Genomic DNA, 288,358 nt, shown 5'->3' on the forward strand with positions numbered 1-288,358 from the left:
TCACCCTGGTTTTGTTTTCCTAATACAGACATGTCAGCTCACTGGCGTTTGCTGGCTTTTGCTTCAGCTGACGTCCTGCTGCACCAAGCCTGGTTTTGTTTTCTTTCATGCTTTCCCAGCTTTAACTTTCTCCTGTCTCTGCCACCGCCCTAACCCCGCGTGTTCTTTACAGCCTTCCTGCTCAGCATTCCCAAACAGAAACGAGAGAGAGGAGGCCAGTACTGCTGTGGAAAATGTAAACTAGTCTGGAAATTATGAAGAAAACAACACTCTACTGCTTTTATAAGTAATTAGAAATAACTACGAGGTGAGCATCTCTCATCCAAAAGGCTCGTAGTCAGAAGCCTTCCAGGATTCTGGTATTTTCATTTTGGGGTAGTTGCACACCCATGCTTCTGAGTCTACAGATAGAATACACTTCTCTCCTTTACATACCTTCTACACATAGCCAGAAGTTAATTTCGTAAAATGGTTTCATGGGCTTACTTATGACAGCGATCCATCACATGAGGACAGGTGAACATTTTTCCACTTGGAACTTCAAAACGACACTTTAAAAAAGTTTCAGATTTTGGAGGGTTTAGAATAATGGATGTGTCATGAGAGTAACAAGAAATTCTGAAATTTCATATTGTTTGAAATTAAAAGGAGAATTAAACATTCCAAATTTAGAAAAAAAAATATTCAAAAATACTGAAACTGGATGCTGACCTGCTGACTGCAAGGGATGAGCACCCCTCCCTTTTTGCAGCCCCTTTTGTTCTTCTTGTGAAAAAGGCCACAGGATGGGTAACATTAAAACTAGAGAAGGAAAGAAAGGAGTTGTAAGTGCCTCTCTATATAACTGTGTCTCCCTGATTTCAGCACTAATGTAACTCAGGTGTGGTTGTCTTTTTTTTTTTTTTTTTTTTTTTTTTATCAGCCTTCATGTATCCGGCCTTGGGACTTGAATAGGACATGCAACGTTCTGACCTTAGTCTCATGATACGTTGTTCCCAATCTGGAGCTAGTACTTCCTACCACTGTGATGATTGAGCTAAGTTGCTATTCATTGGTTTATTTAGCTGTGGAATTATGATGATAATGTTATCTACTTCATAAACTACTGTGCTATTTTAATAGCAACATAAACAAAAAGAAGATGTTTTCTACACTGTGGTGGTTTGAATGTAATTGCCCGATATGCTCATAAGGAGTAGCACTATTAAGAGGCGACACTTTGTTGGAGTAGGTATGGCCTTGTTGGAGGAAGCGTGTCACTGCAGAGGTGGGCTTTCAGGTCTTATATATACTCCAGCCATGTCCAGTGTTTAGATTACTTCCTAGTGCCTATGGATTAAGATGGTGTCTCTTCACAGCAATGGAAACCCTAAGTAAGAAAAACACCCTGAGTACATTACAAATGTCCAATTATCACTATATTATTGCTAAATGTACTATTGAATACAAAGAAATCACAACATTCCCCTTAAATTTTTCTTTTTTTTTCTTTCCTCTTTCTTTTGTTTGTTTTACTTTTGTTTTGAAGACAGTGTTTCTCTGTGTAGCCATTCTCTTGGAAGGGACACCTTGCTCAGGCTAAATATAGTGCAGAGGGCCTTGGTCCTGCCTCATAGTCATGTGCTAGACTTTGTTGACTCCTCATGGGAAGCCTTACCCTCTCTGAGGATTGGATGGGGTTGGGTAGTGGAGAGAGTAGGATAAAGGGAGGGAGTGGGAAATGAAGTTGGTATGTAATATGAGAAAAAAATATTTTTTAAATAGGAAAAGCCTGAGGTGAGTTTTTCTAAGATTTATTTATTTATTATATAGACAGAATTCCTTCCATATATGCCCACACACCAGAAGAGGGCACCAGATCTCATTATAGATGGCTGTGATCCACCATGTGGTTGCTGGGAATTGAACTCAAGACCTCTGGAAGAGCAGTCAGTGCTCTTAACTGTTGTTTAAAAAACGAATAAATAATTTCTTTTACAAAAGCTAGCTCATGCACCAGGGATAGATCCTGGTCCCACTACAAGGGGCCCCTCAGATAGACCAATTTATACAACTGTTTCTCATATGCAGAAGGGCAAGTTTGGTCCCATGCAGGCTCCACAACTGTCGGTCTGAAGTTCATGAGTTCCCACGAGCTTTATTAGAAAAGAAAATGGAGACATAACAACAGACACTGAGGGAATCCAGAGAATCATCAGATCATACTTTAAAAAAAAAAATCTATACTCAACAAAATTGGAAACTTTAAAAGAAATGGACCATTTTCTGGATAGGTACCATATACCAAAATTAAATCGAGACCAGATTTAATAGACATATAAATTTAAATAGACATATAACCCATAAGGAAATAGAAACAGTCATTAAAAGTCTCTGAACCAAAAGAAGCCTACGACAAGATGGTTTTAGCCTAGAATTCTACCATAATTTCATGGAAGAGCTAACACTAATACTTCTCTGTTGACAGAGGTTTCTGTCCCACTAGATCCTGCAGCAGTTCAGTCCCAGGGAAACACACAAAGGCCTACATTAATCATAAACTGGTTGGCCTATTAACTCAGGTTTTTGTTAACTAGCTCTTCCATCTTAAACTAACCCAGAATTTTTATCTGTGTTAGCCACGGGGCTTGGTACCTTTTGTCAGTAAGTCATTCTCATCTTGCTTCATCTGTGTCTCAGTGACGACTGCAAACTGAGGCTTTCCTTTTCCCAGAATTCTTCTATTCTGGCCAAACTGCCTATTCATCCTGTCTGGTTGCTGGCCAATCAACATTTTATTAAACAAATACAAGTGATAAATCTTTACAGGGTGAAAGACCATTGTCCCACAGTACTCCTTAGATTGTTCCACACAACAGAAACAGAAGGAAACTGCCAAACTCCTTTTATGAGGTTATAGTTACCCTGATACCTAAACCACACAAAGAGACAACAAAGAAAAAGACCTTTATGAACATTGATTTGCTATTATAATGTAATTGGTTAACTTTTTTCCTTTATTTTTCTTTTCTTTTTTTTTATTGGAAAAAATTTCCGCCTCCTCCCAGCCTCCCATTTCCCTCCCCCTCCTCCTGCCCTTCTCCCCGTCCTCCTACTCCTCTCTCCCTCCCTCTCCAGTCTGAAGACCAGTCAGGGTTCCCTGCCCTGTGGGAAGTCCAAGGTCCTCCCCCCTCCATCCAGGTCTAGGAAGGTGAGCATCCAAACAGACTAGGCTCTCACAAAGCCAGTACATGCAGTAGGATCAAAACCCAGCGCCATTGTCCTTGCCTTCTCATCAGCCCTCATTGTCCGCCATGTTCAGAGAGTCCGGTTTTATCTCATGCTTTTTCAGTCCCAGTCCAGCTGGTCTTGGTGAGTTCCCAATAGATCAGCCCCACTGTCTCAGTGGGTGGGTGCACCCCTGGTGGTCCTGACTTCCTTGCTCATGTTTTCCCTCCTTCTGCTCCTCATTTGGACCTTGGGAGCTCAGTCCGGTGCTCTAATGTGGGTCTCTGTCTCTATCTCCATCCATCGCCAGATGAAAGTTCTATGGTAATATGCAAGATATTCATCAGTATGGCTATAGGATAGGGCCATTTCAGGTTCCCTCTCCTCAGCTGCCCAAGGATATTGATGCACTCCTTTTTTTTCTGGAAAATGTATGGTCATATTACTTTGGTGACCTCAATTTTTTGCACTGGTTTGTAGTAGCCTTGTGATTTGGCAAAGTCACACCAACCTGAGTATTTGATTTTTTTATACTGTAGCCATTGGTTTAAAAAGGAGTACTTGACCATATTTATTGAAATGTAAATGGGGCTATTGCTGGAGATTTATAAAAATAGTGTTTACTTCTTTTTGGATAATTTAGGGCAAAACCCTTTCTCTTGCTCTGGACTGTATAATCAAGGGGTATTGCTACAGTCATTGATGTCATGATGAAAAATTGGTATTCCTTATATTTTTTGACATCTTTACCTTCTTCAGTGTGAAGTTTTCCTTCTAGAACCTTCTATAAGGATAGGGTTGTAGACATATGTTGCTTAAATTTGTTTTTATCATAAAATGTCTTTTTTTCTCTCTCCAAGTATTGTGATTGACAGTTTCTCTGGGTATAGTAGGCTGGCATCTAATAGTCTCTTAGAGTTTGTAGAATATCTGTCCAACCCCTTCTGACTTTTAGTCTCCATTGAGAAGATAGATATTATTTAATAAGTCTGTCTTTTTATGTTACTTGGTGTTTTCCATTTTTGGTTGTGCATATTCAGTGTTAGGATTATGATGTGCTGAGTGTAATTTCTTTTCTGCTCTAGTCTATTTGGTGTTTTGTAAGTTTCTTGTACCTTTATAGGCATCTGCTTCTTTAGGTTAGGGAAATCTCCTTCTATGACTTTGTTGAAAATATTTTCTGGTCCTTTGAGCTGGGTTTCTTCCTGTTTTTCTATTCCTGTTAGTCTTAGGTTTGACCTTTTCACAGTGTTCAAGATTTACTGGATGTATTGTGCCTAGATTTTTTCTTTTAGATTTAACATTTTTTTTGATTAAGGTATCCATTTCTTCTATCATGTCTTTAATGCTTAGGCTTTTTTCTTTCATCTCTTGTGTTCTATTGGTGAGGCTTGCTTCTGAGTTCCTGAATTTTTCATTTCCAGATTTCCCTCAGTTTGGTTTTTTTTAATTGATTCTATTTCAACTTTCAGGTCTTGAACTGTTTTAGTCATTTCCTTCCATTGTTTGTATTTTCATAGTTTTTCTTAAGGGATTTATTTCTTTCCTTTTTAAGGACCTCTATCATAGTCATGAAGGCCATTTTAAGATCCTTGCCTTGTGCTGTATATATGTTGCATTTCTTAGGACCTACTGTAGTAGGGTTGCTAGGTAATAATGGAGACATATTATCCTGGCCACAATTGATTGTGTTTTTAACTCTGATATCTAGGAATCTGGGTTTGGGATGATTGCTATTCTAAATATAGATATCTAGTCTTGGCTTTCTTGGGTGGGTGTCTTGTTTCTTGGTTTCGTTTGACCTCTTTGGTTCTTGGGAGTTTGTGGTAACTTTGTGTTGCCTGGTAGGAAATTCTTCTGGGATCTTCCTAGGTGTGGCCAAGAGGGTTCTGGTTAGAATGTGTTTCTAGGTGTTGGGAGCTGACACAAATGGGGATGGGTTGCGGAAATTGCTGGGGCATCCACAAAAAGGAGCAAATTGGGGTTTTCTATTAGGACCTGCTTATTCCCCTGCGAATGGAGTTAGTTAGGAGATCACCACAGGCAGTCAACTACAGAACTTGGGATGATAATAGGGCATTGGATTTGAAAGAGAGGAAGAAGTGTGAATATCCAAAGCTGACCTACCTGCTTAGCTGGCTTACTTGCTTCTATGGTAGGTTTCGCTGGTAGATTCCCAGGGAATGCTTGCTGGAATTGGGCACTGGGACAATGGGATAAGTAAGCAAAAAGTGTATCGCCACATGGCAGGGAACAGTGCCAGGGAATGCGGCAATGGGGGTGGGGTGTGTGCATGCTCTTGGGAAATTTCCAAGTCAATGCATTAAGCCCTGCTGTAGTAAGGGTTCTACAGAAAATTGCTTAGGTAAAAGCAAGCCAAGTGGGTAGGGTTGGGAGTCTTTCTGGGCCATGGATTGGTTATGACTTTAGGCCATCCACCGGTAGGTATGGAGTCTGAATCCACGTGGGGCACCAATGAGACACATCTGCTCCTAGAAGCACCAGCTACTTCAAGAGAAAGATGAGCATTGAAGAGGCTTCTTATGGAGTTTGCTAGCCATTTGGGCAAGAAACTGTTCCTGCCTGGACTGCTAAACTCAAGATGCAGGACACACAGAGAAATGACTGCTGAACTTGCCTAAAGGTGAGATGATCCTTTGGGGTTCCTGCTTCATGAAAGTGTCTGCTAGACATTCTGCAGGACACAGAAATATTTGATAGACAAAATGCCAGTATAAGTGGAACCGTCTTTGAAATTTCCTGCTTTGTGGAAAAGTCTGCTGGATACTATGGGCCTGTGGGTTGAAGATGGATGCCCCAACAGTACAGAAGAACTGTAGGTGACTATTTAGGCAGCGAGATGTCTCTGTCAATTCTAAAATTTTGGAAGTTGCTTACAATGCACTTACTGTCTACTTAAGTAATATTATATCCTTCTGGAGTCTTTGATGGAGTTGAAGAATAGATATAGTTTTCCTTAGTAATGATAAAAGATAAAATTGATATAAATATTGTAACTATAATTCTTGCTTGATAACTGTTTTGTTATATGCAATTTTACTATGTTAGAGTTAAAGACTTTCTTTTTATTTAAACAGAAAAGGGGAGGTGATATGGGAGTCCTCTCTGTGTGCTGTAATTACCATTAATGAATAAAGAAACTGCTTTGGACCTATAGCAAGGCAGAACTTAGGTGGGAAGGGAAAGCTAGGCTGAATGCTGGGAAGAAGACAGGTAGAGTCAGAAGATGCCATGAAGCAGCTGCCAGAGATAGACGTGCTGAAACTTTGCTGGTAGGTCACGACCTCGTGGTGATACACAGATTAATATAAATGGATTAAATTAATATAAGAGTTAGTCAATAAGAAGCTAGAGATAATGGGCCAAACAGTGATTTAATTAATGTAGTTTTTGTGTGATTATTTCAGCCCTTATCTAGCTGGGCAGCCAGGAACCAACAGGCAACTACCTCCCCCAACAATTTGGTGGTTTCTCTGAATATTGGGAATCAAAACCCAGCAATACCATTCCTGGGAATATACCCGAAAGACAGTCCATGCTACCACAACAATACTTGTGCAAATATGTTCATGCCAGCTTTATTTGTAATCACCAGAAACTGGAAACAACCTAGATAATGCTCAACTGAAGAATGGATAAGAAAATGTGGTACATTTACAGAATGGAGTATTACTCAATTGTTAAAAAAAATCATGAAATTTGAGGCAAATGGATCAAACTAGAAAAAAAAATCCTCTTGAGTTAGGTAACCCAGACCTAAAGAAAAACGTGATGTGTACTCACCTATAGGTGCTATTAGTTGTAAAGGATAACCATGTACTTTTTTCTCTAGTGAGAAGAGAAAGGAGTTGGATTTGCATAGGAGGTAGTGAAGAACTGAGAGGAGTAGAATGAGGGCAAACCATAATCATATATGAAAAAAAATCTGTTTTCAATAAAATAAAAGCAAAATCAAACAAATAAAAACATTCAAATGTAGTGGCATTTCAAATTTATTTTAATAAACAAAGACTGCCTGAAGATCTGAGAGTAAAACAGTCCCACTGGTCAGCCTTACAGACCAGGCTATGGGAGCACACACATTTAATCCCAGTAGCCACAATAACATGCACCTTTAATCCCAATAGTGCACGCCTTCAATTCCAGCCCTAGAGAGGAATATAAAATGGGGGGGAGGGAGATAGCTCTCAGACACACATAGTCTCATTTGGAGGTTCCTGGAGGAAGGATAGTCATTTCAGACTGAAGTCATAGTAAGAGCCAGTGGCTGGCTGTTTTGCTTTTCAGATCTTCAGGTTGAACCCCAATTTCTGACCCTGAGTTTGTATTAATCATGCTTCATTTAGTGCCCATTGTTAATTGTGCTTCAGTCAATCTCTGTTATTCTGAATTCAGGTATTCTGTTACAGCAACACAAAATAGAATAAGACTGGAGTACTATATAGAATTCAAAGTTTTCTACTCAATGCAAAGTCCAGTACTTTGTAATCTTCTCTCTTCTGTGACCTGAAGGTACATTTTTAGCTTTGAAGATGATTATTTGAAAAATAACCAAACATGGATAGCTGGAGACTGGAACTAGAGTCAAGAACACAGTTTAAAGCTGAACACACGTGGTTTCAGCCTTACCTCTGCTGAACTCAGTTTCTGGTGATGGGCAAGTCTTGCAGCTTCCTAAGCTTATTTAGTATCACTTTACTCTCCTGTAAACAGAAGAATAATGGCAACAATCTGATTTGCTGAGTTCTAGGACCATGAGCACTCAAATGTTAGCTACAATTATATTTCTTTCTAAAATACTTTGAGTTAAGCAACCAACAAAACATGTCTTTTCCCATCTCATCTTTTCTTTTATGAGATACACTAATTAGGTTTTACACTGAGGAATCATGGATAAAAGGAAAGTACTTCAACCATTTTTGTGATCTTAATTAACACTAATTTAATGAAACTCTTGTTGTGGCAGAATAAAATGGTTTTTGCCAGTTTTTTTTTTTTTATCATCACAAGACTATTTGGGAAGGAGAGGGATTCTTAGGGCAAGCTGGCAGGAATTATAAGCATCTTTTAATTTTTTTCTTCACATGTTGTTTCTCATTATAGGAAGATGACCTCTGACTTACCTAAAAATATCTGGATACATTGAGGGATCTTCTACTAACTGTCTTCTTAAAAACTTGTATACCAAAGTGTCTGACAAATAAAAAATATTATAACTCGTTAACTAAAGTTAGATATAACTATAGACATATATTGAGAAGTTTTCTAGTATTTAAAAGCTTTATTAAGCTTGACTTGAGCTAATGTTCATATTCTAGTAAGAAAACAGGAAACGCAGCATAGGCTCTTGCTTAGGAGGGTGTTAGTGGAGGATGGGTAAGCCCTTTCTTTGATTCCCTGGTTAATATAAAAGAATTCTGCACAATGTAAATATTCCTACAGAGGTTCCACATCTTCAATCCATGTTCTCCCAAAGGAAGCATATCTGACATTTACAATTTCAGACAACAAGAATAGATTTCAATTAATTCAAAAAAATCAAAGAGAATTAAAGGAAAGAAATGAGTTAGAAATATGTAGAAAATGTTTTTGAGGATTTTCATGATTCTCTTACTAGAATTCTTCATGGATACATCTTAATTCGATTTATCCTAACCCTCATTGTATCTCCATATATGATTTTAAATGCTTGAATAGGACAATCTTATTACTTTTGTTGTTCAACAGTCATCTATTCTTTACAGTCAGACCCATGTGAGGTTTTTCCTAGAGAAACAAGAATGCTAGCATGGGTCAGTACTCTAAGAGTCTAAGAGAGAAAATGTATGTCACTCAAACTGAAGTCCCTCCAACACACAAGATGTCCACGAAAGTGCCAGATATGAGCACTTTTGGAGAAGTAGACTTCTATTTCTTTTATTGTTGAATTTAATTAAACCAAAATGTTCTTATTTGCCAAAGCAGAGTTCATTTGCCAAAATGCAGACTTGCATCTGCATTTTGATGGGCAGTTCAAACCAGATGTTTCCTTGCCTCTAAGATGGGTTCTTCATGCTTGGACTTGACAGCAAGGTAGAAGCTGTTTAAGACGCTCCTTAGGGACTGCATAAAATTAATAATAAAAGCTTTGTATCTTTCAACAGTCATTTTGGAGACTATTATCTGGAGAAATCAGCAGAACATATGGTCACCAATAGCAAGAACAACTGCAACTCATTTATGAAGTTGAGATCTCTGATGAGTCTCCTTTATAGACTGGTAGTATAGAAAATGGTCCATCTTTAAGCCTAGTAAGCATTTTTTAAAGAATAATATAGAATTTCACTCCTGCAACAATGTAAGTGGGTCTTGCCGAGTGGTGTAGTGTATCCGAACTTGTTTCCCATAGGAACGTCAATCCCTCATCTCCCAGTGCAGAAAAGTTAGTATCTTTTCAGACTGCTATAAACTCATTTATTTTTGCATCTGAATTTAAAGTATCTACTGCCATTTAGTAAGTAGCTCTCATACTTACCTATACGAAGAAAAAGCAACAGGGCAATGTTCTTGAAAGGACTAAGTATTGGCTTCGGACCCCTAAGACCAAGTTCTCAGACCAAGTTATCAGTACAAAGGATATTCATTTGCCTCAGAGGAACAGAGGGTAGGGATAAGGGACAGAGATAGAAGATAGAGGAGAGGGGGAAGGGTACCAGAGAAAGGGGATGGGGGCATTTTTAATGGAGGGACAAAGGACTGTCTCTGGATAGATGGGAGACAGACTGGGCACATAGAAACACCCCCATTAGGATTAGGTATTTTTTTTAAATTTATTTATTTATTAAGGATTTCTGCCTCGTCCCCGCAAATGCTTCCCATTTCCCTCCCCCTCCCCCGATCAAGTCCCCCTCCCTCATCGGCTCGAAGAGCAATCAGGGTTCCCTGACCTGTGGGAAGCCCAAGGACTGCCCACCTCTATCCAGGTCTCATAAGGTGAGCATCCAAACTTCCTAGGCTCCCACAAAGCCAGTACGTGCAGTAGGATCAAACACCCACTGCGATTGTTCTTGAATTCTCAGTATTCCTCATTGTCGGCTATGTTCAGCTAGTCCGGATTTATCCCATGCTTTTTCAGACCTAGGCCAGCTGGCCTTGGTGAGTTCCCAATAGAACATCCCCATTGTCTTAGTGTGTGGGTGCACCCCTCGTGGTCCTGAGTTCCTTGCTCGTGCTCTGTCTCCTTCTGCTCCTGATTTGGACCTTGAGATTTCTGTCCGGTGCTCCCATGTGGGTCTCTGTCTCTGTCTCTGTCTCCTTTCATCGCCTGATGAAGGTTAATATTCATGAGGATGCCTGTGTGTTTGTCTTTGGATTCACCTTCTTATTTAGCTTCTCTAGGAAGATGAATTATAAGCTCAATGTCCTTTATTTATGGCTAGAAACCAAATATGAGTGAGTACATCCCATGTTCCTCTTTTTGTGTCTGGCTTACCTCACTCAGGATAGTGTTTTCTATTTCCATCCATTTGTATGCAAAATTCAAGAAGTCCTTGTTTTTTACTGCTGAGTAATACTCTAATATGTATATATTCCATACTTTCTTCATCCATTCTTCCGTTGAAGGGCATCTAGGTTGTTTCCAGGTTCTGGCTATTACAAACAATGCTGCCATGAACATAGTTGAGCATATACTTTTGTTGTATGATAGGGCCTCTCTTGGGTATATTCCCAAGAGTGGTATTGCTGGGTCCAGGGGTAGGTTGATCCCGAATTTCCTGAGAAACCGAAACACTGCTTTCCAGAGTGGTTGCACAAGTTTACATTCCCACCAGCAATGGGTGAGTGTACCCCTTTCTCCACAACCTCTCCAGCAAAGGCTATCATTGGTGTTTTTTATTTTAGCCATTCTGACAGGTGTAAGGTGGTATCTTAAAGTTGTCTTGATTTGCATTTCTCTGATCGCTAAGGAAGTTGAGCATGACCTTAAGTGTCTTTTGGCCATTTGAAGTTCTTCTGTTGAGAATTCTCTGTTCAGCTCAGTGCCCCATTTTATAATTGGGTTGATTAGCCTTTTGCGGTCTAGTTTCTTGAGTTCTTTATGTATTTTGGAGATCAGACCTTTGTCAGTTGCGGGGTTGGTGAAGATCTTCTCCCAGTCAGTAGGTTACCTTTCACGATAGCCACAAATAGCATAAAATATCTTGGGGTAACTCTGACCAAGGAAGTGAAAGATCTATTTGACAAGAACTATAAGTCTTTGAAGAAAGAAATTGAAGAAGACACCAGAAAATGGAAAGACCTCCCTTGCTCTTGGATTGGGAGGATCAACATAGTAAAAATGGCAATTCTACCAAAAGCAATCTATAGATTCAATGCAATCCCCATCAAAATCCCATCAAAATTCTTCACAGATCTGGAGAAGACAATAATCAACTTTATATGGAAAAACAAAAAACCCAGGATAGCCAAAACAATCTTATACAATAAAGGATTGTCTGGAGGCATTACCATCCCTGACTTCAAACTCTATTACAGAGCTACAGTATTGAAAACAGCTTGGTATTGGCATAAAAACAGAGAAGTCGACCAATGGAATCGAATAGAAGACCCTGACTTTAACCCACAAACCTATGAACACCTGATTTTCGATAAAGGAGCTAAAAGTATACAATGGAAAAAAGAGAGCATCTTCAACAAATTGTGTTGGCAAAACTGGATGTCAATCTGTAGAAGAATGAAAATAGATCCATATCTATCACCATGCACAAAACTCAAGTCCAAATGGATTAAAGACCTCAATATCAGTCAGAACACACTGAACCTGATAGAAGAGAAAGTGGGAAGTACTCTACAGCACATGGGCACAGGAGACCACTTCCTTTGTATAACCCCAGCAGCACAGACACTAAGGGCATCATTGAATAAATGGGACCTCCTGAGGCTGAGAAGCTTCTGTAAAGCAAAGGACACTGTCACTAAGACTAAAAGGCAACCCACTGACTAGGATTAGGTATTTAATTTTAATTGGGTATGTTAATTAGGTGAGCTAAAGTTGGCTTCAATAGCTGGGTCTTGGTAATCAGCTTCACACTGAGGCAGTGCCCAAATAAGGGACTAGACCTCAGGGGCTAACTTCAGGAGTGTGATCTGTTTTTAGCAAGGTAGAGGAAATTAGGAAGAAGGGCAAGGCCTGCCAGAGGCACATTCCTGAGTGTGCTAATGCCCCTCTAGTTCTTTTGGACCATAGCTGTGACCTCACTAGTCCAATCATGCTCTTATTAAGGAGGTATAGTAGCTGATTACTTAGTAACAAGGCTACATTTCTTGCCTCTCTATCTCCTTCTTCACTGATTTATACCATTCATGTTAACTCTGGACATGGAAGTATCTGAAGTCCCATTAGAAAGGTTGTAGAAGTCAAAAGATTAGAGGTAGAATCAAGCAACATTTGATGGACACTTCAATGTTATTAGCATTTTCTTTGGGCTGCCAACCAGAGCTCAAATAAAGATGCAGAGATATTATTAATTATGAACGCTTGGTCTCAATTTAGGCATGTCCCACTAGCTCTTTTAACATATTTTAACCTGTTTCTATTCATCTAAGTTTTGGCTCAGGGCTTTCTATTTTTCTTTCATTCTGCATGTCCCATTTTAATGCTTCCTCCATGTCTGGCTGATTGACCCCTGGTGTCTCCTTGATTTTTTTTTTTTTTTATTCTTTCCCTAAGACTAAATTTCTCCTCCTCCTTATTCTCCCTATCCTGAGGTCCCACCTATACCTCCTTCATTGCTATTGACTGTTTAGTTTTTATTAGACCAATCAAGTGCCTTAGACAGACAAGGTGAAATAGCAACATGTCTTTACATAATTAAACAAATGCAAAACATCTTTACATAGATAAATATTCCACAACACTTCAGTATTTGTTCTTACAGAGGAGGAAGCAATATGGTTGTCAAAATTCTTTCAAGAACAAAATAGTTACTTGGCATGATATTTTCATGTGTTTTGAGAGGTTTATTTTTCTGTTGCTTCCTGTAAATATGCAAGGAACTGTATAGCTTCATAATAAGAATAATCCTTTTTATTCAGTTCATATACATTTGTTTTAGTAAATCTGGGATAGCAGAACATGACAATAACATATTGATGCAAACTCCCTAATAGAGCTAGGGAAAGGGTCTTACAAGTAGGAACATCTCATAGTTTCTTCTAGAAAAAATGGTATCTTATACCTCTTTTTCAACTCTGTAGCCCACGTTTCTAAATATCTTCTTAAATTTAATTTACATTTTAAAATATGTAACCTATTTACTTTCCACCCAAACTCTTTAAAGGGAATTAGATGCATCATGACTAAGCACCTTTGATACAAACTTGGGGATTGCTGTGCAGTATTTGGCTCCTTTCTGTGGTAGAAGACAGGGTTATTTATGGCTTTCTTCTGTAGGAAATAGAAAGTGAACCACTCCTTTCTCCTCACTGGTAGGCATGCAGGGCACTATCATAAGAACTGAACTTCACTATTGCCATTGGAATAAATTAAAACAATAATCCTAAATTTTTACCCCATCCTGTGTCTAGGACTTTAGCTATGTGTCTTTCCAGCTCCATTAATCAGGAATGTCATCTTTTATGTACTATTCCGTGTTGTCCTATGACCTTTTTTGGCAAAAGCATGTTAAAAGATATGATGCAGAGGTTGGAAATACATTCAACACAGGTTGACTTATCATCTTGAACTATAGTCATTATAAGGAAAAATGGTAGGTAATGCATTGATTCAATAAAATGAGACAGAGTTAGACTGAACCCACCCTGAGTTTGGAAGTAAGCACAAGCATGAGCAGATCAGAATAACTAGTCCCCAGTTAGTAAAACACAGAGATGAGTAAGTTATTCTAATTTGCCAGCTTTGGAGTTATGGTGGCATGTATCATGATTATGGTCACAGCTTTCAGACAGTCTTGATTCTGGGACTTTTATTCTGCAGTGCTTGCTGCAGAAGGACAGAGATGGAGTAGAATTATTCCATCCATAGAGATCTCATCTTTAGGGACACGTGATAGAGTGCTGGTGACAGAGTTTAGAGTCAGTCCAGTGTATCAGTATAATCACCTGGATGAGATTCCTACTATTCAGTTTTTATAGGATTTTACAACTAACATTGTCACAAATGAACTGATTTTCTGCTTAATTGGCCTGAAGTCAGTGTATGTTATTTTCAAATCAGAGTCATCCCAACCAGCTTTTGTGCTTCGTTGGAATTACTAAACTGAGAAAAGCTAAGGATGAAACTGGGTGAAAGTAGAGAAAGCAGGGACGTTATTCCGTGGGTCCACAGTTCCATGGCAAGGTGTCTAGGGCAATTTCTCTATGCTGCAGGCAGGATTTTCATTTTATGTCTTTGAGAAATGTCAGTTCTTCATAGTATTACATAGAACATCTGAGCAACAAAGTAGTTGAAATGAATGTGATTTAAGAGGAACAAATATAAAAAACATTTTAAGTTAGAAATTGTGTTTATCAATCTGGGGATGAATGAATTATGCCAAATTTATATTTGTTTGTTTTCTAACCATGGACACTTAAACATTCTTTTGAAGTGCTAAGAACTCCCAATTAAGAAAAGCTGAAGAAATCATTAGCACAGATTCTATATAACACGATTTTTCAACATGAACCCTAGTAATAGTTTAAGTAACTAATATGATTATACAAAGAAATGCTGCTCGAAAGCAAATTTAATTATTAAGAAATCATCCATGCAGACCTTTTTATACTTTCCCTTCCTTTTTCTTTCTTTCTTCTTTCTCTCTCTTTCTCCCATCCTCCCCGACCTTTTCCTTCCTTTTTGTACTAGTTCATCTTTTTATTTGGTTCTTGGAAATGTTCCAGTTTTCAAAAGTCTCAGAGTGTATATAATTGAATGGCATAATAAATACCAGATTTGTTCGTATTTTATAAGGTATGTAAAAAGCATGGAGACATGTTTGCCATTATTGCCATAATTCAGAAAAATTTATAAAGTTGCAAGGTTTGTGCCATGTAATCCCAGTTAGATGACTTTCATTTCATTCAAGAGAGATAGAATTGAGCTTCATCATTCAAAAGTTAGTATTACTTATTTGGCATTAATTTTCTATTTAGTACAAAGCATTTAGTTCTAGAAACTGGATCATACTCTGTTAATGTATAAAAACTTCCTTGACTAGTATATACATTTTAAGTTTATTATCTTTTGCCTTTATACAAAGTCCTTGGCAGACTATTCTTACACATATATTTTAGAGACAACTGAGTCTGTTTCTTGTCAGTGCTAAATGTAAATGGTTTTCATTTCACGATGGTTGAAAGTGCTTGAAGTTAAGGCATTAAAGGGTAAATTCAGCCCATTTGTGTTACTCCAAAGAATTAAGAATTTACGACAGATAGAAGTTTACTAGTGTTCATTCTGTATTTCCAAAAGCAAATGAGTTGGCCACCCTAAAAAGACTTTCAATTCAGATGAAACATTGAGTTGTCGAAGTGTGGGAGAATGGAAGCCAAAAAAACGGGAGACAGGGCAAAGATTTAGAGAGACGATAACAAGACCTTTCACAACTTCCTGAGAATAAAGCAAAGGAAAGCAGTGCGGGAGAGATTCTCAGTGGTTAAGAGAGCTTGCTGTGGGTTAATAGTGCCATCTGTTCTTTCAAGGATATGAATTCAGTTCCCAGCACCCATGTCTTCAGGCATCTCACAACTGCTTGTTACTCTAGCTCCAGGGGATCCAATGCCCTATTCTGTCTTCTGTGGACATCCACACACGACATTCACTCACACTGACACAGAATCACACAAATAAAAAACAAATAGTAATAATAAAAAGAACAAAAACCATGAGAAAAGTAAGAATCTGATGGTCAGAAAGTAGCAAGCACATAAAAATTAGAACATGACATTTAAATGTACGTATTTGCCATTCATCTTACCATGTTTTTCCTGCAAAAGCATGTTTCACAAAAGTTAAACAAATAAAGTCACTGATATTTTCCCCCTCTTGGGTAAAATCATGGACATGCTGGCATATGTTTTTGCAGTTATTGTGACTATGTGTGACAGGCTACATATTGTCATCACATGAAGTTTTAGTCTGAGGATCATATTTCATAACCAATCAGTCAAGATTATGAATCAATATTCTTTTACGTCAAAACTTTAATCCATTTTAATAGCCATATCAGTACCGCACCCTATAGATTAAAAAAGTGACTTCAATCAAAATTTTCAGGAACTAGTTCCCCCCACTATTATTTAAATGGAGATTCAGCACCACTGCACCTTAAATGTGTTAAGGCTGTTAAGACATGAGCATCAACTGGGATTGAGGCTGTTGCTCAGACTGAATATTCCATCACAATCAACCTCTGCTTACTGGTGAAGCTCTGATGTTTGCTAGTCCATCTCCATCTGCCTCTAAATTTCTAGTATCTTTTCCTCAGCCTGGGACTCAGCCATTTACTACTAAAAGCTTCATAAGTTGAGAAAGCTTTTAGTCCAGTGTCCTGCAATGTTGGGAAGTGGTTTAAATATGATACGGTAGCTGTTGAGTCTCTTTCCTAACAATGTAGCACATCGCACAGAGATTCACGAGGAGGCGAGGACATTATTTAAAACAAACTGTTCCTTGTTCTATTAAAAGTTTATGAAATATAAATGTTAAGCATGTTCTTAAAATATGTGGTTACAAGTTATAGTTAGGGTGAAGTGTAGTTTTCCAACTAACCCTGAGCCATGGGAGGCAATCGGCTCACATTCTTGCTGACATATGAGGCTCATCTTGGACTGTACCCAGACAGATCGAAGTGGAAATGAGGTACTATTTTTATTATTAAACTTAAGGGCATATATGAAATAAATTGACCCTGAAAACACTGGTGTGATTTGAATCATGCTATCTTTTAAGTATGTCATTCTCAAAGTGGAAACAATTTGTGCTTAATAACAAACTGTTGCTTAAATAAATTGTGACCTACAGTGGAGTACTGTCATTATTTTTATATGGTATTTTACTTAAATAGCAAATTTCTTTAAGTGTGTATAAATGTTTATGTTATTGCTAAATTGAAGGAGGCTAAAGTTAAAGGCAGTATGCACCATTTATTTCATTTAGTAAAAATAAAATTTAAAAAATCTTTACAGATGTCTTTGCCTAGCAGTACATTATACTGTTACTAGAAATCCCTTTCTCATGTCATATATATTTTGTGTATTTTCTGTAATTCATAGACTTTAATTTTTTAATGAGAAAAAAATCACGTTACAAAAGTTTTGGCATGTGATTCGAAATGGGGCCTTTTGAGCCATTTCTGAGTAGACGGTTGAGATTCTGAGGAAAGCAGGAGCCATCTTTTACTCAGTGATTCTTCATGTTATTCCTGGGTGATCATAGAGGCACAATGTGACTGTGTATGTAGCCTTGGATTACAGCAAATAAAAATACACAGAAGGCAGAGAAAATCATAAATATGGAAAACATTAGCCACTAAAGACCTAACAGTACTTTTCTGTTGTCCCTACTTTGCTTCTAGTTGCTGTGGATATCCATGCATGGTGGAGCAAACAGATGAGTTCACTCTTACTGATACTCCTAAATAAGAAGCCTATGCCTGTCCATGCTCCCTACTGAAGTAACTACTGCTGTAATCATGTGACTCCCAGGACTTCTAAAAGACCAAAGTGAGGACTCACGCAAGGTTGGGAAGATGAGCTACTGGGTGGGTACATTTAACAAAAACAGAAATTCCAGGTACAATGGGATTTCCAAGAATTATCTTTGAGAAACAAACAGAAACTGTTCTTTCTCCAAGAGCTCTTTGCCCGTAATTAAGAGACTGCTAGGAAATAAAAGTGGAGACGGGTGAAGACAACACAAACTCCAGGGCTCTGAGTTCAAGGCAGGGAAGGCTTTTGGGACCTTCTTACCCAAATCTGTGATGAGACTTCTTCCAAATTCTTCCTCCCACATGAATTGTGGTTCCCTGGTGCCCCTTGGCCTGCATGTGCATGGAAAACAGTTGCATTTACTTTTAGGCCAAACAACCATTCCTCACTCTCATGGCACCTTTCGCAATTGTTTTTAACTGTGATGCATGTGCTTTCATTGAAAGGAGAATGTAGGAGCAGGACATGGGCCATCAGCTTTGGCTGGGTTATGTGGCTAAGAATATGAAAGAGAATGTACACAGGATATTTACTCTTTTTAAATTATACAAGATTAAACTTCATTTTAAAGGTTAAAAGTTATTTTTGGAGAGCCACCTTTTTCTAGATTTCTGTGACTAAAAGATGACAAATCTGGATGGAACAGAAAAGGCCCCCATGGGATAGATTAAGGAGTGTTAGTACACTTAGACAGAAAATTACTGTAGAACGGGTGACACAGGACCCAGGTGACTGAAAATCTGCAGCTGCTGATGGCACATACTCACACCAGCTCACCAGTATCTTCCAGTGACCACTTGCTTCCTCGTAACTCCACTGGGTGTGATGAGCAGCAGGACTAAGACCATCCATCATCCCGCAGATTTTTTCATAACCCCCGTTTCCTGGCTGGATTATTTATGTAACATTATTCAGCATGGGAAAAGCCAGCTGTTAAAGTTTTAGAATCAGGAACAAGTACACATTTTTATTAGCCCTTTCATCTTGTCTGCAGTGTTTTTCTTGGTTTAAATAATGACAGCAGCATGCTAGCCCCTCCACTGTAACTCTGTGTGCCTTTGGAGGCCAGGATGTTCTTTCTCTCTTTCTCTTTCTTTCTTTCTTTCTTTCTTTCTTTTTCTTCCTTCCTTCCTTCCTTTCTTTCTTTTCTTTAAGTTCTGGGGTTCCAGGAGAAGACTTATATCACAATAGATATGAATTCAGCATGTCGGATTGCCTAATCACTAGGAGGCTGAATTCACACACCTGTGTGGGGAGGTAGTGCCAAAAGAGATCTAGTTTCGGACTGGTGATAGCACAAGGGAGACAAGAGTTTAATATTAGAAGATGTGAGAATCTTGTCAGGCTAGCGGGGAGCACAGCAGTGTGACGTACTCAGCATAATAAAGCAGCACATACATACTATCAGAGATCTGCCAACTAACCCAATCTGCTGAGGAAACACATCAGCCTGCAATGATTCGACCTGCCCTTTGATCTTTTTTTAGCCAATTCATGGGACAGAGGGGATCAGCTCTAAGAATAAGGGTGCTGGCCTCTTTCCCAAGAACGTCCATGGTAATGAGGCCAGAACAAGAAAGGAAACAGGTTCAGTTCATCCTTAAAATACTTATTGCTCCAATATTAGACAGAGGCCGTAAAGCTCCTATAATTATTAAAGGCAAACTCTTTTGTATGAGCAAGTCGGCCTTTTCTATGGCTTGAAGTTCTTGATTCAGTCTTTTTTTTTTTTTTGAATCTCTGACACACCATTGTTTGCATCTCTACATTGAATTCTTTTACTAGTTTTCCATTTCTCCATTACTTCAGTTCTTAAGGTCTTTCCTTTGAATACACTGTTCCTTAGACCACGATCTTTAACTGCTGGAGGTCTTTGGCCTACTATCAAATTCTTGGACTGAATTTCTGTGAACACCCCACACAAATTCTTTCAGGTCTCTCTGGCCTTTATTAGAGGTTGTGTATGCTTTCTGCCCCCACACCCCAATGCCTTTTTGGTCTCAACTAAAACCTAAGTTCCTAGAGCAGTATTTTTTTTCTACACCGACTATTTTGACTTTAGTAGTACCTGGCATATTCAAGTTAGCAAGCACAAGAGTTTACCTGTGAATGGAAAATAGGGGATTCTAGCTTGTAGGTTGGTAATAAGGCCTCAATTTTCACTCCCTGGAGCTGCTGAAGATTATCCTGAACCCTGTTATTCCTGTCCTCCATGACAGGTCCCCAGAACTTAGGGATCGAGGGATCATGTCAGGAGTATTCGATCACTCTTGTTACCTGCTGACATTAAATTGGACTACTCAGAAGATACCCAATTGAAATACGGAGAAGAAAAACCCTTAGACAACATTTGTTTAGAATATCACACTTCAGGTGTTGATTTATGTAGAGGCAAGAAAAATGACCCTTTAAAAGACCTGAATGCTTCCATAAAACCACGTTTTCAGAAAATTCACCGAGTTTTATTATTCTGTGTATACAACTTTAATTTCACATTATGTTTTATAAGTTTTTTCTTAGTAAGACATCATTATTTTATCTTCCAAGGCCTAACTTGCAACATTTAGTTAAAAGTAGACAAATGATTTCTGCCAAGTAATTAAAAGGAGAAAAATATTTTTGACTATCCCTTAAGAGTGCTGATATATGCTCAGAATTTTCCTAACTTTCTAATTTCCAAGGTCCAATCTTTCCATGTCATTGCAGGTCTGCAGATCAGTTTTAGTATTTGGATACTACACAGAGATCTTTTTATAGTGCTGGCCTTGTTGAAATCCTTTATGCCTTAAGCATGTATTTCTTTTAAGCAGTTTAATCTTTGCACACTACTTTCCCAGTATTTAGCCTAGGATGAGTAGTTTATCAAGTATTTTGGAAGAGGCTGACAAAGTCCAGGTTTGAGCACTTAACAACCTCCGCACATCTGTTTTAGGCCACTTCCCTTGTCAAATAAAACAGTAACAGTAGTATCTGGCTCTCACACAGCCCCCATGTGTTCTTAAGAACGGCAGAAAGTATAGTATGTGTAAATAACTCACCCTAACTTCCAATACTTACGTCTTTACTTAATATCTCTACCTCTAATTTTGTTTTGGTGAAGGACATCCATGTAAATCCTCTGAATTGTTCTTTCCCATATATGTTAAGTTTAATAGTCTATTACAATGGCATTTTGAGTTCTATGAGAGAAAAGTGAAATTTAGTAACTGTTTTTAGATCAACTGGAAGTCACAATGGCACACAGGAAGGCAGGTAAACAACATCCCAAGAAACTACAATACCGCTGTCATACTCACTGTATAGTTTGAATTTAAAGCCTAATTAAAGCCAAAATTGCTAATCCCTGGTTAGGGAGAACATCTTTCCAAAAATCAGTGTACAAAGGTTTGCAAACATTGTTTTCCATATTTAGAAAGACCATGCTTTCTAAAGCAAAGAACAAACTTTATTTTTCAATAAAGTGCTGATTAGAAGAGTTGGGTTTCTAGGCTTTGGACTCTCAAACTGATAGCTACTTGTGCCACAATGTGTTATCTGTAGGCCCTCAGTTGAGAATATATTTGAAATTGTTAGTATTTGACAACTGCTATTCATTACCTCTGTGGCAATTCAAGACCAGATTGAAAACAAGCCAATCAGTTTTGGCTTTTGGGGATGTCTATTTTCCCACTGATGATAAAAAAGAAACTTCTGGAATTAGGACCTGCTTAAATGAGATGTAGGCCTCTAAAGGGACATTAGAAGGTTAGAGCTTGGGCTAGTCTGTAGCTCCTGGACTCACTCTGGCTTACTGATCCACTGAGTTTTTGAGCCTCTGCCACACATTCTTAAAAAAAAAAAAAACTCCAGAGGATGCCTATGTGTTTGTCTTTGGATTTAGCTTCTCTAGGAACATGAATTATAGGCTCAATGTCCTCAGGAATATTAACCTTCATCAGGCGATGAAAGGAGACAGAGACAGAGACCCACACGGGAGCACCGGACAGAAATCTCAAGGTCCAAATCAGGAGCAGAAGGAGACAGAGCACGAGCAAGGAACTCAGGACCACGAGGGGTGCACCCACACACTAAGACAATGGGGATGTTCTATTGGGATCTCACCAAGGCCAGCTGGCCTAGGTCTGAAAAAGCATGGGATAAATCCGGACTAGCTGAACATAGCCGACAATGAGGAATACTGAGAATTCAGGAACAATTGCAGTGGGTTTTTGATCCTACTGCACGTACTGGCTTTGTGGGAGCCTAGGCAGTTTGAATGCTCACCTTATGAGACCTGGATAGAGGTGGGCAGTCCTTAGGCTTCCCACAGGTCAGGGAACCCTGATTGCTCTTCGAGCAGATGAGGGGGGGGGGACTTGATCGGGGGAGGGGGAGGGAAATGGGAAGCGGTTGTGGGGACGAGGCAGAAATCCTTAATAAATAAATAAATTTAAAAAATAAAAAAATAAAATAAAAGGCATTGGTGGTGAAAAAAACAAACAAACAAACAAACAAAAACTCCACTAAGACTAGAAGGGAAACAAATACCCCACAAACTTCCCTGTTGTTCCTGTCTGGTATCATGGTCACAGTGACAGAGAAGTCACTTATTCAGATACTTACGGTTTGCAGAGCTCCAGTGGAGGTCATGTGGGTAGTCTTAAGAAACAAACCAGTAAAATATTACCTCCAAACCTATCTTGGCAAGTCCCCACATTAAAGTAGATAAGCTACTCTGGTCATAATGGCCACCCTACATTGCTTTTTTTCTTAATGTGATAAGACAAAACTAGAGGCTTTTGACAATTCATTTTTTTATTACATAGCAGACATATGAACTAATCAGAGTAGGATGATCACCTCCACTTTTAAACACGAATTATTTTTCTCTTTATTCAAAAGGTACTGGAATGGCATTTTGGACTATTTCGGAATTAGTTTAGGGCAAAGGAGAAACAATATGAAGTTATTTCTCAGAAACTAGTCATGATTTCCTGAAGGTCACAAGGGTGATTGCCAGCACCACTTTGAGAACATTTGTTACTAGATTACAGAAAAGTAAAAAGTGGCCCCTAAAAATTTTCAGATTGCAAGGATGGAGTAACTTCCCAAAGGCTTCTGTGCAGCTTAAGTTCTTGATAACTGGAAATATTTTCTGTGCATCCAGGAAATGTAAACAGTGCACTTTTGGTGTCGATGTTTGCTTTAACAGCGGGGACTGCTTTTAGCAGATGGAATATGAGATTTTACAGGTTTCTGAAAACAACTGGCTAGTTGCTTCCACAACGTTTAGAGAAATCTCCGGAGAATCTACTATTGTATTCCACTGTCAACCTTTTTGTTCATAAACTGAGGGAGATTTTATTATCCTCCTGAAGGATTTGTGAGGCAGGAGGGAAAACACTCATCTGTTGTTTTGAGGTAGGTAAAATACATGACTCTCCAGAATATAACACCTGTCCACCTTCATGGTTTACACCACACTCCGTTAGTGCCACGACAAACTAAGGGACATATACCTAACACACAATTGTGCTTTTGCAAAACACTGCCAAGCTCAGCTTATTCCATGCTCTTCTACAAGTTCTACCCTCAATGAATCATGGTTCTGCATTTGCTCCTAGAATCTTGGGATTATCTCAATGACAAGTGCTAGCACATTGTACTTCATATACATTAACCTTTCATTTATATGACGAATACAGGGAAACTATTCATTTCTATTTTCAATGGTTATACACCATAAGAACTGTGCAATGTTTCCTGAAATATAAATTATTTACAAGTGCTAAATATTTTTTCACAAATAGTGGTAAAGATCTGCTGGACTTTGTAAACTTGGAAAACTTAATTCATAAAAATGTGTTATCCGATGATGAGAATAATTTTATTATGAAGATGAAGGAATTTATTATAAATTACATATTCTTACTAACCCCAGTAGGAAATATCTTGAATGGAAACATATAAGGTAGTTTATGGCATAGGTAGACACTGAACTGAGTTTAAACTCTTTTCAAAAATATATGACAAATTTGACAAATAAGTGGCTTCTGACCATCTTGAAGGACTACCTGGAAATAAGACATGTCCCTACTCTGTCAATGGCACAGATGACACTCATCAGGAACCAAACACCAATACAAAACAAATGTTGAGACATGGATTAAAGACTCTAGAGCCAATCTGGAGCTTGCTAGCCCCTGGGTCTGTGTCCCTCCTTAAGCTGTGTATTACAGCCACTGTGTAGAGGCCAGATGCCAGCAATGCTTACTGCTCCTCCACATTCCACCTGAACACAGCTGAGTATCCTGTGGGCTTCACACCCCTACACCACCATGTGGCTCGGAAAATACGAGTCAGGGTTTACACATCAAAAACGGCAATCTCTCTCTTTTTTTTAAAATCAAATCCCATACCTTTGCATCAATCCTACACTCCAGAGAGCCCTACTTAAAAAGAGAAGAATGGCAGGGATAGAGATAAGCTGCTACACACAGTTAACCGTTTTATGTTACCACACATAGTCCAAATTAATTATGTTCCTCTCATTTCCACCTACACTGTCTGAAATGTTAAATTAAACAAACAGTTTAGGCCTGATCCTTTATTCTCTCCTTTTTATGAGATGTGTGCTAACTTAGGAAAAAATGTTGACAACACTTCCGGAAAATTCAGTTGGTAGCAGAGATGGACAACAGATGGCCGCCCAGAAATCAGACCTTGAAAGATGACTTACTGTTCACAAAGATGCCAATGAGGGAGTCCTATTTTTGGAACGTCCTAGAAATCTCTGACCTAATATAAAGCCCAAGATGCAGTTCAGAGCTAAGTAATTACCATAATCTGATTTCCTGTCCAAAGTAAAACAGACAGGTCTTAACTAGCTATAGACATTCCAAAGATCCTTTTGAAAAAAATGATCCCAAGAAAACACAAAGTAAGCTTCTTTGATGCTACCCTAAAGTGCAATCCATGCAGCATCAGGCAGTCTGGAAAACCTGGTGGTCTAGCAAGCTTTGTGCCTGTCTGGGCTAGGGTGATATGCTACTTAAAAAGGCTTCAAGTTCAGTACTCTGTTTCTATAGAATTTCATTTCTGAGAAAAAGTTTCTTTTATACTTAAACCAGTACTTAAATAATAAATGTTATGTGTAGTATGTGTTTTCAGGTAGATTAAATTCCTCTTAGCTTTACAATAGCAATGGATTCCCACTTCCAACTGCCTTTTTATACTAAGGCTTCATTCCCAATCTTTGCATATATCTACATTACAAACTGCTCAAATTCTTGCTTCAGTGTCAAAGCTGAGAGATACTTAGACTGTAGTATCCAGACTAAGCAGGTATGAGATGTGTTTATCACCTACAAAGTTAGAAAACAGATTCCAGTTTAAGCTGACAGAAAAGAAACTGTATTTAGAGTGATGCATAAAAAAACACAACAAAAACCACATTTGGGATAACTACAACCAGTGCTCTATTTGGAAGAGCTGACACGAATGAGAACGAAAGCATGTGATACTATTAGTCTACTCTGTTCTACTTGCTGGTTTCCATTCGAAGAATGCTCTTTTTCAGAGAACGGCAGCTGTATCTTTGACCACACTTGACCATATTATATTAAAGAAATGCAAGGTTTTGTTTAAAATATTTTACACCTGTAATAATTTGCCAAGAATAGAGGTATTCTGGTTAGCAATCAAAATGGTTTAAATATGAATGCAATCCATAAGAATAGCAACAACAACAAAAATAGAACAATTTTTTCCAATAAAAATAGGCCAGTCACTAGAAGGTCTCATTCAATGAGGACAACATTTTTAAGCCCTAGTGAAAGGAGCCTGTGGAATCCACCAACTGTTTGTTCTACTTCATGGCCTCAAGAACCTTATGAAAAGCAGTTCCGAGACAACAGAATGACATTTGCTGAGAGTTAATACTGGAGCAACAGACTGAGGTTGATTGCTATAATCACATCCTGTGTATTAAACTGTTACATCTTAATTATTTATATAGCTCATTGGTCCATTAGCATAAAAATAGAGAACAGCATCTTGAAATTTATCTCATTTCTTGTTCAGAGATAAAAGGGTTAACTACTCTTCCCATTATTTTCTGGAGGCAAGTCTTTGTTTAGAGTCTGATGGCAATCACACGCTGGTAGTTTTTGAAGCTATTGTATGAAGAGGATGCTGAAGGCCATCACTATACAGCATACAGCAACGTAAGGACTCTTGCGTTCACCTGTTGAAAAAAGGAAGACATTCATCTTGGTTGAGTGAATGACTAATAAAGATATGATAAGGTTACTACTGAGAGATGGGAAAACAAGGAGCTGGAGGCAAAATAAAACAAGCTCAATACAAACTGATTAACAAGGTGTGCTAAAATTGCAGCCCAACGCAAGGCAAAGAACTTAAAGACTCCAAAACAAAACCATTCTTATCATGTGCTGTTCATGTAAGTTTTCAAGCAACAGGGTACATGTGGAGGTTAGAGGACAAACAGGACCACTTTGGAGCGGGCTTTCTTTCCAACTGTCTATAAATTCTGACGTTTGAACTTAGATCATCAGGCAAGTGCAGAATACTGGCCCATCACCACATTTTATTATTATTATTATTATTATTATTATTATTATTATTCGTAACTCTGTGTAGTTGCAAGAGTGACCTATGTAGACGACAATGTCACATCTCAATATAAAAAGGCTGGACATGGTTAGCAGCTAAACCCAAGTTATTTCTGAGACCTGTACCCGAAAGTACCCATGCCGTGCCCTGCAGAATTTAGTACAGAGCCAAAGAAATGCTCTCCAGCAACTCAGAGCAAAAGGATAGTCAGGTCTCTTCCTAAAAAATAAGACAAGGAATTTCTCCTTAGGGATTCTAATGCAGAGCACTCAGCAATATATCTTCTTTGTATTATGGTACCAGTTCATGACCCTCATAGTATTTAGAAGACCAGCAAGATAGCCAATATTATCCCATTAAAAAAATAGGCACAAGCTCCTCCATAGCTAATGACTACTTCTGATACACATGGTACTAAGTCTTTTACAGTCAAACATTCTTTATCTAATCTTTGGGATGAGAAGTATTTCCATTTGGGAGATTTTGGAATACTTGACTAGATCATCCCTAAAATTTGGAAATTCTCTGAAGTCTAAAACATTTTGGGCATCATTTTCACTCACAACATTTCTGAAATCTCAGTATTTCAATAATTTGTTAAGTTAAAAGTAGGTATTAAACACAATAACTTCTTTAATGAGTCAATTCCACATTCATTTAAGAGTGTCCATATTTAGACACTTTCTTTTGCCTGATTTAAGATCTGATGTCGGCTTGTGAAAAGTGTATTGCTAGCATACAGACCATGCAAGGGAATTCAATTTATTTTCATTGTTGCTGTGATTTTAGTAGCTGTAAACTGTACTAATTCAGAGGGTAGCAGGCATAAGAAGTAAAGCAGCAGTCACATGGAAACAGCTGAGGTATGTCTGAGTTCTTTGCGAGCCTAAGAGATGACTTTGACTAGCCTTACTTAGGTTCTTCCACAACGTGGAAATTCCACTTCCCTATATTAAGCTCCTTAGTTCACCTTAGATACTCTTTACCTGGCTCTCATGTCAACCTTGACATCCCCATTAAGTAAAATTCTCAAGGTCACTGTCAATGTTCAGAGCTTCTTCACTGTGTCAACACTAATATATTAAAATATTACATCTATTAAAACAGTATACATTTATTCAGGGTTTTGCCTATAATTCCATCCTCCAGGAAGATCATCAATCAATATAGTCCACAAATATTGAGGCCATATTCTCAAATCTAAACTGAACCAAATTAAACTGAACTGAACAGAACTAAACCAACAAAATTCTCAAATTAAACCACAGTAAAATAAAATAACAAGCACAGATTTGGTGTTCTCAAAGTTTTTGTTTGTTTAAATTGCCTTTGCCCCCGCCCCCAAACAGACATTTAATAGACTGCCTTCTATTAAAGGAGAATCTATAATGAAAAGGTGGTTTTAGAGTAACATTGATTTAACTAAAAAAAAAAAAATTAAAAACATAACACTGGTTTACAATGTTAATTCATTAGGGCTAAATAAAGCCCCCCAAAACACCTCACTGATCCATAAACTTTAGGTAGATGTTATAAAGTCTGTTATTCTTTTCAGGGCTGGTATGTCCACTGCTTAGCACAGTCGCAGTAAACACCCAAAGGGAGCAATTACCCCTGAACTGAGTTTTCCATCTGCTCGGTATTAATTCTTGAGGAAGTTCTTTTCTTTCTCATCTCATGACTTAGAATGCTATAATTTACAGATGGTTTTCATTTTTATGTTTTTCATTTTCTTAAAAGAGACTGCCATGTGGTAGAGCTGGGCATCTTTAGTTGAACTCGAGAAGGTTGCTTCTTGTCAGGCCGTAGCTCTGTGTAAGTGAGTGGGAACGGTTGCTGTCATATGATGTGTATCAGGATAAGATGACCTGTCTTCTGCCTCAGTCCCATTACAATTGCATCCTCTCTTTGTGGATATACTGTGTGTCAGGAATAGAGAGCAGCAGGCTCTTGAAAAAATGTATGTCAGCACCAGAATTTTCATAGCTAGTTTGCTAAAAGAAAGCAAATGCTTTCAGATTTTCATAACACTTTTAAGTGACCCATTCAAGATTGGGGGGAGGGGGGGTCATATAAATAACTGTGCATGCACAAAGGAAAGGCAGTTATAACTAGACAGAAAAAACAGACCATAATTGAGGGACTCATCAGGACAGGCACATACTATATGTCTGATGCTTTAAGTTCTAGTCATAATTATGCACACAAAGGCTACTAAATAGAATTGTCTACAGGTCTAACTCCTATTTAAAACAATGCCGGGCGGTGGTGGCGCACGCCTTTAATTCCAGCACTTGGGAGTCAGAGGCAGGCGGATCTCTGTGAGTTCGAGACCAGCCTGGTCTACAAGAGCTAGTTCCAGGACAGGCTCCAAAACCACAGAGACACCCTGTCTCGAAAAACCAAGAAAAAAAAAAAAAACCAAAAAAATAAAGCTAAAAGCCTTTATCTTTTCTTTGGAAGTTAGCAACTTTATATAACAGAAAAGGAAAGTTAGCTCTTTAGTGTCAGATCTCTGCTGTCTCTCCCTGCAGAATACTACTCAGGTTTTTAACTACCTTGTTCTTGGCGATACTTTGGTCTATAATATATTTTCTTTTTCAGGTGACTGGACTCCTAGGCAGTTTGGTTTACACTTACACTTAGCGATGAGGGTGACGGTCTGTTTCTCTTCTTGGTTCTTTTGCAGTGTTCAAGATTTCTTCTTCTATTTTAGGGTTTGTACCCATTATTCATGACTGAGTGGCAGATAAGCCTCTATACAAATCTATAAATCTAAGCCAGGCCTTTTTAATGTTAGCATCACTGACATCTTGAACTGGAAAATTTTATTGTGATTGGCCATCTATGCATTGTATATTTAGGGAGATCAAAAACCTGTACTCACTATATGTCTCAGATTCTATAGTTTTGATAATAAAAAAATTGTTCAAGGCATGTTTAATTTTATGAGATACAACAATGTTATCTATAAAATTCATGTCTAAAGAGTACAATAAAAAAACAAAACTCTCAAAAAGTTTTAAGTGATGGGGTTGAGCTATAAGTTGAACACATATGCAAGAGAATCCAAAATATTCCCTGAATAATAGAACACTGATCTAGGCTGTACATATTCTTTTGCTAATTTAAAGCGAGCCATATTTCCTATGAATTCTCATGCTTATTTCTATAGGAGAGAATAAGGCATCATGAAGAACACAGAGGAAGGAAAATTTCACATAAAAGCACACTTAATAGTTAGGGGGATAATGCTTCTCTTCTATCACTCCATCAGAATGATGGCTTTCAATAAGGTATTCTGAGAAATCCTTTGTACTTATCAACTATCCAGAAGGCTTAGAAACATGGATAATTTAGCATTAGACTGCTAATTTCTATTAGGAATTTGCCTATCATCTAAAAGTTCAATGGAAGGAAAAACTTTCTCCTGAAAGTTAGTGAAATGATTAACAAATGATGCCTTAACATTCTGAAGTCCAATTTACACCTCAACTGTGCTTAGTTATGTTACACTGGCTCCCAGGACTTTAGAAAAATGTCTAAGTATTCTTTTTTTTTTTTTTTTGAGACAGGGTTTCTCTGTAGCTTTGGAGTCTGCCCCAGAACTAGCTCTTGTATCCCAGGCTGGCCTTGAACTCACAGATTAAATCCTAACTCAAGGGTTAAGTGTGGACCATGTGGGCTGTTGATAAAAATAAAAGGCATACTCTTTAAATTATGAAGTTAACTGTGCTTTAACAGAAGAAGGTAGTTACAAGGAAATTCAAGGATAATAAAATATTGAAATATGACATTAATGTGTATATACATATATGTTTAATTACAAATATTTCCAAAGACAACAAACTTTACTTCCAGTCTAAGTAGTCTAAGCACAAACACCACAAAGTATTTTTTAATTAGATATGTTAAAGATGCTATAGCTGATTATTAAAAATTATTACTTTTGCACTACATTTCGTTTACTTTCTGACCACTCTGAATTTACGTGAACAGTATCACATGAGGATAAAATAAGAAGTCAACCTGATGTGTATTTAAAATGCAAGTAACCTTACTATTGTTATTACACGTGAATGAAGCTCATCCTTAGTTATCAAAACAGTATCCATGAGGGCTGGTGAGAGGACTCAGTGGGAAAAAGTGCCTGCCCTCAGGCTTGCCTCTACAGGAATCATGTGTGTGGAGGAGCAAAGTAACCACTACAAGCTGTGCTCTTCACACGTACATTGTAGCGTGTGTACCCTCACCCTTACACAAAACAAATATTTAAAAAGTGTAGCAAAAGTCTTAAAAATTATGTTAAAAGCAGTAATTTTGAGAAAATGATACATGAAGATAGTTTTTACATGAGTCTTTGTAATATTCTAGACTTATTTCTTACAGAACATAGCTCTGTGTTTTATTATTTTTCCATATCCCTGTTAATAAAATATTACAAAGTTCCCCATTACATCTAGTTTTAAATAGCAGAAAATGAAAACTGGAAGAATTCTGTAAGTTCTTACAAAATTACAGAGGATTGAGAAGCCTATATTTGGAAAACTGACAATTGATTGCCAAGCGTATAACATAAATAAAGTGTCCAATAATTTATAGTTGAAGAAATGAATGCAGATTAGACACTTACCAATTCGGGCACACTTCCAAAATATTCCCAATAGTCTACACAGGATAAAACAGAACAAAAACAATTCCTGATTACTGCAAAAGCCAGTTCATTTCTGTCAATATCACAGAACACTTATTCTACATACTGGACTTTAAGATGTGCTCACTGGTCAGGAGCCACCAGTTATATATGAAAACTGGGCTGGAAATACCATGAACCAGCACTGGAGAGAAGCTACTATTAACTGGACTATATGTGTGTCAGAGGTCAAAATTAGGGCACGTTAATGTGAGAGTGGCTAAAATTTATACAAGGACTCAATGAATTAATTCATTCAACTTCAAGCTCATTGTCACTATCAAAAGCAAAAAAATTACATGTTAATTTAAGTAGTAATTTTGAGATAATTACACATGAAGATAGCTTTTAGATGTGCTTTTGTAATATACTACAAGATTTATTTCTTACAAATTATAGCTTTGTGTTTCATTGATCCATAACTCTAGGAGTAGTCCTTACATGTGCTAGTTAACAAGGAAATATACATAAATGTAAGACTACATTTTTAATATAATGAAAATTATTAGTTTAGGTGGAAATAAGCATGAGTGTATTAAGTGTGACATTTAAGACATATATTCTAGGAATAACATTTAAGATGAAGATGTTCTTTTAAATTCCATGAATAAGGAAATTATGAGTTAAATATACACACATAAATAGACATATCACTTATTTGGAATACATAAAAAGCAATAGCTTTGGCAAAAGCAAATTTGAAAAAAATTTGAAAAAAAAAACAAAATAAATCAAAAACAGTACAGCTGTTTTGAGGTATATACATACCTGTAACTATGTTTATCTAAGCTTACAATTATGTTCATAAACAGAGTACTAATTAAGACAAATCAACCTTATTTATTTCTAATATGAAGACTATCTTCCTTATCTGAAGAGCTTAAATATCAAGGATATTTATATACTTTTTTTCAAGGAAAGATGGTTAATGAATCCTCACATTTAAACAGCAAGCTCACAGGCAAATACAATTCCGAAAATAACCTAAGCTACCGACAATGCCAGACTGTGCTTTAACTCAGCCATACTTCATGGCTTTCAGAGCAGCATCCACGCTCAGAGGACTTTATGAGGAGTCTGCAGAACAGTAACAGGGCTGTGCACAGTGATGTGCACTGAAGGAACACGGGGCAGGAAATCTAAGCATTACTCAGAATTGGCTTTTTTACCCAAATAGAAAACTGAGGTCACCCTTACAAAACCATGTGTGTTTGATTCTCAGCACCTATGGGTCAGAGTAAGATATCTCAAGTCCCTTCATGGGAAACTCAGGACCCTGAACAGTTTGAAATCACCAGGCCACAAAAGGCAGGTCTCCCAAGTCTAGTCTAGGAATAAGGAGCTATTACTCTGGACTTAGTTCAGACCTATCCAGCAGTGAGCTGTTTCAGAGAATTTCTTAAGGCACGCCTCTGAACATCCAGATTGCTGTTTATTTTTATTTTTTTAAAGGAACTTTGTTAGTTGCTAAAAACCACTACAATCTGTTGCTTAATTTCTATGGCTTGAATGTGTATGCCTCTGCTGACAGAGCTGTAAGCTTAGGGAACTAGGAAGATGCTGTCTAAGGAGCAGTCCTTCAGTGCAGCCCTGGTCCAGACCATCTGGATCAGTTTGTAGAAAATGGAGTTAAATGTAAATAAATAGTCAAGACATCAAAAATGCATTGCACCTGACAGTGAGGTAACTCCACCCAAGCACGGTAAACACAATGACAAATCTCTTGTGAGAAAAGAGAATCAAATAATCACTTCTACAGAAAAGAAGTTTTTATTTATAATCAAGTAAAATTGTTTCTAATTGTACACACAACTGACACTATTAGCTTTTATTTTGAAATGTAAAAACAAGAAAGCCTTTTGGGGACCTTTAATGTAGGAGAAATATACTACTACTCAACCTCTACTGTAAGGTTGGTAGCCCTGAGAACTCCTTGATCAATGTAGCATGTAATGGATACATTCCTACTCCCAAAGAGAAGAGGGGCAGACATGTCCACATGCAACTTCCCTTTGAAGAGAAATTTCCTGACAGCGCTAGAATAGTAAACATGCTCAATTCTAACTTCAGTAGTGACTACTTTGTAAGATCAAACTCCTATTTTATTGGGTCTTACTCATTATATTACAATTCTAAATAACTGATTAGAATAAAAAGCTATAAAATATGTACAATAGGAGTTCAGAGAAGGGGGTGGAAAGGGGAAAACCATGTCTACAAAGTTACCAGGGCACTGTCATAACAATTGATGGATATATAACATGTCTCACCTTCAGTCAGAAGAATCTTGAGTCCACTTTTATTCAGTATGTGAAATTTCAAGCCACACTAGATCACTTTTCAAGTTTACTCATTAATTTAGTAAGGTACTACAAATATTTTAGAGCTTTAAAGCATGAAGAAAATGCAAAAACTTACTCAAAACTAAGTTATAAATAGAATTAAACTGTCTAATGACGCTCATGGTAATTTATATTCGATGCTGGTGAGAACTGACTTGACCAATATCATTAGGAACATACCCAGTTTTATTTCTGTCCAGGAGGCTGGGTGCCAAGGATCGGATATAAGCACACGTACATATAAGCAGCAAGATTACAGTCAACAGACTCTGAAAATTGAAAATGGCAGACTATAAAGAGAAAGAGAGAAAACAAAACAAAAACAAATTAATATCACAAGAGAAATTTCCTATCCAAAAAATGCCACACAATTCCACATTACAGGCAACACGATGTCGCACAACATGCAAACAGCATCATGAAGTCTTTAAAGGTGAACTTTCCTTCCATTCTTTAAAGTAAAGAATGCAGGAGATGCACCAGAAATGTAAATCCATGAACCTGAATGTCATGGATTCAAATCACCGGAGCCAAGTGGACTCTGTATAGTGAATGCAGATGGTCAAGGCGTGCAGAGTACTAGACAGAGGACAGGTGGTCTCCACACTGCCAGGGGCTGGCTGTGTGAGCCCGGGGACCATTAAGTCTTAGCCTTCATTTGGCATTTACAAATCTGAGCAAAGCCAGGGAGAAAGATTAAATATTGACTAAAGTTTCTTTCAACTGAGCTTTTTACCTGGGATAAGCATATTTTAAAAATATGAAATTATGTTTCAAGCCCTGATAAATATTAAGATTATTAGACATTGGTGAAAGAAAAGCACCTGCCCTTCCTTTTCAGTCACTTGTTATGTAACAGTGCCTTCTCCTATTGTAAAGTTTTACTAGGAATCCTAAGAGTTATATATTTAAAGAGGCAAACAGGTAATCATGGGTTTCAAGTCTAAACCTAGAGTTTGGCTCATTCCATTCAATATTCAGGTCCTCTACAAGAGCAACAAGTACCCTTAGCTGCTGAATCCTCTCTTTAGATTATCAGCCCAGCTCTGTCAGGAAGGCTCCCATAGCCCAGAAGTTCACCCTCTGTATTGCTGCGGTTCTTGTAATGCCTAGGCTCTTCTGGAACTAGAGATCCCTCGGCCTTTGCCTCTCAAGTGCTGGGATTCCAGGGGCATTTTCCCTTAGGAACCTTTTCTACACCTCACATAGTAACTGACACTTCCGCTATACAAGCCACTCCAGAAGTGTGAGCACTACACAGTCAATCTCTAACACCTGGCAATGTGTCTAAAGCACAGTGCAAACAAAAAGAGAAGCTTTTAAGAAGCTGCAAGAAAATCATATAATATGATAACTCTTCCGTTATTAGACGCTTCCATTAGGAGGCACATAAAATACATCAATCCCAGTCAACAGTCAACAGTATGCCTATTTAGTAAATTTAGAAGCAAAATTAGACGATTTTCTTTCTTTCTTTCTTTCTTTCTTTTTTTTGGTTACTCAAGACAGGGTTTCTCTGTGTAACAGCTCTGGCTATCTTGGAACTCGCTTTGTAGACCAAGATGGTCTCAAACCCATATCCTCCTGCCTCTGCCTCCCAAGTGCTGGGATTAAAGGTGCCTACCACAATAGTGCGACTAGATTTCTGAAAAAAACAGGAGGAATACATCATAATTATTTTTCAAAGGTAAAACTGCTACTTGTAAGTGAGGTTCACTTGAAAATCTCAGAAGCTAGTGAAAATGCTATGAACTTCAAGAGATACGTCAGGTAAGAGAAACACATGGTCAAAATGCACACATAAATAACCTTCAGAATTATATTATTAACCAAATGAAAAATGAAACAAAAATAAAGAGTAACTAGAGCAAAACCTTCAGATTTCGAAGCTTAAAAAGAATTACATTACATTAGTAACAAAGGCAAACCCCCAAACCCAAACAACTACCTTAACACACATATAAGGTCTTTGTATAATTAGTATAAACTGATAAAGTTCTCAGTTCTGAAGCTAAGGCTGTGAAGCTAACCCAAAAAAATGAACTTAATACCAACACATGACTTCTGAAACAGACAGTTGACTCTCAAGCTTATATATGAAAAAAAAAATGAACAGGATAATTTTAAGAAAATTATTTTTCTTAAATTGCCAGGCATTACTAAAATTAATTTTACATATTTCAATAAATAAGACATTACTGAAAAATCCAAGAATTGCACATTATTAACCAATAGTGCTTAGTGTGTGCAAGCTTATGGATTTGTAGTTTTGCATGCATGTATGATGGTGAGAGGCTTGGTCCTTCCACTCTCCATCTTCATTTTTAAGGCAGGATTGTTCATACAACTTGGACTTTGCGACATCAGCTAAACCAGCTCAACAGGGAGTTTCTGCGACTCTTCTATCTCTCTGCCTTTCCATCCATGGGATTATAGGACCACTTTAAAAAATATTGACACAGGGGGTTGAATTCAGGTTCTCATGCTTGCCTGTTAAGCAATCTACCAACCCAATCCCCACTTACTAATATAACTAGTGACAAAAATGATTATATACAAATTATATTAAGAACTGGGCAGACAGAATGCAAGATCTCAATGCTAGGATAGTCTTAGATCTATAAGCACTGATTCAAAGTGGGAAAATAAGGATGACTGTGGGTGGACTTTATTAGTGAGTGTAAGTTTTATGTCTGCAAAGGATGAACAAAAACACTTGTAATAGCCATTTTAATACTTGTTTTCCTGTGTAAAGATTTTGCTTACTTACAAAGCAAAGGTGGTATTTAATATGTATTGACTTTTAATTAAATTTGGTTTTAAGTTGATGCCTGTGAAGCCAAATGGTTAAAACACTGCCACAGTGGTTGTCTTTCAAAGATCATTTGACATGCACATGAATATACTGATAGTATTTCTCTCTAGGCAAACAACAATATGCATATTTAGGGTCCACCCTGGGAAATAAAGTTGACACTAAGGATATAAAGTTAAATTGCACAAATCTTCCCTTATTTGGAGCTCATAACTAACAACAACTACTGACATTCACCTGATATTATTATTTTTAAGAATTTATTTTATTTGCATTGGTGTTGAGGTGTCAGATGCCCCGAAATGAAGTTACAGACAGTTGTGACCTGCCATGTGGGTGCTGGAAATTGAACCTGGGTCCTCTGGTAGAGCAGTGATCTTAACTGCTGAGCCATCTCTCCAGTCCTCACCTGGTATTCTTTTACATCTTCATACCCATCATAGTTAGTATATCTTTATGTTATAGGTGACAAACACACACCCCAATTATCTGACTAGAAAAAGATGGATATTTTCAAAACTAAACAGTATTATATTGTAGCACCAGCAAGAGATGGTTTGGAACCCTGGGGATCGACAGAAGTTTTCAAAAGAAAAGCTTTAATAAGAAAGCAAATACATGTTAATCCACAAAAGACTTCATTTAGAAGGAACAATATGGTAGGTTCTAGAAAAGACAACACAGCAGTGTGTCTATGTATGTGTGCTTGTGTGTGTGTGTGGGGGAAGGGAAGGGACTGGCTAAGGAATTTTAGAATTAACACTTATAATCCTTAGAAACCAAGGATTCTAGTGGTAAAATGGCTAGTTTTACAAAGTAGGTTTACTATCTTCTTAATAGGGTATCTAAATCAAGGATTTCACCATGTATTCCACTTTTTCCCCCTGAAAGCCTTGAAAAATAATCTTAATGGTAAGGCACCGAAGCTGGTCTCTGTGTGTTTGAGTCCACGCGTGCACATGTGCATGCAGGGAGCAGAGTTGCCCATGAAATGCTGAGTATACAAAAAGCTCATCTTAGCCTTCTTTTTCTTTTCCTGTGTTTGAAGGTTTTCATAATAAAAGATAAAACAACACTCACCATCATGCCTATTATTAAGTGGAATGTGTATATATAATTTGTGTGTGTACAATCATTTACAAATGAAAGCTATTTACATGTACAAAACATATGATATACGCAACTTTGTTCAGGGATTTAAGAAGATTATATTTTAAACAGATAATATTAGACGGTAATGTCTTTCAGATGTATTTAGACTCTGGTCAAGATTGTTTTCTAAGTTATGGACATTGGCCTGTTACCTGTAACATTTCTCGCAATGCTCAGCATCTGCTGTCTACTGATCCAAACTTACTCTCTGGGTTAAAGGAAACAGATGCCCTTATTTAGTAGAAATACCAATGAGACTTTCCACATAAAGATCTAAATAAGAGAAGAATGGGAGCTAAACAAAGATAGCACATGATAACAAAATAAAAAGATGTAAATTTCATTAATAACAGGCATTACTGAGAAAAATCAATTTAGATTAAAACACTAAGTACATAATTTTGCTAATTATCCAAGAGAAGTCTACAAACTGCTGTGAATTTATATTTGTCAAAGGCATTTCAGATAAATGAGCAAAGACAAAAATACTCTTCCGATTATGCAAAAGGCCTAGGCTGTGAAGGCCTGAGGTAATTTCTACCTAGATTCACATTTATCACTTTGTGCAACTCCAATGTTCTATCAAAACCCAACTCTGAAGGTGCTCACACCTTGAAAAGGGTGTATTGTTCTCATTCTAATACACACACTAAATTCACTTTCAAGAGGTATGTATAGCTGAGTAGGCAAACTTGCTAACTGAAAACACTAGATACTCAACGACTCCACAATTTAAAACAGTAATTATGAAACATGCTAATTATCAAGGGGTCACAAATACATATGCTCTTGTGTGCTGATTTGCTAATTACTAACTACTTTGGTCTTTTTACTTTTTAAAGTCCATGGGTAATATAAGTAAACTTAGAGAGTTACACGTATCAAAGTAAAATACAAAACCTTCACTGGGTTCTGAACTCTTTTCATCCCTACAGCAATGGTTCTCAACCTTCCGCACGCTGCAACCCTTTAATATTTAATACTCATGTTGTGGTGACCTCCTAACCATAAAGTTATTTTCATTGCTATGTCATAACTGTATAATTTTGCTACTGTTATGAATCATAATGCAAATATCTGATATGTATCTGATACCTGATGTGATCCCCAAAGGGGAACCACTGCCCTAGAGTAACTAGAAGATTATTATTGTTATATCTTAATACATAAAGAGACTCTGGCTGTCTTTCCACACATCAACATGCATTTATGCAGATTTTGTTTTTAATGGGATGCTGCCACAAAGAAAACTTAGAAACAACATTTTCCATTTAAGTTCTTCATTCTTTTAGCGGTTTAGCGAGTTGCCACACTTCCTGATCTATACTTCGCTACTTGTAAAAAGGAATATTTTGTTAACCCTGATGGGCACACTGTCTCCAAACCTCACTCTTAAAAGTGATATGCAAAGACTGTAATAAACTATGCTTGCACAGGTGGAGGTATTCTTTAATGGGCTGGAGGTGAGAGAAGGGGAGTATCGGAAATGCTGGGTCAAAAGCAACTTATTGATCTTTCTCCCCCCAAGATAATGAAAACTTGGATGCAAAGTCTGTTGCCACGTGTGATTAGAAACATATTCGTATGTATGTGCAGGTAATGTTTTTGCATGGGGTCCATTCTGCCTACCACATATATAAATGTTTCCTTTTCATAAAGAAGCATCAAATGACATTCCCTTGAAACAGGGCTGCCTGTGGCATTTACTGAAACATAGTATCAAACACAACAGTAACCCTTAGGCTGTGGGACACAGAAACCCTTCTTTGACCTTAGATCACTTACAATTGTGCACTTCACTTTAAAACACAGTATTAGAGACTACCAAATTATTCTCTTCTTACACTCTTCAATTGTAACTCTCCATTGCAGACTAATCACCAACCATAACTAACCAGAGCTTCCAATAGTTTGGAACAACTATGTTGGTTCCTTGAGTTAAAGCAGCCAGATGAGAAGCTACTCGATAATCTTTCTGAAGTAAAATTAAGTACTTAAGTAGTGAAATAATGAAAGGGTCCACAGGCATTCTTATTTCGAGTCATTCCTGAATGCTAAAGCTATATCCACCAAGTTTGGAAGTGGGAGCTTGCTCTAGAATTGTAAATGAAAGCAGCATGGACAGATGTTAATAGAACTTTTAAATCAGAAATCTTAAGAAACCACCTCCAAACATTAGAAATATAGAGTTGGAAATAGTTGTATCAAACATATCACAAAAATCTTAAAAAAAAAAACACGGGGAAATAAATTAGTAGAGTAGGCACTCTACCTCTAATGATTGGTTACTAACAAGATTTAATCAACAGAAAGGATGTTTAACTTACCGGATTTTCCTAAGTATTGGATCACTGTGCTCCTTGCAGATTTATTTTTAGCATCAGCAAAACAAAATGTTCAGCGTATTAGCTGAGTAAGAGGCTTCTTTTTGTGTAACACTGTCTTAGAGTTTCAAACTTTTATTGCTCACATTTAAACTAAATTTTTATTGACATTAATTCCTCTAGCTTAACTCCAAGAACACGTTAAAATTAAGAGTTAATCTATAAGGATGACCGCAGCCAAGACTCCAGGAAACAGAGATACACAGCCTGAACTGGTAATTTCCTGTGACCTGGGCAAGACTTCCAATAGAGGGACTGGACACCAACCCAGCCACATAACCTTCGACCTACAAGCTATCCTACCTATGAGATGTGCTGGGGTTAAGAGTGGAATAGAGATTGTGGGTGGCCAACCAATGACTGTACCATCCTCAGACCCATGCCATGAGAGTGAGCCCACCACTGACACTGTCTGGAATACCAGGACCCAGAGCTGGATGGTCCAGAGACCTAGGACAGAACCAAACACACTGGAGAAAAAAAAAAAGTCAATGTAACGATGCCTAACGATATTCTGCTATACTCGGAGATTGGTGCCCAACTGTCATCAGAGTTTCCATCAATCAAGGATGGAAACAGACGCAGAGACCCAGTCACACATTAGGCTGAGCTCAGGGAATCTTGCTTGAGAGAGGCAGAAAGGATTGTAGGAGCCAGAGGGGTGAAGGACACCACAAGAAAACCCACAGAATCAACTAAGCTGGGCTCATAGGAGTTTAGAGTCTGAACCAATAACCAGGGACCTCATACAGGACTGAACCAGGCATTCTGTATATATGTGACAATTGTAGTTCGATCTTCTTGTGGCACTCCTAGCAGTGGGAGCAGGAGCTGTCTTTTACGCATTTCCTGGCTTTTGGAACCCCATTCCTTATATTGGGTCACCTTGCCCAGCCTTAATACAAGGGAGGTGCTTAGTCTTACTGTAGCTTGATATGCCACGTTTTGGTAATATGGGAGTCCTGCCCTTTTCTGAAGAGAAATGAAGGAGGAAAGGATATAATGAAAACTTCGGTCAGGATAAATAAATAAATAAACAAACTAAAAAAAAATTAAGAGTTAAACACCAAAGACAAAAATTTAAAACACTAGCTAGACTTTTTTGTTTGACACAAAACTAGTTTCTTTTTTCCTTAGGGTAGAGAAAACCACAGAAATCAACACCCCTAACCTAATTATGATAAAATATATACCATACTGGGAAAATAGGTCAGCATTTTATCATTTGCAAACCTTGGTCAGGTCAGCATTTTCCAACTAGATTTTACTTAGCAATTAATATGTACTATTGTCCTTTAAAAATGGGAACCACAAAATGGAGATAAATATTAGCTCCAAATACAAAAACACCCAATCTACACAAGTGACCCAAACTGACTGAATACATGCATGCTCTTCAGGACCAGAGGCTATTACACATATGACTATTTAGCACATACATTTATCACCGAATAAATCAACATTTCTCCTCAGTTGCCTTTGCTCTAACTAGCCCTGTTTCAGAAGTGCATAAAGACTTTATTTACTCATTTTCCACTACAGAACTTTGATTATGAGTCAAGCCACAGTTCAGAGTTCATACACCCCAGGCAGTGTTAGTAGCTATCTAGTCCAAAGGTGGAACTAATACTTGATAGCTTTAAAAAATGAAATCTTCATAGGACACCTCGATAAAATGATTGAAAAGATATTCTGAAGGGTAAAAAGCAAATACTACTATGAAAAAAATGTATTTTGCAATCAAGAAAAGACAATCAAATACAGGCTGTTTGGTAAAGGAGAAAAGCTGAACGCTGGCCATGTGTCACTGGCCCCTCTCTAGAACTGCTCAAAGCATTAAATACAGCAACTCCCCAAATTTAGACTTAAAGAAGCTACAATCTCTGGGAACTCAAAAGTATTTATTAGCAGTTAAGTACTCTGAGAGAAGATCACTGCACCTCCATTACACTTTATACACCGTGTGCAATGGCTTTCAGAGTTAAATTAATGGAACATTTTCATAAGATCGAATTTATTTTTGTAACACTAAAGATACATGTTTTTCTCCTGTCCTTTTTATTGTCAATACAACAAGAATTATCACCTAAATGTTTGTCACAAACCTGCCTTTACCTCTTGGATTTCCTGTGCGATTAATGACATCTTTGACCAGTGGAAAGGACCAGAAAGGACCAGATATACGGTGATTAAAGGAGCTACAATGTTTAAGCCTTACCTTCAATGTCATATATATGACATTGATATATAGTATATAATATTATATAATAATAATATTATATAATATATTAAATCAAGATGATCTTGGGTGGGCAATATACTTAATCCTTTTTGTGTGTTAAAATATTTATGTCCAGTAATATCTCTAATAAAACATTGCATACAATTATATTTTCTTATAACACTTAAAAAAGTAAAACTTGTAGATTAAAAAAAAAGGTCCCATAGCTCAATAATGTTATCACGTATCCTTCCATAGCCATTGTACACATATAAGAACATGTACCATTCACCCTTCAATGTGGGTTATGCCTCCATGGAGTCAACAAATCATGGATTGAAAAAAGAAAACTGGACAAGAAACTTGCTCATCTACACTAAACACAGGTGACATTTTTCTTGTTACCATTCTGTAGGGAGACATTAAGATAAACCCAAGGCCTGGCTTTACTTACTAGGTTTGAGAGCCGAGGCAACTCGGTCACCCTACTTTTCAGCTCCTTTACCTCTAAATATCTCAGAAGTGGGAGTTTACAGCAAGACAAGGCTTAGGAACTCTTTAAAACAAAACCTGATACACAAAGAGCACTAATAAACAAAAGCTTTTTTTTGTTTTTTGAAAAAGTTAAAACACTATCAGTCTTAAACGATCTTTGTGTGTTCTATGAGCAAAGTTACTCTACTTCAGTTTCTTGGTAGAGAGGAAGAGAGCATTCTTCTAAGTTTAGTACCACCGTATTAACAACATCCTTCTGGCTAAGTGTATGTTACTGTGTGGTAGGCAGCAAAACAGGCTGCGATGGACACTAAAACATTAACCCGGATAACAAAAATGTGCTAGTCAATGCTCCCTCCTTTCCCAGGTGCTAATCTTGCTTAGGAAAGAAACTCCAATTTATGCCCAAACCTTGACAAACTGTCACGAGGGCAGGAAAGACCAACCGAGCTTTTGCCCACTGTTCTAAAGGCAGTGTACTGTAGATGATGTCGGAGTAACTCCTGGGAACTCAAACTCAGCTTCTCTTCACCATGGAATCCCGGTGGGGGGTGGGCTCATGGCTGCTTTTCAGATGATAAAAAATACATTCTTTCACTAGGAATATGCTTACAAATGGTTTCTAAATTCACCTAAGTGGTGGTGCAGGGTTCCTTGCCTTGAATTTTGTTGTGGTTGCTATTTTCTGATTTGCACTGAAAGCTTCCCTGAGGTCTAAGCTATTCAACAATCATTAACACTAACATGAAATTTCAGGGAGGGCGGAGGTTTGCGAGGAAGACCCCGGCCAGACATTACTACGAGGAAGCACACTAAGCTCCTACAAGACAGATCCAACTTTGCAGGGAACTTGAATCCTTAAAACATCCGTTTGCAAAGAAGCACCATTACAATGGAAAGAATGCTGTGGAAGAGGCCTTATCTCAGAGCTTTGGATTCAACAGGTAGAACAGAAGGTGTAGGACCTAGAGTTAAGGAAAAGCAGCAATCTTTTAATTATCACTGTAAGATGCGGGCTGGGTGATACACGGAGCACATAAAAGGAAGGGGAAAAGGAAACTGAAACTAGCGTTTGAGAGTGGATGTCCACAGATATATGTAACCGACCGGCCGAACATGCCACCAAAACTGTACTAAACAGCTCAGCAAGGCGGCCTCTTCGCGAGGGGCCGAGCCCACCACCACCCGCGCTCTCCCTAAGGCTCTCGGCCTGATGCTCCGGGACGAGCCTCCGAGCCGCTTGACTACTCGGCCTGTGCACCGCAGGGTCCCGGAGAACCTGGCTCCCGCCCGGGCTCCCGCGCTCCACAGCACCCGCACCATCCCCGGAGGCCCTCCATGAAGCCCAACCGCGACCCTGCAGCCCAGGTTCTTACCATAGTGAGGCCGGTGCTGGTCCAGCCACATCACCCTTCCGGGCCGGGGCGGAAGAGGACACCCGCCCGCTGCGCTTCCCGCTCTCTCCGGCCGCCCGGTTGGGCCTATCGCGGGGCCTCCGCCCAGCCTGCGCCATCCCGACTCTGTGATAGGCTTCGGTTACCGGAAAAGGCGGGGCTTGGGCGACGCCTCGCACACCGCGGAATTAGCGGACTCTCTCATTGGCCGCCCCGTGTTATCCTGAGTGTCCACATTTTCTTCGGAGGAGACCGGAAGTGGAGTCACTGAGAGGTAGGGCCCGGAAGTGTCTGCGGTCTTTCTACATAAGGAATAGTTGCGCTCTCCTTCTGTTTCTTCCCATTTCAGCCTCCTGTAGTTTTCTGACATTTGCCTCCAAAGCTGCTCAGTGTGCGGCTTTTGACCCTGTTTGTGACCCTGTGTTTGTTGATCTTAGGGGATGTCAGGCTTTCCTAAGGTGTCACCTTTTGAGGTCCCCCTTAAGTTTCTCTTTTTATGCCTTTTGATTTGCAAGAGTGAGAGGCTCGTTGGAATATGCTGTGTTACTGCTTGACATATACTTGTATTCCGAGGACTGTGTTTAGCTTGTGGATTCACTGCCCCCTCCCTTTTTCCAGGTCTACATCCGGGGACTCAGACTTTGTAGGCCCTGAAGGGAGGGCAAGAGCTGTGGTCGCTACTGGAAAGGAACCGCCCATTTCTTAGGTGGAGTAATTGGCTAGTTTAGTACCACTAGGTGAGGCACTACTTTACCTCTAGTTTTTCTTACGAATTTTATAAATATAGGCAAGGTGTAACTTGATGTGTTCAATTATATATATATATATATATATATATATATATATATCGTTCTTCGAATGATTCAATGATTCTGAAGTCGGGAATTTTTTTTTTTTTCACGCTTCCAAGTGTATCAAAATTAGGGAAACCTTGTGTATCCAAATACTTTTTTCTTAGGCAGTATGTTTTTCCTTTTTATTCAAAATGTTGCTATTCTTTAATTTATTGGCCTAGAAGATATGTAGAGAGCATGAATGAAAGGAAACTGATTTGATATATTGATATGAGCTCTATTCAGCTGAATCATGAGAATCCAATACTTAGGGCAACACAGTATTTTTACTTAGTGCTCTATGTGATTGTGTATGATACTGTATGGCACCTAAGATTTTACTTGAAATTATAATTAGATTTTAAAAATCAACTCTATTCAGTTGCTAAAAGTTCATCAAATATTCAAATTAAGGCTCTTCATTATTAGTGTCGAGACTGCAGCAGAGGAAGTTAATGGGGAATAGAGAAGAGGACAATAAGAATGATACAGTGTACAGTACCTTCCACATGGTATTTAATCATTTCAAAATTCCTGTGTGTTATACCTTACTACTCAAGTTGAATAAATATGAACGTTCCAAATGTAGTTGTAGAAAATATGTTCTGAGCTCGCTACGTTTAGCTTCTGTAGCAGTGAAAAGCGTTGGTAGATGTTATAAATGACTTATTCATGTAAAAACTGCTGAGTGCTACCTTTTGACACCTGAGATTGCTATTTCTGTAGGAGGCTATGCTTCAGGCTCTAGTAAGGAGCACAGTAAGCTAAAGTTCAAGATAGTAACGGGTTTGTTGTATTTATGAAAAATTTAGGCCATAGGTTTTTTTTTTTTTTTTTTTACTTTAGGCCATCTCTTAACTTCAAAGTAGTAACAAATAGATTTGTCAATTTTAAGTTATTCATAGAAGCACATACTATGGGGAGATAAAGCTGAACATGTATGTATGGTATTTATTGTATTCATGTAAAATAGCAAAATGAATCTTACATACTTAGATCTGTGGGGAACCTGTAAGGTGATCAGGCACACAGAGACCCTGATTTTGATTTTGATTGTAAGTGAACAATTCCTTTCTTCCTTCTGTAATCGTTATTTTGCTTTTTTTTTTTTAATTCCTGCTGGTATCTCTACTGTGAATTTCTCATTTAAGAATCATTTGGGTCATTTTCCTCCTAACACTGAAACTTGACTGTGCCATTCGTTATACAGACATTATTGTCTTCTCTGCATCTGGAGGAGGATTTTCAGCTTTCATGTCATCCATAGGGTTGTATATGAAATGATGTATTTATAGTTTTCTGCAGGAGTGTGTTTAGCTTTCTTCACTGTTGTGAGGATTAAATGAGTAAGTACGAGTAAGTAATTTACCCAAGTCTTTGGTGCACAGTAACAGTAAGTGTTATGGTGTACATTACATTCTCCTTCTCTGGTGGAGGGTAATGATGAAAAAATGATTCAGTTTTATATTCACCCAATAAAAGGTTTAAAATTAATTAATTTTATTTCAGTACTCCCAGACCACTGCATTTCTCTTTTTTCTTGATTTCTGTTATTGATAGTATTTGTGGTTTCTTTTTACTTTAATTACTTATTTATTGCTACTCAAATATATTACTGGGTTTTATTTTTATCTATAATTCAATCCATCTATTCCTTCATTTATTTTTGTGCTTGCTTTTTCTGATTCTTAACCAAATACATAAACTGAAGTTAAGTTCCTTTGACTTTGATTGCTGCCTTCCTGGTCTCTATGTGTTTCATTCTCTTCCCCCATGACTTCTAGATTATGGGAGGCTAATTTTGTTTGACATGTTTTTTTTCTTTCATCTTAAGAAATGATTCTAGGTGTCTTCTCTACCCTGGGAGCCGCTTGCCTGCCTTAGCCCCTTACCTCTAAAGCTGTATGCCTCCTTCAAGTCCTTCTCTACCTGCTTCTGGGAGCACCGCACAGCTGCTGAATAGTCAGATGTGTGCAGTGGAATTGAACTGACAACAGACATTGACAGATGGGGCCTCAGCAGCTTGGCAGTCCCAGTCCCCTGACCCTATTTATTCATCCCTAGCTGCAGCTTCCACACCAGCATCATTTCAAGGGATATTGACACAGCTGCCAAGTTCATTGGGGCTGGAGCTATTCCTTGGGGTGGCTGGCTCTGGGGCTGGGATTGGGACTGTTTTTGGAATCCTCATCACTGGTTATGCCAGGAACCCTTCTCTCAAGCAACAGATTTTCTGTGTAGTTCTGAGCTTTGCCCTCTGAGAGGCCATGGGGCTCTTTTGCCTAATGGACATCTTTCTCATTTCCTTTGCCATGTGAAGTAGCTGTCTCCACTTCCACCTCCCATAGTTCTTTCATGGCCATTCTGCTGTGTATATTCCTTTTCCTGTACCTCCTCAGGAAGTCTGGACAATGTGCTTGGCTAAGGGTTTGACAGACAAAAAAATATCTAAATATTGTATTAATAAAAAAAGATATTATTAATCTTTTTACATTTTAACCTCATTTATTTACTTTCCCCAGCAATAACATTTCTGTGTAGTTCTCTCTTTTATCCCAGTTTCTAGTGTTTGATGTTTTTATGAGTTTTCTCCAAAACAACTCCTGCTCCCATACCGCACCAAGATTCTCTTCTTAATGTTACCAGTGATCTCCAGATGTTGATGATCCTCAGGCATGGTCATATTTGGTTTATCCTTTGATCACTTCCTCACCCATGAAGGTTTTTTCCTTTACTTATTAGGTTTGTTTCTGGACCATTGTCACATGCTTCTCTTTGCACGCTTTAATTCACATTCAAGTCACATGCCTTTCTTCCTGCTTCCTTGGTTTCTCCTAGGCTTGCACTGCTAGATCCTTTTGTTCTTCCTAAACATTCATTGTTAAAGTGCTCTATTGATCATTATTTTATGCTCCTTTCCTTTCTTTATCTCCTTTTGATGATACCAAGACTTTAACTTAATATTCGTATATCAATAATCCACACATTCATATTTTTCATCCCTATGCAGATCACAAACCAACCAACTAACCAAATAAACAAACAGAAAGACACCCCCACATGCAAAAGTAAATATAGGGTTTGGGAAGATAGTCCAGTTAGTAAGAGCACTTGGACTCAGCATGAAGACCCGTGTTCAGATATAGCACCCACAATAATAGCTGAATATCCCTGTAATCCAAGCATTGTGGGGTAGAGACAGGCAGACCCTAAATATTCTTTGGCATAAGTTCAGCATAAAACATCAGCTTCTGCTTTAGTGAGAGATCTTATGTCAGGCAATAAAGCAGGGAGCCATAAAGGAAGACACCCCAAGGCACGCTGTGGCTTCTGCTTATGTGTACATGGACACAAAGGTACTTATAGCATAATAGTTGTTATGTAAGTCTGCTTTTCTGTTTAAAAAATTCTGTATGTCCCTGTTTTTGAACTTTTAAAAATGTGACAAGTCTTTCAAATAAACCCATAATCATGATTTTGGTTTGCAATTACATTTTCTTTTCCTTTTTTAAAAAGTAAAGTCTAACAAAATAATAGCAAGAATCCAATTATAGACTACTAACAGCTGGTTCTATATATTTTATGCCGAATTCCCTTTAGGTATTAGCCTAGTTTTCTTGACAAGGGGCCACATAAGTAATTGCTTCATTAGAAACTGCATTTATCCCTTCCCAGTCTGTAAGTTCAACTGCTTGGCAGAGCTGCGGAATTTGAACACCTGCAGTCCAAGCAGCTTGAAGAGGAGCCATAAGTGACTATTAAGAGCAAGAAAAGAAGCCCAAGTTCAAAATGGTGTTCTCAATGATAGTGTTGTAACCAACTTGAGCTGACCTAAGCGCTGGCTTCTGCACTGCTCCTTATCAGCATCCAAAAGGGCATACAAAATGCTTTGTAAACTAATTTAAAAAGTGTCTTGTTTATTCAGAAGCAACTGTGAATGCTATTTGTTCAGACCAAGATCACATCAATTGCGCACCAGCCAACAACGTATTAGTCTTCTAAGAGAGAGGCCATGTAGCAAAGGCACAAAGTACTAAAGATAAGCTTCTCAATTCTCAACTGTTCTGAGCTCTCAATAAAGCTACTGATGTACAAATTGGGGTGGAACCCAAGTGGTTCCACCTGCAGGCTCCTCTTAGATCCCTGGCTTTGGCTGAGAGAGGTGCTGATACTAATGTGTCCTTTAGTACTCTTACGAAACAAAACCTGGGCTCTCTTACAGTCCTAGTCAGTCAGCCTCTCTGAAGAGGATTCCACCCATTTTTTCCATGAAGCCTATTTCTGTGTACAAGGCTGGTAGGACCAAAAGTATGGTTGATTTGCACTAGCTGTCTCTTAAAAGAATTTAGGGCTCATTTGTTCCTGTGCTTGATTCTTGGATGTTTTGTATTTGATATTTTATGAGAGGGTAGTCTCAGTAAATGAATAAAGTATTCAAGAAACTAGTTCAAATGTATATTATCAAAACCTTAAGACTTAATTAAAACAATATATTTCTAATATTTTTAGAATGGATCGGATTCTTACCTGTCTTTTTAGTGTTATTGAGCTTAAAACCCTTTATTTTACTGTGAAATGAGTGACTGACAGGCATCTGGAATATTGAATTTTAAATGAATTTGTCTCTATATTTAGGAATTTGTTAGCAATTCTAAATATGGAATTTAAAAAGTGGTGAAGCAGCCTGTTTTATAGTGATGTCAGCTGCTGGATTTTGCTTCCACAAAGATAATGCTAACAGTAATCATGGTTCTCCAGGCATCTGGGAAAAGAAATAATTGTGCGTGCGTGTAGGCATGTGCTTGTGTCCCTGTGTTTATGTAGGTCTATAGAAGCACAGTATGGCATTTTAAAGGAGTTTTTGTACCCTACCTCATATCCCAAATTAAAGTGTCTTTGTTTTTTGTATGTGTATATTGACATGTGTGCATGTGCACATATCTCTGCATGTATCTGAAGGCGTGAGGCCAGTTATTCCTGTTCTTATTGAAAACAGAGTCTTTTTTCTTTCTTTCTTTTTTATTATTACTTAAAAAACTATCAATCCAAATTCCTACTCCCTCCCCTCTCTCTCCCTCCACAGACCCTCCCCCCACCCCTCCAACCCTAAGGGGCTATGCACCCTGCCCTGTGGAAAGTATAAGGCCCTCCCTACTACGTCTAGGATGAGCAAGGTTTACATCCAAAGAGAATAGAATCCTGTGAAGCAGGTACATGCAGTAGAGACACACCCAGTGTCACTATTTATGGCCCCTCAGTCTGCTCCAGCTGTCAACCCCCTTCAGAAGGGCTTGGTTGTTCCCATGCTCATTCACTCCCAGTCCAGTTGGAGTTGGTGAGCTCCCAACAGAGTCTTGCCCATTAGACAAAACTGGCTGGTCAGTGAACTGCTGAAATCTGCCAGTTTCTACCATGTTTGTGTGACAAGAACTTTATCAACTAAACTTTCTCCCCATCTCCCAAATACAGGTTTGAATCCACATGAGTCAGAGATATAGTTCATTCAGCGGAGTGCCTGTAAATGCCCAAGTACCACTGACTTCCTTCCCCAGCAACAAAAAATACTGGAGTGGTGTCATATGTGTGATCTCAGAACTTGGGAGGTGGAGGCAGAGAGAGCTGATCACGTTAAGATCATCCTCAGGCACATTCTCAGCATATGTCCAACTCTGAGGACAGTAGGGCTTCCTGACACTCGGGCTCAGACACACCTGCGCTCTTAGGGAAACTAATCACCGAAGAAAATAATTGAAGGAGACATTACAAAATGGAAAGATTTTCACATTCATAAAGAAGCAGAAAAGTGACCCACAGATTCATTATTCCCTAGAAAAATCACAATAACATTTTTTCACAGAAACCGAGAAAACATTAAATTCATATGAAAGTTCAATTGAATAAAATACAGGATTCAGAACTTTCACACAGATATAGTCACCTGATTTTTCACACAGGTACAAGAAACACTCACTGGAGGGGCTGGAGAGATGGCTCAGTGGTTAAGAGCATTGCCTGCTCTTCCAAAGGTCCTGAGTTCAATTCCCGGCAACCACATGGTGGCTCACAACCATCTGTAAAGAGGTCTGGTGCCCTCTTCTGGCCTGCAGACATACACACAGACAGAATATTGTATACTTAATAAATAAATAAATAAATATTAAAAAAAAAAAAGAAACACTCACTGGAGAAAAGACAGGATCTTCATCAAATGGTGATGGAAAACTGGATTGATTCCTTCCTTCCTTCCTTCCTCCCCCCCTCCCCAGCCCCATCGCTTTTCAAGACAGGGTTTCTCTGTAACTGTCCTGGCTGTCCTGGAACTCACTCAAACTCACAGAGATCTGTCTGCATCTGCTTCTCGAGTGCATGAGCAACTATGCCTTGCACAAAGCTTAGGTTGAGACTTCTAAATGTAGAAGAGTGAAACTAAACTCATGTCTGTCAGCCTCCTTCAAACTCAATTCATGTCTGTCAGGCTCCTTCAAACTCAATTCATGTCTGTCAGCGTCCTTCAAGCTCAATTAAAATGGATCAAAGATTTTAATGTAAGGCCTGGAACCCTAAAAATGTTAGGGGAAAATAGGGAAAGACTTCAAGATATAACTAGAGGTGAGGACTTCTGAAAGTGACTCCAGTAACTGAGGAAATAGTCCTGAGAACTGACCAGTGAGGGGCAGTGAATGAAATGCTTCTGTAGAGCAACACTGAATATAGAGCCTTCTGAATGCTGAGACTCTTTATTACAGTTCTTCATGTTGTGGTGACCGCAGCCATAACGTAATTTTCATTGCTACTTCATAGCTGTATGTTATGAATTATAATGTAAGTATCTGATATGTAGGATATTTGATATGTGACTCCTATGAAAAGGCCAGTTGACTTCCATAGTGGTCACAACACACAGATTAGGGAAAAATCTTTGAGAGCTGTACATTTGATAGAGGATTAATAGATAGAATACATAAAGAACCTAACTAAATACCCCAAAGCAAAACAACTGAAGTGGTTAATAATAAGATGATTTGATCTCAGAAGTGTGTTGACTGGTTGATGTAAAGACTGTCACTAGGAAAACAGAAGAATAAATTAAATCAGTATGATTGGTTAATGTTCTGAATGATCTATAACTGTAGACGGTAGTATGGATAAAGCTCTCAACTGTGTTTATTCAGAGAAACTGTTCCTTTTGTAAGAGAAGAGGCTATTTACTCTTGAGAAAAGAGAAATATAAAATTTACACATGTTGCTATAGTAATTTTCTTTAGCCTTCCGTCTTCTTGTCTGTCAAATCTGCTAGTCACTGTTGAACAAAACTGATTTGCTGAGCTCAGTGGTTGGCTCTTGCATACAACATTTTACTTTTATTTCTTTGAAGTTTTTATAGCCGAAAGAAAAGTATAAATGTTTTTATCATTTGATAATTGTAGACTCCTTTTGAATATAGATTTTGTTTTTTCATTACAGGTAGCCAGAAATGGAAAGGAAAGTGAGCAGAATCTGTCTTGCTTCAGAGCCCAACATAACTTATTTTCTGCAAGTGTCTTGGGAGGGAACGGTAGGATCTGGTTTTGTTATTACTCTGACCGATGGCCATTCAGCCTGGACTGCAACAGGTAATTTTGACAGCAAACATGTTTCAAGTTAAATAATGTCTATCATGAAATTCTGTTTCACTATTGAATGATACAAATCCAGCACAATCAGAATGAATTCAAGCTTAAAGTGTTTTATCTGTCATTTACACAGCAAATGTGAAACCTTTCTATTATAGGAAAACAAAGGGATTTCAAGGATAATGTGTACAGTACTCCTTATGTTAGCTCTGTGAGATGTAAATTTCTCAGTGAGAACTATCAGCTGCTGACTGCTTCTGGCAGGGTAGCATGAGGGAGTTGGATTGCGATGCTGGCACTAGGCAGTGAGTGTACCCACATGCTAGCTCTTGTTTAAAATTAGAGGATGTGTAGGGCTAAAACCGTGGTAGTGGTTCTGTGTGGACCTTTGTTGACTGATGGACTCAGCAGACTGTATTTATATGTACGTGCATGCATACATGCATATATAAATATACAGGCAATAATTGGAGAAGACAGCTTTAAGTATACACTACTAGTTGGAAAAAAACCTAAGCTGATGACAGTGTCTGTAAATGAGAGCTCTTGTTTCCTGTTTACTCACATTACACACTTAGCACACATTCTGTGCAGTCTTCATTTCATCCTCTAAGTAGTGTAACTTAGTATGACAAAACATGATGCAAGACTTCTTTCTGTACTCCCTGGTAGCCTGATAACATTTCAGCTTCCCGTAGTGATCATATTTCAAGCATGGAGTTTTATAGTTTCGTCTGTAATGATTTGATTTGGAGAACTATCCAATAAAGTTTTAGATTTTACATATGTTTTATGCCTTGCATTATTCAATTATATTTTTTTGTTTAAATATTAGGGTAAATGTGTAAGTAAGTATTAAAGTATATTTGTAAACTTTGTTTATTTAAGGCTTATTATATACAGGTCATATGGTACCTTACAGGCATTACACAAGTAAGAATATTGAAACAATTACTAAATGAAGCACAAAAATGGGTTTCCTTCCTATACCTCTTCCTGTGTTTTAGTTATTCAACTTTTTGATTGCTGTAGCCTTCAATTATGGATAATTTTTTCTCTTTTCATTTAAATGGAAGGGATGTGAGGTTTGTTTTATTCTCCCACACACCAAGCTTGCTGATTTCTTTCCCATTAGCAATGCTTTATCTAATGAATGTTTGGGGACATAATTACCATGTGGCTTGTCATCGGTCACTTTTGTATTACAGAGTGTTGTGTCACAGGGTTGTTTCATACAGTGCTAATGATTGATGGGCACTGTGTGCCTTGTAAAATAATTGCTTTGGCAGCAAGAAACTTATATCACCTATTAGTGGGGGGTATCTTTAAGTTTATTGGAGATTAATTCAAGCCTTACTAATGTTTTATTATCAAATATTTAGATTTTTGTATAATATTTCTAGACAGATATGTTGTGAACTATATGGAAATAACATTACAGAAGTCATAGGAAAGGCCTTTGTATAGGTAGGTGTCTCATGCGAGGCCACCCATATTCTTAATGGCCTAAAGTTGGCGTTTTCTGCTTTCTGACATGGATTAGGATAGGTCTGTGCAGTGTTCACTTATAAGAACATTCTACAAATAATATCAAAACAATGGTTTTGGAGTTTCTGCTAGTCTTAGAATAGCTCCTCAGTTTTATGTTCTTGTTTGTCCTCTTGCCTTGTAGCAAGTTGTTCAGCTTTATTCTGGATGGATTTATTGTTGCCATGTTTTCATTCCAGCCGTGTCAAGTTTAGAGCAGTGAATGCATACAACTGTGTTGTAGTTATTAACATAAAAATAAACTGCAAACAAGTTCTTTTTCCAAGATTGAGGTTTAGAGTAGGCAATCAAAATTTCTTGTTCCTTTAAATAGGAAATATTTGGCCAAGCTTTGAAAAAACAGGCTCTTTTTTGCATATTATTTTTATGTTGAATTTTTAAAAATTTATTTTGCATTTTTAAGAATTTTATACAAGAATCTTATGTTACATCATTTCTATACCTCCTTCTAACTCCAAGCCCTCCTGTATCTTTTCCAGTTCCTTTCAAATTCATGTTCTTTTTTTATATTTATAATGTATGTATTTCTTTATACATATACAAATACAGTCTGCTGAGTCCATTTTGTGTTGCTCATGTGTGTGTGTAGGGCATACCACTTCTGATTGGATAACCACATGGGGGCAGATTCTCCCTTTTTCAGCATCCATAAATTGCATCTAGGGATAGGGACTTTTGAGATTTCTTCCATCCAGGCTGGATGTCATCTGGAATTGCTGTTATATAGGGTTGTCTTTAAGAAACCATGATATTGACACTTCATGGGCGTAGTTTCCCTGTGATATATAGATGATATTGCCCAGCAACCATTCAGGTTTTCTGGCTCTTAAATCGTTCCACTCCCTCTTCCCCAATGTTCCCTGAGTCCTAATGGTAGGGATTGCTGTAGGTGTATCAATCAGCATTGGGCATTCTACAGTCACTCGCTTTCTATATTTTGACCAATTGTAAATTTCTGTAATGTTCTCTATCTTCTACAAAAAGAAGATTCTCTGATGAAGGGTGAGAGATACACTTTCTGAGGGTAAATATTTAGTATTCAGAATGGAGTTAGAAGATACATTGGTTTAGGAAAGTGCCAGCAGTAGATTCTCCTTTATGATCCATGATGCCACCATATACAGCCTCTTGGCCAGGTTTAAAATACTAGGTATAAATTTCCTCATTTTCAGTGGCTTTAAGTTTAGTTAGACAATTGCTGGTTGCCCCCAAGACGTAAATGCCACTACTGTACTATTGGAAACATCTGGCCTGGCTGCTCATTTCTGTAGTTCACATCCATGACAGTTCGTTAGGGCTACTGCTTTTCTCCCTTGAAAGCTTGCATAGCACCTTCAAATACTTTGAGAGTCCTCAGAGAAGATTTCCAGTTCAGGTTCAGCTTGACTCTTCCCAACCTGTGTCTAAAGCGTGTAGAGTCTTCAAAAATTGGGCTGGTCTTACTTTCAAGTTTTAGAAGGCATTCAAGGACATTGACAATTATCTATATTATTTGGGGAGTCTATTCATTTCCCCAGACCATCAACTTGAAGGGAGGTTTCTCATGCCTGGCACTGGAGGTTTTGATAGATTGTCTATAGCTCTTGGTGGAAGACATTATCACTCTAAGTGATATCAGCTAATTCTCTCTCTCTTTTTCTCTCATACACACACACACACACACACACACACATGCATACATGTGTGTGTGTATAAAGTGGGGAAACAAAAGGAGGGCATACAAATATATCAAATAATTATATATATACATGTATGTATGTCCTCCTTTTGTCTCCCCAATTTACTCCCCTCCCCATTTTTTTCTATTTCATTCATAATAGCACTGTGTCCTACTGTCCCCATGTCTTTCTTGCCGTGATGGCCCTTTATTACATACCTAGGATCTGTTCTTATTCCAGGGTGTATGTAGAAGGATACAGAGCCAGGATCTATAAGGAAGTGTGAACACATAGCATTTGTTTTTCTGGATCTGAATTACCCAACACAGTATAATTAATACTTTCTAATTCCGTCTATTTACCTACAAATTTCACTGTTTATTTTTCTTTACAGCTGAATAGAATTGTGTTGTAAATATACACATTTTTCACTTATCATTTATCAGCTGAAAGAAGTTTGTTTTGTTTTCATTCCCGGCTCTCTGCAGCAATGAACATGACTGAGCAAGTATCTAAGGAGTAGGATGTGAAGTCCCTTGGATATAATTGGACATATGCCAACGAGTGGTATAATTGGGTCATGTGATAGACCTACTTTTGATTCACATATTCCTAATTGCTAAGGATGTTGAATTTAATTTTAAGATATCTCTTAGCCATTTTTTTATTTATTCTTCTGAGAATCTTCTGTTCAAACTCACAGTTGATTTTTGTAATGAGAATGTTGTGTTCTTAACTTGCATATATATATATATATACACACACACACACACACACAAATACAGGTGTGTATGTATGTATGTATGTATGTATGTATGTATAAATACTCTGTCAGATATGTAGGTGGTAAAACTTCTCTCAGTCTTTGGGCTTCCTTTGCACTTGATCATTTATTTTCTTTGATGTATAGAAGCTTTTTAGTTCAAATAGTGTTCAAAACCAGCTTCTTCAAAACTTCTACATTTGAGCATAGGAGCATAAGGATTAGAATTATTAGACAAAAGGAACAGAGACATAGGAGAAATAAGAGACAGAGACACAGAACAGCATTCTGCCTCATTTATTTTCCATACACTTATATATTTCACTCCAAAAGGGCAGGGGGAGGCAACAGACTTCATTAATATGATATAAGGTATAGACTTGAAATCTCCAACCTTTGGTCCTGGTGGAACACATCCACCTCTGCACCTAAATTACTAATTAATCACACCTTAAATCAGGATCTCTTGTTTGTAGCCACATCTTTTGTCGACAACTTTGAGAGAACAAAAATAAGCTCAAACTCTCTGACCTCCAGTCAAGGTAAACAGGCTCACAACTGTGCACCCACACATAAAAGAGGATCCACTTGTCCATTGTTAGCCCTAATTCCTGTGCAAGTAGAAGGCTATTCAGGAAGTCCTTTTTCTGTACCTGTATTCTCCAGGTACTGCCTATGTTTTCTTCGAGCAGTTTCAGCATTTTAGGTATCACATTGAGGTTTTTATCCAGTTGCAGTTGATTTTTGTACAGGCTGATAGATCAGGCCTTATTTAAATCTTTTACATGTGGACATCTAACTTACTTAGCATCATTGTTAAAGATGCTGTTCCCCCCACCCAGTGTATATTTTTGATGTCTTTGTCAAATATCAGATAGTTGTTGTTACATGTAGTCATTTTTCTATCTTATTTTTTGTTTCATTGATTAACATATCTGATTTTGTTGGTCCCACACTATTTATATTACTATGGCTCTGTAATAGAATATGAAATCTGGTATGGTAGATCTGTTTCTTACAGCATTATTGCTTAAGTTCAGTATTTTTCTTGCTAATCATTGCCTTTTATGGTTACATATAAATCTTAGGAACTTTTTTTCTGTTTCTATGAAGGATGTTATGATTGCCTTGATTGACATTGCATTAAATTGTAAATTGCATTGTTATGATGATTATCTTCACAGTATTAATTCTACCAAGATGTAATCATGAATGTAGTTAGAATTTCTTTTTACCCACCAGCCCTCAAATAATGACACAGAGACTTATTATTAATTATGAAAACTTGACCTTTAGCATAGGCTTGTTTCCAACTAACTCTTATAACTTAAATTAACTTGATTTTTATTAATGTACATTTTACCATATAGGTTTTGCCTCTCTCTCGTTCTGCACACCCCACCTGCTCTGCTTCTTGCTGAAATCTCCCACCTCTCTTTTATCCCAGAGTTCGTCTCTGTCTGAAAAGTTCTGCTTATTCTCTTTTGTCTAATTATTGACCATTCAGCACTTTATTAAACCAATTAGAAGGCATTTTAGGCAGAGACACATCTTTACACTGTACAAAAAGATTATCCCACAATATTAATTCATTTTTATCTAAATAAAAAGGAAAGGTTTTAACTCTAACACAGTATCACTATATAAAATAAGAACAATTATCAAGTAAAAATTGCATTCACCATGTCCAGTTCATTTGTATTTAGAAAATTCAGAGAATATACTTTATTATCTGTCCTGTCTTGGTGAGTCAAAAGTTTTCTACCTAAACCACTTTCTATCGTAATTTGTATTACCAACCCCAAACTATCTTTTTAGAACTTAAAATATTTTCTTAGATAAATGTTAAGCTTTTAGGTATCTCAGCTTTATACACTCTACACCTCTTTTGTTTGTTTCTTTTTTGAATTTGGTAAAACTAACTATAACATCTCGTCCTCAATGTCATCAGAAACATGAGAATGATATAACATTACCTTAGTGAACAGGATTTGTAGCCTAAACATCTTCCAAAATTATAGAAATAGCAGAGGCATCTGGCTACCTGAAGAGTCATCCAGGTTTCCCCTATCTTTCTCCTACAGGCCTAGACTAACTGACAGACTTTTCTGTGAAGCAGTGATTTTGAAGGACTGTCCTACCTTGTCTTGGCAAAGTTTGGCATCTACCTTCTTTTGTGTCCTGCTTGTTCAAATTCGACAGCACATTGTCATCAGTTGAGGCAGAAGTGGTTAGTTTCTTGCTCAGTGGCCACCTTTTATCCACAATGAAATGAAACTCTATATGGAGGTTCTTCAATTCCTGTCATACCTTTTTGAAATAAATTGGTCCTGCCAGTAGCAGACATGTCTCATTATCATGAAAAGCTGTATGTTGTTAAAACATCTTAAATGTCATTTTCTGTAGGTCTTTGATGTGTTTGAAGACCATCTATCTAAAAATATATCTCTGTTTGACCTTGAAAACATTTTAACATGGCCATAAATTTGATTGTTAGATGATCCGCTACTAACCTGTATTTCTTAATCATCTTAAATAGTTTTTAAAAATGATTTTCAAGGACTAGAAGTTTATATTATATTATATTGTTAAATGAACTGCATAGCTATAGTACTTTAAACTGACATAGAAACATACATTCAGTATAGTACAAATAACCTTAAGTTTATGTCAATATACAAAAATTCATAGTAATGTAAAATATTTAACACTAGTAGTTGCTTTTTTAGTTTAAACGTAGATTCAATAATCTACCCTTTTATCTATCATTTCTTTATGCCCTCATTTTTCTTTAAAGAACGAGATCCACGAATCTAATTTTATTTGCTTAGTTTCCTTGATCATGACCAATAACTACTTGCAACTAACCCAACTAAACAGTAACAAAACAAATATCCACCGAACCACCAAAAAACCAGAAACCACCCACCACAGCTCTTGGGAATGTGGGCATCATGTTCTTAGATTACTTTCTCTTGTTTTGGAACAATGGCATCTTTAAAGGACTGTGAGAAAATTTACATAATGATCTTGACCTGGAATAGCTAGCTGTTATCCATTTCAGTGTGATGAGAAAGTTCATGGCTTATATCTGAAGTCTTGTTTGGAGTAGTCTGGACCATCTTAGTTAACTGCTTTGAAGTTGTCTTGTGCAGTTTGTAGCCCAAAGCTATCTTTGGGTATGTTTGTCAGCCTAGTGACATTACTAAAATCCAGGTTGAATTGTCATTATAGGGCCCCATCATCTGCTTAGAGATCTCAATGGTCAGTACATGGAATGGTCATGGTTCACTACAGAAAACTTAAACATTTTAGATGTAATACATAGCAGATCTTTGAGAGGTCAAAGGACCACAATTTGTTAAATACATATAAAGAACATAAACTTAGTTTTTTATTATCTGCTTTAGACTCAAGCCTAAAATCACATACAGGAAGGTAGATGAATTAGTAATTAGTTACCACTCTATGTAAACATAAATATCGTGACAGAAAGTTTAAATATATATATAATAATCTTATAAATATTGAGATATTTATGCCTTCAGAAGAGTTTTAAAGAGTCAAAATAAAATCAAAGGATTATGATATTTGTGGCAGTGAAATAATCCCTTAGTTGTTTTTTTTTTTTTTCTGTTTCATATCAAGTGACTCTTCTGACATGAGACAGAGTTTGGATTTTTCTTAAGCATGCTTGGATATAGAGAAGGAGAGAGCCACATTCTAGCTCCAAAGCCAGCTTTAAATTTCAATAGAATTGGTTCTATGTAGTAATAAAGGCTGCGGGGCTGCGTCCCCAACACCCCAGCCACCTGCTCGGCTAGCTTATGCCCGAAATAACAACACACAAACTGTATTCATTTAATCACTGCTTGGCCCATTTCTCTTCTAGGCTAATTCTCACATATTAATTTAGCCCATTTCTAATCATCTGTGTGTAGCACCCCAAGGTGCGCTTACCGGGAAGATTCTAGCCTATGTCCATCCTGGGTCGGAGCTTTATCCAGGGAGTGGGGCATGGCGTCTCTCTGTCGTCTGCTCCCGAGAGAGGAAAGCTGTCGAGTCTGAGCTCACTTCCTCTTCCTCCCGGCATTCTGTTCTGTTTACTCCACCTACCTATGCCCTAACCAATAAAATGGGCCAAGGCAGTTCCTTTATTAGCCAATGACCTTCCTCCATCAGTTCTACAAAAAGACTTGACTTATATGTCTGTTGACAAGAGCAGAAGCAAACATTTGGAAAGATTTATGAAATTTTGTTCTGTTTGAAGTGTGTCATGTCATTAGGCCAATTTATTCTTATTTTGGGGACATTTTCTTTTGATGATTTGTCTTTCTCATTTGTCCAGCGGTCTTCAGATTCCTTAGTTAGATGTTTTTATTCTCTTGGAAAGACAAAAACAAAACACCATCAACACCATCTCAACCTTAACTTTGATAAGTTCTCCTTTTTAACAGGTTATATCTGATCAAATGAAAGACATTTGTTAGTCTTTTAAGTTAGTTTAAATTGAATGGCCAACACTTTTTTGATGGTGTATTGTCTTTCCAAATCAAGAGGTTTCTCTTGTTTGTGTCTAATCTTTATCTATCTTGATGATATTCATAGCCTTTTCTCCCCCTGGAAACAAAAGCAAAACATCTTCCTTAATGTAACACATATTCTGGTTTCCATTCTGAGATCAACACATCTTTAAAGTATACAGACTGATTTAATTCAGCAGTTTTTTTTATTTTCTAATGTCTCTCCAGAGCTATATTTCCTTTCTCATTAGCATTTAAAAATTAAAGTTAATAAAGCATTGTTTGATTTATCATTGTGTAATTTATCACCACTTTATGTTTATTAAGGCTATCTTTTAAAATGCTATTATATCATTCTATAACTCTTTGTCATGTAGGATTGTGTGGTATACACCTAATATGCTTTATGTTGTAATATGTAAAAACCTTTCATTTTACTAGAGACATGCTGGAACATTGTCAGTCTCAATTTGTACAGGTATTCTCATAATAACCATAACTTTTGATAAATGTGTAATTACATAATTAGCTGTTTGGATCAGAGAAGGGAGTGAGAGGAGGTCACTTGTTGTATCTCTGCTGCTTTCTGATCAATCAGTTTTTACCCTGGCTTTTGACTTTTTAATTTTTATGAATAATATTTTGACAGGATTCTATACATTATCAAAGATAGCACTGTTTCTTCCCTCTGGTTTTACTGGTATTACTTTGAGTTTTCCTCTACGTAGGATGATTTTGGCCAGTTATATAGTTTTTATTATGTGAGAAATGTTTCCTCCAGGCTTACTTTCTTTAGAACTTTAAATATTAGGTCACTTTGGCTTTTTTGTCAAAGGCTTTTTCTGATTTTTGTCTTTAAACATATTTATATGATATCTTAGTTATGTTTTCTATTTCTGTAAAGAGACACCATGATCATGGCAACTCTTATAAAGGAAAACATTTAATTGCAGCTGGTCTACAATTTCAGAGGTTTAGTATATTATCACCATGGTAGAAAGCATGGCAGTATGCAGGCACAAATGGTTCAGGAGAATGAGCTGGGAGTTCTACATTTTGATCCACAAACAGCAGAATGTGATTGTGTGCCACAGTGGCATAGCTTGAGCATATGAGACCTCAAAGCCTGCCCCCCCCCCGCCCACTTCCTTCTAAAAGGCCACACCTACTCCAAGGCCACATCTCCCAATAGTGCCACTCCATAATGGCCAAGCATTCAAATACATTACTCTATGGGGGCCATACCTATTTACATATGATTTATTACATATATTGAATATACTGAGCCATCGCTGTATCTCAGGATAAATTAAGCCTTGCTAATTGTGATTGCTTATCTCATGACATAATGTCTGTATTCACTGTATAAGTATTTTATTGATGATCTTTACATCTATGAATTGTAGCTTGAATGAGTGGCCCCCTAGGCTCATATATTTGAGTGCTTAGATACCAGGAAGTGGAATTCTCTGATAGGAGTGGAACTCTTTGATAGGAGGTGTCAAAGCCCATGGGAGTATTCATGCGCTCTCTCTCTCTCTCTCTCTCTCTCTCTCTCTCTCTCTCTCTCCTCTCTCATCCTGAGTATCAGGATGTAGCTCTCAGTTACTGCTGCAGTGTTATGTATACTGCTACGCTCTTCTCCATGGTCATAGTGGAATAAATGTAAGTAAGCCCCTAATTAAATATATATTAAAAGTGCCAAGAAGGGGCTGGAGAGATGGCTCAGAGGTTAAGAGCATTGTCTGCTCTTCCAAAGGTCCTGAGTTCAATTCCCAGCAACCACATGGTGGCTCACAACCATCTGTAGTGGGGTCTGGTGCCCTCTTCTGGCATGCAGGCATACACACAGAATATTGTATACATAATAAATAAATAAATATTTAAAAAAAATAAAATAAAAGTGCCAAGAATTATAATACAATGAAAGTACAAAACAAGAAAGCCTCTGGGACACAGTGAAAGTAGTCATATGAGGGAAACTGATAACTCTGAATTCCCACATTGAAAATCATGGTGTCTGTTACCAACAATAGAACAGGGCCTAGAATAATAGTTGTCATCAATACTGTCCTGTAATTTTCTTTATTTCTCATATTTTGACAGGCTTTGGTAGTAGAGTAATATGGACTTTATAAAAGGTGTTTAGATGTGTTTCTTTTCCTTTTGATATTTTTGAATAAGTTATGAAATATTGCTTACAGATCTTCTTTGAAAGTTGAATGGAATTCTAGGCCTGGGCTTATTTTATTCAATCTCCTTATTTGTTATGGGTTTGTTTAAGTTGTTTACCTCTCGTTGGTTTTAACTTTGGTAGTTTGGATGAATATAAAATTATTCACTTCTAAATTTTAATAACTTAATAGAGTATGGTTTGTAAAATAATCCCTTATGACCTTCTGAATTTCTTTGGTATCTATTGCCATGTTTCTTAGTCTACTTCTGATTCTGTTAATTTGCATTATCTCTTTTTTGTTTAGTTTCTTGGACCAAGGGTCTTTTGGTCTTGATTTTCTTAAAGGAACAATTCTTCAGATTGTTTGCTTTTTTTTTTTTTGTATTGTATTCTTTGTTTCTATTTCATTAATTAAAGCTTTGCTTTTTCTTTCTTCCTATATACTGGACTTGGACTGTTTTGTTTGTTTTTCTTAATTCTTCTGTTGTGTCAAGGCATTTATATGTATTTGCTGATTTTAAATGTGGGAATTGAGAGCGATCAGTTTCCCTCATATGACTACTTTCACTGTGTCCCAGAGGCTTTCTTGTTTTGTACTTTCATTGTATTATAATTCTTGGCACTTTTAAAATTTCAAGATTTCATGTTTGACCCATTTGTCATTCAGCAATGAATTGTTAAACTTAAGAGTCTCTAATTACTAGGATTCATTTCTCATTGATTTTGAACTTTACTTTAATTATGGTTAGATAGAAACATGGAGTTAAGTTTTTCCAAATTTTAAATATTTGTTTACTTATTTATTAGTTTTAGATAACATTTTTATTAATTCTTTGAGAATTTTATACAATACTTTTTGAACATAATTCATGCCTTTTCTCCAACTTCTGTCAAATCTACCTTGATCTTCTTACTCATCCAATGTTGTGTTATTTTTCATTTCTCTCTTTTTATAAACCATATAGTCCAGTTTGTGTTGTCCAATTACTCTTGGAAATGAGGCCAACTCTTTTTATTTCTTTATTTCCTTCCTTTTTCCCTCCCTCCCTCCCTCTCTCCCTTCCTCTCTCCCTCCCTCTCTCCCTCCCTCCCTCCCTCCCTCCCTTTTTTCCTTCCTTCCTTCCTTCCTTCATTCTGCCTTCCCTCCCTACCCCCTCCTTCTCTCCCTTCTTCCTTCCCCCCTTTCTTTATTGTTTTCAACACATCCTAACCACAGTTTCCCCTTTATCCACTCCTCATCTCAGTGCCTCTCCACATCTACTCCTCCTCTGTTTTTCTTCAGAAAAGAGCAGCCTTCCGGGTATATTCACCAAACGTGGCATAACAAGACACAATGAGACTAGGCACAAACCTATTGTGAATAATAACTATGGGATATGATGGTATCCTTATTTTATACTGACTGTGTTTGGTATTTACCTAAGAGTGCTTTAGGATGCTCTACTCTGTTTGGAGATTTGGGGGAAGCTTCTCCTTCCAACAATTATAAATGTTCTCTTTTTATATTTTAATCAATGCTTTGAAATTTTCATACCTTTTAAATGTATTTTGTTCATATTTTTTCCTAGCTACCTCTGTCCAAATTTGCATGATGATTTTTAGCCCACCTCCCTCTCCTCTTTTGGCCTTTATGATTATTATTATTGTCCATAATTTTCTCCAGTTAGTGCTCAGCATATGCATCCAAGGGCAGGGCAGACTACCATGGACACCTTCTGTTTGCTTCATCTTCAACTTTATTGTTTTTTGTTTTCTTAATGATAGCCATTCAGACACTGTGGTAGAAATTAATGGTAGTTTTTATTTTTTAATTATTCTTATGAATAAGGATATTGAGCATTTTCTCTCATTAGTTTACGTGAGTACTATCTGGTTTGTTTGCACATTGATTAGGCCATTATTTCAGCGTTGATTTTTCTTAGTTCATTATATTTTTAGGATACTAATTTTCCATGAGATGACTTGCTTGTAAACTTATCTCTCATTCTTCAGTATTTTCTGAACATTCCTTTTCTTTGTAGATCTCTGTAGTTTTCTGTACTTCCCTCACAGTTTTCCAGCTGTGTCTTGAACTACTGGAACCCTGTTGTTTAAGTCTATATTTGAAGTGCTTTCCTTTTGCATTCCTCTAGCAGTTTCAGGGTTTCTGTTCCATTTTGAATATATTGTTGTTGGGTGTGAGGGAGAGAAATCTAGTTTCATATTTCTACCTGTGAATGTTTGGCTTCCTAAGCATCATTTGTTGAGACAATCCTTAGAATATTTTTAACTTAGTATGTTTTGCTCCATGGTTTTAATTTTTCTCTCTAAGATTCCATGTAATTATATTAAACATAACACGTATCATTGGCTCTCAATACTAGACAAAGAAATACAGGCAACTGTGAAATCCTCAGAGCTGAAGAAGTATCTCCCTTAGGAAGATCACCACATTTGATTACTAATCCCAAGTAGCCAGCCCTAAAGTCATTTGCATGCAAATAACATCATACAGACTGAGGAACTTGTATTTATATATTTAGGAGAAAGAAAGAGCATGCATGCAATTAAAGAAAGTGAGGCTATGAATTTGAGTGAGAGAAAGGGTTTATATGGGAGCTGTTGGAAGGAGGAGAGGGAAGGGAGCGCATAATGTAATTGTGTCTTAACTTCAAAATTTGAACAAGAACAACATATTGAAAGCTGGGTATATAGACACAGAGATGTATTTCTTGCACTCATAAGGCTGAGGCAGGTGTCAAATTGATACTTGCAAAATGTAGCTTATGCACATGCACACATATACACACATATAAAATTAAATATTAAAAAAGAATATCAGAACTAGACATATATGTGACTGTAATTCTAATGCCTGAGTGAACAGAAGTTGACTTTCCAGGCTTCTTTAGTCACTAGAACTATACTAGGCATGAGAGAAACAACTGGAAGTATTTTTCTATTAGAGAGACTGTCTTCAGAATACTTCCCTCAGCCCTGGGAGCTACCTCAACAGGTAAAGGGCCCATTGTTTACTCATGAGGATTTGAGGCCTGGGCCTTAGCACCTATGTGGAAAAGCCATGTGCAGCTCAATACATCTGCTACTCCAGTCCTCTGGGATTGACAGGAGGGTTTTCTGTGAGTCGAGCCTAAATGGTGAGCTACCGGTTCGCTGACAGAGCCTGTCTCAGATTAGCTGGAGAATGATAAGGAGGACAGCAGCTGTGCTCAGTGGGGTGGCCTCCACATGTCCACGGGGGCACTTGCAGCTGCACAGAATGAATGAATGAGTTGCTGAATTTACCTCTCTAATCTTATTTATTTTTAGATAATGGTTGAAAATTCAGCTCTTAATTATAAAAGAAAGCAAAAAGAAAAGATTTAAAAATAACTCCAGAACTGGTAAATCCTATAGGGACTCGGAGAAATGCAAGCATCAATCTTCACATAAGACTGCCTCTTCCCAGAGTACAACTGGTGTGGTCATTATTGAATTATATTTAGATTGCCATATTGTTGGGATCTTGTGAGGGAAGCATTTTGTCTGGAAGACCTTGTCATAGCAGATTTCCCAGTGCCCTTTCTCTCTTAGTCTTTCCAGCTTCCATTCACGGTGTTTCCTGAGCCTAGAGGATGGGTTATGTTGTAGATGTACCAGCTGGGGCTGAGGACCCTGACCGCTCATCCCCTGCATTTCTACTAGTTGTGGATCTCTGCAGTAGCCTCCATCTATTGCAAAACCCAGCTTCTTGGGTGGGGCTGGGAACTATACTCATTTGAGAATCAGGAAAGGCATTTAACATTCAGTTAAAAGCTAGATTGACTTAGGGAAACAGCAGGGGTTGGTCGTACACCAGGTCTGTGTCTTCTCCAGCCACTGGTAATTGGCTAGGTTTTGCAGTACCAGGCGTCAGTTCCCTCCTATTGAGTACACTGTAAGTTCCACTAGATGTCTGTTGCTTATTCCCAAGATAAAATAGCACGATTGCTCTTTTGGGGACACCTTGGCAGGCCAATATTGTTTTGCTTTGTAGGCTGTTTATTTGTCTAGAACTATTGATTACATTTGTTTGTTGTTGGGTTGCATAGCACTTTCTCATACTATGAGTGCTGATCCTCAGAGGGAAAGCTTCTGGCTCACTACTGGGTCAGTTCCTCCAGGTCTGTGCTGGAAGTGTATGTTAGCTTCAGAAATAGCATCTTTTTCTTTAGTTGTAGGGGTGTAGCTAAGGACAATGGGACTATCTCATATTATTTGGTGGCTCTATAGAACCCTTGACCAACAGCTTGAAGCTTTCCATTGCCTGGCAATGGGGTATTTGTTAAATAATTTATGGTTCCTGCAGGGAGCATTGTAATTTTTGTGGCATAAGTCCATTAAATACACACACATACACATAACGCGCACACACGTTCATAGCATACTTACATTTGAGTATGTAATCTGACATAACTGCAGAGGTTGGGAAAGGCTAGGTGAATAATGGTTGGAGAGGAAGAGAAAGAGCTCAAGGATTAAGGGCGCAAATGCTCTAGAAGTGCCAAGAGAAAATAAGAGGAGTGCCTAACTGGGAGAGGAAGGAGGGGGGTTAAGAGCACTAATGGTATTTTTAAAAAGCCACATGAAAGCATTTTGGTTTTATTATTGTTTCCAATTTCTGTTAGATTGATAAAGTAGTAGTAACAGCTAAATACATATTTTCTAATAGAAAGTTTTTATTTCATCACTTTTATTAATATTTCCCATAGTTTCTGAATCAGAGATTTCCCAAGAAGCTGATGACATGGCTATGGAGAAAGAAAAATACGTCGATGAACTGAGAAAAGCATTGTTGTCAGGATCAGGACCAGCGAACACATACAGGTTCATCTTTTCTAAAGAGTCTTGCCACTTCTCCATTGAGAAAGAACTGAAAGATGTCTCAGTAAGTAAAGTGTTCCGCTCAGTAACGCTTACTGTCTCAGTAGTAAAACATTTGTTTTTATTGGTGAATTTTGTTTCACACTTAACTAGTGTTTGCTTGTTTTTGTTCTTGTTTTTTTGAGACAGGATTTCTCAGTGTAACAGCCCTTAGCTGTCCTGGAATTCAGTCTATAGACCAGCTGGTCTTAACTTACAGAGATCTGCTTCCTCTGCCTCCTAGTGTTGGGATCAAAGGCGTGTGCTCATGCCTTGCTTGAACTGATTTTTACTAGTGATTAAGCTGCATAATCAGGAATTCAGAGAAGTGTTGAGTCCATAGCAAACTGCCTTCGGCTGTCACATTGCAGTTTAAATGGCTGTCCCTTGTTTACTCATTGTTAGTTTATGGATAAGTTTATTCATGCCTTGTTTGCTTGACAGAACTTTTTGGATATTAAATGAGGTAAAACTTTCTGTGCTAAGGTCAGCTAAGATGCAGCTGAAACATTCACAAGCTTTTTCAGTCAAACTTGGGAATCTTCTAGTATGCCATGTGTTTCTGCAAACTGATTTCAGAGTGATACCATCTTATAAATTCATCTGCTGGCAAAAATGTGCTGACAGTTGCACACATGGCAAAATAGTCTGTTTCACTGCACTTGGATGACCCACACATTGTAAAGGAGTTTGTCATGGTTTCCTTAATGACACAGATAACTGGCAGTTGCCAACAAAATGACCTCCTAAACTTAGAAGAATGGGAAAGAATGTACATATTCAATTTAGAAAGCTTGACTAAATTCTGTTGTGTTTCCACATAACCCTGTTTCCATGGCAAAGAGACCTTCGTGAGTCCCAAGTGCACTTGCTTCCAGACTGCCCCACTGGCAGGCACAGTTTGAGGCATTTCTTGCCATCATTCAAAAGCTTCATGTGCCAAATGGTGCTTTCAGGATCATTGTACAACTTGAAATACAGGAATTATGTAAAGCTTCTATGAAATTTATATTTTTACATCCCTTTTTATAAAATGAAAAATGGAAAATACTATCAATATGGGTATTTTTTTTTCTTTTTCTGAGATAGGATTTCTTTGTAGCTTTGGAGCGTGTCCTGGAACTAGCTCTTGTAGACCAGGCTGGCCTTGAACTCACAGAAATGCACCTACCTCTGCCTCCCAAGTGCTGGGGTTAAAAGTATGTGCCACCACTGCCTGGCCCATTGTTTTCGTTTTAAAGGACCTATTTTTAAGCACATTTTTCCTAAGTATTAGAATTTTCAATTTCCAGTGTAGTAAGGGGATGCTTAGATCTATAATTTGTTTGGTGATTTTCAGGTTTTAGGGAAGATTGGGCTCAGAGTGTTTATGAGATTAGTTTTGAATTTATAACTAATTCTTTAAATGTATGTATGTTCGAATTACGTTTTTTCTTTAAAAAGTGTATGCTTTCATTTAACGCTAATACTCACTAGAATAAATATGATATGATCAGCTATTCATTAACACCATTTATCTATAGTTTGAACTTCACCACTAAGTACTCCATAGGTAACAGCAAGCTGAGGTGCACTCTAGTGCCAGCACTGGGAGCTGGCTGTGCAGACTCTTTAGGTAACTATCTGACTCTGCCAGATTATTCCCTCAACTTCCTATACTTCTGCTGATGTGGGGTAGAACTTGGTCATTTTGATATTGTATCATCACAATATAATTCTCTTCTTACTTTTCTTTGAGTAGATTTTTTTTGGTAATAAATCACAACTAAATGAATTTTTAAAAATTCTTCTCTCATACAGTACATCCCGACAGCAGTTTCCTTCCCTCCAACCCTCTTATCCCTCCCTCCTCTCTCCCACAGATCCACTCTTCCTCTGTTTTCCTTCAGGAAAGGGCAGGCCTCCCATAGATATCAACTGAACATGGCATAACAAGTTACAATAAGACCAGGCACAAAGCCTCATGTCAAGGCTGGGTGAGGCAACCCAGTAGGAGGTCAACAGTCCCAAGAATAGGCAAAAGAGTGGGAGACATCCCAATTCCCACTGTTAGGATGCCCACAAGAACACCAAGTTACACAACCATAACATATATGCAGAGAACCTTGCACAGACCCATGCAGGCTCCATGATTGCCGCTTCAGTCTGTGAACTCCTATGAACCCTGCTTAGCTGTCTCAGAACCGTGTTCTTATGGTGTCCTCGACTGCTTTAGTCTTTCTTCCCACTCTTCTCCGGGGTTCCCCATCTTCCAACTTATGTCTGCTTCTGCTCCCATTAATTGCTGGATAATACCTCTCTGATGACAGTTGGGCTAGGTGCCAATCTCTAAGTATAGCAGAATATTTTTAGAAATCATTTCATTGCTTTTTTTTTTCAGTCTTGATTGATTCTCTTCTAGGTCTTTGGGCCATCCAGCCTTCTGTTCCTGGCCATCATGGCTTGGTCATTGACACAAGTTGTGCACCGCCATTATCTTAGCACATATTGCAGGCAGGACAAATTGTAGGTCTATGTTTTGTGGATGAGTTAGTGCATTTCAGACCCAATACTGGAAGCCCTGCCTAGTTACAAAAGATGACCAGTTCAGATTTCATATTCTCCATTACTAGGAGTCCTTTCTTGTTGACCACCTTTGGGGGATCTACTCAGTCTAGGGGTTCTAACCCACCCTGCAGTCAGTTATTCCAGGGTCCCGGAGAGGCACTATCTGGAAGATATGAGCTAAGAGAGAAGAATTGATATAAGATAATATCCCAGAGTCATTTTGATTTGCATTTCCTTGATATCTATGGAATGTGAACATTTCTTTAAGTGTCCTTTGGAGCCATTTGAGATTCTTCTGTTTGAGGATTCTCTGTTAATTTCTGTACCCCATTTTTAAATTGGATTATTTAGAATTTTGATGCCTAATTTCTTGTGTTTTTTATATATTTTGGAGATCAGGCCTCTGTCTGATGTGGGGTGGAGGTTATTTTCTAAACCACTGTTAAAGACTGCTATTTTAGGTACAATGACATCAACTATAGTAAGCAACACATCAGATGTTCATTTCTTCATTTTCATAAAACTGTAATTTTTACTATTGGAGCTTTCTAAAGAGTATTTAATTATACTAAAATATGTAATATAGTGTTTGAATTGATCAGTTTAGTTAGACCAACCAAAATATCTTTCATTAATATAACCAAATATTTGTTTAGTATCTTTTGTGCAAACAGCTAATCCCAAGTGATAAAAACTGTCCTTGGAATGGAAAAATAATGTCATTGTGTTTCATATTACAGTTGTGGCCTTTATTCCCCCTGACATAAAACATTTGGATTCTGTATTGACAGTCTGAACATTTGCATGTAATATATCTGTAAACATAACATTATCATGTTTGGGCCAGTAGTATTGTGTTTTTCTTGTCTCTCCAAGATCTTGGCTTGGAAAGTTATTAAAGGCTTCATACTTCACCAAGCTATCAGTTTATTCCTTTAATGGGTTTGTCATCTATCCTCAGACATTTCATTTTTGTTTGGTCTCCAGGATGCTGTCCTGGGCTTGTACATTGCACCAGGAGCCGTCTGGGACTCCTTTCATTTTCTGGAAGGGCATAAACATAACCTTGTCTTCATGTTAGAAGAACATGTGGCCCTTTCTGTTGATTAGTTTCTAGGTCTTTTCATTTAACATGTGTTCTAGGCCATGTCTCCAAAATGTTTTAGTGCTGCAGAAGAAGTATTATCCTTTATAAGGAAGAAAAAAAAATTAAGCACAGCTAAAATCAGCATAGTATGCAGCAATTTTGGTGGGTGTTTATACCTCCTTTTTATTTTTAAAATTCACTATTTAGACAAGTATTTGATGGTGTTATTCCATAATGTCTTGATCTTGAAGCAGTTTAACCTTCTGAACAGAAACATCAATCATGTTTTGTAAAGCACCAACTATAACATGAACAAATTTGAAACGTTCAAATTCTGAAGGATGCGTAATATCAGTTTGCCAAGTGATGTTAAAATTTCACCCCTGAGGTTTAATTCTTCCAGCAGAGGGCAGTGGGATGAAAGAAGAAAAAGGATAGGGTCAAATGATTTGTTATGAGGTCAAAGAGAATTCTAACAATTTTGCCTTTTGATGAAGAAGTTCATGAGATTTTTGAGATTCCTGAAAAAGGAAGTATTATGGATGGGGAGGAGGCTAGTATGTTGGCTTGAGCATTAACGAATGTTGATGAATTAGAATGACCATGATATGAGTTATAAAAGAAGGTTGAGTTCATTGTCATATAGAAGTCTGAAGAGAGAGAAATAATTATGAGTAACATTAGTAGTGGGGTTGGGTTTAAGTCTTGTAGTTTCTAAAAGAGAAACAATTTTAACACATTAACAGAGTCAGTTAAAATGGTCAATGCTGAGACACGTCTAATAAGCCTTTTTATAGCAATTTCAGACTGTTGAGCTATACAACAAGGGATCAGTATAATATTTTTCATGGAGGATTTGGAATTTATATGTAAGATTTAAGCTCCTTATGCACTTGAAGAGCTATCTGTAAAATTATTAAAAAGAGAATTCTATAGGATTTTCTGATGTAATTTTAGGTAATATCCATGGGTTATCTTCAAAAGAAATATTAAGAGGAGAGCTATAGGATAATGATTATCTATCATTCATATATAATATATTATTGTTACCTGCAAATATCAGTGTGGAAGAAAGAATTAACCTGTGATTTTAAATGTACAGTGGTTTTTGTAAGCTCTGTGCCAGTAACTTAATTAAAATGTGTCCTTATCAAGTCTATAATTTATTTTAGATGAGGAGTTACAGAACATTGCAGAGAATTATGACATGCATAAATTTTTATATTATCATTGTCTTGTTGATATATAATTCCAATAGATGATGAGGAAGAAGGAAGGATAATTAATTGATAAGACAGCATGGGATTAATTTAGGGAGCTACCACTTTATCAGCAGCACTATGTAATAAACAAGTAACTTGCTTCTTTTTGGCTGTTTTGTTTCTTAGAGTTTAATGAAGAGTCTCCAGAAAGTTAATTAAGGAACAGAGCTAAATATTTAGTAGTATTAGATATATAGGATATGCTTAATTGACATGACCCTCAGTTTCTTTTTAAAGTAAGTAAAATTACATTGTTTAGGATGTTCTAAACAGAGAGGATAATAGAGAATTTGTTGTTGAGTAATAATGTATCCTAAATTATTATAAGGTGATTGCTTTTGTATTTTATTCAGAGCTATGCTTAAATTTTGTTCTTTTAGTTAAGTACTCATTTACATATTAATTAAGTGGGTAGGACAGGAAAATGTTATCCGTATAATGAAAGACCAAAATCTTAGCAAATTTAGTCAGCACTGAATTAAGTGCTTTATATACATAATATTGCATATAATAATGCTATTTTTCATCCCTTGTGATAGAACTTTCCATTGCTATCAGTTAATTTACTGTTGATTGCTTAAAGTAGGAATAGAGAATATAAAATGTTCCTTATCATCAGGACGTAGAGGGATAGAGAAAAAGCCATCCTTTAAGTCAAGTATAATAGTGAAATGTCTTTGAGGAGTCATGTTAGGAACAGGGAACTCTGGATGGAGTAGCATTTATGCCCCAGAGATCATGCAACAGTTAAAATTTGTTCTTTGCCTTCTTTCAATTACAAAAAATATGGGAATTCTAAAGACTGACTTCTATGTCCTACTTGCAATTATTCTTGCATTAGGAGTTGGTCCTGTTTTAATTTTTAACCATTAAGGGGCCACTGATCAATCGCTGCAGGGTTATCAGATTCTTCCTCGTCATTTTAACAGTTGTTTGGATGACCGTTAATCAGTGACTCAAATTTGGGGCTGGTGATGCTTTCTTGTCTTATATTCATCAGATGATTAGTAAATAGCAACAGTAAGTTCACCGTGCATTTGTTGTGATAAATCTCTTCCTTGGTGATTATGGAGAGTCCTGAGATGACTTAGCGTTGATTCTTCATCAGTCCAACTTAAGACATTAGTATTTTAAAGCATCCTGTTGACCTACAACACCTTCCTTGTAAGGGGGTCTGGGTGGGTGGCTCCTCTAGACACTGGCCAGTGGAGGTTCCATTTTCTTGACTAATATTTGACTGATCTGCCTCAGTTTCTATATTGCCTCTAAAGAAATAGTTTTCAGTGTATGAGATCACATTGGGTAGAAAACATTGCATTCCTTCTCTTGAAGGAACAACCCTGTGTACTTAATATTCAAAGTTCCTCTCTAGGGCATGTCTATGCCCCCTACACTGAGAACTAGATGAAATAGTTGACATCATGAAATTTTCCTTATAGAAATTATTGGTTTATATGTTTTACCAAATCCCTGGTTAGTGTAAATATTTCTCTGTTGCAGGGGGGCCAGCTTGTTTGTCCCGGCCTTCCGGCTAGCTTAACCCCAAAATAACTGCACAGAAATTGCATTAATTAAATCTCTGCTTGGCCCATTACCTTTAGCCTCTTATTGGCTAACTCTTAAATCTTGATTTAACCCATTTCTATTAATCTGTATATTGCCATGTGTCAGTGGTTTACTGGGAAAGATTCGGCATGTCTGTGGCGGCTCCATGGTGTTCCTCTCTCACTCTGCTTTCTTCCTCGCAGAATTCAGTTCTGTCTTCTCCACCTACCTAAGTTCTGCCTCTATTAGGCCAAGGCAGTTTCTTTATTCATTAACCAATACAAGCAACACATAGAAAGAAGGACCTCCTACACCATTTCTCCATGAGTTTGCTTGCCAAGTTGGACCTTTATGCCCAATATCACTTAAATATATCAATTCAGATAGTTTCCAGTGGCAGAATACTTTTTAAATCTTCACTTTGTTCTAGAGTTCATGCTGTTAATAATATGAGGTCTCTCTCTCTTTCTCTCTCCCCCTCTTTTTTCTCTCATTTTTTTTTTAATGTGGATACTTTGTGCTATGAAATTGCCTGTAGAACTCCCTCTCTTGTGCCCCTTAAGTTTGGCTGTGCTCTATGTTCATTTTCATTCAGTTTTGAAAGTCTTTAATTTCTTTCATAGTTTCTATTTTGACCCATATTTTATTTAGTAGAAACGTGTTCATTTTCCATGAGTTTGTAAGCTTTATATTTCTGTTGTTGTTGATATCTAGTTTGAATCCATGGTGATCAGATAGGTTACAGGGTGTTATTTCAAATTTTCTTGCATTTGTTGAGGCTTGCTTTGTGTCCAAGTCAGTTTTGGGGAATGTTTCATTAGCTGCTGGGAAGATGGTGTATTCTTCTGTGTTTAGGTGAAATGTTTTGCAAATATGTTTTGTTATACCTAAATCACAGAGTTCCCCCGCCCCCAAACCAAGTAGGAAACTGAGTCTTGTAATAATAACAAAGAGCCTTTATTCTTATTCAAGTTCAAACTCAAGACTCTCATGTATCTAACATATTGGTGTGATTGGAGAGCCCGTGCTCAGTTGGGGTGGTTTTTATAATAGCAAGGGTTGGTGTGAGGGATTTCTAAGCTTTAGGATCTCTGATTGGCTAAAATTTGTCAGGGTTGACCTGGTTAAAAGAGATGGGTGTGTCCTGGCAGATTCTATCTACAATGGTTGGAACATTAGGCATTTCTTTGGATGGTCTGTTTCTGGGTGATGTTTGGGCGGTCTCAGTTTGTGGTCTTTTTTGGAACCAGGTATATTTTAGGGTAAACTACTGAGACTTGGGCCTCTATTGAATTTGTCATGGCTGGGTCCTATAGTGTTATGAATTTTTTTTGATGTAAGCATATAGTGTCATTTCCTATCTCTTCTGATTAGTTTTGATTTGAAATCTATTTTGTCAGACATTAAAATGACTGTACCAGTTTGCTTCTTGGGCCTATTTGCTTGAAATATGTTTCCATAATTTTACACAGAGTTGATTTTTCTCCTAAGTGTTAAGGTGTGCTTCTTGGATGCAGCAGAAGAGTGGATACTGTATTCAAATGCAGTCTATTTGTCTATGTTTTTTAATACGGAATTGAGACCATTGATGTTACGAGTTAACAATTAGCAGTACTTTTTGGGTTTCATCATTTTGTTGCAGTTGAATGAGTGTTTTTCTTCCTTGTTTTGACTTGCTGATCTGGGATTATTTATTCCTCATAGTTTATTTTTTTTGCAGAGGGGTTAACCTCTTCATGCTAAAGTTTTCCTTCTAGAACTTTTTCTAGTTTTAAATTTGTCGATAGATACTGCTTAAATTTTTGTCATGGAGTATCTTTATTTCCCCATAATTGTAATTGAAAATTTTACTAGGTGTGGTAGTCTGTGATGGCACCTATGATCCACAGGAGTTTGTAGAATATATGTCCAGTCCCTTCTGGCATTTATGGTTTCCATTGAAAATTTTGGTGTTATTCTTTTCTAATGGTCTGCCTTTATATAAGGTATTTGGTCTTTTTTTCCTTATTGCCTTACTGCTACTTTTACTTGTCATGGATTTTTTTTTTTCCTGATTCCATCCATTTGGTGTTCTATATGCTGTTTCTACCTGGCGAGGCATCTCCTTCTTTAAGTTTGTGAAATTTTCTTGCTGGATTTTGTTCAATATATTTTATATATCTTTGATCTAGGTTTCTTCTCCTTATTATATTTTTTATTATTCACAGATATGATCTTTTCATTGTGTTCCAGATTTTCTTGATATTTTCTACCTGGATTTTTTTAATTTAATATTTTCTTTGAACAAGTTATCCCTTTTTTTTCTTTTTTCTTTTTATCCTTTCTTCAATGCTTGAGAGTATCTCTTGCACTCTGTTGGTGAGGTTTGCCTCTAAGGTACCCATTTGAGTTTCTAAGTATCTTTTTGTCCAGTTTTTTTCTAATTTCTTTTTGATATCATTTATACTTTCATATCTTGTACACTTGTTATTTTATTTTCACTGTTTATATTTCTATAGATTTCATTAATGGATTTATCCATATCTTCTTTAAGGTTCTTGAGCATATTCATGATTGCTCTTTTGATGTCCTTGTGTTGTTCTATTACATTTTTCAGGATCTGTTATAGAAGGTTTGTTGGGCTTCACTGGAGGCATATTGTCTTTTGTTATATTTACTTTGTTTTTATGCTGATGTCTAGGCATCTGGGTTTGGAATGTTTGTACTTCTTGGTTCTGATATCTGGTCTCTTTAGCGTCTGCTGCCCTTTCTTTTTTTTAGAAGCGTTTCATTGTTGTGTTTCTCAGGGTAGAAAATGCTTCTGAGATCCTGCCAATTGTGGCTGCTGGAGGTCTTGAATATGAAGTGCTTTTAGATATTCATGCTGACTCTTAAGGATTGGAAATGGGCTTGAGGGGTGCTCTGCGTTGGTAGTTGATAGTTTCTGCAGTAGGGAGGAATGCTGGGTGATCTGCATAGAATCCTGGGGAATGGGGAAGAAAGGAGGAGAGGCCTCAAATAGTGGTCTAGGGGTAAAGATTACAAAGATGGGGGTATGATTAAGGGACTGGACATGGAGTACAGGAGGGAGTGAGGTGATTCTTACCAGATTCCTTGGCTGGCTTGGTAGCTTGTTCCCAATTAGTTCCTGTGTGAGTTGGCAGTTGAGCCAAAGAAAAGGGGTAGTTCAGGAAGGCTCATTCCCTTATAGCCTAGAGAGCCTATATGGCAGGTGGGCTTCCCGAAGTGCCTGATGCCCAGCCTGGCTTGAAGGATGGGTTCCCAGGGAATGCCATATTATCATTTCTTCACTATTCCTACAGCTATGGGTATGTTTGGATGAATCCATTGATAGTTCTTTGTGATAGATCTTGAAATAAGAGAAATTTCCTCTTTATGTGGTATTTTGTTCATAGATATCCTAGTTTAGAATTTTTTTTCAAATGACTAAAGTACAATGAAGTGCGTAAAGTAAATTAGGCAATTTCTGGTATATAATAGTTTGGTTCTTTTTTTTTTTGAAATTTAGGAGATATATGTAAAAGATATGTCACTACATTCTATATTTTTATTCCACATTGTAATTTAATATTAGCATAATATAGTTCACAATAAAACAAATATTTAATTCATCCAACCCAACAAAGATCCAAACAATATTAATATTTTAAGTTATAGTTATTGGTCTCCTTTCCATCTTTTGAAGCAGTGATCTAAGAAAATTCTACAATATATTTTGAAACAATTGAAATAATTTTGAAACATTATTGCCAATTCAAAATAATATTTGCTACAAAGGGTGCTTTTGTGAGAAGTGCTTTGTAAATGTTTGGTTTTACTGACTCCCCACACTGTTCTCTAGCTCTGGTACCTTGTAGGTATTCTGTAGAGCAGCCCTTTGAGAACTGACTCATTGTTTCTCCTTACTATTTCAGTAACAATTTGTTTGTTATAGTGTGCTTTAAGCCAGCTGTGACATCAGAATGGACCACCCACAGAGATGGGTGAGGGATTAGTGAGCTCAGGCTAAATGGCTGCCACCTAAGCAAATATTGCCCCCTCTGTGATTTAATGCCTGGCCTAAGTGGCTACTTAGGAGTGAATCTTTTTAAGTGCTTGTGCTACTGAGACAGAACAAGTAATAAACACTGAAACTAACAGATGCAAATTTGAAGTCTGTTAGTTAAATTTTTGATTGGTGGTCACATTGTAATATTTACTTTAATTTTTGTATCATATGGTCTTATAATAACTTTGAGTAATATTTAAACATATTTTCATGCAATTTACTCATTCAAAAGACATTAATTTGCATTATTTGTCTGTGTAGTTTGGGTTTAGTGGAATTAGACAATATAAAAAAAGCAGTTGCAATTCTCTTGGATATCCTTATATTGTAAATATATATAACACACAAAATAAAGTAAATGTAAAGTTTCTTGGTATTTAAATCTTCCTAAGCGTGATTTGGAAGGTTAGAATTTGAAAGATAACATATTTGTGAGGTTTGGTAATAGATTGCTATAACAGCAAAGGTCACTTAGAGTGCAGAGTGTTTTCCAGGTAATATATTGAAATGTTCAGTTAAGGAAAAAGCCTGCTCACAGATGAAATAATGATTCAATTGTTACAGAAAATTAGGTGCAATGGGACTGCATTGCATGGAAATTAACTTCCTATGGCATTGATTGCTTGCTCACATACTCGCATGTGAACTCGTACACACATAAACATGCACATGCAAACATAAAAACAGAAACATTCATATACTTAAATACCCAGTATTTATACATATACTTAAATATAAAGCAACACATATGTATGTATACATACAAACACATGAACACACACAAATACACACTAGAACATATATATACGTACAGAAACATAAACACACATACATAAACTTAAAACATGCATATATACATACAGACATCATACACATACATAGACACATGTGCATAAATACATATACTCATATATACATACAAATATAGATATACCATATACGCAAATATAAATTCATGCATACACGCGTACATATACAAATATACTCACATCTGTTTGTCGATTCATATACATGCAAGTGTTTACATCCATATTACACACATATGCACATATATATAAATTCACATGTATATCAGCATACACACATATATATGCAAAATATATACACATATATACATACATACACACATATGCAAATACATTCTTGCACAAGTGGGATAAATATAGTTAATGAGAAATGTTGTTATATTACCTACTCCAAGATGTGTTTTTTTTTAAATTTATTTATTTATTAAGGATTTCTGCCTCCTCCCTGCCACCGCCTCCCATTTCCCTCTCCCCTCCCCCGATTAAGTCCCCCTCCCTCATCAGCTGGAAGAGCAATCAGGGTTCCCTGCCCTGTGGGAAGTCCAAGGTCTAGTAAGGTGAGCATCCAAACTGCCTAGGCTCCCACAAAGCCAGTACGTGCAGTAGGATCAAAAACCCATTGCCATTGTTCTTGACTTCTCAGTAGTCCTCATTATCCGCTATGTTCAGGGAGTCCGGTTTTATCCCATGCTTTTTCAGACCCAGGCCAGCTGGCCTTGGTGAGTTCCCAATAGAACATCCCCACTGTCTCAGTGTGTGGGTGCACCCCTCGCGGTCCTGAGTTCCTTGCTCGTGCTCCCTCTCCTTCTGCTCCTGATCTGGACCTTGAGATTTCTGTCCGGTGCTCCAATGAAATGTCATCCTATAGTTTGGGGAAATCTTACAGTTATTAGTGAGTACAGAAGATTTCTTTAGTGTCCTGAGTTTAGAGTTGTTTCCTCCATAATAAATATTACTACCTATTCAGAAGAGTCCATGTTTTTGTAATTTATAGTCTCCTGGCCAAGAGGAATTGTAGTGTTGTGGTATTTATCTTATTAGATATAGATCTTTAAGATAAAAATTTTAGTCCAAGATTTATTTAAAATGTAAATTAAGTTTTAATTGACAAATTTATATAGTCAAATAATTTCCTTTTCTTTGGCTCTCAACGTGGAGATTTCAGTGTAATATGGCAATTTTTAAAAACTTACTATCAGAAATAGTCTCCTAATATTTTGTTTGTTTATATCTAATTCCAGAATGAAGATTCTTTGACTAGCCTTTACCAGAGTAATTTACAATCTAAATCAGGGAGCAATTTCCTAAATGATCTTATTTTTTTCTAACATATCAGGACATGCGCATACAATACTGTAAAAAGTATAAGAATAAACATGATTGAAATGAAATTACCAGTAATTTCAACATTTAAAAATATTTATACAGTTTTCATTTGATATTCATTTTAGTAAGAGAAACTATGTTATTTTACAAAGAGCAAATATAATAAGCTATTTTCTAGAATACTTATTTAAACTCATTTTTTTTTGCTTATTTTTCTGTAGCTTTGCAGACATAATTAGAACCAAATCTTAGTGAATAAAAATAAATTGTGTGTAAGTGTGCAGCCGGGTGTTGGTGGCACACACTTTTAATCCCAGCACTCTGGAGGCACAGTCATGTGGATCTCTGTGAGTTTGATGGTCTACCAGAGCTGCTTCCAAGACAGGCACCAAAGCTACACAGAGAAACCCTGTCTTGAAAAGCAAACAAGCAAACAAACAAAAAAGTATGTAAAAGGTAATAAATTTTAAGGTAGTTGTGAAATGAGTATCTATTTATCATCTATCTATCTATCTATCTATCTTCATCATCATCATCATCTATCTGTGTATCTATAAATCTATCTATCTTGAATGAGAAAGAACTTAGCACTTCCATTCTGAGATTTTAGGTCATTCCAAAAGGAAATTAGCATTTTGCTTGAAAGGAAGTCTTGATAAATCATCCATTTACCGATACATATTTATAGATTCTAAAGGGAGTATACCACTTTTTGCCTTTTGTGTAATAAACATTATTGAAAATATGACATTAATCAAAGCAGTTCCTCTGCCAACACATCTGATGCCTGTGGGGATCAGTGCTTTGTCTGGGCCAGTTTTCTAGTGAAGTAATTAGACTGTATTTGCATTCCTAGGGACACTGCTTCATCCTTGGTGTTTGTTTTCACTTCAAGAAAGTGTTTCTCTTTGAGTTGTGCCTTAATTATGGCTGTGCACCTTCATGTTTCTCTTATTCTCTTCTCTGCTTCTGTAGTTATGCTTGTAAAATTGATCATTTAATTTTGTATGAAGAAAACGATTGAAGAAACTGTCTAAGAATCATGAGGATCAAATGACAGACCTCATAATTAACAATGGAAGCCAATCCCTTACTTTGTTCAGTTGTAGCAATTTTTATAAATCTCAATTACAACTCAATTACAAAGAAGCTGTTTCAAAAAAAAAAAGACTCTCAGATATTGGTACATGGTCGAGTATTTCTCTGAATGCAGTGATCCTGAATAATCAGTTTACTGAGCCTGGTGTATATAATTGACGTTCAGATTTACTCTTTAATATAAGTAGATAACCACAAATTGCCAGACATCAAGGACATCCTATCATATACATACAGTGATTTTTCTAGATTTTGCAAAAGTGTATGTTTGTGTAAACAGATTTCCCAAGAGACTTAATACCTTTTTGATAACTTCCAATTAATACTTTCAGATAAATTAGATAAATTTTCATCAGTGAAACAAAAAATAGAATACACACTATTAGAAAAATCTGTCAAAGAAAGGAAATCTCTCTTGCAAATGCAATATGTTAAATGTATTAGAATGGTAAAAAATTATTGCAGGTAAAGTTTTAGGAAGTAAAAGTAAGAAAAAATAAGAGGTGAACAGCATGGGAGAAAATAAGAAAATTTGATAAGTTCAGAAACTCCAGTATCCAATAAAAATTTAAGAAAAAAATAAAAGAAGGAACTGATAGAGATTTTAATTTTATACACACACTTACACACATGTAAACAAAACATCAAGTTCTATTGTGTGAGAAAACAAACATTTTAAACATGTGGATTAGTCCATTATTTACAATTTACACTTGCTTTGAATGTGTTGTATATTCTATTATTTGCCAGACTCTAGCTCTAGGTAGATGGCATGTTATCCAGTTAGTGTTTAATCAGATGTCGAAGTGGTTGTGCACACAGATACTCCTACTCCATGATGGTTTCAATTCCATACCTCACACTTCCTAAATCTAAAGTATTCTTATAGGTTTTCTGTTTTTATTTCTAGTTTATCCCTTTTTATTATGTCTTCTATTTTGAAATTATAATATTATTACATCTCTTCTCCCTTCACTATAACCCCTCCAGTATTAACTGTTGCTGATACAGGTTTTGGAGATTAGTAAACAGAGGGCTTCTAGGAAAATTCAAAAGTGATGAATGTATAGTAAAATAAGAAAAGGTTCCATAACTTAAAATAACTGAAACTCTTCCATAATTTCCTAATTCAAACAGTGAATTGCTGTTATACTTTCAAACTTATTTGTAAGACATAGTTTCCTTCCTCTAATATTTGATTGTAATGGGACTGTCAGACTGTCTTATTTGATGGAGGTCATGAATAAGTTTGAAGGCAGTGGGAATGATTGACAGAATCCTTGCAAAGAACTTCACACCATCTCCCCTGAAACATTGTACAGAATGAAAAACAACAGCAAAGATTTGGTTTCCAGGAACTTGATAAAATAATAATGGTACAGTTTCGTGTCGCCAACGCATGAGAATGCAGAGTGGCTTTTCTGTTCTGATGGCGACTGAAGCAACGTCTTTCTTGCTTAGGTTGAATGCCTTTATGTACTGATGACTTCCTCCAAGGAAAATATGGAAGTTACTTTTAGTCATGACTAAAGGAGTCCGGTATGATTTGTATAGTGTAGAAACTCATTAAAATTGATAAACGAGCCTGTTGGCACAGGGTTTGTGATCCCAGGTTCTCAGGAGTGTCAGGTAGGAGGATGGCAAGGTCAAGGCCTACCTGTGACTAAGGCAGCGCATGAGCAATGTTCTGAGAGTATTTCTCAAAATACAAAGTAAAAAGAAGGCTGAGGTATAGTTGAGTGGTAAAGACTTCCCTACCATGGAAAAGGGTCCATATTCAAATCAGAACTGATGACTAAAATATGTGATGACAGCCTTCAACCTTATTGCATTAAAAATGTCATGGTGGCAGAATTCACATTTGTAAAATATCTAAGGCACATGATGTCATCTCTCGTAAGATCCTGTTTACGTTCCTAGGAGGACCTCTGACAGACTGAATGGCTGTAATTTTATCAGCACTGAACAGATTTTGAGTCTTATTACTAGATTAGATCTTCTACATAAACTCCGAATATTTTCAGTTTGTCTGTAATTTTATTATTAATGTAAATCCATAGAATTTTATAATAAAGTTAAAATACATAGAATTTTTATTTAAGTATTTTGTAAATATAAACAGCTAGAATATATACCATTTTTAATATCCTTTAAAATATTTCTCCAATATGAAATATGTGATGTGCCTAAAATTAAAAATAGAAAGACAGGGTTTACAACTTCTAAAACTAATAATTAAATTTATCAAATTGATTTTCTGAGATACTACAGGTAACATTTAATGATAAGCTATATCATTAAGTTTTATCAATCAAGGAACATTAAATTATTTTGAGGGCACACAAACAGAAAAAAATCTTGAGAAGCCCATGCACAACTCAAATAGCTTTCAAATTCACAATCACACATTGTTCATGTTTGCTGATGCTTTTTGCATCCATAATTAAATGCAATTAAGTGTGTATGTATATGTAGTCCAAATGAAAATCTCCGTGCCAGTGATTCCTTCGTGCAGTGTGCCATAATCACTGTTTATATAAATGAATTCTTTATTCTTACCTCACAAAGTCGCTTTTCAGACTTCTCATAAGATGGTGTTTTCATATATGAAGTTAGTCCTAATTGTCTTTGAGTTTCTTTTAAATGTTTTTTCATACATTAACTTTTCATAGTCTGTGAACTGAGCACTGCAGTGCCCAGGAGATCGTGCAGACCTCTGTCTTTAAGGAGAGCGTGTGTGCAATGGGGTGGTCCTGCAGGGTTCAGGAGAGCAAGTGTGGAGTGGAGGGTGCTCCCCTACAGGTCAGGAGAGCATGGGTCAGATGTGGTAATCCTGTCGGGGATCAGGAGAGTGTGACTGGGGTGGGGTGATTCTGCAGGGTTTCTTGCTTACTTCTCTCACTTAAGAAAAAGGCTAACGTCAGATTTGGTTACTTGGGAAATCACTATATTTTAAATTTATAATGATGCTTTAATTTGTCATTTTAACTCTTTGTGAGTAGATGCTTATGTAATGTGTCAATCGTGAGAAGTTGATTCTCTTGTCTTCCCACCTTATAGAAAGGGATTGAATGCAGAAAACAGTATGTAGTTAGTTGTGGCTGCTGTGATGGCTTGGCTTTAGATATCTGCATGTACTTTTACTTAAAAGAGAGACCTTTGTGATTGCAAATATTATGTCTAATAGAGAATAGAATAAAATCATGCCTGATTAATAAAATTTCAGGGAGTAGTGATTCCTAACACAGATGATATCTACATTTTAAGGTCATATCAGTTGTATATGGCTATTCTAGAGCCTTAGTAGAGTTAATGCAAACAGATGGCTTGGTTGCTGCAGTTTCCTCATGAAATATTATATTCTTTCTTTCATTCTGTTCATATGTCTTGTTTATGAGAAGTGTAATTAACTTCAATAAATAAACCGTGTTTCATACCTTGTCCTTGAATCTGCATACATTTGGTGCAGTGAACTGTTGGTTTGCTGATTGCAGCAATTTGAATGTACTATTATCTTAAATTGCAGTTTGGCATATATCTTTAAATTAGTCTTTTTGTATAGCTATTGAATTAAAGTAGTTACATAAAATTTAAGTTCAATTATTTTATCATAACATATTTGCAGTTAGGCTGAGGTGCCCAACTATCTTCTGTTGTCTTTTTACTAAACCACTATGCTTTCCTTGAATGCCATTGAACTTTGATTATTGAGTCATGGCTGGGAAATAAAGGTAAAGTAATTGTATTTTATTATTTCATTTTCAGATGCTCGTTTTAATAATTGCCAACATGTAACAGTAACCTGTGAAATTTACCAGTTTCTGTTAACTCCTGAACATTTTTCAGCTTTTTTGTTGTTGTTGTTCAAGTCCTAAATGTATGTAGAAGGCATTTCATTAGCGTTTATTGTGTATCCATTAAAACATGGTATAGCACGGAGTCACTTGATCACTTTCTCCATTGTGTTTAACATACTTTTTTCTCTATACATTTTGAAGTTATTTTGTTTCTGGAAACATAAATAAAGAACAGATGGCTGTTCACACCTCAGTTGGAATATCAGGGGACAGAGGACTTTCATCATGTCCCTGTGGTCCCTTGCTGGCTCTCATGTGGTGGACATCTGCGTCTGTTTGGAATCATTCCTGCTGCTGTTGGGAGCCTCCTGGGGCTGGTGTCAGTCCCCCTTTCCTTACTTGAAGCCAACTGGGTTTTCTCAGTCTTTTATTACTTGAAAGACAAGCCCAAAATGTATGCGAACAAGAGTCTTAAACATACCGAGTATGCTACTCATGTTTTAGAATGTCCTGTATATCTTTGTAAACTTTCCTTATCCATAATTGATATGTTTTAATAGACATCTTTTATACTTCTAAGCCTCCTAGCAGCATATAAAACATTATAAAGCAAATATGATTTGGGTAAGTTCAGAGAAATGACTAAATGTAACCGTTGAACTCATGAGATATGTGAACACAATTCTAGGATTAAGGCCTTTAATATCAAAAAAATGGACAAGCATGTAAGAAATTATACTTTGGCATGGTCTCAATTTTATATAGCAGTAAATTTCAATTTCACACCACAGGTTCTCAGGTGGGAGAGTTGACCATTTTGTTGTCACATATGAAACTTGGTTTTCTTCTTGTCATTGCATTATTTTAATGTTGAATTAATGTGTCTTTTTGGATAAATACTTAAGAAGAAAGAACATTTTAGAGAGTATTAAGCAGTCCTATTATATTGAGATAAAGATATATCAGAAACAGATTATAAGACAGCTTTGTAGCTTTGAAAATGCTATAAGCTTGTAAAAAGTTTAATTTTTAAAAATGCTCATAATTATGAAGGTCTTAGAAGGCCCAACCAGTATAACAAAGGTCATCTAATGGGATGTTAAGAGAAACGTTATGGTAGAGGGTATTATTATTCTTAAGGAAAACAACTAAAATTGTTAACTTAATAATTGTTTTTTGAAAATTACTCAGAACTCGAGTTAAATCCTTAAAAACTAATTTGGTTCATCCCAAATAATCCCTGATAGCTGGCTAAGAAATTATTTAATAAAGATCTAGGAGAGGTCAGCAGTTAAGAACACTCTTTACTCTAGCAAAGAACCCAGGTTTGGAATCCACATAGTAGCTCAAAACTTTCTGTTCCTTGGTGTAGGAGGTCCTTCTGTCTGTGTGTTGCTTTCATTGGTTAATAATGAAACTGCTTTGGGCCTATAGCAGAGCTGCAGGGGAACAGAGCTAGGTGGAAAAAACTAAACTGAATGCTGGGAAGAAGAAGGCAGAGTCAGGGGGATGCCATTGATCTGCCACTGGAGACAGACATCCTGAAACTTTGCTGGTAGGCCACGACCTCGTGTTGATACACAGATTAATAGAAAAGGGTTAAATTAAGATGTAAGAGTTAGCCAATAAGAAGATAGAGCTAATGGGCCAAGCAGTGATTTAATGAATACAGTTTCCTTGTGATTATTTCCGTCTGGGCTGCTGGGATGAATAAGCATTCCTTGCAACAGTTCCTCCAGTTCCAGGAGTTCTGATGTCTATTTTAATATCTCTGGTCTTTAGTATGCATGCTCTACACTTGCTTACATTCAGATACATATACATATAAATGTTAAATATTTCAGAATGACATTATTAAGCAGAAGATATCTGCAGTCTGTCCTATGTACATTTATCAAGAAATACAAAATTATTAGAGTATAGTGAATTTTGATTTGTCAGAACAGTTCATTATTTTCAGAGGGTTTTTTGTTACAGTTTTTTTTTAAAAAAGAATATTATCAATAAGTCATTTTAAAAGAATCTGAATATTGGTGCTAGAGAGATGGCTCATTGTTTTAAAATGCTTGCTGCATTACAGAGGACCAGAATTTCATTCCCATGACCCATGTGAATGGCTCACATTTTCTTGTAACTCCATCAGCAGGGTTTCTCTGTGTAGCTTTGGAACCTGTCCTGAAACTAAGCTTATGGACAAGGCTGGCCTTCAAATCACAGAGGCCTGCCTTTGCCTCATGTGTGCTGGTATTAAAGGCATTTGCCGCCACCAAATTGCTCTTTGGATGCTTCTTATGTCAAAGAATAAGATATCTTTTAAAGTTTTCTAGTTTCGCCAGGCGGTGGTGGCGCACGCCTTTAATCCCAGCACTTGGGAGGCAGAGGCAGGCGGATCTCTGTGAGTTCGAGGCCAGCCTGGTCTACAAGAGCTAGTTCCAGAACAGGAACCAAAAGCTACGGAGAAACCCTGTCTCGAAAAATCAAAAAAAAAAAATTAATAAAAGAAGTTTTCTAGTTTCGGATATGTTATATGTTATAGCGTGTAACATATTAACATCATCTGCTGATGGGGCTGACATGGTGGCTCAGCAGGTTAAGAAACTTGCTGCCTAGACTGATGATGTGGTTTTGATCCTTGGAGTCCACATGAAAGAAAGAGAGAGCTGACTCCCCCTGGTTGTCCTTGAACATCCACGTGCATGAAAGGCACACACGTCTCAGTTTTCCCAACTAAGTAGGAAAAACCTAATAGAAAGTAATTTAAAGGAAATGATATAATATTCATATTAGGAAAGTGTGAAGCAATTTTGTTAAGTATTTTTTTTTCTGGATGCATTTTGTTGCACACCTGTATTCCTATTACTCTGGAGGTAGAGACGTAGATTTCCAGTCCAGGCTGGGACAGACCAGGATACCTTGTCTTAAGGACAAGAGCACAAACAACAACAGCAAAATAAGCAGCAAAGAAACTTTTTTTAGTTTAGAGATCCCATAGCATTGTAACCCTTATTTGTAATTTTGTATTATATACATAAAATGTGCCATCAGGGTGAGCTTTAAACACCTCCTCTCTCACAATATGGTAGCCACGTATTATTATAAACATTAGTAGTGTCATTGTAGCAGTCATTTCACAGTGAGTATGTGTATCGAAAGCATGTACTACACCTGAAATGGTTGAAATTTTGCTTGACAATTATAACTCAACAAAATGTCAAAAAAGAAAGTAATTAAATTTCTTTGGATAAAATTTTCAGCGATAATAGATTTATTTTATTTTTACAATTACTAGATTAAAATGAAATATGCATAGTAAATCACATTTGAATTTATTTTGCAAAAGCCTAAAATTTAAGTATAAATTATAATTAATGATTATAATAACTGAGAACATATAAAATGATTAGAAGTATTTGTTAACTTTATGGATGCCACAATAATTCTGAAAGTTTTGTGATTGCTATGCTCATTTTCTATAGTGTTCTTAAAATTTATCCTTATGTTCTTGAAGAAATGATCTTTGGATTAGGTAAATCATTAAGCTAATTTCATTATAAAATAGCATGCAGTGTGCTGGAGTTATGGCTCAGCAGTTGATAGTATTGGATGTTCTTCCAGGGTACCCAGGTTCAATTTCCAGCACTGACAAGGCTTCTCACAATGGCCTGTAACAGCAACTCCTGAGGAACTGATGCCCTCTTCTGGCTTCCATGAGCAATGTATGCATGTGGTACATAGATATACATGCAGACAAATCACCCTATACACATAAAAGAAAAAAAAATTTTTCAAAATAATTAGTATCTGGGACCTCTATCATTTTTGATCAAACATGTTGGTTTAGTAATTATTTTTTAATTGAGAAGGAAAATAAGTTCAAGGCATTAGGAAGCAACCATTTTATTTAGAGGCACTTCATCTCTTTTAATAATAATTATGTAGTCTGTGGATGATATTTTTATGAAAAAATTCTTAGCATTCTTTAGATGACTTGCTTGTCTATGATTAATAGACATAAATTTACATTATTTACATTAAATTCCACATATTATGATCAAACTTTATGAAATTAGAGAATATTTTATTAGAATGGGAAACTGAGACACACTGAAATTGCTGGGGAAAGGGGAAATAGTTCTCCAGCCTTCTTAATCTCTGAGTTGACAGAGATCATGAATTTTATGCCATTCACATTTAGTGTCTAGTGGAACTCTTATTGGTTAACAAGTGTTATTCATTAAAGTTTTTTGAGTGTTCAGGAAAGTATTGTATAGAGTTCTGCACAAATAGGAATTGTTTTGTTATATAATCCTCACTCCCAAATAAGCAACATGATACTAGTGAGTCTCTAGTGATCAGAACTAAGATCTAAATCAGAGCATGAGTTATGCTGTTTTGGCCACAATGCTTATTTAACTTGTATATAAAATGTGTGACTTCTACTTGGAATAGGGTAGGGGATTAAGAATTTATGTAGAGCCAGTCAGTTGTGGTGAACGCCTTTAATCCCAGCACTTTGGAGGCAGAGTCAGGCAGATCTCTGTGAGTTTGAGGCCATCCTGTTCTACAAGAACTAGTTCCAGGACAGATTCCAAAACCTACAGAGAACCTTGTCTTGGAAAAACAACAACAAAATCAAAAAGAATTTATGTAGAAGGTGCCTCCTATGTACTTGTTTGGATGGAATCAGAGTTCATTCCATCCATGTAGCACAGGATCTCAACCTAAGGATAATCTTAACTCAGCAATTTGCAGAAGCAAATGCATAGCTATGTAGAAGGCAATTTAAAGCCCATTCATTTGCAGCTCTTATGGAAGTATATGCTTTCTGAAGATGTTCCTAATAGAATTCTATATAAGTAAATATACCTAATATTGTATATAATGCCCAATAGTATAGAATATAGTCACCAGCAACAACAGAAAGGAGTAGAGTACCAGAAAATATGAAATACATAGCAAATTTAAAGAGAAATAAAATAACTAACATGTTTTTTTTTTTTAAGATTTATTTATTTATTTATTTACACAGTATCTTGCCTGTAGGCCAGAAGAGGGCAACAGACCCCATTACAGATGGTTGTGAGCCACCATGTGGTTGCTGGGAATTGAACTCAGGACCTTTGGAAGAGCAGTCATGCTCTTAACCACTGAGCCATCTCTCCAGCTCCCTAACTAACATGTTTTAAGAAATTATACAAGCTTTATAAGAATATAAGGTATAAATAACAAAAATGCAGCAAATGAGTCACATAGAAAATAGAAATGCAAAATAATAAGGCAGAAATAAGTGGATCAGTTATGTGAAGATAAATTCTTTTTTGAAAATAGATTATGTTACACACGATGCTAATTCTAGGGGCAATGAGATGGCTCATTGGATAAGAATATTCTCTGTTCTCCCAGAGGACCCAGGTGTGCTTCTCAACACCTGTAGTTGTATTGAGCCTGTATAGTCTGTTGAGGTGTGGAAAGTCTGTATTCACCTTATATACAATCTCAAAATATTTATTTTTTTGAAACCAAATGGATTTGATTACAAGCTCATATTTGAAATTCCAAAACCATCTTCAAATATCTTCAAGCACTTCATTCAAATCCAATTTATCATACAAGTGGGAAAGCAGATTTTCACAGTTCATTTGAACAAGGTTATTCTGATGGAGGATAGCAGATCTCTTTAAGATTAGAGACTGCATAGTTCCCTTTAAGCATACTAAAACACGAGGAAATTTAACCATCTACTAGATCACAGAGCAATCCTCAGAGAACAGAAGAGAACAATTTCCAGTAGTAACTTAATTACAAGTAAGGATTTCTCCACTAATTATAAATCATACACCAAAATTTGCATAAAAATTTCCAGAAATAAAGATTATGAATTTTTTAGAGCTGAGCAGTATCCAATATTCTGTATATTATAGCTTACATCTAAGAAATTGGCAGATCTGTAGATGCACACTTTTGCAAAACCTGAAGCCCCTGTGTGTTCTCTGAGAAAGTACACAGTAGGTAGAAGGGATTTCTAGCCCTAGCAAACACATTGCCTTAGAGAGCCCAGTTCATCCTGGAGCAGGGGCTGGAGGCCTGTCCAGAGGACTGTAAGAAATTCATGTGAGGGGCTGTGGCAGGGCCTGAATATGATGTCTCAGTGTTTTGATTTAGAGTTCAAATTCTTGATAATTTTTTTCAGTCTTATTTATTTTCTGCTCATTTTTTTGAAAGAACATAATTTAGATTTATTTTCTCACAGTTTTTATGTGCCAAAAGACAATTCAGTTTTCTGATGTTGTAGCGAGTCTTCATTCTCCCAACTTAGCTCTTCCCTTTGAAGTATGGGTCACCTCATTTCTTACCATACATTTAGTGAGGCATTTTTGTTCAGTTCAATGTATTCTGACTGCACAACTCTGCTCTGTACATTCTATTGCATCAGAAAGTGATTTCTGTGGAACTTCCTTTGGGATAGACTCCCAGCTTTAATCAGGAGAGAATGTATTTCCTATACAGGGTTTCTCTGTGGAGGCCTAAGGAATCCTGAAACTCATTCTTTAGACCAGATGGTCTCAAACCTGGAGAACCACCTGCCTCTGCCTTCCAAGTACAGGAATTAAAGACCTGAACTTCCACTGCCGGCCAGGAGAGAGGATTTTTTTAATTTTTTTAATTTTCTTTTCAAGGTTTTCTTTGTGGGAAAGATGTTAGTGTTGAGAACTGAAGCACAGACAAAGCATTGTGCTACTAACAGAAGATGCAAAATGAGTGCCAGGATCACAGCTACTGCACTCAAGAGAAAGGGGCTCTGGTAATCGCGGGCTGGATCTCCTAAGCAAGAGCAGCTGCCGTTGACAGTTTTCCTTTTTCTCAAATCTAACGACTGGATAATGTTTATATTGGATCTTGCTTATCTTAAACATTTGGTCCAGTGGGTTCTTTTTGGCTTAGAAACTTGGTTAGAGTGCAGTATGAGTTTTAGTAGAAAAAAAGAAAAAACCCTGTCATTTCAGGGAGCAATGTTTAAAATACATAAGCTGTGTATTATTACTGTGGATACCAGACAGTAAGCATGAACATAACCAGAAAGATTTCAGTAGGTAGAGTGATGAAATACCATCCGGGCTGCTACATGTATAACTTCTATTTCTTCTGTCGTTTTTGAAGTGCTTGATGAAGCAATTTTATGACTGATGTGTTCATCTTTTACCATGCATCTATTATTTTCATTTTAGACTTTTAGAAGGAACTTCGTCATTTTTACTCTATTGAGAAATCGGAAGATATATTTCATTATGGCAGTTTATTGCTACAGCTTTGAAAACCATGAAATCTGCAGTGATGCTCTTCAGTGCAGTCTGTGTAGCCCTCAGTTGGTGCTGAGATGCTTAGTGACCTGTCTGAAGCATCCTTCCTTCTGTAGTCTTGCACATACATAGCCTCTGAACACCCATTTGTAACCCTTGAACCTTTTGGTTCTCAACTGTGGGTCACCTAAGACCATCGGAAAACATAGATAATTATATTACTATTCATAACAGTAGAAAAATTACAGTTATGAAGTAGCAACAAAAATTATTTTATGATTGGGGGTCACTAAAACATGAGGAACTGTATTAAAGTGTCATGACGTTAGAAGGGTTGCGAGCCAGTGGTCTAACCCATTTGGTTTTGTGTAACATAAGTAGTTATTTCTCTTTGTAGTAAATTATTTTGTATTCACTGTAAGATTTGATTAAAACTTGATGCCACCAAAGTTTATAGAAAATAAGTTGAACTTAACTGTCCTAATGGCAGTTTAATCCAACAGCTAATTTTAAAATTGGTGTCTATTAATTTTTCATAATCACATTGCATCCTTTGACCATATTTACATTCATTCCCTATTTCCTGCTCTCCTCCCCCTCTACTCTTTCCCTTTTATTTATGGAAAATCTAGGATCCATTGGAAAAGAGGAAATATGAGATTTTTCTGAGCTTGTCTTAGTTTATATAAGATGATGATCTTCAGTTGCATCTCTATATTCTGCAAAAACTGTAATTTCATTCTTCTTTATAACTGAGTAAAATTCCATTGTGTATCCACGCCACATTTTCTTAATTCATTCGCCTGCTGTTGGTCCTTTAGTCTGGTTGTACATCTTAACAAGAGTGAAGAGTGTTGTAATAAGCATGGTGTACACGTGTTTCTATGATATACTCCTTTGGATATTCACTATGGTATAGCTGAATCATATGCCAATTCTATTTTCTGCTTTTAGAGAAACCTTCACATAGATTTCCATGGTGGCTAATTTATATTCACATTAGTAAAGATTACTTTTATCTTAGCAATCTCACTAGCATTTGGTATTTTATTTTGAAATAGTGGCTGTTCTTAACCAAACTAGTATTGATTTGTATTCCCCGATGTCTTTATATACTTATTGGCCATTTTATTTTATACTCTGATAAAACTCTTATCTTTTGTGTCCATTTTGTAAAGGGTGGAAGTCTAGGTACAGCAAAGCTAATTATATTTATTTGTTTATTTGATTGTTTACTCTAGGTCTCATAGGGTGAAAATTGGAGTATCAGCTTGGAGAGAGTCTTTTTTGTCCCACCAGTTAGTTCCCAAATAATGACATAGAGATTTACTAATTACGAAAGGTTGGCCTTAGCTTAGGCTTGTTTTTGACTAGCACTTACAACGTAAGTCATTGCTATTAATCTACATTCGGTCATGTACCACCCATCCTGCTTCCTCTTTGTTTCCTCTGCCTTTCTTTCTCCAGGATTTCCGCCTGTACTTCCTGCCTAGCCGTTGGCCGTTCAGCTTTTTATTAAACCAGTCAAACAGCAAATACATCTTCACACAGTGTACCGATATCCCTCGGTATCAGCTCGGCTGCGTTGTGTGGCAGGCAGCTTCATACAAATTCTTGAAGTGGTCGTTTGTTTTGCCAGTTCATTGCTCAGGACAACTCTCAGGTTCTGCTCGCTATCCTCTTGGCATCCTTTGCCATCAAGACAGCCACAGAAATATTTGCTAAATTTTTACTTCTCCTTTCTCTGATTTGTCTGAATTACAGTATCTTCTTTCTATAGTCGGTGTTGCCCTAATGTAACCTAGTTATAGGAGTAAATATCCCACCAAATTCACAAACTCTTACATACAAATAAATGGAGAAAATATATACAGCATACGTATCAGAGAGTCAGAATCCAGGGAGCCATCTTGGGATTCTTGCATTCCTAAGCTGATAGAACTTCAAATACATCTGTGTCTTTCACACCTCCGGTTTCAAAAAAAAAAAAAAAAAAAAAGAACGAAGACAGAAGAAACCTTATTCTGTTTTACCTGTAAAGCTTTTGGTCCTTCCCACTCCTCCTGAATTTGTTGTAACTATCACGCTCCCTCCCCACACTCAGCTCTTTCTAGGATCTTCAGTTTCATTCTCCTGCTGCTCCCTCCCTCAAACTGCTAAGTGTCCAGTCTTTTTTGCAGGACAGGCTTGAATTTACTTTTAGACCGTTCAAGTTTAAACAGACCGTTGTTTTCCTGTTTGCTATTACTTTTCCTGTTTATAGTGGTTCCTGGGTCACCTATCACCAGAGGGAATGCTTATCCTTAAAATACAAAAATATTCATGTTTTCTCCAATTTGAAATTATTGGAAAATCCATTTTGTTTTTAACAAAGGAGCCAATGTTGCTTTTAGGCATGTTACATGCTGTCTTTATGTGTAGAAAAAATTAAACAATTTCTTAAATTAGAAGTTTTTACTGAATATCATCTAGATTTTTAGGCTGTTGAAAATTAGGCATTAGTATATACAGCACCACAGCTCTGCATGGCAGAACTTCTCTACCACTACCTTATGGCTGCCTCTGTGGATGGGGATGTTCTCTCTCTGTTTTGCCATTCATATTGTTGACCTGGCTCACAGATGCTTGACATGGTAAGCCCTGGCTCAGTACTATTCTCTGTTTTGAATCTTTTTGGTTTTTCTGTATTTCAATGCCTGTTGGCAGACTGTAATGACAGAAAATATGCTTTCTTTATGCCTCCCTTCTGGGCAGCTAGTACAAGTCTTCATATATACTAGAAACAAAGTGAAAATGGTTGAATATTATTGATTGTGCTTTTGCATTGATATATATTAGTTAATGTACAGTGGGCCTTAGGTACGTACATGTTTTTAATTTACAGGTTCAACTAATTGCAGATCAAGTATAACTGTTAAAAGTTATGTCTGTTTAGAATATATACAGGTGTGTTTTCCTTGTCATTGTTCTTTAAATATATATTCCTGCACATAATACAGCAAATAACACTTTCATTATATTAAGTACTATTAATTGAAAGAGAGTTTATAGTATATAGGAAAATGTGTCTGTGTTAGGATACAAATTCTACAGCATTTGATCCAAGGAATTGAACTTCTGTCTTTTAGTATCTTTTATGGGGTGCTGGACAGTTCTCTTGCTGATACTAAGAATTTGTTGTGATATATCAAAAACCCATAGAGAACTGAGTGTACATTATTCTCTAGAACTATTAAAAATCTTGCCAAGTCAATTTTGATTTGCAAAGGATAACCTTTAGACGTGGTCTGATGAATGGTGGTGAAAACTCTTTAATAGTATAGTTACCAGTGCTTCATCCTTTGGGGGAAGTGTAGGAATTGTGACTTTCTACTTTCTTACTGTGTTGCATGATCTGTCTTTTGAGTGCACTGAGATTTAAAAAAAAAAACAAAAAACTTGCATTAGTAGTTCATCCTCTGTAAAATACCAATAGGCATTTTATTTGTTCTTGTGTATTAATCAGTATACATTCACCTTCTGACAAATATTATTATTTTTTTTTTTTTTGGTTTTTCAAGACAGGGTTTCTCTGTGGCTTTGGAGCCTGTCCTGGCACTAGCTCTTGTAGACTAGGCTGGTCTCGAACTCACAGAGATCCGCCTGCCTCTGCCTCCCGAGTGCTGGGATTAAAGGCGTGCACCACCACCGCCCGGACAAATACTATTTTTTATAGTATTTGAGAGTGACAGATTTGGTTATTGCTGAATTACGTGCACATGATTAATAAAATTTCTTCCTTAGTTTTTAATACTTATGATTAACATGAAATGTAAAAGCAATTATTAAACTAGAAATCTCTAAGAACAACTGCAGTGCACTTGTTTACTTACATTTTCCTCTTAGTGTTTGAGCAAGGCATTGTTTTAAGGCCTTGTTTTTGTTTTTTAGATATGTCATTTTGGATTGTTAACAATATACATTTTTTAACCAGTATCCTAGGAAAACTGTTTTTGACTGTAAACAAGAGTAGCTACTAATGCTACAAAGTGTCATAGAATGCTTTTGACAATGAGAAGAAAGGATAGTTAATCCAAGACTGGGTGATACCTCTGCTTACTCACTGAATAAATAACAATGGAAAATTTTACATCATCATTCTTCCTTCATCTATTAAATTATGAGCAAATTCATGTAGTGATCTTGTTTTTATGAAGTATATCACAGGATCAGATGTTTCTGGACTGGTTCCTGCTCAGTGATAGGTCACTGCTGTGACACAGTGTCTAAGGGAACATGTTTTCTGCTTTTCATCCACAGTTTACTTGTTTTGATACTCTCTGATTTAACTCTTAAATGTTGTTAAAGCATTCATGCATTTTGTTCTTATGAATGTACCATCTACATTTATAATAAACAAATATACATAGAAGCCATTTCACTTTTTTTATTGAAAATGATCAGGAAATGAAGTATCCTTAGTATCTATCTATAAACTTTATAAGGCTGAAGTACAGTTTTGATATTGGCAATCTTCTGACTATTGCATATATCTTGACACATATTTTATGGCTGTTGCTATCACAAAAATGTGTGTATCTCTGTTAGTTTACTTGTTAAGAGTAGTTGATACTGCATTAATTAGCACTCCTTTATGTCATATAATTCTCATAAAATGATATTTCTTTATACATCACTTTACATGTTGAAATGAGTGTTATTACATAAGAGTAGGGGCATTGTTTTTGGTATTTCCTTTTGAGGTAGCTTTGCAGGTATTCTATATCAAAATAGTTTTTATTTTTTAATCAATTAGATATTTTTTCATATAGGGGTTTGTGTAAGCTAATACAGGCTTCAAGCTAGCTATGGAGTCTCCGCTGCCTTCGAACTACTATTCTTCCTGTGTCCTCTCAGTGTTGGTTCACATGAGGGCATGCCCGTACTTGGTCATGATGTTCTCTTAGAGCATAATATCATATTGATCAGTTTTGTTTGTATAATTAAAAAGATATCTCCAGAATGACCTTAAAAGATAAGAGTGTGTAAGAAATATCTGCATTTATCAGAGCTCGCATTCATCCTTGTTTGAATTCCTATGGAAGAGGATGAGTGTTTCTTCCTGACTGCATTACACATGTGACTCAGTTACCAAAGCACGTCTAGTAGTGACGTCAAGCCTTTGACACTACTTTTGAGTGATGCAAAACAGTAAAGTTTACCAGACATTTATGTTGCTCCTAACAGTGTTTTCCCGTTGACCTGCCTTCACCTGTGACATGAGTAGTCTTATGGAAGTCGTCTTTTCAGATGCCAGCCTGCCTCTACTCACTCCCTCATTTACGGTTCACAGTTCATCTCCAGCTACTCACTGAATGAACTGTGATCACTGTGTTGCCAAATTACAATGGCTGCTGTATTATCTGAGCAGTGTTTTGGTAATGGGTGTTCTCATTTGACATTGCTTCATAAAAACACAGTTCAGAGAAGCAGAATGATAGCATGCCAAAACAGTTGATTTCTTTTGGATCACTGAAGCCGAGTTTCTGGTTTTAATATTTGCTAACAGCGAGAAGCTGTTCCATGTAAAATGACCTATTTACATAGTTACCACACAACACTTGGTATTTCATACAGTAGGGACATTATTTCTCTGCAAAAACTGATTTTAGTGTTGCAATATTTTAATATTTTGTCTGGCTACTTTATACTTGAGCTTTTGAAATTTGAAAATTTGGTGTAGCTGTATAATAGTCATGGTTCGTAATAGTTTTCTTTATTTACTAATATTGTGGGCCATGGAAAATATTGCTGTTTTTTTATCCACTTATATCAAGCATATATTCTTTGATCCATTTTTCTATACTACTGGTTGCCATGTTCATACGTACAATAAGAACTAAAGAAAGTGTTTGTAATTGAATTTCAAGTTTCCATGCTGGATTCTACAAAAACTTACTGACTACATTGCATGTGTTCTTTGCACAGCTTTAGTGTTAAAATGAGAACTCTAAAATTGAGTTACTTACTGTAACCTCTGGCATGTTTCTTTCAGTATAGACACCTTTTAGTAAATACTCCATGAACAGTAATAGTAGTACAAACATTTTATAGATTTCTTTTTTCTATTTCATACTTCTGCTTCTTAGATTTCTTAATGAAACTGAAATGATAGATTTTACTCTTCTTCTATCCTAAAAAGTATATATACATACCTGTATGTATGTTTTATAAATGAAATGTTAGTGAATTTCACAAATATATAAATATTGCTAATTCATAAATGTTGCTAATTGAAATTGAACTAATGGTATCACCATAGCTCTTTGTTAGTTTTTTAATCTTAATTATAATCTCTTAATCATTTTAAAGATCTGATGACTATAATTCATCAAATTTTTTTGACCAATAAATGTATTCTTCTGTTAAAGGTACATCGATATAGAACTTAGGCATCTTTCACGGAGCTTTCTAATTATAAAACAAAAGAAAAAAAAAGAGAGAGAAAAATAAGCAAACCTAGCAGCACTTTCCTGTGGTGGGGTCTGGCACCTGGCAAAGGGAAGTTTAAATAAGAAGGAGAAGTCATTGGCCTTGGACCTCGAGTGGCTGAAGGAAAGAATGTTCTTGATCCCCTCCACATCTTTGCATCTTTCAATGATATCTTTGTCCATGTCATCGCTTTTTCTGGCAAGGATTAACTGGCGGGATGATGGTAAAGGCTGACCAATATGAGTCCTCCCCGTGAACAGTTATGTTGGTTGCTCAGGATGTGGCCTATATGTGTAAGCTACTAAGTGAATAGGCCTCTACTTATCAAACTCTGGGACACAGGAGCAAACAGGACCAAAGCCCTAGGACATGCAACCATCAGACTTCTTGCTAGAATGAAGATCTGGTGACTGAGCATGTTGTCCCCATCTTCTCTAACAGCACATGCAAGAACGGGTTGTCGTGGTTGCTCTCTGTGAACAGGATTGTTATTATAATCTCAGATTATTTTCTGCTAATAAATTACTTCATGTAAGAAGAGGAAGAAGAAAGCAAGGTGATTGATACATAGTGCAGTATGGAAGCTACAGAAGGTTTCTCTGAAATCTCCCAAGACAGAAGATTGAGTTGTGTGGAGCCCACTGTTAATGGATATTTTAGTTTTATATGGCACCTTCCTTACTTGGTCTAATTTATAGAGATACATACCTTTATAAGTGATTTTTTAAGCAACATTAGGCACATAAAATATTCCAAAGGGATCCTTGATATCAAGATTAATAAAATGGTAATTTAATCTTGCTCTAAACAAATCTCATTCAAACTCTGATTTAATATTATTAATTTTATTTGAAATAGCAAATATAACAAGCTTATAATAATAACAGCTTTACCCTAGCGAACTATCCCAGCCTTTTTTCTAAGACTGTTTCAAAAACAAAAATCAAAAATCAGGTTTGGGGTTATATGCTAAATCTGCAAGTATTTGTGCTTTAGTGTAAGTTGATTGGTGTCCTCTTATTCTGAAAGAGTCTTTGCAAATGTGTAGAGAACATGGACAAACACTCTGATGCACAAAAATGGTGCCTGCAGAATAAATTGGACACAGAAATAAAGATGAAAACATGTCTGCCTCAGAAATGCTTTGTTTAAAAAAGCGTGGACCTTAATTTTTATCTATTTACTAATATGAGGAAGGATAATTGATTACATCACTTTTAGGTCTATTAATTAGTAAAACAGCAAGTTATCAGTATTTTTGTTGAGAACCTTTAGTCATTGATTTCTGTTCAAAAAGGATATTGATCATGTCTCTCTGTATGGAGGGCACTGGAAAACATAATGAACAGCATTTTATACTGCTGTAGTGGAGCTGCTCCTACAGACAGCTTTTCTTTATATTGGGACACATCAAAATTCCAGTATAAAAATAACTGTGGAAGGATCAGAACTATCATATGAATAAGTGTTTAATAGGCGGATTTATCTTATACAGGAGAGTGAGAAAAATTATAAATACATGTAGTGGTGACGATGGCTACAGATATTTTAAAAAAGTGGATTGTGGATTTGGGAGGTGGGGTGTTGTAAGAGATCAAGCATGAAAGATAAGCAGGCACCAGCCATTAAAGCCTCACTGTTTGGGCAGGAAAGAGGCATTCGACTCTTAAGCTAGGATTAACAATCAGATTAGAAGTTTTAGAGACCACGTGGTAAAAGCGGAGATGGAAACAAAGGACTGACAGTGACATGAAGTGTAGCTGGAAGGCTGTCACATCATCCAAAGGGCATGCAATAAAACTAGCCCTAAGAGAGGCCATTGAGATCGAGGGAAACAGAGAAACCTTAAGTATTTAATGTAGAATTGACAAAAATTTTTAATTGAAAAGATGGGGGAAACGAAAACAGAAGCAAGGATTAGATTATAGACTAACTTTGGTTCCCAGTTGGGAAGAGAATTTGATTGAGTCCTAGGGGTAAAGCAGGTTTGTGAAGTAATGGGGAGTTTAGTTTTTGATATTAATTTGTGTATGTTCCTGGTCATAACCAAAGACAGCTTAGTATGAGGGTCTAAAGCTGAGAATTCTAACCTCATGAAACAGTCTTGGCAGTTCTCAGCATGCTGCCAGTGGGAAAAACCTTGAGAGTGCTTAAGATGACTCAGAGAGAAGAGGGAAAAAGAAGAGGAGTTGAGAACAAGAATACAAGCAGCCATTAAAGATCCGGTCTAAAAATAGGAGTCTGCAAAGGACACTGATAAGCAGTAGAGGATAGAAACCAGGCCAGTGAGGTGTCACTGAAGCCAAGACCATGCATAAAAACCGGGGCATGTGCTCTGGCTTAAAACATTAAGGGTTCCTGATTTACTTGAATATCTAATAGGAGAGGTAGCAGGGATGGGAAAAGAAAGGAGTAGTAGTAGAGATAAGGGTTTTTTTTTTTAATGCAAACATACAAATATATGCAGAAATGCAAATATAAATGTTGACCATGAAATCATACAAGAGTTTGCAAATGCTGCAGAAATGCTGGTCCTGATCTTCATTTGTTTCTTCTTATCCTGTCCCTCTTTATTTCACATCCATACTGTGTGAAGAGGTTCAGATGTGCCAGGGCTTGGTCACCCTGTGTCTTTGTATCTGCTCTTTCTGCATAGTGTGATCCTGTGCTCTTTAGTCCCGTCCATAACTAGCTTTTACACAGTCTTCAGTGTCTGCCTGATGACAGTTTCTCCCAAAAGGGCAAGCCAGCCTCCTGAGTACTACCCAGTATTTGCTCAGTCTTTCATACTTCCATATGATTGCTGACTTAAAGATCCTCCTCTCCCTCTATGTGATGTGTTATTAACATGGAAAACATGTTTACCAGTTTCAAACTGGTCAAAATTCCTGTTTTAAGATGCCTAGCATACACCATATCCTCAGAGTGTATACTGAGTGAGCACACGAGAGATGTGCTGTGGAACATCTGAGTGACTGAAGACAGAACTCAGCTGGAAGGTTATTCTTCTAATGCAGGAAGCACCCCTTTCCCTGGAATATGCAGCAAGGATATGAAGGCCGTAGAAACCTCACTTTACCTTGAAACTATTATGGTGGGGTATTCTGGGGCTGAATATTTTGGAGGCACAGGTTAGCATGGAACCCTGTGGAGTTAAGGAGGGACGGAATTTACTTTGGTTACATGTTTGCTACATTCCTGTTGTAAGCATAAATTCAGCTTATTGCCTCTGTTTACAGCCAAACTTTTCATGTTCTTATATTAAAAGAAAATTTGAATAGGGGAAAAAGTCTTCTGTCCAACCAACTCTATAGGAACTCACCACAACCCTGAATTGACTGTCTTTCAATTAACATTATTCATAGAGAACTTGAGGACTCTAATCATTACTAATTGGCCTTGAAAGAATCAGGCTGGTCTAACACTGTTCACTGATCTCTGGTAAGGGAGACATATGAGCTGTAACCAGTAGGAAAGGCAATGCATACTGACAGTCTTTAATTAATAGAATGCAGATAGCATGTGTGTCAGAACTTTGAGGGGATTATGTGTGCTCTGGAAACTAGGAGGCAAAGGGCTTTTTGCTAATGAGGAAAGGGGGTGAGGAGGGTGGAGAAGACTTGGAGTTTCTGAAGCAAAACAGAGGCTTATCACCACCACAAGATTTGTCCCAGAGAAGCTGATCATATGACAGCCCATTTTTACCCTTTCCCCAGCAGCCCATTTACTCATTTAGAGAACTCTGACATCTGCCATTTAGATGGATTAAAATTGGAAAGAGTTGTTGAGGTCGTTGTTAAGAGTGTGGTTGGAATTTTCCCTATTGCCTGACTGAAGCCAAGTGAGATTGGTTTCAGGAAAATGTAGATTGTGCCAGCCAGTTCCACACTAGTGAAGTGAATGCAGAGGATTGATAATGAACTAAGCAATAACCAGGACAGTCCACAGTGACTCAATACACAATATCTGGTGCACAGTGAATCCCATAAGAAATGGCATATATAACTTTATTCTCCTAACATGTGATCTCATGTACACTTCTACAGAAACAGCACGGTGTTTAACTTTTCATTCATTTTTCTTTTATGTGTTTTAAAGGAACACATAAAGAAATCAATCTGACACCCAAATATCATATAAGCTGAGTCCTAAATTATTAAACTTCCACTAAAAGTTATTATCATAAAATAGTACAAGGAACTAAAGGTGGTTGTAAAAGAGGTTAGTTGATACATGCAAACTAGCCATCATTTTGATGATTTGTTTTGTTTTTTTCTTTTGTACTGAATTCCATGTTGTTTTGACTTAATATTGCTATTATCTAAATGGATTTTTTGTCTTATTTTACATGTTAATTTTTGATTATGAATATGGCAGTTCTAAACCAGGCCTAAATTAGTATGTACTCATGAATGGGATTAATAATCCCCTTAACAAAGCAGTGTGAGGGACCTTAGAAGTTAGTTGTCTTCTAACCATCACAGGTATCTTCTGGGAGGAAAAGCTCTTGACTAGACACTGAATGTCTGTTTTCTCACCTTAGACGTCCTCGAATCATGAGCAATACCTTTCCATTGCTTTTAAGCTAGCAAGTTTGAAGCATCTTGTACCCTGAATAGACTAAGACAAGTGTCTTGCCTTGTGAGGATTCAGAATATTCTCAAATTGCTTCTTGTCAGAATATGTCTTGTTCGTTCTGGAAAAATTAGTTCACTGTTTTCTGTTTTCCATCCTTGCAAGAGAAATCAAAGTGTCATTATATTCCGGATCCTTCATGTGTAACCTGTTTCGTTTCTCTGGGAGTTCTTAGAATCCTCCTTTTGTTCCAAGTGTTCTGAAATGTAGTGATTGTATTCATATGAATATCCTTCTATGAATTCACTTTTTAAAGAGTACTCATTTAAAATTAAAATTCAAAATAATCAGCTTATTAATATTTTTATAATTACTTTAAAAAATTCCATGTCCTCTGTTTTGTTTCCCTTTCGATGACTGCATTATGCGAATTTAAATCCCTCTATAGGAACTCTTGATTTGTATTGAGGTCCCTCAAGTTTCCTTTATGATGATCCACGAAGACCTAGTGAGTTAAGCCTTATCAGCTCCTCACAGCCCTGCCTCTCAATACCACCGTCTCTCATTTGCATCTCTATTATTTGTGTACTTGTGTGTATTTCTCTGTTTCTCTGGCAGTGACTTAGTGACTTTTGCTGTGTGTCTGTGTACTCCATTCTTTGGTTCTTGCTGCCAGGAAGTGATATTTCAACTTGAGGTCTAGCATTCTGTTTGTGGACTTTGACAAAAAGCCTTGTAAACGTGGGTGTCATCCTGTTAAATGACTTTCAGTTTCTACTTTAATTCTCTTGGCCAGCACTGGAAATGGATTTGGCTGTTGGTTTTTGTCCCCCCCCCCCCCCCCTTAGTCCTAAAGTTGCTAATTATAGCAGAAGAGCTAGTTAAGTGCCTTTTAGCACTGCCTGAGCGGGAGCACCTGAATGCTAACTTTTAACAAGATACTTTTGGCAAAAAAACTCAGTTAATTAAATCATCACTTTTTGTTGTTTACCCATTTTTCTCAACCTTGTCAAAAGAAAGGTGTTTGTTGGAATTATTTCCAGGCTGGTCATTTGTTTTCATTTGTCTCTAGGTGAACTTGGACATCAGAATAAACAGTATTAGTTTTTAGTGTGCCCTGAGAATCTGCTTTAATGAATGATTAATGACTTCTTGTGTTTATGATATGGTGGCATCCTTGGTCAGTGATGCCAGAAAAAATTCCAAAATAGCAGCAGGTATGACAACTTTGTTTCCTAGAGATCTCAGATCAAAATATAATTAACAAATTTCTTTCTTAGCATTATTTTATGTATTTTAATGCCAAGTATAGTATTTGAAACACTTATAATCAATAGTTTGAAAATTGTTAAGCCCTGTTCTTTCTTAGCAATAAATTCAAAAAATTAAGCATACCAATAACTTTTTAAAATCCATCTTATATTTAACTATTTTATTTTGGGACTTAGGGATACTTAACATTTTCATGATTTTTAGGGATCTCAGCTTTGAGTTTAATAGTCTATGATAACTTATAATGGAGTGGTAATAATGCTAGCATAAATACTTTATTTAAAATGTGGGCAATATCTGTGTGATGACTTCTAATAATTATGTGCTTTCTTCAAGTAAAAGTAGTTCAGTACTCTTTTGAGGATGGTAGGGTTAATGGAAGTGCACTATAAGTTCAAATTGGGAGGAGCCAAATTTTTATAGTTAGGGTGTGTGTGTGTGTGTGTGTGTGTGTGTGTATGCATGAGTGCTGTGTTACTAGGTTCTTGTTCCTTCATAGACTGTTTACAAAATAATGAGCAATCCTTTTCAGTGTTCATGAATCTCAGCGTTACACACCTGTACTGCGTTTAGTACACATAATAAGCAGTCATTTGACAGTGTTCATTATCTCCAGTGTTACACACCTGTTCCATGTTACATTACATAGTGAGCAATCCTTTGACAGTGTTCATGAATCTCCAGTGTTATACACCTGTTCCATGTTACAATACATAGCGAGCAATCCTTTGACAGTGTTCATGAATCTCCAGTGATACACACTTGTACCATGTTTAGTACACATAATAAGCAATTCTTTGAGAGTGTTCATGAATATCTAGTGTTATACACCTGTATCATGTTTAGAGCACAGAGATTGCATTTGATTACTCGGGACTCCTCCACAAATAGTTGTCAACATTGGTTTCCAAAGTAGAGAATTTTGCAGTTGCTGTATAGTATGTAATCATTTTTACATGACCAGCATAATAAGAATGAATAGATGAATTTATTCATTTTTCTTCTTATAAATTTTCTGATAGTGTTATATTATTTGTAGGACAGAATGATTCAGAAATAGGCAATGGCAAAGTTAACTAAAGGAAATAAAAATAATTGAAATAGGGTCTTACTCAATTAGTCGAAGCTGCGCTGAATTTACTCTGTAGTCCAAGAAGTCCAGTCTTTGGGTTTCATGCCCAGATACTTGCCCTTTATTGCATTTTACTGTAGGAGATAACTGATGTTCATACCTTTCAAAGCATAATGTAACCCACAGCCAGAAATTGCTTACTCTGAAGGAGAAACAAAACTTTGCATTTATTTTAAACATTATAATTAGTTAAAGAATAAGTTAAGATTATTTTTAATTTGAAAAAGAGAACATGAATATGAGAGGAGTGTTAGGGGTCGATCTGGCAGAAGTTAGGAATGAGAGATGAATGTCAAAAACACTATATTCATATATGATATAAATTTTTAAATATTTGAATGATATTTTGACTAACATTGATTTAAAATTAGTTTTTTTCTTCTTTTTTTTTTTTTTTATTTTTCGAGACACCGTTTCTCCGTAGCTTTTGGTTCCTGTCCTGGAACTAGCTCTTGTAGACCAGGCTGGCCTCGAACTCACAGAGATCCGCCTGCCTCTGCCTCCCGAGTTCTGGGATTAAAGGCGTGCGCCACCACCGCCTGGCCCTTTTTTGTTTTTTTTTAAGACATGATATATAGGGCCACCTTGTTCTTGTTTCTGCATTAGTACTTTTGTAGATTGTTTTATTCAAGCCAAAGTGTGCACACATTCCCTATACACTTGATATTTTAAAAGTCTCCCATGATGAAAACCTTTCTTCTGTAAAAACCCACTGACAGCTGTAGTACAAAGAGGATGCCGTCCCCTTTGGGGATCTGTGTGTTGTTTACAGTGTCTTCTGTTGCTTACAGTTAAAGTACACTTAGTTCTTCTCTTGCTTTATATCATCACTAGGTAATGTTGTACAGATGACCTTTAACTTTATATAATCACTAGGTAATGTTGTACAGATGACCTTTAACTTTATATCATCACTAGGTAATGTTGTACAGATGACCTTTAACTTTCAGTTTCTTTACACTCAGAAAAGCTTCAAAACGTACATGTTCAATTTTTTTTCCAATTTTTATAGTCTTCATGTCAATAATTTTTTTAAAGTTTACCCTTGTTACATGGTCTCGTCTTTTATTATATGAAAAATTTTAAATGCTCTTGACCATATGATTCAAAGCCTAAAATAAATAATTAAATCAGATATAGCAATCACAAATAATTTAGACCAACTGAATTTCTGCTCTTTTCCAGTACATTTTTGTTTAATGTTTCTTAAATTGTTTAATTCAAGAAAATGAGTCCCTTTCCAATGGGTATACTCATTGAAATAAAGGAAATTCTTTTGTTTATCTGATACTATTTTAGTTTTTTTAAGATCTCATAAAAGATGCGATAAAACAAAGGATTAGTGAATATTATGAGCAGTTTAGGCTTAAAAATAGTGATGTGTCTATATATATTTTGTGGTTAGTAATGTAATACTTTATCCTCTAAAATATGTTTATAATCTCAAATCTATACTATTTCTTTTAGCTTCTTTTTTTTTTGGTGTGACAGAGTTAATTTCAGCTCACAGTTGAGGATACAGCCTGCTGTAGTGGAGCACCGCCACAGTCGCTGGAGAGACTGGCTGAGCTCTAGCCACACGCACTGGTAGAAAACAGTGCACACATCTGTGCTGTGCTTTCTGGTCCACTCTTTTACTACCCAATAATTAACTTATTCATGATTATCGTCATAGGCATATCTTCAGGTCAACCTGATTTAGACAGTCATTGAAACTGTCTTCCTCAGTCCTTCTGGATTGTGTTGCGTTGACAGTTAAAAAGCAACCATTACAGCACTGATTTTCTTCAGTTATTAGATGAGTATAAATGTCATTCAACATCTAAGATTCATATTTTAACCTTTTTGTCATTGTGTCCATGATTTTAAACTGTCTTCTAATCATATGTTCTGTACGAACATTTAAATCAGGAAACTCTTATGTAGAAGAGTTTACCTTTTGGTGTTATATATCCAAATGACAATAAATTAAAGGAAATTACTGAAGTTATTAGTTGCCATATAGGTTATAGGCCTGGATTTCTGTATTAATAACTTCTATTTAGATTATTTTGTTTGATTTTTTTTGTTTGTTTGTTTGTTTTTCGAGACAGGGTTTCTCTGTGGCTTTAGAGCCTGTCCTGGAACTAGCTCTGTAGACCAGGCTGGTCTCGAACTCACAGAGATCCGCCTGCCTCTGCCTCCCGAGTGCTGGGATTAAAGGCGTGCGCCACCACCGATTTTTATATTGTATGATATGTCTCAAAATTCTCAACCTGAGAAATGAAACATTTTCAAAATATTTACATTAAATACATAAACTACTAGAAAGTAATGATCTAGGAGCAAAAAATTGGAAATAAATCCCAAACAAGTGACTTTTTGATGCTAATGATATCAATATATGTTTATATAAATATATAGATAATTAGTACATGTGTTCATTTGAGTTACATAACTAACACTTGCATTTAGTGCTTTATTCTGGTTACTTCCTAAAATCGTTGTAAGATTCTTAATTTTTATGAAAGTATTGTATTCTTTTATGTTGTATTCATTTAGTAGTATTATTATTAGCAAGTCATAATCTTTACATAAGAAGGCAATTCCTTTGTAGTTTCTCTAGATTATCAGTTTCTCAAAATTCTTTTAATATCACCTGGGTATTTAATCATTTAACTTTTAACTATTACCAATACTCGATATTTCTTCAGTAGCACCTTATATATGAATTATTCCAATTGTTATATACAAATATATCCTTTTATTTTAGTAGTACATGAGTTAAAAATCATAATGTGTAGCATGTTCCTTTACTCTGAGCAGAGGAATGTACACTTAGGCTTTTATAAGTGGATGGTGTGGCATATCCAAGAGTAGGTATTGCTTTCTTTTCTAATACAAAATTAGAGACATTATTTTTAGGCTATTATTAGCTGATTCATATCATAAATGCAATAAGAAACTAAGGAGTGACCCAATTTTGTGCTGTATGTTGACTGTAGTGTATGTGGTAAGTACACTTTCTGTTTTAAACTCATACATTTATTCCCCTCAGAAGAAACTATGTTTAAAACTGTTTAATTGTTCATTTTCAACACTATTCCAAAACTGAACGTTTTCCTTTTATTTCTTTTTGTTCTTTTTAGTTTAGACTTGTTTCCTTCAACCTAGACAAAGTTCAAAACTCAACTGAAGTCATTAGAGAACTCATTTGTTACTGCTTGGACACTATTGCAGCAAAACAAGCCAAAAACGAGCACCTGCAGAAGGAAAACGAAAGACTCCTGCGAGATTGGAATGATGTTCAAGGCCGGTATGTAAACAGTGTGCTTGCATCAGGAAAACACTGAGCTCTTTCATTCCTGTAGACGTAAGCTAATGATATATAAATTTACAACATATGTAGAACAGGCATTTTATAAAATCCCTCCCTAATTATTCCTTTACTCAATTTTATTCAACCACGTTATTAGTGTCTGTTTTGTACAGCAGGCGAGTATAAACCATTTCAGCTCTCTTGTTGCTTGGTAGAGTCAACAAACAAGAAAGTAAGAGGTGACTTCAGATCAAGTATCACAGGCCATTATTATACTGTTAAAAATTAGTAGCCAGAGTGTGTTGCCTGCTGACAGTCTGTGTGTTAAGCATACACATGGCCTGACCTAGTCCTCAGCACTTGCAAAGAATAGGGATATTTATAAGGAAAGGATTAAAGTAGCTTAATTTATAGGATTAATAATTAACAAAGGAGATATGAAATATAAATAAGTAGAGTTGACTTTTTGTTTGGAGTTGGTGAATAATAACTATTTCAAATGATGTGTGTCTTGGCCCCACTAGAGACATTTCCCCTGACTGAAAATTCATGCTACAATCATTTTTAAAAAATGACATAATTGTTGCTACTGAATAAGACATTGAAAAGGTTTTCATTTTCCTGGATTTGCCTCTTGTATTTTTTTTTTTTTTTTTTTTTTTTTTTGGTTTTTTCGAGACAGGGTTTCTCTGTGGCTTTGGAGCCTGTCCTGGAACTAGCTCTGTAGACCAGGCTGGTCTCGAACTCACAGAGATCCGCCTGTCTCTGCCTCCCGAGTGCTGGGATTAAAGGCGTGCGCCACCATCGCCCGGCTGCCTCTTGTATTTTGTTAATGTTGAATAAGAATGATAGATTTCTTTCCAATTACTACTTTTTCATTTAAATCATGTTTTCTCATCCAGTATATAATTTGTATTATTCTGTCTCACAAAAGGTGTTTGAACTGCATTATGAATACTTATATGTTCACAGAGACTAATGTAATATGTATATGTTTGTATGTACAACAGTGCTTGGAGTAATTGAAATATATATATATATATATGTATAGTAGATTTTAAACATGTCTCATTCAAGGTCAAGGTATAATAACAATCATCCTATTTTAAAGAAACCTGTGAACTTTTAGGATAACTATTGTGTTTGCTGTATATGGACTTGAAGAGTCCTTGAGGAAGTACATATTAAAGAGTTTGATGGTTTTCATCATATGTATATGAGAATGAGCATAATTAAAAGAAGTTATTTACAGTAAATAAAATGAATTAAGGTAGCTTATGTAAAATTGAATAACTAATTCCCAGTTATTGTAAACGGAGACTGCTCATTTATTTCCTGGCTGCCCAGACCTGAATAATCACACAGAAACTATATTAATTGCAACTGTTTGGCCTATTAGCACAGGTTTCTTATTAAAGAACTCTTACATATTAAATTAAGCCGTTTCTATTAATCTCTGTATTACCATGAGGTTGTGGCCTACTGGTAAGGTTCCGGCAGCTGCATCCTTTTTCTTTGGCTGCTACACGGTGTCTCTCTGACTCCCCCTACTCTCTCTATATATCTTTATTTGGATTTTCGACCCGACTTTACTCTGCTAAGTCATTGACTAAAACAGCTTTGTTCATTATCCAAGAAAGCAATACATATACAGAAGTACATCCTGTATCATCTCCCCTTTTTGTTTAAATATAAAAGAAAGTTTCAACTTTAGCACCATAAAATTTTATAGAACAAAACAGATATCAAGCAGAATTACAGTTACAATATTTCATTGTAATTAAAAAAATTATATCTAATTTATCTTTTATCAGAACTAAGGAAAACTGTAATTATAATTCTCTCTCTTTAACTCCATCAAATACTCCAGAAGGAAATAAAATTACCTAGGTGTGCATTCTAGGTAACTTCTAAAACTCTAGAATAGACAGAAACATCTTGCTGTCTGGACAGTCACCTGAAGTTCTTCTGTATGTTGGAGCATCCATTTTCAGCTTACAGGACAGTAGTATCCAGCAGAATTTTTGCTGAAACAGGAAATTTGAAGGCTTGTTTTGACTGGCAAAGTTTATTAGTTGCTTTCATCTGTGTCCTGTAGAATATCTGACAGTTTCTTCTGTGAAGAAGGAACCATGAAGAACTATATTTATATGTGTATATTTATGTATATTATATTGCCTTTAATTGAAAACAAACATTTCCAGACAATCATTTTGAAAATTTAGCTGTTCTTTTCTCCAAACTACTTTCTGCTGTTTGTTGGGCCTAGTATTTTTCGGGCTCATGGAGACCCTTGGGAGGGATCTTGTTCCATCAAAACCACATTAGCCTTGAAGGAATCCACAGGTTTTCATGCTCTGTGTAAACAAAAGTTGAACCTCCTTTCTAATGGAACATATCCTTAGACTCAAATTTTGAAGTCAAGATAACTTTATGTTGATCTAGCTTAGCAGCCCCCCCCCAAATCAAATGTCTCTCTGTAGTTAGCTCTTTAGCAGTCAAAAAATTTAAAGAAAACACAATAATATATATAATCCAGATACTCTGTGTATATACCATCTTTTCATGGCTTATTTTGTTTACTCTATTTTTAATATTTATCTAATTATCTTTACTTCTTTAATCTATGACTGTTGGTACTCTTTTATATTATGCTAACTATCTCTTTAAAGATTTTGTTTTATTTTTAAATCCATTTACATCTTTTTATAACTGTCTATATTCTTTTTCCTCTATCCCAAGCCTACATGTATTTTTAAAATACACTGTGTCTTGTTTAGAGGCCTTTTATGTCTGAATCTGTCTTATTGTGTATCTATAATTCTTTTTTGACAAAGAGCATTGTCACTGGTAAGCAGTGTGGTCGTGGCAACCCTGGATGCTGACTGACTCTACTTCTCTTGGCCTTTGAGTGTGGCTGAGGTATGGAGGTACATTTACCACCTCTGTGAGCCATGCTCACTGCTCCAGCTCCAGCTCCAGGGATGCAACCTGTCTGTCTATGTTTCAATAAGCAAGCTGTACCACTGTGCTTACAAACCCCATTTAAGTTCAGGACCTCCCAAAAGACCCAGAGCCAACATCTTTTAAAGGAACTATGCAGTTTTTGCTGCTAATGATGATTCAGGAAGCCTTCTCTTAAAAGAACAGCACCTCTGCTAGCCACCAAGAAACAGAGCCTATGTGAAAAAAAAAAAAATGGGGCTACCAAGAAACTCCAATTGAATCCATTTTTGTGGGTCTAAGCGTGTTTTTTTTTTTTTAAAATAAACTTTTTTAGGTTTTATGTGGATGTATGTCGCCGAACGTTGGATGTCATTTTGTAAATGAAGACTGCTCATTTGTTTTCTGGCTGCTCGGACCTGAATAATTACACAAAACCTGTATTACTTGCAACCCTGTTTGGCCTTTTAGCTCAGGCTTCTTTTTAACTAACTAACTAACTCTTACATATTAAATTAACCCATTTCTATTAATCTGTCTATTGCCACGAGGCTGTGGCCTAGTTAAGATTCCACTGGTGGCATCTTTCTCCTTCGGCATGGCATCTGTCTGACTCCAACTACTCTCTCTATAAATCTGTGTTCTGATTTCCCACCTCTCTTTTTCTGCTAAGCCATTGGCTGAAATAGCTTTATTCATTATCCAATAAAAGCAACACATACTGAAGGACATCCTACATCAAGTTATATTTGACTTTCACATTTTTATATTAAAGGAATGCTTTTATTGTTGTTTCCTTCCAGCTCAAAATTATTTTTTTATATTCTGATATTTAACCTATTGTATAAATGAATGAAATCCAGTTTATATATTAGGAGACTATATAGAAAATCAGTTAATTCTTCTCTTTCATTTTTATTTTTTTATTTAATACGAATTTGTATCATATCTGTGCTTCAAAGCATTATTAGGATTAATAACCATAGTCTGATTGTATTTTTCTATTTTGTATAAAAATAAATTAAATGAAAGGAGATCAATTGTGGTTATGATATACCACTTTATTTTCATAATAAAACTCAAAATATCTTCAGTGACAGGGATTTTGAATCACAAATTGCCTACAGAAATGCAGACTGAGTACTCTGTACTTGAACCAATTGCTTTAAAATGTCTACTGGTAACTGTGTGATTGGCATTCAGCTCCAGGTGCCTGAGCTGCAAGCAGCAGGGAGTGAAGAAGAGCCTGAAGCCTGTGCAGTGAATGCAACTGTGAGCAGTTTGTACTTCTGTGGAACACAGGTCCTTGACTTGCTTTCTGGGGTTTTGCATGCCTGTCACTTGTCTTGTATGATTGCTCTAGCTAGCTCTTTTGCTGTCATTACTGGGTCAGATATCTTCTATTTGGCCTAACAATGTGTTGCCAATGGAGTGAGCCTACAAATTGAGGGAAAGGGATCCTCTTCAGAGAATTCTAGGCTCTTGTTTGTATAATTGCTATGAGATCAGTGAATTCACATATTTCCTGAATTTGTTTTCTTTCCTTTTGAGAAGACAAGTGCTAACTCTGAGGCTCTCAGTACACTGTGTCTCGTCACAGCAGCAGTTTCTCAGGGTTCTCTTCCTAGGAGCTAGAATTTCAGAACGTGAGAGTATTTAGCACACTGACTCCCCATGGCTGCAGTATTAGCTAGGGCATGGCTTTCAAGAGATTAGAAGCAGGACCCAAGTGTACTGAGTTCAGAAACTGGGGACCTAGAAAGTAGACCCTCATCAGACATTAGGCCCTGTTAGGAGTACCTGTCACAGTTCACTTATCAACATAACCTCTGATTGGGATGGTGTTCATTTGTGATGATATCATTTCTTCCCACACCACTGCACTTGTACTGCAGATAAAGGAAAGAAGGTGTTCGAAAGAAAGGCTCAAACAGGGCGACAGAAATTCCTACAAAAACTGTGGTAGATAGGTATGAAATGTATTGGGATTGAGTAGGCATTAATATGAGCAAACTCAATAATGTACTTGTATGCTTATTAATTCCTACACTGTTTATATTCTATTTCAGGAGGTTTGTATACTAACAAGTTGTTTACAAAATATAGTTATAAAGAGAAATTAAATGCTAAATAATATATCTTCAATTTTGAATATAGTTTTGAATTGAAATATGTATCAATATTTGCTCAAAAGCAGATATGAATTTCTTTTCTTCAGGATGACAGGAATAAACAAGACTTTATAGAGGAGTAAGGAATTACAGGATAATAGAAAGTATAAACTTCAATGCACAGGACTTAGCATCTTTTTCCTATTACTGTTTAATAATCATTCAATAAGTGTGCCCTTTGTTCCATTTTGAGTATGTTTTATTACAGGGTTAGTTTTTTTAGATTTTTTTAAATAAAAGGAAAACATTAGAAATTTGTACGTGAATCCTGAGGTTATTAGCTGTATTTATTTACTAGATTTTTTTTACTTAATTTCAAACAATAAGTCTCAAGTTTCATGTTACTGAATAAGTCTTTTGTTTGAAGTCAGAACTCAGTTTAGAAATTTTCGAGCTTTATTGTGAGTTATAGTTATTATAGCCATAATAGGAGGCAGTCTTCAGTGAACTGTGTTGACTGAATTAGCAAGCCTTGGAAACTCTTTCTCTTTGTCTTAATGCCTTCAAGGTAGAATCACATTATCTACAGATGAATTCAGTCTGATTTTTAAAGACCTCTGGGGATATCCTTCTGTCTCCATGGCAGCCCATTAGATTGTTTAAGAACAGTTACAGAAAATCTTCCCTTCAGAGAGCACAAGAAACAGCTGTAGCCTTCCTCTTCCTGGCCTGGGGCCATATTCAGTCTCTGGCATCATTCTCTTCAGCTCTCAGCCTTCTTCAGCCATCCTGTGCTACTCAGATTCTCTTTCATTTTCCAGCCTAGCACTGGTGGAATGTGGCTGGATGCACTGTTAATATAATGATCACTATACTGTTTCTGTACCATATGCTCACATGCATGTGCTCTTATTTGTTCTGAACTGTGAGTCTGTTATTTTATTTAGGATATTTTTGTATGAAATTTCTTTGTGTTTGCTCTTTTTTTTGGAATACTGTTTTTAGATCGCTTTACTACTCAGCAATGTTTTATTTTGAACCATTGATACATTTGTAATTAGTATTTCTTTATTTGTCTCCTTTTAAAATAACTTCCCAAGTCCCTGATTACTGAGGTTCACGATAAAGCTTAGCATTATTGACCTATGTCATGGTCACTTTCGGAAGGACAGATGTCATTGGACCTTTTCTGTTTGATGCTGCTTACAGCATCATCTCATTTGAGCCTGGCCTTAGAAAAGGTCCTTGACTAGCTGTAATCTTTTTCAGTGGTTTGTGGGTTTGTTTTATTGTCCCTAGGTAAGAAAGAAGTCTCATGTCTCTCCTTAATCAGTGGTCTCACCTTGTAGTAAAAAGGGCGGCGGAGCTGAGTCCCCAGCACCCTGGCCGCCTGCTCGGCTAGCTTATGCCCAAAATAACAACACACAAACTATTCATTTAAGCACTGCTTGGCCCATTCTCTTCTAGGCTAATTCTCACATATTAATTTAGCCCATTTCTAATCATCTGTGTATGGCACCCCAAGGTGCGCTTACCAGGAAGATTCTAGCCTATGTCCATCCTGGGTCGGAGCTTCATCCCGGGAGCGGGGCATGGCATCTCTCTCAGGCGTCTCCTCCCGAGAGGAAAGCGGTCAAGTCTCTGAGCTCACTTCCTCTTCCTCCCAGCATTTTGTTCTGTTTACTCCTCCCACCTATCCTCTAACCAATAAAATGGGCCAGGGCAGTGCCTTTATTAGCCAATGACCTTCCTCCATCATCACCTGATCAATCTTGCCCAATTTTTCAGATAGAAGTTTGGCAGGGAGCAAGTACTATGTAAGGCACAGCAAATTACAATGCTATAGAAGATTGGTTTTAAAGATAATTTAGGTCACAAGCTCTACATGTCTTAAGTCCCGAATACTGAATAAAAAGGTAATGTTCTCTGAGTCTACTGAGAAAATAAATTTGTATTCCGTGACTATTTATAATAATACCCTATGCTGTACAACTCAGCTGTTCCTGGGAGGTTTTGTCATAGTTCATGATCAGTTTACTGCAATAAAGGTGTACAAGCAGGGAAGGTTAACCTACATGAGGCACAACTTTTTTCCCTGTAACAGAAAGATACTACCTTTTACAATATAGTTGTGGTGTGGTTATTCAGGCTTATACTACTTTTATGAAAATTATTTAAATTTCACTTTGGTTCCTTTTTAAAATTTAATGTGTTATACAAATGATAGTTTTCAACTGGGCAGTAGTGGCACATGCCTTTAATCCTAGCACTTGGGAGGCAGAGGCAGACAGATTTCTGTGAGTTCAAGGCCAGCTTGCTTCAAAGTAACACAGAGAAACTCCATCTCAAAAAAACAAAAATAAATAAATAAAAAAACGATAGTTTTCATAAAGTTGTGGGATTACCTTGATAGCTGATATATGTGCATAGTTTTCAGTCAAGAACTTCAGGGAGGTTTATATGAAAGTCAAATATGAAATTAAGTCTTATAGATTCTGAATTTGTTGTTATTTCTAACTTTTGGGTAAGATATTGGAGTATGTATGAAATTTATTGCAGTATACTTATTTGTATATGTCTAAAATATTTTATTATTATTTGTACTGGGATAGTTTAGGTGTATGTATATATATATTCTATTCATTATTATATTTCTTATGGTGTTACATTAGAAAATATAATATGAAAACAAGAGATGTTCACATGACAACTAACATCTGAGATTATAGATATAACATACCTCTGCATGAAATGAACCATAAATATTGGCAATATTTTTTGAAACTTGAAAGGCTGAAAGGAAATAGACATTCCTAAGAGGAGTTACATACCATTGGGGTCTCTTATATCCAATGAGGCAAAATAAGTTTGCTAAGCCCTCTTTTGCCAGTGTGAAGTGTCTGAAGAAATACATGTCCTATCTTATGCTTTTAGGAAAAGTCTTAAGCCACTAGCAAGGACACAGTACTGCTGAACTATTCAGATTAGTCTCCTGGCTGGTAGACCAGTAGTATACAACTAGAAGGGCTCCAGAGTGACAGGGGCATCTCCAAGGAAGAGAACTTAAAGGTTTTGTTGCTCTCATACCAATCTAATGCCTGACTGGTTGGCATCTTGGAGGACAGGCTCAGAGAAGCTACAGAAGGGCATGTTGAAAAGGACAAGTACTCTTGGAGACATGTAAGAAATCATCGATTGAGCTGGGGAAAAAACTCTTCCTGTGAACTCACTTTATCTCCTCAGTGTATACTGATCATCTCGGCTAGGCACTGAGAATAAAGCAGTTGGTAGAACACACATGTTCTCTGTTCTCATGGAATGACAGCCTTAGTAAAATCCATGATAAAAGAATCTGCACTGATTAGTTCAAGAATAGTATTGTTAGATAGTCTTTTTTACCTTACAATACATTCTCTGTATTTATAAATAGATAGGTTGTGGGACCCATTAAGGGCCTATATGAAAAGTATCACATTTTGGCAATTTTATTTTTAATAATTTCATTGTATTATATGTGTATATATGTAAATATTTAATTAATATTAGGACATGTAGAGAACATATAAAATACATTTAGGAATATGTGGAATAAGCAGCGTTGTAAAGATAAAAATAGGCAAAACTCAACTATATTTAAAAGAATACTGTCAATGAAAGTATTTGTGTTTAAGTTTGTAAATAGAAATTTATTCATAACCTGCGTATGTACACAGCAGGTATATACCTTCTCCCTATAGCTTGCGTTTTTAAAGAAATGAAATCTCTTGAGCATTAAGGCAATCCAGTGAGTATTATAATTTATAATTATTAGACAATTTTGTTTCTTTTTTCTTACATATCTGAAACTGAAATATATGTACTTTTTTGACAAATTCATTATTTCTTTATTGTGTTCTTTGAAATATCAAGAGGCATAATTCAACTCATTACATTTGTGTTTCTATTTATATTTAGGTGTGCGCATGCATGTGTGGTGGGTTATAAAGACACAAGATCAATTATGGTCTTGTAGAACAAGTCTGTACCGATGTAAAATGAATGCAGGCAGATTGTAAAAAATATATACAGCTTTAAAGTAGAAATAGACTTACAGTACCATGGTTCCCGGGAGAAACAGGAAGCAGAAGAGGTGCGCGGGCTTCTGCGTGCCCCTGCGTGCCCGATTTATAAGTAAACATTCACCCGAGGCAAGCCCGCCCCCTAAGGGGCTGGCTTAACCCTACACAAGTCATAGTCTGAACATTGACAATAAATTAGGTGTATTGCTTTAATATAAAATATGTTAGGTGCTGCTATATAATAGTATTAATATACTAAGGAAACTGTATACTTATTTGAATTTCTCAAGAAAATATTATTTTGTAAATAAGCTACATATAGATAAATTATTATGTTTGGACACTTAGTTTAAAAATTTTTATTTCTATCCATTTTCATTATTCTTTGGTTTAGAACATTAATTACAAATATTAATAGTTATTAGTTTCCAATTTATTCAGTTCTCTTCTAGTACATTTAAGTTTTTGAAAGCATGTGTAAAAATGAACTTAGTTGTTTTTGCCTTCAAGTTTTCTTGAGATTGTGAGAATGAGATTGGATAAATTAATGATGTGGGATCTCCATGATTTATGATTTGTTCACTTGCTTGATTTTTTTAGATTTGAGAAATGTGTGAATGCCAAGGAAGTTTTGGAAGCTGAACTGTATCAAAGATTTATCTTGGTGCTGAATGAGAAGAAAACAAAGATCCGAAGCTTGCATAAATTGTTAAATGAAATCCAGCAGCTGGAAAAGAACATGAAACCTGAAAGGTACATCCGTGTGCTCTTAGACACAGGTGTAAATGTAAGGAGACTGGCTTTACAAACTGAGGGCAAGGTAGAGGCTAATTTTAATAATCCGGTTTGTTTTGTTTTATTGTAGTCTGGGTTTAGATATTCTATCGCAGGTGAATGCATTCTCTACAGAGTTTCTGTTGACATTCATGGTGTCCTTTAAAGTACAACATTCAGTCATGATCTATAAAACTGGCATCTTGGGGTAGTTTGAAAGAAAGTGGCCCCCAAAGGAGTGGCACTATTAGGATGTGTGACTTTGTTGGACTGGGTGGAGTAGGATGTGTGACTTTGCTGGAGAAAGTATGTCACTCTGGAGGTTGGCTTTGCAGGTTCATATATGTTCAAGCCATGCCCAGAGAGACAGTCCATTTCCTATTGCCTTCTGATCAAGATGTAGTCAGCATTGTGTCTTCCTGCATACCTCCAGTCCCCACCATAATGGTAATGGACTGAACCTCTGAAACTGTAAATGAGCCACCTCAGTTAAATGTCTTCCTTTCTAAGACTTGCCGTGCTCATAGTGTCTCTTCACAGCAATAAAATGCCTGACTCAGACTGGGTTTAATTTACTTATTTAATTCTTAGACTTTATGAACTAAGAAATATATCATTTAACAAAACTTTTCACCTCCTCCAAGGTTCAAGTTGGTTGAATGTCTGTAGTCTTTACATCTCGCAATGTTAACTTTAAATCCAGCTAATGAATGCTAAATTCCAGGGGGCACTTACGTTGTCTGATAAACGTATGTTATTATTTTTATTATTGTCAAGCTTTTTTTTCTGTCTAAAACAATCTATAAACTTGATTTCTAAGGAAAAAATTCATAGATTACAAGTGGCTAGTATAGATTTGGATAATTTTAAGTGTTTTTACTTATTAAGTCATATAGAAAAGATTCAGTTGCCTTGAATCTGAAATGAAGCATAGCTTTTGAATATCACAGTATAAAGAAGGTAGTGTTTAATTTCAGCCATTCCTAAGTCGGGTACTGGTCTGGCACTGAGGGCTACATGCCTATGGTCTGAACAGCTATATAAGCACGCTGTTCTTCATTTGGGGGGCAATTTAATGAAATGTGGAGCTGCTATCAGATTTTTACAATGCTAAACATTTGCTCACAGGGATAACTTGGTGGAATGTTTTGACAGAATAAAATGTGATAAAATAATTAATTACTAATAGTGGGCATTAAACAAGAGTTTACTAATTAAAATAAAACCTTTCTTTTTTGTGGTAGTTGTGAAATGATTTTATCTAAATCACATAACCCTCTCTATTTCTGTCTGATCAGAACCTTTTTTCAGGAATATTTTCTATTTGCTTATTGGTAAAGTAGATAGTTAGCCAGGGGTGAACTAATAATTTCCTATTCTGCTTTTCTGTGTTTCCAGGGAAACTGCATGTTCTGAAAAAGCAGCTGACCCAGATGCAATTTATGATGGAAGTACCGATGAAGAAAGTGGAGCTTCCATGCTGGCTGCAGGTGAGAGATCATCCTTATCTATGTAAAATGTCACTTGGGCTTACTACTATAATAACCAAAAACATTTATAAATAAGGTTTTATGAAAAACTGATCAAATGTTTTTTTGCCTAAAACTTTAAAAATCTAACATTAAAATTAATATTAACCATAGACTGTAGCAGTTAGCAATAGCAAGGCAAATCAAGCAAGCATACATACACTGGGGCTGTGTTTTCGTTGTTAACTGAGGACGCATACACGAGAGAAGGCAAGACCTTGTTAAGTATCAACAGCTCAGAACTGGCTGACTTTTATGTCAGAGTTTACAGAGCTAGGGCTCTGGGTAGAGTCTGGTGAATTTGAAGTCTTCCTCCTCATGAAAAAGCTTACTATCTTTTAAAAAGGGTAATAGAGAACAGAGATAAAAGATGTCTATGTGGGGCATTTTTCAGGCATTTTTTTTAAATCGTCCTTGATTTTTGCTTGTAAATTACGATTTCAGATTTTGTGATTTTTTTTTTTTGGTTTCTTTTTTGTTTGTGTGCGTGTCTGTGTGCATGTATTTCTGTGCTTCTTCTTCGTTTTCTTTTTGTTGTTCTAGTTTGTTTATTTGCCTGTCTGTTTACCAAAGAGAGACTAAAAGTTGCAGTTGAAGGGATGGACAGGTAAGGAAGATCTTGGTGGAGATGGAGAAGGAAAAACCTGATCAGAATATATCACATAAAATCATTTTCAATTAAGAAAATCAAAAAAAGGACAGAAACAGAAAGAGGGAGTGCCTCTTGGCTTTAATATCTAAGCTTTATTCAGTCCTGTGAATCAAGGTCCCAGCAGTTATTCAATCCTATGAGTTATTTTTTAGGGTTATATAGATTTTGGGGGATATAGAAATAGAGAATCTCTGAACTCATGTAACACTAGGAACGTTTGACTTAAACCTGATATAAGTCCATTCTTTAGAAAAGATGTATATTTTAAACTATAGTATTTTTGTTCTTCGAGATTTTCATGTAGGCATACAATGTGGTTTGATAGTATTGCATCTCTACTCCTTGCCCTAACTACTCCAAATCCATTCATTACTCCTCCCCCAACTTAATGTCTTCTGTTTGATCAGTTTTCATCATCCCACTGAGTCCAATTTGTTGTGTGTGTGTGTGTGTGTGTGTGTGTGTGTGTGTGTGTGTGCGCGCGCGTATATTTATAGTTATAGGTACCCAATGGTGCTTTGTCAACTTACTAGGGCCCATATACTTGAGGGAAACTGACTTGTTCCAGAAGCCATTGACCACAGCTCCTTGTCTAGGAGTGGGGTTCCTCCATAGTGGAGTATTGGCTGCCTGCTCTTGTATAGACAGTTGCAGCTGCTGTGAGTTCATTGAGCACAGTGGTCCTGTAATCCAGGAGACACTGGTCTGCTCCAGTCCTTCCCAACTTAAAGTCCTTCAGTACCATTTTTCTTAGGTGACCTGAGCATTTAAGGAAGGGGTTCTGATCTGTACAGCCCATATGTGACTATGACATCCACATTCACTTTATTCTCTGCACTCTGACCAGCTGTGGGATCCTCTGCAGAACATGTCAGTGAGATGGATGGGATAAGGTAGAACAGAAATTAAGGGAATCGGAGATGACACCAGGAACATAAAGAAATCTAAATTTCCAAAGAAAAGGAGGCATAAACTAGCAGCTGGAGGGAGAAGTGAAGAAAGGGGAGAGTTGTTTTTATTTAGAAGGAAATAGGTTTGTTTACTGATGGGGACAGATGAACTTGTGAATTGGTTTATTCAGGACTCTGAAGGTTTGCACAATGACAGTTAGTTGGGAAAATGAATGAACAAATCTCTAGAAAAGTCGTCAAGGTCAATTGTGATTGAGACATATTAAACTAGTTAATTGATAAATCAAATTTTATTTAGATCACATTATAACACTAATGCATTTTCGAACATGAGAATTTTTTAACATTTAGAGGAAATAATTCCTTTACATTTTCCCTATTTAGGCAATTTTTATAGTTTTAATTAATATGTAACTACTTCATTTTCCCCCTAACCTTTCTTCTTTCTACGACTTCCCAAGGTTCCTCCCTCTAACTTCTTTCATGCTGCCCCTCATTCTCAGATTGATAGCCTCTTTTTCCCCAGTTACTTTTGCATCTGTCTATTCATTGTGTGTATTGATATATATACACAAATATAAAGACACAACCATCTGAGTCTGTTTTTGTTATGTTTTCATAACTGTAGTAATAAGAGCGGTGGGGCTGCGTTCCCAGCACCCCAGCCGCCTGGCTAGCTTATGCCCCGAAATAACAACACACAAATTGTATTCATTTAAACACTGCTTGGCCCTTTAGCTCTAGCCCTTACTGGCTAATTCTGATATCCCGATCAACCCATCTCTAATAATCTGTGAGCACTGGTCTTACCGGGAAGATTCCATCCCAGGTCGGAGCTTCATTGTGTGTGTCTGCCCGGAAGTGGGGCATGGCGTCTCTTCTGAGGTGTCTGCTCCTGAGAGGAGAGCTGTCGAGTCTGAGCTCACTTCCTCTTCCTCCCGGCATTCTGTTCTGTTTTCCCACCCACCTGTGTTCTAACCTATGAGGGCCAGCCAAGCAGTTTCTTTATTTTTTTAACCAATGACCTTCCTCCATCATTTCCCCTTTTTCTGTCTAAACAAAAACAAAGGAAGGCTTTAACTTTAACATAGCATAATTACATATAACAAAACAGTTATCAAGGAAAAATTACAATAATCTTTATCATAACTAAGGAAAACTATAACTATAACTAACTATTCTTAACTCCATCAAAGACTCCAGAAAGATACAATATTACCTAAGCAAACAAGAAAAAAGCTACCCGCTTGAGTCCGGGGCAAAATAGCCCGACTTTGGACGCCAAAATGTAACGAATGCAGACAGATTGTAAAAATATATATATACAGCTTTAATGACGAAATAGACTTACAGAACCACCGTTCCTGCGGAGACCAGGAAAGCAGAAAAAGCGGCTGGGCGCAAGCTGGCCAAATTTATAGGCAAACATTAGCCCGAGGCGAACACGCCCCCTAAGGGGCGGGACTTATCCCTACACATAACTATTTCAGATGTAAGTAAAGTGCAAGAAAGAGAAAACCTATGCATTTTCCATTTTAACCTTTACAAAATTTTTAATAATTGCAGTGGACTTTGATTTTGTTCTTAAATCTAAATAACATATCTCACCAACACATGTAGAGGATGAAAATTATCAAAGAGAAATACATCATTAAATCTGTATACATGGGATTAGTGCCTTTTATGTGTTAAACTTATTCTTAGTAAAGCTTGAATATAATTGTACTAATTTAAATTTGGCAATATTTCCCTTTTAATTTTCTATTTTTCTTTTGTTTTATGTGTCATTTATATAACTCCCATCTAACTATATATTTATCATGTAAGCCTCTGGTTCTTTTCAAATTTTTAGCTCTTTGGTCTTAATAAGCATGAATCTCGAATCTGAAACTGTTGATGTTGAGCCACAAAGTTGATTCCACAGATCTGAGAAGAAACATTGTATGTAAGATAACAGAATGTACCTCTGTAGATGACAAGCTTCTAAAATGAGCTGTTTTTCAGCCTGTAATATAGCTTATTCCATGGTGCATGCCACAGTCATTTAGATTCAGGCCTCATGCTCTCAGTGCTATGACTGGGAGCTCAAATCTAAATTGACTCTTCTTCTTGAATGTCTAGCATTTTAGTGGAGAACCAAGCTTCCCTGCAACGTATAAAAATGTGTGTCTCTATCCCAATCCTCCTGTTTCCGCAAGTTCCCCCCCTCCTTCCCTTCTAACTTTTCTCTCCCCATCTCCTCTTACCCCCATCCCACCCCACCCCCAAGATCCCAATTTTCTCCCCAGCAATTTTGTCTACTTCCCATATCCAAGAGAATAACTATATGTTTTTCCTTGGGTTCACCTTATTTAGTTTCTTTAGGTTCACCAATTGTAGTCTCCGTGACCCTTATTTATGGCTAGAAACCAATTATGAGTGAGCACATCCCATGTTCATCTTTTTGGGTCTGGGATACCTCACTCAGGATAGTATTTTCTATTTCCATCCATTTGCATGCAAAATTTGAGAAGTCATTGTTTTTTACCGCAGCATAGTACTCTAATGTGTAGATATTCCATACTTTCTTCATCCATTCTTCCATTGAAGGGCATCTAGGTTGTTTCCAGGTTCTGGCTATTACAAATAATACTGCTATGAACATAGTTGAACAAATGCTTTTGTCATATGATAGATCATCTCTTGGGTATATTCCCAAGGTGGTATTGCTGTTTCCAGGGGTAGGTTGATCCCGAATTTCCTGAGAAACCTAAACACTGATTTCCACAGTGGTTGCACAAGATTGCATTCCCACCAGCAATGGATGAGGGTACCCCTTCCACCACAGCCTCTCCAGCACAGGCTATCATTAGTGTTTTTGACTTTAGCCATTCTGACAGGTATAAGATGATATCTCAAAGTTGTTTTGATTTGCATTCCCCTGATTGCTAAAGAAGTTGAGCATGACCTTAAGTGTCTTTTGGCCATTTGAACTTCTTCTGTTGAGAATTCTCTGTTCAGTTCAGTGCCCCATTTTTTAATTGGGTTAATTAGCATTTTAACGTCTAGTTTCTTGAGTTCTCTATATATTTTGGAGATCAGACCTTTGTCTGTTGTGGGGTTGGTGACAGGGGAGCACGGAACCACAATTCTTATTTAAGGGAGCCACTTTAGGGTTGGCAAGAGACTTGACCCTAGAGTGGCTCCCAGGAGCCCATGGTGATGTCCCCAGTTAGTTCCTTGGGCAGCTGAGGATAGGCAACCTGAAAAGACCCTATCCTATAGCAATACTGACGAATATCTTGAATACACCATAGAACCTTCATCTGGTGATGGATGGAGATAGAGTCAGAGACCCACACTGGAGCACTGGTCTGAGCTCCCAAGGTCCCAATGAGGAGCAGAAGGAAGGAGAAGATGAGCAAGCAAGTCGGGACCACAAGGGGCGTACCCACCCACTGAGACAATGGGGCTGATCTATTGGGAGCTCACCAAGGCCAGCTGGACTGTGACTGAAAAAGCATGGGATAAAACCGGACTCTCTGAACGTGGCGAACAATGAGGGCTGATGAGAAGCCAAGGACAATGGCACGGGGTTTTGACCCTACTTCATGTTCTGGCTTTGTGGGAGCCTAGCCAGTTTGGATGTTCACCTTCCTAGACATGAACGGAGTGGGGCGGACCTTGGACTTTCCACAGGGCAGGGAACCCTGACTGCTCTATGGACTGGAGAGGGAGGGGGAGAGGAGTTTGGGGGAGGGGGAGAAGGGTGGGAGGAGGGGGAGGGAAATGGGAGGCTGGGAGGAGGCGGAAACTTGTTTTTTTCCTTTTCTCAATAAAAAAAAAAGAAAAAATTCAACCCCCCCCCAAAAAAAGGTGTGTCTCTGCTGTAGCTTTTACTGTTTCAGCTATACCCGCCTACCCTCTAGTAAAACAGGTGGGTGAAGAGTCAGTGAGGATTACTGGACTTACTGTGTCTTCAGAAAGCCATTTCTAAAAGTGTTTGAATGTGTAATTTGATAGTAATTTTATTATGGGACTTATGTTATTAGTTATTAAGATTTCTACTGTTCTCATGAGTTGTTTACATGATGCCCTGATCCTTTGTGGTGACTCAGGTTCACTGAGGTGAAGATCCTTCCTAATTCAAACATGTTTGCTCATATTTAGTCAAGAAAATTTTTTGTTTTGAGGCAGAGTATGTCTATATGATCCTGACTGTCCTGGAACTCACTGTGTAGATCAAGCTTACCTCAAACTCACAAGATCCCCTCCTTCTGCTTCCTTAGTGCTGGGATTAAATGTGGGTGCCAGCACACTCTTGCAAGATTTTTTTTAAATGCATTTATCCACAAATAGGATTTGGATATTGGTGTTTGAAAGAAATGTGTGTGCAAGGGTATTCTTCATTTTCCCCTGCCTCAAAGTGTTTTTGTTTTTCAATTAGAACCTGACAGGTTATTACCAATACTGTGAACCACCCTTCTCTACAGGAAATTGTTTTTGTGCACAAACTGAGATAACTACTTTGTTTAGTTTAGTGAGTACTAGACCCTTGCTAAGCGATACTAAGCTATAAGGGCCCAAGTTTCAGATATAAGTAATGGAAAGGACATTTTTTATTCTGAATTCTTTAATATTATTTCAGAACTGTGTTGATGCTATAATAGTATAGCTGCTGAATGTTAAAATAAATTTAATTAGATATGAACACTGTAAGAATTTTAACCAGTTAAAGCACTTCAGATCTTAATATGGCTTAAAAAGCAAACAAATATTTACTAGAAAGCTAGATTTATTTCAGAGTGATTAGCTTTTTCTTTGAAACATTTTATGTTTAAACATCATATGTTTAATCACCCCTAATTAGCCATGATATAAAAAATTATGTGTAAGAATATTGGTTTTAATAAATAGTTATTCTATTTGAATAATCATTTTACTCACGGAAATTGGCATTATTTCTTTTTCTTAATTTATTTATTTATTAAAGATTTCTGCCTCTTCCCCGCTACCGCCTCCCATTTCCCTCCCCCTCCCCCATTCAAGTATTGGCCTTATTTCTCAACATTGGAGAATATTTGAATTAGCCTTACTAAAAAATCAAATACAAAAATACTAATATAAAATGTTTTGCTTTTCATTCAGTGCAGAATAAAACAGCAAGTTATTAAAAACAAATCAAGAAGCTTTCTGTCCCATTTCTCTGCATAATTATTTGCCCAAGATTTAGCACATTATTTTAATTAATCATGCTTCTTTACCAACAGCAAGGTCCCTGTATAATTGCTGTCAGTCATTTGCGTTTCTACTTAGTTGCTAGGCTTCCTGGAAGGAAGTGTCGTTATAAAATAGCCTTTTTAAATAAATGAATGGCCATGCCAGGCAGTAGATGAATACTGATACAGCTTATTTTAAAAATAGAACAGAATCTAAAATTTCTAAGTATCAAAGGGCTTGTTGCTTTGAACAGTGAATCTCCACTTACACAGGGGAGAGCAACATGCACTGCCAAAGAGATTACTCAGAGCATTAACCTTAGAACCATAACTATGGTCTTAATCTTATCCAGCATCCTTATCATCGATATATTTATTTAAGATTTCTAAATGGAAAGCTTGATTTATCAAAAACTGTCTTTGTGCTGAAAAGACATTTTGGGTTGTTTCATAGCCATAGTGGGATTTTACATGTAAGCATTATTGCCAGGAGCAACATTATATACACTTTTCCAAAGGGAATGGAGTTCTAGGAAGGTCAGTACATTACCTTGGCCACATAGAAGAATTTTGTAATTGCCTTATAAAACAGTAAATTAGCTACATTTGTAACATATGGTTAAAATATAAAACAGTTGGAATTCCCTACGAATGAAAACTGAACCATTGACAGGAGCATATTGAGGACACCTAGTTCCTGTAGAGATCCTATGTGTTGAAATTTGCCCTAGAGACTGTCTTCATCGTAAGTTGTGCCAGTCAGACTTCATGTAGCTTGAACAGAAATTTTAGATATACATGTTTCTAATGACATCTTTGCTATTTCTTTAGATTACTTTTAAAAATACCTTTTAATTTAATATATGTGCACTGTATTTACAGCATTTCTGTACTTCCTCCTGCCAAATTCATGGCCATTTTGGAATTACTGTTGTTATAAACATAGGTATGTTTGTTTATATTATGATATATTGACTACAGACAAATGAAATGACTATGTAAATATAAACTGGTGAACCTTTTTACTGTTGTTTATATATATATTTAAAAATGATCACTTGGTATTGTCAATTAAGGTTCATCCCCCTTTGGGGAGGGGCTGTTCCTCTCTTAGCATTTCTTAATTATCTGCATTTCTTCATGTAAAAGCTAAGAGAGAGACAACCATGACCCCCTCCCCCATGAGATTTCTTTATCCACATTGGCGCGGCAACTGGTGTTGTTATTCATGTAAAGTAGACATATTGTTTTGACAACTTGTGTGCAGCTTCCCTGTCACATGTAGACAACACAATTTCCAAACAAATGTACTTGTCCCTTGGTCCTCACAGTGTTCCTGCCCCTGCTTCCGTGATGTTCCCTGAGTTTTAGATGCTAGATTGTGCTATAGGCGTTTGACTTCCGGACAGCTATTTTAATTTTTTTTTTGCATGTTCTTGAAGGAACAATGAAATTGTGTTTAAAATGTCTCTGAGTATAGATAGTAAAAAATGCTGGCATCTCTCCTTTCTTTTCAATGCAAAGGTGGATCTAAAATTTATGAAACAAAAACATTTTTGAACATCCATAAAGGGTAGGCAGGAACACAAGCACTGCTTATACTTGAAAGACTAATAAAGTGTGGGTAGTAACTGGCCATCTGTTGCATTTTTATCCACGACTGCCATACTTGCTCTGTGCCCCTTTTGTGAACTTAGTGTGGGATTCTCATGGGACCTGGCAGACCAGAAGGGTTGGCAACTAATTTACATGGGACCAAAAAGGCTCAATTGATCTTCCCAGAGGTTGAGATCCACATCTGGTGGCATTTCTTGCTGGAAGTAATGATCTTGGCAGTGGGGAATAAATGAGTTTTCAACAAAACCAGACATGCAAAGAGACAGGAAACCATGATCCATACCCAGTCGGGGAGAGAGAGGAAAGAGTCAATAGAAGCTTTCAGATTTCCCCCAGATGTGGAATATAGTAGAAAAAGACTTCAAAGCACACTTAAAATATTTTAAGAAAACATGCTTAAAGAATTAAAAATGAGCATGATAATATGTTAACATGAAAAGATTCTTACCAAGGAGATAGAAGTTATTATTTACTAAGTACTGAATGGGACTCTGGAGTTGCTGAGTATGCCAGCTAAAGTGACAAGTTCATGAGAGCAGCCCAACAGGTGATTCAAGATAGCAGGAGAGAGTCAGGAGGCTTGAACGTGGATGAATAGCATGTAATCTATGAGAATAAAGAACAAAAAGTACCAAAGAAAGATTCTCAAATGCCTTTGGAATAGCCTCAAGTGTGTTGATAAAAGTCCATGTAAATTCATGAAGAGAAAGTCATAGAAATTAGGAAAATGCTTGAAGAAATAATAACCAAGATATTTAAGATTTTATCAGAAATAGTAAATATTCAAAGTACCTAAACTCCAAGGAAAGTACAGAGATGCATAATGAGACTCTTAATCCTAGTCTGAAAGTCAGGGGTAGACAGAAGAAAATCATTCTAACAGCCACTGCCCACCCCAGTGCCTGCTACCTGTGCAGAGTCTCTGGTGTTGTTAGTTCTCATCTGAAGCTTCCCATCTGAAGCACGGTTTGCATAGAGTGAGGCCAGAAGAAAAATAATGGCATCAACGGAGTGATAAAAGTAAATAGAAAAATGTGAATTTGTAATTTTATATCCAGTAAAGTGTCTTTCTAAATGAAGAAAAATTAAAACCATACTTATTTTCAGTTTCTTAGGCCTAACCCCCATGACACCCAATTGTCCACACGCACATGTACACCACACATTAGCGTCCACATGAGAGGAAACACATGGTTCTTATCGTTTTGAGTCATGCTTATTGTCATACTTTCCAGTTCCACCCAGCTTTTGTGTACATTACAAAACTTCATTTTTATAGTCGAGTAAAATTCTAGTGTGTGAATGTAACTTTATACTAAAGACAAGAACAAGAGGGGAGGTGTGGGTGTTGTGGAGCTGTACAAAAGAAACCTGAGACAGGGAAGTACAAGAGAGACCAAGGAATAAGCAAGAGTGAGCAGGAGAGGAGTGAGGGAAGGAAAGACAAGGAGGAGGAAAATCCACTAGAAAAAGAGTATTTGAAAATGTTAGTCACTATACTTGACACTGTGTATGCCAATTTTAAAATCAAATCATATTTATAGTATAAGACAGTCATTGGCAACGTACCTTATCAGGAACACTAAGGGAAATCCTTCATGCTGAGATGAGTATATCTGGTGTTATTGTGTGATAACAATGCATTTCTGTAAATTTGCAATGAACAAACCAGAAGAACTCAAGAAAATGGAGATTAGTGTCAAGAATAGACTTGGGAATATCCCTACTCATAAGCATTTTCTTAGCATATGTGAGCTCCTAGATCCAATCCCAGCTCTTTAAAAATAGTGATAATAGTAAATTCTGAGGACTAAGTTGCATAACAAACAAACAAATCCAGAATGTGTATATTAAAAGCCACAAAACAGGGAAAAAGGAAGGCAAACTTGAATAACTAAGAAAGCATATGAATTTTTATTGGAAATTTTTATATTGCATAGTTAAAATTAGCCAGTTATATCAGATTTTAATTTTCACACATCCATAACAAAATCACAGCTGGTATTTTGGCAGATTGACATGCCCATCTTAAAATTCAAACTGAAATAGGATAGTCAAAATAGTCCTAAAAACAAGAACCAGAACTTTAAGAGTTTTTACAAAGATATAGAAATTAAGACAATGTACCTTTAGAGTAAGGATGGACATTACATAAATCCAACACAATTTTTATGGTTATTTTCTACTGATCCCTAGCAAAATTACAAATACAATTTAACAGAGAAAAGATAACTGTGTGTTTTTTTTTCTATTTTAGTTGGACAGTTTTTATGTGTTTGAAATGTAAATTAACTTTAATATTTGCCCAATATGTTTCTAAAACTAACTCAAGTAGATGATAGACTAAAATGAAGAAAATTCCTAGTTTTTATCTATAATATCAAAAGCAAAACACACAGTAGAGATCTTGTGGGAGCGAAACCAATGCCTGGCTGGGAGCAGCCGCAGCTGAGGTCTCTGGCCAGTATTACTTCCACCTGTCAACAAGCATGGGGAATATCTTTGCAAACCTCTTCAAGGGCCTTTTTGGCAAAAAAGAAATGTGCATTCTCATGGTGGGCCTGGATGCTGCAGGGAAGACAACAATTCTATACAAACTGAAGCTGGGTGAAATTCTGACCACCATTCCCACCATTGGTTTCAACGTGGAGACAGTGAGTACAAGAATATCAGCTTCACTGTGTGGGATGTGGGCGGCCAGGACAAGATCCAGCCACTGTGGCTCCACTACTTCCAGAACACCCAAGGCTTGATCCTCCTAGTGGACAGCAATGACAGAGAGCGTGTGAAGAGCTCATGAGGATGCTAGCTGAAGATGAGCTCCGGGATGCCATTCTCTAGGTATTTGCCAATAAGCAGGACCTTCCCAATGCCATGAATGCGGCCAAAATCATAGACAAGTTGGGGCTGCACTCCCTATGCCACAGGAGCTGGTACTTTCAGGCCACCTGTGCCACCAGCGGGGAGGAGCTCTGCTCTTCGAAGGACTAGACTGACTGTCCAATCAGCTCCGGAACCAGAAAGGAACCAGACCCCTCCCTCCCTCCCCCTCACTTCCTCTTCTCCACCCTCCACTTTCCTCTCACACGTGGCAAACGTGCGACTCTGTGGTCCTGAGTGCCAGAAGCTGTCTCCATGGGTTGCACAGTGTACATCGCACCGTGCTGTACATGTGCAGACGCAGCCTGCAGCCAGCTTTTTATTTAAATAGTTTCTGTTTCCACTGAGGCAGTCTCTGGTACTTCTATGCAATATCACTTAGCTTTTATATTGTAAAAAGAGAATCAACTCACTGTCAGGATTGAGAAGGGATTTGGGTGTAGGGACACCTGGCCTCCGGGAGCCATTGGGCTATAGACTGGTGTCAGTATCCATTTGGTGGTTGGTTTTTACCCAAACTCAGTGCATTTTTTAAAATAGTTTAAAAAAATACAAGACAAGAACACTTGAACACACAGAACGGAGACTATGCCTAGTGAAGGTTTTGCAGTAATAGCCTGAATGCTGGTCCTTTGGATCACCTGTTCCCCCGTGGGAACAGGAAAGAAGGTGGACAAACCACCATCCCCTGCATGGTCACAGTAGAGCCCCCGTGACTCGCCTGTTTTTGGGTCACCTGCATTCCATAGCCTTGTGCTTGTACTTGTGCTCACATGGTCACCTAGGGGAGGGCTGGGAGCCATTGTGGGGTGCAGGGCCCGACTTGTATTTGGTGTGCAGCCAGGCCAGGTGGCAGTCTACATACCCAGCTTACTCTTGGGGGCCCACTTGGACACGCTGGCCTGGCAAGCTGGGAGGGTCGATCCATTCCATCCATTCCAGACCCACATCCTGGAGCACCCCCATGTCCTTGTGTGAAGTAGCTTTCTCCCTCAGCCTGCAAGGGTCCGATTTGCCATCGAAAGACGACCTCTACTTTTTTCTTTTGTATTTTGATTAACACTGAAGAAGCTGGAGCTGTTAAATTTATCTTGGGGAAATCTCAGAACTGGTTTATTTGGTGTCGTGGAACCTCTTACTGCTTTCAATACACAATTAGTAATTAACTGTTTTGTATACTTGTTTTCAGTTTTCATTTCGACAAGCACTGTAATTATAGCTGTTAGAATAAAGTCTCTTAACTATTTGAAAAAAAATACACAGTAGACAAAAGTTGATTGTATTTTATCATAAAAGGTTTTGTAGCTCCGAAGGACACCATTAAGTAAATGCCATAATTTAGGAGAAAGTGTTCAAAAGTCATGTATCAGACAAGGGTCATGTTTCCTAAATAAAGAACTGCATAACTAAATAAAAAGCAAAGAAACAACCTAATATAATGTTACCAATTGAATTGGCATTTCACTGAAGATGATATAGCACTCACTAATAGCTAATAACCAAATGAAAATATTCAAACACTATTAGTCATTAGGGAAATCAAATTTGCCAAAATAAAGTCTAATATTACTTCAGAGAGATACAAATTAAATCAGATACTGGGAAAGATGCAGACAAAATTGACCTGTTACACATTGCTGATAGGAAGGAAAAATACTTTAAACACTTTAGAAAAGCATTCTGCATCTCTGTTTTTCCTTTAAAAACATTTCATGTGTATGAATGTTTGTCTATGTGTATGAATGTATAAGTAATGTCTGCATAAAGAGCGCATTGAGCAAAGTGAGCATGGATACAGTGCCTAGGATTGCACCTAAGAGTGCTCATGAGCCGCAGGGTGGTGCTGGGAACCAAGCTTAGTTTGCTGCCTGAGCAGTCAGTGCTCTTAACCATTGAGTCATCTCTCTAGCCCCAAGTTTAGCATATTTTTTTGCTTATCTTGATTTTATATAGAAAACAATTTATACTCTGTTATTAGCATGATTCAGAAACCTAGACATGGACTAACTGCATCTTAGTCATGAGGCACAGAGCAAATCTCATGGAGGTAACTGAGCTGAACTCACTTCAGGACCATGGAATCTTCAGTGATTGTGCTTCAGAGTCTAATCTCTGATTGTTTGGACAGTTCTTAGATCATAGAGACCTTGTCATTAGGCACACCCACAGGACCTTCCAATGTCTATAAATTCAGGAGGAATTGTAGATTGTTATTTAACAGTTTCATTCATATTAGCAATATCTTCTTATTTCTCTTTTCCAGCATCCTCTTACCTCCCTCAAATCCCTATCAGTGACCCACCCTATCCTTACAAGTCCCAGAATGATAATTTTGGGGTTTGTCACGTTTTGTGATTCTTTTGATTTAAACCTGGCCATCTGTGTAATCATTGGATGGGAACTATCCATCTAATTTTGGTGTGGTCTTTAGTGGGTATATAACTGAAGCCATGATTCCCTCAACCCTGAAATTTCTGTGGTGTCACTAGTTCAGCAGTGAGTAGCAAGGCCTCATGGGCCCTGCTTTTATCCGTATCTGACTGTCGAGAAGGCTCATTTTCACATGGATCCAGTGCACGTAGCCATGAGTGCTGACTGTTCCTGACTCAGTGTCTTCATCAGAAGGTGACCCTTTCAGCTCTTCTGATTTTTAACTCTTACATTCTGTAACATTTTCAAACTTAAAGATCTATGAGACCTATGTGAGATACACTATTCCTGATGGTTTCTGCCTCCTAAGTACTTGGGTGAAAATTAGGAAGTCTCTAAAATAAAGATGAAGATTTCCAATATTCCCTCCCCACCCTTGGTCTCTCTCATAAGGAGGTTGGAGAAGGACAACTTATGGGGATCGTTTTTTTTTTTTCTTTGCAAAATGCGGGTATCTGTAATTGAACTCAGGTATACAGGTTGGGTGGCAGCTGCTTTTACTCACTGAGCTATCTTTCTTGATTATGAATTGTTTTTGTTTATGTGTCTGTGGGTATTTTATAGAAAAAAAAGGTAAGAATTACGGTTCAACCAATCACAAAAATGATAATTCTTTTGAATCAAGGATCTAAATTTCTGTTGAATTCTCAAAAAAGACTAAGAACCATATTAAGCTACAGAAAGGATGTTTAATATAGAAAGACTGGATTAGGATATTACATGAAAACTGAAGCCTGGAGTGGATGTAATGTTGAGATATGAAGTAAAATAGAAGCATTCTAGAAAGCTGAATTTCTTTCTATTCATTTACCTAAAGATATGGCTAGAATTTTATTATGCAATAAGCTAGCAGTTAGCCATGTGGAACTACTGAGGATCAAATTGTGGTTTGTGCAAATTGTGATATACTGTAAATATACTGCATGTTATTTCAAAATCTTTTAGTATAACTTATTATTAAAATGGTAGAATGTGCTTCCTTAATGCACACTTAAATTAGGCGCTATTTTGAATCTATTTAGGTTTCTTAAATACTGTCTTTCTTGTAATGCAATTCTTTTTAAAACCCAATTAGTGGTCTCCTGTGCCCATGTGTTGTAGAGTACTTGGCAATGGGTTTCTGATCCTACTGCATGCACTGGCTTTGTGGGAGCCTAGGCAGTTTGGATGTTCAACTTACTAGACCTGGATGGAGGTGGGGGTTCCTTAGACTTCCCACAGGACAGGGAACCCTGATTGCTTTTCGGGCTGGGGGGGGGGCTTAATTGGGGGAGGGGGAGGGAAATGGGAGGCGGTGGTGGGGAAGAGACAGAAATCTTTAATAAATAAATAAATTAATAAAAAAAAACCCAATTAGTGTTTTACTACTGAACCACTAATTCCTGATTCTTTTTTATTTTAAAAGTGTGGCTATCACAGAGATGGTACTTCCGTACTTTGTATTTTTAAAATCAAAGATACACTATATTTCCTTTCAACATACTTATTATGTTGCCTGTGCTAAAATATCCCATTGTATGCTTATTTTGTAGTTATAGAATACATTTGTGTTATTGTGAAAAAGAAAGCAAATTGAACTATCAAATCTTTGTGAAACTTTTAATTTCATATTTTGTCCCTTAGGTCGAAGGACTCATATGTAAAACTTACGGTAGGCATCACTGCATACACTTAAACACATAACACAATTAATTGCAGTAAAAAACAACTTAAAGATACCCCCATCCAGAGTTGCAGTTCAGTGGAAGACGGATACCTCCCATGGATGAGGTCTAGGTTCAGGTTCTAATACTAATGCAAGAAAACAAAGTATGAATCACTTACAGTTTCACCTGGGAAAGGGAAGCTTCCCACCTGCATTGATTCCATAAATTAGAACACAACTGAGTGGAAACAGAGGATGGTGTGAGTATAGCCGCAACCTCGAAATCAGCTGAAGTGCTAGAATGCCATCTATAGAATTCTCACCTTCTGTTACTGTGACAGGGATCTCTACCAAAAGCAGCACATCTGGTCCCTTAAGCCAATTCATCATTGTCACTTATAAGCCATATTAAGATCAAAAGCCTAGAGAAGGTTAGCCATGATGAAGTTCTGGAGTGCTGCCAGCCCACCAGCATTGATGCAGTGCTAGCTGCAACTTAACTCTGAGAGCCTGGGATGTGTGAGGGATGGATATCAGCAGGCTCTCCAGACAGATCTGAGTGTGTGGTGTGTGGAGGAGAAGGGTCACCAGTAGGGGGGCCAGATGAAAGAAGTAATGTGAGCCCAAAGTGACGAATGTAAGCCTGTGATAAAACCAAGGAGTGGTAGAAGAGAGTGAAGCTACGAGAATTTGGAGTTTACACGAAGACAGATGCAAGGTGTTTTGTAGAGTGCCCAAAAGAAAAGAGCTTAGGGTACTCTTTGTCACATCGCTGTTAACAATATGGTAACAAAACCACCATGCTAGTTTGTAACTTAAATGAATAAATCAGATGAAATTAAAGGTTATAAATGGGTGATTTTTTTATAAAGTAAGCCGTATATTCTGGTTTTCCTTTGATGTTAAGTTTTTCAAGTAATGTTGTATATAAAGGCATGAAAAAAGGCATTGACTCTGTAGTAGACCTCAACAATTCCTTATATTTTAGGCATGACTCCCCTTTTCCATTACTGTCATTTGTTTTGCTTCTTGTTCTTTTTCTTTCCCTGGAGCTGAGGACCAGACCCAGAGCCTTGAACTTGTTAGGCAAGCACTCTACCACTGAGCTAAATTCCCAACCCCTGTGTTGCTTCTTAAAGTGCATGTTTGTGACCCTTGGGAAAAGGGATGAGTGATGAGTAATGGTGTATCTCTGTCTCTTTGTATCTACAGGGGATTGCATCCAGTGTCCCTTGCAAAGGTCAAAGTCTGTGATGTTCAAGTTCCTTATATAACATGTATTGTAAACACACTTTACCTGCTCATCACCTTCTATATATTCAGTTGCTGCTTGCTGTCCAGTTTCCTCATTTACACACTCAATCAACTTCATATCAGAACTATTGTTTTTAAATTGTCTAGTAGAAACAACTATTTTTACCAGATTTATACTGCATTAAGTATTTAAGATAGTCTAGAGATGATTTATATTATAAGCCAGAATGTGTTTGATTATATTAAATATTTTAATGTCTTGTCTAAAGGAATTGATCACTGGATGATTTTTGAGTTTTTTTTTTTTTTTTTTTTGCCTTTTTTGAGATAATGCTTCTCAGTGTAGCCCTGACTGTCCTGGATCTTGCTCTGTAGGTCAGGCTGACCTTGAACTCATAGAGATTCATCTTCTTCTGCCTCCCAAGAGCATGCACATGCACTCACATAATTAGAAGACAAAAATAAGCTATTACTACAGATCATACCAGTGACATCCTCAGAATTTTTGCAACTCAGAATCTGTGTATCACTAGGGATCAAATATTGACAGTATCATGTCTGTCAGTCTAATTTTATAGTCCCTGTGACCCCCAGAAACAGACATCAGCTCATTTGAACATTTGACGTATTATCGATGCAACTTAAGTGCACCATGAGGCAATTAGAGGAAAGAGAAAGGTCCTCTGGAACACAGAAACTGTATGCTGTGTACTCTTTTTGTCACTTATGAAATGCGGTTGCCCACTAGTAGAGGTTTTTAAAAGGGTAGAAATGAAATAAAACTTTGTCCCGGAATGAATGGAGACATAAAGAATTTCCTTGTGTGAGCAAGATTTGCATTATGAGCCACTGGCACATGTGATCTCAGACTGTTTTGGTTGATAGTGTAATGTTTACAAGATGAGCTTAGAAGGATTATTAAGTCAACCTGGATGTTTTGTTGAGTATGTCATCTTGGTGACCTTACTATTGCTAAGCCCAGTGGCCATGACGGTGATAATCCAGGGTCATCCACTTAAATGATCCATCATGGATTCTGAAGAAAGAGCTACCTGCCCTTGTTTCAAATGCTTTTCCAGTGGTTTTGTTTGAGTGGGAAAAGTTAAAATTAAGTAGAAGTAGAATAAGAGAAATGTAAGAAATTACCTTCATTCCATTATAAGTACTTAAGTACTTTTTGGTAAAGATAGGTTTTATAACCAAAGAAATTTCTAAAACAGTGAGTTAATAAAAATTAAAGTTTTCTTTATTTATAAATCACTGATTCTAATGTGGTTATTCAAAGCAGTTTTATTAAATTAGGAATACAGATAGCATGCATAATTTTCATTATTTTAATTTTTTTCATTAAAAATTACTTTCCAACTGATCGTAAGAATGAAAATTTAAAGATGAGAGTAACTAGCTATTCTTTATTTTTAAATTTGTCCTTTTGCAATAGAATTGCTTTTTATTGATATTACATTTATCATGAATGATGTCTGCTTAAATAAAGGCTTCCTTTCTTTTAGCTATTCTTTTGACTTTTTATGAGTTTTCTTACCCTAACTGGTTTCAGTGTGGTTCTTCTAGCATTTATGATTGGGAGTTCTAAAATTATGAAATGTCTTATACTTTTTGATCCTTTTTGTGATACTTTCTAGCATTGTTTGGAAGGTATCAAAATTATGTTTTTAAAACAAAAAATGTAATAGTATTAATGTTGAAAATCTTGCAAACACTAGTATTACTTTTTTCCTGAGTAGCTTTGTCACTCATTTAGAAAAAAATATATAAGGTTTATTAATGTGCCTTTAAAATTTTTTTTCACAGTTTTTTAAAATTATATTTTCTTATTTTTAAGACATCCCAACTGGAGTCTCCCTTTTCACCACTCCTTGCAGTCTCTTCCTCACCCCGCCCCTTTACCCCAGACCTCCTCTGTTTCCCTTCAGAAAACAGCAGGCCTTCAAGGCTATCTCCCAAACAGTCTTAACAATGTATGCTAAAACTAGGCACAAATCCTCAAGGCCAGATAAGGCAACATAGTATACAGAAAGGATTCCCAAGAGCAGGCAAAAGAGTCAGAGACACCCCTACTCCCATGGTTAGGAGCCCTACAAAAACACCTCACTAACAACCATAACATATTTACAGAGAGAGACTACAGACCCATACAGATTCAGTGATTGCCACTTCATTCTCTCTGAGCCCCAATGAACACTGCTAAGTTGATTCTTAAGGATTCTTCTCACGGTTTTTCAAAGGAGTAGCAAGCCTACACATGAGCTCTTTCTGTACAATAGTATCATATACCATCCCAATGTGAAAAAAAAATTGGACTTTTTGGCAAATGGAGAAAGCATTCAAAAGGACAGTTGTTTTGACAATTTTACACACACAGGCACACACAGTGTATTATTAACACACACACACACACACACACTCCAGATAACCCTTGAGCCTCTCCATTCCTTTCCCTCTGAACCCTTTTTTCTACCATTAAAGAAAAAATGATTTCCACTCTTTGTGGGCACTTCCATTATTTATGAAGGCAAGTCAGTCTTGGGTAGGTATCCATATTACTGTGTGTTCATAGTTGCAATGACAGTCCAGTCCAGACAGGTTTTCATGACAATCCCCCTGGGTATCTCTTTAATTCTTTCAACCATCTCTTCCACAATGATAACTGTACCTTGGGGAAGAGGACAGTGATGCAGATGTCCCATTTAAGGGTGAGCATGCGTGACTATTTAATGAATATGTATTTGATCACATTGTGTAGTGACTCGCATTTCTTTATTTAATATCTGTTACAAAGGAAATCAGGATTAATAAAAACATGTCTTCTGAATACTTTTTTTATACCTGTACACAGATGTTTAGTCTTAATCAAAAAATTTCCCTTCAGAGTGTAAGAGGCCTAATGTAGAGACACAGGGCTGTTTAAGATGCTGGAAATAAGGGCCAATCAGCCCTAAACAGAACATTCATGCCCCCTCTCTGAGGCACAGGGAACAATGCAGGAGAACAGAGTTGAGGGAAGGAAAATGGAAGAACTCCAGGATTCAGAGAAAGACTGTGAAATATCATCTCATGACTGAAAAGTAGCCACTATGATCATGATCCTCTATTATTAGTGTATACCTGAAGTGGGCCTGCACAGCACTAAGCCTGTAAATAGTCTGTCATAGAAGAGGGAGGAACCAAGGTGGTCTTACCCCTCTTGATGCACTATCAGTCTTCTGGAGGAAGAGCAGACCTTTTCTTCTGATAAACCCACTACTTTTCAAGTGGATAGTTCCAAACCATGATCATACATGGCTCTGGTTAAACTCAGTACATCACAAAACAGCAACAAAAGACAAAAATATGGGAAATAGTGTCATATAGAGGAGGTGAGGCATGATGAAGTGGGATTCAGATGAAAATAAGAGAGGGTATCTTAGTTAGGTTTTCTGTTGCTGTGAAGAGACACCATGACCACAGCAACTCTTTAAAAAAAAAAACACTGAATTGGGGTGGTGCAATTACAGTCTCAGAAGTTCAGCCATTATCATCATGATGAGGAGCATGGCAGTGTGCAGGCAGAGATGGTACTGAAGTAATAGCTGAGAGTCCTTCAAGAGGAAGTTGACTGCAGACACTGATGGTATGCTGAACATAGGAAATCTCAGTGCCTACTCTCAGGGACACACTACCTTCAACAAGGCCATACCCACTCCACCAGTGCAGTTCCTAATAGTGCCACTCCCTATGGGATTATGAGGGCCAATTACATTCAAACTACCAGAGAGGGTGAGAGTTACAGTAATCTAAATGTACTATATACATGTATGTATGGACTTTTAAAGAACTCATTTAATAAAAGATTTTAGAAGTGGAAAAGAAAAAAAAAGAAATAGCATCTGCTACTTACACAAACAACCTTCTGTAAACACATAGTCAGTCTTGCTGAAAGCCAAGTTTTTATAACTTGTATCACAAAGTATGAATGGCAGTTTTATCATAGAATGTGAAAAACACTGTTTGAGAACCAAGGATGCAGGGGCCACTGTTTTTATTCGTGGTGTTCTATTGTTTATCTTCCTGTTTAAAGACCAAAGACTTAAAATTAAATCATGAGCTGTAAGATTCTAAGAATTTACTAATGTGTTCTTTATTCTTTTGGAGGAAAAAGTAAGGTATTTCTTGAGTCAGCAGTTGCTAATGAGTCTATGGAATTCTCCCTACTCTGCTGTAAGAACTCAACTTGCTTCAGTGAGGTTGCTTGTTTGATGTTCTTCCACCTTTTTATTTAATTGGCACATGCATTACAATGTACTAAAGATGGTATTGCATTTTCATTTAAAAGATTAGTCTGTTTTCTCTGTGTGTATGCATATGTGTACATGTATCTACATCTGGTGCCTTGGAACTGAGTCACGAACATTTATGAGTCAACTGACATGGGTGCTGAGACGTGAATTCCGGTCCCCATCATTAGTCAGCACATGTTCTTAACCAAGGAGCCATCTCTTAAACACCCTGATTCTGTTGTTATTGCACTGTCAGCATGATGGAAATTAAAAATGCATGTCTATAAAGAGATGAAGTATAGCTCATCTTAATGGAAATCATCTGAACTTTGAGCTGAGATCTTGTATCTTGTTTTCTTTATGATTGTGAATAATAAAGAAGGCAACTTTTATATATTTGCCAAAGATTCTGGAAGTCACACATATATAAAGGTAGTTGTAGTTTATAGAACTCTGGACTACTATTATTCTTAGGAGTTTTATTCTAGTAAGCAAAAGTTTCTAACTTGTAAAATAAATTTGACCCACTTTTCTTTGTTCTTCTACTCGCTACTTCTTTACTGTTTTGAAAAGATGCATGAACTAATCTGTTTTCCTACATCAACCATTCTTTATCTTACCAATAGTAGTGTTTTTAGCATTTTATAAATTTTGACCAAATTCTTTGTAGCATAATTGAATATATTTGAGACAAAACAATAAATGAAGTTTAATCTGATTTTCTTAAAATAGCATATCTGCTGAGTTGTTTTAATACCATTTGTAAATTATGGACAGATTTGGACTTTTATTGTTGTTTAGTATGCTGTGAAGAGAGATTAATAGTTTATTTGAACACAATTACATAGCTAAACAAAATCCAGTAGTCGGTAGTTTAATTTTGCACAATTAAATCTTCCTAAGCATTTTAGGAGGACAAAGTACGGTTTTTACCAGTTGTTTTCTCCAAGGCTTGTGACATTTATTTAACTTTGTGTTGTACCCAAATTAGCCTAAAAGACTCTATTCTTCCTCTGTGCTTTGGCGGGTGTGCCACTTACTCACAGATGTACTATGATGGATTATAAACTGCCTGGGAGATCCCTTTTCCATGGATTTGTCATTTATTACAGGTCAAATGAGTCACAATTCCTTTGGCTATTGCACTTTGAAACATTCAGTGAGGTGCTTCTACTCATTTACCACACAATGTGCTTCTTTTAATAGCACTTCTTCCTAGTTTAATCTAGCTTTTGGATACCATGCCAAATAACAGATCATTGCTTATTGTCCTTTTCTTTCCATGAAACTATCCTGGAATATTCTTTAAAGGTCTATGTACACATTGTCTCCATAAAAATAATTCCACAATAATAAATAGCTCCACTGTCCTCCAGCCTAATATCAATCACCTTTAACAAATGTCTTTCTGCATTCATAATGTTCAGCAGTGCTGTTTTAGTGAATTGTATGTTTGCCTGATTTTGAACTCTAAGAAAATAGTGAATCATGGATTACCATCTCAGCCTTAGCAGAATAATCTACATTTACCATGGACTGTGCAGATTTTATCAGATTGAAGCATCCATTACTTTCGTTGGACATTTGTAAGAAAATTTTGGTAAGAATATTTCATAAAGACTTAAATGGTTCTGTTGCCGAAAGCTAAAATATCTAGGGCAGTGACCAACTCTCACACCTTTCCGAAGTATGTGTGTGACACTACTAGTTAATGTGCTGGGACTTCTCCTTAAAGATGCTTATTAACTTTTCTGTAAAAATTGACTGTTGTAGAGATTTCTCCAGATCTGTCTGTGTAATTCTTATCTTCCATTCCAAGCAGAATTTCAATTAGGCTGACTAGGATTACTTAAATTGTTTCTTGTTCAAAAGCAAGGTCATTTAATCTTGTGAGTTGTTGGTCAAAAAGAATGATGGAAAATTGAGTCAAGATTGATTTTTATGTGTTCTTTGTAGACTATTGTGCAGCTAGTTGCTTTCTATAATTTATCTTTTTTCATCTTGACCACAATCAATATCAGGCCTTAATACTCTCATTTAAGGAAGGTTGCATAATCTATCCAAGGACATACAGTGATTAAATGGAAAAGGCATATTCTTAACACACAGATGTCTGTCTGCCCCTCTGTCCTGTCTGCTGGAATAGAGACATGTGCCATCCTGTACGGCTGAACTTATATTAAATAACAGAAAGGCCCCGGCTCTTTAATGAGTCACTGTTTGCGGATCTTTCTCTGATAGTTCATACATGTATCTTATTGTTAAATAAATGTTTACCATTTATATGAGCTTAGAATACTTAAACTGAATCTAAGATTAGGGTTTTTTGTTTTTGTTTTTTGTTTGTTTGTTTTAATTGGGATGGCTTGAAACATGACTCAAATGGCATTTGAATACAAAGACATGAGTATCTGAAAAACTTTTAAAACTTAATAAGCCGGGTGGTGGCAGCACACACCTTTAATCGTAGCACTCGGGAGGCAGAGGCTGGCAGATACCTGTGAGTTCAAGGCCAGCCTGGTCTAAAAAAGTTAGTTCCAAGACAGACTCCAATGCTACAGAGAAACTCCGTCTCAAAAAAAAAAAAAAAACCAATAAATTTGATGTCAATATAAATCCTACTTATTTCCCTTGCTTGAATTATATCACTTCATATGTTGGCTAGAGTGCAGAGAATGCTGTATTTTAGATTAAAAAAAAAAGAAACAGTGAACTTTCACCTCCCTAGATATTTTTTAAATGTAGACACAGGTATTGTCCTATAATAAATCTTTGAGGTATTATCACAGTTAGTCCAAGTTATTAAGTTCTCACTATGACCTTTCTGAGTGGATGCTCTAACCTAACCTACAACCAAATCTGAGTCAAAATAAACAGGAAAAATGAGATAGAAAACATATAATACACAATGATAAATAATTATCTGTACAAACTGTTTGAGGTTTATATATATATATATACATATGGAGAAAAGCACTTATTTCACATAGGGATGATATCAAAGTTAATTTGATCACTGTCTTAATTAGGATTTCTCTTACAATGAAGAGATCACAGCAACACTTGTTTAAGGAAAACATTTAATTGGGCTTGGCTAACAGTTTAAGAGGTTTAGTCCATTATCATCATCGCAGGAAGCAAGGCAGCAGATATGGTGCTGGAGAGGTAGCTGAGACTTCTACATCTTGACCCCCAGGCAATAGAATGTAAACCACACTGGATATAGCTTGACCATGTGAGACTTCAAAGCCTGCTCCCACAGTGACACACTTCCTCCTACAGGGCAACACCTATTCATGCAAGTACCACTTCCTATAGGCAAAGTGTTCAAAAGCTTGAACAAATGGGGGCCATGCCATTTTAAACCACCACATTTTACTCCCTGGCCTCCATAACCTTGTAGCCTTTATATAATGCACAAATGCATTTAGTCCAACTTCAAAATTCCCTTGTAAACAGAAACTACATTTTTATTCCCAACCCCCCAGACCCAAATAATTACACAGAAGCTTTAATAATTACAACACTGATTGGCCAATGGCTCAGGCATACTCCTATCTAGTCCTTACATTTAAATTAACCCATTTCTTTTTAGCCATTCTGACAGGTGTAAGATGGTATCTTAAAGTTGTCTTGATTTGCATTTCCCTGATTGCTAAGGAAGTTGAGCATGACCTTAAGTGTCTTTTGGCCATTTGAATTTCTTTTGTTGAGAATTCTCTGTTCAGCTCAGTGCCCCATTTTATAATTGGGTTGATTAGCCTTTTACAGTCTAGTTTCTTGAGTTCTTTATATATTTTGGAGATCAGACCTTTGTCAGTTGCGGGGTTGGTGAAGATCTTCTCCCAGTCAGTGGGTTGCCTTTCTGTCTTAGTGACAGTGTCCTTTGCTTTACAGAAGCTTCTCAGTCTCAGGAAGTCCCATTTATTCAATGAGGCCCTTAATGTCTGTGCTGCTGGGGTTATACGTAGGAAGTGGTCTCCTGTGCCCATGTGTTGTAGAGTACTTCCCACTTTCTCTTCTATCAGGTTCAGTGTGTTCAGATTGATACAATGATAGCCTTTGCTGGAGAGGTTGTGGAGGAAGGGGTACCCTCATCCATTGCTGGTGGGAATGCATACTTGTGCAACCACTCTGGAAAGCAGTGTGGCGGTTTCTCAGGAAATTCGGGATCAACCTACCCCTGGACCCAGCAATACCACTCTTGGGAATATACCCAAGAGAGGCCCTATCATACAACAAAAGTATATGCTCAACTATGTTCATAGCAGCCTTGTTTGTAATAGCCAGAACCTGGAAACAACCTAGATGTCCTTCAATGGAAGAATGGATGAAGAAAGTATGGAATATATACATATTAGAGTACTACTCAGCAGTAAAAAACAAGGACTTCTTGAATTTTGCATACAAATGGATGGAAATAGAAAACACTATCCTGAGTGAGATAAGCCAGACCCAAAAAGAGGAACATGGGATGTACTCACTCATATTTGGTTTCTAGCCATAAATAAAGGACATTGAGCCTATAATTCGCGATCCTAGAGAAGCTAAATAAGAAGGTGAACCAAAGAAACATATAGGCATCCTCCTGAATATTAACCTTCATCAGGCGATGTAAGGAGACAGAGACAGAGACCCACATTGGAGCACCAAACTGAAATCTCAAGATCCAAATCAGGAGCAGAAGGAGAGAGAGCACGAGCAAGGAACTCAGGACCACGAGGTGTGCACCCACACACTGAGACAATGGGGATGTTGTATCGGGAACTCACCAAGGCCAGCTGGCCTGGGTTTGAAAAAGCATGGGATAAATCCGGACTCGCTGAACATAGTGGAGAATGATGACTACTGAGAACTCAAGAACAATGGCAATGGGTTTTTGATCCTACTGCATGTACTGGCTTTGTGGGAGCCTAGGCAGTTTGGATGCTCACCTTACTAGACCTGGATGGAGGTGGGTGGTCCTTGGACTTCCCACAGGGCAGGGAACCCAGATTGCTCTTCGGGCTGACGAGGGAGGGGTCTTGATGGGGGAGGGGGAGGGAAATGGGAGGCAGTGGTGGGGAGGAGGCAGAAATCTTTAATAAATAAATAAATAAATAAATAATTAACCCATTTCTATTAGTCTGTGTATTGCCACAAGGCTGTGGTTTACCAATAAGGTTCTGTGTCGTTCTCCTTGGTGTTCATGTAACTCTGCCTTCTTTCTCATGCATTCAGTTTAGTTTTCTGACCTACCTATTTTGTGCCCTGCCGTAAGCCAAAGCTGCTGCTTTATTAACCAATGGTAATAAAACATATTTTAGCATACAGAGGGGAATCCCACATCATTTCTCCTTTTCTGTCTAAATAAAAAAGAAGGTTTTAACTTTAACATAACAAGATTATATATACAAAACAGCTATCAAACAAGAATTATAGTTACAATATTCAGTCATTTACATTTGGCAAGGTAAGAAAAATACTTTCTCATTTATCCTATCTTTGTGAGTCCAAAGTTTCATATCTAATTTATCTTTTATCATAATTAAGGAAAACTATAGCTATCTATCTTCAATTCCATCAAAGATCCCAGAAGGATATAATATTACCTAAGTAAACAAGAAGTGCATTGTAAGCAACTTCCAAAACTCTAGAATTGACAGAGACATCTAGATGCCTTGACAGTCATCCAAAATTCTTATGTAGCATTGGGACATTGATCTCTAGCCTACAGGCCATAGTATCTGGCATACATTTCCATGAAGCAGGAAATATGAAAGATTGTTTTGCCTATATTAGCAATTTGCCAGTCATTTTCTTTTGTGTCTTGAAGAATGTCTATCAGGCTCTTTCATGAAGCAGGAACCATACAAGACTGTTTCATTTTCTTTAGGCAAAGTAACCAGTCTGCGTACTTCATGTCCAAATTTAAACAGCATACCATCAGGCAGTTCAGGCAAGAGCAGTTTCTTGCCCAAATGGCTAGCCTTGTCACATTGAAGGCAAATTCCATAATGAGTTTCATCAATTCCTATCTGGTATGGGAAGGCCTTCTGTATATATGTTGCTTTTATTAGTTAATAAATAAAGAAGCTGTTTGAGCCTCTGACAGGGCGGAATAAAACAAGTCTGAAATTCTAAGCAGAGATAGAGGAGAAAATAAGGCATAGTCAGAGAGATGCCATGTAGCTCTTGAAGAGAAAAGATACTCCGGAACTTTACTGATAAACCACAAGCCTCATGGTAGAATACAAAATTATAGAAATGAGCTAATTTAAGATGTAATAGTTAATTAATAAAGAACCTATGCTATTGGCCAAGCAATGTTGAAATTAATACAGTTTCTGTGTGATTATTTTGGGTCTGGGTGTCCAGAATAAACAAGCGGTCTCTACCTATACCCATCAGCTCTCTGAAGTAATTAGTGCTGCCAGAAGCAGACATGTCTCACTGTCAAGAAAAGTCTAAGTTCTTAAAACATTTTAAATACTGTATTCTGTGGGTCTTTGACTTGTTGAAGTTCTAACATATTTCTATATGTAGAAAACCTAACTAATGATATTAAATGTTTGATTATTATAGACGACTACTTATTAGCCTATGTATTTTAACTATACATTATAATACATTTTTGAATGAGTTGTATAAACATAATACCTTAAACAAGAATAAAAATTTACATATAACAAAATTGACTTTGAATTTGTATCAGTAAACCAAAGTCCTTATCAATGTATTCATTTCTGCATTATATCCCCCCCCCCCCTTTTGTAGAAAGAGATTGACTTTAACCATTAACCATTTATAATAAACCTCCTTTAAATGAAAACAAACATTTATGAACAATCATTTTGGGAATTTGGGCATTGCTTTCTCCAAAGTGCTTCCTACTGGTTTTTGTTGTTGTTGTTGGTGGTGGTGGTGGGTTTTTTTTTTTGTTGTTGTTGTTGTTTTCTTTTATTTATTTTTTTTTGGTTTGTTTTTTGTTTTTGTTTTGTTTTGTTTTTGGAGAAGTATTTTTAGGGTTCACAGAGACCTTTTGTGAGGTCTTGTTCCATCAAACCACATTAGCCTAGAAGAAATCCTTAGTTTCTCATATTCTGTGGAAGCAGAACCTCTTTTCCGGTTACATGCCTGAGACTTGTAGGTTCGTGTGTGTGTGTGTGTGTGTGTGTGTGTGTGTGTGTGTGTAAGTGCGCAGGGATACACAATGCTACTTAGAGCTGGGCACTCCAGTATTTTATTTTCTGTACTGTGTATAGTTTGTCATTGAAATAACCACTGCCGCTGGGCGGTAGTGGCACAAGCCTTTAATCCCAGCACTCGGGAGGGAGAGGCAGGTGGATCTCTGTGAGTTCGAGGCCAGCCTTGTCTACAAGAGCTAGTTCCAGAACAGGCTCCAAAGCTACCAAGAAACCCTGTCTCAAAAAAAAAAAAAAAAAGAAAAAAGAACCACTGCCCACTACAAAAACCAAAAGCAGCTTCTGATGAAAGCTACGAGCAATTCTAATCTATATGTATAAATGTAGTTAGAAGGCAGTTTGATATGATGCCCATTTAACAAAATGACAGTATTTTTAAATAAAAAAAACATGATACCTAATTATTCAAGGCTGTTTTACATACAGTGCATAGAAAATGAAAGTGAATTATTAAACTCTTTTTGTCTTCCAACTCTTTAATCCCTTTTCATCTCACTGAAGAAGTCTATTTAAATAAGATAACAGCTATACATTCCAATAAGATTTAAGATTTCATTGAGACCTTTACTATTATATTTTGCTTCCTCGGTGGATGTATACACGTATGTAGAGTGGAAATATATGTTGTATCGTTTACTAATTAATCTTGTTTTGTCATTTAGCCTGGTAATATTTTCTAAATGTTGGTTACAATTATTTTTTTATCACTCCCTAGTGGGTCTTCTTCTGATCTTTGAAAATCTCTACTCAAAGGTTTTTTATACCTCCTCAATTTATTTCAGTGTATTGTTTCACTAATACTTATTTTGTTTATTGTCTTCAGTAGGTGTTTGAGATTATAAACTGGGAATTCCTTGAAATATAATTATGAGCAATTTTCTTTTATCTTAAACCTAATAATTTGAAATTCCTCGGTTGAAACTTGCTTGGGTAATTTTAAAATTTCTGTCTAATCTGTCCTCTACCATCAATATCCAGATTCTTTATGATTGGTATAACATTTATTTGTGTTTTTCATTATTTGTTTTTGTATGTGAGGATGTGCCATGGTGCACATTTGGTGGTCTGAAGTCAACTTGCAGGGGCTTGTTCTTTCTTCTATTCTGTGGGTCCCAGCAGTGGAACTCAGGGCATTAGCCTTGACTGATAGAGCCTCTATATCCAGAGTAGCCTATCCTGCATCAGACTTCTTTTTTTATATAAATATAGGAATACTTATAAAGTATTGGCCTGGCACATGAATTATTACAAGGGCTTACTATCAAGAGAATCTGTGCATGAGCTGTTACAGAAGTAAATGCCATGAAAGCACCATTAGAGATAGGAGGGCTTAAGTAGTCATTGTCATATTTTGAGTATCTTATTTGCTTTTCTCTTGCTTTGCTGACAATATGAACAAGGCAGATAGTTGGAGGAATCCACTTGTTGATTCCTGGCTGCTCAGCCGTGAAATAGTCACACAGAAACTGTATTAATTAAATCACTTCTTGGCCCATTAGCTCTAGCTTGTTATTGGCTAATTCTTATATATTAATTTAACCCATTTCTATTAATCTGTATATCACCACGAGGTTGTGGCCTGCCAGCAAAATTTCAGCATGTCTGTCTCCAGCAACAGCTCCATGGCTTCTCTCTGATTCTGCCTCCTTTCTCCCAGCATTCAGTTTAAATTTTCATGCCTAAACCTGTTATCCTATAGCTCTGCTATAGGCCCAATGCAATTCCTTTATTAACCAATGATATTCACAGCATACAGAGGGGAATCCCATATCACCCCCCCCCCTTCTCTGTTTAAATAAAAAAGGAAAGTTTTAACTTTAACATAGTAAAATTACATATAACAAAACAGGTATCAAGTATTTATATCTACAGTATTTATTTTACTGTATCTTTTATCACAATCAAGGAAAACTATAACTATATAAATTTTTCAACTTCATCAAATGCTCCAGAAGGATGTAACATTACCTAAGTAAACAGGAAGTACGTTGTAAGCAACTTCCAAAGCTCTAGAATTGACAGAGACATCTCGCTGACTAAATAGTCACCCAAGGTTCTTCTGTAACGTTAAGGCATCCATCTTCAGCCAACATGCCCATAGTATCAGGCAGACTTCTCCATGAAGCAGGAAATTTCAAGGATAATTCCGCCAATATTGGCAGATTGTCAGTCACAGTGTCCTGCAGAATATTTAGCAAAGTTTTTCATGAAGGAGGAACCCTGAAAGATCATCTCACTTTTAGTCAAGTTCAGCAATCATTTCTCTGTGGGTCCTACATGTTCAATTCATCAAGCAGTCTAGGCAAGACCGGTTTCTTGCCCAAATGCCTTACCAACTCCATAAGGAGCCTCTTCGATGCCCATCTTCCTCTTGAAGTAGATTGGTGCTGCTCAGAGCAGATGTGTCTCATTCTCATGAAGAGTCCTAAGTTAAATGCCATACTCTGAAGGTCTCTGAAAGATTTGAAGAATACCAATTTATCTGAAATACATCGCTGAATATCTAGAAAATCTAAATAACATGACTACAAGCTTGTCTGTTATGGATGATTATCTAATATTAACATATATTTCTTAATTATGCATTACATTTTTAAATGTGCTACACAAATACAATACTTTAATCAAGAGCAGAAATATACCATAAACATAGTATTCATGGCAACCTTTCAGGGGATCTTGGTCCATCAATCCATATTATCCTTAGACCCAAATTTTGAAGGCAAGATACCTTTAAAATATATATGGTGGTTTATATATATATGAATGAAATGTCTTTCTGTACTCAAAATTCAAAGAAAACAAAATAGTATACATATTCCAGACTTTCTGTCTATATTCCATCTTTACATGGTTTATTCTTTTTTACTTCTTTAATTATGCCTGTCTGTATTCTGTCTCCTTAAAGACTTTGCTTTAGGGGCTGGAGAGATGGCTCAGAGGTTAAGAGCACTGGCTGCTCTTCCAGAGGTCCTAAGTTCACTTCCCAGCAACCTCATGGTAGCTCACAACCATCTGTAATGAGATCTGGTGTCCTCTTCTGGAGTACAGTAAATGCCTCCAGAACACTGTATAATAATAAATAAGTCTAAAAAAGCCTTGCTTTATTTTTTTATAAAACATTTACTTCATTTTATATCTTTCTATACTCATTTTCTTCTCTCTTTCAAGCCTTTATACATTTATCCAATACTGTGACTCATTTAGAGGTCTTTTATGTCTGAACCTGTCCTATTGTATATCTGTAATTCTTTACTGCCCAGGCCCTTCTTATGAACACAAGCTGCAACATTACTAGGTCAAATACGGCCCTGCCTGCTTGCTCCACCCAGCCCAACGTGGTGGAAGAGGACCACTCACCACCTTTGCAAACCATGCACGTTGCCCCACTTCTAAGTTTGCAGCAAGTCTATGTTGAGCCATTAAGCAGTTGTAGCACTCTACTCAGAAAATCCATTTAAATGCTTGATAGCTGGATCTCGTCAAGTTTGCACTGTCGGCACTGCTCAGAAAGCCAGTATTTCAAACTGCAGCTTTTTTTTTTCTGCTACTGCTGAATCAGAAGAACCTCTCTTATAGGAGCAGCAGCGTACCCCCAACAAGCAAAACCCATTCACGAAAAATATGCAGCTAAACTTTGTTTTTTTAGTGTCTAGAATCCATTCACAAACCCTCTGAGGTTTTAAGTGGATTTTAGTTGGCCATGTGGGCACCAATTTTTTGGAGGAAGCCGTTTGAAACTGTATTAATTAAATCAGTGCTGGGCCCATTAGCTCTAGTTTCTTGATGGCTACCTTTTACATATTAATTTTACCCATTTCTATTAATCTGTGTTTCACCATGAGTTCATGGACTACCAGCAAAGTTTCAGCGCATCTGTCTCTGGCAGCTCCATTGCTACTCTCTAACTCTGCCTCCTTTCTCCCAGCATTCAGTTTAGTTTTCCCCACCTAGCTCTGTTACCCTATAGTTCTGCTATAGGCACAAAGCATACAGTAGGAAATCCCACATCAGCAGATTTAGAAGAAAGGGTTTATTTGGGCTTACAGTTTCAGAGGGTTAAAGTCACCTGTACCATCATGACAGGTAGCATGACAGCAGGCATTCAGTCATGATGCTGGAGCTGTAGCTCAGAATTTACATGTTGAGACAATAACCAAGAGGCAGAGAGAGACTCAGAATGGCAAGGATTTGAAAACTCAAAACTGGTCCTCAGTGGCATTGCTTCTCTAACAAGGCCATACCTCCTAACCTTTGCAACACAGTTCCACCAAATAAAGATCCACTATTCCAACACATAAAACGATGGGGGCCATTCTCATTTAAATCAACACACTGAGGTACCAGGGATTCAAGAATTTGGAGGAAACACATTCACTTTCTAGTAAAGAATTCCCTTTTGATCAAACAGCAATCTAATACAGTTTCCAAGAGAAGTATTATGAATTAATTTAATAACTAAGAGAGATATGCCAGGAGAAATATACTAATCCAGAATGCTAATATCAGTACAGTTAGAAAGAAAAGTCAAAAATCACATTTTAATGGGGAAAAAGTAAGTTCAAGGTGGAAATATATGCTAAGTTTTGACCTAGCCAACCCCCAAGAGTGCAAGCAGAAATTCAGTATTCGGAATTGGCAGTGCTTATCACCCTGCTGAGTTTCTGTGAGCAAGAAAAGTTCTGAAAGTGAAGAGCCCATAGTGGAGTGTAGCAGATCTTAGACTTTATCTAAGTCAGGTCTTATACTTTATCTCATTTTAAACACTACATAAAGTCAAGCTGCTTTTACAATTGAGATATAACTAACTGAGAGATGCAGTATTCCAAGAAATATAAAATCTAGTATGTAATATAAAAATATTACTGTTTCTTATGCATGTGATGTATTAGTATTAATTACTCTCTGTGAGTTACATTTTCTTATTATTTCACAGTTGATTTCTATTTCTGCTAGACGTTGTGATTACTATCCTTTAGCAAGTCAGAAATTTGTCATTTTCCTTTAAGGAGGTTTGATTTGTTTGGGCAGGTGGTCAATTTTCTGACAACTCACCTTGTTCCCTTTTCTACTAATTTTTGAGCACAGCATGGTGGTTCTGTCTAGACCATGGTGGGTGTCGTGGAGAGCACAGCATTCTCACCTCCGAATCTCCCAGTGCATAGTTGATGTCTGGGCTTCTCCACAGCTCTCTAGGCCTCAATAGGTAGTTTAACAATGTAACAATATGAAAAAAAAAAAAACATGAATAGGTGTCTCTCTACAGCCTATGATTCCTCTAGCTATGAATTTGGCCAGGCTTACAGTACCACAAAGATGGTTCAATGGGTTGCTTTTTGTCAAAACTGATTAGCGATTATGTTTGAAAGTTTCTTGTGAGATGTTTAGCTTTACAAAATATTAATTTCATTGTTCAAACGCACACAAAGAATATCTGAAATTGGCCATAGTTCAAAGAACCATTAGCAACTTTATATTACCAAGGTATCAACCTTAATGAAGAGAGGGTTAGAGCAATGCAAAGCCTGTTTTTCTTTAATGTAGCAAATTTGTTCAGACTTTCCGAGATTAAGTGGGAATGGGAAAAGGAAGTGAATGAATGTTGTCTTCAGGCAACCTCAGTCACACCATTCTTCCTTCTGCTAGTGCCCAGCAGAAAGAGCATATAACCTTCAGGAGGTACTTCCTTTGCCTTGGCCGCTTTTCCCAGCTTGTGATTTTGTGTTGTTCATCGAGCTGGTTATCATTTTCTACTTCTAACCTGTTCATGCTGAGTTCCTTCAGAGTATATACTGATGATATTTAAGAGGTAAACTCAAAGAATCCCTATAGCTCATTAAAATGATTTTCATTTTATTTTGCTTTATCTATTTTGTTTTTATTTTACCTAAATAGTCCAAAAGTTTTATAAAGAGTTACATTTCATTAAAAGTTCATCAAGAGATAAAAACTAAAAAGCCTAGAAATCTGTATAAACAAGCACTGGCGAATGTTTGCTGTTGACAGAAGTCCACACCTGACCCAGGAACAATGAACTCTGTGTTGACTCGAGCATTGCAGACATGGGTAACTGTTGGAAGCTGAGGAATTACAGTTTACTTTTGTGGAAACTTATTAGCCATTAAAAGTACTTTCTAAGGTTTGTTATTTTAACTGTAAAATTATATAAATTGATTGTTTAATGAGGTTCTTTCATAAACTTTTCCTATGTAACATTGTTTTTTATGCTAACTAGATTGGTGGCAGCAGACATAATAACAGTATATTTATATTTCACATAAACAAAAATTAACTTGAGGAATTACTTATTTTATCCCAATTAGTATTTAAATTTTATGTGTGTATTAAGGAATTTTTCTGTTTTATACATTGTACTAATACTAGTAGTACATACAAAAATTCCAGCCTAGCTCTAAGCTTCTTGTAAGTATCAAATTAATTATTTTAGGAGTGATGAAATCAACTAAAGATGTTGATGAACTATCCAAAAGGGTCTAAAAGATGCTAAAACTAAAAAGGCAGTATTGATTCACGTTTGCTGTTTGAATTCCTCGAGAATATTCTCTAGGACTTGGTATGCAGCTCAGTGGCAGAATGCTTACTCCCCATGTCTAGGCCTGCTAATCAGCATAGCACCATACAGAGACAATTATACTGAAACAAAATCTTAATCCCTAGTCTTTCTAATATCTAATATCATAAATAAGATAAACTTTTATTTTCCTCTTGGGAAATCTGTTCCAATACCATCTGATAACAACAACTACATTTTCAAAAGAAGTGTCTGCAAATATGGAAAACAGTATAAGAAATCAAATTGTAATAGATCGTTAGCAAATAAACCAAAAAAATGTGGAGCTCTACAGATTAATTGGAAAAAATATAAATTGGAGGTAGAGCTTTAAATGCTCAATTCTTTTTTTAAACTCTATATTATAATTTCCTCCATATGGCTTTTTGGAAATAGTTGTATTCTCCTGTCCTACTTGGCTATAAGCCTTGGGACGGTCTTCTAGATAGTCCCTAACCCAGAAAACACTCAGAGGTTATTGGATCTCAAAGGAATAATATATCCCTGTTGTGCGAATAGAATTTTATTACTAGCCATTTAGTCAATAAATTGAAACATAAGCACTGAGCTATGTTGTTGATGAAGAGTGCTATTTAATGTATTTACCCCACAGTTTTATAGTATCAGTACTCTGGCATGCACAGTTTATGCCAGTGTCCTACTATGTCTCTGATTTTTAGAGTACTGGATTTCTAAAAATGACTTCTTATGTTACCCCAGTTTAGTAAGATTTGTTGTGAAGTTTGCATTGCAGCTGTGCAAGCCAGAGAGAATCCTGACTTTTACCAATGTGTGTAAATTTTGAGGTATGTCCATGTGCACACAGGTGCATTCAGTGTTTGATGCTGTGATATTATTTTATTTAGTGATTGCTGATAACTAGGTTAAACTGTTGACCTTTTGCAAGAGGTGATCATGAGTTGTTCAGTAGATCATAAAACCAGGATGACATGAGATGAGATCTTTGAAGGGGGCTCTTTCATGAATGATGGGGAAAAATTATGTTCACTTGTTTTATCAGATTACAAATTTACTACCTCCCGCAGATCACTTAAGATACTGCTTTTTGAAGTGTGGTGTGACCCACCTTATCTTAGCTTAGTTTCCTGATTATCTGGGTTCTTGTCACTAAGACATACCGCAGAGGCCCAGTGTAGCCTCAGGTCTTAGGGTGTTCACTCTCTCTGTGGGAAAAAGAATGATTTCTGAAGTTTCAGAATATAAATTGACTTTTTCCCCTTTGTTTTATATCTTTGAAAATAAAATATTATTGATTGCAAATATTTAATCATCCTGCAAAATAATTAATTAAATTAAATAGTCCAACAGTCTGAGCATTCACATAGCTGTCTTCATAATAGATGGAGATTTTATGACAGTGAGTTATTTTTTATTGAAAATCCACCAATTCCCCCTTTTGCCTTTTTAATTTATGAAAAGATCTAGAAGTTGTCCTAAAAATTTATTCTTCAATTTCATTCACAATGAATCTCATTTTTTTTCCTTTAAGATCATAAATATTCTTAATTTTTCATTTGTGTCATGTATATCTTGATATGTTTGTACATTTATAAAGTGATATCTAATTAGTTTCTATTTGATTGGTTTTTCTTATATCAGAATTCAGAATGAGTATACATCTTCTTAACTGAGGAATCTAGAGATTCCATTATTTGCCCACTACAATTGGCAGAAGTGGAGATCTGTACTCGTGTGCCTCATTCCCTTTTCCCCTACTTTATCTTAGGTCCTGGAGTCAATTTGATTGTGAAAATCAGAACTTGCATGTCCTAATTTCTCATACATAAAACTACAGAGTAGTAAGATAACAATATTTCCATATGCAGGATGTAAATTATCACTAATATTCATACTGTAATTAGTGAGGAAGGTTGTATGGAAAGAAAATAGTAGCAGTACAAGATACTATCTTTCAAAGAGTGGCTGACACTATGAACCCTAGGCAAAGGAAGATATCTGTGGGTTGGAGCTGCTGGAGGTGATGAATATGATTTGATGCTGAAGGGGGAATGTAAGTGGGCATTCAAAACAAAAAGCAAGGAAAAAATGTGAGTGTTAGTAACACTGCAGATCTTAACAGAATGTGAAAGACAATTTTTGGAAGGTGTGGTTATCAAAGCAAGTCGGGATCATATTTAAATATTAGAATTTTAATACTTTGTTATGAGTCTGAGAAGCAAGTGGTGACTTTTAGTTTGTTCATGACCTTTGCAAACAACACATATTTGTTGTATTCCTGGTCAAAGATTAAAGACTAGTACTTTCCTTATTCTACAGTTTAATGTGAGAGCTACATTGCTAATACTATGAATAATAAATCATGTCCCTCAGGACTTTGGCCAGGGAAAGCACGTGAGGGGAATGCAGTAAATGTGTGTGGCCTGGAAAGAAGAGATGTGCTCTCTCTGTCAGAATGTAACAAACAGTGAAACATCATATGAGGAGAAGCTCTCTAGAGAGTGCTAGGATGAGAACCTGATATTATATACCTGGAAATAAATTTCTGTTTTTGATTTTATTGTATTAATTGCAAATAGATTATTTTCTCATACAATACATCACAACCACAGTTTCCCATCACTCCACACCCCTAAGCCCATCCCATTTCCCCTCTCCCCTGGATCTACTTTCTCCCTCCATTTCCTCTTTAGGAAAGAGCAGCCTCTAAGAGACAGTAGACAAATAGGTCATACCCAGATACCATAAGTCAAGGAGAAAGTCCTTATATCAAGCCTGTACAAGATAACCCAGTAGGAAGGATAGAGTCCCAAGAGCAGGCAAAAGAGTCAGAGATACACCCATTCCCTCTGTTAGCAGTCCCAAAAATCCACCAAGCCAACAGCCATAACATTAATGTAGAGGACTTGGTGCAGACCCATGCAGACTCTGTGATTGCCATTTTAGTCTCTGTGAGCTCTTATGGAACCTGCTTAGTTGATTCTGTGGGCCATGATCTTCTGGTGTCTTCAAACCCTCTGGCTTCTACAGTCTTTCCTCCCCTTCTTCTGTAGGATTCCCTATCTCCAAGGCGAGGGACCTGAAGGAGAACTCATTTAGACTCGCGCTGTGCATAATGTCTGGCTGTGGTCTCTGCTCTGGCTACTGTCTACTGCAGAAGGAAGCCTCTCTGATTATAGGATAAGGAAATAACTATGAGTGTCGCAGAATATTGTTAGGAATCATTTCATTCGTGTGTGTGTGTGTGTGTGTGTGTATCTGTGTGTGTGTATGTGTTTGACCACAAAATCTAAAAATATTAAGACTTAAGAGTTTAATGGTCAGAAACTCAAGTGTACCAGGTATTTTTTCTTGTGGGACTGATCCAAATTCCTGACAGTTTAGCCAAGGGTCATTTAGTTTGACATTGAGAATAACCAGGGAAGCCAGCCCTCTCCTCATGTCTTCTGTATGCTGCCAAGATTCTGCAGTTCTGCTGTCAGATGAGAAGGCTGGTGTTTTGTGAGCCACCTTTTATAATAGCAGCAATTGTGCAAAGATTCCACATTTCCAGAGCAGCGAACCTGATGGGAACTTGAGATTCATTCCACAGCTTCTGCCAGTCAGTGCTTCAGCTTTAGTGTGTTGATTGGCAGTGGCCTTTTTCTTCTGTTTCCTTGTTTAGAAATTACTGGAAATCCTAACATACATTGATGACAAAGAGCTGGCAGTATTTTTAAAACTGGGAGTTCTAGAAGTATAGTTCCATACAATTCAGTTTCCAGTCAGTGGCAGTTGTTGCTGTCCCATCTCCATTTGAAAGGTGGTAATTTGCTACCTATGTGTCTCCTTTACCCTCACTTTTTTCCTTTGTAGTCCACTCTTACCTATTTTTCTTGTATTGAAAATAGGTTTTTTTCATACAATATATTCTGATTAGTATCCTCTCCCCAAACTCCTCCCAGATCCTTTCTACCACCCCTCCTATCTGAACCTACACCCTGTCTTCCTCTCCTTAGAAAACAAACAGACGTCTAAAGAAAAATAATGTGGCAAAATAAAACAAGCAGGGAAAACAACTGGAACAGGACAAAACAGAAAACAAAGAAAGAGCAAGAACTGAATAAAAAAGATGCAAAGACACACACATCAGTGCACACAAGAATCCTGTAAAAACACAAAATGAGATTCATTATGTTTATGCAAAGGACCTGTAAAGTGTTTTTTTTTTTAATCCCTGAAAAACGTTATGAGACCACCTCCAAAGGTGCCCCCTATGTTCATTTGGTGTGGGTCATCTACTATTGGGCATTGGATCTGCCCTTAGGAGTGTTCTCTATCCCCAATAAGACACCTTTGGAAATAACTGATTTTTCATGTTCAAATGGTTATCATTTGGAGACAGTTTCTAGGTCAGGAATGAGAGTTTGTGTCTACTTCCCCTCTCAATTCTGCAACCCCATCTGGCTGAGACCCTTGCAGACCCTCTGTATGCCATATGTCATTGGTCCTACTGTGTCTAGGAGACCTTGTTTCCTTGGTGTCCTCCATCTCCACTGGCTCTTAGAATCTTTCTGTTTCCTGTTCCGTAGGGTTCTCTGAATCCCGAGGGCAGGGATTTTATGGAAAAAAAATCCATTTAGAATTGCACCTTCTAAGGTTTCTCATGCTCTCACATTGTCCAGCTGTAGATCTCTGTGTTTATTTCCCATTTACTGCAGAAGGAAGCATCTATGATATGGCTGAGCAAGGAACTGATCTATGAATATAGCACATTGTCATGAGGAATCATTTTAGGATTACACTCCTTTAGCAGAACGTTAGAATTTGGTTTTTCCTTATGTCTCTGGAATGACTGTTCTCAGGTTCCTCACCAACTAAGCAGTATATGGAATGAGTGGGATTTAAATCCTTTTCTATATTGTTGGTTAATCCCACATGCTGTGTGCCACCATTGCCCCAGCATACCATGCAGGTAGTTCATTATTATAGACCAAGGGTGTTTACCTTTTCTCCTTTGGTAACATGTAGAGTAACTTCCAGCACAATGAACAATAGTCATTAGTGAATGAAGACTCTAAGTAAGCACCAGCTCAACATCTTTGTGTTCAGTGAGTTACGCAGGTGTTATATTCGGCAATGGGTACTTGCAATTTGGTTGTAGAGACCAAGCAATAGTATTGGCAATACTCATGTATGATCTATTTGTTATAGTTTACTAAGAATATAATTCTATGAAAAGGACGCTTAGAAGAAATCCCACACTAGCTCAGAATTCAGAAATAGATGATTAGTTATTTAGGGGTAAACTCACAAATCAGAATTCTCTGCTTGAACGGAGAACAGAGACTGAATCTGGCAACCCGAAAGAATGGCCGGTGAAGAAGGGGCGGATGCAGGCTCTGCATCAGCATATATAGTATAAGAGGCCATGCCCTAGTAGGCGGGTAACCACAAGCTGTAAGACTTCCTACAGCATAATTCCATTCAGGTCATGCAGTTCCTAATTGCTTTTAATAATATTCTTCCTCTTCTAACTCTATTCAAGTTTCCCCCATGTCTTAAGTAAATATCATGATTGAAGCAATATTTTAGTGGTTAAATGCAATTGTAACTTTTGAAAACAACTGTCTTAGTTAGGGTTTTTATTTCTGTGAAGAGACATCATGAGAAAAGCAACTCCTATAAAGGAAAACATTTAACAGGGACTAGCTTACAGTTTAGAGATTCAGACCATTATCATCATGGTGGGGAACATGGTGGCATGCAAGTAAATATTTTGATGGCTACATCTTGGCTTGAAGGGGAGAGGAACTCAACTGACAAATTGGGCAGTATCATGAGCATAGGATACCTCAAAGCACCCCTCTCCCCTACAACACACACAGTGATACTTTTTCCAACATTGCCATACCCACTCCCACAAAGCCATACCTCCTAATAGTGCCACTCCCTATGAGATGATGGGGACTAATCTTACAAGACTGATGAGACTTCAAGTTTCCTGTCCATTTAGGAGTACCAGTGATCTTCCATGTCAAATACTAATTGTATAGATTCCTGACGTTGGAATGTGACTCTTCCTGTTGTCAAACAGTTGCTCTGTCTAGAGTTCAGAGTGAGACACAGCATCACTCGAAGTCCTAGCCTAAAAAGAAAAAGAAAACCATCTCCAAGCATGAATAGACCTTCTGTGTTTAGATACTTACATATAAAATGGCGAGGAGCATCTCAAGTGTCTCAGTGTGTCTGTATATCTCCTTCACATTTAATGCTGCATAGGACTCTATATGCAATTTTCATCAATCTAGTTTATATTTCTTTTTATTTTAGAGATTATAATACATTTACAATATTTCTTGCTTCCTTTTCCTCCCTCCAAACCTTTCCCTAAATCCCTCCTTGTATTCTTTCAAATCCATGGCTTCTTTTTCATTAATTCTTAATATATGCATACACATACACACTGCTAACTCTGTGTAATGTTACGTGTATATATAAGATCTCTTATTGAACTTCTAACCATAATTTTAAGTCATCATTTACAGTTTTAAAATGAATATTAGAAATGTTGTAACTTTAAAAATATGTATCTTACCATTTTACTAAAAGTTAATTTTTTTCCTCCAAAGCATTGAATATAATATTTGTCTGTTTTTTCAAATCTTCCTATAGTTGAAATATCATCTACTTACAACATTTACACTATGGTTGCTCATATTCATGATATTTATCTTCATTAGTTGTCTCATAGCTTAATAAAAGGTAGCAAATAATTGAGCTTTAACATTTTCAGGGAAAAAAATCATATTTTCTTTTTAATTTCTCTATTTCAGCATATTTTAGGAATGAGTAAAATTATCTACGTAGAATCTTGTAGAATCAATTGACTTAAAGCTTTGAAAAGTAAAATATGTTTGCCTGGATATATGTTTGCATGCCTCTTTACCAGCAAAATTATATAAAAATTAACACTAAAATTAATAGTGTTTGCTTAGGAAGTCAACTAAGTTCTGGACATAAGTTCAGAACCTGTACAGTTCTGTCGTTGTTTTTGCTAGGTCTATATTTACAACACAAGTAAAAGTTGTGGCTCCATTAATCTCAAGCACCATGTCAGCCTGTCGTCATAATCAGCCTACTCTGCATCATGCCTCCTCTAAAAGAGAAGCTGTGGGCTATGACTGTATTGGTTTCCCACAGTTTTTCAAATTGACTATCCAGCTAGGTATAGCGCTGTGGTGTGTAACTTCAATCCCAGGACAGGGGAAGGCTAAGGCACAGACTTCTTTGTGAATTTGAGGCCAAGCTCGTTCTACACAGCAAGTTCAAGGCTCACCATGGCTATATAGTGAGACTCTTTCTCAAAAATAAATAACTGTTTTAAACCCAGTTAGGGGTTCAGGTAAGACATTTTCACACTGTCCTCGGGGCAGTGTTCACTTGAGTTACCTTTAGAAATGGAGGTTGCTGACTTCTTGTTCTCATTGAGCCAGCTGCTGTTTATGGGAAGGGACTGGGCCTTCACAGTACCTCTCAGTAAGTGCCTGGATAGTGTTCAAATTCCTCCGTAATTATGAATCAGAACTTTTTTCTGCTAAGCTTAAATGAGACATGAGGTCATGTGTTTATTCTCAGAACACATATTGAAAGCTCAAATCTTTTTGATGTCATTGTAGCCCCAAACACCCCATTGTTATAAAGACATGGATTTTCGTGGAACAGTTCATGATTGGTTAACAAGAAGGTATCGTTAGTGCCCTTAAGATTTTTCCAAACAAGATTAATAGAAAATACAAGAACATAAACCTAGTGTGTTTTGATTGTTTCCTCTGCGTAACAATTACAGATCACCTTGAGGTTTTTCCTACTTTAGCCACTTCAAATTCCATTTTCACTAAGGGCGTTTGATTTTCAAGTTTGTAATTTTTGTTACCTAACATTGCTGCACTTCCCTTCGCACCTTGCAGGTTAAGTTGCTTCATACCGTTCCTTTAGTACATTTGTTGTGCTCTTTGTGACTGTGTCTGCCACAGATAGAGAGAGACTACTTCAACCAGGTTAGTAGGCACTGTTGATAATTCTCATGCTAGGTTTTCACACTGCACCCCATCTTCCTGCTGCACATCAGCAAGTGTGCATAAAGGTTTGAGAGAATAGTTTTGCTATATTTTCTTTGTGCTACATATGCCATTGTTGAGGAAGCAATTTAATATTTAATAGAAATAAAACGCATAACTAATTATATTGCATTGCATTTTGTTTTAGCCACTCTTTGTGAACACGATTCCCTGTTTTCAAGTCCCGATGTCACTGACATTGCACCAAGCAGAAAGAGAAGACATCACATGCAGAAGAATCTTGGGACAGAACCTAAAATAGCTCCACAGGAACAGCAGCTGCAGGAGAAGGAAAAGTAAGTGTTCTGTCTGATGCAGGACTACATCTTCCTATAAGACATTCTCAAATATCAGAGCTTAAAATGTGTAATGTGGGATATTATAATGTGACACATATATTTTTCTCTGGTATTTGGTTAATTCCTAAGAATATTGATGCCGTGATTTCCAAAAATTTAAACTACGAAAAGTTTTCTTTGTGCTTTTCACAGTTTAATTAGAATTGGCATATAGGATACTAAAAATATTAGAATGCATCTTGTTTTCAGTTAAGCATTTCAATCTATTTTATTGCTTAAAGGATACTCAGATCACATTCAAATTAGTGACTCTGTCCAGTTATGCTTGTCCTCCCCACCCCACTCCGTAAACTCCCTCTTTCTAATCTTCTGTTTACTTATATCAAACTTTGGAATTACATGTTTTATTTTTACTCTTGGTTTCAAACTTGAATTTATATTCTAATTTAATTGTAATGAATTTAAAGTAAAATATTTCATTTTAACAAAATAATAGATATTTATATAGTATTACTATTTGAATTCTTAATGAATATGTGGCTTATATGTATTGTGTGTATGTATTTATGTGTATATATATACATATATATTTATTTCCTTTTCTTACAAGTTGTGGTTAATTGAGAAGATGGTGGTGGTGTTATATCTCTGCAGAATGTGGGAAGAGAACACCTGGAGCTCTCAAGGTCCTTCCTTGGGTCTCCATGTGTTCCTCCCTTCTTCAAGTCCTTACCTGTATGAAGCTGAGTTTTCTTTACATCATTAGATTAATGTGTCATAGTTGATAAAATGCAGAAGCAAATGAAACTTGAACCGCTTTCAATCAAGTCAGCCATCAAACATTTACAAATGCACAAAACAGTATTGTCACAAGCTTTTTGTCTGTCTGTTTGGAAATATTGATGTTTCTTAAGGAGATTGTTTATTCTATTAATGAAAAAAGGATATGAATTCGAAGGAGAGTGGGAAGTGGTACATGGACGGGTTTGGAGGGAGGAGAAGAAAGGGAGAAATGTCATAATTATGTTATAATCTCAAAAATTAAAAAAAATGTATGTTCCTCATATTGTCAGCATGATTTGTGTAACCTTGAAATACTTATGAATATTTTAGTGTTAATTTTTAAGATGCCATATGTAGTTTACATAAACAAGAATATGGATCTAGCACTCTTGATATGCTCAAAAAGTTTAAAAGTGTAAAGTGATCTGGATACCACAATGCTTTAGAATTCTGTAAGCAATGAGAATGTGAGGGGAGGCAGGAGTCTGGCAAGATTCCAGCAGCATTTTTTAACATTTCTAGCATGAATAAGTTTTTCATATTTATGTAACTACTCTCTGAGTCTATAATCCTGGTGCTTTTATGGCTAGAGATAGTGGACTGTGTAGGTTCAAGGTCAGCCTTGTAATGCAGTTAGTTCAAGGTCAATTAGCTATAGAATGAGATCCTGTGCCCCCCCCAAAAAAACCAAAAAAACATATAGATAAAAATAATTCACATATTTATTATTTATTTCTTCCGTTGACCTGATATTTGTGTTCATCATACAGGATCCATTGTGTATAATATGTGTGTCCAGACAGCATATGTAAAATACAAATCTGCACTCAACTCCTGCTCTTCCAGCTTTGTCTGAGTTTAGTTCTCAGCTCTTAACCATTTGAGAGAGACTGTGTAATTCAAAGCATATTATTCCTTTACAGAACAAAGAAGTATTATTTCTAAATTATATTAGAATTAACATGCTACTTATATAGATAGTTATTGCCAAGAATAAATTACCAATAATCAGAAAAACTCAGAGAATTCTCCCTTTCATTTAGCCAATCAGCAAATGTAACTCATGGGTATCAGTTATGTGCCGAGCTTGTAGGAAATCTTAAGGATCCAGAAGGGTCAAAAACAGAAATATTTAACCAATATCTTTTACTGTTTTTGGTCTGATTGTTTTGTCTGATTAAAATCTTATGCTGTAAGGAAGGAAATGTATTGAATTATGTGGTAGAATAGCATTACCTCTTTCCAGTGCATTTGATAACTAAATGTGATATTCTAAAATACTAGCATTCCCAGTGTATTTGTTGCTAAAACAAGCTTGGGATATATGCAAGGTAGACAGGTGAAAGAATTTTTGTTCTGAATCTTGACTAATCTTATAAAAGCTTTTAAATAAAAGTAATGTGCTTTTGTTTCTTTAAAAAAAATTCACATTATAACATTTCCTTATGGTTTAAAATAATTCTGTTAGTTTTCCCACACTGCAAAACTACAGCAAAACCCTGTCTCAAATTTTTTTTAAAAAAATTGGCATAGACCATATCATCTTTTTTGGTTTGTATGCCAGTCCTTTTAGGACCATCTGTCAGGCTATTCCTATGTAAGACTGAAAAGCATGTGTAAGAATTGAGAGGATTAAAGGCAATGTAGTTTAGCATGTGTCAGTCAGAGGTTGAGTCTTCTACACCCTGCTTTAAAATTCCTTTTTCATCACCCAGCTGAAGGAAGATATGAATGTATGAATTTGGGGGGTTTTTTGTACTTTAGAATGTCTTTTTATTTTGAATATACATGCTGAAATTTTAGAGCACATACATTATTTAAATACTTGTTCTATGTTTCCAATTATTTCTCTAGAAAAAGAAGCTTCGAAGAAACAAAAATACATTCTTAGCAGGAAATGAAATAAAAAGCATCAGCAACAACAAGAAAAGTAGAATAAGATGGGACCAAGTGGGATGGGTGGGAGATAACGAGAACGTGACTATATATTGATGATTACCCCCTCTTTTTTAAATTCTTAAACAATTTCTTAACAAATTCTTATTAACAATGTATATATCATTTAGGTTATTACCATCAACCTTAGCTTCCCAAGCAAATGGGCTGTTAATGTTTTAAAGCATTTTACTATTAATACAGCATTAATGGGTCACTATATTTTATGTAATTACTTTGATATTCTGGTTCAGTTTATTGTACTGAGGGAGGTATAACCTTTTTGTAAAGTTTACAAAAGTAGATAAAATATTTGCTTTGGTTTATTTACAAGGATATTCAGTTGCAGTATCATTCAGATTAAAATATATAGTTTGGTTAGTGCTTATCTAGCATGGCCAAAGCTTAGGGTTCACTCCTAAGCACTTTGGTGTAATGATAAACCCTGTAGTCACTACTCTAGAAAATGGAAGCTAAAGAATACAAATTCAAGGTCTGCCTCTTTGTTGGCTACATAGTGAGCGCAATGTCAGTCTGGCCTAAATGACATACTAGCTCAAAGATGGGTGAAAGAGGAAAGGATATCAGTTTTAACCCATTTGGAATTTAAATATTTGGGTCAATCCCTTAAAAGATTATATCCTCTGTGTCTCCCATGATGGTCTCATAGCCTCAGTTGCTGACGTTCATTATGTGGTGGCCACCGACTGTCCACTGACATTGCTGTGCAAAGTGTTCACCTTCCTTTATTCCATATAACTTCATCTATATGACAGAATGCAAAGCGGTAATTATCCTAGAGATGAAGATCTTCAGAATTTATCAGAAACACCACAGAGGGTTCAGCTTGAAGAATCATCATTTGATCTATATGCTGAAGGGAAAAGGGGAGTCAAACAATGAAGTAGGGGGAAATAACAGTACTCAACCCCGGTATAGGCTGGAAGGACGTGCTCAGAGGTGTTCATGCGATAGCAGAGAGCAAGGCAGATGGTCTAAGATGCCAGTGGCTGCTGCTCTGAGGACAGAGGATGGTGGGCATGTAACCTTGTTAGGAACTCTGCCTTTCCTCCAATATATGAGCATCCACAATATTATAAAGCAATTCTCTCTTAAGTTTTTTTCTGCCTGTTGACACTGCTCCATAACTCTTGTTAAGACATATCAAATTATTCCTTCCTTGTCACTTCCATACCTTTGAGACCTAGCATCTTGGTACGTGCCAAGGCCCCCCTAGTTCTTCCACATTGTCCCTTTTGCGCCTTTCTTTTGTCCCATCTCTATTCCTTTGTGACTGGGAGGACCTGCAGAACGACATTCCACCAAGTACCCAAAGCTGCCACAGTAGGCTGCCACTCTGCTAGGGAACCTTTGTGTTCTTCCTGTTCTGGACTTCAGTCTCTCCAGACTGAACTCTTGGACCTGCTGCAGTCTCCTGCAGGGGCCCCTCCTCCCACACCACTTTTATTTTCTAGGAACCCCGTTTCCGAAGCCATAACTTACTTATGCCATCCAAAATTGGGAAATTGAGCTGTAGACCAACTAAGACTTCATCTTTACTTTCCCTTTATGGTTTTGGAAGGTACTTTGCATTGCATACAGAGAGGAAAATTAATCATTAATTTCTCCAGACTACAATCCCAGTAATGAACCGCAATGATCTACCCATATGTAAGCTATGCTTTGCAGGAGAGTCAGAAATGCCATGGTCGAAGCCAACCAACAACACAGACGTCTTTAGTTTGTTCCTTGTCTTGTTTTAGTACGTTTTGTCTCGTTAGATTTTATTTTAGCTTGTTTGTTTTTATTTTCGTTTTATGTTTGTTAGTTTTTTGTTGAGCATGAAGTTTGATGAGTAGGGAAGTTGAAGGTATCTATAGATTTGGGTGGGGAAGAATGGAGGAAAACTGTATTTAAAAAATTCAATTAAAAATCTTTTAAAACATCAAATTATCAAACTGGGAAGAAAATTCTGATATGTGGGTCACTATTACATATTTGTGATCTGATCTAATAATTTATGTGTCAAGTTATTATACCTTTCTCTCTGGTCTGTTTTTTTTAAACTTCTTACATTGTGTGATCTCGAATTTGCAGTGATGTAGCTTTCAATTTTTGAAACACAGTAAAGTAAAAATTTAAAACATACCAAAGGTTACTAGATGCTTACATGAATGAATAAGAGCTTAATTTAACATGAATTAGCAGTCCAGAGGTGCAGATTTATACTGTCATGTTGTTTCTTTCTAGTAAATGCTTTTTCTCAGGAATATTTTTAGATTGCTAATTACTTACTGCTTCTAGTATTATTCTGAATTGTTAAATCTGCTGTTTATTGATACATATTTATTTAGAAATAAGTGTGACTAACACAAACAGCGTGGTTGTGCTTCAGGAGCATCCTCCCTCGCTGTCATTCATCCTTAGCTCTCAGTTACTATTCAAGGTAACCATGTGCTGTGCAGCCCTTGCTCTCTGCTATTGCATCCCACAGGGCTGCGATTGTAGACTTGTCAGCCTTTTTATCCTGTATGTTCATCAAAATGAGTCACCAGCAAAGTCTACAGAAGCTGTGAAAATACTGTTAAATACATTTGCTTCGATAATGCCACCAAGCACAATACTGAGAGAGTACAAGAGCATTATAAAATTACTTTCTATGAAATTTTAATGGTGAAATAAGTAAATGAAGTAACATTGTATTCTAGCTTTATTTGGCATTCATCTTTCAAGTTTTCTTTTACTTTTACTTTTTAAAAATTCACTTATTTTATGAGTGTTTTGCTTATATCTCTGAATGCATTGCCTACATGTATATGCCCAGTGCCCATGGAAGTCAAAAGAGTGCTTTAGATCCTCTGAACTGGAGGGTCAGATGGTTGTGAGCCACCATGGGGGCTGAGAACTGAAACCAAATCTTCTGTAAGAGCAACAAATCCTATTAACCACTGAACCTTCACTCCAGCCACTCATCTTAAAATTCATTTATTTGTTTGTTTGCTTATTTATTTTGGTTTTTTGAGGCAAGGTTTGTTTGTGTTGCCCTGGCTGTTCTGGAACTAGCTCTTGTAGACCAGGCTGGCCTCAACCTCATGGATATCCACCTGCCTCTGTCTCCTGAGTGCTGGGATTAAAAACTTGTGCCACCACTGCCACGCTTCATCTTAAAATCTTAATGAACCCTTACTCTATTATAAATCAGAATACCTAAGAAAGAATTTTTCCACACAAATTATTTTTAAATTAAGAACTCTTTTATTTCTTCCAAATGCAAACATATACAACTCTGTTAATAGAAGTAAGTGGAAGTCTTTTCATAGCAATCTATTGGCATGTCCTGAAGTTCTGACTCATTTTAAGAAACTGATGAATATGTTCATTATTTAGCTAAACTGGGGCAATTTCCATGTCTTATTTGGATTCTCAGCCAAATAATAAAACCAGCAAATCAATACTGTAAATTCTATAATTAATGCTTTTTCAGGTGTTTCTCCGCTTTTACCATGTAGAAATTCTGCTTTTCTGCTTTCAATTGCTCTGCTGTTCACCCTCTCACAAAGCTGTTTTATCTAAAGAGATTAGGATTACATATAAACAAAGGCTGGGTTACTTATTCATAAAAACTTTTATAAATGAAAACTTCTTTCCCTCAAAGTAGTTTTTATGAGAAAAATGAAGACTCCGAGAATAGAACCACATCTAATTGCTTCCATACTACTATTATTGACAGCCAGGAAGGGAAATCACACATGGAAATATGCAAATTCCATAAGCACTTGTCAAAATGTAACTAAGAGTCTACTCTGGCCAAGCGAAGCCTAATAGATATGGACCAAGTGCTGCATGGGAGAGATACAGGGAAGAAGGACAAGCATTTCCTGGACTTTGGTGATAGTGATGTCAGTACATATTCATAATACACCATTCATGCTAAAGACAGGAGTGAAAGGTTGTACTCCAGCTAGGGCTCTCCCTCCAGCTATGGTGGGAGACGATGGGAGTCACCATTGACCCTTTATACTCCATATTTAAAAACCAGACATTTACAGAGAACATTTTCAGAGAAACTCCACAGTAGATCATTTATTTGACTTTGAATTTCCAAATGTTCTTTCGCACAGTATTATCAAGCATTTCTTCTCTATTACACTCTACAAAATGGAGACAGGAGTGAAATAGTAACAACACAAGGAATAGTATTCTCTTTAATACTCATTTGGGATATAGACTCTAATTTGTCTTAAATGACAGTAATTTTATAATATGAAGAAATTTCAAACATACTTATAATGTTAAGCATGACAGTGTATTACAAAAGAACACTGTAGTATGCCTGTAGCATCTCCTCATATTCTCTGTACAACTTAGGAAGGTGTTTGCTTACCACATTGATGGCCTTTGTTGGGAGTAATAAGGTCATCTTCTGAGTGACAGGACACATGTGAAAACAGTCAGCATCACCTCATATGCAGTTGTAGGGCAAATCACTAAGGCACCAGCAAAATATAAACAAACTCTTTCATATCCTTTAGAAACTTCTAGAGACCTTATTTGTTTCTACAGGCTACAAATAAAGTATGTGTAGGGTTCCAATATTTCAGGCAGAATCTCATGGGAATGATTTAGCTTTTTGTGTGGTAGATGTCTTCTAAAAATGTTCAAACATGCTTTCCAAAATAATAAATAATATTAAAACTTTACAGATGTTTCTCCTCAAAGGAGTGTGAGCTGTGTGTTCTGAGTTGTCCTCATTTAAGTGTTCCAGGTGCATAGTGAATGGTAAATGGTTACACTCTAAAGTAAGACTGTGTTTGGGTCTAACCGCAGACTGTGTTTTCACTGTATGCCAGGCTAATTGGTCTGCAAGCTTTTGGGCACGCTTCTGTTTGCCCATATCTCTGAGGGTACCCTTGGATTACAGATACAGCTTCCACATCAGGATATACATGTATTCAAGGCATCTCAGCTCAGGTCTGCTCAGTTGTGTAGCAAGCTCTTCATCCACTGATCCATCAGTATTAGACATAACTTTTAAAACATAAGGGTCTAGTTGGGAAAAATATACAAGAGAAAGTTAGTATCAATCCATTTGTTTCTAGCAAAATGGGCTTTTTTTTTTCTTTTTCAAGGCAGGGTTTCTTTTTAACAGCCTTGCTTGTCCTGGAACTCTCTCTGTAGACCAGGCTGGCCTCCAACTCACAGAGATCCATTTGCCTCTGCCTCCTGAGTGCTGGGATTAAAGACATGTGACTCCACTGCCCAGAACAAAGTGAGCTTCATTTTTACTTGCTTTCTCATTATAGAAGTTATACATGATCATTCAAAATAATCAGAAAATACAGACAGCAAGGATGAGAGCTGAGTCTCTTGCATTCTCCTCCACGTGAACATGAGCAGCAGGAGCACTGTAGCAACAGCTCTGTATCTTTGCTCTCCCTCATCTGTATTTGGTTTGCAGAACTAGGCTCACAGCATGTATGATAGAACCTATTCCTAAATACAAATGCATGTAAAATTTTCATTTCAGTAGATATTTTCAACAAAATTTGACATTTCACTTTATAAATGTTTTCTTATTTCTTTAACCAATCTTCTATTGGAATGTATGTATTTTTGCATTTTGGGGGAAAGCTTTGTATTTATTTTAATATACTGTGTAGTATAATTTTTATAAATTGGTTATTTTCTTAGGTATTGTCCCAAAAGCAAAATTATTACATCAGGGAAATAAACTTGTTAGTGTTGTGTTATGTTTGTCAGAATTCTTTCAAAGACTCTTAACTCTTTTGACTTCATGAGTAGTGTTTGCTCGGTGCTTTTCATAATCTGCTCATTTTGGTTATAGGCAAATGATTTTAATAGACAGATAATATCTCATTATTAAAACCCTTTGTGTTTCAATATTAAAGAGCTTTATATGCATACATACTTGTCCATGTGTGTATGTGTATGTTTGTGTGTGTTGAACACATGTGCATGCATGTGTGTGTATACTGTGAAATTGTCTTCACATTTTACCCAGGCTGTGTGTGTGTGCGCGCACATGTGTGTCTGTGCACAGGCATGTGTGTGTGTGTGTGTGTGTGTGTGTGTGTGTGTATACTGTGAAAGTGTCTCTATGTTTTACCCAGGCTGTGTGTGTGTGCTGTGAAAGTATTTTCATGTTTACCCAGGCTGTCTATGTGTGCATGCACATCTCTATGTGTGTGTGTGTGTTGTGTGTGTGTGTGTGTGTGTGTGTGTTTGTGTACTGTAAAAGTGCCCCCATGTGTTACCCAGGCTGTATGTGTGTGATGTGTGTATTATGTGTGTGTGCTGTGAAAATGTCTTCATGTGAAACCCAGATTGGCTTTGATCTTCCTGAGTCAGTTTCCCCATTTTTCAGGTATGTTACTCCATTTTCTTTTCTCAAATACTTATTGGAATTTTGTCATTTACCTCTTCTTAACTTCAGCCCTTTTCAGTAAACAATATTTGTTTCCTGTTGCTTTAGTGTTCCTAATATCCTAAATATTAATCTTATCTTTCCAGATTACCATCAAAATTCTTGTAAATGTTATGAAAGTTATTAAATTTATCATTTTCATGTTTTATGTCTGCATAACAATAAACCATATATATATAGAAAGAGAAAAAATGATTCATATGTGTGTTACATTATTATCTGTGCACATTTAATAGATCAGAAAGATGAGATCTAAATAAGTTATACTATTTGCTCTTTTAATAATTTTCTGGTTCTTTGTTTTAGGATAGATTCACCTTATCTATCCTAAGGACCATATTTTTAGCCACTGTTATGTTTAGATGGATTTTGGTGGGTGGGGTGCCAACTCACAAAAAATGACATGGAGACTTGTTAATAATGAAAGCTCGGCCTTAGTTTAGGCTTTTTCCTGACTAGTTCTTATAAGTTAAATCAACCTATATTTTTAATTGAAGTGGCTCAGCTACCTTTACTCTGTACTGCCCATCCTGTTTCTTCTGTACCTGGCAGGCAACTCCCCTTTTCTTCCTCCCTGTGCTCTCTTTGTCTGGCAGACCCACTGTACCTCCTGCCAAGCTATTAGCTGATTAGCTTTTGGTTAAACCAATCACAATGACACATCTTCACACAGTGTAAAAGAATATTCCAAAAGAGTTATACTCTCATATTAATTTTGATTTAATTCCTGTGTGTCAAGTATTGTGTTAAGCATATTAATTGAGAATCTTTAGTGTATTTTTTCATTGCAACTCTGATCAGTGGGGCTACATTTTCATACCTATTTGTAAAATAACTGAATAAAGTTGAACTTCAGTGAAGTTCAGTTGTTTGCTTCAAACCACTGTATTAACACAGTGGAACGTAACTGCAAACCCTGTGAGATCAGGGGTTGGGTTAGTAACAGCTATGTGACTTTAGGGTGAGGATAGAGAGTCCTAGCACTTCACTTTTCAGAACACTATCTTCCCAATCATGTGCATCTTTTCCTCGAAAGGCAAGGGTAATTTTGAAATGCTTAGATCACAAAATTTTCTTTTCTTATATTTCTTGTGGAAATGAGAATTGTCTGTGTTTCTGTTAATTCAACAAATATTTTCCTTCTCTTTTAAGTATAATGTTAGATTAAGTCAACATGTTTTAATGTTTTAAAATAAAGGATATATTTTAAAAATTGATAACATTTGCTCTACATATGCACACATATAAATTATGTAATAACAGAGAGAAAGGGGAATTGCATATGACAATTCCAAATGTTTCACATACTTCTGTGTTTATATTTAATTCCTAAATTTGTTAATAATATATGGATTTTTGAAGTTGAAACTCAAACTATTTGAAATATTTGCATATATATTTATATAGAGAATGTCATACAAAGATATCTAATTCTTACAATTTGGCATATCTGAATTTTAAACTCCTTTACTGTCAAATTAGGAAAATACAGTTGAGTTATTGCTATATATTTCCTTAGGTCATCAAAACAAACTTCTTTATTATACAACTTTAATTTTATCATAATGTTTATGTTACTGGCAAAAGTAAACACTGTGGTGGTTTTAAAACAAGGTAGTTTTTATTAGCTTTCCCGTGTGTTGACCTAGCTGTTGAGACTATGGCTCTCCCTTTCCCTGCTGCATGTTTTCATTAGTGGCCCCTGGCCTTGTTCCAGAGTACACTGCCTATGGCCAGGTCACTTCAGGGATGATTTATTAATTGTGCCTGCAACTCCAAAAGTAAGATTTCTCCTATTTATTATCCTGCATTTGCCAGTATCATCAGGAATTATAATTTAAAGTTTGCCTGGGGGATTTTTTTTTTTAGCATTTTAAGTGTTTAAGAAGGACAGAATATTCATTTGTTTTATTGTATGCAGTATTAACCACAGTCTTCTGGTCTTTGAAAGCATGCCTTTGAAATGATCAGGAAAATGTGTTTTAATTTCTATTTTAATGAAACCTTAAGATAATATACTTCAATAGATCATCAGGGGTATTTTAAAATATACATTTAATGTTTATAAGTCCTTCTGGGAATAGCTCCTGTAATACCCCCCCATATTAATGCATGAGTTCAAATTGAAAAACACTGACACATTTGGATGTCTTTTAAAATAAATTTATTAGGGATCTGTGTTCATCTTTCTGAGTTTCAAGTAAATAGTCTTTCTGTGTATATGTTTCTATCATTTGAACAACTTGTATACCTATATCTCTAAGCAATACATTGGCTGAAGAAAACTACTGATTGACAGTGATGAATAGAAGACACAGTAGAAGGAATCCAGGAAGAATTTAAATAGAAGGTATATAAATGTGAGTCTGATTTTGAATGAACAGAAACAGAGATACTTCACATTGTTGTCTCCATACAACCCTAGACAGATGAAGCATCATCTGTTTTTGAAAGTAGTTTGGTAGACATGCTCTTTCCCTAAGCAAATTATCTTTGTTCGCTTAGAAATCCACCTAAAAGTGCTCAGTTTAGCAACATATTACTAAAATTGTAATGATAAGAAAGATTTTCATGGTCCCTTTACAAGGACAACATGCAAATTCATGTAGCTATCTCTATTTCTACACAAGGAATAAAAAAAATCACAGAAGAATTAACCAAAAAAGGGGGAAAACCCCGCCATAGCAAGAAAAGTAAGAGGAATGAATAAACTCTGTTTAAGAATAACATCATTATTAATGATCTCCCTCCCAAATAAAAAGACGCAGACTAATTACTTGGTTAGAAAATAGGATCTGATTTTCCAATGCATCAGAAAATTAGGAAACAACCTACCTCATGACCCAGCAATACCACTTTTGGGTATATTTCCAAAGGATGCTCAATCATGCCACAAGAACATGTGCTCAGCTATGTTCATAGCAGCATTTTTTTGTGATAGCAAGAACCTGGACACAACCTAAATGCCTCTTGACTGAAAAATGGATAAGGAAAAGGTGGTACATTTACACAATGGAGTGCCAAACAGTGGGAAAAAATAATGATATCTTGCTATTCAGGGGGAAATGGATGGATCTAGAGAACATCATATTGACTGAGGTAACCGAGACCCAGAAAGAAAAATATCATGTGTACTGACTTATAAGTAACTTTTAGACATAAAAAAATCCACACCTGACTATTTACAATCCCAGAGAACCTAGACAACAATGAGGACCATAAGAGAGACATGAATGGATCTAATCTACATGGGAAGTAGAAAAAGACAAGATCTCCTGGAGTAAATTGTGAGCATGTCCCGGGATCATAGGAGAGAGTAGAGGGGGGGGGAGAGAAAAAGAGGGGAGTGGAGAAAAATATGTAGCTCAATAAAAACAATTTTAAAAAAGACACACTTCATCAGTCAGGACAAACATCCCCATGGGGTAAAAGAATGGAGAAAGGCAGTCCAAGGAAATGAAACCAGTGGAACTATTATACTATCTGACAAATAGACTTCAAACCAAAAGTAATCAGAAGAGATATGAAAGGACAGGACAAACTAATTTTTAAAAAAAATCAACCAAGGGCAGGGGAAACTGTGATCAGAATATGTTGTGTGAAAAAATTATTTTCAATCTTAAAGGTATCCTGGTTATTCCACAAAAGAAATTAAACTTAGACAGTATGGACTAAAATCCAATTATTTTTGGATTTCAGGATTGGTGATATCAAGACTCAGTCTCTTTCCCCATAGATGAACTATTTCACCAATAAAATATTTATGGTCTTTTAACATATGTATTTAAGCTCTTGAGGTCTTCTCACTCCGAGGATAATTACCATAGGTGACTCTCACTCAGTAGTGACTGACCCTGAAGACCTGATCAAATTTCTTACCTCTTGAGTACTTTAAAGACAAGTTTAACCTTGCCATTATAAAATAATTCCTCTGCTTATGATTGCACCAGTGTCTGTGTATATGGGTAGATATTTATACAAATTGTTGAAATGTATCTTGTTCTAAATAAGACCTTAAATTGTTAATAAAGTTAATATACAAATATAATAAAACAAAAAAAATCAACCAAGAATATTTTATAATTCTAAACATATACACACCTATCAGAAGGTCAATCAATTTTATAAATGTCCCTAAAACAGTGATAGTAGGTGACTTCAATATCCAACTCTCACTGCCAGACAGGTCATCCATATAAAAACTAAACAGATATGCTGGAGCTAAATAATATCATAAATCAAATACCTCTAACAGACATCTACAGAACATTCCATCCTAATACCAATTTATTTATTTTTCCTTGGCATCATCTACAAATTTAGCATTATAGGGCACCAGGATATATCCCTACTGCATGTACTGGCTTTTTGGGAACCTCTTTTCTTTGGATGGATACCTTGCTCAGCCTAGATATAGTAAGGAAGGCCTTGGACCTTCTCCAAAGAAATGTTCCTTACTTACCCTTTCTGAGGATTGGATGGGGGTGGGATGGGAGGGTGTGTGGAGGGAATGGGGGGAGGTTAGGGAGTGGGAAATTGGATTGGTATTTTTTAAAAAAAATCTAATAAATTATAAAAAGAGCAACTTCTATGGTAAATGGTAATTGACAGAGATCTACAGGTGGACAATGTGCAGAGAGTGAGAGACATTGGACCCCTAAGTCAAACCTTCCTCTTATGACTCAGAGATCTACGTTGAAGAGGAGTTTTTTTTAGAAAGATTGTAGGAGACAGTGGTGACAGATGACTCCAGAGAAAACCATCCTCTAGATAGATCTACGTGTGAACCCATGGAGACTGACAGCAGAGCTTAAGCCAGACTAAACTTCAGCAAACTTGAGGGGAGTGGGAACAAATTTCCATTGTAGAATAGGTCGGTTTAAAAATTGTAATGTCCAGGAGTAAAACTCAAAGTGACTCTGACTGCATGCTTAAGACTTATATAATGTCAGATCTGCCAAAAATCCTAGCATGGAAGGAGAAAGTGCTCATGAGTTGCCACCATTAGCTGAGAGGTGGTTGGCAGTTGATGGCTGCGAATGGAGTGAGAGTCGGTTTTCTTCAGTAATGCGTTTCCAGAAAAGCTCTTCATACCAGTTGCTAGTCCTAAACCCATGTCCATACAGAAAGAACTAAGTGGGCTCAGAGGGTTTAAAAGCACATGAATTTGTGCATGGCAGGGGCTGGGAGATACTCAAGAGGAGTTGGAAAGAAGGAGTGGAATTGATCAAAACAATTATCTAGCAAGGAAAAAATAATCAGTCCTAGAAACAGATACCCAAGTTACATACAGACCAGGATTACACTTATAAATATATATGTATAAATATACATATGTATATGGCAGCAATTGCTGTTAGAAAGAGACCCTTCATTTAAAGTACAGCAAAGTTGGAAATGTGGAAAGGTTTGGGATTGGAACAGGAAGTGGAAATTGATGTAATTTTATCATAATCTCTAAAATAAAAGAAATAGAAAGAGAATGCAAAAAATGAAGAAACAGAAACTACTGGGAGCTGTCAGGGACCAATTATTGCAAAATGAAGTGAGAATTAGAATACATGGAATATTAGGAATATTTCAAAAATTTTTCTCTAAAAGACATGAGGCAAGTGGAAAGGTTTGTAGGCATACGGGAGGGTTCTGCCTACATGGCAGTATGCCTGTAAGAAAATATCGTCATGTTTTTCTTAATGAACAAATCAAGTAAAATGTATGCCCTTGACCAAGTAGTTTTTCTTTCCTTGCTTTTTTTAACCCTTGTATAAAATGTGGGCCTTAGCCAGTTAAAGTTATCTGATTAACTTTATAAGTAAAGAAATATCAACTAGATATAGGGACTTAGAGTACAGATTTCAAAACCCAGTTTTCTAAATATCTTTGTTAGCTTTATCACTAAATACAAGTAAAATTTGAGTATCACACCAGACTTTTCTCATATGTAGCAGAGTGTGTCTGTTGGGGGGGGGATGCTATATGCATCTGCATCTGGGGTGGACATGAAGAAGATACTAGATGTCCTGTTCTGTAACTCACCTTAGTCTCTATTCCATTGAGACAGGATCTCTCATTGAACCTGAACATAGCCTAGCTACTAGCAAGTCCCAGTCATTTCAGCCCCACAACTATGGGGTTGTGCATGTGGCTACACTGAGCTTTTCCAAGTGTCCTGGGGCTTAAAACTCCGATTCTTATGCATTAACAGCAAGTTTTCTTACCAAATGAGTCATCTCTTCCATCCTCACTTGATGGTTTTAAAACCATACTTAAGAAAGGAACGCCTGACTTGATTTGTGGAAATTATGAAGTAATGAAGGTAATTCTATAACACACTTCCTGGAACATGATTGGTACTCAGTATTATTTTTCATCATTTGTTGTGTTTTTATTTTTGAGACTATTTTAATTATAAAATTTCTTCCTTCCTTTATTCCCGCCAAACAGTCCCGTATACCTCATCCCCGCTCTCATTCAAATCCATAGCCTCTATTTTTCATTAATTTTTACTGTGTGCATATATGTACTTGTGTGTGTGTGTGTGTGTGTGTTCCTAAATATAGCCAATTGAGTATATACATTTTATGCATATTTTCAGGGCTGACTGACACTGGGCAACCATTTGGTGTACACTTTCCTGGGGAAGACCACTTCTCCTGCTCCCAGGTTCACCTGTTTGCCTCTATGTTTTTGTGTAGGGTTGAGGCCTCCTAGGTTTTCCCCATCCAGTTTGGCGTGTCCATTGGTGTTATCCTTGTTTTGTTCATATTTGAGCAATCATATTGGTGAGACCTTACAGATATCTGATGTTACTAGGAGACAGAATCTTACAAAAAAGTCCCTGATCCTCTGGCTGTTACAATCTGTCAATACCTTCTTCTCAGTGTCCCCTGAGTATCAGATAAGGGAGTCTATTGTAGATGTATCCATTTGGACTCAGCTCCACAACTCTGCGTATTGATTGGTTGTGGTTTTCTGTAGTGGTCTCCATCTGTTTCAAAGAAAAAATTCTTTGATGGGGGCTGAAGGCTACACTCATCTGTGAGTATAAGGACAAATTTTTATGAATTAATCTTAGATTATCCTGGTTTAGTAAATTAGTGACTAGATTCTTCTCCAATAACCATGATATCTCTAGCAGTGAGTTGTTAGCTAGGTTTCCAGTTCCAAGCATGGTACCCCTTTAGTGAATGGGTCTTCAGGTCAATCACAGAACAGTTGGTTACACCAAGGTGTGTGTACCATTACTGCACCTGGAAAGTTATCCTGCCATGATGGTCACTGATGTGGTTCATAGGTGTGTTGTATAGGTGGTGCTGTTGGTTTCTCCCTTTTTTGAAATTTTACATAGTACCTTAAAAGATAGTTAGCAGGGAGGCGACTTTCGGGTCTGTCCAGCTCAGAGACCTCTGTGCTGTGTTTCTAAAGTTCTTGGTGTCCTTAGCAATAGAAACTTGTTTTCCACCTCTAGGGGGTAAGCAAGAATAATAGCAATAGGCTGTGTGTTTTGGGAGTCTCTTAGACAGCCTTCACCAAGAGCTCAAAAGAGAGTGTCTCGTGCCTGATATTGGGACTTTTGTTTTGTAACCACACAACAAAATTCACTCTTTGAGTGAGTGCTGTCAGCCCAGATGAAAAAAGTTCATTAAAACTATTATGAATATGTATACACTGAATTAAAAGCATTTTAATTTGGGGAGTTATATAATCGAATTATCATTATTATTTTTAGCCTAAGATGCTTTCTACAGGTGTTTGTCCCCAGTTATGTTACATGTTCTTTCAACTCTTTCTATGCCCTATTTTATGTCAGCAATATTCAGTGCCTTATTACCAGTATTCTATTATAACTAATGGTATTTTTATTAATGAAACCCTAGAAAAATTCAATATTTGAAATAGGATTCTTTGGAGAAGATAATTTTTCTAATACTAAATTCATTCAGCAAATATTTGAAAACCTGATACTCATGGATAGAATAGTGAATTAGTTACTTTTTTTGTTTCTATCATAAAAGACATGGACATAAACAAGGACAGAGTTTTATTATGTAGGGTCACAGTTTGAGAGATGCAGTCTTTCAGAGAGAAGGCTTGGTGGTTTGAGTATCACATTGCTTCCTCAGACAGAAAGCTAACGAGACATGAATGCTGGTGCTCAGCTGGCCCTCTCCAGTTTCATCTATTCCATTGTCCCACACTACAGCAGACAGGGTAATACCATTCACCTCTAAGATGAATCCTCCTCCTCAGTTGTATATCTCCGGAAACAACCTCAATTGATAACTAAGATTACCCTTCACAAGTCCAACACTTGTCAAACACATCACTTTAAATCATAACATTCTACTTCTGGCCTCTGAAGTCCTGTGTATTCTAAATGCATTTAGTACAACCATAAAAGTCCCTGTAGTCTAAATAATCTCAATACTGTTCAAAAACCCATAGTTTTCTGAGACTCAGGGCAATCTTTTAACCAACCATAAGCCCCCTCGAAAGTCATACAGTAAGTTATATACTTTTGCCATACAAGGACACAGATAGGCACCCTTATTTCTAATGGTGGGGATGAGAACTGTTGTAAAAGGAGCGGTGGGGCTGCATCCTCAGCACCCCGGCCGCCTGGCTAGCTTATGCCCCTAAATAATTACACAGACACTGTATTCTTTTAAACACTGCTTGGCCCATTTCTATCTAGCCTCTTCTAGGCTAATTCTCACATATTAATTTAGCCCATTTCTAATCATCTGTGTAGCACCGCTAGGTGCACTTACCGGGAAGATTCTAGCCTACATCCATCCTGGGTCGGAGCTTCATCACGTGTGCCCGGGAGAGGGGAGCATAGCATCTCTGCTCCAGAGAGCAGAGCTGTCCAGTCTGAGCTTACTTCCACTTCCTCCCAGCATTCTGTTCTGTTTACTCCTCCCACCTATGTTTTAACCTATGAGGGCCCAGCAGTTTCTTTATTGCTTAACCAATGAAATCAACAGATTGATATATGACACTCCCACATCAGAGAACATAGCAAGGAAAGAGAACTTCAGCAAGAACTGCGGCAGGGCAAACACCAAACGTTGAAGATCTGTCTCCAGCACCTAGGGCTTACAGCTGTGTCATCTGTGTCTTATTGAGCACTGGTTGCTCCATCTCTCTAGCTCCATAGCCTGTAACCTCTCTTGGGCCAGATCTATGCCTTCAGCATTCCTAAGCAGGTTTGTCATATTCCATTGTCCTAGTATCTCCAAAATCCTGTGTTCGCTGTTAACACTTACAGTGAAGCTTCACAGATTCCCACCATGCCTCTCAGAGCTGATGTGATGGGAATCTGACCCAACAAAATGTTTCCTGTCCTCAGCAGCTTTCTGCCACAGTGGTGTTAGCCTTTATGACTTCATCTTCCATTTTCAATGCCTGTGAAATTGGCACCATTTAAGATGTCTGGCCTAGTCCACCACAGCTGTTGTGGTAGCTTAACCTTGAAAATAAAAGAAAACACTTCGCTTAGGTGTTTGTTTCCAAACAGGGAAACTCTTCAGGATATTCTAAGCTCTGCCACTCTTCGTTCAGGTAGATTTTCATCTTTAAAAGCTGATACGTCTTGGATGAGTGACTCTTACCTATGAGGTACTTTTCCTATTGTCTCAGTACTCTTCTCCAGGTTTCTCTTTATAGCACTAATCTCTTTGACAATTACATCTGCTTTATCTGCATCCACCTTGCCTGCAACTCTGAACTCACACTCCTTTCTGCAGTAAACTGCACATTTGATATAGTGGTTTGTTTTCATTATCAATAGGTTTTAGAATCACCATTGAAACACACTTTTGCTTGTGCATGTAGTAAATCTTCTCTTCCTTGAGTCACCTTTTTCAGATGTTGGCATGCAGCAAAAAGTGAAATAAAAGTAATACAGACACTGGAGATCTAAGAAAAGTGTGCAGTAACCGTGCCACAAGCTGGGTATGAGGATTCTTTGAAACTCCCTGCCTCTTCTGTTCCTTTTAAATTCACTTCACTCAAATTATCACAGCACTGGCAGAAAGAATATATATATTCTTAGGAAGGTGGGGTGAAGATAACAATAGTCCATACAATAGTCTAGTAAAAGTTGTTAGCAACCTCTGCTTTTTGGTGAAATTTCGAGGAGTTCCTAGACACTAGACTGTTGTAGAAGTAAGTTGTCAGGGTTGCTTGCGTCCAGGGGTCACAATGGGGAAAAGGGGGAGTCAAGTGTACTTCTGTCTGAGTGAATGATATGCTTAAATACATAGAAATACAGATCTGTTGCATTATTCAAGGTTTTCTAAAGGAACAGAACTAATAGAATGTAATGTATACCTATATATTAAAAGGGGATTTATTAAAGTGACTTATAGATGGAGGTCCAGCTAGACCAACTATGGCTCTTAATCCATGAAAAGACCAAGAATCCAGTATTTGTTCTGAGTGAAAACCTGGATGTCTCAGCAGTTCCTGTCTGGAGCTGGAGTCCTCAAAGATGAGAAAGTCTTCACTGTACATTGGAATCACAATGAAGTGGAATATAGTACCAGAAAAGGGATAGCTCAGCAATGGGATAGATGAACTTGCCAGAGAGAATAAGGGCAAACAGGCAAAAAGCAAGAGCATCCTTCATCCATTTCTTTTTAAGTGGGCTACCACCAGGGGTTGGGGCTCAGATTCAGGGTGGGTCTTTCTACCTCAGATAATCCACTCAAAAAAATTCCTCATGTATCCAGCTGCTTCCGTGTTAGTTATTACTAGATGCAGTTGACTACCAAGATTAAGCCATCAACTGTCAAAGAACAAAAATTTGATATTTTAATTAGATTAAGTTAAATAAAAACTAAGACTCATCAATCATGAAAACAGAAATGTTAACATATATGATCCTTGACTTTCTAGGAGAATAGAGATCTGGATCAAAAGATTATGTGGTCCTAGGCATTCAAGATTCAAAACAAATACTCTTAAAAATAGGTGAAAATGGTGAGCATGGCTAAATGCTACCCTCTCCAGCAACACAAGAGTGATTCCAAAGTTGAACTTTAAACAGCAAATACAAGAAAGGCAGAGAGAATAACTGTGGTGCCAAACTCCGTGTTTCATCCTTTAATGGGTAATAACATTTGTAGAGTAATCAAATCAACCAGAGTGTGGATGTCTATTGTGAAATATACTGGCTTTCTTTAATACCTGTGTGGTTCATCTCTGGTTCCTCAGTGTGTTTAAGGTACTTTATTATCTGTCTTTGGAAACTTTCATGTCATCTCAGGACTAGATTTCATTGTGTAGTAACAGATAGTTAAATGGGGTTTGGGAAGAAAAATACTAAGCAGATTTTGTTTATGTTGAATTCAGACCTCACTCTATGACCTGGGCTGACCTCAACTTTGATAACTTTGAGCAGTCCTCTTCCTAACACTCCCAGCACTGCTGTCAGAGGCGAGCCACCACACTAGCTGACTGTACCAAAGTCAGGCTTTGAACTAAGCTCTTCATAGACATGAGTGAATCAAGAAAAGTTTTATTGGGAGAAATTTTAGCCATGGATTCTGACTCCACATTATATTCAAATAGAGAACACAAAGACATGTGAAATAAAATAGGGCAGTGATGTGAGCAATTGTGATAGTCATTGAGTTCCTCTCACCAGAAATAAACACATCTCTCCCTGCCTTCTGTGCACATGGTTAAATTTCACTTCATAGTGGTAGCTGAATGAGTATATTAGACCCATTCTTGACAAGTGTCTATTAAAAGTGGTACCTGTAGAGTCAAGTCCAGAAAACTGACCTTTCTTCTCCCTTAGTGACTGATGTGCTGGGATCTGCCCACTCAATTTAAAAAATGAGAGCAAGAGATCTTAGAGTCTCCTACCCCAGGCCATATCTGATGAGTATGGCATAGCTAAGAAGTTATCTTTGTTATTTCCAGCCACTGTGGTATTAGGTGTTAGTCCATGTAGCTGTCGGTAGGCTACAAGGACTTATCTAATTATAGGATATTTTTACCACCTTCACGTTCCTCTGTTCTTTTAAAAACAAACAGCATTAGATAACTTTGGTTAAAGTTTATTATCACTGTCCTTGTTTAAGCAAATTAGAGAGTTGGAATAAAGATTTCTTAGCTTTATAATAATAAATGTACGGTCATGAAATTTATTTTTATACGTAATAGACAATTTTTTACTCTTATATAAATATAATTGCATGGTATAGAAACTTTACAACAAATAAAATATTTACAATGATCTTATAAAAATTAGCATTTTACTTTAAAAGAAAAATGGAGCATTTTAAGCTTTTTTTTTTTAAGCAGGCAGTAGGAATTGATTTCATCCACAGAGCTGTTTAAGAAATATTCTTTTTTAATCTTGTTTTGTGCCAGTTGGGCAAATAGAATCAAGCTCCTAACTGAAAGGTTAAGAGAAAAAACACTCAGAGGTTTGACATCACCTCGCCCCACCTAATGACTTCACTTTCCAGTTGATTTACTGTTGTCTGGCTGTTACTCATTGAACTAAAAGAAAATGTAGTTATCCAAGAGAAAGCTGCTGTCTCTGCTTCCTCTAAATATGCCACTTAGCCACAGTGCAGAGGATGCAGAAAACTTGTAAGGTGAATAAAGGTCAGCATTTGCAGTGTGACCAGAGTGAGATAGTACTTTCTGCTCCCTTGTATCCCTTAGCATGCTATTTGTCTTAGTCCATTCGTGAGTTACACCAGAATGTGACATAGTGGGTAATTTATATGCTATAGATATTTATTTCTCATAGTTCTGTCTGTGAAGTCCATGATCAAGGTACAATTTAAAATTCAGTGTCCAGTGAGGACTTCCATGCTACATTGTCATGTGGTGTTCTGACTAGATTTCTGTCAACTTAATACAATCTAGAGTCATCAGTAAGGCAGGAACCTCCAGTGAGAAAATGCCTCCATAAAATTGTACTGTATTTAAGCCTTCAGGGCATTTTCTTAATAATGAGAAATGAGATAGATGTGGAAGGGCTCAGCCCACCACATGGTCCATCCCTGCGACCATGGTCCTGGGTTCTCTAAGAAAACAGGCTGAGCAAACCATGAGGAACAAGCCAATAAGCAGCACCCCTCCATCTTCTCTGCATCAATTTCTGCCTTCAGGTTCCTTCCCTGACTTCCTTTGATAGTGAACAGTGATGTGGAAGCATAAGCTCCTATCCTGCCCAAGCTGCTCTGGTCGTGTTTTTCATCGCAGCAATAGTAACCCTGAGACACTTGGGAAAATAGATCAGTCCTGTACCCTAGCATGATAAAGGAAAGGTGCAAATAGGGGAAAGAGGCCTAGAGGAATTTCTTCCAGCTTTCTCGTGAGGCACTCACCTCTTCGTAAAAGCAGACCTCTAGTGATCTAATCACTTCCTTACAAGGCTCCACATCTTACTGCTCCAAACGGAAATTTTCAACATGAATTTTGAAAAGCAACATCATTCAATTTATTGCAATATGTCTATCTTTTGATTAGTTGTGAATTGCATAGAAAATTACTGTAATGAAACATGGATTGAGGGGCCTTATTCAGCATTCCAATGACTCTGTAATCATGATCTTTGTTTATGTTTCTTAGAATTTATTTTCATACCTCCAAAGTAGCCTGCACTGGGTGAGCTCTTATTTGTAAAGAACCATCAGGGCACCTTGTGCATTACACAATGTATCATCACTTTAAAAGGGCATCTCTGGCGTGACTCAGAGGCGCACCTCTGTAATCACATGTCCTAAGCCACCCTGAGCCATATAGTGAAATCCTGGCTCAAAAGAAACGAATATATAAGGCAGAAGACATCTATGTACTGGTGTAGATATAAAATTATCAAGCAAGGTAGGAGCCCAGCCTTCGAGTTTGCATTGTGTCAAAAGCTAAACTCATGTGTTGTTTAGCTTCTTTCAAACTGGTGTCTTTCCATGTCCATCACTGCTTTGTGGAAGTCCCTGTGTAGCTCCTTTCCAGACTTCCAATACCGCAGCCAGAGAAAGTTGTCTGGGATGTTAGTTCCAATCTCTTCATGAGTTCTATAGTTTTCAAGAAAGTTCAAACCCCACAGAATCTTTTGGAAGCTTGGCTTGCTTGACTGTAACTCTGAAATTGCACAGCAGCAGTTAGCAGAGTTCAGTGCACATCTGCAGTTGACATGGTTTTCTTGTGTTTTAAATGTTAGCTTTGACATTTTAACTTAAAAGGGAGAGATTTCTGATTTCTCTTAACATTAGAAGATTGGTGCCTTATGCAGTGGCAATTAACCATTGCAACTCTTTTCTTGAGAGTATGTTCACTCTAGTTTTATTTTTTAGGTTAAGTCATTAATTGTCTGAGTGTGTGTGTAGAGTGGGTGGGCACCTGGTACAGTATGCATGTATCAGAGGCCAGCCTGAGAGACCCAGTTTTCTCCTCTCATCATGTGGATCCTGGGAATCAAACTCGGGCTATCAGGTCTGGGCACAAACACTTAATAAGCCATATTGCTGCTCCTCCTTTAATTTTCTATAATCTTCACTCACAAATTTAGTTCGTTTGGATAACTTTGGGCATTTGGGTTTGCATGTCTCTCAAGTCTCTTCACCAGCCACCTTTTAAATGTTCATCATCCATAGCGCCGTGCTGCACCACGTTCCTCCAGTGTTGATGATTATTCCTGTTTGGGGCATCTTCCTACCTTTCCAGGTCTGTGTCACATTGGCCCATGTACTCCCTTAAACTGCAAGATAGTTTCTAGGTTCTCCAAAACACTCCCCCAACTCCACTTCTGTCTACTGGCCTCTCAATCAACTACATTTGTCACAGTGTGCAATAGAATTTGTGTCTTTTTTCTTTTCCTATGTTTGATATATTTTTTTTTAAAAAAAGAAAACACTATGCATGCAGTGACACTTTCCATCAGAGAATCTGCCTTTTGTAACAGAACAGTGACTTCATTTCCCAGCTTGTCGTTATATCACATCTGGATAGTTACCTGCCAAGTTAGGAAATGTTTCCGGCTGACTACTGCAAGCTGGAGAGAACATTGAACAGTCTGTTGCCCTCTCCTTACGTGAGGATCTGAGAATCAAGCAGTCTTTTACCAGACTTAGCCTAGACCTAGCATCTTTGGTTGCCTGTGCTTTTTCTGTCCTCCCAGCAGCATATTGGCTTTTCATAATTCTCACTTCTTCCACTTACATGTCCACCTACTTGAAACATCCATAATAATTTCTTAATTTTTTCTTTAATTAAAATATTAATGATTTTTAGAGTACCAGTGACCAAAATTTCTTTATTTAGAAAAATCAGCACAAATTGGGACATCTGAAGACTGCTGTGTGATTCAGTTTTCTGATTTATTTGATTAGTGTTCCTTAATTTATTTTACTTCACTAACTCAATAAAAACGTAAATTCACTCAGGTTTGTAATTTGCGTGTGAACTAAACTGACTCAAGCATTCGCATTTGCCTGCTCTTTGGCATCTGAAAGGAAGACATGAGATACATGTTCCATGGGTCCACCCTCCTTCGCAGACGTGAATGAATCCATGAAGCACTCTGTCCTGGACTTCAGGATCTTAACTCATTGCTGCTTCTTCTTTTTCCTAGGATAAGTCAGACCTTTCCCACGGTTCTTTTTTATTTTCCTACTGAGATATGAAAACTGGTATTCACTTTTATTTGAAGAATTTGAAGAATGAGGTGACTTGTTTCAAATGTAGGAAAATAAAGAAGCTAAGAACCATCCTGCAAAGCCCTTTGCTGAACTCCACCCACCTCCAAAGACATTGTAATCCATAATGCAAGGCAGTTCAAACACACACGAAGATCTTTAAAGTAGAAGTGATACAGGCAATCACTAAGGACTCTAGTCATGAAAAAGCTTTGAAAAGAGGGATGTTATAGATTATTCTTTTATTTGACATTTAATTTTATAGTAAAAATGGAAATCAATAATGTCTGATTAAAGATATGTAGTGAACTTTATCATAATCCATCCTAATTTGCAGATTAGTGTATTTTATATTCTCCAATGAAAATATTTTTTCTCCTTTATTTCTTTATTTTCTTTTTTATTGATTTTTATTGAACTCTACATTTTTCTTTGCCCCCCCCCCTTCTTCTCCCCTCTGCTTCAACCTTCTCCCAAGGTCTTCATGCTCCCAATTTTCTCAGGAGATCTTGTCTTTTTCTACTTCCCATGTAGATTAGATCCATGTATGTCTCTCTTAGTGTCCACATTGTCATCTAGGTTTTCTGGAATTGTGATTTGTGGGCTGGTTTTCTTTGATTTATGTTTAAAAACCACTTATGAGTGAATACATATGATAATTGTCTTTCTGGGTCTGGGTTACCTCACTCAAAATGATTTTTTCTAGCTCAATCCATTTTCCTGCAAAATTCAAGATGTCATTATTTTATTCTGCTGTGTAGTACTCCATTGTGTAAATGTACCACATTTTCCTGATCCATTCTTCAGTCAAGGGGCATTTAATTTGTTTCCAGGTTCTGGTTATGACAAACAAAGCTGCTATGAACATAGTTGAGCACATTTCCTTGTGGCACGGTTGAACATCCTTTGGGAATATACCCAAAAGTGGTATTGTTGGGTCTTTAGGAAGGTTGTTTCCGCATTTTCTGAGAAATAGCCACACTGACATCTGAAGGGGCTGTACCAGCTTGTATTTCCACCAGCAATACAGGACAACTTATGCTGGAGAGGTTGTGGGGTAAAGGAAAATCTTAATGACTTAATGTACTGAAGTGGAAACCATTCAGTCTTGTATCATCAAGAACACAGTACCTAAAGTATAGCAATTTAATTTACCTAACTCACCCCTCCAGATTCCACATGTAGGAGATTCGGGTTTTATTTTTTCATGTTAAAATGTCTTAGTCACATTGTCTTTCTTGTTTCTTAAGTTCTAATTTTAGTCACTATTTTTAGTTTTCAGATTTTATCTGTACATATATATTTTGGTCAAATCCACTCCCAGAACCTTTCCCTCCAGCTTCTCTCCCATTCTCTTAATTACTTTTCCTTCCCAACTTCATGGGCTGTTTGCTCTGGATCTACTAAGCCTTTATGAACATGAGTGTAGGACCACCTGCAGAAAAAAGATGGCCTCTCAAAAGCTGCATCCCTAAAGAAAATGGGACTTCCCTCCCTAGCCAGCCATCAATGGGCAGGAGTTCCTTAACTAGCAGTAGTACTTCAAGACTCCATGCAGGTATTTTGGGCAGCTTGGTCATGTGCAGATTTTACACCGATAGTTCTAGCTGCTATGAAATCATGTGTGCAACAACCTGGTCAGTCTGTGCCAGGACTGTTGCTTATTAGCCCTTGAAATCAACCAAAGAATATTTTATATTTAAAAGGGATGTTATCTTTATAAATGGTCCATTCAGTAACTAGATTCTAAAAGCAAATTTATTTTCTTATGAATTAAAATTCAGAAGTGTACCAGTGGACTCTGACATAACTGTTCCAGGAAGGATAGGTGGGGTCAGTGGAGAAGTCACAGCTTTTGTGAAGTAAACAGGGGTCCTTGTCCTGTTTCTATAGTCTGTCTCTCATGCTTTTCACAAATTGCTGTGTTGTATAAACAAAGGAATCGAAAGTAAACCTCTCTTTCCTGAACAATTCTGATTCGGTTGTAGTTTCGGCCAGCAAAAAATAAATAAAGAAAGAAAGAAAGAAAGAAAGAAAGAAAGAAAGAAGAAAAGAAAGAAAGTTCTAGTACAGAATTGTGCAACAAATGAGTGTCATTCAAGGAGGAATTGTTGGTTCCATTACAATAGCCTTGATAAATTAAATGTAATAAATTCAGTTGCGAACCACAAGTCTGTTCTTACAAATCTGAGTGGTATAATTTTTTTCTGTTCCCGTTGCTATTTTCTCTGGGGTTTATTCATGGGGTGGAGCCATGGTCTGTGACCCCTCCATTGTCACTCCACCCTCCTCAATGTGGCAGCTGACTTTCAAAAGCTGAGACCATGACATTTCCCAGTACTTGTTATTCGCTTTCCAAAGTTCCCTTGCAATTAGCTTAAGATACCATGTCCCCTGGCATGTGTTCATTTAGGAAACTTAGGCCATCTAGCATTTAAATCCTCATTAGTAAGATAACACCCATGGCTGGGTGAGGTTTGGAAGATGGAATAATTTGGTGAATCTCTGGCTGAAACCTAAGTGGCTCTCTTGGGACCAATAGACTTGGTGTGTCTGCAGGAATTTCAGTTTCCTTTCTCAACTCGTCCACTTTTTGTCAGAGAATCTCTGTAGGAAAAAGCTCCCAATCCGGCTCCTGCTGACTTTTCTGGCTTACAGATTTGAGTTTCTGTCTGATTTCTTTGTCACCTTCTTTCTATAAGCAAGGCCATTAGCCATGCTCTCCTTGCTTAGTGGCCTTCTGGTGTGATTGTCCAAGATGGACACTTGATTTTTTACCTTTTTTTGAGGGGGGGTGTTTCAAGGCAGGATTTCTCTGTGTAGCCTTGGCTGTCCTGAAATTTGGTCTCAAACTCAGAGACCCATCTGCCTCTGCCTCTGCCTCCCGAGGGCTGGGATTAAAAGTGTGCACTATAGTACCTGGTCTAGATGTACATTTTGTGAGACACAAAAGACTCTATATTTGTCCTAACAAATATAATGATAGCGGTAAGTACAGTCACTGTTTAGTTAGCACCTGCTCTGTGTCCATCGTGATAACACACAAACTCTTCAATTCATAACTTATAACTTAATCTTATCTGCACCAAACACACAAAGAAACTGATAGAGTTCCTCAAGAATATATGACTGTGAAAAAGGCATCCTTTCCCCTGGAAGAAAACTTGACTCACGGTTATCTTACTCTACAGTGAAAACCCATGAGGAGAAGCCAGTGATGGGTACATGTTGTTGCCGTCAAAATTAGCTCTGCACAGCATCGTTTTCTTCTCAGTGATGTTTTCAATAAACCAAGCAGATATCAGTTATTATTAACTGTATATATAACCATATAATAATAGTTTTCCTGCTTTAGAAGTCTAGATTAAAATTTCAGATATTGACTTTATTATAATTTCTTTTAGTCATTTAACTATTTTATCCTAGACATGGTTCTGAAAGAAAGTTGAGTACTACTCACCTGTGTCAGCAGCTGTAAAGATATGTAACCAGAATTAAAGGATTGCTCCAGTACATGCATTGACCCCTAGTATTCTAGATCAGCCCATGCTAGAGTATGACATACCTAGCATTCATCAGGCATACCGCCAAGAAGTAATGACACAGATGTTTCATGACACTTTTATACATTCTCCTGCTCTTTCTTTCCTGTTTTCACATAGGTCCAGTCAATATAGTCTTAGGTAGATAGGAGACTGGAAAAGAATGAATGTTGACTAGAAAGATCTTGGAGTGTGATTGACATTTTGCCCCATTCATAAGTTTTCAGGGATAGTGTGGAAGAAAACATTTTATTCAGTACAATGTCATTGGATTATGCATATATATGAACATATACATGTGTATGTAAATAGGTATGCATACACACATATAATTTTTTTCTCAAACTCATTGTGTAGCCAAGGATGAGCAGAATATCTAATCCTACTGCCAATGCTGGGATTATAAGTACATACCTCCATGCCCAGTTTATATTGTACCAGGGATGGATGTCCTGCGTGCTAGACGTACTCCCACCACCTCAGCTACATTGGCAGCCCACAGACTCTCCATAGTGTTTGTAGACAGGTAGGCAACCCACGGTCCCAGGACTCAAATGGAAGATAGCACCGCTCCCTATGGCATACTCTGCACATTCCAACTGAAAGAGGAAAAATAAGCACAAGTTAGTTATATTAATGTTGATGTTTGACTCTTCCAACTTGGAAATTTACATAACATTTTATAACAGTTTTCTTTATTCATCTTATAAATTATGCAGACAGGAAATGGCAGGCAGACATCTACAAATGTAATCATAAAATCCTCTTTGATGTGTCTCTTCTTTACAGTAGCTCTACTGGTTTGGTTACTTCACTGGTTCAGTAAAAGCTGGTGTTCAACTTATTCAGCTTTCCCTTTTAAGGACAATCTGAAGACTTCTTTACATCTCGGAAGTAAACTGTACTGAACTGCACATCTTGCTCATGTATTAAGTGTATAACTTAACATTTTAATTCCATGGCTAACATTTAACTAAATTTTTGTAACATAAAATATAAAAAAAACTGAGTTTCATGTTTATTGTAGAGAATTATATACAAAGGCAATTTACTATACTTTTGAAATTTTTAAGATGTGCATCATTCATACTGTATGTGTTTTATTAGTACTGCATCATAAGTACCCTGCTTATGTTCTGTATGATGTGTGTTTTTGCAAAGATTATCTGCTAAAAACCAATGTACATTACTTGGGTGTTTTGTAATCATTTTATTACAGTTTCACCTGGCAGTTTCTTGTCTGAAAAATGAGCAAAATTGTTGAATTCACTCTACTATTAGATTAATGAAATTTTGTTCATTGAGACATCTTTTAATTTATCTATTTAGAGTGCTCAGGGGTTCTCTAAATTAGTACAAAATGTCTTAAGTTTTCCACAATTTTCTCTAATCTAAATAAGCAAATTTTATCTTTTTTACTATTTATACCATAGGAACTTATAAATTGCTACCTAATTATCAATGCTAATGAATTTTAGCAGCTAAAATACATTCATTTTTCCACAATATAATGTGTCATCTTTGAAGAGGAAATGTATATCCATAAAATTATTGCTTTATTGAATTTTGTATTTTATTCACTTTAGATAGATTGAACCCTGGATTGAATATAAACAAATTTAGAAAATAAAATGAACTCTACCGATAGCTTTTAAATTCTTTAAATAAGCCGGGCGGTGGTGGTGCATGCCTTTAATCCCAGCACTCGGGAGGCAGAGACAGGCGGATCTCTGTGAGTTCCAGGCCAGCCTGGTCTACAAGAGCTAGTTCCAGGATAGGCTCCAAAGCTACAGAGAAACCCTGTCTCAAAAAAACAAAAAAAAAATTCTTTAAATATCTAAGTGAATAGAATATAAACCAATATACTAAATTTATGTATTTTCTTGGGGGGGGTGTTTGATACTCTCAAAAGCAAAACAAGCATATGAGAGACACACTGGTGATGTCGAGACTTAAGGCACAGAGTTTCAGAACTTCAGTTGTGTGCCTTGGTCATACCGTAACTTGTGTTTATGACATTGAATTTGCTTATCCTTCCCCCATTTTAACTTTCATTAATAAATGAGAATATTAAGGGGCTGCACAGGTTGTTCAGTGATTAAGAGCACTTGCAACTTTTTCAGAGGAATCAAGTTCAGCCCCTCCCTCATGTAGGATTGTTCACTAGTGACCTCAGCTCCAGGGAATCTGAAAACCTATTATGGCTTCTTAAGGCATACATGTGATATACATTCATGCAGACACACATACATATGCGTTAAAACATTAAAATGTTGCCAGATGGTGGTGGCATATACCTTTAAACCCAGCACTCAGGAGGCAGATACAGGTGAATCTCTGAGTTCGAGGCCAGCCTGAGCCTGGTCAACAGAGCAAGTGCCAGGACTTGCTCCATGGCTACTGAGAAACCCTGCCTCAAAGAAACAAAAAATTAATTAATTAATTAATTAATTAAAATGTTGATTGAAGTAATTATATATAAGACAATTATTAATACATTCACATATAGGCATGTGCCAACACAGAGGTCAAAGCTTAACTTTGAAAAACTGATTCTCTCCTTATACCATGTGGGTTCCAGAAATGGAACTCGGGTCATTAGACTTGGTTGCAAGTTCCTTTTCCAATTATGTCACCTCCTCTGCCCATTTATACTAGGTGGTGAGGTGTTATATAGAATAGTGGACTTTCAGGGTACAATGTTTTCCCTTAGACATCCACGTACCTTGTGTCACAATGACATATTCATTTCCAAGGCTTAGACAAGCAAACATATTCTTAAAAATAAAAATCTCTGCATACTATTCCAGTTAGATGTCTCAGTGAGTTAAGATGCTTGATGCCAAGCCTAACAACCTGACGTCAGTCCTCAGAACCCACATGATGGAAGAAGAACAAACTCAGACCTGCAAATAGTCGTGGTACATGTGTACACACACACACACACATCCTAAACAAATAAACCAGTATACTTTTTAAAATTCATGCATATCTAAATGCTTACCTACTTACCTACCAAGTCATTATGATTTTAGGTGCTTTGCTTTGTTGACCTGTAGGCACTATATAAAGCTTTTGGGAAAGATGGTGGATGGGAACAAGTCAGTCTTGAACCAGTGTAGGGAAGATCATGTGGTTATCCCTAAATATGCCTGTACCAGATAGGTAGGTAGATAGATGCTTAGCTAGGTAAATAGAAATGTGCAGTTTCTTTCTCTCTGTACATATGTTGTAATGTGAAGAACTCGTGGGCATTCTGTGAGTAAGACAGAAAAAAAAGATTAAGCAAAACCACAAACTTCATAAAGAGAAGTGCAGTTTCCACGATTTCTCATAGACTAGAATGTCATGTAGAGTTTATTCCCTAAACTGATAAAAAAGTAATCTGGAAGTACCATGTTTCCTTCTCCCTTACTGTTGGGAAACTGAAGGAAAGAGAACTGGCCTGGGATTCAGCACACACACTAGCATGTTAACTTTATTGAATCAATACTTCCCAAATGTGTTTGAATTTAAAATCTTTTTAAACGGAGTGTTTTGTGGGATTTTATAAAATACTGGCCCAGAGCATTTTCTCGTTAAAATTATTACAACTTGTACTAAATGTCCTCAGAAAAATTAGGGTTGAGTAAATTTTTCTCTGGTAAAAAGTTTGCAGTGTTTTATGGGATTCTTCACCCACAAACTGAAACATAATTCTCATTGTTTGCCTTATGGTAATGAAATGTAAATATTGTATCTAAATGACATTTTAATGCTGTTGTATTCCCCAAATCAATTCAATGTTTTAATTCCTTTCTGAAGATGATGTTACTTTACAGTTCTGCAAGTTAACAAAGACAACTTCTCTCTCACTCCTTGCTGTCTGGCATCCCAAAGCACTGCACTCAAGGGACACTTGGGGCTCTCTTCTTTCCACTCCGCCCCCTTCTCCTTCCCTTCTTTTTTCCTTTGTTTTTACTTGGTGGTGGACATCTAGCATATTAAACATTTTCATAAACCCACAATTAAATCAAATGTGTTCTTTACTTATTTGCTGAACTAGATGATAAAAAAAAATATTTTTGATTTCCGTTCACAAGGAGAGAGAGTTTTCTGTAGCTTACCATATATAGAGTAACAGAAAAAGTGATCTTTTTAAGTCAATATATGGTAATTCTGCAGGATTAGTCAAAATTGTCATAAACAATAAGAACAACAATGAGGTTTATTACAAGCCTGTTTCTTGCCCAATGTAATTTTATTTAACAATTATGAGTTAAAATGTAAATGAGGATGTGTAACTTTGTGTTGGCCTGCTGACTCAGCTCTTCTTTCCAGGAACTCATTCCCAGGCCACCACATTGGAGACTCTGTGTCTAGTAAGAACCTCTCTTTCTTGTTCCTAATCAGTTTGTTTCTTTCTTCCCAAAAGAAATTGCAATCTTTTCTGTGACAGAAATCTCAGTGACCCTAAATCTTTTAATTAAAGATAAATTTTCTTATTACAGTCTATTTTGATTATTGCTTCCCCTCCCCTAGCTCCTCCAAAATTTTTCTTCCTTCGCCAGCAACACGAATCAGCATCCTTTATTTCTCTCTTATTAGGATACAAGCAGACAATTTAATGATAATAATAAGTATAATGATGATAAAATAATAATAATACAATTAGAAAAATTAAAACAAACCAGACTAGCACAAAATGAACAGAGGAAAAGGAGCCAAAGATACACATATAGACACAGGAACACACACAGGTCCCATAATAGTCACAAAACTAGAAACCATAATATTGAAAGGAAAAAGCATTACAAGACAAAGAACATCCAGAAATGCCATTGAATTCACTTTGTGCCTCCTTGTTCACAGTTCCCTGACCCCTGAGGGGATGGGCTTGGTGGAGGCATCCCATATGGGACTAAGTGCTTCAAGGAGTTACTCTGTGCACACTGTCCTGCTATGGCTGCCTGTGTTTGCTCCTATCTGCTTCACAAAGAAGCTTCTATGATGATAGCTGAGCAAGACACTGACCTGGAGTATAGCTGAACGCCATTAGGTATCATTTCATTGCTACATTCCTTTAGCAGAAGAGTGGAATTTGTTTTCGCCTAGGTCCCTGGCCTGTGTGCTCTCAGGTCTTGTCCATCTAAGTAGTGGCAGGGTTGGGTTCCATTTAGTGGGGTGGGTCCTAAGTCAAATCAAATATTTGTAGGTTAATCCCACGAGTTGTTTCGCTATTGCTGCAGTTAATCTAGCAGGTATGTCCCCATTATAGATAGAAGAGTTTGTAGCTGCCTTGGTGTTTACTTTTCTCCTTTGGTAGGTTTCAGAACAACAGGAGCAGGTGTAGGCTCTAGGTAGACTCCAGCTCCACATCTCCGTGTTGAGTGAATTCTGTAGATGTTGTATTAAGCAACAGGGTCTTGCTGTCACTTTGTGGAGAGCAATCAAAAATATTGACAATAACCTAGGTTTTTGGGAGTTCCCATAGGGCCCCTTTGGTCAACACATCAATTATATTTAATCCATTCTTAGAATCTATTCTTAGGCTTTATCTGGTGACTAGAGATGTCTAGCAGTGGCTCTGTCTTCCCCATTACTTGGCAATTCCAATTAGATCACATATATATATATATATATATATATATTATAGAAAACGTATTCTGTGTTAGATTTCCATATTACCCCTCATTTGGTCCTTGGGATTAACTTCTCTCCCCATATGCCCTCCCTCAATCCCGTCATTCTCCCCCACTTTAATCCTGTCATTCTAACCACCACTACCCATCCATAATCATCTGTTCTATTTCCCCTTTCTAGGGTGATCCAACCCACACATCTAGTCCCTTATTCTGTACCTGTTATATCAGATTATCTAAGAAAAATAATAGGCACCATAAATATATAAGCATTTTCTCATGTTCTCATGTTCTCCCTCCCTCCGCTCCTCACTGGGACATTGGGAGCTCAGTCCAGCGCTCCAGCGTGGGTCTCTGTCTCCATCTCCATCCATCGCCAGACGAAGGCTCCATGGTGATATGCAAGACATTCATCAGTATGGCTATAGGATAGGGTCATTTCAGGTTCCCCATCCTCAGCTGCCCCAGGAACTAACTGGGGACATCGCCCTGGGTATCTGGGAGCCCCTCTAGGTCCATGTCTCCTGCCAACCCCAAGATGGCTCCCTCAATTAAGATATGTGCTTCCCTGCTCCCCTATCCAACCCTCCTTTATCCCAATCATCCTGTTTTCCCAAGCTCCCCCCATCCTCCCCTTCTCACCCCTCTCTCCCCATCTCCCCTTACCCCTCTCCCACCCCACCCCCAAGATCCCATTTTTTTGCCTGGCAATCTTGTCCATCTCCCACAACCAGAAGGATAACTATATGTTTTTCTTTGGGTTCACCTTCTTATTTAGCCTCTCCAGGATATCAAATTATAGACTCACTGACCTTTATTTATGGCTAGAAACCAATTAAATATATATATATATATATATATATATGCATTTATGGTTTTAAACAAAGAAGATTTTCAAAGTGTCCTTATCTTAGTTACTTTTCTGTTACTGTGAAGTGATACCATGACCAAGTCAACTTATAAAAGAAAGTCTCTAATTGCTGGCTTGCCTACAGTTTCATGGGATAAGTTCATGACAATCGTGGTGGGGAGCATGGCAGTGGGCTGGCAGACAAGGAGTAGGATCACTGGTGTGAGCTTATATCTTATCTGTAAGTGGAGGAAGAAAAAGAATGGAGAGAGAGAGACAGAGAATGAATGAATGAATGAATGAATGAATGAATTTTGCACACCTGGGCCATGGCCTGGGGCCTGAAGTGGGTCTTTTCTCACAGCCCACCCTTTGTAGCACACCTCCACCAACAAGATCACACCTCCTAATCCTTCCCTAGATTTTCTACCACCTAGGGACCAGCCATTCAGCTCTGAGCCTTTCTGGGTTTTTGTCATTCAAACCACTAGAGTCCTTTTAATTAACACTACAAAAATAATCAATATATAGATATTTAAGGTTGGTTTCATAAAAATATTTATTTGGCATTATTATATAATTATTCTGGATTGGTTTTTAAATTCTTTTGGAACTGATAAGGATACTTTATTTGGGGATTTTTCTTTTCATCACAAATAGGTAAATATCCAATTTTGTAGACTCAAGAACAAAAGCAAAATCATGAGATGAAGACAACACTATTGACTTTTAATATCATTTGGAAGCAACCACGCATTTGAACTCCAGGTAATGCCATGGAGATACTCAAGCTCCTAAATGCATAGGAAGAACATTGAGAAAGTGTTTGTGCCAAAACCATAATTGAAAGATAGTAAGGTAGATCAAAAAACAAAAAAAAAAAAAAAAGATTTGGTACTGTTGTATTGTTACAGATGTCATGTGATGTTCTGAAGTAGTCTCAACATGGAGCTCTAACAGCAGAAATTTATCTTCATTATACTGAGCTATTAGAAGCCACAGACTCTCAGGTGCATTCATGACTCTCAGAACAACTGCTAAATCAACTAAGCAAAATATTTTAGGAGCAATAGATATCGAGCAGATAATGTGGTTTATCAAGGACAGGAGCAAAATTGCCATTACATCATGTTCTACTTGGACACCTTTTTGAAAATAAGATTCTTATTAGTTACCAAACAATTAATAAGAAACTTGTACAGTACTCCATGTGCCTATGGAAGCTTGGGAAGATTTTAAGTGATTGATTATGTTATTTGTTATATATTATTATCAGACAAACAGTTTTTCTTCTATATGTTATTGAAAGTGGCAAGAATAGGACTCTCAGAGACAAATTAGAAGGCTATTCGATTTGGTGTTTGCCATAATATTGAAGGCATTTACAAGCAGTATTTCCTTAAATCTCAGGGCTGAAGAAGTTTGTTTTCTTGAATTTTCTAAGGTTATGGAGTCTCTGTCTCTGTCTGTCTGTCTGTCTGTCTGTCTGTCTGTCTCTCTCTCTCTCTCTCTCTGTGTGTGTGTGTGTGTGTGTGTGTGTGTGTGTGTGTACTTTCTTATGTTATACATAGGAAATTTAAATATTCATTTCAGTTCACAGGAATATGTTTTTTTATTGCGAAAAGAAGAAAAAAAAACATAAACAAAAAACAAGTTTCCACCTCCTCCCAGCCTCCCATTTCCCTTCCCCTCCTCCCACCCTTCTCCCCCTCCTCCCACCCTCTCCCCCTCCCCCCACTCCTCTCCCCCTCCCTCTCCAGACCACAGAGCAGTCAGGGTTCCCTGCCCTGTGTTAAGTCCTAGGTCCTTCCCCCTCTGTCCATATCTAGGAAGGTGAACATCCAAACTGGCTAGGCTCCCACAAAGCCAGCACATTAAGTAGGATCAAAACCCCCTGCCATTGTCCTTGGTGTCTCATCAGCCCTCATGGTTCGCCATGTTCAGAGAGTCCGGTTTTATCCCATGCTTTTTCAGTCACAGTCCAGCTGGTCTTGGTGAGCTACAGGAATATATTTTTGCTTTTGAGAACTGGTTATAAAAACATATCTAACACTATGTATTTTATATGTCACAGTACTAAAGAGTGAGACTGTAGAACATTTTAAATGTCTCATATGTATGAATGTGTGTATAGCCGTATGTTTAGTAAAATAATATAGAAAAATGATACTAAGATTCTATTTCCTTTTCTTAAGTTATAAATATCTTTACCTTAAAGCCCGGTTTCTACGTGCCTTCTTTAAGGACTTTAAAACTATATCCTACCGTATTCTTGTTCACCCTCAGGTTTTACACTTTTAACCACATAACTAGTGACCCTAGCTATGATTGGTATTCTTTGGGGCTGAGTTATTACATACCCTCTGAACGTAGCTACATCTGTGCATGTGTGTTCTTTCGATCTGGGCGAGCCTTTGTATTTCCCATCCTGTTTATGATCATTTATTTCAGCTACTTTTGCTGCCTTTACATTTCCGTTTTCTATGGTAGTTCTTATTGCCTACTGAAATCACCATTCTGTGCCTGCCATTTCATCTTTGAGCTCATTTGGGGTGGATGCAAACTTTTCCTGTTAGTGCAAGTCACTTTCATGCTTTGTCCCTGTCTCCCAAACTGCGAGCATTCCAGTGCTTCATTGCCCCTTGAAGTTTAGGAGACTGAGCTCAGAAAGGAGAGTGACCTTAGACGAACAAATAGATAGGAATATGATAGAAAATTTTGTTGACATTGTAGTAATTTGGACTTTAAAGTTGTCTGAAAACTGTGAGATGGCACTATAAATGTTCTAACAGTGCTGGGGAAATGTGTCTGCCATGTTTTAGTAGGTCAGATTTGTAAATCTTGTTATGTAGCTCTCTTAACTAAAGTTCATTTTCTTCTGTTTAGTGAAAAGAGATGTGTTAAGATCCCTGCTGTTTCAATAAACGTGCCTGCAGCTTTACAGTGCTCAGTCTGCAGCTCATTGTTAGATAAAGTAGTTTTCCTGGAGAACAAGTTGCTGTTTATTATAAAATAGCTCTGATTATTTCTAGCAGCTCTGTTTTATGTGGTGTTAATATGGGCACAGAACTGTCTTTTGTTAGAATTTATTTGGTATGGGTGTTTTCCAGTCCTAACATTTTTTTATACCTTGTGTATGCCTGCAGTTTTGTCTCTTTAGATGTGCAACATTTAAATTGTTTTGACTTCCTTAATTCTGATAGATTTTATCTTTTTGCTGATTTAGAGGGGATGAGCTGCTTCTCTTTCTCTGACTAAAAAATCAAACATACTCTTTTAACTTTACATGATGCAAAATCAGCCAAGTACCCCCCACACTCCTTCAAACTGCAGAAGATTATTCACTGGGCAAGGTTTTCTGGTGTGCTCATTTAAACAATGATGCACTGTTACTCTCAGAAACCCAGTAGGAGGTTTTCATTTGAATGTTTTCACTACAGTGTTTAATAACCTATACATGTATCAAGACATCAACTGGTAGCCTATAAATAGTTTGTATGTCTTGATGTACCAAGTTATTTCTAGGAATGTAATAAACAAGTGGTTGTTTTATTATGGTTGGTTGCCACATTTAAGCAAAATCCTTTCTCCTGTTTCCATGTGTGTTTAGTTACCTGTGGCTATAGTAACTACTAGGCACATGATACTCATTCTCTTCAGAGTTCTTAGAATTCTGTCATCAAGGTGTTTTCTATGCTTTGTTTCTGCTACTTGAGAAAATTATTATATTGGTATACTTTAAACTAATATAAAGGTTTTATTGTTACCACACATACTATTAATTTCATCCTCAAATATAAGCAAGTGCAAGTTTGCAGTTGTGGTGTAATAACAAAACCGCTCTGTCCTCTGGGGGAGTAGTCTACTAGAAGTTTTGTCTGTGACTACCATGCTTCAAACTTTGTGAAAGTTGAAGTGGTAGTTCACTTAGCTTTATTAAACATCCTCAGATACAGAGAAGGAGATGGAGAGGTAGGAAGAGACTGGAAGAGGGAAGTTTTCTTTCTAGGACATCTAGAATACAGACTTCATGTAGATTTTCGCTGCATTATTTCCCTACTAAATGCAGTTTCTCCGGTGCTATAAAAGCAGTAATAGTGTGTGCAACATGAGTACACAATCCAATTATTTTTTTTTTGCATTTTGATAGAGGTTTATTTTGGGGTGGTTAAAACACACAATACATACAAACAAAACAAAGAACAGTTGGAGTTTGTATTTTGTTGCTCCTTTATATTTTACATCACACCTCCCTTCCCTTTCCTCCTTCCAAACCCTCCCATATACTTCTCCTTGTTCTTTCTCAAAGTCCGGATCTCTTTTTGTCATTATTTAGGGTATAGCTAGTTTAACTAACATATGGATAATGAGAATGTCATACATATACACTGTGGAATACTCCAGCTCTAGAGAAAAGTGAAATCACGATATTACAAGTGACTGGGTGGAACTAGAAAAGATAATGTTGCGTAAAGTAAATTAGGCACAGAAAGACAAACATGGCATATTCTCTCTCAGTATAGACTTTTCCCAGCAAACCTTCAGATCTCAGGGCATATCCTGCACTAACTGCAGAAGTAAGTCAGGAAAGTTAGAAGAGACCATTGGCACGGTAGAGTGTTGGGGACCCAAAGAGATGGGGATAAATAGCAGCTACAGATAAATCTCTGATCTGGGAAATGGAAAAGGAGGGTACTAAACAGGGAGGGTGAGGGGAGATCTAAGATGGAGGGTAATAAAACAGTAAGAATGTCTGAAAAAGTCACAAGGATTCATGCTATTAAGTATCTACCTAAAAGTACTTTAAGAGAGATTTTCCCATTTGAGCTGATAATACTCTCTCAGGAGCCAGAGTACTAAAACATCTCAGTACCAATCATGAGAAGCTCTCTTTTTAGTTTTTGGTCAAGGTTGCCCAAGAAACTCCAAAACATCACAGCCTATTGCTGTTACCCTTGGTTGCTCTCAAGAAGTGGAAGGTAAGTCCTGCTGAAGACACCATGCACATTAGACACAGGACCCAGGAGTCCTGGAACTGGAACTGACCTGAATGCCTGCTCCCTAGGGAATAGCTTTCACAGTACCATAAGATGCCGTGGAAACTTCTAGAGGTAAGCAACCAACAATCCTCCCTAGCTGTGATGCCTAGGAACCACAACCATGACCAGCCATTACCTGATAGCACTAACGGTGTTATAGTATAGCACAGACCTTCCAGTAGCCATCAGCTCTCTCATTGCACTTAAGACCTGCTCACCAAGAGTGAAATCATGCCTGCTCTTGAAAACCAGACTGCTACTCAGGTCTAGTGAAGTCATGGAACTTGGAGGAGACCCTCAACTGCCTCTTTACTAAAGTTCTTTTCAAGTAGGAAATATTGTCCAAATACCTAGACTTACATATTATTAAAAACAAACACTCAACTTCTTAAGCTTTTGAAAATTATCAATATTTTGCTAATTCCATAAAGAACACTGTTACAGGTAAAGTTAATCATATGGGAAAAGAGGTTCATAGTACACAGGCTTCAGTTTAAACAAGCATAAACAGCCACATTCAAAGAGAAATCTCTTAAAACGGTTGCTTGGAATAATTAAAAATAGCACCAAACAAAGCAGTGATGACCACTACTGCAGTAGAGTCCCATGACGACTTTCCACACTCTTCCCATCACTCACACTCCTAAGTCGGTCCTTCCATAGACTCCATGGAGTAGCCACTGCTTTAAACTGCATTTTGTAGATGAAGAAACTGAAGCACAGAGAGTTATGGATGATGAGCGATAGAGAAGGACGTCAGACTTGATTAACAGAATCGTAGGCGCAGACTCCATGTTGTATTGCTGCCGCAGCAGTGAACTGAATCAGCATCCTTTTCACTTGTGTACAAAAAGAGTTTGAAGTATATTTTATTTGAGAATTAGATTCAACAAAACATTCATTTTTCATAATTAAAATATAATTATGAGGACACATCACATACATCTGTGGCTAATAAATGTTTCTATAAGAAAATGAATTAAAATTGTAATTTTGTGATTTTATAAAAGTAATATTATTTGAATACATTATAATGAAAATAGCAGAAGTTATTTATAACACTTCAAAATTATTAAATTATAGCAACTTTTAAACATGAGACAATTAAATTTTTATTTTTAGTTTTATTTTAGTTTTTAATTAAATCTTTAATTTTATAGTACTGTAATTTAGGAAAATTAAATATAATCTAGCCAAAAACCTACAATTAATAAGAGAAAAAATACTGTTAAAGAGACAAAGATGAATAGTTAACCTAAATATTGTTAATGATTTATTAAGTAAATTGAGAGTAAAATAATAAGACAATGATTCAAGTGAGGCTAATTTCTTGGTTTAAATGTTGCAAATATAATGATGGAAAACTGATAATATTGTAAATGATATATGTAAAATAAGGAAAAATTTAAGCATTAATAAAATTCATTTCTTTGAATTCAGCCAACTAAATTGTCTGAAAAGAATTAGACAAGGAATAGATAGAAAGGAAATTATAGATAACCCAGAATGGTGGCTAATATAAAACTAATAACGCTAATAAAAAGGACAGCCAGTTAAGTTACTCTTGATCTTGTATTTCAGAACTCAGTGCATAGATATTTTCCCAAAATAGAAAAGAATAAATGTATCCATGCTTCATACCAAATCTCATAAATAATTTATCAAACACTCTGAGCTTAGTAAAGATCCCTGTATTTGTAAGACTTGAATCAAGTGCAGTTATTATACCTACCTGGGCTCCTAGAAAATTAAGGCTAACACCTACATTTATGAATAGCCAAAAACTTCAAGAAGTAGAAAATTAGTAGCTATTGAAAAATAGAACTTTTCATCATATTAAAGTTTATTCATGATTAAGTACTTGTGTGTTCATCTCCCTTTAAACATAAAAAGAAAAAGACTTCAGTTCGTGAGATCAAGACCATTATTAACTTGCCATATTAGGCAATCAGGCCACATTTCAACACGGGGCTGACCTTAATAAAAACATCAAGTGGTTGGTAAATCTGTTACAGTTGTGTGCTCTTCTCTTAAGAATAATTTTTAAAATATCAAACTTTTATCAGTTTTAGGTTAGTGTGAATAATTTCTCAATCAAAAAGAAATATTGGTACCAAAGAAATGGTTTACTACAATGTTCACCCTTTGTAGCTTGGTCCTGTGCAGGATTTATGAGTTCTGAAATTGAGTCAGCAGTACGTGGCACTGATGTAGAGTGGGTGACGTGGGCAAAGCCACAGCCCTCCCCCACCCTGACTCCAGTGAGCCTCTGCCCTGGTGAGAGCTGAAGCCTGGCCAGCATGAGCACGAGAGACGCAGGAAATTCTGAGTCATCCTTCTCTTGTTTCTTTTCTTCCATGAAGCCAACAATAAACCAGAACATAGAACAGAATTGAAAAGGGAAATGAGGAAACAGAAAAAGGGAAATGTCACCACCATAAGATACATCAATGTTCAACTCTTTGATCACCCTCTTTCTCTGTGGGAGTAAGGATTCGGGGATAATTGCATTTGGCTCTCAGTGTCTTTGCAATGAAAGAGGAGATTTAACGTCTTTCCCTCTCTCTGTTACATAGTACAGGATTATTCTGGCCAAATGATGCAAAGAAATTTAGCTTTTCCTATATTACTTTAGTCTGACACACTTGTTAATGGAACAACATTAGACGGCTCCAAGAATCCTAATGGGATTTTAAATTTCATTATTTCAAACCACCGATTTTCGTTATTTGTTCTAGTGTCTAGACGGTGGCTTTACATTGTTCCTGCTAATTTCTTAGATCTTGGAGTGGGACTAAATGCAGAATATGGGCAGTATTCCATTTTAAGCATCTGTTGCAGTATTGGCAACATTGACACTATATTCAACACTGAGGATCACCTAGCTTTCTATACATCTTTCAGTGTAATTCAGCTAAAGGATAAGCAATAATCAAAAACACTTTTAAAAACAACTTAGGACTCACATTTGAAGAAAATGATAAAGAGTACATTTGATTATTTTAAGAAAATCGTAAACTACATGTTACAGACTAGGGACATGGTACCAACTTAGTTGTGGCTATCAGGAACTTTAAGGGTTCAGTGCTGAGCTTGAGAATGTTATAGGTAAGGGAATAAGAATCTCATGAAAGATTCAGAAACTTGGAAATAGAAAAAGAAATATATGTAAGGAACAGGAAAATGATTAATTTATAGCTGAAGTTTAGGTTAAATAGTAAGAGTAAGAGAGAATTATAAAAGTACTATAAAATCCAGTATATATATATATATATATATATATATGTGTGTGTGTGTGTGTGTGTGTACATATATGTATGTATTTCATATATATATATATATATATATATATATATATATTACATGTATATGCTGTAGAAGGTTGGCCTAGTAGAGCTATAGAAGTCCTAGAAACATTTATATATTATAATCAATTAGGTTAGAGTTAACACTAAATGTTAAAATTCATGTTTCACTTTTGTGAAAAAGCCTTTTAAAAGCACATGATGTATATTCTGTGTCTTGCTAAGCATATTATACATTCTTCTTTGTATGACTGTTTTATGAATCCTTAAATATCCATAAATATTCTTGAAAGACCAAGAAGAGTGTTGGTAAATCAAAAGATCTTAGTGATACCTTGTCTTCATTATCTCAGCTCAGTTAAACTTTTCATCATTTTGCTTATTAGGTGCAAAATTACATTTGAAAAACAAAATTATAGCAATTAAAAAAAGTTTGAATCTGGTAAGAAAATGTTGTATGTTGTCCTCTCAGAAAGTGGTCACTCAGTCTGAGCATTCAATTTCTTTTCATATCTAGACATAAATTACCTGGATAGAGACTGAGTTAAAGCATGAGCACATTGATGTATAGAAATAGTAAAACATGGTGTGTCTGTTTGAATGAAAAGCTGTGTCGATAGGAATAAGATAATACTGGTTACACAATGGTCTGATTTTTAACCATTTATATATTGAAGAAAACAGTAATCTTGTTCAATACATTAATCCATGTGTTTGCAAAATAATTTCCTGGTTTGTTGGAATCAATACTGAAAGTTTTCTATATTTTTAAACATTTTTATACTTAGCTTAAAAGGCCTTCTAAAATACTGCTCTTCATGGTTTATGAAAGTATAAGTACTTGTAATATGTCGTGTTCTTTATAAGAAAAGACTCGTTAAATATATTTCAACTGAGCTACAAGTACAGAAAATATCCTCTGGGTTTTTTTTTTTAATTAAATGGTTCAAATTGCAATTTATTCATTTAATCTACAAGCCACTCATTAAAATTTGTATTATGTAATTACATAATCATTGTTCAGCTTAATCTTAATTTGTAATTATTTCTGTTAGCTAATATTGTCAATCTACTCTCAAAATTGTACTTGATTGTCTATATCTCCATGTATGGGAACTCATAATAGCAGAACCACATTTTCCACTTTCTGTCCATGGGCAGATGTTTACATAATACTACCCTTAGAAATATAATTGGAAAGTTTCAGCAGGCTATTAATGGCACTCCATTAATTTAATAAGGAAAATTATCAAATCTAGAAGTTACCCTGTTTTCCATAAGTCGCTCATTAGTATTTGTACCATGTGACTTTTACATTGCTTTTGAACAAAAGAAAAATATATTGTAGTCTTCTAGAAAATAGATTGAGGTTTTAGCTAGAAAGGAGGGAATTTTCCACAGCACACAGTGATCAAAATCATTTCTATCATTGGCTGGCTGTGTGAGAGAACAGCAAGTTTTTGCAAAATTTGAAACAGATTTTATGTGATAGGTCTCCTAGAGAAAAATAAGATATTCTTTTAAACACTGTCATATGAATCTTCTTTTCATAAACTCAGAAGTGTGTAGCCCCTGCGGATTGAAAGGTAAACTCATGTATTAACTATTATGGTGATAAAAGCAATAGGTCACAGATCCCCAAGTCTTTAAAAATGAAGTCATATTGGAGACTTTCAGGAGCAGGAGAACATCTGTTAGATTATCACTGTGAAGAGAGGAGGCGGAGACTGTCCAGCAGAGCAGGGCCATGTGAGCCAAATCCAGATTTCCTCTGGGAGTTTTGTAGCTCTCCAGGCTTGATGTACCAGTAGGAGCTGAATAGGAAGGATGGGTCTGATTTAGAAATGAAGGAAAGGAAATTTTCCTTCGGGCAGTACTTGCATTTTCGCACCTATTCTTTGTACCTTTCTGCATCTCAGAGTCATGCTTCCTGCTGTTGCTCAAAAAAGAAAAAAAAAGTCAGAATTCAGTTGCCTGGAATCCGTGAAAATGTGACTTCCTGTGACAACATGTGAAAGTGTGGTGGCAAAAGGGGGCTTTGCAAAGCTCAACATGACAGTTCTTGGAAGCTGTGATTGTTTCTGTGTAGGACAGACTTGATTTTCCGCAGTACATAACTCGAGGATCCCATGGTGAGCAATGTCAAGATGACCCTAAATGAACTATAAGTGTGTCTGTATTGGAGGGAGGAAAGGACAACTTCAGATGAATGAGAAGGTGCTTGTAGGATGGGAGGGAGCAGAAGATGCTGAACTGCTGCCTGTGAACACTGGAAGAGGTGGCTTGAGAAAAGCAATGCAAGAATTGGAACTCTAAGCGATGGAAAATCCAAGGAAACTGATTATCCCAGGAAACCAGTGGTTAAAGTGTAATCCTGTCAACACCTTGATAACTTTCAGAACTGTATGGGAGCATTTTCTATTTATGGAATCCTCAACTTTGTGGCCATTTATCCATAGCAATCTAATAGACATTAGAAATTAAGTTCCCATAGTCATGGAGAAGACTGGACTAGGTTCTAATTGTTAGAGAAGTGATCATTTAGTTCTGCCAATAGAACATGAGAACCTATAGTGTAAGTTAGGAAGTCCCTCTGCATGACAGCCTGAGAATCTGTGAATGAGTGTATAGTCTGTCCACCATCTCTCCACAGCTGCTTTTTAACAAACAGCATGTATTATCATTATTGCAAAGAGAACATAGAAATGGCACAAGCACTCATAGAGGAGTGGGATCGAATGAGATGGGATGGGATGGGCTGGGATGGGAAGGAATGGGATGGAAAGGAAAGGAAAGGAATGGATAACTCAGAAAAACAAACAAAAACCTAACATACTAAAGATACTAAAGAAAAGTGTCTTCAAATTCTCCAGTCAATAAATAAACTATTGATGTGAGACTGGGGAATTAAACTTGCTTCTATAATCTTTATTAAAGTGTTTTTTTCCAATTGAAATCTATCTGTTACTGTGTACAAGTGAGGTCCGGGACTACTCGTGGTGCTGACCCTATTCCTGAGAAACTTTAATACACTAAACATTTAACTTTTCATGACAACAAAATATCTTGTCTAGATTTCCCACAATGCAGGACATTGGTATTTCTTCCCATTTTTTCTAATTGTTCCCATGTACCCTACATAGCACTCAGAACTTTCCTCAGATTCTTCTTGCCCTTGCTCACTCTGCATACCAACAACTATCTGCAGTGTGTTCTTTCTCCTGATCACCTGTGGATGCTTTTCTGCAGCATCCTTTGCCTAGACTGCTCCTCTGGCACACTAGCCATCCCCTTCTTACTTCTCGGTCCCCACTTCTTGCTCTCCATGAAATCACCTTACACTATACTAATATTGTAACATACCTCATCCCAAAGACTAGGTTTCATACCTTTAATTTTTTCTTCTCTGACCATACCAGTTTCTAAAATATTATGTTCTAATTCATGTGATGTTCCTTTCCCATAATATGTTACATAACAATAATAATTTGTATGAACAATTTGTTGCTGATACCTGAGGAAAGAATTTCTAGACACATGCTCAACTAAGATCGTAATCTTAAATAAAACATTCTTGATTAATGTTAATTAATCATTCTTCCACATACATCCCTTTTTATTCTCAAATATTGTAGTTTTTCCTTTAGCAAATGTCAGCTTAATATATAGTTCTTTAAATATCACAATCTTAGTATATGGCATGAACCACTTTTAAAAATTGTGCTACTCAAATGAATAAGGATCCTAACTCTAAAAATAGACACAGATGATATGGTATCTTCTGTAATAACTTTGAGTTAATCACATCTTAGTGAAAGAAGGTTACTTACTACATAAGAAAATATTCCAATCTTGTATGAAATTGTTGTGTGTTATAGATTGTCTATATTCAGAATAAAAAGAAACAGTGATGACTACTTAAATTTCAATGTAAATGCTGTGGGTGATAATGGATTTTAATGGGCACTGGCAGGGCCTGTAGTACACTGATAGTAGTTTCACTTCATTTTTCAGAATTGCAAAATTTACCACAAGTTTCATCAGAAATTTTGTAATAACACAAAAAGCACATCACAAAGGTTCCTGCTCAAGCTGAGTATGTGTCTCAGTGGTAGCGCTGCAAGGCCTTGGTTTAACACTCAATACTGCAAAGCAAGGATCAATGAGGAAAAGTGATCTGTAAAACTCTGGGGCCAGGAAGATAGCCCAGTGGGTTAAGGCACTTGCTGCCGAACGCTGACAAAAGAATTGCAATTCCTAGAACCCAGTTAAAGGCCAAGGATGAGAGCTGACATCACAAAATTGTCTGATGGCTTCACACGTGCCCCATGGTATACATATGCCCAATACACATCACATATAATTTAAACATACATATCACATATCTTTCCCACAAATGATTAAAGCCCCTAATCAGTGTTTCAGTGTTGCAATTTTCTGATAAATACTATAAGCCCATAATTTTCTATGAATTTGCCTCTGTAAACATCAGTTTTATTTTATGTACCTCAGGGAAATACACTTGAATACACTTGTTTGATATTTAAATGGCACCTACCCTATACTAAATTATCTAAGGAATGAAGGTCCAGCTTGAAAAGGAAACCTCTATTTCACCTTGAATAGATTGATTTGTTATATATGACAGAGACTTTGAAGCTCTGGACAAATTATGAATTTTGAGATTTTCCTAGAATTATGTTGGAATCTCAGTGTGGGCCGATTGCAATGACATGTACTGATATATTGTCTATGTTTTAACAACCAAAGCTTGCCCAAAGATCCCAGAGTTAAACCACTTGAGGCTAGGGAGTGGTGGTACATACCTTTAATTGCTTAATCACAGGAATGGAGAGAAAGAGGCAGAGGGATCTCTGTTAGTTCAAGGCCACCGTGGACTACACAACATTGAGTCTGTTAAAAAAGAGAAATAGAACTCACACAAAGATGTTCCCAGCACTTGGGAGTCACACACTTTTAATTCCAGCACTAGAGAGGTGGAGACAGGAATTATATGACTGGATAGAGAGAGGAATATAGGGCGGGAGGGGGCAGGAGCTCAGTGCAGTCTGAGGTTTGGTGGAGACAAGATAGCAGGCAGTCTGAGATGCAGTCTAAAGAAGCAGTCTGAGGACAGGATCATCCTTTTGACCTGAACATTAGTAGAAGTAAAATGTCTCTCTAGTGGCTGACTGTACTGCTTCTCTGATCTCTCAGCTTTCACCCCCTATTTTCTGACTCTGGGTTTTTATTAAGAATAATTATAATTTGCTACAGTGACATGTGTCCCGGTAAGAAAGGAGAAAGATAATACAAAGGCAGGGAAGAAAATGTCAGTATGACCTAGTGAACAGTATGCAGTGGTGAGGCTCCAAGGCAAGGGATGCCACAACCCCAGAGCCCAAAGCTACAGGAACATCTTGTCACCTCATAGATACAGAGCAAGGCCTCTTAGTCTGACAGTTTCATTTTGTTCAAGAAGAGGAATTTTAGGTTTCTGGAACAGGACTATGAGAGAGTAAACACGTGTTGTTTTAAACCATGGAATTTGTGCTAGTTTTCTACAATATTCATAAAAAACAGATAGAATGACTTTAATGACAGACACAGATACAAATACTAACAGTTTTAGTGAGATGAATGTGTGATTGAGACATGGGAAAGAAGAACAGAGGACAGGAGTATGCCCTTAACTGATGTAGGTGGGTCTTCTATCTATCTGTTGTTTCATTGGTTAACTAATAAAGAAAACTGCTTGGCCTGATAGGTCAGAACATAGGTAGGTGGGGAAGACACAACAGAATGCTGGGAAGAAGGGAAGTGAGTCAGGCACCGTAGCTCTCCTCTCTGAGATGGACACAGGTTAGAATTTTCCCGGTAAGCCACCACCTCATGGTGCTACACACATTAATAGAAATGGGTTAATCAAGATGTGAGAGTTAGCCAGTAAGAGGATAGATATAATGGGTCAGGCAGTGTTTAAAAGAATACAATTTGTGTGTTGTTATTTCGGGTGTAAAGCTAGCCGTGCAGGAGCCGGATGGGATGAAAAGCAGGCCTGCTCACCTTATCACTACACTTAACTCTGATAGTCTGAATTCTATGAAGCTACTTGGAAAATCTAAACTGATCTCATAGCAGAAGTAAGAGTTTCCTAAGCAAGCAAGAGAAACTTCAGAATTAGAAATGAATCTGGTTAGTTTTGTACTACAAAAAATTCCATGTTTACTCTAAGAAAAAGATTAAGACTTAAACAATATTCATTGATTTTTTAAACTTTAATTAGTGATATTCATCAATAACTGTTTGTTTGAATAGTGACATCAGATATGGTAAAAGAAAGGGCCATCATTTCACATCATTGACAATTGCCTAGGATGTTAAAGGAGCTGGTTCACTGGAGAGATGGCTCAGGGGTTAAGAGCAATGCCTGTTTTTTCAGAGGTCCTGAGTTCAATTCCCAGCAACCACATGGTGGCTCACAACCATCTCTAATGAGAAGCTGGTTCCCAGAAATGTCACATGAGCCTCTTGAAGGCACCAAATTTTAACCATTTGAAGTAATTAAGACACTTTTCTGTCTATGGACATCACCAAACCCTGAAATCCTAATAAAATTTTGGATATGGTGTTAATAAAAATATTTCTCATTTCTCCTTCTGTTTACTGAGAATTTTGACCTGGTAAGTTTTCATGAAGTGAAAAGTAGGAAGAAGTCACTTCCCTGTGTTCTTTTTTCAAAGTGATAGCAAAGATAGCTGGAAGAGTCTGATGCACTGCACCTCAGTTTGTCATGTCAACCACACTCAAGTGATATGTGTAATATGTATTCCATGGAATGGGAATTTAAACAACTGAGAGGATAGATGAGAAAAACTATAAAGAAAAGTGAGGATGGACTGTGATGGGAAGTCTTTAATGATTTGACTGGGAAAACAAAGAGGAGAAGACAAATAAATTATATAAAGGACAATTAGCTTTCATCCAGTGATAACGAAGGAAGTACAAAGGCAGCTGTTGATTTCCTCTTTGTACCAAGAGCCAAGAAAGAGAGTTAGCCAGTCAGTAAATCTGCAAAGCTCATTCCCACATCATAGCATTAGACATTATCCAACTCTTCAATTCTGTAGGGAAAGAAGCCAAATACTTCCTAGTATTTCCCAAACTACTAGAAAATAAACATTAAAAGTGATGTTTTATCCATATGTACCAGGTGTCATGTGGACGCCCAACATTCGCTCTCTTTCTAAAAATGTCTGGCTCACCTGAGAGCCTTGGAGCACACATGTCCATCCCAAGCCTTCCTGGCTGGCAGCCCAAACATTTAGTAAATTAAGCTGTGTCTACATCCCAGTTACACACGGGTTTGCAAGCTCAGCCCATCAGGGAGGCCTCCCTTCATGTTTTATTCTGGCAGAGGGCTTTCAGGGATAATTGCTTCCATCACAGGCTAAATAAGTTGGCTATTAATGCAAATGAACACAGAACTGCAAAGGAGATTATAATTTATGGAGACAGATGGCAATTTCCTGTTGGCTTCTTTGTTTGCATGCTTGCTTTTATGAATTGTCTAAAAGAACTCTCTTATTGATAAAACTCTTTAAATAGTTTATTTATATGCAGAGTAATATTGCTAGTTTCCCTTCTTACTCCGAGCATCCTTCCCCTTTTTCCCTAGTATATATCACTTGGGATTTCTAAAAAAAGAAAAAAAATAAGGAGGAGGATAATGGTCTCACACAATGTTCTCACATACTCCCCTGTAGGAAAAACATATATGCTAACATTTGCTTATAAAAGATGTACTTTAAATATTTTACAGTATCTACTACTCAGATAAGAATCCTATCAATTCTTAAATATAAATTCCTGGGATACTCACTTGTTGGAAGAAAATATATGCTAATATTTTCTTATAGAAAGTTGCATTTAAATATTTTCAAAATCTTTACTTCTCATTGTAAAATAAGATTACTATAACTATTCTAATATACATTTAAACTTTCAATTTCAAAGTTATGTGTTCAAGTATTTTGTTAATTTTGACTTAAACAGATGTACACATTTCTATTAGTTTTCCAAGTTCTTTGATAAGATATACCATAGGCTATTTAAATTTTTAATGAGTTAACTTGACTCTCTCTATTTTAATCCAACCCATACCACCCTAAGCCCAGAAACTTGAACCATTCTCAAACTATTTACTCTGCAAATATCCACTAAATAAAAAATTATTTCAAACTTCACCGTTCAGGCTATAACAAAATGAATGTACGTTAAAAATACCACCTTAATCAGCTAATCCACCAGTGTCAAATTTACAGAAGTAACAGTTGCACTCATTTAGTGTTTGCTTCTTTGGAGAGGTTGGAGGTTTAAGTCACTGGTAAAGTGCTTATACCTAACAAGTATAAAACACTGGGTTTGCTCTTAAATAAAAATTTTCAGTAAAAGCACTCGGGAGGCAGAGGCAGGTGGATCTCTGTGAGTTCGAGACCAGCCTGGTCTACAAGAGCTAGTTCCAGGACAGGCTCCAAAACCACAGAGAAACCCCGTCTCGAAAAACCAAAAAAAAAAAAAAAAAAAAAAATTTTCAGTAAAGAGAAGGGAAATGTAAAATGCATACATCAATATCTTTCTTTGTACATAAGATGAAATTGACTTTTGCAATAATCATAAATGTAAGTATCTGGGAGGTGGAAGGTACAGTTTTTATTTGTAAGGGCAAATATGCCCTTGAGTTCCATGTGTTGATGCCAATGGATTACTCTTGTCAGTGCCTTTGTTTCTTCCGAGGATGAACTGGGAATTAAGGTTGTGGCCGCCTTCATTTTGGATAGTCATCTTAGGGATGTAGGATATATTGATTTTTAATTTTTTAATTCGTTATTATTATTATTTAGTTTTTCAAGACAGGGTTTCTCTGTAGCTTTGCCGCTTGTCCTGGAACTAGCTCTTGTAGACCAGACTGACATCAAACTCACAGAGATCTACCTGCCTCTGCCTCCTGAGTGCTGGGATTAAAGGCGTGCGCCACCACTGCCCCGCTGAAGATGTTGATTTTTGCAGACAGGTCTTACTATAAAACCCAGGCTTAATGGAATTTACTGTGTAATTTATGCCTATCTCAGACTCACTTCAATCCTACTGCCTCCAGCTCTCAAATGCTAAGATTAAAGGATTTTTACAGTCTTGCTCTCACCAAGATATGGTATTTTTTATTCCCATCTCAGTTTAAAAAATAAAATCTGTTCCATAGAGGCAGCATAAAAATAATTTACAGATAGAATTATTAAAGATGCGTCAGATTGATGGCCATTGCAGCTAATCTTGTAGGAGCAACACTCTCATTAGCTGCTTTCCTAAGTTTTGTGGGGATGTTTCAAGTGATTTTTTTTTAAGAAGATACTGGTCAAATAATATAGGTGAGTGCTGCCTTCTTTAGCTTGTTATGTTTCGTATTCTTTCTGCTATAGCCTGCAGTCAGCATCTCCCTCATGCAGTGAATCTGAACTGTGGTTTTAGCAGCTGTGGCCTTGCTTGCTTTCAGCTTGATTCTTTTATTCCTATAAGCTATTCTCCGAAGCTTCCATTTTATATAGTCTCTATATTAGATTTGCCTTCTTTTCTGAGATCTTTCTAGCAAGCCATTTCACATGAAATAGTCTTTGTAGGGAAGTCCACTCGTGATCTGTATATTGTAATTTTTTTGATCTGTATATTGTATTGACGTCACAATTTCCACTCTTTCATTTTGAACTGCAATGTAGTGCTTTCGTGATGCTCTGCTTTGGCAGGTGTAATCTGTGACTGTAGAGCACAGCCTTTTATTTCTCCAGGGTGGCATTTCTGTTGGTGTTTGCGCACCTAGTTCCTGCTTACTGGTAAGCAGCTTTTAATCTGATTCTTAAACAGTGTACAAAGTAACAGAAAACCTAAAACTGCACATTGAGTGTCCCTGATAATTTGACAGTAATAACAGCCCTTTCCCTTTTTAAATTGCTTTTCTCTGTTTCCAGAGAGTTGATAAGGAACCCCTGCTGCTGTTTCATGGGCATTCACTGCACAATTAACAAAACACCATTTTTTATGTCCACAGATTCTTAAAATCATTGGTGACATAAATCTGCATATTAATCAGGACTAAGCTCATTATGGGTACCAAATTGTTTGAAAATGCTCTTGTTTGCTTTGTTTATCCAAGGTATAATTAGTAAAGCCTGTGCCTCTAGGTATGCAGTTTCATGAGCTGTGGCATGTAACAGTGAGAGAGAGGACTTTATTTATTATTTATTTATTAAAAATTTCCACCTCCTCCCAACCTCCTATTTCCCTCCCCTACTCCCACTCCCCCTCCCTCTTCAGTCCTAAGAGCAGTCAGGGTTCCCTGCCCTGTGGGAAGTCCAAGGCCCTCCCCCCTCCATCCAGGTCTAGGAAGGTGAGCATCCAAACAGACTAGGCTCCCAAAACGCCAGTACATGCAGTAGGACCAAAACCCAGTCTCATTATCATTGGCTTCTCAGTCAGCCCTCATTGTCAGCCACATTCAGAGAGTCTGGTTTGATCACATGCTCCATCAGTCCCAGTCCAGCTGGCCTTGGTAAACTTTTAATCTGATCCCAATAGATCAGTCCAGCTGTCTCCGTGGGTGGATGCACCCCTTGCAGTCCTGACTTCCTTGCTCGTGTTCTCCCTCCTTCTGCTCTTCATCTGGGCCTTGGGAACTCAGTCCAGTGCTCCAGTGTGGGTCTCTGTCTCTATCTCCATCCATCGCCAGATGAAGTTTCTATGGTGATATGCAAGATATTCATCAGTGTGGCTATGGGAAATGGCCAGTTCAAGCACCCGAGAGAGGCTTTCCATCACCACAGACATTTTCCACATGCTCCCTGTAGTCAGTCAGTCCTGCCCCGATCCCTAGCCCTCTCAACCACTGGCCTGATTTCTATCACAGTACTTCTGCCTTTTCTAGAATGTTAAATAAAATTATAAATATGTAGTCCTTTTTAGTATGACTTCTTTTATGTAGAACAATCCCTTTGAAATCATCCTGTAGGGAACTGAATCAGCATTTCATTGCCCTTTGTAACAAGAACTCCGAGTGAACATGTCATATTCGCTTATGCGTTAGATTGTGCATTTAACCAATAAAGTCATTATTATTACAAATTTCTCACTGTGTGCCAGGTACTGTTGTAAATGCTTTAAGTTATTTAAATGGACAAGTGCTGTAAATTACAGCAAGACACTTGACACTAGCATTACACTTTTAAGACTGAATGCTGTCTCCTCTATTTACCATTTTATGGACTTGAATAAACGGTGTTTCTTCTACATTTTAGCACTGTGATGGGATGCTATCAGGATACTTCCTAGTGCTGCTGAAAAGATTAAGTCAGTTAATACCTGAGGTAAGCAGAGCATGATCTGCCCCATGGTGCTTAGTAGGTATCAGTTGTGGTTCACTCTGAATTTAGGGGAAACTTTATAAAGTTCAGTTTTGGTATCCTCAATTTAAATATGAGGCAGGCAGATACAAATTCTTATTTTTTTTGGTCATATTATCAATAAATGACAATAAATAACAGATCCAAGATGTTACCACAATTTTTTTCTGATTTGAAACTTCATTCTTTTCTATGAATCTTAGAAAATTTAAAGTGCTGGATTTAGGCTGGAGAAATTTTTCAGCAGTAAAAGAATATATGCTCTTATTGGAAAGGATCAGAGTTCAGGTCCCAGCATCCAAAAGGTCCCAGCATTCAAAACTGCCTTTAACTTCAGCTTGAAAGGACCCAGTATTGTCTTCATGCCTCTGAGGTCACCTGTACATACACTCCTACATACACACACACACACACACACACACACACCGCAACAAATTAAACTTAAGTACTTTTACAATGCCTCTGTTAAAATGAACATTCTACTAAGGTCTCATTTCTACATAACTTATGATAACCACCTAAGTTTTTAAACAAACAAAATAAAACATAAGATTACAGAAAGTGTACAGGTAATGCCAAAATAAGTGCTTTGGTCTGAACAATGAACTGTCAAATAGGGCATCTTAAAGATGTTGGTCGCACATGAGAGGGAAACTACATCAGACCCCCAAGTAGCCTAGCAGGCACCCATTGACCTCACTAGAAATAAACAGAAATGTCTATTGAGGAAATCCACAGGTTTCCCAAGTAATAAATTATCTCAATATTGTTACACTTTTCCACAAAATTAAATGAGTAAACATTACCAACTGATTCTATAAAACTAGCATAACACTAATTGCAGAAACAGACAAAAGTTTGGGAGGGAAAGCTTACACACAGAAAATTCCAACCCACTATTATTCGAGAACAAAGTGGAAATTTTTCAAATGATAAAATCAAGCTTAATCTAGCAACTCATTTTTAAAGCACTAAACGTGAGGGGAAGGGAGAACTGGAAGGATGGTAGGTCGAAGAATACAAAGTTTCCTCGTGAATGAGGCCTAGGAGTCTTATGGACATGATTAGTTAACATTATACGGTATCTAGATGGGGTTGAGATTAGTGATCTCACCACAAAAAAGCAACTCTTTGAGTCTTAGGTATGTTGATTGGTGTAATTATGGTATTTATTTCGATATCAAAACATAAATTTGTGTACCCTAAATATATATAATTTTCCTTGTCACCTAAACTCAGTAAAGCTGATAAATGCACCAAAGGTCAGCTGATTTCGGGGGGGGGGACAATTATAAGAGAAGAAAAAAGCCTACATGATATAATAAACTAATATGTGAACGTTTTTTGTAGTTCATCATTTGTGCATAAAATTTTTCTTTTCAGGTTCAGATTCATAAGAACTTTCTTATATACCCCAGAAAAAAACAAACAAAATAGAAACTTGTTTATATATAATGACACCCTCGGTTACTCTTTCAGTATTATATTAGAAATTCTAGGTAGTATATGTAGAACACAAAGAAATAAAACATGTAAGTCTGATTAAGAGAACAATTTTAACATTCATGGCTGATATAATACTTTTATAGGAAATCTGAAAGAATCTACGACATTGAATTAATAACAACATCTTAACGCTGTAGCCTCGGGCCACAATTTAGCAACAGCTACATCCTAGTCCCAGCTGCTGCTGAGTACCGTGTCTGGGTTTGGGGGCCTGCCAGAGCTGGGGTCTGTGTTGATGTCTGGTGGCCCATGGTGCCACCAAAGGACACATGGCTACCTAGTTCTAGGCCATAACCTATGACCATGGTGGTTTTCAAGGACTACGCCACTACCAGGACCATGCTAAGTTAAGTTGCTAGCACTGTCACCAGGAACCATGCTATCATCCAGGCCAGGGTTACTACTAAGGGCCATGTCTGGACCCATGGCCCTATAGTAGCCAGAGTCTGAGTTGATGTCCATAACTCTTGATAGCATTGAAGGCCATTCCAATGCCAAGAGTCTGTGCTACCAAGCTTGGGCCAGGTTGGTGTCTGAGGGCCAGTCTGCTCCAGAGCCATGCCATACCAGTACTGGCCTGAGCTGCCACTTGAGACCATGGTGACATCTGAGCCTGGGCTGTGGTCTAGCACCATGTCTTGGTCTGTGGTCCTACCACAGCCAGGATCTGTATTGATACCCTTGGCTCATGTTGCCACCAAAGGCCACATGGATGCCTGGGGCCTAGGCTACAACCTGTGGTCATGTGGGTATCCTGGGGCCATGCTGCTACTAAGGCCATACTGATCTGAGTGGCCTGTGTTAGCACCTGGGTCCATGGTATCGTCTGGGCCAGGGCTGGCTCTAAGGGCCATATCTGGATCTGTGGCTCTACAATGGCCAGGGTCTGGGTTGATGTCTGTGGCCTGTGTTATTGCCAAGGGCTGTGTAGGTGCACAGGATCTGGTCAGCTACCTGAAACTATGTTAGTTTCCTTGGGCCATGCTGCTGGACCATACTGATCTGAGTGGCCTGTGCTGCCATCAGGGCCATGGTGATGTCTGGTCCTCGGTTGCTGCCAAGGGCCATGTCTGGACCTGTGGTCCTGCTGCAATTGGGGTCTGTTTTGATGTTCATGACTCATGTTACCATGAGGGTTATAAGAACCAAGCATGTTAAGCCGGGCGGTGGTGGCGCATGCCTTTAATCCCAGCAGAGGCAGGCGGATCTCTGTGAGTTCGAGACCAGCCTAGTCTGCAAGAGCTAGTTCCAGGACAGGCTCCAAAACCACAGAAAAACCCTGTCTCGAAAAACCGCTGGCCCTGCCCGTCACTGGCCCTGGGATTGCTAGCCCTCCCCGTCACTGAATACTGCAGCAGTAGAGCTGGTCTCCCACAGTCAGAAAATATGACCCCTCACCATAGGCATGTAACTCACTTGGACAGCACACTAGCATTCTAGAGATAGGGTCCTGCACTTTGCCTGGACAAGACAGTGCAGGTGGCCCTGGTGGTGTGAGTATTGGTGAGCCAGACCCAAAGGTCTGAGAGCAGGAGAACTGGCCGTGCTCCTCGCTACAGGTTGCATTGGGTAGGCTGGCCTAGGCAGTGCTGGAGAGCTCTCCCAGATGGTGATAATGAGGGAAAGCCGGTGGTCTGATCAACTCAACTACAACCCACATTTCAAAGGTTGAGACTTTTAGAAGTGTCTCTTAATTCTTAACACTCAAGTGTGAGTTTATGACAGCATTTCTCATAACCTTTTTGATGTAGTGTAACATCCAGGTATAGTTTCCAAAAAAATGCTCCATAGGAAAAGATTTGGTTAACATGTCTATTGCTATTGATACAGTCTGGTTAGTCTGTGCAGCCATTTCTAGCAGAGACTGCTTCACAGCAGACTTCCTAGTATTCTAGCTCTTATATTGTTATCACCCTCTCTTCTATTGTGTTACCTATGGCATAGATGTAAGAGTTATGATGTAGGGCTATCCATTGGTTAGGTCTGGGCTCCAATCAATCCTTTGATTTCTGTGTCCAATAGTAACCAGCCTTGAAACATTATATACACAAACAACAAAAACAGGCACAGTATGTCATACTTATAAATATTCATGCATGCATATATGTATATATGTAACAAATACAATCATAGGAAAAGGAATTGTCAGCTTGAAAGCAGGGCACCATGAGAGGGCTGGAGGGAAGACAGGGAGTGTAGAGTCTTTTGGTGTGGTGCTTTTCTTTGCTTTAAATAATCTCTTTGAGACAGAAAATTAAACTCTTAAAAGACTTTTCCACTGAAGAAATATTTTTGTCACATGGTACTCTAACAAATGAAGGAAGCAAACTGCTTATGTAAATAGCCAAAGAGATTTATTAAACACAGAGTAGTTTTTACTGCTCTAGGGACTGATGTTATAAAGTATGAACATTTCCTGACAAAGTTTACTCGTGTTTGTTCATCTTCAGTAAGTCAACATATATCTATTTATTGTAGATAAATTATGTGTATTATATATAGACAATGTTTAAACTATATAAGAAATAAAATATCTGTAATAATTGATACCAAATAATGAATTTTTGTATTAATTGTCATTATATAGGTGAGAGTTTTGTGGTCACTAACTTTTCATTTTTATCAAAATAAGGTAATATATTGTAAATTTATTGGTATAACTTTTGCTAATAAGAGATGGCAACACATGCCTACCTCAAAGATATCTTATTGAAAACACAATCATCACTTACCTTGTTACAAATATAACAAAGCAGAACAGCACAAGCAGAGTTACTGCTTGAACATCTCTAAGTAGCCAGTTTTAAATTCTCTGTGACTTCTGGGTGGATTATACCATATGGCTTTGTCATGTCGACCTATTGCTAATAAAGTAGGACTGGTGTGTAATTATGTTTTCAATGATTCATCTGTGAAACACGCTGGATTATTTTACATGGACGCATCTGGTACACATGTGTACAGTGGTTGTTCCATGGTGATTGACAACTATATTCTTCTCATAAAGTCCTAGATGCACAGATGTGAAGTCTTGATTTCTTAGAGAGACAAAATGTTGCCTTTATAAAATTTGTGCCCTAGCAATTTTTGAATGGAAAATTTATTCTTATACATGCATTCGCACACGACACAAAATTTGCTCTGTACTGAAATATAATGTAAACACTTCATGAAATGTTTTTCTATCACTGAGCAGATGCAGTGAAAGCACCTTGATCTTTTGGTATTCATTCATAGCATGACATCTGTTTTGGATTGTAAGCTCAAAGAAGGCAGTGACCATGTCAGCTTTATATTATGCAGACAACATCCAGTAATGCGTCATTCACCCTTGAATGTTTGCTGAGTATTTGTCAGTCAAGATGGGCATGTTAATGACTTTTAAAAATAGCATTTATAATGTGGCCATGAGCACCTTTTGCATTAAAGATGCATTAGCCATATAAATTGGTTTGAATTTCATACATTATAGTTAGCAAGATAACACATGGCCATTTTGTTTTCAGTAAGATAAATTTGCAATATGTTAAAATAGTTCTGTAGTGTAGATTGTATGTGTAAATGAAGGATGTAATAGTTTTAGCTGATATTTCTTAGATAGAATTTGAATGCATAATAACAGGAACAAAGGTTGAAGAAAAGAAGAAAGCCAGGAAAGAAGCAATGGTTAAGATCCTGAGGGGAAGGGCAGGGCATGCAGTCAACCACTGACTCGGCCACTTGCAAGTTGTAATGCCTTGGTAGACAACTCTTGTGTCTATGGTTTTATATTCACCTGGAAAATAGAGATGTAAGAACATGAAGTTATTGGTTATGTAAGGAGCATGACGTAAGAATACTAAATACTTTACATCGCCTTTCCATAATATTTGAAGTACTGCATGAAATAAGACAACCAAACCAGCCAACCACAAAGGAAACAGTGGGAGGAAGCTTCGGTTGTACACAGGCATGTACAGCTTCTCTTCCTTTACACAGAGAAAGGTTGTAAATAATTTCTATTGTGTGAATTATTTCAGTTATACCTGTTTCCTGAGTGATGTCAAATTATCATACATATTTAAATTTATGATAAATATTTGAGCACTATGATAAATACAAAGAATAGGTTGCATTTTGGTTTTAGTTCATCTCTTCGTGTACAAGTCAGAAGCCTATAGACACAAGCTATGGAAGTAAACCTAGGTATCTTATTTCAAAATAAATAATAACCTTTCATTTTATGTGTAAGGAAGAAAATTTGCCTCCATACAAGTATAAATAGATAATTAACACCATCTATAACTGGAAAGACAGGCTAATCTGTTTTTCAGAAAAATAAATAAATAAAAGTTACATGGGGATCTGGATCAATTGGCCACGTAGTAGAATGCCCAAAGCCTCGGGTTTGATCTCCAGCACCACAAAGCCAAGTATGATGGTACACACCTGTAGAGAGGTGTAGGCAGTGAGCCAGAAACTCAGAGTCATCCTCCAGTACATAGTGAGTTCAAGGCCAACAGATTTTTTATCCCAAAAATAAAATTTTAAAAATGAATAAAGCTGTCGTCATTCTGGGGTGGTGCTTATAGAATCTACAGAACATTGTTGTGACTGTGAATTTAGAGACATGGTGGGAAAAAAAACAGTAGTCTTCAAAGAGAAACTGAAAGACTGTTTGAATCATTCTCTATGTTAGTAATATGCAGCAGTTGACTATATACTGTCTCCACTCCCCCGGGATTTGTTCCTCCTTTTTAAGTTTATGTGATGTTATTGTAGTATTTGTTCCTATTCTTTACAATTTTGTGCAGCTCACATTGTTCTATGATAATCATATCAAAATAGAACCATGTTAAAAATAATTGAATCTCAGTTGAAAAAATATATACGGTACTTTCTTTCATAAGCTCTACTTCTTCTGTAGCATTCTAGGAGTAAGAAGTCTTAGGAAAGCATTTACATTCAACTTTTCTAGTTAGAGATAGACTTTAGTCGTAGCAACATTACCTAAAATTAGTATAGTTGGTGTTAATTGAAGCATTATTTATATTAGTATTTAAATTGTTTGTATTTTTTTTACTATTAATCAGGAGTCACTTTGGAGCCAGAAAGGCAGATCAGAATGTGAAAGGGCTGATGACCCAAGTTCCACTCCTGGAACCCATGGCTCCTGAAAGATGTCCTCTGATAGTCATATATGTGCCTTGGAACACACACATGTACTTACACACACACTTGTACTACATACATACTAATAAATTCTCGAGAGGGAGGGGGAATGGAGTGGGGGGAGGGGAGGAGAGTGGGGGAAGGGAGCAATGTGTGGGAGGAGGGGGAGGGAAATGGGAAATGGGGAGGAGGCAGAATTTTTTTTCAACAACTAAAAAAAATAAACAAAAAAAAGAAAAAGTTAATTTAAAAGAAGAATCAATTTTGTTTATAGGATACTTAGAATATTATGAGGTTATTAAAAGTAGTTGTGCAGAACTGCCATTTTCTAAAAGGTTGTCTCCAATAAATTATTAAGAGAAAGTACTATAAGGAATTTTATAGTATCATAATAAAAAAAGAATTATATATATATATGTATAATTTCTTAAGGATATACATTAAAATATCAGAAGGTGAAGGCATAAAGTATAATCATTAGTTCCTTTGAATTTTCTGAAGTATTTGTAACAGTTGTACTAGATACCAACCAGAAAAAATGGATTTGGTTCAGATTGGATATAGAAATTCTGTGCTTGAAGTTCTAGTCTTCTAAAAATGATAGAAAATATAGTATTTATTTATTTGTGTCAAATCCTAGATTACTATTTCACTATAAAAGATATGTGTGACTGAACAGAAAATAAAGCAAGGTAAGACGTAACACAGAAAGGTCAGCACGTTAGATAGAACCTGAAAGCCACAGTGTTCTCTTCCATCCTGAGCATACAGTAATAGAATGTTGTACCCAGGAGAGATATGCAAAGGTAGAAATGGTTTATTAGCTCTCACTGAAATTTTGCATATTTGCATTGAGATTTTCTGGAATAGAAGGACCTATTAATATGTTAGTATATAAAATGGATTTAGAACGAATATCAAAATTTCCTATTAATACTCAGTGGAGTGAGTATTATCAATTAACTCTGTTTTGTTTTAAAATAGCTTAAAGTGACAAAAATTTTATTTTATTATGAATAGCAAAGTGTTTCTTCTGTGGTCATGGGTAACTTTCCTGTAGATTACTCATGTAGTGTTTTGTATTATGTATACATACGTACAACATACATATATGGATGGGCCTTCTCTAAGGAAAGATATGTTCTTTTTTTAAAATATTTATTTATTATGTATACAATATTCTGTCTGCGTGTATGCCTGCAGGTCAAAAGAGGGCATCAGACCTCATTACAGATGGCTGTGAATCACCATGTGGTTGCCGGGAATTGAACTCAGGACCTTTGGAAGAGCAGGCAATGCTCTTAACCACTGAGCCATCTCTCCAGCCCAGAAAGATATGTTCTTAACAGAATATTTTAGGCTTACATAGATTTTAAACCCTAAAAATCAATACTTCATACCTATGTCACCATCATCGTATATTAGCTTTTTAAGTGTATTTTTGCTGAGTTCAGTAGTAAAATCTTCAAGGATGCAAGATTTGGCTTTTATCTTTTGTGTCAAGGGCTCACAAGATAGCTGAGACTTAAAAATGTTGAAGCATGGAATGTATGAGAAACACATTCTGATGGGTTGGGCTGATTATTAGTTAAGTTCTTATGGTTACTACTTTCTAATAATTTGTCTTTATCATAGGCCAAGAAGTTTTTGACAAATACATATTGATTTTTTTTTTTATTGAGCTCTCTATATTTTTCTCTGATTCCCCTCCCTGCCTTTCTCTTCTCCCCATTCAACCCTCCCCCAAGGTCCCCATGCTCCCAATTTACTCAGGTGATCTTGTCTTTTTCTACATAAGTAGATTAGATCTATGTAATTCTCTCTTAGTGTCCTCATTCTTGTCTAATTTCTCTGGAATTGTGGTTTGTAGGCTGGTTTTCTTTGCTTTATGTTTAAACATCTTGATTTTTAAACAAACCTTAAAAAACATTTCTTGAGATAAAAATCATTTACATATAAAAAATAAATCTTCCAGAATGAATTTGTACTTCCTGCTGTAGAGAAAATCCAGCTATTACAATAGTTCTTTGAGGTTACTTAGCTACAAATTGTCCATCTGTAGATAAGTGTTCAGGAGTATAATAGGAAACACCCTTTTTCTTTTGTAATGACAAACAAACCTTATGTTATGAAAAAACAAAAAGTATACTTTAGATGGTCACTTAAAAGAATTAAGTTTTTTAGAGAGTAATATTTGGGGAGATTTATATATATGTATATATATACATATATATATATATATATATATATATTTCAAAGTTAATTCAAAGGTAATTATGATCAGACCAGAGAACTCAGGTGAATATTTCCCATGAGTACTCAGGTGAATATTTCCCATGAGTAAATACCCATGGGTGTCCAGGTTTTGTGGAGTAAATATGCATGTGAATTTCGTAATTTCAAATAAGTGTTGTATTTTTTTTGATTGACTATTTTAATTTTTGCTAGTTGGTTCTCTTTCTTGATCGATTATTGAGAGACTGAGCTGAGCTAGTATCCCCCACCTCTTGAGAAGAATATGATATATGCAGCAGATTTTATTTCATGCTTGACTTGTTTTTCAGTAGGCAAATAGAAGACATTTATGTTCACTGACACTCCAAAAGCTTTAACAGTAATAAAGAGCAATAACTTAATGACTCAAAGAAAGAAAAAATTCAGTATTCTGGAATCTTCTGTTGGTTGGGTTCTTAGGATGTGTGTGCCTAGAAATTTCTCAGCATTTCCTGTTGAGACCACAGCCACAGGATTGAAAGACCATTCATTTAACCACCACTTGCCTCTTTCAAACATGCCAATTAAATGGAACTGAAAATACTAATGTGAACCTTCAGCATATAAATATATAAACTCCAGAACTACTACGTAGAAAAGTCACTGTGTACACTCATAATTTAAAGTAAAAACAACTCTGGCCAGCCTGTGTCAATAATTCTAGTTCCAATAATCTCTAATGAAGACCCAACATGTATTTTTTTTTTACAATTTTTGGGTCATCTCTGTCTTTTTAATATTTTTAATTGATTTTTATTGAGCTCTACATTTTTCTCTCCTCCCTTCCCTGCCTCTCCCCTCCCCTTCAGCACTCCCCGATATGTCAGATGTCTTTTTCAGCCAGTCCAAGGGCTTTTTCACCTCTAGACTTTATATAGATTGTTCTTATGTCACCTGTTCTAATCAGTTTTCCTGAAATCTATGTACTTAGTAGGTTGAAGCAACAATTAAGCCCTAACAAGATGAACAATGGAATGATGGCAGAAAAATACTCTACTCCAGAATGATTGCATTTTTAACCCCTGAACTCTGAGAATGTGTTTGACTGTGTGGAAGCAAGAATTGAGGTTGCAAATAAGCTGGCTATATAATAGCACAAACGTAATATTAGATTATCCAGGGTGGTCCAGGTTAATCACTAAGTGGTAGGATCAGGAGGGGAAAGCTAGAGAAAATGAAAGCGTTGCAGCATGAAAGTGATTGCTGATGTGGCGGGCAGTGGTTGCACAAGCCTTTAATCCCAGCACTTGGGAGGCAGGGGCAGGCAGATCTCTGTGAGTTTGAGGCCAGCCTGGTCTACAGAGCTAATGCCAAGTGCCAGGACAGGCTCCAAAGCTACAGAGAAACCTGTCTCAAAAAAAAAAAAAAAGAAAGAAAAAGAAAAAGAAAAGAAAAGAAAGAAAGAAAGAAAGAATTAGAAAGCCATGGCGATGTAAGGATGTGTCCTGCTACCAATGATGGAAGTGGGAGAATTCAGAAAGCTGAAACGTGTAGGAGTTTCTTCTTCACCATCTCCTCCAAAGGAGAGGACCATCCAGCCAACACCTTGATTTTAACCCAAGCTTCTAACTAATGTGCCACATTATGTGAATTGTAGCATCAGCCACAGGAATTAAAGCAGCACCTTCCATACCAGGGGGAAGCCATCCTTGGTCCTAGGTCCATGAGAAATCACTGCCTTCCATGGCTCAGAAGACCATCTGATTATGTGGTTTCTACTGCTCCAGCACTAAACTTCCCCAGCCTGGAGCTCATTTTCTATATTTCCATTTTATTTCACTCAACTAGTAAATTCTGAAGTCCAAGTCAAGAGATTGTATTCTCAGGGAAGCAAGTTAATATTGACTGTTCAGAAAATGCTGGTTTCATGGAATGTTAATGGATGAGATTGTGAGAAAAAGAGCACCCAACACCAGACTCATTGGCGATGGATGGAGATAGAGGCAGAGACCTACACTGGAGCACCGGACTGAGCTCCCAAGGTCCCAATGAAGAGCAGAAGGAGGAAGAACATGAGCAAGGAAGTCAGGACCGTGAGGGGTGCACCCACCCACTGAGACAGCTGGGCTGATCTATTGGGAGCTCACCAAGGCCAGCTGGACTGTGACTGAAAAAGCATGGGATAAAACCAGACTCTCTGAACATGGCGGACAATGAGGGCTGATAATAAGCCAAGGACAATGCCACTGGGTTTTGATCCTACTTCATGTACTGGCTTTGTGGGAGCCTAGCCAGTTTGGATGTTCACCTTCCTAGACCTGGATGGAGGGGGGAGGACCTTGGACTTTCCACAGGGCAGGGAATCCTGACTGCTCTTCGGACTGGAAAGAAGAGGGAGAGGAGGGGGGAGGGGAGATGAGGGGGGAGGGGAGAGGAGAGGGGAGGGGAGAGGAGTTGGAGGAGGGGGAGGGAAATGGGAGGCTGGAAGGAGGCGGAAATTTTTTTCAATAAAAAATAAATAAATTAAAAAAAATTCAGACTCATTTGGAAACCATAGTAAACAAGATTTCTTTTTGTTTTCTTAAAATACTTTTTAAAATATAATTTTGTGTATGTGTGTGTATATATACATATATACAACTGGCAGTTAAGGAGACTATCTAGTATAAGTTATCCCTGTTTCCAAATAAAACATTTACTATCTCTGGCCACAGAATGTTCCAGACCTGTTCCCGACACAGAAGCATATTTATTCATGCATTTATATGCACATATATATGTGTAAATACACATATAATTTGGTTTTCTACATACACTATTCTGTACTTTATTTAAAGATATTATTACAGGAGAAATTTTATGCCTTCTGTTATAGACTCTTGCCATGAAATAATTGTAGGAGTTAGTGAAAGAAAATAGTTTCCTGACATTTGCACTAAATGTCTCCTTCCTTTTTAGAAAGCATCCCACTTTTTGAGACCCACCATCTCCACATTCATGCTGGCCTCCTGAGAATAAGAGTGTCCCCTAGAGGAAACACACTAACTAATGTTCTTCATTAACAAGTGTGGCCTAGGTGCTGTTTACCTTGGAGTGGGGAAAGTGTAGGCTAACGCCCTGGCTTTGCTGCCTGGCTGCCTCCTCCCTCGTTCACTGCTGCATGGACTGTGAGACTTGCTTAGTCTTCTCCTCCATCCTGTCTACCTCATTGATTTACTCATTTGTCATTGTTAATACATGCAATCGCTGGAACATTTGTGTGCCAAATGTGGTGCCAGGTAAAATACAGCATGGCCTCCCAAGAAGGTTTCCCATGGAGTGCACTGAGCAGCAGTAGCAAACATCCCTATGCCAGTTCCACCCAGTGAATACACAGCGTGAAGCTGACACTATGCAAAACGGGCTTGAAAAGCTTGTGTAAACTGGTCCACTGAGAATGTGCTTGGTTGCCACAACAGTTTGTTTATCCGCAGACATTTAGCAAGTGTTCAATTTATTGTTATGGAATTTCTGTATAAGTGCTTCCCTCCTTAGGGATTGTGGCCCTATTTAGCTAATGGTTGGTGTTAGTACTGGATTCTATGCAGAGCTCAGAGGAGAGCTTTGTGGAGTTGGTCCTCTCCATCTACCTTTATGATGGGTTCTAGGGTTCCAGCGTGGGTCATCATTCTTCTTTAGCAACAGCTTTTGCATGCTGAGCCATCTCACTGCTCCCCAATAGTCTTATTTTCAAACTTTACTTGAAACACTCTACATGAAATATTTAGAATTATCCTTTTGCAATGTCTATGCATCATTAAGTGCATTATAGGGTTAAATATAACTACTTTTGTTACTCTTTTTTCTTGTTTTATTCAATGTCACATATTCCAAAGGGCATTTCTGTGCTCTTCTTGCTCATGTTTAAACAGTAGGGTTGTTTGTATTAGAAGTTATCTATGATTTAATTGAAACTAATGAATAGTTTCTCTTGCATGCTACTTGAGTTGCCAGGAGAGTCTGTTTCTCTTCTTTCACTTTCTCAGGCCAATGAAATGACGTCTAGACTTGTGAATTCCAGACAGCATGAGCCTCTGCTTTTACTGGGTCATGGAGGCTTCGGTCTGTTAATTTGTTTCGGAGAAGCCTTGGTTTTTATAAGGTCAGCATGAAATCAGTCAGCCACTCTTCCCATCCTAACACCCAATATATCTCTATGTACTAATTCCATATTAAAAATAAACTAGTGACATTGGTAATATCAAATCTTTAAGTTCATCATTTAAATATCTTATTTAAATGGTAGTCATAGAGTTGAGTTTGGTAGTTCATCAGTGTTCTTGTAGAATGCATGATAGGAGCTGTGTTAAAATCAGTGTGATAGTGGTCTGCCTGCTTGATCTTGGCAGGGATCTTATTGTTTGATTTAGTTTTGTTGTTGGTGTCTTGTTGGGGGGATTCTCCTTTCTCCCCCTCCCTTTGGTTTTTGTGGGATTTTCTCATGAAAACTTGAACTGATGAATCCTAAAGTCAAACCATTAGATAATTAGCTTCTTTTTGTTTTGCTTTTAGAGACAGACTTTTGATATGTAAATTGTAAGCTAGCCCAGGCTCACCTCAAACTTGTGCTCCTACTGCCTCAACTTCCCATGCACTAGGATTATTGTCATGGCCCAGCAATTCTTGTCAGTATTGGCTTTTTCAAGTTGTATTTTATGTATTTGTGTGTGTGTGGTATATGTTCTTATAGGCAGTTACTCATGTTCCACCATTCAAACTCCAGGGGGAAGAAAGAGAATAAAACAAAGCTTAACTGTGTAGGCAATTTTTTTCTTTACATAAGCAGAACAGTTGCTTCCAGCTGTCCTTCTGAGGTGGCTGGGTGGTGGTGGTTCAGCACTTGAATGTGTGACGGCTGTGATCTAGGAGTTTAATACTTCTTCCTTCCTGAGAAAAAACACTGCCTGCCCTTCTATGATAAATCTTAAGCTTAACAGTGTCCTTCCAGATTATTCTTCTCAGCTCCAGATAATTAATAATGAGTGAAATAATTTACCTAAAATGTAAGCTTCCGCAGTCAACATTGCAGTGGGAGCCAGAGTTGGTGAAAGTGGCAGCCACTCAAGCTGTTAGTGCTGTCTTGAGTCACTCCTCTGTTTCCTTTTCTCCTTTCCCTGTCTCTTCAATTTTAATCTTTATTTGTAGTAATAAGGGCGGTGGGCTGCTTTCCGCCACCCGGCTAGCTTTACCTGAAATAATTACACGGAAACTGTATTCTTTTAAACACTGGTTGGCCCATTAGTTTTAACCTCTTATTGGCTAGCTCTTACACATTGATCTAACCCATTTCTAATATTCTGTGTAGCACCACGAGCTGGCTTACCAGGAATGATCTTAACCTACGTCTGTCTGGAGTGGGAGAATCATGGCGACTGACTGACTTGGCTTCTTTCTCCCAGCATTCTGTTCTGTTTACTCCACCCACCTAAGGGTTGGCCTATCAAATGGGCCAAGGCAGTTTCTTTATTAAATGAAAATAACTCCTCCATCATCTATTGTCCACAACAATGCATTTTCTATTTAACAAGCCCACCTCTGGATAGCTCTTCCCTTTCACCTTTTACTGATGAGGCCATGTCTGCCCTCCTCTGAAGATGCCTTCCCTGAGTTTTGTTGCTATGTATCCCCTCCCCTGTCTCACTCTCCCTCCAATTAGATGACTAGCTGGTGTTTCAAACCAAGCTCTCAAAACTAGCACTGCATCTCCTGTTCTTCTCTATAAATATCTCCACCACAGCCAAAGCTACAAGGTCTAGAGGAGCTGAAAAGATTGTCATGGAGGAGCTGAAAATAGCCAGAATTGACTTCTCATGGAAAAGCAGATGTAATAAACATCCATAGGTACACAGATATGTCCTGTATGCACACATGTGTGTGCACATGACACATCCACACATATATCACTGTTCAAAGATCACTATTGCTTAGTTTTGTGATGTTGACTTTTAGGTAGAGCCATGCAGTAGTATGGCTTTCATGCTTGGATCTGTTGCTTGACACTTCATTTGAGATTTGTGCATGTGTATACCTGTATAGTATTCTACTATACAAAACTTATGTGTATAACTATATAGTATTCTACTCAGTGAAAATTGTGTGTATTGCTATATAGATATTCAGTAATATGCCATTTCCATGTTGAAAGATATGTATATAGTTTTCAGTTTTTCACTACTAATAAACACCTCTATGATCATATGTATGTATATATGTATGCATGTATGTCCTGAGTATCTGCCTCGTGGTGAATTTCTGAGCCACAGGTAGAAACATTTCCTTATCTTTGACAGATATTGGCCAGTTGTTTTCTGTAGTAATTTCAAATTTCGGATATCTTACCAACAATATTTTATCTAGTTGTTTGACATCCTCTGCAAGCCTTGATATTATTACAGATATTGTTAACCTGCCATTGAAAGAAGTTTCACAATGGTTTTAATGTGCACATAGAATTTAGTTGATCCCAGATAAAGATCTCCTGATCCTGGCTTCTGAATTCCCCCTGTGGAACCATCATCGAACTATCTGAAATCTACCTAACTCCTAAATAGTAAAAATGTAAAACAGAAAAATGTATCTTAGTTCTTTCTATTTTCTATAAATTTACAAAAACATCTCTGAAATATTTGTCACTTGTGAAAGAGATGAATGTTTCTTTGCTGTGGACAGAGTTTTAACTGTCTCTGTTGACTCACTGTGATATGAGACCTGAGAATTGTGCGTTTCTGTCACGTGCTATCCTGACTGCACTGTCATGGCTCACAGTCACTGTCATGGCTCACAATCACTGTCATGGCTCACAATCCTAACAAAGGTCAACTCAGTTTCTTCAGCTCCAGGCTTTCCACAAACAGCAGTTATACATGTAGCACCAGGAATCTCTGTCTTTGTGTCTCATCCCTTCAGAGTAATCCTTTTTCCTTCTGCTGATATTTTAAAACAGAATTGATAGACCTCTGTTTTCTAGGTGTGTACAGTGAACAATATTGCAGAGGCCTTTCCACGTCTGGCTTCCTAATTGACATAATTCAGTCCTCTTTTTGCTCAAGAGAGCTAAAAGCAACTAATACATTTCAGACCAGAGAAAAAGATGTGTGTGTATGCATTCATGTGCATGTATATGTGTGTTTTGTGTGAAAGCATATATATGTGTTTCTACATGTATATGTTTGTGTATAAGTGTGAAAATGTGTAAAGGATATGTTGCTATTTATAAAGTATCTTTTTTCTCTTATGAAGTACATTCTAGATACTTGTTTATGTGCTATGATAGTTACATCTGTGTTTCCTGTTAATTCCCAGGAGTTGTAATTGTCACCTTGACTCTGTATTAATGCCTAGTATCTTGGCATAATCAGGTTATCTGCCCTTGGCTTACTTAGCATAATGAAGACCCATCCCTGATTGGGAGTAGCCAGTCATGGTTAATTGGGCATAGTCAAGAGACCAAAGAGGACTGGGCAGTGAATTCAATTTTAATAATCTGTGCAACTGAATATAGGTGCAGGGATTTTAAAATAATAATACATAGCCCATATTTCTGGATTTCAGTTGGTTATTCCTTTATTCTGCCACTACCAAATCTTAATACTTTATTCAATATTTATCCACTTGTAATAACAGCTTCTGTGTGTCTTGTGGGAATTTACAAACATTTTCATTTTCGTCACCTAGTTTAATCTTCACATCATTATTAAGGCTCATGCCACCTCAGTTTTATGGAAAGAAAACTGAAGGCCTATTGAATGGACTGGCTGGCCTAGTCATACCATAATTCACACCCACATGTCCTAACTTCAACCTTGTACTTTTTCAGCTATAGTAGGCTAGGCATGGCTTTGAAGCTGGAAATATGGAGAAACCTCTATTAATAGATTGATTTGATCTAATCACATCTACCCCTGAAGCCATCTCTAGTTAATATTGAGCAATGCTTCCCAAGGCTCAGTGGTGAACCACTGGCAGGGTTTAATCAAGGACGGCAATTCACTTTGACTAAGCTCTGTGATCTTCCAGCCCAGATTGCTTGGCCACAGTGGTCATGGAGTGAACAGGCTATTGTCTTGGTTTCACAGTTGTGTTTACGTATACAGGTCAAATCCAGTGAAGCAGTAGCTGTTCTCATGCATCTAAATAGAATTTAGCTTACTGTGTGATTAACTGTAGACCCTATAAATCATATAGACAAGTACATTTTGTCCCCATGTGCCAGGATATGGTGTCAAAATTAATCAACTGACCAGCTGACTACTAGAGTGAAGTCGTGTGATCAGAGAGTACAGTTGCTGAGAGACAACATGGATATTAATGGGTAAAACAAATGTACAGACTCACAACCAGTCAGTATGCCAAGAATGGGTGAACTGAGAACGTTCAACTCTAAACAAGATGGCTCCATCCAGTCCCTCCTCTCAGTGCTCAGTCCTGCAGAAGAGGAGAGGGAAAGAGTGTAAGAGGCAGAGAGGTTGGAAGACACCAAGAAAAACAAGGCCTTCTGAATCCACATGATGTATACACAGATGAACTCACAGAGACTGAAGCAGCATGCACATAGGTCTATCCAGATGGGGTCCTAGAACTGAAAGGAGAAGTGGGCACATGTAGGCAGAGACTGCTCATTTGTCCCCAGCCACCCAGACCCAAAATAATCACACAGAAAATATATTAAAGACTACTTGACCTAATGGCTTAGGCTTCTTATTAACTAACTCTTACATCTTAAATTAACCCATTTCTATTATTCTATGTATCTCCACAAGGCTATTGCTTACCGGGTAAAGTTCTGGCATCTGCCTCCTTTGGCAGCTATATGGTGTCTCCTGACTCTACCTTCTTTTTTCCTCTATCTCTGCTTAGAATTCCCACCTTGCTCTATTCTGCCCTGTCATAGGCCCAAGCAGCTTCTTTATTGATTAACCAATAAAAGCAACACATATATAGAAGGACTTCTCACACCAGACATATGCCCCCATCCCTGACCCAGGAGCAATGTCTAATTGAAAACTGCTTGCAAATGAAAATTTAGTTTTCTCCATGGAGTTTCACTTGGGGAGCAAACTACTCTTAAGGGTAGGCTGCGTGCCCAGTAGTAGGTAGCCAAGGGAAAATGAACCCCCTGACATCCTTGGAAGTTCAAGTCATTCTGCTGTTGTTATTTAACTGTGTCTTTTTTAAATTTAACTTTATTTATTTTTCGCCCCCTTTACTCTACAGGTCGTGTGTGTGTGTGTGTGTGTGTGTGTGTGTGTGTGTGTGTAAAATGGCTTCTGATTTAGTGTTTTTATGAGAGTCTTGAGTATGCAGATGAGTGGGTCTCAGTTTCTTGTGCCTTCTCTTGGGCTCTATTCCTTCTGCTCATTGTTTGTCCTAACCCAATGTGCTAATTTCGTTTTATCTTATTTTATTTTATTATTATCCTTTAGAAACCTATTTATTTTCTGATGAGAGCCAGAAAGGCAGTGGATATGGACGGGAGGGAGATGGGAAAAAACTGGGAGGTACAGAGGGAAAGGAAACTGTCGTCAGGATATATTATGTAAGGTTTAAGAAAACAATTTTCAATAATAGGAAAAATAAAGATAAAATAGAAATTTTTAAAAAACCTAAAAGATAACTCTCCTGGCTTTTTTTCCTCTAGGCTTGCCCCTTCACTGCCTCAGACCTTGAAAGAAGAGCATGCAGCTGCTGCAGACATGTCTTTAGAAACCCTGAGGAACAGCAGCCCAGAAGATATCTTTGATTAGATACAAACCCTAGAACCCAACTTCGGTGTTCATTAAGCTATGTTCTTCATCCAGTTCTTTCAAATGAAAAGACAAGCTTTCAACTTGACATTTTTCTCGAGCATTCAGGTTGCCCATTAAATTGGACTTTTGTTCCAAATGGCACATTTATCATATTCCTTTAAGTATTATTGTGACTTTCTAATGACTCTTGGAAGATTTTGGGAATAGACTAAAAAAAATTTTTTAAATGTCTCCAGTTCTTTTCAAATTGCACTTTAAACAACATGTTTGAAAAGTTTAACTTATAAGATGACACATATAAAATAGATCTGTATGTTGTATGTAAACAATCTGAAAATCCGATAGTTAATAAAAGTTTGTGTTCTTACAGAAACCTTATTTACCTGAAGTTTTTCTTTATTTTAGTAACTTGTCTTTCTAAAGCATTTACTGATGGACATGCCACATTCCAGTGATGACCCGTACCCATGCACACACTGGCAGCACTGATTGGCCTTAGTGAGCTATTTTAAAAAGCCAAGTTGGGAAGGGAACATCCCGAAGAGCATGTGGAAGGATTTAGAGGAGAGAAATAGGGAACAAATTTATCACATTTTACTGAAGAATAAAGAAAGAAATATGAGTGCTTACATATGTAAATGTACCATTTGGGAGACCAAAACAAAATAATCAACAAAAAAATAACCTTTTCAGGCTTTTCCTGAAAGCAAAGACGTGTCAAATCTAATACCAGTAAAACTGGTACATTTTCTCTTAATGTCCACCATCCTACTTCCTAACCTCTCCTGTCATCATTTCTTTCCAGCTGAGCACCCATTCCTTCCTATCAAAGTTACAATGCACAGCATGTTGTCAAATCTCGTATTGGGTCTATTCTGTGTCATCTGCATTTTTGATGAAACTCATAACTTCTGTTTTCTCCTCTTGATTTTGGAATAGCATCCTCCTTTTTTCTGCCCCCTACTATTTAGGCATCTCTGCTGATTCTTCTCTGCTCAGTACCCAAATGCTTGGTCACTCTAGGTTTAGGCCTCAACACTCTGCTCATCACTGTACAACACCACTTTAGGTTTCACGTTATTTAAATGTCACCTGTATAGCTTATCTCCAAAGTTAATAGGCAAAGTTATAAAGAGACTTATACATACATATTTATGTATATAGTTACATGTACATGTATTTTGGTATGTTTGTTTGTTTATTTGTTTTGGTTTGTTTTGGTCCCGAAAACCCAAAATAGTTGCATTTACATGAGTAAGCACTCATATTTATTTATTTATTCTTGAGTTTCAAACACGTGCAATAAAATGTGTATGTATGTGTATTCATGTATTATATATATATATATATATATATATATATAGAGAGAGAGAGAGAGAGAGAGAGATTTTCCTACATTTTGCCACATATAGCTTATGCCTATAATCCCATGACTCAGAAGACTAAAGCTGGAGAATTTGCCATGGATTCAAAACTAGTCTGGATTACCTAGTGAGTTATGAGCTAGCTTGGCTATGAAAAATGTTTTTTTTAAATTTATCACAAATTAATTTTTTATGGTTTACATAAGAAAAAAAACGATATAAATTATCAATTGAAAATATAATTCTAAAACACAAACTTACTTAGCCACCCGAGAATATTGTTATATTGTTAAGTCTTTGATAATCTAAGATGTATGCACATTAGCTCTCTCCACGGGACTTTTAAATATGAGATGGTATTCAACTAATTAAAATTATGCTACCAGTATGCATAAATGACAACAGCATCCATAAAGTTCATCAGATTTTGAAAGTTTTAAATTTTTATATTCTCTTTGTAGGACAATGGATATTTTCATCCATTTCTGTGTCATGTTGATTCAGTTGGTTATAAAAGGGTACATACAGGCTATAACCACAGGTTGTTCATGTCTCATAGAGACATGAAAGGCATGGCATTCTGTTTCATGCACTCCTTAGACAGCGCTCTACACAGTACTCAGATCCTGCCATGCTCAGCCATGTTTAAGCCCATGGTTTTCACCCTCTGTGTTCTAAAATAAAGTGTTCTAGAGACCACGGATGGACTTGTAAGAACTGAGCAGGGCTACACTATGAGTCTTTGAATGTTAGTATCCTCATTCTAAGACAAATGGATTTCAGTTCTGGAAGGGGGATTCAGCTTAAAATTTTTAAGTTGATGGTTGACATGAGATACAGTCCAGGGTTCATTAGAGAAGGAACAAAAAGACCCTGTACAAGAAAAGGTGTCCTTATATTGTTTTAAAAGGTCAGAGATCTATTTCTGGTCTCTAATTCAAATTTATAAAATACAGAACTCTGTCTTTGAGCCAAGCAACTATTTATTGGGTGTTGAAGTCAACGAATGTTTCCCCAGGGAAGGTTGTACACAGAGTACAGGACTGGGCCATCTGGAGAACTGAAGACTAGATCTCTTCATTTTGCAAGCAGTCGCTGAACATTTGTGCTAGTTTTTGTTCTTGGCATGAGGTGTGGCAAACAGTGAGCAACACAGGTAGATTGGTAAGTTCCCTGTTTCCATAGCGCTCACGTTGCAGTAAATACATTCCGGAACCCTAAAACAGGACCATTTTTTTGAGAAGCTGTAACTGCCCTATAATTAATGGAATTCATTGGGCTTTTTTAGGATGCCTGAGAATAAGAAAAAGGAAATAAACTGCCGATCAATGAGACTTGCTAGACACGGCCCAAAAAATCAGCTCTAATCCTTTCATGCCTTTCTCATCCTTATACTCAGTATCATTTATAGGACCCATCACAAATATCTGTCATCAAAGTAAGCATCCTCAGTTTACCTGTGAGTTAGTAATCCCAGAAAACACATAGTCACATTTCAGCCTCATCTTAATGACATTGTTAGGGAAAATGATGACATCCACAAGACCTTCCCCGCACATATTTATGGCTGTTGTCTGAACTTGGGTTTTTCACCAGGGTTCTTTTTAGATGAGATTTCTCTGTAGATGTTCTCTAACTTAACCTAAATGATTTTCTCTGTATACTAATTGTAAGGGGGTCTTTGAAATGATTGTCCACTTTCTTTCTTTCAGACCAGTAACTCTCTTGTCTCCTCAGTATCAAATACTGTCCAAGTTACACTTGGCTCATATTTACCCTGCCTTGTGATCCTTTTACTTATCCATGATTTCTGATTTTCCTCTAATATGTGAATAAAAATCAGCATTTATTGCTTGCCTGTTAATTTTTTCTTTCTATTATTTAAATATTTCATCTGAAATTCTCATCCCGCATTGTCCCTAAATATGCTTGCTTCTGCAGGAGAGAATCACCCCCATCTCCATATTGATAGGGAATTTTTTTTCATGTAAAGCAGGAGAGATTTTAGTGACCTAAGTTCCAGTTGAAGGAATATGAATCTTGAACCATTTACTTTGTTTATAGAGAGTTTGCAACTTACTGGTGATCTTGGATATACTAGCCAGTCAAGAACAGGTAGTTGAAACAATGTTTTTGGAACCTGCTTATACAAGACCCTCCTATAAAGGCTTTGCCTCTGAGCTGTGCTCTTCCTCAAAAGCTGCGGTTGAGACAGGAGCTTTTATGAAGGTAGTATAATATTCCTAGGAATATTATCCATACATCACAGGAGTGTGACGCAGTAAGAAGCAGGAAAGGAGAAGGCAATGCAGAGATGCCCCATCAAGATGGCTGCCATGTGGGCATAATGTGTTCTCACCAGGATCTTGGAAGAAACCGTTTGGATGATTTTTCAAAACTACACATGGTCGGGCACGAAAGAAGAAACAGTTATTTATTGCTTGCTGCTTTCAGTTAGTGGTGGCCTGGCTGCCTTGGTCCCTCACATTACAGTTCCTGCTGATGACCCATGCTCTGGGGTCAAAAGCAGAAGTACAGAACCAGTGCATCTCCTGAAGGAGGTCAAATCTTACTGCAGTTGACTGATGGTGATTTTAAGGATCTTGAGCCCAATGGTTAACCAATGTGGTACACATTGCTTTATGCCATTTTGTGCAGCCTCATCTCACAATCTTAGTCGAATTGATAAGACTGGGAGGCCAGGGAATAAGCTGGCTTCCTGGCTTATCTGAAAATGGATTTTTCTGGGGAACGCAACCTGTAAGTTATGAGGAAACTAAAAGGCGTAAAGACCTGAGCAAAATGGCTGAGAGAAGCAAAGGAGTCTAAGAACTAATGACGAGGGAAAGCAATGCATGGCATGCCTCTGAAACCTGCGCTTTTCGGAGCTAGTTCCAGCGTAAGTATACTGTTAAACACTAATGCGCCCCTTTCTGTATTTTGTTAGTTGAATGTCTCTTTAAAGGGAGGGTGGGATTAAACTAGCAAGGAAATGCAATACATTTTCCAAAGATCTCAAATAGCAATTTCTCAGGAGTTGCTGTCCCCCACATCTGGCCTCTGCTGACTTACAGATCATAAAGGAGTCTGATCTGTAGGCTAGAGTCCAGTCCACTTTAGTGAGACTTTCGGGAAGCTGACTGTTTAAGCCACTGCAGTTATGCTAGGCTGCAGAACTATAGGCAGATAGTCCTACTGTCAAACATGAATAACCACTTGCTACATGGTGTGTGTGTGTGTGTGTGTGTGTGTGTGTGTGTGTGTATGTGTTCATGAGCTTATGCATGTTATAGCTTACATGTGTAGAGGTCACAGGATAGTTTGGGGGAATTGGTTCTTTCCTCCCACCAGGGATTCAAGAAAGTGAACTCAGGTTGGTGGGTTTCTCTTCAAGCACTCTTACCCGCTAAGTGAACTATCTTACCAGCCAGGATACAGCTTTGCTTGTGCATTAGTTTATCACAGAGTATTCACTTTAATAAGATTTTCCTATTCTGCAAGAGTTATGATAGAAGGAAAAGAAAAAGAATACAATAACAAAAGGAGTGTTTTCTTCGAAACTTCTATATAAAACATTGCTAATTATTTTTCTCTGTGTGTGTTGTGTGTGTGTGTGTTGTGTGTGTGTGTGTGTGTGTGTGTGTGTGTTAGTTACAGGGGTTGTTGCATGAGCACACATCCCTTAGAGGCCACAAGGAGGCTTTGGATCCCTTGGAGCTGGAGTTGGTGGTGGTTTTGAGCCATCTGATGTGAGTTTTGAGTTTTGAGAATTCTTAACCACTGAGCCATCTTTCCAGCACCCAAATAATTTCATTTCTGAAGTTCATTTTCATTCCAACCCTAGAATATTGTTATGTTCCCGTTTCATTGTGAAATCTCAGGGAGTAGAAATTGGAGCCCAAGGAAATGCAAGAAGGAGATAAGTGAAGTTTCTGAACTTCTCTTCAAGGATCCTCCAAGTTTGTCTGAGGAGCAATCTGTACCATTCTAGGCATGGAGAATTTATGTAGCATGATCAGTACTTTGCAACAGGAAGGACCCTTGTAGTTCATGTAACCCATGTAGTTGGTAGGACTGTCTACCAACTAAGAGTCTTGAATTGTTACTAAGAGGAAAGCTGTTAATGTGAATGCAGGCTCTAGGAAATTTTCAAGGGAAGTAGGGAGGTGACTGGATTGGATCTATGTTCTGAGTGAAATGATTAAAGGGAATGTGAGGGCAGGCGCAACCGCATACTCTCAAAGGATTCAGATTTGTCTCTGGGCTGTGCAGCTCCTTAGTGCTATTTCTAGCTCATGTAAGACATCATCAAACGGTGCTGCAGACCCAGGAACATGCACAGACTGAACGATCTGGAAGCTGAAAACCAGCTGACAGAGAAACTCTTTCCCATCCATCTTCAGGAATGATTTGGGAATGTTGTTAGGTTCTGGTAAAATTAGCTTCCATTTTTGATCGATCCCAATCCTGTATTGACTCCTCATTTCCTACCAAATGCTACTCCTGTGCACCTCTGAAATGATTGCTGCTGTTGTTATTGTCAATTCATATCTCTATGACTCTCTTCCCAGAGGCTAGGGGTGGAACTGTGATATTGGAAGCAATAATCATTTGCTTCTTAAGGCGATTAGTGCAAAGATAGCAACTCAGTATCTAGTCATTTCAAAGGACACTGGAAGGAGTCAGCTACACTGATGCCATTCAGGGGATGTTAAATTATATGAAAAGCCTGAAAATACATTATGATCTAAAACCTTTCTTGGAATTTTGGTCCCACATTATTTTCAAGGTACAGAGTATCTTTCTCCCAAGAAAGCAATAAAATAAATAGCACTCTTAAAAATCTCAAATTATATCTTGTTTCTAATTTAAACAGAGAGCTTTAGACAATTTTATCATCATTTCTGAGCAGGGGCCAAAAACCATCCCCTATATCTCCACAGATTTCTGTGGATAATGTGTGAGGAGACACTTTTTCTACTTCTTGCATGACTTTTGCATTTTTTTATTTTTGAGACTATAATGTAATTATGCCACTTCTTCCCTACTTTTCCTCCCTCCAAGCCTTCCTAGATACATCTTATACTCTTACAAATGCATGAGTTCTCTTTTAACTAATTGTACTTACATACATATAACCAGCCCATTTTGTATATTGCTACTTACATGTATATTTTCAGGAATGACCATTTTATATTGCATAGCCGATTGATGTGCTCTTCCCTGGGGGAAGACGATTTCTCTCACTTTTCACATTCCTTCATTGCTTGTAGGTCTTGTCGGTTGAGGCCTTCCTGTCTTTCCCCTGTCTGCTTTGGCATGCCTATTGCTGGTGTCCTTCTTCCAGTCATGTTTAGGCTGTCATGTTAGTGAGACTTTATGAATTTAGCTTCTAATATAGAGCTATTTACAAACCTTTCATGAGTAGGTTATCTAGTGTTTTGAAAACAATTAAGCTTTCTATCAATATCCTTCAAGTAATTAACAGAGAAGCGTTTGCAACCAAGCCCTCTATAATGTTGCTTAAGGGCATAATAGAGCCATTGATAATGCCTTAAATAAAACAACCACCAGCACCCTAGCAGCCTAGATGCAGGTGCCAGCTCTGCCCTGCAGAGTCATCCATCAGGCCTGCTAATAGAACAGCTCCTACAGAATGGCCTCATAAAGACATGTGATTTGAGTTCTGATTTTATTCTGCTCAATTAAAGAATCGCTGAAAATTCTGCCCTGCATTTTCGACACATGTTTCCAATTAGTGCTGCAGTGCAGGCCCCTGACTTGATAGAAGCACTGGTGTGTACCTTTAGAACCTCTGCAATGTACTCTTTCATTTTACAAGGTGGCCAAAGTGCAGTCTTAAATATCTTTTTAAACTGTTAACAAAAACCCAGAGGTATAAGCTTAGAGAAAGGTGAGGAAAGGAGAACGCAATGTTGTTTGAATTTCCTGCGATAGATTTCCAGAAGTGTGTGTGCATCAGGGGGACCTATTTGCCAAAGTCTGCACCGAGCATTTGTAAGCTTGTGTGCAAAAAGCATTAAGGCTCCTGGGACTTGCACTCCAAGGCCATTAGATGGGAACTTACTTACCTCAGGAAATACAACTTACTGTATAGTAAATTTGTTTCATATGACCACTCTCCTCAAAAGGCAATAGAACCCTCCATTCGAGTAAACTGTTTCAGGAGTCTGCAAAGTGCTGGGGTACTTACCTACAGCAGGGTCTTCTGAGTAACTGCTTAAAGCTCGCTGAGGTTTTAAGTGACAAAATAAAATGAGTGTCCCAGAATCTGGAAATTCAATGGCATGCTTAGTTTAGGCCATCAAACCCTAGTATCTGTGAAAATAAAGGAAACTTGCAAGAGGAAAAATTAAGATAAATAAAACACTTTATGACTCCATTGGATGGTGTGTACTCTCCATGGCTCCAGGAGCACTGGGATGGTTTTCTACCCTGGGTCGTGGGAAATTATGATGTTTTCTGTCCTTCAGAAGGGTGCCAACCTAAGCCCTTTTGTGATTAGTTCCTACATAAAGCACTGAACAAAGCACTTGGTGTCTGGCTTTTATGTTTCCAGATACCGCTCAACTTTGTGTCACTATATTCAAACAAGAGTGCCCATCACAGACAAACAACAACAACAACAATAAACTCCGTCCTCTAGACATGCTACAGAATTCTGAAAAAATGCACTTACTAGTGCAAAGTAAAAGCAAAACTGTGAACAGGTAAAACTGAGTACGTGGGTTGCTTTTTTCTAATTTCAGCTAGAGAAAAGGTCATTGAGGTGGACTTTCTGGGAGCTTCAGTTCAGGCTCTGTGACAGCAGTTATTGGTGCCCTGCTTAGGTCTCATAACTGTACAACAGTTCTCCATTTACTTTTATTGATTTTATTGATTTTATTGAGCTCTACATTTTTCTCTCCTCCCCTCCCCTCCCCTTCAACCCTCTCCCATGGTCGCCATGCTCCCATTTACTCAGATCTTCTCTTTTTCTACTTTTTCTACTTCCCATGTAGATTAGATCTATGTAAGTTTCTCTTAGTGTCCTCACTGTTGTTCTTCCCTCTACAAACCTTCAGCCTGTGTGAGTGTGGGGTTCTTCCCTCTACAAACCTTCAGCCTGTGTGAGTGTGGGGTTCTTCCCTCTACAAACCTTCAGCCTGTGTGAGTGTGGGGTTCTTTCCTCTACAAACCTTCAGCCTGTGTGAGTGTGGGGTTCTTTCCTCTACAAACCTTCAGCCTGTGTGAGTGCGGGGTTCTTCCCTCTACAAACCTTCAGCCTGTGTGAGTGTGGGGTTCTTTCCTCTACAAACCTTCAGCCTGTGTGAGTGTGGGGTTCTTTCCTCTACAAACCTTCAGCCTGTGTGAGTGTGGGGTTCTTTCCTCTACAAACCTTCAGCCTGTGTGAGTGTGGGGTTCTTCCCTCTACAGATCCATCATGCTCATTGTTGATCATGTCAGACAAAACCATCTGGCCAGGATCTTAGGTTTCTGTGCCTCTCTACGATCACTTCTCTATCATCTTGGACCATGTGATCTTGAAGAGTTGTGCCCAAGCAAAAGTGTCATGCCCCCAAAGGATCTCAAGACTTCTCTCAGTCCATGCTATGATCAAAGCTCAGCTGAGATAGGATTCTGTAAGTTCTCATCTGTTCCCCAATAACCTCTGTATTGCTAAGTCCTCTGGCCATTCCATGGTCTTCATTGTATTTATACATTAATAGTGATCGTGAGAAAACCCAAAAGGTTAATCATAATGCGAAGGAAGTACTGTTAACTGAAGAAGTGACCATAGCCAGATTTCTGGAGACTTTCTGGAAACAGGAGGTATGTTACAAGAATCACACATGTAGATCACAGCACATGGACTTGCATGCCGACCAATGGAAAATCCTCTAACATGCCTGTTCTTCCAACTCAGGGTATCCTCAGTCTTCAGGGGTGAGAAAATAGCTTCTCTTGTCCTAAAGCTTACTTTCTGGGCCATCACCAGATACTCCTGCCCTTGTCTCTTATTCTGGGATACCCCTTAATAACAAGACAAATACTACAGCACTTCTTTAAAGGTGCCTTTGAGGTCATTGATATTTAACTGCACTATTATTCTCATGTGCACACTTTGCCAGTCTGAGCCGATGTCTAACTCAGAGCTACTGGCATAATAATCGTGTTGACAAGTTGGAGGTTTTAAATGAACATCACGGGCATTTCTACATTTCTGTCCACAAGCTGTCCTGAGGCACAGAGAACTTCCGTGATACAGCAGTTTCACAGTTTTAAAAAACACGTCTGCTGGCCCCTGACAGTAAGCTCCTTGTGGACCTTTGGTAGGCAAAGCAGAGCAGAAGAGATGCTGTGCCTGGAGGAGGAAGCTCCGGTTCTTCTTACTTAGTAACAAAATTTGGAAGCCGTTGGTGTGATAAAATTATAAGAGAGGACTCACATGCCAAACTCAATTCAAAACCAAATTCTGGTTGAGCCTTGGAAAATGCCTTTTACTTCCAAACTCCTGCTCTGTCACCTCTAAAATGCAGCCAATAATTCCAGGTGGCTCTGAGAACTGAGTGAGATAACAAAACAGTGATTTTCCTTGTGTCTGTGCTCAAGGCTCTCTGAGAAAAGTGGGGGGGTGGTAGTTTGATCTGCTGGCACTTTTGTCTAAGTATAAAACTGTCCTGGGGGAAGGACAGACGCAATGTAATGCCCCAGGCAGCAAAGCCTGGCGCTGGTGACTAACCAAGTCCCTTAGGGTTGGAGAACAATCACTTTTTTGTAAGCAGAGTTAAGTCCCTCCCTGCTGTGACTAACTATGACTAACACAGAGAAGGGAGTTGGCCATCCTCTTGTAAGACGCTGTTGGGAAGTTGACCACACTGGGAAACAGAAATTTCACCACAGATAGGAAGTTTCTGGTCCTTGTAGCTGCTATAGCGTTTCATAAGCGGAGAGAAATTTACTCATTTCTAGGAAACAAAGGGCAACCCATATGGAACCCTAAATGCAAAGTTTCTAGAAACTAGCTTTGCATTCCTAAAGTAAAATTCATTGATTACTGGTGGAGTAAGAGCCTTTTGATAAGGCAGGTTGTGTTCCTGAGTATGTTAGCATGGGCAGAGATGTAGAATCTGATATATGATGGTGTGCCAGGAGGTGAAATGAAAGCTCATATCAATAGCAGAAAAAATAGTCCTTATTGACCTCAATATTGGAACTGTTTTGAATTTCTCTCTCTAAACCACTGTGAAGCTATTCCCTGAGGAGTATCAGAAATGTCACTGATAGTGATCAAGTCTGTAGCCGTGTGCAGGACTTCTTGGAAGCAGCTTAAATACTTCTTTTTTTTAGAAGTATTTAAGCTGTTCCTTCTTTTGTAGAAAACCTCAACCTTTCGTAACCTATTGCTCCATATAGTATCCAAAGCAATGATCTTGCAAAAACGTGACTTGTGCTGCAAGTGGCGTGTGCCATGAAACACAAAAGGAGGAACAAATCAACAAAGCTGAAAAGCTATTGGGTTTCTTCACTTATATTTTATATGGCTATACGCGTTATAACCTTGTGTGACTTACAGACCGCAAATGTGGTCAGGTTGCACAGCCCCTGGCAGGACCCTGAGCAAGTGAAAGTCACTAAATTTTGTATGAAACTATTCGAAGACTTCCTTTACTTCCCCAAACTTCTCTTGGACCCTCTGGTGATTAGTGCCACTCTCAGCATGGAGATGAAAACACAAACAATCACGTGGTTTCATCTACTATACGTGTGATTCTTTCTTTCAAATTGACTTATTTAATGCATTCGTGCTTTACAGTTGCTTATTCTTTTGACGTTGTCAAGGTTCAAATCCAGGACCACATGCATGTAGGCAAGTTCTCTGCCATTGAAGAAATAGCGCTAGCCATAGAAATGTGATTCTTGTCACGGAATCTTTGATATATCAATAATAAAGAGGACATTAATCCAGAACTGTTTTTTTTTTAATCTATTCTTAGAAGCTTCTTATTTCCCAGAGAAAAAGGAGGTTTCCCAAGAACCAGAGCATCCCTGCTTCTCATATCCGGCATTGTGGGTCACTCGGGCATATTCTCTACTAGAGCTCCTGAGAACACAGAGATCCTTCTTAATTCTTTATTCTGCTGCCTGTCTCTAAAGGGCCTGCCTCTCTGAGTGGGTTTGTATTTGGAAAGTATCAATCATCTAAGACTGATTCAACTATCTCCTTTCCAGGTTAGCCACACCATGTTCCTACTTGAGTACTTCCCAGGGGACCGAATGGCATCACCATACTGGTGGGTGCCCTAGTTTTAAACTGCCATGAGCAGGCATTTTAGCCACTTCTGCTTTCCATCAGTCTGAAATCTTTCATTTCTTACCATGTAGCATTTAATTCAGTTCTCTCATTCCCTCCCTTCCTCCCCATTCCTCCTCTCCTTCTTCCTTGTTTTTTTTTCTCTAACACTACTACCATGATTTCCACATGTCACCTACACTAACAACCCATAAAAGTTCTGGTGGAGAGAGAGAGAACACAGGGAAGACACCATCCCCTACCAATAGATGCCGTGTAACAGTCTCACTACACGGGACTGGTGCAGCAGCCTTCAGACGCTCTTCATCTACCTTGCCGCATTCCCAACCCTTTCTCCTACCTCAGAAATTTCAACATCTATGCTCTTTTTTTAAAAAAAAAAATATTTATTTATTTATTTATTATGTATACAATATTCTGTCTGTGTGTATGTCTGCAGGCCAGAAGAGGGCACCAGACCTCATTACAGATGGTTGTGAGCCACCATGTGGTTGCTGGGAATTGAACTCAGGACCTTTGGAAGAGCAGGCAATGCTCTTAACCACTGAGCCATCTCTCCAGCCCAACATCTATGCTCTTTAAGGTACCTCCACTCCATTAAACAGTCTAATCTCGAATATGACACAAGGCCTGTCATAGCATAACACTGCCTCATTGCAGTGGTCCTTTCTACTTTCTATACTTTCCTTTAGTCTATCTCTGTGTGTGTGTCTGTGTGTGTGTCCCTCATTCCTCTCTGACACCGAGCCCTTTGCAAGAGCTCCTCTGCCTTCTGTCACCTTGTTCGCTGTGCTGCCCTGATCTCTGGCTGACCCCCATTCATCTGACAGGTATCTCTGATGAAGTGTCATTGTCCCCAGGAAGTTTCCCTCGACGGTGCCAATCTTAAGTAGGCATTTCTCTTCAGTACTCTCTCAAGACTGTGTTTTGTCAGCCATCACGCTTACTCTATTGCAGCCATATGTTTACTTCCCTCTCTCAGCTCATGAATTTAACCGCAGCCTTCCATTGTCATTGTCGGTCCATCCACACACAAGCAAATCTTCCTACATAAATGAATTGGCATCTCATGGCGACAGAACTAACGGGGCATTAAAGAAAGACAGATCAATGCATGCACACTACTATAAGGGTCAGTGAAAGAGAAGCAACAAACTCCCTCCAGAACAAGGTCCACATGATTCAGGTTTATGGCACGAAGATTTTCAGTGGTGTAGTGAGGCTGGAAACCAAAGTGAAGTTCATTGAAACTGGTTGTGACATATGTATGTGTAAGAATAAAAGGGGGCCAGATGGTGGTGGTGCACACCTTTAATCCCAGCACTCAGGAGACAGAGGCAGGCGGACCTCTGTGGGTTTGAGGCCAGCCAGGTCTACCAAAGTTAGTTCCAGAACAAGGAGAGAAAACTTGTCTCGAAAAATCAAAATAATAATAATAATATAATAAAAATAAAAAAAATCAATGGGGAGCAAACTCACTGGAAAGTTGCTTCAGAAGGGTCAAAAACGAAGATATTGTTGAAGAGACATATATACAGATTCATATATGAAAGGTTTTTAAAAGTCATTACTAGAGAAAAAAATATCAACACTCTGCCTAGGATGAACCAAAAGGAGACAATAAAAACAGGAAGGGAGGAGGCACAACTGGGTAGTGTACACACTCACCCGGGGAAGGGAAGGGAGGGAGCACAACTGGGTAGTATATACACTCACACAAGAGGAGGCACAACTGGGTAGTATGCACACTCACACGGGGAAGGGAGGGGGCACAACTGGGTAGTGTACACACTCACATTTTGAATCACAAGCTGCGACAAAAATCTGCCAAGAGAAATAAAGAAATCCCAGAAGGCACTAGAAAGGGAGTTCACAGCGCTGCTTGGCTGTGCACTGTGCAGCGGTAGTGTCTTTTCGGTAGGCACTGTTGCTGTATTGCAACCACAGTGTAAGAGAAAACAGAACCGAGGTGGGGAGAATCATGTAATAAACAAGCAGGTATTCACCTCCCACTTAAAGTACCACGCACGTTTGAAGACCTGCTGGATCCTGAATTGAAAATCATTCTTCTCTTGAGAACTACATCTCCATCCAAGGTGCACTTCATTTTTTTTTTGGTATGAAAAATGTTTCAGCTGTAGCAAATCATAACGAACGTGTTGAAGTTTACACAGAAATATTTCCAGTAAACACAGCAGAGTGCGGGGTTTCAAGGAGGCTGTGTGAGGGCTGGGAGGATGAAAGCCACGGAAGACTAGCAGATGTGCCCCGGGCCCTCCTCATTGTCATCAATCATAAGCCTGTCCTGCTCCATGGTTCTCGAGCAGTAGGTCTGGGACCCCTGAGGGTAGCAGAATTTATTGTGAGGGGTCTGTAAATCCACATGCACATTCAATCTGGGGAGACTAAATAAATAACATGTCATGAACGTGCATTGCTATTTTTAACATGTCTATAGATGAGGTGATGGGAAAGCACAGTTTTGTTAACGCAGCTGAAGTAATAGCGGTGCCTGGCCCTTAGGTCTTTTCAATCTACAAATATTAAAAAGACCATTTCTAGCATTACATTCTCATAGTCAGAAATAGCTGAGTGAATATGGCCTCTTACAGAAAACCTCTATAAAGCTACCAGTAGAAAACTTAAATTCTAAGCAGAGTGTTTTATTTTATTTCTTTTTCTTACATTTCATTTATTGGGTGTGTGTGTGTGCATCTCTCTCTCTCTCTCTCTCTCTCTCTCTCTCTCTCTCTCTCTGTGTGTGTGTGTGTGTGTGTGTGTGTGTGAACACACATGTGGAAGTTGGAGAACAACTTGTGGGAGTCGGTTCTTCCACTTATGTTCTGGGGATCTAATTCAAATTGCTGAACTTCATAACAAGAGCTTTTACCAGTGAGAAGTCTCAGCAGCCTTTGGTGTGTGTGGGGGTTCTTATGGTGCCCAGGCTGGCCTGGAATTCATTTGTAGCTGAAGGTGATATACTTCTGATCCTCCTGAATCCACCACTTCCTAGTGATAGAATTATACCTGTGTGCTCTCATGCCTGGTTTCTTTGGTACTGGTGATTGCAGGAACGGCTGCATGCAAGCAACCTCTGAAAGACATCCTGAACCTATTATATTGAATTTTTAAAGCTTTTCATGCATTATTAAAGTTATGTAGAACACTATAGCATGCTCATGGAACAAACTTGTTTTATTCAATGGTTATTCCTGTAGACTGTTTTTGTGTAAAGCCAGTTTTAGTCCACACTGAAAACATCAGCATGCCTTAAAAGTGAAACCTAGCATCCAAGACAAGATCTGTAGTCTGGCAGGAGAGTTTCTCTTTTGAATACTGATAGTACACGCCAAGGCAAAGAACAAAAAAAAAAGAAGAAGAAAGGAAGGAAGGAAGGAAGGAAGGAAGGAGGAAGGAAGGAAGGAAAGAAGGAAGGAAAGAAGGAAGGAAAGAAGGAAGGAAGGAGGAATCCTTCTTTCTATTTACTTTCTGCCTGGAGAAAGTATCCTTTGTGTGTTTTTTTCATTTTCCCTTTATGCCGTGGTGTCTCGGGGACTATTCATGTAAGAGGGGAAAGAGTACTTTTGGAACGCAGGCAGAGTCGTCTCAAGTGCCTTACTCAATTCAGGTCAGACGTCACTGCTATCGTTTCTAAGGCCAGTGGGTGGAAAACTCGCTGTTCTCTATCTGTGAGATAATCCTGGCTCTCCCTTTCTCACCATGATGCTGTTGCCAAAATGAATGAATTCCACACCTACCTCACTCATAATGACCTCTGGAAGAAGAGGAGCGAGTGTTTCTTGCAGCTAACTGAAAACATTTCCCTCCAAAGACTCCAAGTAGCACAAATGCCTCCTCCAATTGATGGATAATCCTCACAATACTTTTTCTCCAGTGCAGCATAGTAGAGACATCATCACACGCAGAATGAAATGGGCTGAAGTCACTAGTGATGTTCCAATCCTAGATCTCCTTGCTTAACTCTCAATTCACAAACTAGCCTCTTGACCTTCTTTTTGAAAGCCAGCTTCCTTGAAAATGAACTTGATTATAAAAATTTCCCATCTAAGTAATAGACAGGGCCTGGTACTGCACAGAGGCAATGGCCGTGGAGTGCTGAACAGAGAGTAAGCTCCTCTCAGGAGACATTCCCTATGACTTCCTAAGTCAACATGTTCATATACTACCAATGTGAAAAGACTACCAGCCAGGAGGCCCCTCCTGTATTTAAGATCACCTAGTTTTCTTCTAGTAATCACTTACTGCATCCATAAATATGTTTACAAAAATAGCAGCACTATTTTTCTTTGTATTTGAGCTTTATTAATCATCATCTAAATTGTTAATCTTTATTATTTATTTCAGACTCTCTCTCTATATATATTAATATATATATATATTAAAATGCCTTTATATCCCAGACACATGATTTTTAAAGAAATAGGGGTGTTGCTTGGTATACATCACATATGCTTTGCATTTTAACATTACTTAGAATGTAGAGACAACACATCTTGTATCTACTTGGGCTGAGACTCCATAGTAAAATTTGATTCTGTAGACACATAAAAAATGACATTGCTGTCTATTCACCCTGTCACTGTGGAAAAAAAAAACTGAATTGAGTTAAAAATGTGAGATTTATGAGTAAAAAAGAACAGTGAGAAAAAGCAGAGTCTACTGAGAATTGCCATGACAGAGATTTTCATGTCCCATTCAAAATACGAAATAAACACCTGTCACAGAAAAGTATTCTACTATTATGAAATTCATGAAAAATATGCTTAAAACATGAATACTTGTAACTGTGTTCAGTTTAGTACTTTAGATATTCTTAATGCTCACCTTTCATTATCTTTCTAAGTGCTATCCCAAATTCTTACAAAGGAAGAGAAGAGGTATGAAGAAGAAAGTTTCTGAGCATCTCAGGATATTTTCTTTGTAGCTGGAAAGACTGAAAGACAAATGTCAATATTAGCTTAAAAATAAAAACGCTTTATACTAAAGATAGTGGCAAGTTAGAAGTGGCCTCTGGTAAGACATTGGAGTAATGACTCACTATTAGTTAAGAATAATGATTGCTCTTCCAGAGGAGCCAGGTTCAATTCTAACACTCTAGGGGTATCTAACAACCATTCCAGTTTCAAGAGTTACAATTCCCTCTTTGAGCCTCTGCAGGCAGAGAGCATATGTAGACATACATAAAGACAAAACACATGCATAAATAAAATGAAATGAGCCTTTAGAAGTGGTCTAGTATATGGATTTATTAAGTTGTGTGTTTGAACCAAATAAAAAGCAGAGGTGCCCATCATTTCAGAACATGAATTACACTTGGTTTGTTCCTGCTGGTCATTTCATACATGATACCCAAGGGCACTGTAAGGGTAACGGGCTTACCACAGTTAGAACCACAGCATGAGGGAACGCTTATTCATATTAAGTAATTCCCAAGTCTTATCTTTACTGAGGGATCAAGAAGATTCTATTTAAATTCCTTCATTCGTGAATTGGAGCTTACAGTTGGAGGATTTTTTTTGTATAATTTTGTGACTATGAAAAATGTTATTTTCTAAAATAATTTGGGAATTTTACTTTGGTTCTTAGGATTTAAAGGAATCAGTAATAACTAATAAGGTAAAAATGATATGTATGGAAATGTGTCAAATAAAGTAAGGAAAATTCCAGGGACATTGTTTTCATAAATCAATTGGCCTAACCTTTTCATTAGTTTTGGGTTTTAATTTTATATTAGAAATAGCCTTCAATAAAGTATTCATAATACAAATTGCAAAAGTGTCAACAACAGGTTCATATTTCTTTTCTTAAAGCTGTACAAACCACTTCTAGTGATTATTGTACTCTGAGTTGTCTGTATGCTAAACTGCCTTTGTTTCCATTAACTTTAACTTGAGGCTGACTGTCCACCAACAGGAAATATCACTGGTGTTGATCCCAACTTGGCGACGTTATTGGGCTCCACCCCAACAAGTCACCAAAACATTTGAGTTTAGTCAGAACACTAATTCGTCACTCCATAAAACTAAGAGTGCCTCTCCATTCCACAGTAACCTGTTCATAGACCATGGGGAATGGCACATCTGTGAGTAAATTCACCGATGAGAAAGCCCAACTTTCTCAGATGTCAAAAGAGAACTGAGGCTCCTCCACATTTTCTTTGAATAATGGGGGATGGCAAGGAAAGAAAGGTTGGAACAGAAAAAGAGAGAAAGGGATCTTTTAACTCTTCAAATTGTGGTGTGAGTACATAAAATAAAATAACATTGTTGAGAGAAAGATCATGTACTCCAGTTCAGGGGTTTTTAAATAGAAGGCCTAGCTATGTTGATTTCCCAGTCATATGCTCTACTCAGCACTGGTTGGATATTTCTGGTACCACTTAGCTTCATTTTAGAGCTAAGAATGATGATGTCATCACTGTAAACAATGTCCTTCAGAGAAAAACCATGTGGTGCTGCACAAGTGCTCCGTCTCTGTGAGTGGAAGAAGCTAGGTGTGTTAGAGGACAGCTTGAGTGTAGACGACCATTGTTAATGAATGAACTGTTGGAGACTGGGAGCACAGTGCAAAGCCATAGAAGGCCGTGATCCACAGTCAATCAAAATTTCAAACTGGTGAATCTATGTGATTTCCATAGGGAATACAGTTAGGACTTTCTTCCAAACAATGAAGAGAAGTCAACTTATTGCATTTAGAAATCCATTATATCATGCACTTTTACTCTCTTTTCAGTTCTAAATGTGGAACTCTGAAGAAAAGGCTTCTTCTGGTCGAGAACAGAGGTGGTTAACTGGGACTCAGTTCTTGGTGAGACATACCCTTTTCTGAGTAATGCCCCAAAAACTTGGATCTCAGTAATGGCTTCCTTTCTGGGAAGAATTTTACTTTTCTAGAGAGCCAGCAAAATCCCTCCTCATTAAACATCAGAATAGCCTCCAGGGAAAAAAAATGGCTTTTGTATATCACGTTGTTGAGAATCTGAACTCCTGGGTAACTTACCAGCCATTTTGAACCAAAACTTAGAAAAATACTATTGGTTTTCTGCCCTTGTAGATCATTTCCAGCTGTTGAAAACAAAAATACGAGATGTTCTGAGCTGAGAGAACTTGTATTTTTTTTAAAAAAAAAATCAGTTTCCCGTGTAAAGATAGAGGCTCTGATAATAGCAACATCAGATCCTGTGCTGTGCAGATGTCAGGGTAGGGACACCATCTGCTGTTAGTGTAAATGAAATATGACACAGCAGTTCTGGCAATGTACACCAAAATCCTCAAAACATATACATTTTTCAGTTCATGATGACAGACTGGCCATATACATTGACCTCCCATTTCTTCCAGGAACCCATTAAACAGCGTTACAGAATACCCCTTATAGAGTAAGAAAAATCAACTCAAATAGTTTCATAGGAAAAAAATTTAATCTATGCCATCACTTACTAAAGTATGGGGTCATGTAAAAAGTTATAAAAGTAAGTGACATTTAATGCTATTAACAACACTATTTGTGGAGGGGCCCAGGGACACGATATTGTTAGCAGATCTCAGAATCAAGAACTACCAGACAGGAATTGGAATCACAAGCTGGGAGGCTATGCAGGTTCAAAGGCTATTGAGTTGGATATAATAAAAGAAGTGCTGGTGATTGTAGAGAGGCTGCCCAAAGCATCCTCAAGCAAAGTCTCTTTCCTCCTCTTCCCAATATCTCTCCGGTGCTTCTTAATGGTTGAACATAGATGACGACTGGCTGGCAGTTGGTAGCAAAATATCACTGGCTAGGGTCAGTTTCCTGTGACGAAAAGCCAAAAGGGTGAGGTAAAGTGTTAAGAGTACAACGGAACATGACCAGCACAGTGGATAAGACAAAGTTGGCGCATTGCTGAAGGTTTAATGTCTAATTTATTCATGTAATATTAATGTAGGAAAGAGCATTTGACATGAAAAAGTGAGGAATCAACAGTTGGCAATAGTGATCGGTGTAGAAAGATGGCAGTCAGCCTGCCTTAGGTATCCCACAGAACGCTGGGTACAAAACCAGTTGGTAAAAGTTAGGGGGAAAGTAAAATATGGAGCTAAAAACAGATTACTTGAAGCTGAGTGTGACAAAATTCAAGCCAGCACTTCTACAGCATGTACACAAGGCACTGGGAAAATATGACCCAGGGAAGACACCTGAGAAATTCTTTCTAAAGCTATCCAGGAATGTATAACTTCTAAACAGTACAGAAGAAAAAATCCATCATCTCTAGGTTGTTGGTAAACCATTAGCTTAATAGGCAGCTTCCATTATCCACCCTAAAGAACTTACTAGTCAACATTGTCTACCCATCCCAGGAAGACAAACTTTGTAGGAAAACTGGTCTGTTCATCTCCTCAAGCCTTCTTGCTTAGTGTGAGACAGAAGTCATTCTCAGATGAGGAAAACAGGTAAAATGAAAAGGGAAGTGCAAAACTTTGAGCTCAGAAAAGTCAAATTAGAGGAGGCTGAACTAGTTGAGGAAATTAAAACATTGAAAACATTCTTAAAAGCATCCTGAAAATAAGATCTAAGGAAAATAGCATCAAACCAAAGAAACAGAGCATTGCTAAAATGAAATTTAATTATGACTGCCAAATCTAAAAACATGGAACAGAGGCCAGAAAATAATAAAAATCCACCAAAAGAAACTACAAATGAGAAAGATGATGAGATAAGGAACAAGCTGAGCAGCCAACATCCAACTAATAAAAACCATAAAAAGAGGGAAAGAGAGAGAACCATGCTAATATTATACAAACAAGTAATAAAAAAGATGTGAACTATAGCTAAAGAGAGATGAAAAGCTTCAAATCAAGTCATACCACCCACGACCAAATCTAGAAAGAAAGATAAAAAGCTTCGAATCAAATCATGCCACCCAAGGCCAAATCTAGTGGTCAAACAAAATTCTTATCTAAGCACTCTGTGACATTTCTGAACAGACTGAGCAGGCTGTACTTGTGTATTTAGGGATATATACATATATGCTTGTACCAACAATAGATGATAAAGAGGAACTGCATTTGAAAGAGAGTAACGATGTGTGTATGGGAGGACTTAGAGGCAGAAAAGGGAAGGGTGACATGATGTAATTATAATCTCAGAAAATAAGTAATCAAAAATATTGACAAGAAGATACCAAGTTACAGAGAGAAAAAACTTCAGACTAATACAGTTAGTGTTCCTGATAAAATGATTCGCAATCTAGAAAAGTAAAACCACAGTGTCAAGGGCATGGACCCTGGCTCCTTGAATCACCTCATGTGAAGCCACTTTGGTGTACTTCAGTTAAGGTCTCTGTAAACTAATGAAAGCATGTCCAATCAGTGGTAGACACACGGAACATCTAGTTCTGGAATGGTTTGGACAATCAGACCCAAGACACAGGCTCCAGGCATGAGTCTGAGGTCTCCAGCACCCATATGAAAAGTTGATTGTGGTGGCACGTGGTTGTAGTCCTAGTACTTGGAGGTAGAGACAACTGGATCTTTGGGACTCACTGGTCAACCAGTTGAGGCAAAGAGCTGAACTCCAGATCTATAGAAATACCCGTTCTTGAACAAATATAAGGTTGAGAACAAAAGAGAAGACACTCACCATATACCTCCACCCTCCACACATGCCTGCAGTTTCAGAAACTATATTTTAAGTAATTTGACTTTAGATGGCTTTGGTGGATTCAGTAATTATTTTGTTGTGTTTAATGGTAATGACAGAAGAAAGAAAATAACAATAACTAAAGCAAACATTATACAAATAGAATTTTTGAAAAGAAAAGATCAATGGAGATAGTATTTTTTTTTCAAAATGAAATTTTAAAGGAACAGTAATTACAGAAAAGATTGAGTATTATACATAATTGCCAGGGAACTGTACCTAAATGACCCAGATTTATGTAACTTATAAAGAATTAATTGTGGAAAACAGAAAATCTCAACAGGCAATAGATAATCTCACTAGAAAATTCAACATTTAGAGAATAATATCAATCATCTCTAAAATTTCCCAAAAACTTCAAGAGGAATTTACACATTCACATAAAACCATGTGTTGTGTGAGTGTGGTGGTGGTGGCAGCAGCTGTGTGTGTTTGTATAAAATAAAAGTAGATGTGAAGTTATGTAGGTAAGCCGAAACCGCAAACAGACTTATGTAAGAAAGGGACATCAGGGTAGTGTGTGATGGGAATAGGCTTGATATATAACACACTTATGTAAAACTTTCAACAAATTACAAATTGAAAAAGAAAAAAGCACTCAGTCAATAGAGTAAAAAGGTGACTGAGATAATGAGAAAAAATATTAGCAACTCAACTATCTAATAAGGATTCAGTATGCTGAATACATAAAGAACCCTACAACTCAACAGTAAAATGAAAAATAACATTCTAGTACACTGCTGTCTTCCCCTCTCCCCCTAGTACTGTGCTTACAGATGCACTGCTATATGGACTTCCATGTGAATGCTGGGCCTTCTAATTCAGGTCCCCAGACTCTTTATATTAGTCTTTTCAAAACAGAAACAAATGAACATTGTTGAGACCCAATGAAACTGGTGAAGATGTACAATGGTGTGACCATTCTGGAAAATAGCATTGTGATTTTTTTCAAGGTACAGGTAACATTATCTTATGATCCAGTAGTTCAGATGGGATTTCTATTGCTGTAGTAAAGCGCCATGGCCAAAAGCAACTTGGGGAAAAAACGGTTTTTTTCATCTTATAGCTTATAGTCGTTTATCTGGGAATCAGGACAGGAACTCAAGGGAGAAACCTAGAAGCAGAACTGCAGCATAATCCATGGAGGGATGATGCTTACTGACTTGCTTCTTGTGGCTTGCTCAGCTTGCTTTCGTATACCAGCCAGGACCATCAACAATGAGTGGAGCCCTTTGAAATTGCACATTAATCATGAAAATGCCCTACTACAAATCAATATTATGGAGGCATTTTCTCAATTAATATAGCCTCTTCCCACACGTGTCTAAGTCTGTGTCAAGCTGACAAAAACTAAACCATCACATGTAGTAATTCACCTATAAAGCTACTAGTTATGTATCAGTTTCCTCTGATATTGAAACATTCCATCCTACAGGGAAGCACCTTAAGGCAGAAAGTAACTCAAGTAGCTTCAAGAAGTCCCTGAAACTTACCAAATTCACTAGACCATTCCCTCCTCCAGAGACAAACAGTAAACACAGCTGAGATTCACTTTCAGGAAAGCAAAGCTGTGAAAGACTCAAGAGGAGCAAAGCTGCTGAGATACAGAGCCCAGTCAAACAGTAGAAACTAGCAGATCTGATGGAAGAGAATTGGGGAAACTGAGATACTTAGACAGGACGACCTGTTAAGCTGCCTGCAAGCTGTGCAGTATGCTCCAGGTTTCCAACTTTTATGAGTGGTCAACCATGCTAGTATAAGCTTTAGTGATGCAGCTGTCTTCAAAGCAACTCCTTCTATGTGTTCCTGCATGTAACCCCAGTAAAACTCATTGGTTCACCAAGTTAACTTTGGTGTTATTTGTACTTTTGTCTGGTGTGGACTCTATAACCAGAGTAAGTAGATTACTGTGTATGGTGTATCCCCAGGAGAAGTCTGTGACACAACATACATCTCAGTGAATTGCAAGCAGGGTCCAAACGTATTTCAACACCATTACATCATACAGTAGTCAGGAGGCAGAAGCAACCTAAATATCTCCCAACAGGTGAATGAACTAACCAAACTGGTACGTTTGCACAACAGAATAGTATTTTGCTTTAAAAAGGAAGCAATTCTGTCACATGATCCAACAAGTCTGAGCCATCACATGCTAATGAAACAAGCCTGTCACAAAATGACAAAGTATGAAGTTTATAAAGGATAAGCCATCTAAAGCAGTCAAAGTTTTAATGGAATTGTGGCTAGTACCCAGCGAAAATGAAAGTTGCTTAATGTGTATAGCGATTCAGTTCTACAAGAAGAAAACGCTCTGGAGATCCATCTCAGGGTGATACAAATAAATGGACTTCAACAGAACCATACAACTAAAATTCAGATAATGGGAACTGGACATGGAGTCCATGGTAAAGCATTTGCTTAGCATGTGAGATGCCTAGGATCAATAGCCAGCATGTTCCTTAAATTAAAATGGTATATATTTTTACCATATTGTTAAATAGAATATGTGATTTGGTTAACAACTTTGTGTGTATGTTTGCATGCACATTAAAATTGTAGAAGAGATAACAATGCTTGGATAATGTCATTTGAGCTATTATTAAACCCCGCTTGACTTTCTAGCCTTTCTGACTTCTGTACCATAGGCACAAAATATTTTATAACAATGAAATTTTCAACAATAAAAAAATAGAGAATAAAGAAAACACCTGCTGTTTACTGAGAGTGAATGTCCCAGGCTCTAGAAACCTGTGTGGTGAAGAAGCAATTACACTCTCCTGGGAAGTTCAAGTCATCAGGGTCCTAAAGAGACCCCTGTGCCGTGTTTAGAGCTTTGTGAGCTGCTGTGGCTTCTGACTACTCTTGGGAAAGAGAACTAAAAACTAAATGGTCCTTTAGCATATAAATTATAAAGCTTCTATTTAAGATTATCTTTGTAAATTTTTCAAAAATAATTAATGTTTCATTATCTGTTGTTCCTATGTATATGTGTATAGGACTGAACAGTAGGGACAGGGATTGGATAAACTATTGGAGAAAGTGCTGTCCTTGGGGAAAGCAGATTTACCCTCTTTTAGTAGCTACTAACTGCCTATAATTCTTCATCTAGGAGTGAAAGTTTCCCTATCTGGTGAGAGTTTCCCTATCTATGATAGCATGCCAACCATATTGTAATTTTGGAGGTCTCACTTGCGTATTGTTGGGATTTCATGGCTGCAGTTTCTCTGTCAAAGAAGACACTACCTTGCAGTAGAAGTCTGGTCCTCTGGCCTTTACAGTCTTTTCTCCTTTCTGTCCTAATGGTCTCCGAGCCTTAGGTGCAGGGGTCATGTTGTAAATATGTAAGTATTCTAGTTTAGAACAGTAATAGATTCTCCTCTAAGTTCCGTGACCTCAGCCATAGGTAGTTGGATAATTTTACAGTACTAGGCATGAATTCCCTCCTATTAAGTGGGCCTTAAATCTAATTGTACAGCTGTTGGGTGCCCAAACATCGATGTATCACTATTATGTCCCTGACAGGTTGGTCGTTGTTGTGGTTCATAGACTTTACAGCTGAACAGCACTACTGATTTCTTTGTGTGTGTGTGTGTGTGTGTGTGTGTGTGTGTGTGTGTGTATAGTGGGGGAGTGAACACCATCTCTGTATACTATGAGCTAGTTGTCAGGGAGGAAACTTCCAAGTCATTTTCAACTAGATTTCTCTAAGGTCTGTATCCAAGTGTATTGTATCTTCAGCAGTAGGGTCTGAACTTCATTGTCTAAGAAATTAAATATTGCTCAAACCATCAGAATAAAAATAAAACATGTATACACAGTCCAGATTTGCTTCATTCAATGTAAAAGTGTTTTCTCTAAATGCTAGAAATAAATTATTAGTACTAAAGTTAAAATACAATTTTCGAGACAAAAAAAGTCACAGGGAGAAAATAAACACATTTTATTATTTTATTCAGAATGCTTTGGGCTGCAAGCTACCCCCAAAAAATTGTCTTCTAGGGAACTGGTCCTGATTTAGAAACATTTATAATATCTTGGTTTTAAAAATGATGCCATATCCATAGCTGGTCAAGCAAAAGAGCTGTCTGAGGATGTTTGTTGGCTTTTCTTTAGTTTGCATACAGCTACTTGGTTTCTGGCCCTTTGTATAAATATTCAACTTTTCACACTATCAGATTTCATACCACCTTGTTAGGATAGCATTCTGGGCAGGCTTTGGTCATTTACTAACTTTTGCAAGTCAGACACGTGAACTTAAAAATGTTCGAGATCACCACATATCCAGTAAATGCCATTCCTTATATTACATGTGTGTGCACTTAGCGTATACGCTTCTTATTCACATATGTATCGAGCAGAGTGGCACTAGAGCCTCGAAGGCTTAGCAGTATACTTAAAAGTATATGCAGGTTGCTTCTATGTTATAGAGCTTTCGCACATGTTTTGCATATCTCTGGTAAAACACACATAACTCTCTTTTGTGCAGTTGTACAGCTGGTATTTTTTAATTCATATATTTAAAGGAGTTGAATTAAAACAAGACTTAGGGAGTCTGTAGCATATTTTTCCACATGGATGACAAAAAGTAAAACTTAAGCACTATTTTTTTTTTCAAAGTCCGGGGACCAGAATAGAAAAGCCACAGTGATCTTAAAATCCTAAAGAGCTGGAGGCTGATTCGGTGCCTGATCAAGACAAATGACACTGGCAGCTGTAAAAAGAATTCCCACCAGCTACCGCCCCACGAACAGTGGTGTCATTTTTCATTCTTAGAAAGGTATCAAAATAAACCTAGAGTAACACCAATTACTAGGGTTACAATGAACTAGCCTAACCTCAATGTCAGAGGGTGTGATTTTAGCTGGTTTTTCACAGTTTAAAAATGTTAAACATTCAAGTTTCTACAGAATTTAATGATTGCTAAACACAAATCATTTTTTTTTCCTACAGGCTTACTGTTTTCCAAATGCCTAAAATAGTGTCGGACATGTGGTCCGTAAATGTTGTTAAGTAAGATGTTCATAATATATAACTCATGTGAAGATCCAAGTACTGAGTGGGATCACATGCACAAAAATTACACAAAAGAGATAGACACATAGCAGTAAAGGATGTTTGTTCACTAGTTTTGTGTAAATGCCTACAAGGGTGTGTGTTTCTGTATGAGGGTGTGCATGTGTGTGCCTTCCTGGTTGTCTATGTGTAGATGCATGTGTGTGTATGAGTATTTGTAAGCCTGTGTGTGACAGAGTGTGTGTGTGTGTGTGTGTGTGTGTGTGTGTGTGTGTGTGTGTGTGTGCATGTGTTTAAGCCGGGCCAGAGATCAATCTTGGGTGTTATTCTTCAGGAGCTATCCATTCCCCAAGCCCCCACCCCCATCATCTTGGTTTTTGAGAGAGTTTCTCATTGAGACCTGGAGGCTCACGGATTAGACTTGACTACCTGACCAGCAAGCCGCAGTACGTGCCTGTCTCTGTTTTTCCAGTCCTACAAATGTAATTAAAACTGTGTGCCATCATGTTCTATCAGGGGATAAAACAGAGGTTCATCATCATGCTTGGGGTAGTACAAGGAATGATTAAACAATGTTGAGGATAATTATGATGTGGTTATTGTTTTTATTTAGAAATTAAGAATGACATAAGGAAATATGATTCTTTGTCGAGTTGACAGGGCTGAACTTGTGATGGCTATATTTGGTTATCAACTTGACTACCTATTCAAGTAAAAACAATGTTTACTTTGGCATTGAAGACATATTTTGGCACAAAGCTTCATTAATATTTAAATATTAATGGTACCCATTAATGATAATTAAATAACCAATGATTTAGCTTATAATGAAAGCAAACAGCTATTGATTTGTGCTCAAGATTTCCAAAATAGGTACACCTATTTCCTTTTCTTCTGTGAGCAATGAGGGCACTCCAGACTGATGAGGCAAGTCAGCTTTCATGGTCATCCAGGACTGGCTACATTTTGCTGTCACCAGGCTACCTTTAGGCTTCTGCTTGATTTCTGTTCATACCTCATTTGTTCCTTTTATGAACATGTTAACTGTCAACTGGGTTTTGGTAGAAATGGAGCTGATGAACTCTGGCCAATAATTGCATCTCTACCTTCATGAGAGAGGCTGCCGGACAACATGATGGAGTGTCCAATGAAAAAGAAAGGTCGAAAATAGCCTTTGAGCGTTCTTTTATTGTCAGCAATAGCCAAGAGATTTAAAGAGGAAACATCAGGAAAGTGTATGTATAGAAAGTCATTCCAGGTGTCCTTCTCTAGCTTATTTTAAATTGCTCAGGTTTTTTAAAATTAATTAATTAATTAATTTTTTTTTTTTGAAATTTTTTTTTTGGTCTTTTCGAGACAGGGTTTCTCTGTGGTTTTGGAGCCTGTCCTGGAACTAGCTCTTGTAGACCAGGCTGGTCTCGAACTCACAGAGATCCGCCTGCCTCTGCCTCCCGAGTGCTGGGATTAAAGGCGTGCGCCACCACCGCCCGGCTATTAATTTATTTATTAAAGATTTCTGCCTCCTCCCCGCCACCGCCTCCCATTTCCCTCCCCCTCCCCCAATCAAGTCCCCCTCCTTCATCAGCTTGAAGAGCAATCAGGGTTCCCTGATGTGTGGGAAGTCCAAGGACCACTCACCTCCATCCAGGTCTAGTAAGGTGAGCATCCAAACTGCCTAGGCTCCCCCAAAGCTGAAATGTTTGTTCTTGTCTTTACTGCTATAATCCAACCTCATCTGAAAGTTGTGTGTACAAATGATGCACTATTGGTTCAGACCATGTTTACTGCACAGCTACTCTGTGCTGATACTCTGGCCATGCCACATACTTTCTGTGTCTGGAGCAACTTTCGTTACCTCTCTGCATTTGATGTTCTTACATTAGCAATGAAATAGTAGTATGTGCTTCTGTCCCTGGTGTGAAGGGTGTATCAAAGCATTTCTGTAGCGCACTGGTACTGTGCCTGATGTATTGTAAGCACACAATAATTTTTCTTACAAACCAGGCGATGGTGGCGCATGCCTTTAATCCCAGCACTCGGGAGTCGGAGGCAGGTGGATCTCTGTGAGTTCGAGACCAGCCTGGTCTACAGAGTTAGTTTCAGGACAGGCTCCAAAGCTACAGAGAAACCCTGTCTCGAAAAACTAAAAAAAAAAAAAAAAAAAAAAAAAAATTCTTACAAAAAATAAGATTAAAAGGCTTTTTTTTCCCCTGAGATGATTATTCTGTACGGTTTGTCAATGTGTACATACTTAATTGTTACAATACGGTAAAGCAAAATTTAAGTTGACAATAGGATCAGCAATTTAAAAAAATACAATACAGTGGTATGAAGAAAAAGACTAGAATAGACTAAAACAGAAACGCTACCTTACAGGTACTATAACATTTGGTTTCAGACAGACAAACCTACATGTCTATGGGTATTGCTTAAGGATACGATGTATTTCTTACTAAGGGCTGGAGTCAAAGTTGGAAAGCTTTTTAATAGATGTGAACAGTGTTTTGTGGATACTTGTCCAGAAATCAGAATTTTGTTTGTGCTTGGCATAAGCATTTTCAGAGAAATAGTTCTCCTATGTATGGCAAGAATAGTACAGACAATTTTAAACATCAGTCGATACAAAGCTTTGGTGAAGAGAACAAACCCATTGCATAAAAATCAGATGCTGCAGTTCCTGACAAATTCCATCTATATATGCTGTTTCTGTTTGCTGTCATCCTTCTGTAAAACAAATTATTTGTAGTGGAACTCTGCCATATAGATATCTTTGAAACACCCTGCGTTAAATCTGTTCCCGACAAGGTAAGGCGAAATTCAGTCCTCTGTAGTGTTTTTTGTATATAGTGACACGAAACGAAGGGAAGAGAGCTGTCACCATTGGCCTGAAAACCCCATGAATAATTGCCGTCTTCTCAGGAGAGTCCTTTGCCCTAAAAGCCTTCATCTCCGGATCATCTGTCTTTGGAGTTGCACGGGCACACCAGCCTCCTGTCTCTTTCTTCAAATTAAGGGCACTCAGCAGAGCTGCCACACTGGGCACTAATGAATTCTCTGAGACTAATCTACACAGAAATGAGAACAGGAATCTGTCACTCACTCTCTCAGGAGGTAACAGTTCACACACCGTTACATCACCCTATTAAAATAACTTATTAGCTGCCTTGCTTGTCTGCTTCTATTCATTAAGAAGGTGTGACCAAAGAGACAAGCATTTGAACAAATTATGCTATTTGATTTGCATTGTTCTCCATATTATTTTTATCGCTGAATGCACACATGTTTCAAACAAATTCCAGCATCTTATAGAAGCTGTAATTTACCTTCAAAAAATCTCAGTAAGATTATGACTTTTACTGACTAGATGAAAAAATGTTTGCGATAATCCACATCCTGTTCCATATCTGAAAAAGCTGTCATGTTGCTTGTTCCATTCTCTGCATTTCTGCCTCCTGGAAATGTTCGTTCCCATAGAGGACTTTCGGCACGAGTGTAGTATATATAGTGTCCCATGACGTTGCTCAGTTATTTTGAGAACTAAGCTGGAGAGGGAATTTAGGCAGATGACCCAGAAGTTGGGAATATGTTTCTCAAGTCCTATGAATTTCATCAACATCTTTTTCTGTTTAATTTTGTCAATATAGTACCACAGAGCAACCTTGAGTTTTAAATCTGTGGAGATTGCGTCACTATTGGCTTTTTCTTTCTTATAGCTGTGCAATTTGGGGGGAAACTTCTTAGTATTTTTATACTTCTTTACTTCATTTGCAGAATGCTTTCACAAACTGTGGTTGTTGGAAGTGCAAAAGGTATTTAAGCAGTGTTTGTCCTGGGTAAATTCTGAGAAATTGCCTATTATTTTTGTTAAAATCCTATTATTAATCAGGTTTCCTCAAATAAAATGTAAGAACCAAGTTACATATTTTTTTCTAATGAAAACCCTTTCTTGTTTGCTTTTCATGGAACTGTTTGAAAACTGGAAGCATACAGCCTAGCTTTAAAAACACTAAAATCAGTTTCTGTTCATTATTAAGCTTAGTGAGTTTGCACGTAGTCCAGGCCTCCCCCAACCATCACTGAAGAAGAACCCTATCCTCGAGGTGCTGATGTTGGGTGTAAATGTGGTGATGCTGAGCAAGTGTCTTTAACTCTAAAGCTTCTCTTTCCTCACTGGGAAGGGATATGATTCTGATGTTGAGGAATGAAAGAGGCTGTAAGGTGTTTACCATGTATGCACACTCATCAACTTGACGTGGTTTTCATTGCTCGTGATGGCTACTGATCCACCTACTCAAGGTCCCGCTCTGGATTGCTTTCTCATAGTTGCTTGCAAGCGTACTGTTCCAGCTCCATCCATTTCTAATCTAAGTCCTCAAAAGTCCACATTCCCTAGGGAGCTGCCTCGGACTAGGTAAGTTCCAGAATGGGGCTTTTCAGACTAAATCAAATCACACTGCCATACAATTTATAATGTTGGCATTAGCTCAGGTTTGTAGCATGCTAAGTAATGTAGTCTATAGTAAAGTTCTATTTATTTTATTCTTAGATCATTAATGATTAAATACTATTAAAATGAACATTCAAATACGATGGATTCATTATATTATTGATTAGCATAAATGATTCATAGCTTTTCAAAAACTATTGAAATTAGAATAATACTCCAGAAATAACAGCCATATAGGCTCATTGTTCTCTAGTAGGTAAGAGAACAGATTCCACATCAATTTGTATTTTTCACAGTCAATAAATTCATGAATAAGTGACAGTATGTGCATGCAATAACGATTAATTTATAAGAGGCCGTATATTTGAAAGAGAGCAAAGGGGAAGAAGGTATATGGGAAGGTTTTTAGAGAGGAGGGATAAATGTTGTGACTATAATCCAATCTTAAACGGTAAAAAAAAAAAAATCCTCACCTGGGAATGGCAATGTAGTTCAGTCATAGGGTCCTTGTCTCACTTGCATGAAACTCTGAGTTCAGTCCTGAGCGCCAGGTAAACTGAGTGTGGTAACTCACACCGGTAGCCCCGTCACTCAGGAAATAGAATCAGGACAATCTATAATTCAAGGTTATCCTTAGCTGCACAGTGAGTTTGCAGTAGGACCGGGACTACAGGCAGTCCTGTTTCAAAACCAAAATAGCAACGGTTTACCCGTATGCTGCTTCAACAAGGGGTGGTTTCTTGCACTCCGGGATTGGTGTAACTGTATCGCCAGAACAGCGGATTCCTTTCTAGCGTTTTGTGAAGTATGTCTCTCCAGATAATGTTCTGCACAACTCTTACATTTCTGTCAGGTAGCTGTTTGGTAACAGCAGAGTCGGTAAAAATCTTTTTTTATTCTGTTTTTTTTTTAATTGAAAAAAAAATTTTCGCCTCCTCCCAGCCTCCCATTTCCTTCCCCGTCCTCCAACTCCTCTCCCCCTCCCTCTCCAGTCCGAAGAGCAGTCAGGGTTCCCTGCCCTGTGGAAAGTCCAAGGTCCTCCCCCCTCCATCCAGGTCTAGGAAGGTGAGCATCCAAACTGGCTAGGCTCCCACAAAGCCAGAACATGAAGTAGGATCAAAACCCAGTGCCATTGTGAAAAGGCACCTGTGCTGGCATTTTCTTACGGAAACATCCCCAGCGCGTCATCCACGCCTCTGGAGTCGGGTAAAAACAGTACCAGAATAGGTCATTCAGATATGCTTCACTGTTTCTCGCTTACCCGGGATGCATGACCATCAATCTTGCTGGTCAACTTGACAGGGTTAAAATCATCAAGGAACTTGCCTCTCAAGGTGTCTATAAGGGTGTTTTCAGAAAGGTTCAGTTGAGAACGGAAGGCACTCTGCCTCCAGGAGGTAGTGTTCCGTGTGCTGGGGCCGTGGACTGAACAAAAAGAAGAGAGTATCCTGAGAGGAAAAGCACATCCCTGCTTCCGTGGTCCACTAGCTTTCACCGTAAATGCCATATTTTATTGCTTATTTCCCTTTATCTGCTGTGAAATACAGGTGTCTGTAAGTTCTGTATTTCCCAGGTTTCTTCCAGGGGCATATTATATGTGTTCATATTGTATATGTGGGTGTATTCATCTGTGATATATATGAAAGATATTTAACTTCTTTTGTGTATTCATATCATATATGTGATATACTCTTGAAATATATGTTAAATATATTTAACTTAGTATATTATATGCATTTATATTATATATACAGGTGTATTTCTGTAGCATATGCAAAAGATATTTAACTTAACAACTAATATGTGTTATTATGATATATGTGGGTGTCTTCCTGTGTATGTGTCTCTATGTGTATGTGTTTCTGTGAGAGAGAGAATGTGTATATGTGAGTGTGTATGTGAGTGTGTACTTCTGTGTGTGTGTGTTTGTGTGCACGTACACATTAGCGCATCCTTGTATATACAGGTTTTTGTGGCATTCAGAAGAGGGTGTGGGATTCCTCAAAGGTGGAGCTGCAACAGTTGTGAGCAGCAAATGTGGATGCTGGGAGCTAAACAAGGATCTGTAAGGGAAGCAAGTGCTCTTTCCCACTGGGACATCTCCCAGCCCTTCCTTTCTCAGGAAGTTGTGAAGTGACAATTAGAAATTGTAGCTCTCCAGGCAAGGTGGACTGTAGCCCACTTTTGTCTGGGCTGTACCCTAAGGATGCGTTTTAAATGATGTTTGTTATGAGAAGTAGAAAGACAGAGGAGATATATTACAGAGACCATATGTAGGTCACAAAAGGCAAAATGCCCACTCACTGGCCAACACCCAAGCTAGATTGTGTTTGTGTGCCGGGATAACAACCATCTCTCACATGCACATATTGCAACAATCTTGTACAACAAAAGTTTAATTTTTTTGCCAACCATGCCTAACCAGATTATGAGAATTCCCTGCTTATCAGAACCAATGAAAAATACAGCCCGGCAAAAACTTCAGGTCAATATGTGTTTGACGGTCACCGTAGTAATGAGAATGATCTGAGCCAAACACTGGCTCTGGGAATTTCCACCTGTGTGTGAAATGCGCCACCTCTGGCCACATTCCAGTCACACTTCTGCATCTGACTACAAAGGAGATGCAATTCTAGCTCGTGTCTGGAAGAAACACAACTAAATATATATGGTGAATGACAGTATTGATGTAGGCTCCATATATCTGAGGGCACATACTTGCTTGTGCCAATAAAACTTGTTCAAGAAGAGAGGAGTAAGAACCTATTTGTTGATTCTTTTATCTTTATGTTTGTAAATATGAAGATATTACTATGACATAAATGTAAATAGATATTTCTGTTATACATACTGAATTCCAAACCTATAGATATATCTGTGAATATTACATAGTGTATAATTGCTTAATTATAATATTATGAGAAATTAATACTATATAATAGAGATCTCACTACATCTATTTATCTGTAGAGATCTCTTCCATATATATTGCTATATGGGCTTCAATATTGAGTGTATAATAAATATGTTTAATGGATAAAAAATTCAAAATATATAACAGAAAAATTAGATTTCATGGGATAATGACATTAAGTTTAATGTGTGTATATTTGCATGTATGTATATTCTGTATTAGTGGTATTTTTCACGAAATATTCCTGCTTCGTTTACCCATGTACATATATATATATATATATATTGTATATATAATCAGAACTCTGTCATCTATAAATTACAAGAAGAATTTAAAAAAGAAATAAGTTTTTATTTGATTTTAAATGCATTCTGGTATCAAGATATACAACTGTGTGCATTTGATATGAATTCTTCAAAATTGTCTGAAATTTTAATGTTCATTTTTTACTTCCTAGCTTTAACTTTGAGATGGAAGGGACTAAGGGAGGAAGGGAAAGGAGAGTTTGTTCCTTCTACTTTTGTGAATAATTGGCTCTTAATCAAAGCTGGAGATTTGGGGTAGTGAATTTTCTTAAATTAGAGGTGCCTCTAGTTTTTGAGATAAGTAACAATGTTTGAAGAATCATGAGAGGATAAATATTGGCATTAAAACAACCACACATTTGATTCTGGTTCAGCGTCCACATGGTTAGGATAAGGACGTGAGGATAGAGCCACGAACAGAGTTTTCAGAAATTTCCATTCCCAGGTCATCGCTGAGCTATGTACTTTTTGTTCTGTACTGGACCTCTTCTAAGTAAAAGCCTTATATTATTTTAGAATCACGCTCAATAGAATTTTATAAGATTTCATGCTGGTTATAGTTGTTGTGACAAAGCCCATCTCCCCTTGAAAAGGAATAGTTTGCTTCACTTCTAAAGGCTTTGGGGAGTCAGTGGGTTTATACCCCAGGAGCAAGGACAAACTGTTCTCTCCAGGTTTTCCAATCCACTGAGAATGTTGGTCAAAACTTTCTTAGCTCATTGGTAAAACAAGAAAAATTATGAATGATAATTAATTAAGGAATATTCTTTCTTTTCCATGAATGCATCCTAACTTGAATCCCAATTTACTGTTTCTTTTTAACCCTGTATTAACTATAGGGCTAAGAATACCCACATGGTAAGATTCACAAATAACCAAGTCCTAGTGGTGCTGAATAAGTGGGGAGCAAGGAAGAGGGATCCCCGAAAGGCAAAAGTTCATTCCAGAACAACAAATCAAAATATTTAAAGGGCAGCAATCTTGTGAAATAGCCAACCGTGGAGGGGACCAAGCCTGTCCTCCATCTGTGTTTGGGGAATCGTTAACAGCAATGTGTGGGAAGTCAAACAAAAATGGAGAGCAGAGATTTCTTTGCTTTTAAAACAAGGATGTTTGTTTTAAGGAAAGTATGTGTGGGGCCAGGAAGGGAGAAAGCAAGACTCCTGTGAGAGAAAAGGGATGTGGAGAGAAACACAGCAGCCCTTCAGTCAGACGACATTTGTGTGCTCCTGACAGCAAATAAGCCAGAGTCAATTTTCATTAAGAGAAATAAAAAAGAAAAAGAGAGAAAGAGATAAAGAGATGGGGGAGAAAGAAAGAAAGAAAAGAAAGAAAAATGTTGAGTCATTATACAGGAAACAGTGCAACTTTAATGCTGTTTCTGAGACATTAAGCCCATCAAGTAGGGCTTGACCCTTAAGGGTTACTGAGTTCTGTCTCAGCTGACATTTCTCTGAAAGTCTTTGTATTTCCATGGAGTTTCTTCTTGAATTGACCCATGCCACTGAAAACTTTGGTTTAGTTGTTTTAAAAGGGTAAGGGGTCCCAGAAAGGGAGGGACTGAGTAGGAGGTTAAGGAACAGTAAGGAGGTACAAAACAAAGAAGCTTTATGAAAACACGGTATTTTCTAAGCTCATTAAAAATTAAGTTTGACAGAGACTCCCGTCAAAGATGCACACAACTGCTCCTCAGCATCATGGATTATTAAATGAAACTCTTAGGAAGCCCCAGAAACTATTATGGTTTTTGCTGCCCACTATAACTAAAAGATCCCACCCCTATTGCTAGTCACTAAACACCTCGGCTATAGGACATAGAGAAATTCATCGTAAATTGACAGGCAACTTCATCCCTGCTGGTTAGCTGGAATGTACCATGATCTGCAGCGATACCCAACAATGCCAACATGCTGGGCAAGATGGATCTATGGGTGGAATAACGGCTTGACTGTTACTGGATCTGAGGCCTGCTCCTCAGAAGGGAAATTGTGCCTAGCTATACACATGGTTACAGTTCCATAGCTGGGAGCATCATAGGGGAAACTGCTGCTGTGGCTAAGTAGTCATGTTGTCTCACAGTCTTCCATGTATTTATGTCCATATCCAGATTTATGTTGCCCTTTCTCTTGGTCAGGAGAACGTCCATTCACAGAAGGAAGCAGTCAGTACACAGGCTTCTAACTGGTCAAAGTTTGGAGAATAAGGGACAGTGAGTACTCATCCATGGATCTGACATCTTTATCAACCTTCCTCTTCCAAGGCTCAGGGAGCATCATGAGAAAGGAGACAGAAATAAGAGCTTGATGATGGGGGGGGGGCGTTATGAAATGCCATCTTTGGGGCATGGCACGGCCGTTAAGCTCATAAACTCCAGCAGCAGTAGTCACCTGCACAAACCAGTAAAAATTCCACTGTGGATGAGGGAACCCCATCCCTAGTTAAAGAGAGTTGACTTCATTCATTCATAAATAGAAATTCCTTCAGGAAAGCCAGGAATGCTTTAGTATTTCATTATTTCCAAAGAGAACTAAATTTAATAATATCAGCTTTTTATCAATTAAAGGTCAGGTTGGCTCATTTCCTGTGAAATTATGAAAATAGTAAAATTTGTTCTAAAAATATTAGCATCACATAGTCAAGTATTCCTTATTTGTGTGAATGCAAGTAAATAGATGAATGTAAAAAATGGGGTTTGGGAGAATTAAATCTGCTTCAAAGATAATATCCCTGCAATGTGCATTATTCGGTTTCAGAAAATAAAATCTTCAAGATTTTACAAAGCTAAGATATTGTTGAATCATAATCAGCCACCAAAAATGATTAACATTGCCTACATACTAAAATTTAATAGGTCAATAAGCTACATCTCATAAAAGGTGCCAAGGGAAGCTCATAGTTCACTTCCCTAATAACAAATTTCTAATTCTGAAACATTAGCAGAGCCACCCAGCAAGGAATCCTGGGATGTTTGTTCATTAATCTGAGACATTCTTCTTGGACTTATGAATATTTATTAGCCCCAGAGATCAATCCAGCATTATGAGGAGTGAGAGGCAGTGTCTTCTGGATGCAGAGGGCACTTTTCATTCTGCTGCTTCTCCATACACTCACTGGCATCTTGCCACACTTGAATAAGCCATTCAGCACAGAGCTGCCATCTAGTCCAAGTACCTGAAGTGCAAAACTGAGAGAATGCCTGATGAAACATGTGCTGTCTTTCCCACTGGTGATTCAGACTCTTTAGTGGAGCACAATTGAATAAGCACAGGAGAGGCTTCTAGCCATCAATCCCACTGCCTTCTGCTTTACAGACAGGAAACCTGCACGTTCAATTGATGTCTATATTGTAAAATGATACAGGAAGCAACTGGCGAATTCAGGATAATCTCTGTCTTTTTTCTTTCTCTCTCTCTCTCACACACACAGCTCGTGTGGGTCTATAATCAATAATTTACTACATACAAAACAGTGTGTTCTGTGCTGCTAAGGGATACAATGATCAATAAAAATGGCTCCACTATTTATAGGAAATAACACCTCTATCAGACACCAAGGGGCAATTCTTTTTACAGGTTATTATGCGGCCCAAAATTGTAGACGTCTCCTGCATTGGAATTGAGTGAAAAAGCAACTATTGTGGTACAGTGAAAACACACATTCACACAGCATACACATATACAAACACACAGAAAAATTACACATATACACACACATACACGTACAACAACTGCACATATACACACATACACATGAATATATGAACATCTACACACACACTAGCTATTTTGTGATTAAGAAGTTTCTCTTGATGAAGAGCTAAATTGAATTTCTCAATCTTAAGGGTGTATCTGTGTGGTGGCATGGGCTTGAAACTCTGTGGCTTAGTCACCAAAAGGAAGGAAATAAAAAGCATGGGAAAATTGTAAAAATTAAGGTCACCCTTTCCTCATTTCTAGTTGATTCTACTGGAACTAAGAGCATTCTACTAATCCACACATTTATTATTTTACACAATATTATACATATATTTGTATATACGTACATACATTTAGCTCCTTAGGTACAGCTACAAGACACATAGTATGAACACAATTGAAGACATCCTGCATTTCTGTAGTTTAGAACCAATTAGTGATTAATGATTGGCTGCTCATGCCACAAGGCTGTATTGTCTACCACTTCTTGCTCTACTACTCTGGATCCAGTCCAGCATCTCTTGTTGTGTTTAATTTGTCATGTCTCTTTAACCTGCTTTAGTTTAGGACAATTCTCTGATCTTTCGTTTTCGTGGTTTTGGTTCTGAACGATGCAGATCTATCATTTATATAAAATCCCTCCACTTTGATGTTCAACGTTCCCTTTCAATTATAATCAAACATGCTTCTAGTGGGGGATACTATAGCAGAGATAATGTAACCTTCCCAGATATTGCAGCAGGAAGACTACTGTAGAATAATCCTTTGGTGTGCAGTAAAGATTTGTTACTTAAATTCGCTTCATATAAAGCTGACAAGCTAGTAGCCAAGCAGGAAGAATAGGCGGGAAAACCAATCTAAGGATGCTGATGAAGAAGGGCAGAGTCAGAGAGTCCCCAGAAGATGCAAAGGAAGCAGGACATATAGAAAATGAGGTAACAAGCCATAAGACACGTGGCAGAGAGTAAACAAGAAATGAGTTAATTTAAATGTAAGAATTAGCTAGTAATAAACCTGGCCTATCAAGCCTGACCTATCATTTACAATTAATATTAATAAGCTGCTGAGTGGTTATTTATGAGTCCTGCTGGCACAGGAAAACTCCGCCTACAGGAGACACATTACATTTTGAAATAATAAATGTAGCTATAGTTTACAATTTATGCTTCTCTATTATTCTATACTTTCCCTCAGCTTTTTCCATCTCCAGACTTTATATATCTATTTTTTCCTCATAATTGCATGGTTTGAAGATGTTCTCTCTATCTGATTGCTTGCATGGCAGGTCTCCTTAGACTCACAAACACTTAAAAATCTAAGCTCAAATCCTCAATCTTCCACCATGAATTCCTCTTCCTACAGTGTTACCTGCCTCAAGGATTGGCAAATCACACCCCATTCATTTGGGCAAGCTATGATTTGAAAAGCAATCATTAATGTTTTATTTTTCCTTGGCTCCCAAATCAATATACACACAATCAAGTCTTTCCAATTTTACCCACCAAATGTTTCATATAATAGTTCTTGCCTGTCTTACTGGGTGGTGATACACACTTTAATCCCAGCACTAGAGAGGCAGAGACTCTATGAGTTTGAGGCCAGCCTGGTCTACAGAGTGAGTTCTAGGACAGGCTCCAAAGTTACAGAAAAAAAAAAAACCTGTCTTGATAAAAAGAAACAAAAAAAATAGTTCTTGTCTCTCATTCTTCACTGAGAGAAAGAGAGAGAGAGAGAGAGAGAGAGAGAGAGAGAGAGAGAGAGAGAGAGATTGCTATTTTTGGTACTTTCACCAAGTCTACTTGGCACAATCTACTAAGTGGTCTTCCTGAGCCCACATTACTCTCTTGCAATTTTATTCCACATTTCAGACAGGTTGGTTTAATTGCAATTATCTTTGGTATTTGAGATTACAATATAATTATATCATCCCCCCAAAACCTTTCCTTCCTCTGAATCTTTCCATATATCTGTTCTTAGTGTAATTTTGACCAGGTAATGTGTTAATTGCCCTACCTCTACCATGCCAAAATTCTCTATTAAATTCACTTTGCTCTTAGATTAAAAATTAAAGTGTAGGTAAATAGAAAATTGAGAAAAATAAAAGCCAACCCCTGCCTTGGTGGTCTTTTCACTATGCCGAGGAAGACTGATATTACTGCAATAATCACAACAAATGGCAAAAGTAAAATCTCTCTGTCTCTCCACTGTTTTAGCCTCCTAAAGTAGCTCTGGATGCACTGTGTATTTGTGAACAGAGTTCCCTCCATCTGCTTCACCCTCTTCCACTCACTCAACCAATCTGTTCTTCCTTTGGAGCACAGATTCCTGACCTTGTCTTGCCTGGGACATTCTGTTACATGCCTTTGTATCACGCATTCCTTACATGCGGAGTTTATACCTCGATTTGTAATTACTCCTTATCTCTTGTGATTATTGGGAAGGTATTGGTTTCTGAAACAGAGCACAGGCACTGTGAAAGCAGGGATTCTATTTGATTTCACTCACCTTTCTAGTACAGCATCGTAGCAGCCAGCACAGCACCTAGCACACAGTAGGTGGTTTGTATTGAATAGCTGGGCAATGTAAACTCTACAAGTCTGCTTTATAATTAATAGAATAAACCACATATTATACAGGAACTACAGTTCTCTATTACTGCTGAACTTCTGTTCACAGATAGCAATGTCCCTTTAGAACATCAATATTTCTGAGACTGAAGTCTTTGTTAGCTCCTACTGTCACACAACGAAAAACTTCCTCCTTGTAATATTTTGGGAAAGGTTTCCTAAAACATTCAAACATATTATTCATTTGAATTCCTTGGGGAGAAAACTTCTCCTTGATTTTATGAAATGGCTATCACATTAGCCATAAAACCAACTTTTAAATTATTAAAAATTATTACCTATGAAGAGTGACACAGTAATGAAATTTTTATTCTCACAATTGTTTTGGGTAAGCCAACAGTGCTCCATTATCTCAATATCAATCAAAACCGTTTCTCCATCAACCATACACTCTGATGGAATTAACCTACACGGATTCTCTCCACAGAACATCCGTATGATGTAACCTGATTTATAATCTGCTCTCAACCAAACTGTATTTCTCTTTGATCTATGTAGATCTTCAGTTGTAATGTTGCTACTATGGTTTGACTATAATGAAAGTTTGCCATCTAAGATTAGGCTAGGATTAAGACTTGCTGGGAGGAGAGAAGAGAAACGCTATTCCTTGCTGGTTTAAAGTTTTCATGACACTGATTTAATCTGGAGATATTATTTATCCTAATAGTGTGATGAAATGAATATTTCATTTCTAGCTCAAGCCACATGCATAGTCATGTTAAAAATAAGTCTCGGGGGCTGGAAATATGGATCAGCAGTTAAGAGCACTTGTTGCTCTTACAGAGGACCCCAGGTTTGATTCCCAGCTTACAACAATCTGTAACTCCATTTCCAGGGGTTTTAACACCCTCTTCTGATACAGGCACCAGGCATGCATGTGGTACACAGGCATATTTGAGGACAAAAAACTCAAACACATAAAATAAAATAAATCTAAAAATAGTTATTAAAATAATTCTCAGTAAATTCGATTATTTTTGAGTTTACTAAATATATTTGCTATTTGAATAACACTAGAGCAAACTTTCACATATGATATACCCATAGGGAAACTCTTAGATCTTGTACCTGATATTTATGCAATTTTGTATAATTTGAGTCTAAACAATGAATGTGTAGTATTTAACAGAAAGTTAATAAAAATGCCTTTAAGTGACCTAGTGAGCATGCTCATGTGGGATGCTGAAGGCTAGAGTCAGAGCAGGTGAACATGAGAAGGCACTGGGCATCGCTAGGGCATCCTTGAGAACAAGGCAACATGGGGGCACCCTGAGAGTAGGGTGGAAGAGTAAGTACAGTGCTTCAAGGAACTCAGAGCATCAAAGAAACGTGCCATCTCAGGCCTCGGAAGTCTGGAGTCCAAAACCTTTTGGGGATCTAGAAATACAATAACCACACTGGAGAGAACAAAGGACCTCTTTAAAGGCTAAGAGCTGGCATGACAGGCTCCTGGAGATGCTACACACAGCTGAAGAGACATCTTCTGTATTCAGAAAGATGGAGGTCAGGCAGCGATCACAGAGATCTTAGTGGTTCCATAAAGTGCAGACCTCAAGTTCTGCTAAAGGCAAAGTCTGGGTTTCATCATCAAATCATCTAGACCCACTACTGAGCTGAACCACGTGGTATGACAGAGCAGGGTGTGCCATACTCTACATGTACAGGTAGTGCCAGTCTCCACTGATGGTTTATATATAACACTGGATATACATATGAAAATTAGAGTCAAGATTGCATTTAAGACTTTCTCTGGAGTCAAAGAGAGAAACAACAAATGGACTTAGTTTCTCTATAATTTGTTTGTCTTCCCCTGCTCTCCCCCAACTATCCCTAGTTGACTCCTCTCTAGAAGATGTCCCATGAATTCTAACTTCCTTGACTCTTCCTTACTCTAACCACTACTTCCTTTACTCGGTAAAACCAAAGTGGGTTTCGAGTTTCCCATTCCTCCTCTCTCTGTAAACCATTCTAATTATAAACTCACTCCCTTCTCTTGCTTTTGCTTTTTTCTAGTGGAGGGCAATAGTTTTAAAATGCCCATTAGCTAATGTCTGAAAATTATTATTTCACAAAACGATTGTTTTAACATTTGTGTGTGTGTGTGTGTGTGTGTGTGTGTGTGTGTGTGTGTGTGTTTGCACTCGTGCATGTATACATACACATGCATGCTATGGCGCACGGGTCAGACAGAGGACAACTTCCTCTAGTTGGTTTTCCCATCTACCAGGTGAGGCCTATGGCTCAAACCCAGGCTGTGACGCTTGTCAGCAAAAGCTTTTAGCCCCTGAGGAATCTGGCTAAGCCCCATTTTACATATATTTTCCACATATTTTCTTATTATTTAAGATGAAAAAGTTTATCAACACTTAGTTAGTCATTACAGCCAAAATCAAAATCTACTAGTGTTTTCCTCAAATAAGTCTAAAGAGTGTTGTTGATTGAGAAGATGCATAATACAGAGAATGACGTGAGGCAGCCTCCCTCTTCGGTGAGGGTTAAATGGAACCTGGAGCTTGTGATCCTTCACTCGCTTGGCAGCACCTGTTAGCAGCAAAGTGAATGGGGCATCCTTAGGGCAAACACACCAACAACATGTTCTCTCCTTTCCTGGAAGAAATCCTCTCTGCATCCTCAAGATGGAAGCTGGGTATGTCCAGATATGTTCCTTGATGCCGCTGAATCCTTTCTACAGATCCTCTATGAACTCTGGCTAAGCATAGCCAAGCATGTGTCTTCCAGTGGTTCTTCTCAAACTATGACCCTAAACTGAGCCTGCTCAATAATGCGCATTTCAATCTGAATGTGCCTTGGAATGTGTCCTTCCTTAAAGTGATTTCTTATGTTACAAATCCAATATCTAGAATAACATTCTCATAATTGTTTGGAGAGTAGCAATACTTTCTCTATTCCCAAACACTCCAATATACCACTATAGCCAACTGTGTTGGTAACAGCAGGTCACAATGGCTTTCTTGAAAGTGCTGTGGAACTACTATGAGGATTACAGAACTCAGAACCTGACCTTATTCTCCACGGGGTATTGAGAAGGCAGATTTGATGATGGGAAAGCAAGCTGATTGCAAAGGGGTATGTATAACTGGGAGAAAACACACGAAGGACACTGTGGCTGCTAGAACTGTAAAACACAACCAGCAGCAAAAGCGACTCCCTTTGTCTTCCTAAGTAAATTGCTAAAATACACTTTTGAAATGGGCTAATTATGGGGTAAGTGTGTACAAGCAAAGGAACCGAGATCCTCTCTCAGGTTTATGTCTGTGCCAGGCAAACGTGGGAGATAGCAACACATCAGTAGACCTGGAGCCTGGATTTCTTGGAGCCAGGACAGACGTTTATCAACGATAGCATGTACTCTCATCTGCATCCCCTGCACATCTACCAAAGCATCCACCTCTGTCTGCTGCTTCATTTGCACCTTTTTGGAATAAAATAGTAAGGTACTAAAGAATATATAAGGTAATTACTTAGCTATGAGTAAATGGTAAGCGAATTGACAGAAGAAGCAGTTTCGATCTATGTGTCCTGACTTCCAACTGGAAGGTTTTAAAAGTCAAATAAAGGCAGGTTTGTAGAGGTTTTTTGTTTGTTTGTTTGTTTTTTATGGCAGCAGAGCACTTTAAAAGGTCAGTGCTGGGGATTAAGCTTTGTCTTTTTTTTTAAGCTTTGTCTTTTATTATTGTAAATATATAATAGAGTGTATTTTAAATGCTTCAGAGTTTTCTTAAATGCAATGTTTTTTGTCAAGGAAAATTTCTTCACGGTGCTTTGATTCTTCCAGGCTTCATTTCATTATCATGGATATTTAACCTATGAAATCCACTCCCTTGCTTTCTAAGAACTATTAGATGGGCAAGAAGCCTATTAGGCTAATAATAGTTCATTCTTTGAAACAGGAAGCAAAATTTTGCCAAGATTAAACAAGCCCAAACACCAAAGGTTCAAGGTCAGGCTGAAACAGAAACCACAAATTTTGATTTGATCTAGACTTGGCAGGGTAGACCTCACATCATTGTTTCTACTATTGGATAAAAGAGAGAAATATTCACAGTTGAACAAAGAGCAGCAGAGAGACCAGTCTGAACTAGCAGAGTGCTCAGGAAAGGATTAAAAGCTTAGGTCTGTTCCAGGGAACAGGAACCTGAAGACCTGTGCGCATGTTCCAGTACAAAGCACCTGGAGAAAGTTAGCAGAAAGTTGAATGCCTTCAGAGAAGTCAGCGAAGCTCTCCGAGGCAAATGAGGAGCCCAAACATACACATATACCAAGTGCATATTAATTCTCAGAGGAATTTCACAACTGAGAATTGAGGTCCAAGGTAATGTTTAGATGTTAAAAAAAAAAAAAAGAAAGTCAACTTTGAATTACCATTACTTAACTAAAACCCCATAGTTAATGTGACCAAAATTCCTTCATCTGCATATAAAAAATTCTAAGGAAAAAGAAATTCTAAGGAAAGAAAAGGGGTGTGTGTAAAATATTTTCAAATCACTAATACACACACACACACACACACAATGATTTCCTTTTTTCTTATTTTTTCTTTTCTTTTTTTCTTTCTTTCTTTCTTTTTTTTCTTTTTTCTTTTTTTTTTTTTTTTTTTTTTTTTTTGGCTTTTCAAGATAGAGTTTCTTTGTGGGACAGTTTTCTTGGTACTTGCTCTGTAGACCAGGCTGGCCTTGAACTCACAGAGACCCAGCTACCTCTGCCTTTTCATTGCTCAAATTAAAGGCACATGGCACCACCTGGCTACTGATTCCTTATAAATCACTATTTACACTGGAAATTGGCTTCATGGTGTCAGCAAATGCCATGGATGTACAGGATGGGTTTGCAAAGTATTTATCACTGTGCTTCCTGGAAGGGGCTACAGAAGTGCAATATAGAACATTTCCTAAGACTTTTACCTCGGGGCTCTGAAGTACAATGCAGAATACATGTATAAACCTAAACACGGTGAACTATTATTTCCAAAACCCACACAGTTATCATATAGGCCAAGAACCAAGGTCATGTCAGTAATTCATAACCCTTTTCCAGGGTCGATAATTGTAAACCCTATCTTCCAAACTTAATGTTCCAGATAAGTGACATAAACCAATTTTATTTGAATAAATAAAGACAAATGAGTCTTTTAAAGCCAGGATTGATGTTCCAATCTAGTGAGACATTCCAGGAAGGAATATAACCGCCTCCAACAGAAGCTCAGCTTCCTCCATTGATGCCTTGCATGCTGCTGTCCTTCTCAGTTCTGAGATCCACCCAAAGGAGAATCCACTGCCTTCCTGGAGTCTGGATACCAGGTAGGAGTGGACCTGGTATCCAGTGTCTAAAATGAAAGAGCCTGGTTTCCTCACAGATGATTTCCTCTGTGAAGTCGTGTCCTTTCCTACTGGTATTAAACCTTTGGTAGGATAACATCACAGCTAAATACAAGGTTGGGTGAGTGAACTCAGTATCTGCCTTAAGCCTTACTAGGAGTGAATGAATGAACAAATGAATGAATGAATGTGACTTCACTATGCCTTTTATTACTATGTCCTTGGATACACACACCTTGAAAATACCCCTCCTGCCAGCAAGGAGTGTTGGAAACTCTGACCAAGGATAATTTGAACTCCAAACCAGATTCCTATATCCTGGCTGAGTTACCCGGTCAATCAACCGCTGCCCAGCTTCTCTAGTGTTGGAAATGGACATGAAATGTGCGGTCCTTTTTATCAAAGGGTTAAATGAGATGAAGAAACTTTTGTCTTTAAGGAAATTGTAAAGATGCCATTTGATAACAATCCCTCCTCGGTCAGCATATTTCTAAAATTCAAAATATATGCTTGGGTTTCACTCGCGCTAGCAACGGCATAGGATTAAATTAGTCAATTGCTACAAATGGGAGGCTGAGATCGGGCCATTTACAGTGAGACATAGGACCCACTGCAGTCAGTGTGTAAAGACCCCGTGGAGCCTGCTGAGTGAGCTGGGTTGCTTGATTTGACAAGGCTAAGCACCTTTCTGCAAAGTAAACTTTAAGTTTTTGCTGAAATATTTTGGCTTGTGTGGCCATCCTGCTGGACCCAATACCATTCCTAACAGCTACCCAGCAATGCTCTCCTAACAACAACCCAGGGATTCTCTTCTGACAGTTACCCAAGGATGCTCTCATCCCAAGCCTGACTTGGGGTAGTTGGGCTTTGTCCGCTTTTGTGTGACTCAAAGGTGAATCCTGGAGCAAGCCTGCTTACTGCACAGCCTCATTCTCCACTCATGTCTTCTGTTTTAAAGACCCACTGGCTCTTCACACATAGCTTTTGCCTTGTGTGATTCCCTGGGCAGCTCTTCAACTCACTCTCTTCTAAGCATGCATCCTTATCTCACTTCTCCCAGTACCTGCCCTGGTATTGTACCCCAGAACAGTCTGCTCTGGGCCCCAGTTAGACATCATCACAGATGAGTATCGGGTGCATGGCCCTTGTTATCTGTTAGCTGCTTTCTCCAGCTCTACCAGATGGTCTGATCCTACAAAGGTCCCCAACATCCTCAGCCACCAGCTTGTGTTTGGAGCTGTACATGAGCACAAAACAGTTTGGAAGTTTTTGCTGCTTTGAGTCTTGGTTGGTTGGTTTGATTTGTTGCCTCTGGAGTCGAACTTGTACCTCTTGGTCATGCTTCACAAGCCCTATAATTAAGTTGTACTCACAAAAACTCTTAGCATAAATAGGATAATTGAGATGGCAGAGGGGCTAATACTGGTTCCCAGGGATATTAAATGCTTGTTATCAGTGTCTCCATCAGGAACCCAAGGCTGAAGCAATCTTTAACATCACTTTCAGTTCTCTGCATCATCTTAGCTTCAGATTCACTGGAGACTACGAGTTCTTCTGAAGTGACTGTATTCTGTTTTCTCCTGAAAAGAAAGACGTTTATTGTTCTCACTACTACTAAAAGTTATGACTTAAAAATACATTTTTTAAAAGTAAATGATTTATATTTGCTTTCCCCCACTTACCAAAATGCTTCTTGCTGATGGGGATTCTGTAATTAGGAAAACAATTTAAGAGGTGAGACGCCACCTGGTGGACACGTTCTCAGTCAGGTCTAGGCCCTGCAAGAACAAGAGAGCTTTGTTCTCTTGCCAAGAAATCGTACCATAAACTTTCTCCTTCCGATACCCAAATCTCAACTTTGTAATTGTCTTCGTTTTCTGTGACTCACACAAAACTTTTATATATTAGAAGAAAATATATTGATTTGGGCCATGTTTATTTGATTTTTATCTGCTTGATTCACATTTACAATGTGCTAGGCACTGTGAGGGGGGAAAAGATAACTCCGGCAAACTAAGACTGGCTGGTGTTAGCCTCTTATCAATTTGGTTTGAAAACAATCCTTGAGTATTCAGAGACGCCTTGGCTAGACAGTCAGACAAGGGCTAGAAGAGCTCACACGTCTTGGAGCAGAGCATACAACAGAGTCCAACCTTTTCTCTAGTGCCTCACACTGGCTCAGCAATTTCGACTTTGCCTTGTTTCACAGGGAAACCATTTAGAGGGTAATCTAGGGCTCTGGATTAGCAGAGTTATTGCAGTGTGAAGTGGAATCTTTGTCTGGGTAATGTTTTCACTACGTTTAAGGAAATCTAAATGACCTCCACTTAAAAGGAACTAAAGGACATGATTATGCCAGTTTCTTTCTCTACCTCAGAGAAAAATATCTATCTATGATGTCCACTGAGGTTCAAAGAAGCTTAGGAGAAGGTGGTCATGGTTAATTAATGAAGCATCAAGAGGATAGCCACCCGCCTCCAGCCCTGCTTACGATGCCTCAAAGGTACTTTATTTAATTTTCACAGCAGAAACTCGTTCATTTAACCAAAGCTAATGACTCCTTCCAGCAGCCCCAGGTCAGCCAGCTATTCATATTGTAATTGCATCACTGTCGTTCTGTATTTCAGCCTCTCACAAACACATTATTATTTTCCTTTTCATTATTTTTCTCTGCCCTAATTGCCATCAGTGAGCATAGGACATTATGATATTTCAATTTCTGTTTCCTGTGTTCATGAACCTAATGCAAAAATATTTCCTCCTTTGCAGGTTTTCATTTGAGTTTTATTTTTCAGGCACTTCTTAGGATGTCTCAAAAATTTTGAAATCTCTCTGAACCTGAAAAATCATTCCTTTATTGGGATAACCACTGAAGTTGAAATTGTTTCTCTTCATCCCTCTCGTCTTGTCTTCCTTCTTCCTTCCTTCCCCATAGCAGGGCTGCATACACAATCTCTCCAAACGCTGACATACCTCTCCAGTCTCTATCATAACTGAGACCCTCAAAAGATTCCATAAAATTTCTTGCTAATACTCTTCTCTTTCTGTTCCCGAAAAGGGTTAATAAGCTGGCACTTCATAAAAGTACCTTTTAAAAGAGGGCTTGTAGACTAGTCCAAATAATGCATTGGAAAACTCCAGGGGAAATGTGGAGAAATTACAACCTTGGTCACACCCCCATATTCTGTGCCCAAGGTGCATTACGTTGTCATGAAAAACTGTTTTTATTCTAACAAAATACCTATACTCTTATGGAAATCCCTACAGAGACCATACACAAATACTAATTTCAATAGGATTTGTATCAATAAACAAGCCCAAAGTAAATATCTATCTGTAAGTGTTAATGTATCTTAGGTACTGACGACAAAAAAGGAATAAACATAAGGCCCAATTTTACACTGTAAGGATTTATACTACGCTTGGAATTGCAGGACCGATTTCAAACCAAGGTGGGACTGAACCTGTAGTGCTAACATTTTATGGAGCTGATCATAGGCAGTGTGTGGAACGGCACAACTGTTCAGTGTGGTACTAGGAGCACAAACAAGGTGACAGTACAGTTGGTGGAAGAAGAGCTTCACTGAAATTATATCCACATATTCGCCACTAGAAACTTTTAATGTGACCATATTTGGAGGGGGGAGCCCTCACAAATATAACTGAGGAGCTTAAGATGAGGTCACCCTAGGTTACCTGAGCAGGCACTAAATCCTAGGACAAGTGTCTTTATTAGAGACATGGAGAAGGCATAGATGCAGGGGGAAAAGACCTGTGGAGGTAGAGGCATGTATTCAAATTATGCGGCCACCCACCATATAATTCCTGTACTCATCTGAAACTAGAAGTGGCAGAAAGGGTTCCCTCTACCCTAGAGTATTTGAAAGACAGATGGCTCTTTCAATACCTTGATTTTAGGACTTCAGCCAACAGCTATAAGAGAATACCCTTTCTGTTGTTTTATACTACCAAGTTTGTAATTGTTTGTGATGGCAAATATAGGATTCTAATACACATGCTCTTAGTCTATTTGACTACTATAACCAGCTACTATAGATGAAGTAGTATAACAATAGGGTTCTTAATCAGCAATCCAGGGATGGGAGGGCAAGATCCTGGTGCTGGTCGGCTTGGTGTGGGCTCAGGTTCCCCTCTGCTTTCAAGATGGCACCTTGCTGCTGTGTCCTTAAACGGCATAGATGCTGTCCTCACATGGCCTGGCTTGTTCCCTCTAGCCTTTGTATCAGGTCATTTATCACACCAGTGAGGACAGAGTGCAAATGTCCTAATCACTCCCAAGTGCCCTGCATTAGTTAACACCATTGCCTTCCCCCATCTCCTTCCCCATTGCTTTCCACCATTGCCTGCCTTCCCCTACGGCCTGCCTTTTAGCACTGCCTTCTACCATCGTCTTTTGGGTTATTTCCATAACCATGGATTTTGAAAACATATTGATACCACAGAAACTGGCAAACAAATAAAACCCTTTCAGGAGTCTGGTTCTACTCTCAACAATTCCTTTATCATTTATTTTAATCTAAGCTGTAATGATGTAGAAATTTGAAAGGCAGCCTGACAGAAAAATGAACTTAATAATGTCTACATAGAGTATTGTGACATCTTTGAAGAGATCTGAAGGTGATATGTCTGTCCAACTTCTTGATGCACTTGAAACTTCGTGTTGTTTTTCTCATATGTCGCACAGTTGGTAAACAACATCACAGATCTTTAAAATCCTCCCACAGATCCCTTTGAGTACTTTGATCTGCAGTTTTACATCATTTCTTTGGAATCCTTAAACCTGAGTTTCGAATGGAAGACTAAAGGCAACCATACATTGTTGAAATTCGATTCTGAAAATGGATAATCAAAAGCATTTGTATCTTGCTCCTAATACTGGCTCTTTATCAGATAGCAATTGTCTGAACTGTTACTTTTCCTTATTAATCATCTTAGGAGAAATTTTCAAAAGTAAGTATGAAGTAAGTTTAATTCTTTTTTTTTTTCTTAAGCAAGGCACTCAACAAATATTTGTTTGGTGAATGAAATTTATTCATTTCTGAGTTTAACTTTATATAGCTCTTTGTTTGAGATAGTACAATTCAAGTGAGCCCACTGAAGCTGAAGATATTTCTATAAAAGAGTTGACGGTAGCTATGTGATAAAAGCCATATGATTCCCTTATACAAAGAAAATAGTTGCAACTCCCTGAGGGTATTGAAAAAAAACAAAACTAACCCGGAATTGTGCAATAGGAGGGGGACTAGGCCTCCCGAGAGACTGGTGGCCTGTGTTGAGAGACTAGTCACTACTCAACAGCAGCCAATGTTGTCAGATAGAACTGTGAGGCCCATGTTTCCGC

The 288,358-nt window shown here is 37.5% G+C and overlaps 2 protein-coding genes, 1 non-coding gene and 2 pseudogenes across 4 annotated transcripts; 3 read left to right on the top strand and 2 right to left on the bottom strand.

The window, feature by feature from the left end:
* Positions 1-23,768: 23,768 nt before the first annotated feature.
* Tmem167a (transmembrane protein 167A) lies at positions 23,769-44,208 on the bottom strand. Its single transcript, XM_041663224.1, has 4 exons — positions 44,008-44,208; positions 33,745-33,854; positions 31,163-31,197; positions 23,769-26,140 (listed from the first exon to the last, which is right to left on the bottom strand). Exons 1-4 carry the CDS (start codon positions 44,008-44,010, stop codon positions 26,070-26,072), a joined length of 219 nt encoding a protein of 72 aa, XP_041519158.1. The 5' UTR covers positions 44,011-44,208; the 3' UTR covers positions 23,769-26,069.
* LOC121456030 lies at positions 33,093-33,227 on the bottom strand. Its single transcript, XR_005975582.1, has one exon. It is a non-coding gene; the product is annotated as a small nucleolar RNA U109 (small nucleolar RNA).
* A 29-nt stretch (positions 44,209-44,237) lies between the features above and the next one.
* Positions 44,238-237,662, top strand: Xrcc4 (X-ray repair cross complementing 4). Of its 2 annotated transcripts, XM_041663223.1 has the most exons (9): positions 44,274-44,299; positions 44,644-44,762; positions 52,323-52,471; positions 67,870-68,045; positions 109,413-109,579; positions 119,295-119,447; positions 120,867-120,958; positions 163,843-163,990; positions 237,176-237,662. In XM_041663223.1, exons 3-9 carry the CDS (start codon positions 52,333-52,335, stop codon positions 237,279-237,281), a joined length of 981 nt encoding a protein of 326 aa, XP_041519157.1. In that variant the 5' UTR covers positions 44,274-44,299; positions 44,644-44,762; positions 52,323-52,332; the 3' UTR covers positions 237,282-237,662. The 2 variants fall into 2 exon arrangements, with proteins under 2 accessions (XP_041519156.1, XP_041519157.1); XM_041663222.1 differs by lacking the exon at positions 44,644-44,762 and having other exon boundaries at positions 44,238-44,299.
* LOC121455615 lies at positions 45,836-47,176 on the top strand (annotated as a pseudogene).
* On the top strand, positions 131,818-132,189 carry LOC121455640 (annotated as a pseudogene).
* Positions 237,663-288,358: the final 50,696 nt, after the last annotated feature.

The sequence above is a fragment of the Microtus oregoni genome, unplaced genomic scaffold, assembly GCF_018167655.1.
Source record: "Microtus oregoni isolate MIOR12 unplaced genomic scaffold, Mior012 000014F_ref0000157, whole genome shotgun sequence".
Classification (NCBI taxonomy): Eukaryota; Metazoa; Chordata; class Mammalia; order Rodentia; family Cricetidae; genus Microtus; species Microtus oregoni.

Bases quoted from the DNA above. Each gene is read 5' to 3' on its own strand.
- Tmem167a (XM_041663224.1), bottom strand. The intron at 31,198-33,744 runs GTATGTTCCTAA...TATCCTGTGTAG, and splicing joins CTGGACAGAAATAAAACTGG to ACTATTGGGAATATTTTGGA. The intron at 26,141-31,162 runs GTAAGTGTCTAA...TTTTTTCAACAG, and splicing joins TTGGAAGTGTGCCCGAATTG to GTGAACGCAAGAGTCCTTAC.
- Xrcc4 (XM_041663222.1), top strand. From the start codon at position 52,333: ATGGAAAGGAAAGTGAGCAGAATCTGTCTTGCTTCAGAGCCCAACATA. The intron at 52,472-67,869 runs GTAATTTTGACA...TATTTCCCATAG, and splicing joins TTCAGCCTGGACTGCAACAG to TTTCTGAATCAGAGATTTCC. The intron at 109,580-119,294 runs GTATGTAAACAG...TGATTTTTTTAG, and splicing joins TGGAATGATGTTCAAGGCCG to ATTTGAGAAATGTGTGAATG.